The sequence below is a fragment of the Pseudophryne corroboree genome, chromosome 7, assembly GCF_028390025.1.
Source record: "Pseudophryne corroboree isolate aPseCor3 chromosome 7, aPseCor3.hap2, whole genome shotgun sequence".
NCBI lineage: Eukaryota > Metazoa > Chordata > Amphibia > Anura > Myobatrachidae > Pseudophryne > Pseudophryne corroboree.
In genome coordinates, this window is record NC_086450.1 from 54077819 (window position 1) to 54366176 (window position 288358).

Genomic DNA, 288358 nt, shown 5'->3' on the forward strand with positions numbered 1-288358 from the left:
GATGCCAGCCGGCAGATCTCCCTCTGTGCATCTCTCATGTATAAGACTGAGTCTTTTATATGCTCTATGGTTAGCAATATAGTGTCCTTGTCTAGGGTGTCAATATTTTCTGACAAGAAATCTGACCAAGCAGCAGCAGCACTGCACATCCACGCTGAAGCAATAGCTGGTCTCAGTATAACACCAGTGTGTGTATATATAGACTTTAGGATAGCCTCCTGCTTTCTATCAGCAGGTTCCTTAAGGGCGGCCGTATCCGGAGACGGTAGTGCCACCTTTTTAGACAAACGTGTGAGCGCTTTATCCACCCTAGGGGGAGTTTCCCAACGTGACCTATCCTCTGGCGAGAAAGGTGTCAAAGTCAGAAAAATATCACTATGCACACTACCATATTTGCACCTCATACATGTCCGCTCTGCGCATGCGTACGCTCTCCCGTGCGTGCGCATACCCGCTGTTACGTGCACCCGCAGGCGCACGGGATGTGCATTTACGGTAGAGTTTATGTGTGCGTAGCGTGCGACTCAATCGTTACATATTTTAACCATATAATGTATTTTGTAGATCATGGTCCCTTTGATAGATTCTGAAAGTTTAGTTAATATAGCATGTTCATGGACAAAGAGATCCCTCTTTGTTTGATACGAAGGGTCAGACAAGGATTATACAGTGGTGTTTAGTATCCATCGGAAGAGTATTTAATTAGCAATATTCCGGTGTTGGTTTGAAGCGGATTAATCGCTCGTGCGAATAGTTATGGACATAAGAAGTTTATGTACTTTTACTATTATTTGCACTTACTTATCCATGCGGCGGGAAACCTAGTTTCCCACCCACCTGAGCAGTTGGAAGTAGACACAGCCCACCTGTATGAATCAACCTATGACCTTTTGTTATAATGCGAAGACGAATTCCTGTGTCCAATGAACAATGAGATTGTAGGGACCATTGAATTGTATTGTGTGTGGGGCATAAATAGACAAGCCGATCATATCCAGTTCTCACTCTTCAACGGTTCTCATTGCTGATAATCGGGAGCTGGATATCCAGAGGCGCATGCGATCGTTCCCCTTGTGCGTAAGTTTTCTCCGCAATCATATTGTCTTTCTTGTTATTCTGAGCCATATCTCTCTCTTCTCTTTCTCTCTCGTTTCTCTTATATAGTTATTGTACTGATATTGTATTTCCTGTGTAATTATCTGGTTAGGTAGTCTATGTTATATTGGTAGTGTATGACTTGTATTGTATTATTCTTTTTGAACGTTCATTCATTTCCTTAAAAGGCGTTAGACCCTTAGACCGGTATTGTGTGTTTATTGCAGTGGGTAATAGGAGCGTCTCTATCGCTCAAACAGCTTTAGTGTAAACCAGCTTACACTGTGTTGCATTTTCACCTTATCACTACAAAAGGGTTTACAGTATAAGAATATCATTTCTAAGTGTTACATTCAAGGCCTACTGATTGTTATCTTGTGAGCGTCTGCGCCGCTCGTGATCTCCTCGTGGTCTCGAGCGTCCGCTACGCTGATAGCGTAGCATTACGGTAGTCGCTCACCTATAGTGTGCCCGATACCAACAGCGTATTCTCGCGAGCGTTTGTGTCGCTCGAGCGGCTCGCTCCCGATACAGCGTCCGCTACGCTAAGAGCGTACCCTTACGGTACCTCGTGCGCCGGTTACGTACAGTGTTTCTTAACCTCTGTATAGTGTGTTATATAGGATAAATATTTGGCTTTATCTAGTCGGCAGCCTATAGCGTGCCTGCATGTGATCCCTTGGCCGTAAGCGAACGTGACGCTCGAGCGTCTCGACTACGGCTAAGCGATTGTTACGCAACGTGCGTACCCTTACGGTATACCATACGTAAATAGCGTACTGTGTTCTTAGACCTCTTAAAGGGTTTTAAGTAAGATAAATATTCAGCATTGTCAAAGGGAACGCCATTAGTAATTTTTTTGAAATCACCAATTTTTTATCGGGGAAAGCCCACGCTTCTTCACACACTTCATTTAATTCTTCAGATGGGGGAAAAACTATAGGTAGTTTTTTCTCCCCAAACATAATACCCTTTTTTGCGGTACCTGGGTTTATATCAGAAAGGTGTAATACCTCTTTCATTGCCTCAATCATGCAACGAACGGCCCTCGTGGACATTAAATTTGACTCATCGTCGTCGACACTGGTATCAGTATCCGTGTCGACATCTGTGTCTGCCATCTGAGGTAGTGGGCGTTTCAGAGCCCCTGATGGCCTTTGAATTGTCTGGGCAGGCACAAGCTGAGAAGCCGGCTGTCCCGCATTTGGCATGTCGTCAAATTTTTTATGTAAGGAGTCGACACTTGCACGTAATTCCTTCCATAAGTCCATCCACTCAGGTGTCTGCCCCGCAGGGGGTGACATCACATTTATAGGCATTTGCTCCGCCTCCACATAAGCCTCCTCATCAAACATGTCGACACAGCCGTACCGACACACCGCACACACACAGGGAATGCTCTTAAGGGAGACAGGACCCCACAAAAGCCCTTTGGGGAGACAGAGAAAGAGTATGCCAGCACACACCAGAGCGCTATAATAATGCAGGGACTAACTGAATTATGACCCTTTATAGCTGCTTATAGTATTAAACTGCGCCTAAATTTTGTGCCCCCCTCTCTTTTTTACCCTTTCTGTAGTGTAGACTGCAGGGGAGAGTCAGGGAGCTTCCTTCCAGCGGAAGTGTGAGGGAAAAATGGCGCCAGTGTGCTGAGGGAGATGGCTCCGCCCCTTTTTCGGCGGACTTTTCTCCCGCATTTTTCTGCATTCTGGCAGGGGTAATTATCACATATATAGCCTCTCGGGCTATATATTGTGGTTATTTTGCCAGCCAAGGTGTTTTTATTGCTGCTCAGGGCGCGCCCCCCCAGCGCCCTGCACCCTCCGTGACCGGAGTGTGAAGTGTGTATGAGGAGCAATGGCGCACAGCTGCAGTGCTGTGCGCTACCTTGGTGAAGACTGAAGTCTTCTGCCGCCGATTTTCCGGACCATCTTCATGCTTCTGGCCCTGTAAGGGGGACGGCGGCGCGGCTCCGGGAACGAACACCAAGGAAGGGTCCTGCGGTCGATCCCTCTGGAGCTAATGGTGTCCAGTAGCCTAAGAAGCCCAAGCTAGCTGCAAGCAGGTAGGTTCGCTTCTTCTCCCCTTAGTCCCTCGTTGCAGTGAGCCTGTTGCCAGCAGGTCTCACTGTAAAATAAAAAACCTAATTTAAACTTTCTTTCTAGAAGCTCAGGAGAGCCCCTAGTGTGCATCCAGCTCGGCCGGGCACAGAGATCTAACTGAGGTCTGGAGGAGGGGCATAGAGGGAGGAGCCAGTGCACACCAGATAGTACCAAATCTTTCTTATAGAGTGCCCAGTCTCCTGCGGAGCCCGTCTATTCCCTGACAATGCTAAATTCCTTTGTCGTATAAATAACCCTTATGAAGCTAAGAACACTGTACGCTGCTTACTTAAGAAATACCGTAATGATACGCTATTTGCGTAACGATCGCTCAGCCGTAGGCGAGACGCTCAAGCGTCACGTTCGCTCACGGCCCAGTGATCACAGGACACGTTATTGGTTATGTCTAGGGGAAAGATTCGCTGTAACGTAGCATACGCTAGAGACCACGAGGAGGTCACTAGCGGTGCAGACGCTCACAACACTATACCTTGATATTAAACCTTATACCGATGAAACACACAGAATACCTTAATGTGAGTACAGGGTGTAAATGCAACCTTGTGTAACCTGACTATCTACAAAGCTGTTTGAGCGTCACCGACGCTCAAGTGAACACTTAACACTATAGTAAATACACTGATACTGGTTTAGGGTTCCAAAGCCTATAATCTGTATTATATCTAGTATACTTGTAAAAGAGTAACACAGTACAAATGATACACTACAATATAACAAAGACTTCCTAACCAAACACCTAACTAAGGGATAAACTACAATGCTATCCTGGTCTAACACAATACAATACAATAATACTACGAAGTATTTAAGAGAAAAAGAGGAGAGGAGAGATAGAGAGAGAAAGAAAGATATTGGCTCACAGAAAGACAATGATTACGGAGAGAACTTACGCACAAAGGGTATGATCGCCTGCGCCTCGATATCCAGCTCCCGATTATCAGCAGATAACCGTTGATGAGAGAGTGAGCTGGATGTGGTCGGTCTGCCTATTTATGCCCCACACACAATGCAATCTCCTAGTCCCTACAATCCTACAGTTTATTGGACACAGGAATTCGGCCCTGTACTGTAACCAAAGGTCATAGGTTGATTCATACAGGTGGGCTGTGCTGATTTCCAACAGCTCAGGTGGGTGGGGAACTGGGTTTCCCGCCGCATACCTGAGTATGTGCAAATCATAGAAATGGACATAAACTTCTTATGTCCATAACTATTCGCACGAGCGATTAATACGCTCCAAACCAACACCGGAATATTGCTAATTAAATACTCTTCCGATGGGTATCAAACACTGCTGTATGACTCCTGTTAGACCCTTCGTGCAATACAAAGAGGGATTCCTCCGCTCAGGGACATTCTATCTAAACCAAACTTACAGAAACTATTGAGGGGAACATGATCTATAAACTACATTAATTGTGAACTTTTGTAACGAATGAGTCGCACGCTACGATCACATAAACTCTACCGTAAATGCGCATACTGCGCGTGCGAGTGCACGCTATTGCGGGTATGCGCTTCCACGGGAGAGCGTACGCATGCGCAGCACGGACCAGTGTGCGGTGCAAATATGGCAGTGTGCACTAAGACATTTTTCTGACTTTGACAGTCCACCCTTTGGCAGTCAATAATAACTGCCACAAAATATTTAAGGAGAAAAATGTAAGTCAGGGGTTAATTGATTTCTATGGTGGGGAAAGGAAGAAGAAAGGAGTAGGTGTGAAAAGGGTATGACCTAGTGAGAAAGTAGAAGCATGTGTGTATGAGTCCATGTTTGGAGGGTCATGTATCATCGTGCCGTACGTGTGGTAAATCAAGCTTCGAGGTATTGCGAAGTATACATTTGAATTCCTTCTTATCCTGTGGTACAGGTCTGTGGATGGGCTGTCAAACTCTACCGAGCTCATTTCGGCTGTGGTTGTAACACAATGGGGATGCACATTTTAGTTGATGATACATGAATTGGGGGGGTATGTGGTTGCTGCTATCTGTGCCTGTATTCCCTATCGACTATGTGTGTTATTACCTGAGGGTTGCAGAGATGAAGATAAAGAACACTTACGAAAAATGCAATGATATTCTATGTCAGGTTAATGTACGTTCGTCGATTGAGGTCTTGATTGGTGTCGGTTGATTGGAGTCTTCTTCTTTGTGCTTTTGCTCATAAATCGTGAGTAAAGCATACAACGTCCATGGATTTACAAAAAATGTTGGGCTAGCGTGGTTTTAAAGTTCCTAGGGAAACTGGGGTACCCATGGCATTGTCCATCAAAATCTTGTTTATCAGGTCGTCTGCTCTTCTTCTTTCCATCTTTCCGTTGTCGGCCCCTTGGCTCATCAAATCCTTCGTCTACGTGGGTCTTTGTACCTCGGAGGAAAACATAGAAATGGGTGAAAGACGGACCGTATACTCATTACATCATTACGTCATGGTTTCTAGCATTGGGTCATAAATCAAATCCAGGTTAATTACAGTTTCCTCACTCCTTAAGCTCATCACTTTCGTACTTTGCTTGCACCTCATCAAAGCCTGCCCGCATCTAAATATCAATCCAATAGATATAACAACACCTAAGATACACAGGAGAAACTTTCCAACATCCATTATGACTCCTTGAGCCCAGTCTCCTAAACCGGAGAACCAATTTCGCGGGTTCAACCATGACACCCAACCAGTCAGCTCATTACCTACAGCAGCAAGGGTGAGATTGTGTTTTCGACGAAATTCCCACTTCAATTGGAGAATATCGTCCATCTTTTGGTCTATGACCTCTACCGGATCCTCGGTGCTATTTGTGATATACGTGCAACACTTTATGCCGTACTGTGTTGCCAATGTAACACAATATCCGCCTGTTACTGCTGTAAGATAATTAAGAACCATCCTATGCTGAACTAGTTCTGTTTTGTAAGCTTGAAGTTCTCTTCCAGTGTATCTAAACGTGTCATCATACATTTCAGTGATATTATCTAACAAATTGGCGAGTGCGGAAATGTATTTATAATTCATCACTCCTCGAGCGGTGCGAGTGAAATCTAACGCTACCAGAACCTGAATCCCGGTGGATTCATGGATAAGATCAGAGGCCGGATGCTCTAACCTTTCTGACAGTTGTCTTTTAACAAGGTGCTCGTAGTGAGTGTGAGTATAAGGAGTTTGGGCACCACGGTGTATGTCCTTCATTTTGTCATGTGTAACAGTCATTACTTCAGGCAATACTTTTCCAATATAACACAATCCTTCAGAGTTTGGGGCAAGCCACTTGTACGCCTTTCTCCCGCATATGAAATATGCATCATCGGGGAGAACATAAGGGACGGAGAAGGACATGACCATGTTACAAACCTTCCAGGTGAAATCTCCTGACCCTAATTCTTCCATCTGTCTAATGCACGTATCAGTTTGTACGATATGTGCACAGTATCCTGGTGATACCTCTCCAACTCTAGTAATCCTATTCCCTAAGGTATATCGATACCGGAAAGATTTTCCTCTACTGGCTATGTGGCGTACGAGCTCTGTATCTGTAGGCATTCTATCTGCTCTGTGTGAAAAGGTCATGGTAAGGTTGCTCCATGGCACTTCCCAATTTCCCGGTTTTCTGGGATTGGAGATGTTAAAACATATGAGGGACCTATCCACATGGTATTGGTGGAGCTTCAAACTAGGAGGGCTGGAGATGTTAAACCTCCGGTCCACCGGTCTCCCACCACTTAGCTCAAGTACCTCCCCTAACGTTAAAGGAAATGGTACTAGCCCTGATTTGCTGTGACCCTGAGGTACTTGAGAGCATACCCAACAATCTGTTTGGTTCAACACGTTACCCACTAGAGAGTGATAGTCACTCAATGGATGCCGGTCCATATGGATATTAAAACTGGATTGGCATTACTTTGTTACAGAGCCTACAGATACAACTTTCTTTTTTGAACTAACATTCCTTCACAGTTGTTTACAAATAACATGGTTGTTAGATCGTGCCCGGTACTCGCCTTTGCTTGGTGATTGGGTTGCTATTGGAAATTTACACCTCCGTCTCAGTCATCAGGACCTTTCTGGATCCTTTCTCGACCTCACTGGTACTCTCACCGAAACAGACTGCTCTGGTCAACATCATGGTCAACAGGAAAATCCATATCACAGTCTCTTGGGGCAAGTCCATCTTACAGGAGGAGAAAAGAAGAAATTTGTAAAGGGGGTATAAGAAAATCAGTTTGAGGGGGAGAGAACTCGTTACGATAATAAGTTCTCTCGTTTTGTTGTTCTTCTTGTTCTGCTGTCCTCTCAAAAGGTGCTGTCTCTCAGTCTTCCAAACGAACATTCTGGTGATGCAATATTCCTTCCTAACCGGCGATCTTTCTGTAAGGAGAAAAAAAAAATCTGGCATTACCATTGGTCCAACTGAGGGGTGACATACCATCTTTAAACCATGGAAACATGAGTGAGAAGAGAGAGAAAATAAAAAAAAACAAAAGAGATAGAGAACAATTCATGTGCATATATACATTACATAACTCGACAATAACCATCAATAAGAAAAGAGAAACAAAGCATTTTTAAACATTGTAAGAAAACATTGTTAGCATTAGAAAAACATTGTCAGACTTATTAGGCTGTCATATCTATGTATCTACTGGTCTCCTTGAGCAGTCCCTCCCCACCAGCACTTGCATTACTCCACTGTCTGTATCTGGCCAGAATACATAGTGGCGGATAGGTCATGCTGGGGTTTGGTAGACTTCTGCAAGGACCAAGTGGGTATGCAATGTGTGAATTCTTACCAATACTCGTCAGAGATGGGGATAGAGAGTGAGAAAAGAGAAAAAGATTTTCACGAATACATTTACAACTTTTCACCCGGTCATTCCTGTGTCTTCAGGGAATGACCTCCCACTTCATTAACCGTTACCTCAGGCTTGCCTCCATTCCTAACAATCACCTTTCCTGCCTATGTGATTCTTGATTATAATTTGGTGTGTCATATTCATGCTCATTTTCATGTCTAGGGGGTCTAACTTTATGTGGGTTATTACAGTTACTGGCATAATGCCCTTCTCTTCTACAATGATAACAAACCCTGGGCTTCCTCCAAGTGTCAGTGAAATGGGGTCTTGGCTGATTTGATGCCTCCTCAAACGCTCGGATGCTCATCATCATCAATCGTTTCCCCTGTGCTTCCCTGGTTCCTTGGTTTTTATGATTATGGTGTTGTCTTTCTCGTGATCTACAATCTCTTGCAATGTGTCCCTTTCTATGACAATGGTAACAGACTACCATATCTGGATTTCTCGCAGGGGTGTGGGGCTTTTGTTGGGGTGGTCTTGTGGTTTGGGCCTGTATTTTTGCTGCCATTAACTTATCTCTTTGTGACCCTCTGTATCTGGTGATATTCTGATCCTGATTGATGACGGCCTCTCTTAGTGCAGTCACCGAGATATCTCTCCAGTTTGGGTTGGTGGTCTGTACCCTTGTTTTTAATTCATCTTTTAAACCATTCATTAATACCTTAACCGCTATTCTTCTATGTTGTGCATTTGTCTTGATGTCCGTGATCCCAGTGTTTCCAGCCATTATTTGCAGTGCTCGATTGAAATAATTAGAAACATTTTCCCTTTCGTTTTGTCTTATGGAGAAAATTTCATTCCACTTGACAGCAGCTGGGAAATATATTCCTAACTGTCGGTTAATCTGCCTAATACATTCCTGATTGTGTTCCTCCGTACTAGGTACCTCTGTGTTTAATTTACAATCAGCAATGAACTTTTCAGGGTCAACCCTGGAGGGCAAACATGCCCTCAGCACTGTCCGCCACTCTTTGTTGGTGGGTTCTGTGGCGTTTCCTAGTTCTTTTATAAACCTTTGACATTTGGCTAGATTTTTCCTAGGATCAGGAAATTCAGACACAATTGATCTCAATTCGGTCCGGGACAAGAGACAGCGCATTGCACTGTCCTTGACGGGAATGATTCCCTGATCGTCAGTCTTCCCATTGGGGACTGAGATCACCCTGGCCAGATTGAGCTCAGTTCCATCATCTTGTGTTGGCCTTACAATATGGGGTACATCTGTTTGTGCGTGATATGAAACATTGTACGTACCTGTGGACACGACCTCACCTGACCCTCCGTTAGGGGGTTCGATTATTGCCTTTACCCATTTGGTCGTGTCCACCTGGATGGCTTCTGTGATGGTTGTTGGAAGAGGTGCTGACATCGTTCTGGGCTCACTGTCTTGTTTGTATTCCTGAGGGAGGTTTGACATGGGGTGCAACTGGCACAGGTTAATAGTTGTACATTCAACAGTATTACAATAATCATTGTTACATTTATTACACTTATTCTTATAATCTATATTACAGTTGCTAAGAGCGTTTTTATTGTTCCACCCTTGTGCTTTTCTCTCCGCAATCAACTCCTCTCCCGATGCCATGTCTCTCCTCTCAAGATAAGAGTCAGAAAAGTCAATAGACTCTCTTTGTAATTCACTTTCCTGTTGCCATAACTGTAAATATTCATAATGTTTATTTTGTCTCTTCGTTAGTTCAACGAGACTTATCCTCCTCCTTAAATTTTGTAACACCTCTGGACTGAAGCTACCTATTCTTGGGAACTTGTCCCTGTCTTGTACAGTCATTCTTTGCCATTCATCACATAAAACCTCTGTGTGACTACCGTATTTTTCACACATAATGTATCTTGCCGACCCAACTGGTCGGTCCTCCGAATCAACCTGAACCTGGGTTGATCGCCCCCTACCGGAACAAATGGCCCCCATAATCTGTAGGCGTTGCTTATTCCTCCTTGGATCTTTTATCTCAAGGTTTTCAGCGAACCCTTACAAACAAACCAAGATGTCCTTGGGCAGGCCGGCGGTGGTGGTTTATCAAGTACCCCACTTACTTCTCGCCCACGTTGGCCTGTGCCGCAATCACTGTAACCAGAGCTGTGGTACCCAACCCAGGGCCCCTGTAAACCTTTACTTACTGGGGCGTGCTGGACCTACCAGTCCCCAGCAAGTATCGGTTGTTGGATAGTTCCTGAGTGACCAGCGAACTTCCCTTCCAAAAATAAAAAATTACACAAATCACGTCAGAATGTACAAATAGCGTTTGTGACCAGTTTACTCTAATGGTATTAGGTCAGGTTACTAACTACTGCACACAATTACGTGCGGTCCAATCGTTCAGTATACGAGCACTACTTGTCATGTACTGAAAGATCAATGGAATCGATGTTTCCGGCTGCGATTCCTTCAACCAGAGCTTGTATGGCCTATATGGGTTCTGCACCAACACCCCAGGCGTTGTGCCACTGGACTTTTATAGCGGACCTTTTTGTCTATTTACCTGTTACCTTACGACCTCCTGGTCTGTTTACCTTATGACCTCCTGGTCTGTTTACCTTATGACCTCCTGGTCTTGATACCTTATGGTCCGCTATACTCTAATGCTCAAATATTATTTTAACCAGGGATGCCTCCCTGGCCACCGTATATGTCACTTACACGTATGTTCCTTAACGAGTACCCGACTTTCCTTTTGGTTCCACCTTTAAAATTGTATAAACTTTTGTATACAAAACACACTCACTCAACACATGTACACTTTTGTTTCTATATCTATTTCTGCGCAGAAATTGTCTTCAGGCCAAGAGTGTTACCAATTAGGAGCAGGATCTGTTAAACTAAATTTCAGATTTTCCAAAAATAGATTTGCGTTATTTACCGCGTCGCGTTATCTACCGCTGTGCGTTACTTATCGCTTTGCGCTAATTATCGCTTTGCGCTAATTCAACTTTTCGTGACTTGGGCTACGTGGGCGTAACCAGACGCTACGTTGCGTAATGTACGCTGCGTGCGTCTACCTTTTGGATTGCGTACGCTAGTCTTTGTTAGCGACACGTGTACGCAATGCAAAGGATCCACCGTAACACAATATATATACTTTTATCAATGTAAATGATCCCTGATCATCTACCGCAATCCACACTGACTGCCTTGTATCTCAGACAAACCGTGTGTTTGTTCTATACTTTAACTATTACCTCTACTATTAAATAACAGCAAATCTCCTTTTAGCCCTTTCTATCAACTATAAAATTTGGCAAACAGGAATAGTGATATACGAAAAAATGAAATAGAAATGCAGATATATGCGTGCGTACGCAAGACAAAAGAAAAATAAACAGTTTTAAAAGACACAAGCGTTTTGTTCTTACTTCCGGTTACCGGATTCCTTCAGCACTCTTTACCCAAGCGAAGCAGACGCTTATCCCGTCAGCACTGTGAGACAACCTCCCACCCTTTGCTGGAGGGATAATGTCTGCTGATCTACCTAGTGCAGATATGAGAAGTATAGGACGAGCCCGCAATTGACAATGCTAAATTCCTTTGTCGTATAAATAACCCTTATGAAGCTAAGAACACTGTACGCTGCTTACTTAAGAAATACCGTAATGATACGCTATTTGCGTAACGATCGCTCAGCCGTAGGCGAGACGCTCAAGCGTCACGTTCGCTCACGGCCCAGTGATCACAGGACACGTTATTGGTTATGTCTAGGGGAAAGATTCGCTGTAACGTAGCATACGCTAGAGACCACGAGGAGGTCACTAGCGGTGCAGACGCTCACAACACTATACCTTGATATTAAACCTTATACCGATGAAACACACAGAATACCTTAATGTGAGTACAGGGTGTAAATGCAACCTTGTGTAACCTGACTATCTACAAAGCTGTTTGAGCGTCACCGACGCTCAAGTGAACACTTAACACTATAGTAAATACACTGATACTGGTTTAGGGTTCCAAAGCCTATAATCTGTATTATATCTAGTATACTTGTAAAAGAGTAACACAGTACAAATGATACACTACAATATAACAAAGACTTCCTAACCAAACACCTAACTAAGGGATAAACTACAATGCTATCCTGGTCTAACACAATACAATACAATAATACTACGAAGTATTTAAGAGAAAAAGAGGAGAGGAGAGATAGAGAGAGAAAGAAAGATATTGGCTCACAGAAAGACAATGATTACGGAGAGAACTTACGCACAAAGGGTATGATCGCCTGCGCCTCGATATCCAGCTCCCGATTATCAGCAGATAACCGTTGATGAGAGAGTGAGCTGGATGTGGTCGGTCTGCCTATTTATGCCCCACACACAATGCAATCTCCTAGTCCCTACAATCCTACAGTTTATTGGACACAGGAATTCGGCCCTGTACTGTAACCAAAGGTCATAGGTTGATTCATACAGGTGGGCTGTGCTGATTTCCAACAGCTCAGGTGGGTGGGGAACTGGGTTTCCCGCCGCATACCTGAGTATGTGCAAATCATAGAAATGGACATAAACTTCTTATGTCCATAACTATTCGCACGAGCGATTAATACGCTCCAAACCAACACCGGAATATTGCTAATTAAATACTCTTCCGATGGGTATCAAACACTGCTGTATGACTCCTGTTAGACCCTTCGTGCAATACAAAGAGGGATTCCTCCGCTCAGGGACATTCTATCTAAACCAAACTTACAGAAACTATTGAGGGGAACATGATCTATAAACTACATTAATTGTGAACTTTTGTAACGAATGAGTCGCACGCTACGATCACATAAACTCTACCGTAAATGCGCATACTGCGCGTGCGAGTGCACGCTATTGCGGGTATGCGCTTCCACGGGAGAGCGTACGCATGCGCAGCACGGACCAGTGTGCGGTGCAAATATGGCAGTGTGCACTAAGACATTTTTCTGACTTTGACATCCCTATGGTCCTTACGAAGTCCCCAGCATCCACTAGGACGTCAGAGAAATTATTATTCCAAATGGCATACCTCACTTACAATGTAAATGTGAGGGAAAATCATATAAAGGTTTCATGTGTAAAGAACTCTTGTCTTCTTAAGATGGTATATAATGGGGGTCATTCCGAGTTGATCATAGAGCACAGCTACGATCATTCACACTGACATGCGGGGGTCCTCCCTGCATGTCAGTGCTGCCCCCCCCCCCCCCTCCCGCAGAAGTGCAAAGGCATCGCACAGCGGCGATGCCTTTGCACTTCAAGAGTAGCTCCCGACCAGTGCAGCTTTAGAGTGCTGGCCGGGAGCTACTCGTGACATCACGCAGCTGCTGTGGACTGCCCCCCAATGGTCCAGCCACACCTGCATTGGTCAGACCGTGCCCCCTAAATGGCGGCTTTACACCACCGTCCAGCCCCCTCCCGCCCAGCGACCGCCTCTGCCTCAGGGGCGATCGCTAGGCAATGATGGCTGCCATACGCCGGCGCACTGTGATGCCTGCGCATGTGTAGTTCCGACCCGATTGCTGCGCTGCGAGAAACTGCAGCAAGTGATCGGGTCGGAATGACCCCCATTAGGGAATAGAAGTTGTTGTTCAGTGGATATTGTGATAACACACCTAACTTACAAGCAAAGTGGTATACACCTCAAAGCAAAGTGGTTACACCTCAGGGTATCTTTGAATCTTATACAAATGTACCCGTACCATACACTAACGATTAGAAAGACGCGGATCCTCATGTAAAGGTTTATTTTGTGTCCATACGTTCCACAAAGAACAGTGTGCATAACATAGAAAAGTATTTATTGCACATAAAAATACATAATAAAATAATTAAAATCAAAACCATGATCAGTATTACAATATCCGGATATGTGACTCCCTTGAATTAACAAAATGGATTTTTTTTTTAAACATTTTGTTCATTCAAGGGAGTCACATATCCAGATTTTTTTTACTCCCGTAGGTTCTTGTCCCTACACCGTCTGCCAGTGGGCACCTCCGCCTGTGTAATACTGATCATGGTTTACATTTTTTATTGTTTTAGTATGTACTATACTCTAGTTGTGCCGTGCCCCCTGTAGAGTAGTGCCCCTAGTTGTGCCGCTTAAAAAATAAAAATAAAATAATACTCACCATCCCCGCTCCTGCTTCCTGACCGCTGCTGCCCTCCGTCTCCGCCCACCGGCGCCACTCCTCGGATCGATGCGAGAGACGTCATGACATCTCTTCCATAGCACCGCATAGACACTAGAGGTCAATTATGACCTCTAGTGTCTATGTGCCGCTCCAACAATGCAGTGCGGTGCGCAATAACTTCATAGTGCATCGCATCTACCGAGCATCGGGGGCACCAATAGCGGATCTTGCCACGGCAGCGGCGCCCTCTGGATGGTGGTGGCGCCGAGCAAAAATCCTACATGCCCATAGCTAGATCCGCTACTGACTAGTGGTGACTTCTGTCTTATATGACTGTACATATAGGGGCCCATTTAGTAACATTGGCCCTCATTCCGAGTTGTTCGCTCGGTATTTTTCATCGCATCGCAGTGAAAATCCGCTTAGTACGCATGCGCAATGTTCGCACTGCGACTGCGCCAAGTAACTTTACTATGAAGAAAGTATTTTTACTCACGGCTTTTTCTTCGCTCCGGCGAACGTAATGTCATTGACAGGAAATGGGTGTTACTGGGCGGAAACACGGCGTTTCAGGGGCGTGTGGCTGAAAACGCTACCGTTTCCGGAAAAAACGCAGGAGTGGCCGGAGAAACGGTGGGAGTGCCTGGGCGAACGCTGGGTGTGTTTGTGACGTCAACCAGGAACGACAAGCACTGAAATGATCGCACAGGCAGAGTAAGTCTGGAGCTACTCTGAAACTGCTAAGTAGTTAGTAATCGCAATATTGCGAATACATCGGTCGCAATTTTAAGAAGCTAAGATTCACTCCCAGTAGGCGGCGGCTTAGCGTGTGTAACTCTGCTAAATTCGCCTTGCGACCGATCAACTCGGAATGAGGGCCATTATTTTTACTAAAATAATGTGAAAAGGGGTGTTTTCACACCGTTTTCACATTATTTTAGTATCACTGAAATGTATTAAAGGGCATTTGGAGCAGCTTTCATGAAAAATTGCTCAAACCCTTTAATTGTAATTTCTCTTACGTCCTAGAGGATGCTGGGGACTCCGTAAGGACCATGGGGTATAGACGGGCTCCGCAGGAGACATGGGCACTCTAAGACTTTAGATGGGTGTGACCTGGCTCCTCTCTCTATGCCCCTCCTTCAGACCTCAGTTAGATCCTGTGCCCAGAGGAGACTGGATGCACTGCAAGGGAGCTCTACTGAGTTTCTCTGAAAATACTTTTGTTATGTTTTTTATTTTCAGGAAGCACTGCTGGCAACAGGCTCCCTGCATCGTGGGACTGAGGGGAGAGACGCAGACCTACTTAAATGATAGGCTCTGCTTCTTAGGCTACTGGACACCATTAGCTCCAGAGGGTCGGAACACAGGTGTCGTCCTCGCTGTTCGTCCCGGAGTGCGCCGTCGTCCCCCTCACAGAGCCGGAAGATAGAAGCCGGGTGCGTATAAGAAGAAAGAAGACTTCACAGGCGGCAGAAGACTTCAGATCTTCAGTAAGCTACCGCGCAGCGGTCACGCTGCGTGCCATTGCTCCCACACACACAAGGCACAGCACGGGTGCAGGGCGCAGGGGGCGGGGCGCCCTGGGCAGCAATAATTACCTCAAATAACACTGGCACAGGTATCAGATACTGCGGAGGCAGTATATTCTAAAACCCCCACCAGTATAAAAAAATTGAGCGGGACGAAGCCCGCCATCAAGCTGCAGAGAAGCTGCTCCCGGACTCTCCCCTGCTGAACCAAGTAACAGAGGGCAAAAAAGAGGGGGGACGACGACATTGATTTGGCACAAAAAAGTGTATGTGTGTGTGTGTGTGTGTGTATATATATATATATATATATATATATATATATAAAGAGCGCTGCATAGACTGGGACTTTGTTTCCAGTGCCAGTGGTGCTGGGTGTGTGCTGGCATACTCTCTCTCTGACGCTCCAAAGTGCCTTATTGGGGGGCTGTCCCCATATACGTATATCCCAGTGTGTGTGGGGGTGTCAGTACGTGTGTGTCGGCATGTCTGAAGCGGAAGCCTCGTCTAGGGAGGAGGCAGAGCAGATGATTGTGGTGTCTCCGTCTGCACCGCCGACTCCTGATCGGTTGGATATGTGGAATGTTTTAAATGCAAATGTGACTTTATTACATAAAAGATTGGACAAAGCAGAGTCCAGGGAAAAAGCAGGGAGTCAATCCATGGCTTTGACTGTGTCACAAGGCCCTTCGGGGTCTCATAAACGTCCCCTTTCCCAGATAGCAGACACTGACACGGATTCCGACTCCAGTGTTGACTATGATGATACAAGGTTACACCCAAGGGTGGCCAAGAGTATTCATTATATGATTATTGCAATAAAAGATGTTTTGCATATCACAGAGGACCCCTCTGTCCCTGACACGAGGGTCTGCATGTTTAAGGAAAATAAATCTGAGGTAACGCTTCCCCCATCTCATGAGCTGAACGCTTTATTTGGAAAAGGCTTGGGAAACTCCAGACAAGAGACTGCAGGTTCCCAAGAGAATTATTATGGCGTATCCTTTCCCCTCAAAGGACAGGTTACGGTGGGAATCCTCGCCCACGGTGGACAAGCCTTGACGCGCTTGTCCAAAAAGGTGGCACTACCGTCCCCGGACACGGCAGCCCTCAAGGATCCTGCTGATCGCAGACAGGAAACTACCTTAAAATCAATTTATACACATACGGGTGCACTGCTCAGACCGGCAGTAGCGTCGGCATGGGTGGGTAGCGCGATTGCAGCGTGGGCAGATAACTTGTCATCTGACATTGACACCCTAGATAAAGATAGTATTTTGTTGATCTTAGGTCACATTAAGGACGCAGCATTGTATATGAGAGAGGCTGCGAGAGGTATTGGGCTGTTGGGTTCAAGAACCAATGCCATGGCAGTTTCGGCTAGAAGGTCCCTGTGGACGTGCCAATGGACAGGTGATGCCGATTCAAAGAGACATATGGAGACTTTACCTTACAAGAATGAGGTTTTATCTGGGGAGGGACTTGCGGACCTGGTTTCCCCAGCTACCGCGGGTAAGTCTTCTTTTTCGCCTTACGTTCCCCCTCAGCAAAAGAAAACACATCAATATCAGATGCAGTCCTTTCGGAGGGAAAAGAACACCTGCTACGGCTAGTTCCCAGGAACAAAAGTCCTCCCCGGCCTCTACAAAATCCACCGCATGACGCTGGGGGTCCGCTGAGGGAGTCTGCACCGGTGGGGGCACGTCTTCGACTCTTCAGCCAGGTCTTGGTTCAGTCGGATTTGGATCCTTGGGCGGTCGACATTGTATCCCAAGGCTACAAACTAGGGGGGTAATTCCAAGTTGATCGCAGCAGAACATTTTTTAGCAGTTGGGCAAAACCATGTGCAGTGCAGGGGAGGCAGATATAACATGTGCAGAGAGAGTTAGATTTTGGTGTGGTGTGTTCAATCTGCAATCTAAATTGCAGTGTAAAAATAAAGCAGCCAGTATTTACCCTGCACAAAAACAAAATAACCCACCCAAATCTAACTCTCTCTGCAAATGTTATATCTGCCTCCCCTGCAGTGCACATGGCTTTACCCAACTGCTAAAAAAATGTCCTGCTGCGATCAACTTGGAATTACCCCCTAGATTTAGAAGAAGTGCCTCCTGGCCGATTTTTCAAATCGGCTTTGCCAGCTTCTCCCCCAGAGAGGGAAATAGTTTCAGCTGCCATACAAAAGCTGTGTCAACAGCAAGTGATTATTAAGGTTCCCCTAATACAACAGGGGAAGGGATATTATTTAACCCTATTTGTGGTCCCGAAGCCAGATGGCTCGGTCAGACCCATTCTAAATCTAAAAACCCTGAATCTGTATTTGAAAAGGTTCAAATTCAAGATGGAATCTCTCCGGGCGGTGATCTCCAGCCTGGAAGGGGGGGATTTTATGGTGTCGCTGGACATAAAGGATGCATACCTTCATGTCCCCATTTATCCCCCTCATCAGGCATACCTGAGGTTTGCTGTACAGGATTGTCTTTACCAGTTTCAGACGTTACCGTTTGGGCTTTCCACGGGCCCGAGGATTTTCACCAATGTAATGGCGGAAATTATGGTGCTCCTGCGCAGTCAAGGAGTTACAATTATCCCATACTTGGACGATCTCCTGATAAAAGCGAGATCGAGAGATCAGTTACTGAAAAGCATGTTGCTCTCCCTGAGAGTGCTACAGCAACACGGCTGGATTCTGAATCTACCAAAGTCACAGCTGATTCCGACGACTCGACTGTCATATTTGGGCATGGTTCTGGACACTGAAAAGAAGAGGGTTTTTCTCCCAACGGAAAAAGCCCAGGAACTCCAGAACATGGTCAGGGGAAAGAAATTGACGGCCTATGAGGCCATCCCGTTTGGCAGGTTCCATGTGAGGATGTTTCAGTGGGACCTTCTGGACAAGTGGTCAGGGTCCCATCTACAAATACATCAGAAAATAAGCCTGTCCCCCAGGGCCAGGGTGTCTCTCCTGTGGTGGCTTCAGAGTGCTCACCTTCTAGAGGGTCGCAGGTTTGGCATTCAAGACTGGGTTCTAGTGACCACGAACGCGAGCCTCCGAGGATGGGGAGCAGTCACACAAGGAAGAAATTTTCAGGGAAAATGGTCAAGCAAGGAGACTTGTCTACACATCAACGTGCTGGAATTAAGGGCCATATACAACGGCCTACAACAAGCGGAGATTCTTCTTTGCAACCTACCTGTTCTGATTCAGTCAGACAACGTCACGGCTATGGCGCATGTAAACTGCCAAGGCGGGACATGGAGCAGAGCGGCAATGGCAGAAGCCACCAGGATTCTTCGCTGGGCGGAAAATCACGTTAGCGCTCTGTCAGCAGTCTTCATTCCGGGAGTGGACAACTGGGAAGCAGACTTCCTCAGCAGACACGATCTCCATCCAGGAGAGTGGGGACTTCATCAAGAAGTTTTTGCAGAGATAACAAGTCGGTGGGGACTTCCTCAAATAGACATGATGGCGTCACGCCTCAACAAAAAGCTTCGGACGTATTGTTCCAGATCGAGGGACCCTCAGGCAGTGGCGGTGGACGCCCATGTGACACCGTGGGTGTTTCAGTAGGTCTATGTGTTCCCTCCACTTCCACTCATCTCAAAAATATTGAGAATCATAAGACGAACAAGAGTGCAGACAATACTCATTGTTCCAGATTGGCCTTGGAGAGCCTGGTATTCAGATCTTCAGGAAATGCTCACAGAAGATCCGTGGCTTCTTCCTCCCAGGGAGGACCTGTTGCAACAGGGGCCCTGTGTGTTCCAAGACTTACCGCAGTTACGTTTGATGGCATGGCGGTTGAACACCAAATCCTAGCTAGGAAAGGTATTCCGGGGGAAGTCATCCCTACTCTAATCAAAGCTAGGAAGGAGGTGACGGCGAAGCATTATCACCGTATCTGGAGGAAATATGTATCTTGGTGTGAAGCCAAGAATGCTCCTACGGAACATTTTCACCTGGGCCGTTTTCTCCATTTTCTGCAGACAGGAGTGGATATGGGCCTAAAGTTAGGCTCAAATTGAAGTGCAGATTTTGGCCTTGTCAATATTCTTTCAGAAGGAATTGGCTTCTCTCCCAGAAGTCCAGACTTTTGTGAAGGGAGTGCTGCACATCCAACCTCCTTTTGTGCCCCCAGTGGCACCGTGGGACCTTAACATGGTGTTACAGTTCCTTAAATCACACTGGATTGAACCTCTTCAAATGGATGAATTAAAGTTTCTCACTTGAAAAGTGGTCATGTTGTTGGCCTTGGCATCTGCGAGGCGGGTATCCGAATTGGCGGCTTTGTCTCACAAGAGCCCCTATCTGATTTTCCATGTGGATCGGGCAGAGTTGAGAACTTGTCCTCAATTTCTACCTAAGGTGGTTTCGTTGTTTCATATGAACCAACATATTGTGGTGCCGTTGGCTACGGGGGACTTGGAGGATTCCAAGTCCCTTGATGTGGTCAGGGCCTTAAAAATGTATGTAGCCAGGACGGCTCGGGTTAGGAAAATAGAGGCACTGTTTGACCTGTATGCAGCCAACAAGGTTGGCGCTCCTGCTTCTAAGTAGATTATTGCTCGCTGGATCTGTAACACGATTCAGCAGGCTCATTCTATGGCTGGATTGCCGTTACCTAATTCGGTAAAGGCCCATTCCACTAAGAAGGTGGGCTCTTCTTTGGCGGCTGCACGAGGCGTCTCGGCATTACAGCTTTGCCGAGCAGCTACTTTGTCGGGTACAAACACTTTTGCAAAGTTTTACAAGTTTGATACCCAGGCTAATGAGGACCTCATGTTTGCTCAATCGGCGCTGCAGAGTCATCCGCACTCTCCCACCCGGTCTGGAGCTTTGGTATAATCCCCATGGTCCTTACAGAGTCCCCAGCATCCTCTAGGACGTAAGAGAAAATAAGATTTTAAACCTACCGGTAAATCTTTTTCTCCTAGTCCGTAGAGGATGCTGGGCGCCCGTCCCTATGCGGACTATTTCTGCAAGGCTTGTATGTAGTTGTTGCTTACATAAGGGTTATGTTACAGTTGAGATCAGTCTCTGGCTGATGCTGTTTGTTTCATACTAGTAACTGGTTTCGTATATTCCATGTTGTACGGTGTGGATGGTGTGGGCTGGTATGTATCTCGCCCTTTGATTAACAAAAATCGTTTTCTCGTACTGTCCGTCTCCTCTGGGCACTGTTCTATAACTGAGGCCTGGAGGAGGGGCATAGAGGGAGGAGCCAGTTCACACCCATATAAAGTCTTAGAGTGCCCATGTCTCCTGCGGAGCCCGTCTAAACCCCATGGTCCTTACGGAGTCCCCAGCATCCTCTATGGTCTAGGAGAAAAAGATTTACCGGTAGGTTTAAAATCTTATTTTTTTTATAGTAACCCAGATCGTATTATTATACTTAGAATGGGAGATGCGATCTGGGCTAAATTTACTAAAAAAAAAATTTTTTTTAAAATACCGCAGTGAGCCCTGTGATAATCTAGGCAATCTAGCTGTGATCTAGCCAGCTCAGGCTGAGATCACAAGGCAGCACTGCGATGTGCACCTTTTTGCCCAGCTTTCTCTGCCCCTGCGTGGGGACCCGGTTCCAGTGATCAGCTCTGTGTGTCCGATGGACACACAAGCTTATCACAGTGTAAAAAAATAAAATCATACTTACCAGTCCAGGAGCTGGTGTCCACTGCTTCGGTGAGCTCTGCCGGGCGCCGGGTCCCCCGTATGCTGCGCTGTGACCCCGGATACAGTATAGTGACGCTGTTAGGCGCGGCGGTGCGCACGCTCGCTGACAGAGCAGCGGTCACGGGCGCCGCACCTCTCTTCTCGTTTCCTCTGCACGGCGCCTAGCAACGCCGGGACGCCAGGCGCCTGCAAGCCGCCGGCTCCCTGACAACACTAGGACGCCGTACGTGCAGGGCCGCCGGGTCCTTAGCAACGGGGACTCCACAGGCGGACCGCGTTCCCCGTAGCACTAATCAGTATTCATCTGTTTTCCCCTGCTCGTGCAGCAAAGCAGCTGCACGGCATATGTTCATTAGCCTCTGTGTTCCTATTGGAGGGTTCCCTGTTATATGCCTCCTCAGTGCCTCACACTAACGCCGGGGTCTTGGACTGAGGGTCGACAGCACAAAGGTCAACACACTTTAGGTCGCCGCCAATTGGTCGACACACCTTAGGTCGACATGGACAAAAGGTCGACATATACAAAAGGTCGACAGGAACAAGGTCGACATGAGTTTTTTATGTTTTTTTGTGTCGTTTTCTTTGTAGAGTGACCGGGAACCCCAATTAGTGCACCGCGTCCCCTCGCATGGCTCGCTTCGCTCGCCATGCTTCGGGCATGGTGCCTTCGCTTCGCTACCGCTTCGCTCGGCACACTTTACCGTTCCAATCGTAGTCCACGTGGATTGTTAAGTATGAAAGGTTCAAAAAAAGAAAAAAATCATGAAAAACTCATGTCGACCTTTTTCCATGTTGACCTTGTTCCTGTCGACCTTTTGTCCATGTCAACCTAAGGTGTGTCGACCAATTGGCGTCGACCTAAAGTGTGTCGACCTTTGTGCTGTCGACCTGGAGTCCGGATACCCTAACGCCGGTGATAGCTTCCTGCATGCTGCTGATGTTTGGTGAACGTCTGTTCTTGTTCTGTTGTATCCGGTCCGTCCTGCTCCCTGAGTTCCTGTATCTTGGAGTTTGTTAGCAGTCCCGGGAATCCTTCTGGTCCTCATTTACCTGTGGCAGTCGGTTGGGGTTTTCACCCGGTTTCGTGAGTGGTGACCTTGCCGCGAGTTGCGGCCTAGGCCGCTTTAGTATTGGGTTTTTTTGTACTGGAGCATTTGCGGAGGTTTCCGCTTCCATTGTGCTCCCCGGAACTCGGCGGTGCCGTGTAGGGGAGTGGACAAGTGGTATCTTTGGTTGTCCTTTTCCTTGGCGGCAAGCCGCGCATACCTTTTGTTTTAGGTTAGCCAGTAGCCCCTGGCTTTGTTGTTTCAGTTAGAGGGCCCCTTGTTATTACCCTCTCAGTTCACTCTTTGTCTCTCCTTAAGACCTGAGGGGGCATCGGAGTTGGGCAGACTTAATCCGCCCTTCAAACGCGGCTGCCATGGGCCCAAGACACCATAGTCTCGCAAGAGTGAATTGACAGCACGGGTAAAACAACGGAGGTAGGGTGCCAGGGGCTATTCCCATTCCATTTTCCTTTTCCCAGCATTACGTCCTGCTGCTCTGGACTTCTGTATAAGACCTCTCAAGTCCTGAGCATCCGGGTCGTAACAGACGCTGCAAATCGGCAGCGTACTTTACAGTACCGGGGGTCACAGCGTTGAAGAAGGACCCGGCAGCGTTCACCGCAGCAGAGGACACTGGCTCCTGGACTAGTATAAAATCCTGGGGGGGGGGGGGGGGCTCTTTTGCATTCAGGGGGAGTCGCGACAAGGGGAATCCCGTTACGAAATATACCCCGATGATGCTACGGAGAGGCATCGCAGGGACAGAGCTTGACCGCAAGCTCTGTCCCTGTATGCGATAATTGATACATCTATGCGATGTACTCAATTATCGCAGTGCGAGTTGGGTCGAGTTTACCACCTGTAATCCACATCATCGGATGCGGATGGTGATAAATAGATCTCATAGTCTTAGAAATTACACCAAATGCCCTCACTCTTTACAGAGGAAATAGATTTTGCAGTACAATTTAGTCAAATAATAGACTCTAGTCATAGCCAGATTAAGGGGGGGATGCAGGGCATACAGTTCCCCGGGCCCCCCTTTGTCAAGCAGCAACAGAACAGAAGCAACAGAACCAGCAGACAGAATGCAGTGCAGGCAGAGACACAGGATTATCATGTTTTATGAGCTACCAAAAGAGCTTTCTGACCAGAGGAGAGATAGGAGGATGGAGAGAGCTCTAAGTGACACAGAGATACCAGCTTCTCCTCCTCCCGCCTGGGTGTCTGAGTCCTGTGTGAACTGTTATGCAATTAAACCATTTGGGTCAAGAGACACACACACACACACACACACACACACACACACACACACACACTCCTCCTGAGTCCTGTCCCAGTGTGTAAGTAGTACAGAGGCTGCTGCTATTCTTGCATGTGACAAGATAAATTATTTTATTTGTCTTTGTATTTAAAGGTTAAGTTGTCTTTGTTCCACTACAAGAAATGTTTATAAAATAGTTGTCTTTCAATTAGGTGGAGCTATAAACAGTACCCAGGCATTATTAAACTATTAGTAAAAACTAAAATACACCATTGGTTTAACTTTCATATACACAATCTGTACCTCCTACCATAACCCATTCCAGGAGGGACAACATGCTCTCTACCTGGACTTCCTTCTTAATTTATGATTGCAATCACCTGTGATGAAACACCTTTCTTATCAATTAAATAGTTCAACACAGGTGATGGCAATCATATATTAAGAGGGAAGTCCAGGTAGAGAGCATTGTGTCCCTCCTGGAATAGGACATGTTGGGAGGTATGCACAATTTAATATACATTCCCCACCTTCCATCAGGGCCCTCCTGTCTTAAGTGCCCCGGGCACCCCCAAGGCTTAATCCGGCCCTGACCTGGCCCATCTAGGAGTGGCACTGCAGTTGCACACAAGATGTCACTATTCAAAAATAGGCCCCAAACAGCACATGATGCAAAGAAGAAAAAGAGGTGCAATTAGGTAGCTGGATGGCCAAGCTAAGCGACACAAGTGTGCAGCACAAACACCTGGCCCATCTAGGAGTGGCACTGCAGTTACACACAGGATTGCATATTTAAAAAATAGGCCCCAAACAGCGCATGATGCAAAGAAGAAAAAGAGGTGCAATGATGTAACTCTTGGTTACATATAAGACTAGTATATTATTCACTATTAAACTATTAGTGTAATGTGCCTCTACCCAAGCTTAACTGGATGTTTTAATTTTGTATGTACTTACAATGCTGGCTTGGGACAGCAGACAATTCTTAGTCGACTCCCTGTACTAAATAAACTATTAATACTCAACACTACTTTATTGTGTGTCATTAAATGAGATAATATTTAATTGAATAAAGTAATATAAAGTTATACAGATAGTAATAGAACATGAGATACAATTAATGTGTCACACTTTCCCTTCTAATCCTTCCCTAAGGCCTATACAGTTTATCTGCATGTAATACAAAAATTACCTTTAACTTTACTACCTGAGTTCACCTTTGACAGAAAAAATGTAATCCAAGGTGAACGCCCGGGTTATTAAATCAAATATCATGCATGACATATCCTCTCATATGCTTATGTTAATTGAGCTTATGGCTCAATAACAATTACAAATATGCCTATGCACATTAATCTATGAATTAACTTTATGTATAACCTAGCTGTTTTCTTATCACTTAACACACTTTCCCGTAGAAGTTCATGTAGGTGCTGAATGTGCTCAGTTAATGTCCACTTCTAATGTTCATCTACACTCAGCTTGTAGTATATCCGAAAATGGATCCTTATGTCCCGTACACCTGCTTAAAATCTATGCAATGACTTGTGCTGCTTGTAGTCTGGGAGATTTCCACAAGATAAAATATCATACTCTGCCAGGCAACATGTGTTTCAATATTGTGTATCTTCCTAATCTTGCTATTTTGACTAAGCTGTCTGGCAGGGTTCCCAGAGTGAAAAGCTAACTTTGTTTAGCAAATACTGAAACTGTCTCAATAAATGTTATAAATGGTCTTGTTTTACTTATCTGGCAGCACTTATAATGGTTTTCTTATCTGTTCCATACAGTACAATGCCCCGAGGTATGTAAGTCTTGTACATAGATGACAATTAAGCTTGCCTTTGTTATAGATGTTAGTCTCTAATGTAAAAGCTCTTGGCAGCTATTAAGCTGCAGACAATTCTGTGTCCTTTATGAGCCCAGCTGCCTATAAATAGGCAAGTGTCTATAGCCGTGAGTGTAAGTTTCTGTTCTCACCCACTCCTGACTGATCATGCCGATGCTCAGTCCCTCACTGGATCTCTCGGCTCGCTGCTCTAGGTGAAGCTGTCTCTGAGCTCTCCCTCAATTCTCGTCTCTAGGGCTGGACACTTCAGTCACTTCTGTCCCTCAGCTCTGCTACGCTTCACCTCTCAATAAGGCTCACCTCTCAATAAGTCTTCACCTCTCAATAGGGCCTCACTTGGCATTAACATCTAAGTTAGCCTCAGGTCTCCTGTTTAATGTTTACAGCAGGCAGCTATAGGAGACAGAGATACCCTTGATGTGCCCAGCCTATGCATAGAAAGCAGCCTCATCATCATCACCGCTACCCACTCAATGTTTATAGCAGTTGTGAGTGGCAGAAGAATCGGCATCAGATAGCATTCCAACATAGAGGTGTGCATACAAAGCAGGGGTCTCAGCCCCCTCCTGCTCGCTCAATGTTACAGCAGTGTGAGTGGCAGGGGTATAGACATCAACTGCACTACCCATCTATGCAGCCCTGCTTAGGCTTCTGCTCTGCGCCGGCACAGTCCTGAAGCTCATCCTCCGCCCAATGTTACAGCTAGACGGTGGCGGGGATGGCAACCAGGAACTGTACACTCTCCGACGCATCTGCAGGCTGCCGATCAGCGCTGAGGAGCCCACTTTTAAGTCACTACTGAGGCTCGCGCTGACCGGCATACCCCTATTGGTGGCCTCTCGTCCCCGGCACCAATCAGCTCGTCTCTCCATCTCCAGCAGCTCGTGGTCAGTACAGCGGGCGCGTGGAATACTGCCTCCCGCCCAGCAGACTGTTACCATCGCAGCACGTGGAAGCAGATAGGTGGCTCGAGGACTGTTCTTGCCACCCTTGCAGGCTATCTCCACTGGGCTTGAAGCTGCACGCGGGGACTTCAGACAGACTCCAGCTGTAAGTCTGTCACGTCAGCTGATCACTTGTCTAGTGCTCTAAACCTATCTGCTGGCTACTACCTACATTGGACATGCCTCATTTTATACAACAACATAATTTAAGTTCAACTATACATTTAAATTAAATTAACGTCAGAAGAGCATTTTACTATTTTACCTCATGTACTATGTATTAATTTCAGTACAGGTTGAGTATCCCATATCCAAATATCCGAAATACGGAATATTCTGAAATACGGACTTTTTTGAGTGAGAGTGAGATAGTGAAACCTTTGTTTTTTGATGGCTCAATGTACACAAACTTTGTTTAATACACACAGTTATTAAAAATATTGTATTAAATGACCTTCAGACTGTGTATATAAGGTGTATATGAAACATAAATGAATTGTGTGAATGTAGACACACTTTGTTTAATGCACAAAGTTATAAAAAAATATTAGCTAAAATGACCTTCAGGCTGTGTGTATAAGGTGTATATGTAACATAAATGCATTCTGTGCTTAGATTTAGGTCCCATCACCATGATATCTCATTATGGTATGCAATTATTCCAAAATACGGAAAAATCCGATATCCAAAATACCTCTGGTCCCAAGCATTTTGGATAAGGGATACTCAACCTGTATATGAAATTTCCACAATAAATTATTATTATTAAATGAATCACCATACATTTATATATATTTATTTATCCACTATTTAAATATCTGTTTATTTATTTATTTATTTATTACATTGCTACATTCTCCCTCTGGTGATCTCTATATTAGAAGGGATCTCTTCAACTAAGATCACCATCAATATTTATTAATTTGAGTAATATTTCAATGCCATGTATCCTTATAAGTCTCAGTGGCCCACCCCAACTGGTCATATGTTAGGATTTGAGGTGGATGCCGTACCCTTTTTGAACGCTCCCTTGTTCTCCCTTCTTGTATTACATCAATATCACTGTGCTGTGACTGTGATTCAGATTCACAATCTAAAAATATATCTCCTTCTTCCCCCTCCTCCACATTGTCTTAGTGTGAGGTATCCCTAACACAAGGTTCTGAGTCATTGTCCGGTCTAGCCCTGTCAACCTCATTCTCATGTACAGGTTCAGGTTGTGGCTCAACATTTGACATTCTGATAACCTCATTAGAAGTAGTGTCAACATCTTTATAATAACAACCATAACCCGCATATTCTTCCTCTACCTCACTTTCTGTTTCATGTTTTGATGTTTCTCTACTCTCTTCTCTACTTTCCTTTGGACAACACTGTCCTCTCTACATCCGTCTAAGCGTACCTCTCTTCCTATAGGTTTCAGATGTTGTCTGTGATATGTAAGAATTATATCCCCTCCTGACTCAACAAACTTTTCAACTACTATGAAAGGATCTTCTTTCCATCTATTGGAAATTTTAAATTTTCTACTAACTCCGAGCTATCTCAACAATACCCTGTCTCCAGGAGCTAATGCCACATCTCTTATGTTCCTATCATAACGGGTTTTCTTTTTCTTTTCCAGTTTATTAGCAATTTGTGTTGCTAATTCATATGCTTGATCTAGCTCTTTACGCAGCTTCTCTACATCCTTAGTGTGAGAGATGGGTGATCTCTTAGTGGGAGTTAGCCCTAGACTGACATCTATGGGGAGTTTTTCTTTTTTTCCAAACATTAAATAGTAAGGTGAATGACCTGTTGTCTCATTTCTGGTACAATTGTATGCATGGACTCTTCCAATGCCACTTATCAAGAGGGTTCAATGTTCCCAACATGTTAAGTAAAGTTCTATTGAATCTTTCTGGCTGTGGATTTCCTTGTGGGTGATATGGGGTGGTTCGAGACTTTACAACCCCACAACAGTTACACAGTTCTTCAATTTACTCTCATACTCCCTTCCCTGATCTGTTGGGTAATCCACAGTGGATGAAAAATTTCTCCCACAAAGTATTTGCCACTGTTATTGCTTTCTGATTAAGTGTTACATATGCTTGCACGTAGCGAGTGAAATAGTCTATTACGACTAATATATGACATTTCTTTTCTGGTTCTACCTCTAAAGTCAAATAGTCCATACAGACTAAGTCCATAGGCCCATTACTACGGACAGTAACTAATGGTGCCCCTTTTGTTGGAAGAGTTTTCCGTGCAATACAATTTCCACATGTTTTGCAATAGTTTTCAACATCCCTTTCTACTCCAGGCAAATAAAACCTGTCTGTTACCAATCCTGCGGTTTTTTTCACTCCCTAAATGACCATGTTTGTCATGTAAGGCTTGCAGCACCATTTCTCTGAATTCCTTAGTTAGTACTAGTTGGTATCCTTCTCGCTCTCTGAACTTCTGCTTTTGCCTATAGAGCAACCCATCTTTCATAATCAATTTTTGTTGTCAATATAGCAGATAAAACAAAAAAAAAACATGGGGCCTTAATTGAACAGAAGAAATTGCTGCTTTCCCAGTGGTAATTGGTTTATAAACCCCTCATATTCAGCAAAACAAAGAAAAACAATAGGAACGCGCTAATTTAATCTGTAGTAGATTTTATTAAATTGTTATTTCTTAAAACAGAAGTTAATACCGGACAGTATCAATAAAATTCACTCACATTTAGTAAAACAGATATATATTACACACACCTATAGAGACAATGGCGGTCATTCCGAGTTGTTCGCTCGATAATTTTCTTCGCATCGCAGCGATTTTCCGCTAATTGCACATGCACAATGTTCGCACTGCACCAAGTAAATTTGCTAAGAAGTTTGGAATTTTACTCACGACATTGCAAGGTTTTTTCTTCGTTCTGGTGATCGTAATGTGATTGAAAGGAAGTGGGTGTTTCTGGGCGGAAACTGGCCGTTTTATGGGAGTGTGTGAAAAAACGCTACAGTTTCTGGGAAAAACGCGGGAGTGGCTGGAGAAACGGAGGAGTGTCTGGGCGAATGCTGGGTGTGTTTGTGATGTCAAACCAGGAACGACAAGCACTGAACTGATCGCACTGGAAGAGTAAGTCTCGAGCTACTCAGAAACTGCACAGAGAAATCTTTTCGCAATATTGCAAATCTTTCGTTCGCAATTTTGATAAGCTAAGATTCACTCCCAGTAGGCAGCGGCTTAGCGTGTGCAATGCTGCTAAAAGCAGCTTGCGAGCGAACAACTCGGAATGAGGGCCAATGACCTAAAAAACTGTAATATAACTGCAAACCAAGTCTCTGTATAATGTCCTTAAGTGATACTTTGTATTATGGCAACACACTTGCTATTCAGTCCACATATCCAATGTAGCAAATAAAGCATACACATGAAAGCTCCTTTCTTTATAATTGGTAGTAGCCTGTTACCTTGATAATGCAATTAGTAGATTTTTGTTAGCTTGGCTGCCAAGTTAGTTTGATAATAAGCAATCATGCATGGCCATGCAAAAATAATGTCTAACTTTGTCCGGAGCTATTATCAGCAGGTAATATATCACAGCATGTTTGTAGCTCAGTCAGCAAACCTATTACACCACAACTGGATGATTACCCTCCCGGCTGCAGCTCTCTTATTCAGCCTTATCTGGAGTCCGTAGATCACCTCAATGCCAACGATGTTCCTCCCGGCTGCTAGTTCACCATCAGCCCTATAAGGAGTATAAGGTCACTTTTCCTTCTCTATACAGAGGTAGAGGGGCGCTCAGTATATGGCAGCTGCCGGGATGCCGATCCGATGCTGTGTATACCTTAATTCCGATTACCATAGGAAAAGATGGCACTCCACAGACTTCTCTTTGAAGATGATTTTTATTACCACCATCAGGGGTGTCTCTAGAGAGGAGGGGACCCGTGTGCGGACTCCGTAGCCGTCGCACCAATGCTAGCGCTCTGAGCACTGTAGACTCTGCCAGAGTCTAAAGCGCATGCGCAGGACTCTGAAAAATGGCCGCTGCACCATTTTTTCGGAGTCCTGCGCATGCACTGTAGACTCTGGCACTGTGCCAGAGTCTCTAGTCGTCAGTGCGCTAGCAGCGGCGCGACGGCTACGGTAGAGGAGGGGGCCCACACATGGTCAGCGATGGACTCCGGAAAGGTAAGTATAGGAGAAATGGGTGCAGTGTGTGCGGTGTGGGCCCCCCTGGAAACACACACTGCACCCAGTATAGAAACACCAATGACCACTGTATATATGTATATATATATATATATATATATATATATATATATATATATATATATATAAAGAACCAGCACATCCAAATTCTTAAATGCAAAAAAAGAAAAGAACACTTTATAGTATTTTCAGCAGCAAATAGACATGAAGTGCAAGTGCGATGACCAGTCAAAAGATGCAAGAAATAGTACTCTTCGTAGCTTCACTGGCAGAATACATCTACATCATAGCCAGCCCTGGTCAACCATAAGCTCCGGTCAACAGCTGTTTCGGTGCACGTGGTGCACCTTCCTCATGGACACAAACAAACATACACGGAGACACCATTATACCTGCATACTTACCGGGGCCGGGACCTATGTCATGTAACCATGGGAACCCGGCACAGCCGGATGTTCGTAAGCGGAACTGCCGTTAAGTTGCAAAGGAGATGAAACGTCTCCATAGTAACGCATCTGGTTGCCACAGGAACAGGCATACAGCCTCTAACACACTAAGATCGCGTGATGAGACTGCACAATCCTGGTCCCCGGGTTTCCATGGTTACGTGACATAGGTCCCAGCCCCGCACTTCCTGACATGCCAGCGGAGACAGAAGATGGCCAGCGCATGCTGTACAACACAAGTGGTGGGGATATAAGGTGAGGTGAGTACCTGTTTGTATTTTCATATATCCTGATGAAAATTCTCATGAATTGAATTGAAATGTTGATATTGATCCGCAGTCTAGTTGTGTTTCTTTCATCCTGCCGTGAGTGCCGCTCCTCAATGTTCCATATTGCTAGCGCTTCTTGTGAGGGCACCGGGCACAGCTATTTTTAGTTTCATGGGGGTGCCAAATACCTTTTCTATTGTATCTGGGAACAATTCCTTTTGCAGGGATCGAACCTTATTAAGGCACCACTACATTACAACATTTGGATTTGTTTATGGACCTATATTCAGGAATCATTGTGCTTTATCATGGGCCATTGTTTTTAACACTGTTTGTTTCTATTGCATTGAGAGTCTTTATTACAAGACAGTGATGTTTGAACTATTTGTCCCTCATTATCACATTATGGTGGAATCAAATGTACAAGATACTGAACAATTGAATCCATTGCTAATTCCCTTCCAGGAATATTTCAGCTACTCTGAAACTGATGCTGAGGTAATTTTACATAAAGATAAACTATTTGAACAAGTAGTAGCCTCATCTCCAGATTGCATTTATAAAGATCTTTTACGGTTGAAGAAAAAAGAGGTAGACTATAATGTACATGCCATCTCTTTAAGTGATTATTTTCGCTCTAAAAAGAGCCCACGCAGTTTCAGGGTTCGTAACTGCCCTACCATTGGCAGATTCGACCCTGCATTCTGCCGCAAATTGGTCTCCATCTTGAACAAATGTTCATCTGACCTGATGCTTCTAGTGCAGTACAAATTGTCAGTTCCGCACTAGCAATACACTATAAAGCCACACATATATAAATAAATCAATATGTAACCAATATGAATAATGCTAATATCTAAACCTTTAGACAGCACTTTATTATTGGTGGTGCTCCCAAAAGACTTTTGTAGATTAACTACAAGTATATTGGGAAAGAAAAGAGAAAAGAATTCCTTTTTGGGAGCACTCTTAATTACAAAATAATTGCTAACTATAAATCAAAACAATGTATATAATGAGTTATGTAATGATGGATCATCTAAAACAGAGGTTCTCAAACTCGGTCCTCGGGGGCCCACACAGTGCATGTTTTGCAGGTCTCCTCACAGAATCACAAGTGAAATAATTAGCTCCACCTGTGGACCTCTTAAAATGTGTCAGTGAGTAATTAATACACCTGTGCACCTGCTGGGTTACCTGCAAAACATGCACTGTGTGTGCCCCCAAGGACCGAGTTTGAGAACCTCTGATCTAAAACGTAACATTTATTCTGTTCCTTTAAAATATCGACCTATGCGGTAAAAAAAACTTTAAAATCTCTATCTTATTGACTGATTTGAATTCAAAAGAAGAGATAGGAAAAAGGTGAAATATAGATTAAGATTGTGAGTGAGCAACATTTGTTGCTCCACCAGTGTTTTAGGTGAAAATATAGATGATCATTTTGGTGATATCCACAGTACTCAGTATTCCTAAGTGGTCTCCCATCAGAGTACTGACCAGGCCTATCCTATCAGCTTCCGAGATTGAAGATCGGGCTAATTTCAGGATAGTCTAACCTTGGACAATAAAGATGATATATGAAGGAAGAGAAAACCCACTTCTGCTGTCTGTACTCTGGAGGTCATTCCGAGTTGTTCGCTCGCAAGGCGATTTTAGCAGATTTGCTCATGCTAAGCCGCCGCCTACTGGGAGTGAATCTTAGCTTCTTAAAATTGCGAACGATGTATTCGCAATATTGCGATTACAAACTTCTTAGCAGTTTCAGAGTAGCTTCAGACTTACTCTGCCAGTGCGATCAGTTCAGTGCTTGTCATTCCTGGTTTGACGTCACAAACACACCCAGCGTTCGCCCAGACACTCCTCCGTTTCTCCAGCCACTCCCGCGTTTTTTCCGGAAACGGTAGCGTTTTTTCCCACACGCCCATAAAACGGCCTGTTTCCGCCCAGAAACACCCATTTCCTGTCAATCACACTACGATCGCCTGAGCGATGAAAAAGCTGTGAGTAAAAATACTATCTTCATAGCAAATTTACTTGGCGCAGTCGCAGTGCGGGCATTGTGCATGCGCACTAAGCGGTAAATCGCTGCGATGCGAAGAAATTTACAGAGCGAACGACTCGGAATGAGGGCCTCTGCCTGCTACGTATCAATGGGTGAATGAGCCCCAGGCTTTTCCAGATGAGCGAGTGTTGGAAAAAAGAACCATAACCAATAAAATGGTGGAATAAGGTTCACTGTATATTGAGATAGTATTCCACTTTCAGTATGGGAAGAAAGAAAGAGGACACTTCTGCTTTCTGTTGTGACAGCAAATTGTACGCTGAAAAGGGCGAGGCTCTTACCAGCACTGCTGTCAGCCAGATGAGAGAGTAATAGAAAGTTATAAAGTGACACACACTGGTTAAAGATACCTTTTGAGATAATTAATGCTTAATTAATGCTTAATTGCTTAATTAATCATCAAAGGTTGATATTTTACAGGAACAGAATAAATGTTACATTTTAGATGATCCATCTTTACATAACTTATTATATACATTGTTTTGATTTATAGTTAGCAATTATTTTGTAATTAAGAGTGCTCCCAAAAGGAATTATTTTGTCTTTTCTTTCCCAATATACCTGAGGCTTCTAGTAACTGAATATTCTAATAGAGAGGTTGTGTCCCACAAACAGAAAATTACAGCTTTGGAGATCACCCATCTTCCCATTCTTACTGCTGATGGTGTCAGTGACTGGATTGCAAAATTGAATAATCAGCTCACCAACTATAAACGAGACTTGATCAAATTTAAAAGAGAAAAAATTGTGAAAGCAGAAAAAGATTATGAAAACCATCAGGTTTACAAATGTCTATCTGGCGGCACTACAGAAGAGCATAAACGTCCATTCTTTTGGAGGTGTAGGTACCCTAAAACGGATTTTGACATGGCTACATCAGCTGATAGTAGCTCTGCTAGTGATCGGGAAGCATCTAATAGATGCCATAATGCACCATCCATCCCTTTAGGGATGGTAACTCGTACCAAAGGTACCCCAAAAGAGGATTCACCAGGAGAGGGGGCCAGTACAATCGTGACCGCTCGTGGAAAAAAGCAGCCCGCAAAAACAAGAAGAGTTAATCTGTAACCTCTCCAGTCATGACCTTTCTGTTAGTGAAATGAGTGTCCTTTCAAAGGAACTTTCTTTTGTCCCCACTAATTCTTTTGATACTTTAAGGAGGCAGGTCGAAAAAAGCCAACTGCATCGGAAACTAAAACTCAAAGAATTTTTCAACAACAGGGACCAGCATGATCCCTACAGATAGACCTGAGAAACTCAAACAATTTAAGAAGCCATGATCATTTGAGCCTCTATCAAATAATTCCAGCATTAAGACATTTATCCGTATTCTTGATCATGAAGTCACTGATGTAGCTGATACTGCTTGCCCTAATAGCAATAAACTAACTAGATCAGAGACGCACTCAAATCACTATCCAATAATGAATGTCTCATAATCCGTCCTGCTGATAAAGTAGGAGCAATAGTGCTGCAAGACCTCCAGGATTGCCAACTGGAAATCACAAAACAACTTGATGAACCAGGTATTTATAATAAATTGAGGGGTAACCACAGCAACACTGTTTACTAAAGAACTTAAAGAGGTATTGATTCATGTAAGAGATGCTGCTTTTATTACAGAAGAGATTTTTAACATTCCTGAGTTCCCAGTGGCACCTATATTATATACACTGCCAAATAGCCATAAGGTCATTAATCCACCACCCAGCCACCCCATTATTGCAGCGAGGGGTTCCTTGTTTCAGCCAACAGCGGTACTACTTGACTCCATCTTACAGCCCCTTATACAAGAGCAACCATATTTTTTGATGGACACTACAATGCTCTTGAATAAGCTCAAAAATCTGGTCCAGATTCCATCTAACTTGTGGCTGGTTACCATGGATGTATCCAATCTCTATACGATCATTCCTCATCAGGAGGGGCTTCCCGCTGTTTGGAGATTTTTGGATCATCATAGCTCCCTCACAGTGGCTCATATTGAAATCCTGCTATCTCTATTGGAACTCACGCTCACCCACAATTTTTTCTTGCATGATGGTAAATTTTTCCTTCAGAACAAGGGTTGTGCGATGGGTTCCGTGGTCGCACCTACATTTGCGAATATTTACATGTTCAATGTAACATAGTAACATAGTATCTAAGGTTGAAAAAAGACAATTGTCCATCGGGGTCAACCTATTTGTGGTCTCCTATGCACGATTATTTTGTATAAAATTTTGACTGAAGTTGCTGACTGCCGATCCGATTAACCCCTCTTTTTATAATAACCATAGTGCGTGACTATGCCCCGTAACCCTGGATATGTGGGACAAGACTTATTTTTAAATGATCCAGCCATTGCCATCAATGTGTTCTTTTACACAAGATATATTAATGATTTAGTTATGTTATGGAATGGCCCTCAAGATTTACTCATCGACTTACTAGAAAAACACAACTCTTCATTGAGTCCTGTTAAACTGTCATACAAATTCTATCAAAGAACCATTGACTTCCTGGATGTTAAGATTACCGTTGCCATTTCAGCAATTACCACCATGGTATTCACCAAGAGTACGGATCGTAACACCTTTCTTCATTGGAGAAGTTGTCATCCTAAAAGCCTTAAATATGGGTTACCATATTCCCAGATGATAAGGATTATGAGAACTAATAGAGACCCTATTACATTTACAGCTTCCCTTCAGATTGATGAATTTATCACTAAATTCCTTTGTCGAGGGTATAACTTGAAAAATCTTTTGACTTCCAGGGACAAAGTGTTTTCTATGGATAGAACCATTCTGCTAAACAAAAAGGTGCATCATTATTCCAGATCAAGAATACCTTGGGTGAATCAGTTTAATACACTTTCCGATCATATTAACAGCATTTCTAAAAAGAACTGGAATATAGTACAATCCGATCCTGATTTGCCTTTGAAAGATGTAGATATTATGCTATGTTACAAGTGGGCTCGCAATTTTCGAGACATATTAGTTAAAACTGATATCTCCAACAGAGGAAATATTCCTACCGCTAGTAGTTTCTTGTCATATAAGAAACCTGGATGCTTTAAGTGTTCTTGCACCACCTGTCAATTTTTGATCGCTAGAGATTCCTTCTTCCATCCAAGGCTTGGGACCAGGTTTTCAATTAAGCATCATCTGACCTGTGAATCTACTTACATAGTCTACCAGATAATCTGCCCCTGTGGTCTATCATACTGTATGTGGGAAAAATGAACAGAACATTTAAAGAACGTATGACTGCCTACCGCTCAGCCATAAGATCAGCTCTTGCTAATGGAAGTGGTGAGCAACCATTAGCCCGCCACTTCCTAGAAGCTAGACACAATCTAGCAAGTATAAAATATCGCATGATAAACCATATTGCCCCTTCATTATGTGGCGGGGATTGCTGAGCTGCACAATTAAGATGTGAAGCAAGGTGGATTCAACGTCTGGATACAGTAAGCCCCACGGGCCTAAATGATATGATGCCGCTATCTTGCTCTGTCTAAACTCTGCCTCTGTTTTCTTCTTTCTTTTCTTAATTTTTTTTCTTTAATATACTACAGTTATCAGTCTGCTTTAGCGATTAGTGGACTTGTTCTAATGTTCTGTGGACTTTATGCTTCATTGTTCTCATATGTATTACCTAGTTTTTTATCGCTTCACTGTCTCTCCATATTTCTCTGTCTCTTAGCGTCTGTGTTGTTGTACACACTGGGTTCCTATGGTGATGGTTTGTTTTGACGTGTATCGCGTCTCCTGCGCGATGACTTCATTAGCGCTGGCCACGGCCGGGAGGCAGAAGATGGCCAGTGCACGCTGTATGGCGCAAGTGGTAGGGGATATAAGGTGAGTGTACCTGTTTGTATTTTCATGCATCCTGATGAAAAATTCTCATGAATTAAAACGTCAATATTGATCCACTGTCTAGTTGTGTTTCTTTCATCCTGCTGTGAGTGCCGCACCTCACTCTGTTCTATATATATATATTTATTAGAGATGTGCACCGGACATTTTTCGGGTTTTGTGTTTTGGTTTTGGATTCGGTTCCGCGGCCGTGTTTTGGATTCGGACGCGTTTTGGCCAAACCTCCCTGAAATTTTTTTGTCGGATTCGGGTGTGTTTTGGATTCGGGTGTTTTTTTTTTCAAAAACCTCTCAAAAACAGCTTAAATCATAGAATTTGGGGGTCATTTTGATCCTATAGTATTATTAACCTCAATAACCACAATTTCCACTCATTTCCAGTCTATTCTGAACACCTCACAATACTATTTTTAGTCCTAAAATTTGCACCGAGGTCGCTGGATGACTAAGCAAAGAGACCCAAGAGGGCGGCACAAACACCTGGCCCATCTAGGAGTGGCACTGCAGTGTCAGACAGGATGGCACTTAAAAAAATTGGCCCCAAACAGCACATCATGCAAAGAAAAGAGAAAAAGAGGTGCACTGTGGTCACTGGACGGCTAAGCTAAGCGACACAAACACCTCAATATCACAGGAATTATTTGTTCTAATCAATGGTATTATTGGTCCTAATCACTGGAAGAAAATGACAAAATCACTGGAATTATTCGTTCTAATCAATGGTATTATTGGTCCAAATCACTGGAAGAAAATGACAAAATCACTGGAATTATTCGTTCTAATCAATGGTATTATTGGTCCAAATCACTGGAAGAAAATGACAAAATCACTGGAATTATTCGTTCTAATCAATGGTATTATTGGAATTGAGAAACCGGTGTTTGAGAACGTTTGTTCTCTTTCCCTTACAAAGGAACAAACCACTTTCCAAGAAGACTGACATTTTGGGGATTATGGAGACATAATGTTTTTGAATATAAATCCTAAAGCAGGTGGTGTATTAGAGCAAAAGAGTGCAAGAGACCAGCCATGCAGTTTCTGAAATATTATGACAAAATGTTACTGTATTTCATAAGCACTCATTCCTAACTCTGCTATGTACTGTTTGGTGTACTGTATCTGGCTTCCATGAGGTAGTTGTCCATTATTTCAGCTTCCATTGACCTTTTTCAAAGCGGTAGAAGTTATCGATTCTTTTTTTTTATTTTTATTTTCCCCTATTTTTAATTTTCTCCTGCATAGCTCAGTAAAATGTTGCAATGTTAAGTATTGACTTGTGCCTTCTGGGGGTCCACTTCTTCACCAAACCCAGCCAAATCTCATCCTGATTCCTAACCCTCTGTTCCACGTTCTCTATGTACCCCATCTGTGTCACCCATGTCTGTCTACCCCTCCCCTTTAGATTGTAAACTCTCACGAGCAGGGCACCCTTCCCTCATGTGCTTATATACTGTTGGTCATCAAAATGCTGCACTGTAATACTATATATACTGCTCACAAAAATGCCACACAGATATGGAATGGATACTTGCAGTGACACAGAGCTGCAAGATACAGAAATGGCCTACTGTACAACTATATACTGTTAGTCACCAAAATGCTGCACTGTAATACTATATATACTGTTCACAAAAATTCAGCACAGATATGGAATGGATACTTGCAGTGACACAGAGCTGCAAGATACAGCAATGGCCTACTGTACAACTATATACTGTTAGTCACCAAAATGCTGCACTGTAATACTATATATACTGCTCACAAAAATGTTGCACAGATATGGAATGGATACTTGCAGTGACACAGAGCTGCAAGATACAGCAATGACCTACTGTACTGTACTACTATAATTATTATATACTGGAGGTCCCCAGTCCCCACACTGCAGCACACTGATCAGATATTTGCAGCACACGGAGCACAGATATGGAGCGTTTTCAGGCAGAAAACGTAGATATTTTCAGCACACTGAGCACAGATTATTTGCAGCACACTGAGCACAGATATTTGCAGTACACTGAGCACAGATTACGGAGCTTTTCAGGGAGAGAACGCTGCCATGTCCTCTCAGTTTAATCTCCAATGCACGAATGAAAATGACGGCGATGCGCGGCTCCTTATATGGAATACGAATCTCGCGAGAATCCGACAGCGGGATGATGACGTTCGGGCGCGTTCTGGTTAACCGAGCAAGGCGGGAAGATCCGAGGCTGCTTCGGACCCGTGTAAAATAGGTGAAGTTCAGGGGGGTTCGGATCCCGAGGAAACGAACCCGCTCATCTCTAATATATATATATATATATATATATATATACACGGGCTGATCCGGCACTCAGTATCAATGAGGTCTCATAAAGTTTCTTGCTCTGGTGCCCTCCCTGGGTCTGTGACCCTGTAATAGCTTGCAAATGAACGGGCGGCATGCTCCAAGCTTTTTCAAATTTCCATAGCGTCCTTTATGGAATAAAGGACGCTATGGAAATTTGAAAAAGCCTGGAGAGTGCCGCCCGTTCATTTGCAAGCTATATATATATAAATATATATATATATATATATATATATATATATATATATATATAATGCAACAGTCCCCGGCACTCAAAGCAACAAACAGCAACAGCCACGGTGCCCTCCTCAACAGGTATTAATGTAGATGGCAGTAGAGGCGGCACTCTCTGGACTTGTAACCACAAACAGACACTGTACCACCACGTACAGTACGTGGTGGTACAGTGTCTGTTTGTGGTTACAAGACCAGAGAGTGCCGCCTCTACTGCCATCTACATATATATATATATATATATATATATTCATTTATTTATTGTTGTACAAAATACAGATGAGTCAAAACAAACACTGGGCCAAAAGAGCGAAGGACACGGAAGTATATACATTGTGATAGATGCATAATCATTAATACATATAAGTAACAAAGTTATAACACCAAGTATTTAATGCTTAAACAAGATACAATGTCAAGATATACAGGGACCATTACAGTATGCTGATGATTAAGATGTTAGCACTATGGGGGAGTCATCTGCACAACATACCATGTTGTGGCATAAAATCTATTTCTAATATGTCACTGGTGTGGTTCTGAAACAAAAACCATATAGCTTTCCCAAGACTAAAAAATTACACATGCAGATTCTCATTTAATAGTTGGGGGTGACTTCAACATTTTAGCTTCCTCAACCATGGATAGACAATCTTCTTCACATACTCTCTTCCATTCATATCCTATATAAACCCCTTTTATATCACAACAATTGCGTTTAGCGAATACATGGAGGGTGCTACATCCCATTGAAAAACAATATACTTATCTTTCTGCTTATTTACAGGTATCCGATTCAATTCTCCCTAGTGTGAGCAATGCCCATATTAAATCTATTACTTTATCAGATCATGCACTTACAGTATATGGGTCACATTACCCCTCAAATTTTCACAAAGTTCCTATAAAATGTGTCTCTTTCCAACAAATTTATCTGATTCTCGTCAATTTCATAATATGTTGGTGTCCACTTGAGATGACTTTGTGTTCACCAACCAGGAGCATATTACTGATCCACTGCTTTTTTGGCAAACCTCCAAATCTGTTCTCTGGGGTGAAATGTTCTCCTTTGTGAAACAGCATAACAAAAGACTTTCAGAGTTGTACAAGCCATCTTCAGAGGCCCTTACAGTAGTATACCAGGCATATAAATCCTCCCCTTCCTCCCCTCACCTTAAATCAGTTTATCTCCAACGTAAAGCTCAATTTGATGCTTTTACCCAAACTGCCGAAAACATACAGCATGTAGTAACTATAGATTTTACAAGTTAGGTAATAAGTCTGGAAAATTACTTTCCACTCTTCTCCATAGTGAGAGAAGTTCTACAATTGTTACAGCTCTCAAAACATCAGCTGGAACAAGGGTTACCATCAGGAAAGAGGTATTGGAGGTATTCAACCTTTTCTATGAAACATTGTATTGCCAGGATTCATTGAACACTGAGAATAAATCAACATTTTTAAAGCATATTACACTTCCCCAAATATCAACAGACCAGACAGAGGCACTCATTGCACCCATTATCTGCACTGAACTTCCTATCTTTTCCCCTCAGCCTCTCCACCTCTCTACAGAACTTTAAACGGGCTCTTAAGACCCACTTCTTTACCAAACCCAGCCAAATCTCATCCTAACCCTCTGTCCCACGCTCAGTCTACCCCATCTGTGTCACCCCTGGCTGTCTGCCCCTACCCTTTAGAATGTAAGCTCTCATGAGTAGGGCCCTCTTCCCTAATGTGCTTATCCTTTTCTTACTGTAATAATCCTCAACTGCCCAAATCCTGCAGTTTTTGGCCACCTTGATACTTATCTCAGTATTGTCTACTGATGTAGTTATGTTTAGTTACCCTGTACTTGTCCTATATTGTCTTCAACTGTAAGTCACTGTTTTTCTGTTTTGATTATGTGCATATGTACTCTGTAATTGGGCGCTGCAGAACCATTGTGGCAACATATAAATAAAGGATAATAATAATAATAATAATAATAATAATAATAATAAAGTCATTAAGGGGGGAATTCAATTACCCATGTTTAAATACCATGAGTGAAATAGGGAGGTAGCCTTGGGCTTTAATGCTTATTTCTATTCAATTGCACCTAATTTTTTTACTTGAGCACCTTGTGTAACATTAGTTAACTTGTGCATTAACATGGGTTCATGGATTCATGTGTTAACAGGGTTGCGGCACCTGTTAACACGCTAATTATAGGGGATTTTTTTTCACCTCTGTTCAGATGCAGAAAAAAAATCCCTGATAAGTGCTGCCAGTGTGGGGCTAATTGAATAGCCCCGGGGAATCAATTGATATGCAGTAAATTACCACGGCTAACTGAATTCCCTCCTAAGTCTCTCTCAATGGGTAAGGCTTTGGGGCACGCATCGTTAGCCTGTAAAATATGGTAGTATTTACAGCTAAGTGTTACGAAGAGGCTGGTGATCTTGGTAGGAGTTCCGTCACTTTGATGTTCTTTGGGCCAACTGTGTGGTGACACTGGTGATCTTCGCTTAGTGTTTTGTCACTTGATGGTCTTCAGGCAATGACCCCTGTATACCCAAGGTTGAGACTCATAAAACAGCGCACAGCATATCTTCTTGCCTATAGGAGGCGCCTTTATGCGTCTACCGGTACTGGGATGCCCACCAAGACTTATGCCACTGGCGGTAGTATGAGCTCAACCCCAAAGTGACCTGAATCAGAGCCGGCTGGAACAGGTACCCTAAGATGACTAAGTGGGAGAATGGAACTAATAGGGAGAAGGGAAGGCAAACTATGGCTAGATAACTGAGACTGACATACAGTGGACAGTTGGGACCGACAGGTCTAGGGGAGATAAAACTAAAGAAGGTTAACACAAATAATATCCCTAACTGGCAATAACCTCAGGACTGGGAAGAATAAGATAATGGCGGATAACTAATGCCTAACTAAATTCGTAAACAAGGCTGGAAATATTGGGATGGAGAATGGAGCAGACTCTGACCAAAGGTGCTGAATGAACTGAAATGGAAACTTGGAACACTGTGATGAGGGCTTCCACAGCAACCTGGATCTATGACCAGCACAGAGAAATGAGCAGAGTGGGAAAATAAAGGGCTCCCCTACCAATCACAGCCCCAGCACAGACCAGCCCCCTCCTAATGAACAACTAGGTGCAGCTGACCCGCTGCACATCCACAGCCCTCCTGCTGCCAGCGTCCCTGGTTGCTAGGGAGCTGGCGGGCAAGGAGAGCGGAAGTTCGGGCAGTGTCTGGTCGCCTAGCAACCAGATGCCGGAGCCGCGCGCTGTGCTCTGTAACACTAAGGGTCTGAATCATATTTGTAAGGTATTGCACAGCTGCATAAAAGAGGCTGTGCAATATTGACAAATTAAAATGCAAAGGCAGCAGGAAGTGTCTGTTGAAGATAGACACCTTCTGCATGCATTTGCGAGGATCCAAGAGTTGCGTCTGGACACGCAGACTCATATCACCATCTCAACCATCTCGACCATCAGTTTACTTAGGTTGGCCATCGGATCCAGACACCCAGGTTCAGGAAGTATGCCTCTGATGACGCAGACCCTGGATATGTCATGCCCTCAAAATGGAGTGACTTGACCCCATTTTGAAGAATGGTGCTGGGAGCCTCCCACACTCCCCATACTATCGTGTTTGTATTTAAACCATCAGGTTGATGTACAAATATGAATCAGGCCCTAAGATTGAAGAACCTCTAACTTCTCCTTCAGTCAACTCCATTTGACTCACTCCTGCTGTTTTAAACTTATTGCCACCCAGAACTTTCAGACTCCTACAGACAGGGCCGGTGCAAGGATTCTCAGCATCCTAGGCAAAACTTCAGCCTACTGCCCCCAACTACCACCAATACCCACTACCTAGCCTTTGAAATGGAGTGTGAATTACAGCTTCCACAGCCACTACTTGCATTAGTACAACAAGGATGAACCTTTCAGAAAACATTCTTAATTTTGGGCTCCCCCGAAGATCCTGACGCCATAGAGCTGCCAAATGGTAAAGCTGACTTTGCCTACAGACCCATCTCACTACTTAATGTATATTATAAATTACTCACAAATATTTTAACAGAATGTTTGATGTATATTCGCGTTGGGATTGTTTTGTATATTCGCGTTGGGATTGTTTTGCCGGCGGTAGGGATCCCGGAGGTGAGCATACCGACCCCGGTGTTCTGGCTGCTAGAATACTGGGGGGGGGGTCTGATGCACAGAATCCCTTGCATGCTCGCTGCACTTGCCACACAGCGGGCTTGGTGGATCGCTGCACAAGCCACAGGTTCTATCCCAACTCTATGGGTGTCATGGACACCCACAAGTGGGAAAAGACCCTGTGTGTCGGCATGCCAATCGTCAGCATTTTCAGCGTTCGCAATCCAGGTGACAGCATCCTGACCACCGGTCAAGTGACCGCATCCCGTATATCCTACCTGATGTTGTTGAGACATCAAACCAGATTTATCTGGCAATACGATTCAGTTGCTAATTTTAAGATCTTACGTATTCATCAATCTGTGACTTCCTCTGGCATGTCTGATCTCATCATGACTTTATCCCAAGACTCTGAAAAAGTATTTGATCTCGTAACATGGAACCATTTATTTGAGTAATTGTAGAGGTTTGGTTTGCCGGAGGAATTTCTTCATATTCTACACGCCCTTTACACAGGAGCTCAAATAGTCAGTGGAAGCCATATGCAGCGACTGACATATTTATAATATCTAGGGGCCCTGGAGCCTTTAGCCATTGCTTTACATAGAGACTATATATTTACTGGCATAACTGTAGGCTCATTTGAGAGCAAATTAGCACTCTTTGCGGATGACATGATGCTGAATGTCTCTAAAACTGAAATATCGCTTCCTTCTATTGTTGATTTAATTGCTCTACAATATTTGGTTCCTTTGCAGGATATAGGGTTATCTTTGATAAGTCTGAAGTGATATCTCTGTCTGACCATAACACTCTTCACAATAACCCTCTTATATCTCTGCTTTTTAAAATATCTCCTTAATCTCTTAAATTCCTTGGTATTAATATTCCCTCTGTTCTTAAAAACCTTATAATTTACATTTTCTTCCTATTTTAAAAATAAAATAAAAAAAAATTGGCAAATTTTTAGATATCTGGACACATTTACCCTAATCTCTATTGGGATGGGTAGTCTTTAGAGATGAGCGGGTTCGGTTCCTCGGAATCCGAACCCGCCCGAACTTCATGTTTTTTTTCACGGGTCCGAGCGACTCGGATCTTCCCGCCTTGCTCGGTTAACCCGAGCGCGCCCGAACGTCATCATGACGCTGTCGGATTCTCGCGAGGCTCGGATTCTATCGCGAGACTCGGATTCTATATAAGGAGCCGCGCGTCGCCGCCATTTTCACTCGTGCATTGAGATTGATAGGGAGAGGACGTGTCTGGCGTCCTCTCCATTAGAATAGAGATAGATTAGATAGAGAGAGAGAGATTGTGCAGAGTCGCAGACAGAGTTAGTTTACCACAGTCAGTGACCAGTGCAGTTGCTAGTTAACTTTTATTTAATATAATATATCCGTTCACTTCTCTCTGCTATATCCGTTCTCTGCCTGAAAAAAAAAACGATACACAGCACAGTCAGTCACACAGTGTGACTCAGTCTGTGTGCACTCAGCTCAGCCCAGTGTGCTGCACAGTCATCAATGTATAAATTAAAAGCTTATAATTAATTGTGGGGGAGACTGGGGAGCACTGCAGGTTGTTAGCAGGAGCCAGGAGTACAATTATATTAATTAACAGTGCACACTTTTGCTGCAGGAGTGGTGACCAGTGCCTGACCACCAGTATAGTATTGTTGTATACTACTAATATCTCTTTAAATATCAACCAGTCTATATTAGCAGCAGACACAGTACAGTGCGGTAGTTCACGGCTGTGGCTACCTCTGTGTCGGCACACGGCAGGCAGTCCGTCCGACCAGAATTGTATTATTTATTATTATATACCTACCACCTAACCGTGGTTTTTTTTTCATTCTTTATACCGTCATAGTGTCATCCTAATTGTTACGAGTATACTACTATCTCTTTATCAACCAGTGTACAGTGCGGTAGTTCACGGCTGTGGCTACCTCTGTGTCGGCACACGGCAGGCAGTCCGTCCGACCAGAATTGTATTATTTATTATTATATACCTACCACCTAACCGTAGTTTTTTTTTCATTCTTTATACCGTCATAGTGTCATCCTAATTGTTACGAGTATACTACTATCTCTTTATCAACCAGTGTACAGTGCGGTAGTTCACGGCTGTGGCTACCTCTGTGTCGGCACACGGCAGGCAGTCCGTCCGACCAGAATTGTATTATTTATTATTATATACCTACCACCTAACCGTGGTTTTTTTTTTCATTCTTTATACCGTCATAGTGTCATCCTAATTGTTACGAGTATACTACTATCTCTTTATCAACCAGTGTACAGTGCGGTAGTTCACGGCTGTGGCTACCTCTGTGTCGGCACACGGCAGGCAGTCCGTCCGACCAGAATTGTATTATTTATTATTATATACCTACCACCTAACCGTGGTTTTTTTTTTCATTCTTTATACCGTCATAGTGTCATCCTAATTGTTACGAGTATACTACTATCTCTTTATCAACCAGTGTACAGTGCGGTAGTTCACGGCTGTGGCTACCTCTGTGTCGGCACACGGCAGGCAGTCCGTCCGACCAGAATTGTATTATTTATTATTATATACCTACCACCTAACCGTGGTTTTTTTTTCATTCTTTATACCGTCATAGTGTCATCCTAATTGTTACGAGTATACTACTATCTCTTTATCAACCAGTGTACAGTGCGGTAGTTCACGGCTGTGGCTACCTCTGTGTCGGCACACGGCAGGCAGTCCGTCCGACCAGAATTGTATTATTTATTATTATATACCTACCACCTAACCGTGGTTTTTTTTTCATTCTTTATACCGTCATAGTGTCATCCTAATTGTTACGAGTATACTACTATCTCTTTATCAACCAGTGTACAGTGCGGTAGTTCACGGCTGTGGCTACCTCTGTGTCGGCACACGGCAGGCAGTCCGTCCGACCAGAATTGTATTATTTATTATTATATACCTACCACCTAACCGTGGTTTTTTTTTTCATTCTTTATACCGTCATAGTGTCATCCTAATTGTTACGAGTATACTACTATCTCTTTATCAACCAGTGTACAGTGCGGTAGTTCACGGCTGTGGCTACCTCTGTGTCGGCACACGGCAGGCAGTCCGTCCGACCAGAATTGTATTATTTATTATTATATACCTACCACCTAACCGTGGTTTTTTTTTCATTCTTTATACCGTCATAGTGTCATCCTAATTGTTACGAGTATACTACTATCTCTTTATCAACCAGTGTACAGTGCGGTAGTTCATGGCTGTGGCTACCTCTGTGTCGGCAGTCGGCAGGCAGTCCGTCCATCCATAATTGTATTATTATTATAATATATACCACCTAACCGTGGTTTTTTTATACCACCTAACCGTGGCAGTCCGTCCATAATTGTATACTAGTATCCAATCCATCCATCTCCATTGTTTACCTGAGGTGCCTTTTAGTTCTGCCTATAAAATATGGAGAACAAAAAAGTTGAGGTTCCAAAATTAGGGAAAGATCAAGATCCACTTCCACCTCGTGCTGAAGCTGCTGCCACTAGTCATGGCCGAGACGATGAAATGCCAGCAACGTCGTCTGCCAAGGCCGATGCCCAATGTCATAGTACAGAGCATGTCAAATCCAAAACACCAAATATCAGAAAAAAAAGGACTCCAAAACCTAAAATAAAATTGTCGGAGGAGAAGCGTAAACTTGCCAATATGCCATTTACCACACGGAGTGGCAAGGAACGGCTGAGGCCCTGGCCTATGTTCATGGCTAGTGGTTCAGCTTCACATGAGGATGGAAGCACTCAGCCTCTCGCTAGAAAACTGAAAAGACTCAAGCTGGCAAAAGCACCGCAAAGAACTGTGCGTTCTTTGAAATCCCAAATCCACAAGGAGAGTCCAATTGTGTCGTTTGCGATGCCTGACCTTCCCAACACTGGACGTGAAGAGCATGCGCCTTCCACTATTTGCATGCCCCCTGCAAGTGCTGGAAGGAGCACCCGCAGTCCAGTTCCTGATAGTCAGATTGAAGATGTCAGTGTTGAAGTACACCAGGATGAGGAGGATATGGGTGTTGCTGGCGCTGGGGAGGAAATTGACCAGGAGGATTCTGATGGTGAGGTGGTTTGTTTAAGTCAGGCACCCGGGGAGACACCTGTTGTCCGTGGGAGGAATATGGCCGTTGACATGCCAGGTGAAAATACCAAAAAAATCAGCTCTTCGGTGTGGAGGTATTTCACCACAAATGCGGACAACAGGTGTCAAGCCGTGTGTTCCCTTTGTCAAGCTGTAATAAGTAGGGGTAAGGACGTTAACCACCTCGGAACATCCTCCCTTATACGTCACCTGCAGCGCATTCATAATAAGTCAGTGACAAGTTCAAAAACTTTGGGTGACAGCGGAAGCAGTCCACTGACCAGTAAATCCCTTCCTCTTGTAACCAAGCTCACGCAAACCACCCCACCAACTCCCTCAGTGTCAATTTCCTCCTTCCCCAGGAATGCCAATAGTCCTGCAGGCCATGTCACTGGCAAGTCTGACGAGTCCTCTCCTGCCTGGGATTCCTCCGATGCATCCTTGCGTGTAACGCCTACTGCTGCTGGCGCTGCTGTTGTTGCCGCTGGGAGTCGATGGTCATCCCAGAGGGGAAGTCGTAAGCCCACTTGTACTACTTCCAGTAAGCAATTGACTGTTCAACAGTCCTTTGCGAGGAAGATGAAATATCACAGCAGTCATCCTACTGCAAAGCGGATAACTGAGGCCTTGGCATCCTGGGTGGTGAGAAACGTGGTTCCGGTATCCATCATTACTGCAGAGCCAACTAGAGACTTGTTGGAGGTACTGTGTCCCCGGTACCAAATACCATCTAGGTTCCATTTCTCTAGGCAGGCGATACCGAAAATGTACACAGACCTCAGAAAAAGAGTCACCAGTGTCCTAAAAAATGCAGCTGTACCCAATGTCCACTTAACCACGGACATGTGGACAAGTGGAGCAGGGCAGGGTCAGGACTATATGACTGTGACAGCCCACTGGGTAGATGTATGGACTCCCGCCGCAAGAACAGCAGCGGCGGCACCAGTAGCAGCATCTCGCAAACGCCAACTCTTTCCTAGGCAGGCTACGCTTTGTATCACCGCTTTCCAGAATACGCACACAGCTGAAAACCTCTTACGGCAACTGAGGAAGATCATCGCGGAATGGCTTACCCCAATTGGACTCTCCTGTGGATTTGTGGCATCGGACAACGCCAGCAATATTGTGTGTGCATTAAATCTGGGCCAATTCCAGCACGTCCCATGTTTTGCACATACCTTGAATTTGGTGGTGCAGAATTTTTTAAAAAACGACAGGGCCGTGCAAGAGATGCTGTCGGTGGCCAGAAGAATTGCGGGACACTTTCGGCGTACAGGCACCACGTACAGAAAACTGGAGCACCACCAAAAACTACTGAACCTGCCCTGCCATCATCTGAAGCAAGAAGTGGTAACGAGGTGGAATTCAACCCTCTATATGCTTCAGAGGTTGGAGGAGCAGCAAAAGGCCATTCAAGCCTATACAATTGAGCACGATATAGTAGGTGGAATGCACCTGTCTCAAGTGCAGTGGAGAATGATTTCAACGTTGTGCAAGGTTCTGATGCCCTTTGAACTTGCCACACGTGAAGTCAGTTCAGACACTGCCAGCCTGAGTCAGGTCATTCCCCTCATCAGGCTTTTGCAGAAGAAGCTGGAGGCATTGAAGGAGGAGCTAACACGGAGCGATTCCGCTAGGCATGTGGGACTTGTGGATGCAGCCCTTAATTCGCTTAACAAGGATTCACGGGTGGTCAATCTGTTGAAATCAGAGCACTACATTTTGGCCACCGTGCTCGATCCTAGATTTAAAGCCTACCTTGGATCTCTCTTTCCGGCAGACACAGGTCTGCTGGGGTTGAAAGACCTGCTGGTGACAAAATTGTCAAGTCAAGCGGAACGCGACCTGTCAACATCTCCTCCTTCACATTCTCCCGCAACTGGGGGTGCGAGGAAAAGGCTCAGAATTCCGAGCCCACCCGCTGGCGGTGATGCAGGGCAGTCTGGAGCGACTGCTGATGCTGACATCTGGTCCGGACTGAAGGACCTGACAACGATTACGGACATGTCGTCTACTGTCACTGCATATGATTCTCTCAACATTGATAGAATGGTGGAGGATTATATGAGTGACCGCATCCAAGTAGGCACGTCACACAGTCCGTACTTATACTGGCAGGAAAAAGAGGCAATTTGGAGGCCCTTGCACAAACTGGCTTTATTCTACCTAAGTTGCCCTCCCACAAGTGTGTACTCCGAAAGAGTGTTTAGTGCCGCCGCTCACCTTGTCAGCAATCGGCGTACGAGGTTACATCCAGAAAATGTGGAGAAGATGATGTTCATTAAAATGAATTATAATCAATTCCTCCGCGGAGACATTGACCAGCAGCAATTGCCTCCACAAAGTACACAGGGAGCTGAGATGGTGGATTCCAGTGGGGACGAATTGATAATCTGTGAGGAGGGGGATGTACACGGTGATATATCGGAGGGTGAAGATGAGGTGGACATCTTGCCTCTGTAGAGCCAGTTTGTGCAAGGAGAGATTAATTGCTTCTTTTTTGGGGGGGGTCCAAACCAACCCGTCATATCAGTCACAGTCGTGTGGCAGACCCTGTCACTGAAATGATGGGTTGGTTAAAGTGTGCATGTCCTGTTTTGTTTATACAACATAAGGGTGGGTGGGAGGGCCCAAGGATAATTCCATCTTGCACCTCTTTTTTCTTTTCTTTTTCTTTGCATCATGTGCTGATTGGGGTGGGTTTTTTGGAAGGGACACCCTGCGTGACACTGCAGTGCCACTCCTAGATGGGCCCGGTGTTTGTGTCGGCCACTAGGGTCGCTAATCTTACTCACACAGCTACCTCATTGCGCCTCTTTTTTTCTTTGCGTCATGTGCTGTTTGGGGAGGGTTTTTTGGAAGGGACATCCTGCGTGACACTGCAGTGCCACTCCTAGATGTGCCCGGTGTTTGTGTCGGCCACTAGGGTCGCTAATCTTACTCACACAGTCAGCTACCTCATTGCGCCTCTTTTTTTCTTTGCGTCATGTGCTGTTTGGGGAGGGTTTTTTGGAAGGGCCATCCTGCGTGACACTGCAGTGCCACTCCTAGATGGGCCCGGTGTTTGTGTCGGCCACTAGGGTCGCTAATCTTACTCACACAGCTACCTCATTGCGCCTCTTTTTTTCTTTGCGTCATGTGCTGTTTGGGGAGGGTTTTTTGGAAGGGACATCCTGCGTGACACTGCAGTGCCACTCCTAGATGGGCCCGGTGTTTGTGTCGGCCACTAGGGTCGCTTATCTTACTCACACAGCGACCTCGGTGCAAATTTTAGGACTAAAAATAATATTGTGAGGTGTGAGGTATTCAGAATAGACTGAAAATGAGTGTAAATTATGGTTTTTGAGGTTAATAATACTTTGGGATCAAAATGACCCCCAAATTCTATGATTTAAGCTGTTTTTTAGTGTTTTTTGAAAAAAACACCCGAATCCAAAACACACCCGAATCCGACAAAAAAAATTCGGTGAGGTTTTGCCAAAACGCGTTCGAACCCAAAACACGGCCGCGGAACCGAACCCAAAACCAAAACACAAAACCCGAAAAATTTCAGGCGCTCATCTCTAGTAGTCTTACTGAAAAATGTGACTTTTCCTAAAATCTCTTATACTGTATAGATGCAGCCAAGCTAATCGCACCTGCGACTATTCATGTGCGATCCATAGTTTTTGTATTGTGCGATTGCGGGTGTGACTATTTACACCCAGGTGCACTGTGTCATTGCCGCGATGCTTGTATACTTATCACAGCAACCATGAGGGGGTTACATCTGTAACATTCAGATGTTACCCATCACTCTTTCTAAGAAAGACCATAAGGCTTATGACAAACTACTGTATACAGTAGTATACAGTAGTTTATGGCAGGGGAAAAACCAAGGATCGCTTTTTCCAAGTTACATTTACCCCGGTCACAGGGTGGTCTTGGCTCCCTCAGAACATCAAGTTTTGGCTAAAGTAGAATAGAAGCATACAGTATACACCAACCACCTACTCGAATGGACCTTTTTCTCTCCTTATTCACCAGCAGCCTTACTACTGTACAGTCAGAATGGCGACGCCGGAATACCGACACCTGTTAGAATGCTGATGCCGACACCCCGACAGCCAGGATCCCGAACATAAGTATCCCGGGGAGGTTAGGGTTAGGCTGCAGGGGGAGGGTTGGGCTGCGGGAGGGAGGGTTAGGTTTAGGGTGTGGGAAGGGAGGGTTAGGACCAATATGGCAGATAACAATTATACAGTTATATCAATATAAAATCAGGCGCTCTGTGTACAAAACAGTTCAATGTTAATCTTATCGGTCTCGTTTAGGAATTAGCAGCTCCCATATGAGTATTCTGTGGTACTCGTAATCAAACTAGGAAATAAGATATAAAGTATCACGAGGGAGCGCTTAAGTAAAGAGTATATATTTGTCTCAATTTATTGTATCACATCAATTTAAAAATGGATAAAATGCATAAAATATAAAAACAATGTATAACACTGCTGATATCAGAACACACTGCATCACGTAATAGCCAACAAGTATACCCTCATATAGTCCACAGAAAGGATATAGTTCAAGTGGTAATCCACTGTAGTGCTCACAGCACAAGTTCATATGTCTCAAAAGTTCCAAGGAGAACTAAAATGAAAATACTTTTGTGAATGCTGTTTAGCTCAGCTGCGACCGCAGACCATGCACTATGCTACCACCTCCCCAACCGCCTGATGGTTTTTAGCTCACCACTGGTTCCATACGGTCTCAGCAAGACCGGCAGTCAGCATGCGGGGTCCGTGATTAGATGTGGGAGCGGCGGAGTCAAGATAGTCAAAATCCTATGAAAAGTTAGTGCATATCTCAAGGTGTTAGGCAGCTTGTGATACAGATTCGATCCTGATGCGCACTCCCGTGGGGTCGGTATCGTAAGGCTAGATAGACTGTGCTGGAAAGTCAATCTTGACTATCTAGTGTACTATCTAGTAGAGATGTGCACCGGAAATTTTTCGGGTTTTGTGTTTTGGTTTTGGGTTCGGTTCCGTGGCCGTGTTTTGGGTTCGAACGCGTTTTGGCAAAACCTCACCGAATTTTTTTTGTCGGATTCGGGTGTGTTTTGGATTCGGGTGCTTTTTTTCAAAAAACCCTAAAAAACAGCTTAAATCATAGAATTTGGGGGTCATTTTGATCCCAAAGTATTATTAGCCTCAATAACCATAATTTCCACTCATTTTCAGTCTATTCTGAACACCTCACACCTCACAATATTATTTTTAGTCCTAAAATTTGCACCGAGGTCGCTGGATGACTAAGCTCAGCGACCCAAGTGGCCGACACAAACACCTGGCCCATCTAGGAGTGGCACTGCAGTGTCACGCAGGATGGCCCTTCCAAAAAACACTCCCCAAACAGCACATGACGCAAAGAAAAATGAAAGAAAAAAGAGGTGCAAGATGGAATTGTCCTTGGGCCCTCCCACCCACCCTTATGTTGTATAAACAGGACATGCACACTTTAACCAACCCATCATTTCAGTGACAGGGTCTGCCACACGACTGTGACTGAAATGACTGGTTGGTTTGGACCCCCACCAAAAAAGAAGCAATTAATCTCTCCTTGCACAAACTGGCTCTACAGAGGCAAGATGTCCACCTCATCATCATCCTCTGATTCATCACCGTGTACATCCCCCTCCTCACAGATTATCAATTCGTCCCCACTGGAATCCACCATCACAGCTCCCTGTGTACTATGTGGAGGCAATTGCTGCTGGTGAATGTCTCCATGGAGGAATTGATTATCATTCATTTTAATGAACATCATCTTCTCCACATTTTCTGGAAGTAACCTCGTACGCCGATTGCTGACAAGGTGAGCGGCGGCACTAAACACTCTTTCGGAGTACACACTTGTGGGAGGGCAACTTAGGTAGAATAAAGCCAGTTTGTGCAAGGGCCTCCAAATTGCCTCTTTTTCCTGCCAGTATACGTACGGACTGTCTGACGTGCCTACTTGGATGCGGTCACTCATATAATCCTCCACCATTCTTTCAATGGAGAGAGAATCATATGCAGTGCCAGTAGACGACATGTCCGTAATCGTTGGCAGGTCCTTCAGTCCGGACCAGATGTCAGCATCAGCAGTCGCTCCAGACTGCCCTGCATCACTGCCAGCGGGTGGGCTCGGAATTCTGAGCCTTTTCCTCGCACCCCCAGTTGCGGGAGAATGTGAAGGAGGAGATGTTGACAGGTCGCGTTCCGCTTGACTTGACAATTTTCTCACCAGCAGTTCTTTGAACCCCTGCAGACTTGTGTCTGTCGGAAAGAGAGATCCAAGGTAGGTTTTAAATCTAGGATCGAGCACGGTGGCCAAAATGTAGTGCTCTGATTTCAACAGATTGACCACCCGTGAATCCTTGTTAAGCGAATTAAGGGCTCCATCCACAAGTCCCACATGCCTAGCGGAATCGCTCAGTGTTAGCTCCTCCTTCAATGTCTCCAGCTTCTTCTGCAAAAGCCTGATGAGGGGAATGACCTGACTCAGGCTGGCAGTGTCTGAACTGACTTCACGTGTGGCAAGTTCAAAAGGTTGCAGAACCTTGCACAACGTTGAAATCATTCTCCACTGTGCTTGAGGCAGGTGCATTCCACCTCCTATATCGTGGTCAGTTGTATAGGCTTGAATGGCCTTTTGCTGCTCCTCCAACCTCTGAAGCATATAGAGGGTTGAATTCCACCTCGTTACCACTTCTTGCTTCAGATGATGGCAGGGCAGGTTCAGGCGTTTTTGGTGTTTCTCCAGTCTTCTGTACGTGGTGCCTGTACGCCGAAAGTGTCCCGCAATTCTTCTGGCCACCGACAGCATCTCTTGCACGCCCCTGTCGTTTTTTAAATAATTCTGCACCACCAAATTCAAGGTATGTGCAAAACATGGGACGTGCTGGAATTTGCCCAGATTTAATGCACACACAATATTGCTGGCGTTGTCCGATGCCACAAATCCACAGGAGAGTCCAATTGGGGTAAGCCATTCTGCGATCATCTTCCTCAGTTGCCGTAAGAGGTTTTCAGCTGTGTGCGTGTTTTGGAAAGCAGTGATACAAAGCGTAGCCTGCCTAGGAAAGAGTTGGCGTTTGCGAGATGCTGCTACTGGTGCCGCCGCTGCTGTTCTTGCGGCGGGAGTCAATACATCTACCCAGTGGGCTGTCACAGTCATATAGTCCTGAGTCTGCCCTGCTCCACTTGTCCACATGTCCGTGGTTAAGTGGACATTTGGTACAACTGCATTTTTTAGGACACTGGTGAGTCTTTTTCTGAGGTCTGTGTACATTTTCGGTATCGCCTGCCTAGAGAAATGGAACCTAGATGGTATTTGGTACCGGGGACACAGTACCTCAAACAAGTCTATAGTTGGCTCTGCAGTAATGATGGATACCGGAACCACGTTTCTCACCGCCCAGGATGCCAAGGCCTCAGTTATCCGCTTTGCAGCAGGATGACTGCTGTGATATTTCATCTTCCTCGCAAAGGACTGTTGGACAGTCAATTGCTTGGTGGAAGTAGTAAAAGTCGTCTTACGACTTCCCCTCTGGGATGACCATCGACTCCCAGCAGCAACAACAGCAGCGCCAGCAGCAGTAGGCGTTACACGCAAGGATGCATCGGAGGAATCCCAGGCAGGAGAGGACTCGTCAGAATTGCCAGTGACATGGCCTGCAGGACTATTGGCATTCCTGGAGAAGGAGGAAATTGACACTGAGGGAGTTGGTGGGGTGTTTTGCGTGAGCTTGGTTACAAGAGGAAGGGATTTACTGGTCAGTGGACTGCTTCCGCTGTCGCCAAAAGTTTTTGAACTTGTCACTGACTTATGATGAATGCGCTGCAGGTGACGTATAAGGGAGTATGTTCCGAGGTGGTTAACGTCCTTACCCCTACTTATTACAGCTTGACAAAGGCAACACACGGCTTGACACCTGTTGTCCGCATTTCTGTTGAAATACTTCCACACCGAAGAGCTGATTTTTTTGGTATTTTGACCAGGCATGTCAATGGCCATATTCCTCCCACGGACAACAGGTGTCTCCCCGGGTGCCTGACTTAAACAAACCACCTCACCATCAGAATCCTCCTTGTCAATTTCCTCCCCTGCGCCAGCAACACCCATATCCTCCTCATCCTGGTGTACTTCAACACTGACATCTTCAATCTGACTATCAGGAACTGGACTGCGGGTGCTCCTTCCAGCACTTGCAGGGGGCGTGCAAATGGTGGAAGGCGCATGCTCTTCACGTCCAGTGTTGGGAAGGTCAGGCATCGCAACCGACACAATTGGACTCTCCTTGTGGATTTGTGATTTCGAAGAACGCACAGTTCTTTGCTGTGCTTTTGCCAGCTTAAGTCTTTTCATTTTTCTAGCGAGAGGCTGAGTGCTTCAATCCTCATGTGAAGCTGAACCACTAGCCATGAACATAGGCCAGGGCCTCAGCCGTTCCTTGCCACTCCGTGTGGTAAATGGCATATTGGCAAGTTTACGCTTCTCCTCCAACGATTTTATTTTAGATTTTTGAGTCCTTTTTTTACTGATATTTTGTGTTTTTTATTTTACATGCTCTGTACTATGACATTGGGCATCGGCCTTGGCAGACGACGTTGATGGAATTTCATCGTCTCGGCCATGACTAGTGGCAGCAGCTTCAGCACGAGGTGGAAGTGGATCTTGATCTTTCCCTATTTTTGGAACCTCAACATTTTTGTTCTCCATATTTTAATAGGCACAACTAAAAGGCACCTCAGGTAAACAATGGAGATGGATGGATACTAGTATACTTATGGATGACGAGTGACTGACGACACAGAGGTAGCTACAGCCGTGGACTACCGTACTGCGTCTGCTAGTATAGAGATGATAATGATATAAAAATATATATATATATATCACTACTGCAGGTATATATAATATAATGACGGACCTGCTGGAGACTGTCAGCAGACTCCTAAACTACTAGTATGAAGAAGATAGAAAAATAAACCCCACCACAGGTAGGTATACAATTATGGACGAGCACTGACGACACAGAGGTAGCTACAGCCGTGGACTACCGTACTGCGTCTGCTATTATAGAGATGATAATGATATAAAAATATATATATATATATCACTACTGCAGGTATATATAATATAATGACGGACCTGCTGGACACTGTCAGCAGACTCCTAAACTACTAGTATGAAGAAGATAGAAAAATAAACCCCACCACAGGTAGGTATACAATTATGGACGAGCACTGACGACACAGAGGTAGCTACAGCCGTGGACTACCGTACTGCGTCTGCTAGTATAGAGATGATAATGATATAAAAATATATATATATATCACTACTGCAGGTATATATAATATAATGACGGACCTGCTGGACACTGTCAGCAGACTCCTAAACTACTAGTATGAAGAAGATAGAAAAAAAAACCCCACCACAGGTAGGTATACAATTATGGACGAGCACTGACGACACAGAGGTAGCTACAGCCGTGGACTACCGTACTGCGTCTGCTATTATAGAGATGATAATGATATAAAAATATATATATATATCACTACTGCAGGTATATATAATATAATGACGGACCTGCTGGACACTGTCAGCAGACTCCTAAACTACTAGTATGAAGAAGATAGAAAAATAAACCCCACCACAGGTAGGTATACAATTATGGACGAGCACTGACGACACAGAGGTAGCTACAGCCGTGGACTACCGTACTGCGTCTGCTAGTATAGAGATGATAATGATATAAAAATATATATATATATCACTACTGCAGGTATATATAATATAATGACGGACCTGCTGGACACTGTCAGCAGACTCCTAAACAACTAGTATGAAGAAGATAGAAAAAAAAACCCCACCACAGGTAGGTATACAATTATGGACGAGCACTGACGACACAGAGGAAGCTACAGCCGTGGACTACCGTACTGCGTCTGCTAGTATAGAGATGATAATGATATAAAAAATATATATATATCACTACTGCAGGTATATATAATATAATGACGGACCTGCTGGACACTGTCAGCAGACTCCTAAACTACTAGTATGAAGAAGATAGAAAAATAAACCCCACCACAGGTAGGTATACAATTATAGACGAGCACTGACGACACAAAGGTAGCTACAGCCGTGGACTACCGTACTGCGTCTGCTAGTATAGAGATGATGATAATGATATAAAAAATATATATATATCACTACTGCAGGTATATATAATATAATGACGGACCTGCTGGAGACTGTCAGCAGACTCCTAAACTACTAGTATGAAAATGATAGAAAAATAAACCCCACCACAGGTAGGTATACAATTATGGACGAGCACTGACGACACAGAGGTAGCTACAGCCGTGGACTACCGTACTGCGTCTGCTAGTATAGAGATGATAATGATATAAAAAATATATATATATCACTACTGCAGGTATATATAATATAATGACGGACCTGCTGGACACTGTCAGCAGACTCCTAAACTACTAGTATGAAGAAGATAGAAAAATAAACCCCACCACAGGTAGGTATACAATTATGGACGAGCACTGACGACACAGAGGTAGCTACAGCCGTGGACTACCGTACTGCGTCAGCTAGTATAGAGATGATAATGATATAAAAAATATATATATATCACTACTGCAGGTATATATAATATAATGACGGACCTGCTGGACACTGTCAGCAGACTCCTAAACTACTAGTATGAAGAAGATAGAAAAAAAAAAACCACCACAGGTAGGTATACAATTATGGACGAGCACTGACGACACAGAGGTAGCTACAGCCGTGGACTACCGTACTGCGTCTGCTAGTATAGAGATGATAATGATATAAAAAATATATATATATCACTACTGCAGGTATATATAATATAATGACGGACCTGCTGGACACTGTCAGCAGACTCCTAAACTACTAGTATGAAGAAGATAGAAAAATAAACCCCACCACAGGTAGGTATACAATTATGGACGAGCACTGACGACACAGAGGTAGCCACAGCCGTGGACTACCGTACTGCGTCTGCTAGTATAGAGATGATAATGATATAAAAAATATATATATATCACTACTGCAGGTATATATAATATAATGACGGACCTGCTGGACACTGTCAGCAGACTCCTAAACTACTAGTATGAAGAAGATAGAAAAAAAACCACCACAGGTAGGTATACAATTATGGACGAGCACTGACGACACAGAGGTAGCTACAGCCGTGGACTACCGTACTGCGTCTGCTAGTATAGAGATGATAATGATATAAAAAATATATATATATCACTACTGCAGGTATATATAATATAATGACGGACCTGCTGGACACTGTCAGCAGACTCCTAAACTACTAGTATGAAGAAGATAGAAAAATAAACCCCACCACAGGTAGGTATACAATTATGGACGAGCACTGACGACACAGAGGTAGCCACAGCCGTGGACTACCGTACTGCGTCTGCTAATATAGAGATGATAAAGATGATAGAGATGAACAAAAAAAATATAACACTACTGCAGGTAAATATTTATATAATATAATGAATGACGGACCTGCTGGACACTGTCAGCAGAATGCGTTTATAGAATTAAAAAAAAACACCACAGGAGTGTTTAACTTTTTCAGGCAGACAATATACTGGTGGTCACTGGTCAGTCACACTGGCAGCAAAAGTGTGCACTGTACTCCTGCAATAACTGCACCCCAGTCTCCCCCACAATTCAGCTGTGTGAGCAGTGAGCACTCAGCACAGTCAGATATACATAGATGATATTATCATGCAGCACACTGAGGACAGATATGGTATGTGACTGTGTATCGTTTTTTTTCAGGCAGAGAATGGATTATATTAAATAATAAATAAAACTGGTGGTGGTCACTAGTAACTATCAGCAAAACTCTGCACTCTGAGTACTCCTAATGCTCCCCAAAATTACTAAGTTAGTAGTAAATCAACTCAAGTGTCTCTATCTATTCTAACGGAGAGGACGCCAGCCACGTCCTCTCCCTATCAATCTCAATGCACGTGTGAAAATGGCGGCGACGCGCGGCTCCTTATATAGAATCCGAGTCTCGCGATAGAATACGAGCCTCGCGAGAATCCGACAGCGGGATGATGACGTTCGGGCGCGCTCGGGTTAACCGAGCAAGGCGGGAAGATCCGAGTCTGCCTCGGACCCGTGTAAAAAGGCTGAAGTTCGGGGGGGTTCGGATTCCGAGGAACCGAACCCGCTCATCTCTACTATCTAGTACAAAGTACAGTCAAAACTGGAACTTAGTCAAAATCGTACATCGACAAAATGTCAAGCAAAGATAGTTACAATCTGTACTATCTGGGCTCTGGGGGAGTTTAAAGGTGTCTACACTCGGTGAGATATTTTCTTTCGATTGTTGACTATATAGTCAAAATCGCAAGAAATGTTAGTGCAGATCGCAAGGTGAAAGTCACCTTGCAAACCCGATTCGATCCCGATGCGCGGTCCCGCCAGGTCGGCATCGCAAGAAAAGATAGACTGTGCAAGCAAGTCAATCCTTGCTAGATCGGTGTACTATCTAGTTCATCTCACATGTCAATTACATCTCACATAAGCCAAAATCTCACATAAGCCAAATTCGTAAGCACACATAGTCCATATCTCAAGAGAAGTTAGTCAAAATCTGTGGTGCTGGGCTCCGGGGAGTTCAAGGGAAATAGCATAGTCAAAATCGGCCATAGCAATGATCTCACCGTGTGTACACACCTTTAGGTAAATAGCATAGTCAAAATCGGATACAGCAAGGATCTCACCGTGTGTACACACCTTTAAACTATTCATAATCTGCTCTATATTAAATAATTTTATTGTTGCATGTCTATAGAACAATATACAGGTGAGTAACACAAACACAGTAGTGAAGGCCACTGTAGTATATACAATTATAACACCAAGGGCGGGATGTACTAATTAGAGATGAGCGGGTTCGGTTCTCAGAGAACCAAACCCTACCGGACTTTGCCTTCCGAGTTTGGTTCCGAGCCAGGCTCGGGTTTTCCCGCCTGACTCAGAAACTCAAACACGGCAAAACGTCATCAACCCGCTGTGGGATTCTCGTGGGATTTGGATTCCATATAAGGAGTTGCGCGTCGCGGCCATTTGCACTCCAGTCTCGGAGAGTGTATTGAGAGGACATGTCCTCAGTATTCAGTGTCTGTGTGGGGGCGGGAAAGTGGGGTGGCGAGTCTTGTGCTGTGTTGTGCTGCTCAGTCCAGTCCAGTGTAGTCAGTGTGATGTGCTGCATCAGTCCAGCCAGTCACAGTGTTGTTGTCCTCTGCTGCCATATATCCAGTGTAGCTGTATAAAGGGTGCTGTGTTGTGATGTCCAGTCCAGTGTAGTCAGTGTATTGTGCTGCATCAGTCCAGCCAGTCACAGAGTTGGTGTCCTCTGTTGCCATATATCCAGTGTAGCTGTATAAAGTGGTGTTGTGTTGTGCTGCATCAGACCAGTGGTAGTGTCCTGTCCATCAGTCATTCCAGTGACGATATACGCTGCTGCTATATGTCCACTGCTACAGTATTATAATAATAACAACAACAACCACAAATCCCTTACAGTGTTGTTGTGTTGTGCTGCATCAGACCAGTGGTAGTGTCCTGTCCATCAGTCATTCCAGTGACGATATACGCTGCTGCTATATGTCCACTGCTACAGTATTATAATAATAACAACAACAACCACAAATCCCTTACAGTGTTGTTGTGTTGTGCTGCATTAGACCAGTGGTAGTGTCCTGTCCATCAGTCATTCCAGTGATGATATGCACTGCTGCTATATGTCCACTGCTGCCATATAATAATAATAATAATAATAACAACAACAACCACAAGTCCCTTACAGTATTGTTGTGTTGTGCTGCATCAGACCAGTGGTAGTGTCCTGTCCATCAGTCATTCCAGTGACGATATACGCTGCTGCTATATGTCCACTGCTACTGTATAATAATATAACAACAACCACAAGTTCCTTACAGTGTTGTTGTGTTGTACTGCATCAGACCAGTGGTAGTGTCCTGTCCATCAGTCATTACAGTCATTCCTGTGCCGTGCCGCATATAGGTGGTCATTCCGAGTTGTTCACTCGCTAGCAGTTTTTAGCAGCCGTGCAAACTCTAAGCCGCCGCCCACTGGGAGTGTATTTTTGCTTAGCAGAAGTGCGAACTAAAGGATCACAGAGCAGCTACAAAATAATTTTCTGCAGTTTCAGAGTAGCTTCAGACCTACTCAGCGCTTGCGATGACTTTAGACTATTCAGTTCCTGTTTTGACGTCACGAACACGCCCTGCGTTGGCCCAGCCATGCCTGCATTTTTCCTGGCACGCCTGCATTTGTTCGAACACTCCCTAAAAACGGTCAGTTGACACCCAGAAACGCCTTCTTCCTGTCAATCACTCTGCGGCCAGCAGTGCGACTGAAATGCTTCACTAGACCTTGTGTGAAACTACATCGTTCGTTGTAATAGTATGACGCGTGTGTGCATTGCGCCGCATACACATGCGCAGAAGTGCCGTTTTTTTTGCCTGATCGCAGCGCAGCGACCGAAAACAGCTAGCGATCAACTTGGAATGACCCCCATTGTCTTATATAACTCCCAACAAATAATGTAGAACAAAAGTTTTGAGGATAAATTAGGGAAAGATCAAGAAGAACCACTTCCTCCTAGTGCTGAAGCTGCTGCCACTAGCCATGACATAGACAATGAAATGCCATCAACGTCGTCTGTCAAGGCCGATGTCCAATGTGATAGTAGAGGGCATGTAAAATCCAAAAAGCCAAAGTTCAGTAAAAAGAACCAAAAGAAGAAATTTAAATTGTCTGAGGAGAAACGTAAACTTGCCAATATGCCATTTACGACACGGAGTGGCAAGGAATGGCTGAGGCCCTGGCCTATGTTCATGGCTAGTGGTTCAGCTTCACATGATGATGGAAGCCCTCATTCTCCCACTAGAAAAATTAAAAGAGTTAAGCTGGAAAGAGCACAGAAAAGAACTGTGCGTTCTGAGATGGTATCACAAATCCCCAAGGAGAGTCCAAGTGTGTCGGCGGTTGCGATGCCTGACCTTCCCAACACTGGATGGGAAGAGGTGGCTCCTTTCACCATTTGCATGCCCCTTGCAAGTGGTGGAAGGAGCACCCACAGTCCAGTTCCTGATATTCAAATTGAAGATGTCACTGTTGAAGTACAGCAGGATGAGGATATGGGTGTTGATGGCACTGAGGAGGAAGTTGACGATGAGGATTCTGATGGTGATGTGGTTTGTTTAAGTCAGGCACTGGGGGAGACACCTGTTGTCCATGGGATGAAGAAGCCCATTGTGATGCCTGGGCAAACTACCAAAAAAGCCACCTCTTTGGTGTGGAATTATTTCTCAACAAATCCGGACAACAGGTGTCAAGCCATCTGTTGCCTCTGTCAATCTGTAATAAGTAGGGGTAAGGATGTTAACCACCTAGGAACATTCTCCCTTATACGTCACCTGCTGTGCATTCATCATGTCAGTGTCAAGTTGTGAAACTTTGGGTAAGAGCATAAGCAGTCCACTGACACCTAAATCCCTTCTTCCTCTTGTACCCAAGCTCCAGCAAGCCACACCACCGACTCCCTCAATGTCAACTTCCTCCTCAGTCAGGAACGTCCGTAGTTCTGCAGACCATGTCACTGTCAAGACTGAGGAGTCCTCTCCTAACCGGGATTCCTCCGGAAGATCCATGAGTGGTATGCCTGCTGCTGTGCTGCCGCTGCAGTTGTTGCTGCTAGGAGTCTATCGTCATCCCAGAGGGAAAGTCGGAAGACCACTTGTACTACTTCCAGTAAGCAATTGACTGTCCAACAGTCCTTTGTGAGGAAGATGAAATATGACAGCAGTCATCCTTTTGCAAAGCGGATAACTGAGGTCTTGACAGCTATGTTGGTGTTAGACGTGCATCCGGTATCCGACATTAGTTCAGTGGGACTTAGAGAATTGTTTGAGGTACTGTGTCCCCGAAATCAAATCCCATCTAGGTTCCACTTCTCTATGCAGTCGGTACAGAGAATGTACACAGACGTCAAAAAAAGAGTCACCAGTGTCCTACAAAATTAAGTTGTATCCAGTGTCCACTTAACCACGGACATGTGGACAAGTGGAACAGGGCAGACTAAGAACTATATGACTGTAACAGCCCACTGGGTAGATGTATGACCTCCCACAGCAACAACAGCAGTGGCACCAGTAGCAGCATCTCGCAAACTCCAACTCGTTCCTAGGCAGGCTACGCTATGTATCACCGCTTTCCGTAAGAGGTACACAGCTGACAACCTCTTACAGAAACTGAGGAACATCATCGCAGAATGGGTTACCCCAATTGGACTCTCCTGGAGATTTGTGATATCGGAAAATAATAATTCCAAATCTAACACCCAAATCTAACTCTCTCTGCACATGTTATATCTGCCCCCCCATACAGTGCACATGGTTTTGCCCAACTGCTAATAAAGTTGCTGCTGCGATCAACTCAGAATTAGGCCCAATGCCACCAATATTGTGTGTGCATTACATCTGGGCAAATTCCAGGATGTCCCATGTTTTGCACATACAATTAATTTGGTGGTGCAGAATGTTTTGAAAAATGACAGGGGTGTGCAGGAGATGCTGTCGGTGGCCCGAAAAATTGCGGGCTACTTTCGGCATTCTGCCACTGCATGCCGAAGACTGGAGCGCCAGCAAACACTCCTGAACCTGCCCTGCCATCAACTGAAGTGGTAACGAGGTGGAATTAAACATTCTATATGCTTCAGAGGATGGAGGAGCAGCAAAAGGCCATTTAAGCCTATACATCCACCTACGATATAGGGAAAGGAGGGGTAATGCACCTGACCCAAGCGCAGTGGAGAATGATTTCCATCTTGTGCAAGGTTCTCCAACCCTTCGAACTTGCCACACGTGAAGTCAGTTCAGACACTGCCAGCTTGAGTCAGGTCATTCCCCTCATCAGGCTTTTGCAGAAGCAGCTGAAGAAATTGAAGGAGGAGCTAAGACGGAGCGATTCTGCAAAGTATGTGGGACTTGTGGATGGAGCATTCATTCGCTTTGCCAGGATTCAAGGGTGGTCAATTTGTTGAAATCAGAGCACTACATTTTGGCCACCGTGCTCGATCCTAGGTTTAAAGCATATGTTGTATCTCTCTTTCCAGCAGACACAAGTGTGCAGTGGTGCTAAGACCTGCTGGTTAGTAAATTGTCAACTAAAGCGGAACGTCAACAGCTCATCCCTTCATTTCTCCCGCCACTGGGCCTGCAAGGAAAAGGATAAGATTTCCTAGCCCACCCACTGGCGGTGATGCAGGGCAGTCTGAGGCGAGTGCTGACATCTGATTATATGAGTGACAGCATCCAAGTAGGCATGTCAGACAGTCCGTACGTATACTGGCAGGAAAAAGAGGCAATTTGGATGCCCTTTCACAAACTGGCTTTATTTTACCTAAGGTGTGTACTCCAAAAGAGTGTTTAGTGTAGCCGGTAACCTTGTCAGCGATCGGTGTAGGAGGTTACTTCCACTAAATGTGGAGAAGATGATGTTCATCAAAATTAATTATAAATTCCTCCAGGAAGACCTTTACCAGCAATTGCCTCCAGAAAGTATACCTGTGATGGTGGATTCCAGTGGGGACGAATTAAAACTCTGTGAGGAGGATGTACATAGTGAAAGGGGTGAGGAATTGGAGGATAATGATGAGGTCGACATCTTGCCTCTGTAGAGCCAGTTTGTGCAAAGACAGATTGATTGCATCTTTTTTGGTGGGGGCCCAAACAAACCAGTCATTTCAGCCACAGTCGTGTGGCAGACCCTGTCGCTGAAATGATGGGTTTGTTAAACTGTGCATGTCCTGTTTATACAACATAAGGGTGGGTGGAAGGGCCCAAGGACAATTCCATCTTGCACTTCTTTTTCTTCTTTGCATCAGGTCCGACTCAAAACCGAATCCGCTCATCACTATGTGACAGTTTCAGTACTAGTTTTTTTAAGTGCCATCCTGTGTGACACTGCAGTGCCACTCCTAGTTGGGCCAGGTGTTTGTGCCACACACTTGTGTCGCTTAGCTTAGTCATCCAGCTACCTCATTGCGCCACTTTTTCTTCTTTGCATCATGTGCTGTTTGGGGCCTATTTTTTTTAAATCTGCCATCTTGTCTGACACTGCAGTGCCACTCCTAGATGGACCAGGTGTTTGTGCCGCCCACTTGTGTCGCTTAGCTTAGTCATACAGCCACCTCTGTGCAACCTTTTGGCCTAAAAACAATATTGTGAGGTGTTTAGAATAGACTGGAAATGAGTGGAAATGAATGTTATTGAAGTTAATAATACCATAGGATCAAAATTACCCCCAAATTCTGTGATTTTAGCTGTTTTTATGTTTTATTCAAAAATCATCCAGATCCAAAACCAAAACCAAAATCAAAACACGAAAGGGTGGTTTTGGCAAAATCTAGCCAAAACCAAAACACGAAAGTGAAATTAGAACCAAAACCAAAACACAAAACACGAAAAGTGCCAGCCGCACATCTCTAGGATTTACCACATTTCCCATATGTACTACTGAGACCCGGACGCCAGGTTTCCGATGTGGAGGGTAATGCCAGCTAAAGTTGCCGTTACCCTATAGAAGCCTATCGGCTTTTTCTCCACTGGTGCTGTCAGAGGGATCAGATCGGATCACTTCCAGCAGCGGCCATCTATGCATGTGCAGATGGACTTCTGGGTCATAAGCCTGGAAGACCAGGGACCGTCAGCCATCGTAAAGTGCAGCTTCTATTAGTTGAGCTGCCCTTTCTGATGCTAATTGCATTTGTTATTACATATGTGATTAGTATCAGTGCAGTAAGTGATGGGGTGTCCTGCAAGAGAATGGTACAATCTTACCCCAAGTATTTAATGCTTAAGCAAGACACTTAATGCTTAAGTAAGGCGCAACAGGATCAAGTTCTACAGGGATCCATGTCGATGATTAAGAAGTCAGTACTTGGGGGGGGGGGGGGGGGTCATCTGCACATATACCTCTCGTACCATGATGTGGCATGAAAGCAATTTCTAACATGTCGCTGGAGTAGTTCTGAAAGGATAACGATATACCTGTAGCTTTCCCATGTCTCAAAAAAATAATAATTGTGCAGCTTTCCTTCTGAAGGGAAGCCTCCACTCTTTGTCCAGAAAAAGTGTCATGGGCAATGGTGTTGACTGAATCCACATCTGAAGAATGGCCTTCCTGGCTGCTGCAGAAGTAATTTACGACCTCCCAAAAAGCCCTAGCAACTTGTGGTAAATAGCCATATATAACCTATTACTCAGTCAAAGGAAAACAGTTGACCACAATTTTTAGCCAGTAGCTATACAATCCCATAAGCAGTAAAACAAAGCTGCCCTAAAAGAACCACCTTTTAGACAACTGCAGGAAGGGTAAAGTCCCATTTCAAAACATCTAAAAGGAGAAATAATAAAAATAATTTAAAAACAACTGTATCAGTATTACATAACATACAGTATGTACAGTACAACTTAGTGATGAGCGGGTTCGGTTCCTCGGAATCCGAACCCCCCCGAACTTCACCCATTTTACACGGTTCCGAGGCAGACTCGGATCCTCCCGCCTTGCTCGGTTAACGTGAGCGCGCCCAAACGTCATCATCCCGCTGTCGGATTCTCGCGAGATTCGTATTCTATATAAGGAGCCTCGCATCGCCGCCATTTTCACTCGTGCATTGGAGATGATAGGGAGAGGACGTGCAGCGTTCTCAGTTTCTGTGTTCAGTGTGCTGCAAATATCTGTGCTCAGTGTGCTGCAAATATCTGTGCTCAGTGGCTTGCAAATATCTGTGCTCAGTGTGCTGAAAATATCTACGTTCTCTGCCTGAAAAATGCTCCATATCTGTGCTGCATTGTAGTATATAGTAGGAGGACAGTGCAGAATTTTGCTGACCAGTGACCATCAGTATTATATAGCAGTACGGTACAGTAGTCCACTACTCTACCTACCTCTGTGTCGTCAAGTATACTATCCATCCATACCTGTGGTGCATTTTAGTTGTGCGCAGTATATATAGTAGGACAGTGCAGAATTTTGCTGACCACCAGTATATAATATATAGTAGTACGGTACAGTAGTCCACTGCTCTACCGACCTCTGTGTCGTCAAGTATACTATCCATCCATACCTGTGGTGCATTTTAGTTGTGCGCAGTATATATAGTAGGAGGACAGTGCAGAATTTTGCTGACCACCAGTATATAATATATAGCAGTACGGTACAGTAGTCCACTGCTCTACCGACCTCTGTGTCGTCAAGTATACTATCCATCCATACCTGTGGTGCATTTTAGTTGTGCGCAGTATATATAGTAGGAGGACAGTGCAGAATTTTGCTGACCACCAGTATATAATATATAGCAGTACGGTACAGTAGGCCACTGCTCTACCTACCTCTGTGTCATCAAGTATACTATCCATCCATACCTGTGGTGCATTTTAGTTGTGCGCAGTATATATAGTAGGAGGACAGTGCAGAATTTTGCTGACCACCAGTATATAATATATAGCAGTACGGTACAGTAGTCCACTGCTCTACCTACCTCTGTGTCGTCAAGTATACTATCCATCCATACCTGTGGTGCATTTTAGTTGTGCGCAGTATATATAGTAGGACAGTGCAGAATTTTGCTGACCACCAGTATATAATATATAGCAGTACGGTACAGTAGTCCACTGCTCTACCAACCTCTGTGTCATCAAGTATACTATCCATCCATACCTGTGGTGCATTTTAGTTGTGCGCAGTATATATAGTAGGACAGTGCAGAATTTTGCTGACCACCAGTATATAATATATAGCAGTACTGTACAGTAGGCCACTGCTCTACCTACCTCTGTGTCGTCAAGTATACTATCCATCCATACCTGTGGTGCATTTTAGTTGTGCGCAGTATATATAGTAGGACAGTGCAGAATTTTGCTGACCACGAGTATATAATATATAGCAGTACGGTACAGTAGGCCACTGCTCTACCTACCTCTATGTCATCAAGTATACTATCCATCCATACCTGTGGTGCATTTTAGTTGTGCGCAGTATATATAGTAGGAGGACAGTGCAGAATTTTACTGACCACCAGTATATAATATATAGCAGTACGGTACAGTAGGCCACTGCTCTACCTACCTCTGTGTCGTAAAGTATACTATTCATCCATACCTGTGGGGCATTTTAGTTGTGCGCAGTATTTATAGTAGGAGGACAGTGCAGAATTTTGCTGACCACCAGTATATAATATAAAGCAGTACGGTACAGTAGGCCACTGCTCTACCTACCTCTGTGTCATCAAGTATACTATCCATCCATACCTGTGGTGCATTTTAGTTGTGCGCAGTATATATAGTAGGAGGACAGTGCAGAATTATGCTGACCACCAATATATAATATATAGCAGTACTGTACAGTAGGCCACTGCTCTACCTACCTCTGTGTCATCAAGTATACTATCCATCCATACCTGTGGTGCATTTTAGTTGTGCACAGTATATATAGTAGGAGGACAGTGCAGAATCTTGCTGACCACCAGTATATAATATATAGCAGTACGGTACAGTAGGCCACTGCTCTACCTACCTCTATTTCATCAAGTATACTATCCATACATACCTGTGGTGCATTTTAGTTGTGCGCAGTATGTATAGTAGGAGGACAGTGCAGAATTTTGCTGACCACCAGTATATAATATATAGCAGTATGGTACAGTAGTCCACTGCTCTACCTACCTCTGTGTTGTCAAGTATACTATCCATCCATACCTGTGCTGCATTTTAGTTGTGCGCAGTATATATATAGTAGGAGGCAGTGCAGAATTTTGCTGACCACCAGTTTATATATATATATAGCAGTATGGTACAGTAGGCCATTGCTATTGATATATATTACTGGCATATAATTCCACACATTAAAAAATGGAGAACAAAAATGTGGAGGGTAAAATAGGGAAAGATCAAGATCCACTTCCACCTCGTGCTGAAGTTGCTGCCACTAATCATGGCCGAGACGATGAAATGCCATCAACGTCGTCTACCAAGGCCGATGCCCAATGTCATAGTAGAGCGCATGTAATATTCAAAAAACAAAAGTTCAGTAAAATGACCCAAAAATAAAAATTAAAAGCGTCTGATGAGAAGCGTAATCTTGCCAATATGCCATTTACGACACGGAGTGGCAAGGAACGGCTGAGGCCCTGTTTTATGTTCATGGGTAGTGGTTCAGATTCACATGAGGATGGAAGCACTCATCCTCTCGCTAGAAAAATGAAAAGACTTAAGCTGGCAAAAGCACAGCAAAGTACTGTGCGTTCTTCTAAATCACAAATCCCCAAGGAGAGTCCAATTGTGTCGGTTGCGATGCCTGACCTTCCCAACACTGGGCGGGAAGAGGTGGCACCTTCCACCATTTGCACGCCCCCTGCAAGTGCTGGAGGGAGCACCCGCAGTCCAGTTCCTGACAGTCAAATTGAAGATGTCACTGTTGAAGTACACCAGGATGAGGATATGGGTGTTGCTGGCGCTGAGGAGGAAATTGACAAGGAGGATTCTGATGGTGAGGTGGTTTATTTAAGTCAGGCACCCGGGGAGACACCTGTTGTCCGTGGGACGAATATGGCCATCGACATGCCTGGTCAAAATACAAAAAAAAAAATCACCTCTTCGGTATGGAATTATTTTAACAGAAATGCGGACAACAGGTGTCAAGCTGTGTGTCGCCTTTGTCAAGCTGTGATAAGTAGGGGTAAGGACGTTAACCACCTAGGAACATCCTACCTTATACGTAACCTGGAGCGCATTCATCAGAAGTCATTGACAAGTTCAAAAACTTTGGGTGACAGCGGAAGCAGTCCACTGACAACTAAATCCCTTCCTCTTGTAACCAAGCTCCTGCAAACCACACCACCAGCAGTGTCAATTTCCTCCTTAGACAGGAAAGCCAATAGTCCTGCAGGCCATGTCACTGGCAAGTCTGACGAGTCCTCTCCTGCCTGGGATTCCTCCGATGCATCTTGAGTGTAACGCCTACTGCTGCTGGCGCTGCTGTTGTTGCTGCTGGGAGTCGATCGTCGCCCCAGAGGGGAAGTCGGAAGACCACTTGTACTACTTCCAGTAAGCAATTGACTGTCCAACAGTCTTTTGCGAGGAAGATAAAATATCACAGCAGTCATCCTGCTGCAAAGCAGATAACTCAGGCCTTGGCAGCTGTGGTGGTGTTAAACGTGTGTACGGTATCCACCGATAATTCACAGGGAATTAGAGAATTTATTGATTTAGTGTGTCCCCGGTACCAAATACCATCTAGGTTCCACTTCTCTAGGCAGGCGATACCGAGAATGTACACAGACCTCAGAAAAAGAGTCACCAGTGTCCTAAAAAATGCAGTTGTACCCAATGTCCACTTAACCATGGACATGTGGACAAGTGGAGCAGGGCAGACTCAGGACTATATGACTGTGACAGCCCACTGGGTAGATGTATTGCCTCCCGCAGCAAGAACAGCAGCGGCGGCACCAGTAGCAGCATCTTGCAAACGCCAACTCGTTCCTAGGCAGGCTACGCTTTGTATCACCGCTTTCCATAAGAGACACACAGCTGACAACCTCTTACGGAAACTGAGGAACAGCATTGCAGAATGGCTTACCCCAATTGGACTCTCCTGGGGATTTGTGACATAGGACAACGCCACCAATATTGTGCGTGCATTACATGTGGGAAAATTCCAGCACGTCCCATGTTTTGCACATACAGAATTTGGTGGTGCACAATTATTAAAAAAATGACAGGGGCATGCAAGAGATGCTGTCGGTGGCCCGAAGAATTGCGGGCCCCTTTCAGCATTCAGCCACCGCGTGCCGAAGACTGGAGCACCAGCAAACACTCCTGAACCTGCCCCGCCATCATCTGAAGCAAGAGGTAGTAACGAGGTGGAATTCAACCCTCTATATGCTTCAGAGGATGGAGGAGCAGCAAAAGGCCATTCAAGCCTATACAGCTACCTACGATATAGGCAAAGGAGGGGGAATGCACCTGACTCAAGTGTAGTGGAGAATGATTTCAACATTGTGCAAGGTTCTGCAACCCTTTGAACTTGCCACACGTGAAGTCAGTTCAGGCACTGCCAGCCTGAGTCAGGTCATTCCCCTCATCAGGCTTTTGCAGAAGAAGCTGGAGAGATTGAAGGAGGAGCTAAAACAGAGCGATTCCGCTAGGCATGTGGGACTTGTGGATGGAGCCCTTAATTCGCTTAACCAGGATTCACGGGTGGTCAATCTGTTGAAATCAGAGCACTACATTTTGGCCACCGTGCTCGATCCTAGATTTAAAACCTACGCTGTATCTCTCTTTCCTGCAGACACAAGTCTGCAGAGGTTTAAAGACCTGCTGGTGAGAAAATTGTCAAGTCAAGTGGAACGTGACCCGTCAACAGCTCCTCCTTCACATTCTCCCGCAACTGGGGTTGCGAGGAAAAGGCTAAGAATTCCGAGCCCAACCGCTGGCGTTGATACAGGGCAGTCTGGAGCGAGTGCTGACATCTGGTCCGGACTGAAGGACCTGCCAACGATTACTGACATGTCGTCTACTGTCACTGCATATGATTCTGTCACCATTGAAAGAATGGTGGAGGATTATATGAGTGACCGCATCCAAGTAGGCACGTCAGACAGTCCGTTCGTATACTGGCAGGATTAAGAGGCAATTTGGAGGCCCTTGCACAAACTGGCTTTATTTTACCTAAGTTGACCCCCCTCCAGTGTGTACTCCAAAAGAGTGTTTAGTGCAGCCGCTCACCAGCAATCGGCGTACGAGGTTACTTCCAGGAAATGTGGAGAAGATGATGTTCATCAAAATGAATTATAATCAATTCCTCCGTGGAGACATTCACCAGCAATTGCCTCCAGAAATTACATAGGGACCTGATATGGTGGATTCCAGTGGGGATGAATTAATAATCTGTGAGGAGGGGGATGTACACAGTGAAAGGGGTGAGGAATCGGACGATGAGGAGGAGGTGGACATCTTGCCTCTGTAGAGCCAGTTTGTGCAAAGACAGATTGATTGCTTATTTTTTGGTGGGGGCCCAAACCAACCAGTCATTTCAGTCACAGTCGTGTGGCAGACCCTGTCGCTGAAATGATGGGTTTGTTAAAGTGTGCATGTCCTGTTTATACAACATAAGGGTGGGTGGGAGGGCCCAAGGACAATTCCATCTTGCACCTCTTTTTTCTTTCATTTATCTTTGCATCATGTGCTGTTTGGGGACTATTTTTTGAAGTGCCATCCTGTCTGACACTGCAGTGCCACTCCTAGATGGGCCAGTTGTTTGTGTCGGCCACTTGGGTCGCTTAGCTAAGCCATCCAGCGACCTTGGTGCACCTCTTTTTTTCTTTGCATCATGTGCTGTTTGGGGACTATTGTTTGAAGTGCCATCCTGTCTGACACTGCAGTGCCACTCCTAGATGGGCCAGGTGTTTGTGTCGGCCACTTGTATCGCTTAGCTTAGCCATCTAGCGACCTTGGTGCACCTCTTTTTTTCTTTGCATCATGTGCTGTTTGGGGACTATTTTTTGAAGTGCCATCCTGTCTGACACTGCAGTGCCACTCCTAGATGGGCCAGGTGTTTGTATCAGCCACTTGGGTCGCTTAGCTTAGCCATCCAGCGACCTTGGTGCACCTCTTTTTTTCTTTGCATAATGTGCTGTTTGGGGACTATTTTTTTAAATCTGCCATCCTGTCTGACACTGCAGTGCCACTCCTAGATGGGCCAGGTGTTTGTGTCGGCCACTTGGGTCGCTTAGCTTAGTCATCCAGCGACCTCGGTGCAAATTTCAGGACTAAAAATAATATTGTGAGGTGTGAGTTGTTCAGAATAGACTGGAAATGAGTGGAAATTATGGTTATTGAGGTTATTAATACTATGGGATCAAAATGACCCCCAAATTCTATGATTTAAGCTATTTTTGAGGGTTTTTTGTAAAAAAACACCCGAATCCAAAACACACCCGAATCCGACAAAAAAATTTCAGGGAGGTTTTGCCAAAACGCGTCCGAATCCAAAACACGGCCGCGGAACCGAAGCCAGAACCAAAACACAAAACCCGGAAAATTTCCGGTGCACATCACTAGTACAACTATATACGACATGTAATATCATAAGGGTGTGGGGTAGGATGTTTCATTCTTTCGTCTTGCCCACAGAGAATATGATGTGGGTAGTACTCTGGCTGTCAGCTGAAGGTCATGTGGGGTCATCATATTTTGACAAAATACGTAATCTTTCAGGGGAGAAAAAAGGAGCATAGAGACACAGGGGATCGGTATGATTTACCGATGGCCGGCATGCCAGCCATCATTATACCAATGCCGGCATCCTGGCCACCAGGATGCCGACAGCGGGACGAGTGCTAGTAAGCCCCTTGCCCCTCATCACGCTGCACTCGGTGGACACCCATAGAGGGAGACAAGCCCGTGGCATTCCATTTCCGGTATTGTACCGCTGTGCGGGATCCCGGCGTCGGCATTGTGATCGCTGATATCCTGTGCGGCGGTATGTTAACAGCATATTGCAACACAGATAGCATCATTTTGTTTCACTTTATTAAAAGCGTTGCTATAGTCAGCGTGGCTCGGCCCAGGTAATGGGGGGCATGTCCTAATGGAAGGGGGCGCGACAATGCCTCCTTCCCAAAAAAAAATATTAAAACTAATATTTATTGTGCCATGAAGTAGTGCAGAGCGCTCTATGGGAAGGCGCCATTGCGCACCCCAGCAAGGAGCAGATCAGAGGGGGGCGCAATCAGTGCGATTGCTACCCCCACCTCACAGAGGAGCCTCCTCCTTGCAAGCCTCCTTGCAGTCATTGCAGCCCAGGGTGGGAGCTGACAGGTAAGGGGGGGGTCGTTTGAGTGGGTGAGTGGCAGACCCAGGCCCCTCCAGGCCCCTCCATCCATCCTGGATTATCATTCATAGAAAAAAACAAACAGAGTAATATAAAAAAATAAACATATATTTTTTTTGCCTTGGAGGTCATCCAGTTTTATAAAACACTTATTATACTACTCTGGGGAAATGGTAAGTATAGTATTAAGCTCAACATAACTACAGTATGACATAGTTGCCTACCCTCCTGTATCTTTCAGCCATAAATCTCCTGCTGCCCTGCTTTGTAGTCCAAATCTCCCGGATTCTTCAGATTCTGCCTGGGGTGACACTAAGAGTTTCTTTGCAAGTGATTTGCTGCAGCTTCTCAGGAGTCACTGCTGACGACTCTCATTATCTCCCTTGTGGGTACCCCTCACAGAAAAGAGACAGCAGCACATGATCACACACAGGTTCCTCTTATCTATTCTAGAGTGCACTCATCCATAGCATACCACTGCTGCTAGTGAGCTGTTAGGGTAAGAATTGTTGTAAGTAATCTTTCTTTAGATAAACACATTTGTTTTATTAGAGTATCTGGTGTCTGTAATGATTTGGTTAATGCTGTAATGGTATGGAAAACAGCACATCCAATATAGGTAGTGCCTACAAGATACAGGGTATAATTCAGAGTTGATTGCAGCAGCAAATTTTTTAGCAGTTAGGCAAAACCATGTGCACTGCAGGAGGCGGCAGATATAACATGTGCAGAGAGAGTTAGATTTGTGTGGGGTGTGTTAAAACTGAAATCTAAATTGCAGTGTAAAAATAAAGCAGCCAGTATTTACCCTGCACAGAAACAAAATATCCCACCCAAATCAAACTCTCTCTGCAAATGTTATATCTGCCCTTCTGCAGTGCACATGGGGGGTCATTCCGAGTTGATCGCTCGCTACCATTTTTCGCAGCACAGCAATCAGGTCACTACTGCGCATGCGTAAGCATGGCAATGCGCAGGTGCATCGTACGGGTACAAAGCGGATCGTTGCTAGGCGATGGATTTAACGAAGAATCCATTTGCACAGCCAATCGTAAGGAGTTTGACAGGAAGAAGACGTTTGTGGGTGTCAAATTATCATTTTCTGGGAGTGGTAGGGAAAACGCAGGCGTGTCGAGGCGTTTGCAGTGATCGCAAGGGCTGAGTAAGTCCAGAGCTACTCAGAAACTGCAAAAAACATTTTCGTCCCGCTCGGCTGCACAAGCGTTCGCACATTTGCAAAGCGAAAATACACTCCCCTATAGGCGGTGACTACCTGATCGCTGCGCTGCAAAAAATATAGCTAGTGAGCGATCAACTCGGAATGAGGGCCATGGTTTTGCCCAACTGCTAACAAATTTTCTGCTGCGATCAATTCTGAATTACCCCCACAGTCCAGTGTCCACAATAAAATAACATCTAATACACCAATATTATAATTTACTTCTATGTTTAGGGATGAATTTTCACAAGGTCAAATTGCATTTTGAATTTATCACATAGGCCTCACATTTATCGTGTATATTGTGCTTAGTGAGAAGAAGAAAAATATCACAGCAAATATATAGTTGTAAACAAGAAACCCTGTATTGCAGACAGCAATGGTGGAATCAATACTTCCCAAAATATATTGTAACTAATGTTATAGAGAAATATCTTGCAACAACAAGCATGTAAGCATAGACACGCTCATTTGTGGAACTAAGCATGCCCTTTGGGCAGAGTATGACACGCCCCTCGGCACGGCACATCATACTGTAATCTCTCATATTCTAGTTTTCAAAAGTAGGCAACTTAGGCAAGTATGCAGTATGAGGACGAGTCATATGAGGAGAAACGGGAACAAAATGTAGTTACTGTATTTGTCTTACCTAATGTGATTCTCAGAAATGCTCATAAGCAATTGTGGGTTTCTACCATCACTTCAAGGGATTCAGCTGGTTCAGTAAGACCTGAAGCATGGGAGGTAGCACTATGTAAATATGTATATATATATATATATATATATATATATCAGTTAAGTTACAGAGGCTTATATTCTTTATTGTGGTGTCTTGGCTGCCTACATTATTACAAGTGACGGTAAGACATAATAAGACTCGTATACTTTGCTAGAAGAATAAGCTGCTACTATACCTGCACTCAGTTCATGCTAATATCCCTAGGTATTTTAGCTGTGAATGAATCGTGTAACATGCTTTTGCAATTTTTCATTATATTATTATTGCTTATGTCTGCATAGAGTAATTTTCAGGGGACAAAGAAGAGCTCACAAATTACCAGTCATTACACTAGGAGGTTGGTGATTCAGGTCATGACTTCTTGGGCTAGCTGTATGTGGTAGAGCAGGGGTGGGCAATTATTTTAGCTGGGGGGGGGGGGGCACTTAACACTTTCAAATGAATATTTGAGGGTCACACACAAAATATCTTTTATATACTAGAGATAAGCGGGTCCAATTTTCTGAGCACTTGACTCACCTGAAATTCATGATCCAAGCCAGGATCTGAGTCCGGCTTGGGTTTTCCCACCTGATACAGATCCCAAAATGAAGCAAAACATCATCATGCCGCTGTCTGTTTGTCTCAGGTTTTGGGTTCTATAAAGGTCTGTGGTGATCGCACTATATTTACTCAGACTGTGGAGCTTGTATTGAATGGGTGTGTCCATGCGGTGTCCATCCAGGGGTGCTGTGTTGTCAAGGGGTGCTACTGGTACTCTCTCTATCAATAAAGGGGTACTGTGTCCTCCAGGAGTACTCTCTCCATCCATAAAGGGGTGCTGTGTCCTCCAGGAGTACCCTCTCCGCCCCATAACGGGGTGCTGTGTCCCCCAGGGGTACTATTTCCATCTATAAAGTGGTGCTGTGTACTCCAGGGGTGCTCTGTCAATCTAGGGGTGCTCTGCCCCAGTTTAAACATACTAAAAGCTAAATATCTAGTTAAAAAATATATATTCTTTTTTTTGGGTGATATACCCCAGTGTACTATACTATTATTTTTCTGTGACACTGCCGGTCAGACCGCAGTGTATAATCATACATGTATTGCGACACTGTAGGTGGTCCGTGTTTTGTTGTACATAAAAGGTTGCTGTGTCCTTTAGGGGTGCTCTATCAATCTAGGGGTGCTCTGCCCAGTTTAAACCAAATAAAAGCTAAGTATCTAGTTTGAAATAAAAATATATAATTTTTGGGGGGTAATATACCCATGTATACTATACTATTATTTTTCTGTGACACTGCCGGTCAGACCGCAGTATATAATCATACATATTGCGACACTGTAGGTGGTCTGTGCTTTGTTATACATAAAGGGGTGCTGTGTCCTCCAGGCATGCTGTGTCAATCTAGGGGTGCTCTGTCCCAGTTTAAACAAAATAAGAGCTAAATATAAAGTTTCAAAATATATATTATTTGTACTATACTATTATTTTTCTGTGACACTGCCAGTCAGACTGCAGTGTATAATCATACACATATTGTGTAACACTGTAGGTGAAAGTGAACTGCAGTGTCATATATATTCTGACTCATACATGTATTGTGTGACACTGTAGGTGAAAGTAAACCACAGCGTTATATTATTATTTCTGACTCATACATATATTGTGCGACTCTGTAGGTGAAAGTAAACCGCAGTGTTATATTATTATTTTTGACTCATATACATATTGTGTGACACTGTAGGTGAAAGTAAACCACAGTATTGTACTATTATTTCTGACTCATACAAGTATTTCAATTGCAATTGTATAGCTGATTAAGGGAAGCACCCCTGCCTCCGCAGCCTGGCTGCAAAGGTATTTGGGTCACCGCCATTTTCCGCATTGCAGTGGCTGCGTGTGTTGTCACCGCCCCCATTTTTTCCATAATTTCCCTGCAATGCCATGTCGCCGCCCCCGCAATGTTGCCTCATCACCCTTGACCACCCCACAAACACCCCAGGAACACCTCTGCCTCTCAGTCAGGCAGAGGCGTTTGCATCAATGTAATGCGATCGCATTGTCTTGGCCACGCATATGCAGAACTGGGCCTGCGTGTGCGCCCTGGTCCCCTGGATGGAAGAATGCAGTCACATCGCTTCAGGGATGCAACCTGAATAAGGATCTCAGTATCCTCTAGCAAAGTTACAAATTGTCTGTGATTTAATCCTCTTGCGTGAATGTAGTTAACCACTTTTATAACAGTACCCACGATGTTGCGTAATTTTAAAACCCTTTTACAAAGGACTCCTTGATGTATACTGCAATGTAGAAAGGCAATTTTGTGTTCTGGAATCTTTTCTCTGTCTTGGTCTTGAATTCTTTTTAGCAATTTAAAATTTTTTCCTGTTAGATCTGGACTATCATCATTTGTCGGGATCCGGACTGAAAGTCGACAGTAACTAGGTCGACAATGTCTAGGTTGACCACTATTGGTCGACAGTGACTAGGTCGACAGGGTGTCTAGGTCGACAGGGTCTTTAGGTCGACATGTTCTAGGTCTACAGGTCAAAAGGTCGACATGAGTTTTTCACAATTTTTTGCTTTTTTTGAACCTTTTCATACTTAACGATCCACGTGGACTACGATTGGAACGGTAATCTGTGCCGAGCGAAGTGATAGCGGAGCGAAGGCACCATGCGAGGGGACGCGGTGCACTAATTGGGGTTCCCGGTCACTCTACGAACAAAACGACACCAAAATAACATTAAAAACTCATGTCGACCTTTTGACCTGTCGACCTAGAACATGTCGACCTAAAGACCCTGTCGACCTAGACACCCTGTCGACCTAGTTACTGTCGACCAATAGTGGTCGACCTAGACATTGTCGACCTAGTTACTGTCGACTTTCAATACCACACCCTCATTTGTCACACCAGCCAATTTTTCCCACTCCACGCTAAATTTGGACCCACACTCATTTACAGCCCCCAATAAATCCTTTCCAGGTGTTGTATCTTTCATGGCCTTCATTGATGCCAATTCTTCTGTAATTTCAAAATTTTCATTGATACCTCGAACGAATATCAATATCTGGGCTTTGTCTTTGACATCACAACTTTCATCCAGTGCTAAAGGAAAAAATGACAAATTGATGACTTAATTTTTTAATTGCAGTTCCATATTGTCGGATATGTCCTCAGTGCACCTCACAGCAGTTTTCCTTGACAAGTTAATGTTTGCAAACTGTTTTTTTCTTGTCTGTGCACAATATTGCATCAGAGTCAACCATAATTCTCCTTCAGCGAACAGTTTACAGTTTTTGCTGCTTTTGTGTGTTATTAACCACTCAACTGATGATTTTATTCCCCAAAAAATGCTCAGAAATTGTCTGTTTTTTTGTATGAGTGGATTAGGTGAAGAACATGAATTTAACCCTATCCAAAATGATTTTAGTTAAAAAAAAAAAAAGATTTTTTTAAAAACTATTTCCCCCCCAAACATCAGCACATTGATCGGGAACATCGTGACCATCGGAACATCTGTAATGTCGCGACCATCGCGACTTTAGTTTTTAGAGCACGGACAGCTGCCAGGTACACAGAAGGGTCTTGGGGGCGATGATTTACACTTCCGGTCCCTCTGACAGCAGCAGCGGAGGGAAGTTTCCCTTCCCTGCCACTGCTAACACTCTCTATCTGACTGGTCGCATCCTGTGCGACCAGGTCAGATAAAGGAGTTGCAGGCAAAGTCGCATCTGATGCGACCATGCCTGGCAAGTGGTTAAATAGCTCAACCTTGTAATTCCATCCTGTGCAGATGATAATTTTGTGAAAACATTTTGCTCTTTTTGCTTTCGAGCAACCATCTCATTGGTTTTCTCTGATTTTCCTTCAGCAGATTCATTTTTATCCTTCAAAGCATGTTTTTTCCTCAAAATTTCTAGTCAAATTATATTCTTTGAATACTGCTAAAGATTCATTACAAATTAAGCACACAGCTTTTCACTCACAAGGTAAACGTTTCTTTTCTCTGCGGAACTCATTTCTCAGTCTGCTGACTTTTTAAATTACCATCAAGGTTAGTGCAAAAAATATATACAAGACTGACACACTCCCCCCTCATCCCCAGATGCCCACAGAATTGCCCTCACCCCCACATGACATAGTTACTGAGGGGGACATATACTAAGCAGTGATAAAAGTGGTGAAGTGAGCTAGTGGAGAAGTTGCTCAAGGCAGCCAATCAGCATTGATGTAACATTTCTGATTTGCATACTTTAAAAGTACAGTATACAGAGCAGCTGATTGGTTGCCATGGGCAACTTCTCCACTGGCTCCCTTCTCCACTTTTATCACTGCTTAGTACTGTACATGTCCCCCATAGTTACATAGTTACATAGTGAGGTTGAAAAGAGGCAAAATGCCCATCGGGTTCAACCTGTATTCTGTGTTAAGATGTTCATATTATAATGCACCTGCTGGAGTAATGGTTTAGTACCAATTGACAGCTATGAATCTTACCACCCCTATATAATTTAATGTCAATATGTTAAATGCTATAGCCCTGGATACATTTTCCAGTTAGAAATTTGTCCAATCCATTTTTAAATGCATTTACAGTTTCTGCCATTATTACTTTCTCCGGCAGGGAGTTCCAAATCTTAATTGCCCTTACCGTGAAGAACCCTTTCCTACGATGTGTACAGAATTTTCTCTCCTCTAGCATCATTGAGTGCCCACGCGTATTAAACAGAGTTCTTTTAATAAACAAATCCGCTGCTAGCTCCTTGTAATGACCCTTTACATATTTGAAGATATTAATGATGTCCCCTCTTAGTCGCCTCTATTCTTGTGTATATTTAACATAGTAAGCTTTACCTTGTATTCCAGTGTTTCTAACCCTTTAATCAATTTAGTAGCTCTTCTTTGAACTCTTTCTAGTTCCCCGAAATCTTTTTTAGAAAATGGTGCCCAGAACTGAACACAATATTCCAGATGCATACATCCCCTATAAAAACAGAATTATGTATATTACATATTATTATACACAAGTTATTTCAGGTGGTCGTTAGCAATGATAAAAATAAAAGCATAGACTACTCAATAATCGATTAAAAAAAATCCTAAATGTGTAAAATTTTTTACAAATCTATAAAACCAATAAAAACAAAAACAAAAACAAGCTTGATGTGTGCAGCATAGCCCCATCTGTATGATGTTTGAATGATCTCCCACGTTTGTATGGCTTTCCTCCCACACCACAAAAATATACTGGTACTGCAGCTGCTACAGAATCTCCTATATAATAGCCCAGATCTGTCACTCTGTGACTGTGTGGCTAACGCTGGGTATGGCTAGGAGCTCTCATTGGGTTAGCAGTAGGTCTATCACACCCAGTCCACAGCTGATTGGGTGAGAAACACCCTCCCACACAGGTTACATCCAATGGGAGGCTCTGCCCTTTGGCTGCTGCGTGTTCCCAAAGCAGGATTAACAATGGGGCTGATGGAGCTGCAGCGGGTGGGGGAGGGGCAGGTGTGGTGGTGTTGCGGGTGGGGGAGGGGGTCCGGCGCCACTGCGGGTGGTGGAAGGGGTGTGGGGAGGCGCCGCGGATGGGGCACGGAGGTACTGCGATATGGGGGAGGTGCGGGTAATGCTTCTCCTGCTTCTCCTCCTGGAAGCAGCTAAGCTGCTGTCCTCCCTTTGGCAGTGGCTCTCCCAGAGACTCGCACAGCAGCCAAGCAGCCATTCACTATTGTAAGCGCCGGTGTCCCAACGCGCCGTATTACAGGGAAGAAGATGCACTCAATAAACTACAGCTCCCAGCAGCCCTTAGCGCCAGAATGCTTGAGCGCTAAGGGCTGCTGGGAGCTGTAGTTTATTTAGAGTGCATCTTCTTCCCTGTAATGCGGTGCGTTGGGACATCGGCGCTAACAATAGTGACTGGCTGGCAGAACTGACTGACTGGCTGAATCAATGTAAAAGGTGAGAGTGCTGTGCAGTGTCAATGACACTGCACACCCACTGCACTGCACATCACTGTCACCTTTTACATTGATTCAGTTTCCAGACATTACCCTCCATGATATCACCCACTCTATCCGTTATATTAGCCATCTTGGGGCTTCCAAGCCAGGAGCCCAAGTGCTGTGTTGCGGAGTCAGGGCCTCCGGGGCAGAGGCGTCACTAGGGTTGGTGTCACCCGGTGTGGTAACTCATGGTGTCACCCCCCCCATGGACCTTCTCCCATATCACACCACACGCAATCCTTAGAAATGTTTTTGTACTAGTTTTACTTGTAAGTCATAATTCCTGTATATCACTGAATGCGATGGCAATAGTAGTGACATAGGACCCTATTTAGGTTGGTTTGCATATTCTGCTTAAAAGCAGAATCTGCAATCGTTTCTGTAGCATGCTGGGGTCCGTCCAGGATGCTAATTGGCATCCAGCGATGCGATTTCAATTATTTTGCGATCACATCGCTGAAGCAGATACGAAGGATGACCCCCTGCAGACGTAGCTAGGCTGCGTATGCAGGCAATGCACCGCCATTTTTCGGGTTGCAGTGGGTGCGTGTGATGTCACATAGCCGCCCCAAAAAAGCTCTGATCCCCTTTCCCAACCACACCCTGCTACGCCGGCCCCCAATGAAAGTGCAGTCCCTCAGGGATGCGACCGCACTTTGATTGCATGCTCACTGTCAGCGTGGCGCATTTTAGCAATTTTATTGCTAAAATTAAATGCAACCAGAATAATGTCCATAATTGAGTATGAGCCGAAATTCACATTATACAACACAGAATGAGCCGAAATTCACATCATAGAACACAGATTGATCCGAAATTCACATAATAGCACACTGAATGAGCCGAAATTCACATTATAGCACACTGAATGATCCGAAATTCATATTGTAGCACACTGAATGAGCCGAAATTCACATCATAGAACACAGAATGATCCAAAATTCACATTATAGCACACTGAATGATCCGAAATTCACATTGTAGCACTCTGAATGAGCCGAAATTCACATTGTAACACACTGAATGATCCGAAATTCATATTGTAGCACACTGAATGAGCCGAAATTCACATCATAGAACACAGAATGATCCAAAATTCACATTATAGCACACTGAATGATCCGAAATTCACATTGTAGCACTCTGAATGAGCCGAAATTCACATTGTAACACACTGAATGATCCGAAATTCACATTATAGCACACTGAATGAGCCGAAACTCACATTATAGCACACTGAATGAGCCGAAACTCACATTGTTGCACACTGAATGAGCCGAAACTCACATTGTAGCACACTGAATGAGCCGAAATTCACATTGTAGCACACTGAATGAGCCGAAATTCACATTATAGCACACTGAATGAGCCGACATTCACATTGTAGCACACTGAATGAGCCGAAACTCACATTGTAGCACACTGAATGAGCTGACATTCACATTGTAACACACTGAATGATCCGAAATTCACATTGTAGCACTCTGAATGAGCCGAAATTCACATTGTAACACACTGAATGATCCGAAATTCACATTGTAGCACACTGAATGAGCCGAAACTAACATTGTAGCACACTGACTGAGCCAAAATTCACATTAAAGCACACAGTATTATCCAAAATTCAGGGACAGGGAGAGTGACAGCAGGGACAGTGACAGAGGGACAGTGACAGAGGGACAGTGACAGCAGGGACAGTGACAGAGGTGCAGTGACAGAGGGACAGTGACAGCGGTGACAGCAGTGACAGAGGTATAGTGACAGCAGGGACAGTGACAGAGGTATACTGACAGCAGGGACAGTGACAGAGGTGCAGTGACAGAGGGACAGTGACAGCGGTGACAGCAGGGACAGTGACAGAGGTATAGTGACAGCAGGGACAGTGACAGAGGGACAGTGACAGCGGTGACAGCAGTGACAGAGGTATAGTGACAGCAGGGACAGTGACAGAGGTATACTGACAGCAGGGACAGTGACAGAGGTGCAGTGACAGAGGGACAGTGACAGCGGTGACAGCAGGGACAGTGACAGAGGTATAGTGACAGCAGGGACCGTGACAGCAGGGACAGTGACAGAGGTATAGTGACAGCAGGGCCAGTGACAGAGGTATAGTGACAGCAGGGACCGTGACAGCAGGGACAGTGACAGAGGTATAGTGACAGCAGGGACAGTGACAGAGGTATAGTGACAGCAGGGACAGTGAGAGGTATAGTGACAGCAGGGACAGTGACAGAGGTATACTGACAGCAGGGACAGTGACAGAGGTGAAGTGACAGAGGGACAGTGACAGCAGGGACAGTGACAGAGGTATAGTGACAGCAGGGACCGTGACAGCAGGGACAGTGAGAGGTATAGTGACAGCAGGGACAGTGACAGCAGGGACAGTGACTGAAGTATAGTGACAGAGGTACAGTGACAGCAGGGAAAGTGAGTGACAGCAGTGACAGGGACATAGGGAAGCAGGGTAAGTACCTGAGCAGCGGAGGGGGGTGTAGTAGGCGGCCCTAGGCAGCGGAGGAAGTGGGCTGCGGTGTGCAGAACGTGGCCGGCGGCAGTGAGGAGAATGGCAAGCTGCAAGCGGTGCCGGCGCGCAAGATGACGTCATGAGGAGTGACGTACAGCGACCGGCATCCTGGCTGAGGAGACTGTCAGGAACCGCCAGTACGGACCCGGCGGCGGTATTCAGGCAGCGATTTGAGTCAGCAGGGGGATGCGATCATAACAAGAGGACGCCGCGGCACAGTTATGATCGTGCAACCCCCCCCCCCCCTCCCCCTCCGAGCAGGTGCATGTGCGCCGCGGCTGGGTCCGTGCTTTCTGACACATTGTCAGTGTAATGGTAGGAATGCGACAGGTGTGAGGCTCTTGTTTGCTGTCACCCCACTGAAGGGTGACACCCGGGTGCGGGCCGCACCCCCCGCACCCGCCTCATGACGCCACTGCTCCGGGGATCTGGGCGTGACTGTGGCCTGGAGGGACTTCTGTGACATCACGCACAGAGGAGGCTCCGGGGCTCAGAGAGTATGTGGCGCAGGGAGGGCTATGAAAGCCTTCCGCTGCAGCGCTTTCATACACATCTATGCCAGTGGCTGCAGCAGCTTTTGTTCTACCTGCACCACGGCTAGGGAGTGTCGATTGTGGATGCTGGAGTGGGCAGGCGGACTGGCAGCAGGACATAGGACGCGGCAGTAAAATTATTTTTTTCCCTATCTACAGCGCAGAGACGTGCTGCAGATGCAGTGGCATACCCTCCAACTGTACCTTTTTGGCAGGTACAGTAACTTTTTTTTATGGTCTGTACCGATTTTGGCTCTCCAAACTTCCATTGAAAGTTTTGGAAAAGGCCTTTTCGAATTTGTCGCTATTTTTATGTGTAAATTGTTGGAGGGTATGTTGCTGTAGATGCAGTGGGCCTATTTTGGGGTGTTGACCTGGAGCTGCAGCTCAATCAGCCCCATTGTTAATCCTGTTCTGGAAACACACAACAGCCAAAGGGCAGAGCCTCCCATTGGCTGTAACCTGTGTAGGAGGGTGTTTCTCACCCAATCAGCTGTGTGGACTGGGTGTGATAGACCTACTGCTAACCCAATGAGAGTTCCTAGCCACGCCCAGCATTATCCACACAGTCACAAAGTGACAGATCTGGGCTATTATATAGGAGATGTGATTTGGAATGGCCTTTACAGGGTCTGTGTACGGTGAGCCAGCCTTCATGGAGCCTGAGTCTGGTTAGATTCTAAATCAAGTATTACTTTGGTTAATGATGGAGGAAGACTATATCGTCCCAAATCCCATGAAATTAAAGTGAAAACATATAAAAGAAAAACACTGGTCTAAGATAGCCGAGTGTGAAACATATGAAAGAAAAAGGTGGTTGATGGATTTGTTCATAGCCTACAGCAAAAAGGAAGCTTAATTTAATTTAAGGTTTTAATTCCAACAAAGGAAAAAGATTCTTATCTAAACCGTGATCTTATCACAGTCTATATTTTATACAGGGTGATTCAAAAGTCGCAATACACCCTTTTGTTTCAGTAAGGGATGTGTTAGGTGGACTATCTTTTAGGGTATGTTCCGAACATGGACGCCATCTTCAAATTGGCCATCTTGAATCTAAGTCAATTTTTTTAAATGTAAAGGGGTCGTGTAACGTCAATAAACATTACAATTTGCTGAAAAGTTTATTGCTGCAAACAGATTTGAAATAGCAGTTATGGTTCAAAAGTTACAACACTTTTTTGTTGTAGGTAATTGAAGATGGCTTTGACAAAAGAGGAGAGAATTGAGGTCATTTTAATGTCTGGATAATGAAGTTTTCGTGTCATAGCTTCAGATTTTAACATCCAGCACCCAGAAAGACCTCCAATTTCACATAACACTGTCAGGTGCCTAATTTCCAAATTCCGAGAAACTGGGACTGTGGCTGATAAGTCACGTAGTGGTCGTCTGAAAAGTGATACTAACGAGACAACCTCAAAAATGGTTTTGGCATTTTTCGTGAAGAGCCCACAATGCAGCACATGACGTTTGACATCAAAATGACCTCAATTCTCTCCTCTTTTGTCAAAGCCATCTTCAGTTACCTTCAACAAAAAAAGTGTTGTAACTTTTGAACCATAACTGCTATTTCAAATCTGTTTGCAGCAATAAACTTTTCAGCAAATTCTGATGTTGTTTGATAAGTTACTCGATCCCTTTCCATTTGAAAAAAACTGACTTATTCAAGATGGCCGATTTCAAGATGGCCACCATGTTCGGTACATACCCTAAAAGATAGCCAACCTCACCAATACCTTACTGGAGTATTCAGTTTTCCCATTTCCTGTACAGTTTTTGAAACAAAAGGGTGATCATGCGACTTTTGAATCACCCTGTATTAAACATGTAATAGAAGATGTACAGAGTTGTAGTATGAGTGCAGGATAAGGATGTGTCACCTCACATTTTTGAAGACAATCAAGGTTGTTTCAAAAGTATTGTACATTATAGATGCACTGTTTAAATAACTATTTAAAAATGACTCCCTGCTGATATTTCTTACTGTAAATTCCATTTATTCTAGCTAAGACTGTTGAATTTAATATCACTTTATTTTATAGATGTCCATATTATTTACAGATGGGCATAGTATTCATTTTGTAAAACAATATATAGGATATTACATTGAAATTTAATTTTTTTCCATTCATTGAACAGATTGTCACCATCTTCCCCAGCCAACAACATCAGACATGGCAGTTCACTTATTCACAAAGAAGGAATTCTCATCAGTTTATCAGAAGTACATGATCCCAGTCTCCAATAATATCATTGATATAATTTTATCTTACATGAAAGATAAAGTAAGTATAGACTGCTAATGTACATTGGGGGCCATTCCGACCCGTTCGCACGCTGCTAGTTGTTGCAGCGTGCAAATGGGTCGGGTCTGCGCCTGCGTGGCGGCCGCAATGCACACGTGCGTCATTGCCCAGCGACGGCCATCGCTGGGCAACGACCAGAAGACCGAAGAAAGACAGAAGAATGTGATCGCTGGCGTGATCGCAAGAAGATTGACAGCAGGAAGGCGTTCCGGGGCGGCAACTCACCGTTTCCTGGGAGTGGTGAGTGCAACGCAGGCGTATCCAGGCGTTTGGAGGGTGGATGTCTGACGTCAATTCCGGGACCTACATTGCTGGATCGATCGCACAGGGCAAGTAACAGTTACCCTGGTCTACTTCTGCACAAAACTTTTTTTGTTTGCAGCCTTGCTATGCAAAAAAGCCCTCCCCCATAGGCGGCGTCTAGTTGATTGCACGGGCAGCAAAAAGTTGCTACATGCGATCAACTCGGAATGACCCCCATTATTTGGATGCATTCCTCGCTGTGTGCATGAACACTTCTATAATATATGATACATGATTCATTTTATTATTAGTTTGTGTGGGAAAAAATATTTTACTATCACTGAAATTAGCTGTATAATAGATTAGTACAATTCCATCTATATAATATATGCAGACGGAAGATCCGGCACTCTGCTGTGAGGAATAACTCCTTGATGCTTGCTCAGGTGCCCTCCTAATGGTAATGCTCGCCCCAAATACAGCAATGGGGAGAACGTAGCACTCAGAGGCTGTTATAATGTGTAAAAAACAGTGCTTTACTGTCTACGTTTCGGTGTCTACTACCCCATCTTCAGGACGCACATAACCACACAGTGGGGTCATTCTGACCTGATCATTCACTGCAGTTTATCGCAGCGCAGCGTTCAGGTCAGAACAGCTGTCGTTACCTAGCGATCGCCTCTGCCTGATTGACAGGCAGAGGCGGTTGCTGGGTGGGAGGGGGTGGCACGGCGGCGTTTGGACGTTGTTTTGTGGGAGTGGTCCGGACCACGTGGGGGGGGGGGGTCCGCCGTGGCTGCGTGACGTCACACGCAGCCTCTACGACCCAGGGCAGCAACAAGTAACTCCCGCTGTGCGATGCTTTTGTACTTGTGCGGGGGGGGGGGGCTGACATGTGGGGCGGACTGCTGGGCATCCCCTGCCGTATAAGTCCAGTGACCCTGCCGTATAATTACAGTGATCCTGCCATTTAAATCCACTGAACCTGCCGTATAAGTCCAGTGGTCCTGCTGTATAATTACAGTGATACTGGCGTATAAGTCCAGTCCAGTGATACTGCCGTATATGTCCAGCGGTACTGACGTATAATTCCAATGATCCTGCCGTATAATTTCAGTGATCCTGCCATATAAGTCCAGTGATCCTGCCGTATAATTACAGTGGTACTGGCGTATAAGTCCAGTCCAGTGATACTGCCATATATGTCCAGCGGTACTGGCGTATATGTCCAGTGATACTGCCGTATATGTCCAGCGGTACTGCCGTATATGTCCAGTGATCCTGCCGTATAAGTCCAGTGGTCCTGCCGTATAATTACAGTGGTACTGGCGTATAATTCCAGTGATCCTGCCGTATAATTCCAGTGATCCTGCTGTATAATTACTAGAGATGAGCGCCGGAAATTTTTCGGGTTTTGTGTTTTGGTTTTGGGTTCGGTTCCGCGGCCGTGTTTTGGGTTCGACCGCGTTTTGGCAAAACCTCACCGAATTTTTTTGTCGGATTCGGGTGTGTTTTGGATTCGGGTGTTTTTTTCAAAAAACCCTAAAAAACAGCTTAAATCATAGAATTTGGGGGTCATTTTGATCCCAAAGTATTATTAACCTCAAAAACCATAATTTCCACTCATTTTCAGTCTATTCTGAATACCTCACACCTCACAATATTATTTTTAGTCCTAAAATTTGCACCGAGGTCGCTGTGTGAGTAAGATAAGCGACCCTAGTGGCCGACACAAACACCGGGCCCATCTAGGAGTGGCACTGCAGTGTCACGCAGGATGTCCCTTCCAAAAAACCCTCCCCAAACAGCACATGACGCAAAGAAAAAAAGAGGCGCAATGAGGTAGCTGTGTGAGTAAGATAAGCGACCCTAGTGGCCGACACAAACACCGGGCCCATCTAGGAGTGGCACTGCAGTGTCACGCAGGATGTCCCTTCCAAAAAACCCTCCCCAAACAGCACATGACGCAAAGAAAAAAAGAGGCGCAATGAGGTAGCTGACTGTGTGAGTAAGATAAGCGACCCTAGTGGCCGACACAAACACCTGGCCCATCTAGGAGTGGCACTGCAGTGTCACGCAGGATGGCCCTTCCAAAAAACCCTCCCCAAACAGCACATGACGCAAAGAAAAAAAGAGGCGCAATGAGGTAGCTGACTGTGTGAGTAAGATAAGCGACCCTAGTGGCCGACACAAACACCGGGCCCATCTAGGAGTGGCACTGCAGTGTCACGCAGGATGGCCCTTCCAAAAAACCCTCCCCAAACAGCACATGACGCAAAGAAAAAAAGAGGCGCAATGAGGTAGCTGACTGTGTGAGTAAGATAAGCGACCCTAGTGGCCGACACAAACACCGGGCCCATCTAGGAGTGGCACTGCAGTGTCACGCAGGATGGCCCTTCCAAAAAACCCTCCCCAAACAGCACATGACGCAAAGAAAAATAAAAGAAAAAAGAGGTGCAAGATGGAATTGTCCTTGGGCCCTCCCACCCACCCTTATGTTGTATAAACAGGACATGCACACTTTAACCAACCCATCATTTCAGTGACAGGGTCTGCCACACGACTGTGACTGATATGACGGGTTGGTTTGGACCCCCCCCAAAAAAGAAGCAATTAATCTCTCCTTGCACAAACTGGCTCTACAGAGGCAAGATGTCCACCTCATCATCATCCTCCGATATATCACCGTGTACATCCCCCTCCTCACAGATTATCAATTCGTCCCCACTGGAATCCACCATCTCAGCTCCCTGTGTACTTTGTGGAGGCAATTGCTGCTGGTCAATGTCTCCGCGGAGGAATTGATTATAATTCATTTTAATGAACATCATCTTCTCCACATTTTCTGGATGTAACCTCGTACGCCGATTGCTGACAAGGTGAGCGGCGGCACTAAACACTCTTTCGGAGTACACACTTGTGGGAGGGCAACTTAGGTAGAATAAAGCCAGTTTGTGCAAGGGCCTCCAAATTGCCTCTTTTTCCTGCCAGTATAAGTACGGACTGTGTGACGTGCCTACTTGGATGCGGTCACTCATATAATCCTCCACCATTCTTTCAATGTTGAGAGAATCATATGCAGTGACAGTAGACGACATGTCCGTAATCGTTGTCAGGTCCTTCAGTCCGGACCAGATGTCAGCATCAGCAGTCGCTCCAGACTGCCCTGCATCACCGCCAGCGGGTGGGCTCGGAATTCTGAGCCTTTTCCTCGCACCCCCAGTTGTGGGAGAATGTGAAGGAGGAGATGTTGACAGGTCGCGTTCCGCTTGACTTGAAAATTTTGTCACCAGCAGGTCTTTGCACCCCAGCAGACTTGTGTCTGCCGGAAAGAGAGATCCAAGGTAGGTTTTAAATCTAGGATCGAGCACGGTGGCCAAAATGTAGTGCTCTGATTTCAACAGATTGACCACCCGTGAATCCTTGTTAAGCGAATTAAGGGCTGCATCCACAAGTCCCACATGCCTAGCGGAATCGCTCCCTTTTAGCTCCTTCTTCAATGCCTCCAGCTTCTTCTGCAAAAGCCTGATGAGGGGAATGACCTGACTCAGGCTGGCAGTGTCTGAACTGACTTCACGTGTGGCAAGTTCAAAGGGCATCAGAACCTTGCACAACGTTGAAATCATTCTCCACTGCACTTGAGACAGGTGCATTCCACCTCCTATATCGTGCTCAATTGTATAGGCTTGAATGGCCTTTTGCTGCTCCTCCAACCTCTGAAGCATATAGAGGGTTGAATTCCACCTCGTTACCACTTCTTGCTTCAGATGATGGCTGTCACGATCCGGGTATCTGGACGCCATTTCTTACCCATCAGATGCCTCCTAAGGCTGGCTCAGCGCTCCAGGACCGGATCCCATCTGTTATCCTAATGTTCACATCCCTGCATCCTCTCCTGTCTCTCTGAGACGCTGTCACAGTAACGCCTTATTACATCTGGCATGGCGTCAGCCGCGGCCTCCGCTGTGTCCGCGTGGTTGGATGTGCACTTGTCAGCCTGGCGTCTCCTGTCTCCAGTGGCCGGCGCCGCCATTACTGTTTTCATTACCACATGGATTACAAACCAAACTTCCCTCCAAGTGTCTGCATGGGCGCAGCCATCTTGGATTCTGTCAGCTGATCATTTCCTCCAATCTGTTGTCAGTATTGTTAATCTGCATAATTGCCTAGCCAATCCCTTCCTTGCTGCAGGTATAAATACACTGTGCCTGAGCATGGAAGGCGTCAGTGCTTTGGTTGTCAAACCTAGTTCCTGTTTGTCTCTCTCCTGTGATTGTCTTCCAGGTTCCAGCTCCTGTCTCAAGACTTCCACCATAGAGACCCGCACCAGCATTCCACCTGCGGTGTAGCCTGACTCTCCAATCCATTGTGGATTCATCTGTTTCCAGCTACAACATTACCTGCTTCCAGCTCAGCTTCCAGCAGAGTACAGCTTCCCTTAAAGGGCCGGTGTCCTTTCTACACTTTACCACTCTCCACCGGTATTATTATTTCTCCGCTCTCAAGTTCTACATTTCAGTTCATATTTCATCGCTCCCAAGTTCATTTATTATTTAACTGGTTCCAGCCAGTATCCACTCCGTGCTAACAACAGTCTGGTTCCAGCCAGTATCCACAGCAGCTGTTTTACCTTCAGCAACCCAGCTTTTCCTGGAACACCAGCTGGCACAATCCTGGGTTATCTCCATTGCTACAGTCGGGCCTGGTAAGGACTTTCCATCTAGAAGATCATAAGAACTATCTCACACTACCAGTGCCCTGTGGCTCCTGCCATCCTGTAGTACCCAGGAACTGTATTTATTATTTGCTGACTTTTACGTTTTCTTTTACTGCTGCTGTGTTGCGGAGTTGTCATAATAAACATCATTGACTTTTATCTAAGTTGTCGTGGTCACGCCTTCGGGCAGTTATTATTCATGTTACTTACATGTCCATGGGTCTGATACAACCTCCCAGGTTCCGGTACATCTCAGCCCCTACAACTGAGGCTGCCTCCCGTCAGCTCAGGCCCTCAGTTGTGACAGTAAGCACTGACCTAATGAATCCAGCCGGAGACCAGGATCAAGCGGCCAGGCCGATGCAAGAACTGGCAGCCCGACTAGAACATCAGGAGGCTGCACAGGGCCACATCATCCGCTGTCTCCAGGATCTCTCTACTCGGCTGGATGGGATTCAGACAACTCTCCGTGGATCAGGCGCATCTGGTGCGTCAACCACAGTGACTCCAGCTATAACCCCACCCACCTTACCCATTTCTGCTCCACGTCTTCATCTTCCAACGCCAGCAAAATTTGATGGATCTCCAAGATTCTGCAGGGGATTTCTCAACCAGTGTGAGATTCAGTTTGAGCTACAACCTGGCAATTTTCCCAGTGACCGTACAAAAATTGCCTACATCATCTCTCTTCTCAGTGGCTCCGCCCTTGACTGGGCATCACCGTTATGGGAGAGGTCCGACACCCTGCTATCTTCTTACACTGCATTCGTGTCAACATTCAGGCGCATCTTCGACGAGCCAGGCCGGGTAACCTCAGCTTCATCCGAGATTCTCCGTTTACGCCAGGGGTCACGTACTGTAGGACAATATCTGATACAGTTCCAGATCCTGGCATCCGAACTGGCATGGAACGACGAGGCCCTGTATGCTGCATTCTGGCATGGCTTATCTGAGCTTATTAAAGATGAGTTAGCTACCAGAGACTTACCTTCTAAGTTAGATGAGCTAATCTCACTCTGCACGAAAGTTGATTTACGTTTCAGAGAGAGAGCAACTGAGCGTGGAAGATCATCTGCTCCAAAATCTTCTGCTCCTCCTCCTCGTCAACTGTCACCATCTAAAGATGAGCCCATGCAAATTGGCCGTTCCCGTTTAACTCCTGCTGAGCGCCGAAGACGTCTCTCTGAGTCTCTTTGTCTTTACTGTGCAGCTCCGTCTCACACCATCAATGCCTGTCCCGAACGTCCGGGAAAACTCCAAACCCTAGCTCGCCAAGGAGAGGGCCGGCTAGGAGTAATGATCTCCTCTCCATCTCCTCATGATTGTAATCTCCCAGTCTCGCTTCAAGTTGCTCAACGTTATCGGAACGTCATTGCTCTCCTTGATTCCGGAGCAGCTGGGAACTTTATTACTGAAGCCTATGTTAAACGGTGGTCCCTACCCACCGAGAGACTTCCTTCCTCCTTTTCCTTAACTGCCGTGGATGGCAGTAAAATTTTTGATACTGTTATTGCTCTAAGGACTCTACCAGTTCGTCTGAGAGTGGGAGTTCTTCATTCCGAACTTATTTCACTTTTAGTGATTCCAAGAGCCACACATCCTGTGGTCCTGGGCCTTCCATGGCTCCGTCTTCACAATCCTACAATTGATTGGACGACTACGCAAATCCTGGCATGGGGTTCCTCCTGTGCAGAGACATGTTTGTTTAAAGTATTGCCTGTCTGTTCTTCCTCCCCCAGGTCGTCTGATGTTCCACCTCCTCCATATCAAGATTTCACGGATGTGTTCAGTAAAGCTTCTGCTGATATCCTTCCTCCTCATAGAGAATGGGACTGCCCGATTGATCTCGTTCCAGGGAAGGTTCCACCTCGAGGCCGAACTTATCCGTTGTCTCTGCCTGAGACGCATTCTATGGAGGAATACATTAAAGAGAACCTAGCAAAGGGGTTCATTCGACCTTCTTCTTCCCCAGCCGGCGCAGGCTTCTTTTTTGTAAAAAAGAAAGATGGTGGTCTGCGGCCGTGCATCGACTACAGAGGTTTGAACGACATTACCATCAAGAACCGTTATCCTTTACCCCTGATTACTGAGCTCTTTGACAGAGTTAGCGGAGCTACCATCTTTACAAAGCTGGACTTGCGAGGTGCATACAATCTCATCCGGATCCGTGAGGGTGACGAGTGGAAGACCGCCTTTAACACCCGTGACGGACATTATGAGTACCTCGTCATGCCCTTCGGATTGAGCAATGCTCCAGCTGTCTTCCAGCATTTTGTCAATGAGATTTTCAGAGACATTCTATACCGTCATGTCGTGGTCTATCTAGACGATATCCTCATTTTTGCCAACGATTTAGAGGAACATCGTTTTTGGGTTAAAGAGGTTCTGTCCCGTCTCCGTGTCAATCATCTCTATTGCAAATTAGAAAAATGCGTCTTTGAAGTCAAGTCCATTCCGTTTCTAGGGTACATTGTGTCCGGTTCCGGACTAGAGATGGATCCTGAGAAACTACAAGCAATTCAGAATTGGCCGGTACCCTTAACCCTCAAAGGGGTCCAGAGGTTCTTAGGGTTCGCCAATTATTACCGAAAGTTTATACGAGACTTTTCCACCATTGTGGCGCCTATTACTGCTTTCACCAAGAAGGGTGCTAACCCGTCCAAGTGGTCTGAAGAAGCCATGCAAGCTTTTCATCTTTTAAAACAGAGGTTCATCTCTGCGCCTGTCCTGAAACAGCCTGACATCGACTCTCCTTTCATCCTAGAGGTGGATGCCTCCTCCGTTGGAGTAGGAGCGGTGTTATCTCAGAGGGCTAAAGATGGCCATTTACATCCTTGCAGTTTCTTCTCCCGGAAGTTCTCCCCAGCTGAGCGCAACTATGCCATTGGCGACCGGGAGTTGCTAGCCATCAAGCTCGCTCTAGAAGAGTGGAGGTATCTGTTGGAGGGAGCTTCTCATTTAATCACCATACTTACAGACCACAAGAACCTTTTATATCTGAAGGGCGCACAATGTCTCAACCCTCGTCAGGCCAGATGGGCACTTTTCTTTTCCAGGTTCGACTTTAAACTCCAGTTCTGTCCGGGCTCTCAGAATCGCAAGGCCGATGCCCTTTCCCGCTCATGGGAGCAAGAAAATGAGTCAGAGTCTTCAGACAAGCATCCTATTATAAATCCGTTGGCATTCTCCTCGGTAGGGATGGACTCTACGCCCCCATCAGGGAAAAGTTTTGTGAAGCCGATGCTAAGGAAGAAGCTCATGCATTGGGCCCATGCTTCCCGTTTTGCCGGACATACAGGTATCCAAAAAACCCTGGAGTTTATCTCTAGGTCCTATTGGTGGCCAACTCTGAAAAAGGACGTCTTGGAGTTTATTGCATCTTGCCCAAAGTGTGCCCAACATAAAGTATCCCGCCAGTCGCCTGCGGGGCAACTGGTTCCACTATCCGTTCCCCGTCGACCATGGACCCACTTGTCGATGGATTTCATTACAGACTTACCCATGTGCAACAAGTTCAATACCATCTGGGTGGTAGTTGACCGGTTCACCAAGATGGCACACTTCATTCCTCTCACCGGTCTTCCGTCAGCTTCCAAGTTGGCTCAAGTATTCATACAAGAGATCTTCCGACTCCACGGTCTTCCTGAAGAAATTATCTCAGATCGAGGAGTTCAATTCACAGCCAAATTCTGGCGAAGTTTATGTCAAGTCCTCCAAGTCAAGCTAAAGTTTTCCACGGCTTACCATCCTCAGACCAATGGTCAAACCGAGAGGGTGAATCAGGACTTGGAGGCCTTCCTCCGCATCTATGTGTCCTCCTCTCAAGATGACTGGGTTCAATTACTTCCCTGGGCCGAGTTCTGTCATAACAACCAGTATCATTCTTCATCTGCTTCAACACCATTCTTCACTAACTTTGGATTCCACCCTAAAGTTCCTGAGTTCCAACCGCTTCCAGCAACTTCTGTTCCCGCAGTGGATATCACCTTGCATCAGTTTGCCAATATCTGGAAGAGCGTACGATCAGCTCTGCTCAAGGCATCGTTCAGGTACAAGAAGTTTGCGGATAAGAAGCGTCGAGCAGTTCCTGCTCTCAAGGTGGGTGATCGGGTATGGTTATCCACGAAGAATTTGAGGTTAAGAGTTCCCAGTATGAAGTTTGCACCTCGCTATATCGGTCCTTTCAAGATTGAACAAGTCATCAATCCTGTTGCTTACAGACTCCAGTTGCCTCCCTTCTTAAAAATACCCAGGACATTCCATGTTTCCCTGTTGAAACCGCTGATCTTGAATCGGTTTCATTCCTCACTTCCTCCAACTCCGAAAGTCCAAACTCAACGAGGCGTTGAGTATGAAGTGGCCAAGATCCTGGACTCACGTCACCGTTACGGTCAACTACAATATCTTATTGACTGGAAGGGTTATGGTCCTGAGGAACGTTCATGGACCAATGCTTCTGATGTCCATGCTCCTGCCTTGGTCCGGAGATTCCATTCCAAGTTTCCTCAAAAGCCAAAGAAGTGTCCTGGGGCCACTCCTAAAGGGGGGGGTGCTGTCACGATCCGGGTATCTGGACGCCATTTCTTACCCATCAGATGCCTCCTAAGGCTGGCTCAGCGCTCCAGGACCGGATCCCATCTGTTATCCTAATGTTCACATCCCTGCATCCTCTCCTGTCTCTCTGAGACGCTGTCACAGTAACGCCTTATTACATCTGGCATGGCGTCTCCCGCGGCCTCCGCCGCCGTCCCTGAGCTTCTGCATGCAGAGTGTCAGAGTGGCGATTACGTCAGCCGCGGCCTCCGCTGTGTCCGCGTGGTTGGATGTGCACTTGTCAGCCTGGCGTCTCCTGTCTCCAGTGGCCGGCGCCGCCATTACTGTTTTCATTACCACATGGATTACAAACCAAACTTCCCTCCAAGTGTCTGCATGGGCGCAGCCATCTTGGATTCTGTCAGCTGATCATTTCCTCCAATCTGTTGTCAGTATTGTTAATCTGCATAATTGCCTAGCCAATCCCTTCCTTGCTGCAGGTATAAATACACTGTGCCTGAGCAAGGAAGGCGTCAGTGCTTTGGTTGTCAAACCTAGTTCCTGTTTGTCTCTCTCCTGTGATTGTCTTCCAGGTTCCAGCTCCTGTCTCAAGACTTCCACCATAGAGACCCGCACCAGCATTCCACCTGCGGTGTAGCCTGACTCTCCAATCCATTGTGGATTCATCTGTTTCCAGCTACAACATTACCTGCTTCCAGCTCAGCTTCCAGCAGAGTACAGCTTCCCTTAAAGGGCCGGTGTCCTTTCTACACTTTACCACTCTCCACCGGTATTATTATTTCTCCGCTCTCAAGTTCTACATTTCAGTTCATATTTCATCGCTCCCAAGTTCATTTATTATTTAACTGGTTCCAGCCAGTATCCACTCCGTGCTAACAACAGTCTGGTTCCAGCCAGTATCCACAGCAGCTGTTTTACCTTCAGCAACCCAGCTTTTCCTGGAACACCAGCTGGCACAATCCTGGGTTATCTCCATTGCTACAGTCGGGCCTGGTAAGGACTTTCCATCTAGAAGATCATAAGAACTATCTCACACTACCAGTGCCCTGTGGCTCCTGCCATCCTGTAGTACCCAGGAACTGTATTTATTATTTGCTGACTTTTACGTTTTCTTTTACTGCTGCTGTGTTGCGGAGTTGTCATAATAAACATCATTGACTTTTATCTAAGTTGTCGTGGTCACGCCTTCGGGCAGTTATTATTCATGTTACTTACATGTCCAGGGGTCTGATACAACCTCCCAGGTTCCGGTACATCTCAGCCCCTACAACTGAGGCTGCCTCCCGTCAGCTCAGGCCCTCAGTTGTGACAATGGCAGGGCAGGTTCAGTAGTTTTTGGTGGTGCTCCAGTCTTCTGTACGTGGTGCCTGTACGCCGAAAGTGTCCCGCAATTCTTCTGGCCACCGACAGCATCTCTTGCACGCCCCTGTCGTTTTTTTAAAAATTCTGCACCACCAAATTCAAGGTATGTGCAAAACATGGGACGTGCTGGAATTTGCCCATATTTAATGCACACACAATATTGCTGGCGTTGTCCGATGCCACAAATCCACAGGAGAGTCCAATTGGGGTAAGCCATTCTGCGATGATCTTCCTCAGTTGCCGTAAGAGGTTTTTAGCTGTGTGCGTATTCTGGAAACCGGTGATACAAAGCGTAGCCTGCCTAGGAAAGAGTTGGCGTTTGCGAGATGCTGCTACTGGTGCCGCCGCTGCTGTTCTTGCGGCGGGAGTCCATACATCTACCCAGTGGGCTGTCACAGTCATATAGTCCTGACCCTGCCCTGCTCCACTTGTCCACATGTCCGTGGTTAAGTGGACATTGGGTACAGCTGCATTTTTTAGGACACTGGTGACTCTTTTTCTGAGGTCTGTGTACATTTTTGGTATCGCCTGCCTAGAGAAATGGAACCTAGATGGTATTTGGTACCGGGGACACAGTACCTCCAACAAGTCTCTAGTTGGCTCTGCAGTAATGATGGATACCGGAACCACGTTTCTCACCACCCAGGATGCCAAGGCCTCAGTTATCCGCTTTGCAGCAGGATGACTGCTGTGATATTTCATCTTCCTCGCAAAGGACTGTTGGACAGTCAATTGCTTGGTGGAAGTAGTAAAAGTGGGCTTACGAGTACGACTTCACCTCTGGGATGACCATCGACTCCCAGCAGCAACAACAGCAGCGCCAGCAGGAGTAGGCGTTACACGCAAGGATGCATCGGAGGAATCCCAGGCAGGAGAGGACTCGTCAGAATTGCCAGTGACATGGCCTGCAGGACTATTGGCATTCCTGGGGAAGGAGGAAATTGACACTGAGGGAGTTGGTGGGGTGGTTTGCGTGAGCTTGGTTACAAGAGGAAGGGATTTACTGGTCAGTGGACTGCTTCCGCTGTCGCCCAAAGTTTTTGAACTTGTCACTGACTTATTATGAATGCGCTGCAGGTGACGTATAAGGGAGGATGTTCCGAGGTGGTTAACGTCCTTACCCCTACTTATTACAGCTTGACAAAGGGAACACACGGCTTGACAAATGTTGTCCGCATTTCTGGTGAAATACTTCCACACCGAAGAGCTGATTTTTTGGGTATTTTCACCAGGCATGTCAACGGCCATATTCCTCCCATGGACAACAGGTGTCTCCCCGGGTGCCTGACTTAAACAAACCACCTCACCATCAGAATCCTCCTGGTCAATTTCCTCCCCAGCGCCAGCAACACCCATATCCTCCTCATCCTGGTGTACTTCAACACTGACATCTTCAATCTGACTATCAGGAACTGGACTGCGGGTGCTCCTTCCAGCACTTGCAGGGGGCGTGCAAATGGTGGAAGGCGCATGCTCTTCACGTCCAGTGTTGGGAAGGTCAGGCATCGCAACCGACACAATTGGACTCTCCTTGTGGATTTGGGATTTCGAAGAACGCACAGTTCTTTGCGGTGCTTTTGCCAGCTTGAGTCTTTTCAGTTTTCTAGCGAGAGGCTGAATGCTTCCATCCTCATGTGAAGCTGAACCACTAGCCATGAACATAGGCCAGGGCCTCAGCCGTTCCTTGCCACTCCGTGTGGTAAATGGCATATTGGCAAGTTTACGCTTCTCCTCCGACAATTTTATTTTAGGTTTTGGAGTCCTTTTTTTACTGATATTTGGTGTTTTGGATTTGACATGCTCTGTACTATGACATTGGGCATCGGCCTTGGCAGACGACGTTGCTGGCATTTCATCGTCTCGGCCATGACTAGTGGCAGCAGCTTCAGCACGAGGTGGAAGTGGATCTTGATCTTTCCCTAATTTTGGAACCTCAACATTTTTGTTCTCCATATTTTATTAGGCACAACTAAAAGGCACCTCAGGTAAACAATGGAGATGGATGGATACTAGTATACAATTATGGATGGACTGCCGAGTGCCGACACAGAGGTAGCTACAGCCGTGGACTATTGTACTGTACTGTGTCTGCTGCTAATATAGACTGGATGATAATGAGATGTAGTATGTATGTATAAAGAAGAAAGAAAAAAAAACCACGGGTAGGTGGTATACAATTATGGACGGACTGCCGAGTGCCGACACAGAGGTAGCTACAGCCGTGGACTACCGTACTGTACTGTGTCTGCTGCTAATATAGACTGGATGATAATGAGATGTAGTATGTATAAAGAAGAAAGAAAAAAAAACCACGGGTAGGTGGTATACAATTATGGATGGACTGCCGAGTGCCGACACAGAGGTAGCTACAGCCGTGGACTACCGTACTGTGTCTGCTGCTAATATAGACTGGATGATAATGAGATGTAGTATGTATAAAGAAGAAAGAAAAAAAAAACCACGGGTAGGTGGTATACAACTATGGACGGACTGCCGAGTGCCGACACAGAGGTAGCTACAGCCGTGGACTACCGTACTGTGTCTGCTGCTAATATAGACTGGATGATAATGAGATGTAGTATGTATAAAGAAGAAAGAAAAAAAAACCACGGGTAGGTGGTATACAATTATGGTTGGACTGCCGAGTGCCGACACAGAGGTAGCTACAGCCGTGGACTACCGTACTGTGTCTGCTGCTAATATAGACTGGATGATAATGAGATGTAGTATGTATAAAGAAGAAAGAAAAAAAAACCACGGGTAGGTGGTATACAATTATGGACGGACTGCCGAGTGCCGACACAGAGGTAGCTACAGCCGTGGACTACCGTACTGTACTGTGTCTGCTGCTAATATAGACTGGATGATAATGAGATGTAGTATGTATAAAGAAGAAAGAAAAAAAAACCACGGGTAGGTGGTATACAATTATGGATGGACTGCCGAGTGCCGACACAGAGGTAGCTACAGCCGTGGACTACCGTACTGTACTGTGTCTGCTGCTAATATAGACTGGATGATAATGAGATGTAGTATGTATAAAGAAGAAAGAAAAAAAAACCACGGGTAGGTGGTATACAATTATGGATGGACTGCCGAGTGCCGACACAGAGGTAGCTACAGCCGTGGACTACCGTACTGTGTCTGCTGCTAATATAGACTGGTTGATAATGAGATGTAGTATGTATAAAGAAGAAAAAAAAAAACACGGGTAGGTGGTATACAATTATGGACGGACTGCCGAGTGCCGACACAGAGGTAGCTACAGCCGTGGACTACCGTACTGTACTGTGTCTGCTGCTAATATAGACTGGATGATAATGAGATGTAGTATGTATAAAGAAGAAAGAAAAAAAAACCACGGGTAGGTGGTATACAATTATGGATGGACTGCCGAGTGCCGACACAGAGGTAGCTACAGCCGTGAACTACCGTACTGTGTCTGCTGCGACTGGATGATAAATAATGATATAAAAAATATATATATATCACTACTGCAGCCGGACAGGTATATATTATATAATGACGGACCTGCTGGACACTGTCTGTCAGCAGAATGAGTTTTTTATTTTATAGAATAAAAAAACACCACACAAGTCACACGACGTGTGTTTAACTTTTACAGGCAGACATTCACAATACAATATAGTATACTATATACTGGTGGTCAGGTCACTGGTCAGTCACACTGGCAGTGGCACTCCTGCAGAAAAAAAGTGTGCACTGTTTAATTTTAATATGTACTCCTGGCTCCTGCTATAACCTAACTGCTCCCCAGTCTCCCCCACAATTAAGCTGTGTGAGCACAGTCAGATATTATACATAGATGATGCAGCAGCACACTGGGCTGAGCACAGATATGGTATGTGACTGAGTCACTGTGTATCGTTTTTTCAGGCAGAGAACGGATTATATTAAATAATATAAAACTGCACTGGTGGTCACTGGTCAGTCACTAGTATAACTAACTAATACTATCAGCAAAATTCTGCACTCTCTGTCTGAGTACTCCTCCTAAGCTCCAGTAAATGAAGTGTCACTGTCTCACTCTGTCACTAGTATAACTAACTAATACTATCAGCAAAATTCTGCACTCTCTGTCTGAGTACTCCTCCTAAGCTCCAGTAAATGAAGTGTCACTGTCTCACTCTCACTCTCCTATCTATTTCTTCTCTAAAAACGGAGAGGACGCCAGCCACGTCCTCTCCCTATGAATCTCAATGCACGTGTAAAATGGCGGCGACGCGCGGCTCCTTATATAGAATCCGAGTCTCGCGATAGAATCCGAGCCTCGCGAGAATCCGACAGCGTCATGATGACGTTCGGGCGCGCTCGGGTTAACCGAGCAAGGCGGGAAGATCCGAGTCGCTCGGATCCGTGTAAAAAAAGCTGAAGTTCGGGCGGGTTCGGATTCCGAGGAACCGAACCCGCTCATCTCTAATAATTACGGTGATCCTGCCATATAATTACAGTGATCCTGCCATATAATTACAGTGATCCTGCTGTATAAGTCCATTGATCCTGCTGTATAACTACAGTGGTACTGGCGTATAAGTACAGTCTAGTGATACTGACGTATATGTCCAATGATACTGCCGTATATATGTCCGTTGATACGACATATATGTCCAGCAGTACTGCCGTTTATGTCCAGTGGTACTGCCATATATGTCCAATGGTACTGCCGTATATGTCCAGCGGTACTGCCGTATAAATCCAGTGATTCTGCCGTATAATTACATTGATCCTGCCGTATAATTACAGTGGTACTGGCGTGTAAGTCCAGTGATCCTGCCGTATAATTACAGTGGAACTGGCGTATAAGTCCAGTCCAGTGATACTGCTATATATGTCCAGCGGTACTGCCGTATATATCCAGTGATACTGCCGTATATATATATATATATATATATATACCCTGTTGCAAAGCGGATTACTGAGGCCATAACAACTATGCTGGTGTTAGACGTGGGTCCGGTATCCGCCATTAGTGCAGTGGGACTGCAGTGCCAACTCTAGATGGGCCAGGTGTTTGTGCCGCACACTTGTGTCGCTTAGCTTAGTCATACAGCCACCTCATTGCCCTCTTTTACTTTTTACTTCTCCGCATGATGTGCTGTTTGGGTACTATTTTCTTTTAAGTGCCATTCTGTCTGACACTGCAGTGCCACTCCTAGATGGGCCAATTGTTTGTGTCGCTTAGCTTAGTCATATAGCTACCTCATTGCACCTCTTTTTCATCTTTACATGATGTGCTGTTTGGGGCCTATTTTTTTAATCTGCCCTCCTGTCTGACACTGCAGTGCCACTCCTAGATGGGCCAGGTGCTTGTGCCGCACACTTGAGTCGCTTAGCTTAGTCATACAGCCACCTCGGTACAACCTTTTGGCCTAAAAACAATATTGTGAGGTGTGAGGTGTTCAGAATAGACTGGAAATTAGTAGGGATGTGCACTTGAAATTTTTCGGGTTTTGTGTTTTGGTTTTGGGTTCGGTTCCGCGGCCGTGTTTTGGGTTCGACCGCGTTTTGGCAAAACCTCACCGAATTTTTTTTGTCGGATTCGGGTGTGTTTTGGATTCGGGTGTTTTTTTCAAAAAACCCTAAAAAACAGCTTAAATCATAGAATTTGGGGGTCATTTTGATCCCAAAGTATTATTAACCTCAAAAACCATAATTTCCGCTCATTTTCAGTCTATTCTGAATACCTCACACCTCACAATATTATTTTTAGTCCTAAAATTTGCACCGAGGTCGCTGAATGACTAAGCTAAGCGACCCTAGTGGCCGACACAAACACCTGGCCCATCTAGGAGTGGCACTGCAGTGTCACGCAGGATGGCCCTTCCAAAAAACACTCCCCAAACAGCACATGACGCAAAGAAAAAAAGAGGCGCAATGAGGTAGCTGTGTGAGTAAGCTAAGCGACCCTAGTGGCCGACACAAACACCTGGCCCATCTAGGAGTGGCACTGCAGTGTCACGCAGGATGGCCCTTCCAAAAAACACTCCCCAAACAGCACATGACGCAAAGAAGAAAAAAAGAGGCGCAATGAGGTAGCTGTGTGAGTAAGATAAGCGACCCTAGTGGCCGACACAAACACCTGGCCCATCTAGGAGTGGCACTGCAGTGTCACGCAGGATGGCCCTTCCAAAAAACACTCCCCAAACAGCACATGACGCAAAGAAGAAAAAAAGAGGCGCAATGAGGTAGCTGTGTGAGTAAGATAAGCGACCCTAGTGGCCGACACAAACACCTGGCCCATCTAGGAGTGGCACTGCTGTGTCACGCAGGATGGCCCTTCCAAAAAACACTCCCCAAACAGCACATGACGCAAAGAAGAAAAAAAGAGGCGCAATGAGGTAGCTGTGTGAGTAAGCTAAGCGACCCTAGTGGCCGACACAAACACCTGGCCCATCTAGGAGTGGCACTGCAGTGTCACGCAGGATGGCCCTTCCAAAAAACACTCCCCAAACAGCACATGACGCAAAGAAGAAAAAAAGAGGCGCAATGAGGTAGCTGTGTGAGTAAGCTAAGCGACCCTAGTGGCCGACACAAACACCTGGCCCATCTAGGAGTGGTACTGCAGTGTCACGCAGGATGGCCCTTCCAAAAAACACTCCCCAAACAGCACATGACGCAAAGAAGAAAAAAAGAGGCGCAATGAGGTAGCTGTGTGAGTAAGATAAGCGACCCTAGTGGCCGACACAAACACCTGGCCCATCTAGGAGTGGCACTGCAGTGTCACGCAGGATGGCCCTTCCAAAAAACACTCCCCAAACAGCACATGACGCAAAGAAGAAAAAAAGAGGCGCAATGAGGTAGCTGTGTGAGTAAGATAAGCGACCCTAGTGGCCGACACAAACACCTGGCCCATCTAGGAGTGGCACTGCAGTGTCACGCAGGATGGCCCTTCCAAAAAACACTCCCCAAACAGCACATGACGCAAAGAAAAATGAAAGAAAAAAGAGGTGCAAGATGGAATTGTCCTTGGGCCCTCCCACCCACCCTTATGTTGTATAAACAGGACATGCACACTTTAACCAACCCATCATTTCAGTGACAGGGTCTGCCACACGACTGTGACTGAAATGACGGGTTGGTTTGGACCCCCACCGAAAAAGAAGCAATTAATCTCTCCTTGCACAAACTGGCTCTACAGAGGCAAGATGTCCACCTCATCATCATCCTCCGATATATCACCGTGTACATCCCGCTCCTCACAGATTATCAATTCGTCCCCACTGGAATCCACCATCTCAGCTCCCTGTGTACTTTGTGGAGGCAATTGCTGCTGGTCAATGTCTCCACGGAGGAATTGATTATAATTCATTTTAATGAACATCATCTTCTCCACATTTTCTGGAAGTAACCTCGTACGCAGATTGCTGACAAGGTGAGCGGCGGCACTAAACACTCTTTCGGAGTACACACTTGTGGGAGGGCAACTTAGGTAGAATAAAGCCAGTTTGTGCAAGGGCCTCCAAATTGCCTCTTTTTCCTGCCAGTATAAGTACGGACTGTCTGACGTGCCTACTTGGATGCGGTCACTCATATAATCCTCCACCATTCTTTCAATGGTGAGAGAATCATATGCAGTGACAGTAGACAACATGTCCGTAATCGTTGGCAGGTCCTTCAGTCCGGACCAGATGTCAGCATCAGCAGTCGCTCCAGACTGCCCTGCATCACCGCCAGCGGGTGGGCTCGGAATTCTGAGCCTTTTCCTCGCACCCCCAGTTGCGGGAGAATGTGAAGGAGGAGATGTTGACACGTCGCGTTCCGCTTGACTTGACAATTTTGTCACCAGCAGGTCTTTGAACCCCAGCAGACTTGTGTCTGCCGGAAAGAGAGATCCAAGGTAGGTTTTAAATCTAGGATCGAGCACGGTGGCCAAAATGTAGTGCTCTGATTTCAACAGATTGACCACCCGTGAATCCTTGTTAAGCGAATTAAGGGCTCCATCCACAAGTCCCACATGCCTAGCGGAATCGCTCCCTTTTAGCTCCTCCTTCAATGCCTCCAGCTTCTTCTGCAAAAGCCTGATGAGGGGAATGACCTGACTCAGGCTGGCAGTGTCTGAACTGACTTCACGTGTGGCAAGTTCAAAAGGTTGCAGAACCTTGCACAACGTTGAAATCATTCTCCACTGCGCTTGAGACAGGTACATTCCCCCTCCTATATCGTGCTCAATTGTATAGGCTTGAATGGCCTTTTGCTGCTCCTCCAACCTCTGAAGCATATAGAGGGTTGAATTCCACCTCGTTACCACTTCTTGCTTCAGATGATGGCAGGGCAGGTTCAGGCGTTTTTGGTGGTGCTCCAGTCTTCTGTACGTGGTGCCTGTATGCCGAAAGTGTCCCGCAATTCTTCTGGCCACCGACAGCATCTCTTGCACGCCCCTGTCGTTTTTTAAAAAATTCTGCACCACCAAATTCAAGGTATGTGCAAAACATGGGACGTGCTGGAATTTGCCCATATTTAATGCACACACAATATTGCTGGTGTTGTCCGATGCCACAAATCCACAGGAGAGTCCAATTGGGGTAAGCCATTCCGCGATGATCTTCCTCAGTTGCCGTAAGAGGTTTTCAGCTGTGTGCGTATTCTGGAAACCGGTGATACAAAGCGTAGCCTGCCTAGGAAAGAGTTGGCGTTTGCGAGATGCTGCTACTGGTGCCGCCGCTGCTGTTCTTGCTGCGGGAGTATATACATCTACCCAGTGGGCTGTCACAGTCATATAGTCCTGACCCTGCCCTGCTCCACTTGTCCACATGTCCGTGGTTAAGTGGACATTGGGTACAACTGCATTTTTTAGGACACTGGTGAGTCTTTTTCTGACGTCCGTGTACATTCTCGGTATCGCCTGCCTAGAGAAGTGGAACCTAGATGGTATTTGGTAACGGGGGCACACTACCTCAGGAAATTGTCTAGTTCCCTGTGAACTAACGGCGGATACCGGACGCACGTCTAACACCAACATAGTTGTCAAGGCCTCAGTTATCCGCTTTGCAACAGGATGACTGCTGTGATATTTCATCTTCCTCGCAAAGGACTGTTGGACAGTCAATTGCTTGGTGGAAGTAGTAAAAGTGGGCTTACGACTTCCCCTCTGGAATGACCATCGACTCCCAGCAGCAACAACAGCAGCGCCAGCAGCAGTAGGCGTTACACGCAAGGATGCATCAGAGGAATCCCAGGCAGGAGAGGACTCGTCAGAATTGCCAGTGACATGGCCTGCAGGACTATTGGCATTCCTGGGGAAGGAGGAAATTGACACTGAGTGAGTTGGTGGGGTGGTTTGCGTGAGCTTGGTTACAAGAGGAAGGGATTTACTGGTCAGTGGACTGCTTCCGCTGTCGCCCAAAGTTTTTGAACTTGTCACTGACTTATTATGAATGCGCTGCAGGTGACGTATAAGGGAGGATGTTCCGAGGTGGTTAACGTCCTTACCCCTACTTATTACAGCTTGACAAAGGCAACACACGACTTGACAAATGTTGTCCGCATTTCTGGTGAAATACTTCCACACCGAAGAGCTGATTTTTTTTGTATTTTCACCAGGCATGTCAACGGCCCTATTCCTCCCACGGACAACAGGTGTCTCCCCGGGTGCCTGACTTAAACAAACCACCTCACCATCAGAATCCTCCTTGTCAATTTCCTCCCCAGCGCCAGCAACACCCATATCCTCCTCATCCTGGTGTACTTCAACACTGACATCTTCAATCTGACTATCAGGAACTGGACTGCGGGTGCTCCTTCCAGCACTTGCAGGGGGCGTGCAAATGGTGGAAGGCGCATGCTCTTCACGTCCAGTGTTGGGAAGGTCAGGCATCGCAACCGACACAATTGGACTCTCCTTGTGGATTTGGGATTTCGAAGAACGCACAGTTCTTTGCGGTGCTTTTGCCAGCTTGAGTCTTTTCAGTTTTCAAGCGAGAGGCTGAGTGCTTCCATCCTCATGTGAAGCTGAACCACTAGCCATGAACATAGGCCAGGGCCTCAGCCGTTCCTTGCCACTCCGTGTGGTAAATGGCATATTGGCAAGTTTACGCTTCTCCTCCGACAATTTTATTTTAGATTTTGGAGTCCTTTTTTTACTGATATTTGGTGTTTTGGATTTTACATGCTCTGTACTATGACATTGGGCATTGGCCTTGGCAGACGACGTTGCTGGCATTTCATCGTCTCGGCCATGACTAGTGGCAGCAGCTTCAGCACGAGGTGGAAGTGGATCTTGATCTTTCCCTAATTTTGGAACCTCAACATTTTTGTTCTCCATATTTTAATAGGCACAACTAAAAGACACAGAGGTAGCTACAGCCGTGGACTACCGTACTGTGTCTGCTGCTAATATAGACTGGATGATAATGAGATGAAATCAATATATATTATATCACACTAGTACTGCAGCCGGACAGGTAGATATATTTATTATGTAATGACTGATGACGGACCTGCTGGACACTGTCAGCTCAGCAGCACCGCAGACTGCTACAGTAAGCTACTATAGTAGTATGTATAAAGAAGAAAGAAAAAAAAACCACGGGTAGGTGGTATACAATTATGGATGGACGAGCGACTGCCGACACAGAGGTAGCTACAGCCGTGGACTACCGTACTGTGTCTGCTGCTAATATAGACTGGATGATAATGAGATGAAATCAATATATATTATATCACACTAGTACTGCAGCCGGACAGGTAGATATATTTATTATGTAATGACTGATGACGGACCTGCTGGACACTGTCAGCTCAGCAGCACCGCAGACTGCTACAGTAAGCTACTATAGTAGTATGTATAAAGAAGAAAGAAAAAAAAAAAACCACGGGTAGGTGGTATACAATTATGGATGGACGAGCGACTGCCGACACAGAGGTAGCTACAGCCGTGGACTACCGTACTGTGTCTGCTGCTAATATAGACTGGATGATAATGAGATGAAATCAATATATATTATATCACACTAGTACTGCAGCCGGACAGGTAGATATATTTATTATGTAATGACTGATGACGGACCTGCTGGACACTGTCAGCTCAGCAGCACCGCAGACTGCTACAGTAAGCTACTATAGTAGTATGTATAAAGAAGAAAGAAAAAAAAAAACCACGGGTAGGTGGTATACAATTATGGATGGACGAGCGACTGCCGACACAGAGGTAGCTACAGCCGTGGACTACCGTACTGTGTCTGCTGCTAATATAGACTGGATGATAATGAGATGAAATCAATATATATATATATAATATCACTAGTACTGCAGCCAGACAGGTAGATATATTTATTATGTAATGACTGATGACGGACCTGCTGGACACTGTCAGCTCAGCAGCACCGCAGACTGCTACAGTAAGCTACTATAGTAGTATGTATAAAGAAGAAAGAAAGAAAAAAACCACGGGTAGGTGGTATACAATTATGGATGGACGAGCGACTGCCTACACAGAGGTAGCTACAGCCGTGGACTACCGTACTGTGTCTGCTGCTAATATAGACTGGATGATAATGAGATGAAATCAATATATATATATATATAATATCACTAGTACTGCAGCCGGACAGGTAGATATATTTATTATGTAATGACTGATGACGGACCTGCTGGACACTGTCAGCTCAGCAGCACCGCAGACTGCTACAGTAAGCTACTATAGTTGTATGTATAAAGAAGAAAGAAAAAAAAAAACCACGGGTAGGTGGTATACAATTATGGATGGACGAGCGACTGCCGACACAGAGGTAGCTACAGCCGTGGACTACCGTACTGTGTCTGCTGCTAATATAGACTGGATGATAATGAGATGAAATCAATATATATTATATCACACTAGTACTGCAGCCGGACAGGTAGATATATTTATTATGTAATGACTGATGACGGACCTGCTGGACACTGTCAGCTCAGCAGCACCGCAGACTGCTACAGTAAGCTACTATAGTAGTATGTATAAAGAAGAAAGAAAAAAAAAAACCACGGGTAGGTGGTATACAATTATGGATGGACGAGCGACTGCCGACACAGAGGTAGCTACAGCCATGGACTACCGTACTGTGTCTGCTGCTAATATAGACTGGATGATAATGAGATGAAATCAATATATATTATATCACACTAGTACTGCAGCCGGACAGGTAGATATATTTATTATGTAATGACTGATGACGGACCTGCTGGACACTGTCAGCTCAGCAGCACCGCAGACTGCTACAGTAAGCTACTATAGTAGTATGTATAAAGAAGAAAGGAAAAAAAAAACACGGGTAGGTGGTATACAATTATGGATGGACGAGCGACTGCCGACACAGAGGTAGCTACAGCCGTGGACTACCGTACTGTGTCTGCTGCTAATATAGACTGGATGATAATGAGATGAAATCAATATATATTATATCACACTAGTACTGCAGCCGGACAGGTAGATATATTTATTATGTAATGACTGATGACGGACCTGCTGGACACTGTCAGCTCAGCAGCACCGCAGACTGCTACAGTAAGCTACTATAGTAGTATGTATAAAGAAGAAAGAAAAAAAAAACCACGGGTAGGTGGTATACAATTATGGATGGACGAGCGACTGCCGACACAGAGGTAGCTACAGCCGTGGACTACCGTACTGTGTCTGCTGCTAATATAGACTGGATGATAATGAGATGAAATCAATATATATATATATATAATATCACTAGTACTGCAGCCGGACAGGTAGATATATTTATTATGTAATGACTGATGACGGACCTGCTGGACACTGTCAGCTCAGCAGCACCGCAGACTGCTACAGTAAGCTACTATAGTAGTATGTATAAAGAAGAAAGAAAAAAAAAACCACGGGTAGGTGGTATACAATTATGGATGGACGAGCGACTGCCGACACAGAGGTAGCTACAGCCGTGGACTACCGTACTGTGTCTGCTGCTAATATAGACTGGATGATAATGAGATGAAATCAATATATATATATATAATATCACTAGTACTGCAGCCGGACAGGTAGATATATTTATTATGTAATGACTGATGACGGACCTGCTGGACACTGTCAGCTCAGCAGCACCGCAGACTGCTACAGTAAGCTACTATAGTAGTATGTATAAAGAAGAAAGAAAGAAAAAAGCCACGGGTAGGTGGTATACAATTATGGATGGACGAGCGACTGCCGACACAGAGGTAGCTACAGCCGTGGACTACCGTACTGTGTCTGCTGCTAATATAGACTGGATGATAATGAGATGAAATCAATATATATATATATAATATCACTAGTACTGCAGCCGGACAGGTAGATATATTTATTATGTAATGACTGATGACGGACCTGCTGGACACTGTCAGCTCAGCAGCACCGCAGACTGCTACAGTAAGCTACTATAGTAGTATGTATAAAGAAGAAAGAAAAAAAAAAACCACGGGTAGGTGGTATACAATTATGGATGGACGAGCGACTGCCGACACAGAGGTAGCTACAGCCATGGACTACCGTACTGTGTCTGCTGCTAATATAGACTGGATGATAATGAGATGAAATCAATATATATTATATCACACTAGTACTGCAGCCGGACAGGTAGATATATTTATTATGTAATGACTGATGACGGACCTGCTGGACACTGTCAGCTCAGCAGCACCGCAGACTGCTACAGTAAGCTACTATAGTAGTATGTATAAAGAAGAAAGAAAAAAAAAACCACGGGTAGGTGGTATACAATTATGGATGGACGAGCGACTGCCGACACAGAGGTAGCTACAGCCGTGGACTACCGTACTGTGTCTGCTGCTAATATAGACTGGATGATAATGAGATGAAATCAATATAAATTATATCACACTAGTACTGCAGCCGGACAGGTAGATATATTTATTATGTAATGACTGATGACGGACCTGCTGGACACTGTCAGCTCAGCAGCACCGCAGACTGCTACAGTAAGCTACTATAGTAGTATGTATAAAGAAGAAAGAAAAAAAAAAAAACCACGGGTAGATGGTATACAATTATGGATGGACGAGCGACTGCCGACACAGAGGTAGCTACAGCCGTGGACTACCGTACTGTGTCTGCTGCTAATATAGACTGGATGATAATGAGATGAAATCAATATATATTATATCACACTAGTACTGCAGCCGGACAGGTAGATATATTTATTATGTAATGACTGATGACGGACCTGCTGGACACTGTCAGCTCAGCAGCACCGCAGACTGCTACAGTAAGCTACTATAGTAGTATGTATAAAGAAGAAAGAAAAAAAAAAACCACGGGTAGGTGGTATACAATTATGGATGGACGAGCGACTGCCGACACAGAGGTAGCTACAGCCGTGGACTACCGTACTGTGTCTGCTGCTAATATAGACTGGATGATAATGAGATGAAATCAATATATATTATATCACACTAGTACTGCAGCCGGACAGGTAGATATATTTATTATGTAATGACTGATGACGGACCTGCTGGACACTGTCAGCTCAGCAGCACCGCAGACTGCTACAGTAAGCTACTATAGTAGTATGTATAAAGAAGAAAGAAAAAAAAAACCACGGGTAGGTGGTATACAATTATGGATGGACGAGCGACTGCCGACACAGAGGTAGCTACAGCCGTGGACTACCGTACTGTGTCTGCTGCTAATATAGACTGGATGATAATGAGATGAAATCAATATAAATTATATCACACTAGTACTGCAGCCGGACAGGTAGATATATTTATTATGTAATGACTGATGACGGACCTGCTGGACACTGTCAGCTCAGCAGCACCGCAGACTGCTACAGTAAGCTACTATAGTAGTATGTATAAAGAAGAAAGAAAAAAAAAAAAGCCACGGGTAGATGGTATACAATTATGGATGGACGAGCGACTGCCGACACAGAGGTAGCTACAGCCGTGGACTACCGTACTGTGTCTGCTGCTAATATAGACTGGATGATAATGAGATGAAATCAATATATATTATATCACACTAGTACTGCAGCCGGACAGGTAGATATATTTATTATGTAATGACTGATGACGGACCTGCTGGACACTGTCAGCTCAGCAGCACCGCAGACTGCTACAGTAAGCTACTATAGTAGTATGTATAAAGAAGAAAGGAAAAAAAAAAACCACGGGTAGGTGGTATACAATTATGGATGGACGAGCGACTGCCGACACAGAGGTAGCTACAGCCGTGGACTACCGTACTGTGTCTGCTGCTAATATAGACTGGATGATAATGAGATGAAATCAATATATATTATATCACACTAGTACTGCAGCCGGACAGGTAGATATATTTATTATGTAATGACTGATGACGGACCTGCTGGACACTGTCAGCTCAGCAGCACCGCAGACTGCTACAGTAAGCTACTATAGTAGTATGTATAAAGAAGAAAGAAAAAAAAAAACACGGGTAGGTGGTATACAATTATGGATGGACGAGCGACTGCCGACACAGAGGTAGCTACAGCCGTGGACTACCGTACTGTGTCTGCTGCTAATATAGACTGGATGATAATGAGATGAAATCAATATATATATATATAATATCACTAGTACTGCAGCCGGACAGGTAGATATATTTATTATGTAATGACTGATGACGGACCTGCTGGACACTGTCAGCTCAGCAGCACCGCAGACTGCTACAGTAAGCTACTATAGTAGTATGTATAAAGAAGAAAGAAAGAAAAAAACCACGGGTAGGTGGTATACAATTATGGATGGACGAGCGACTGCCGACACAGAGGTAGCTACAGCCGTGGACTACCGTACTGTGTCTGCTGCTAATATAGACTGGATGATAATGAGATGAAATCAATATATATATATATATAATATCACTAGTACTGCAGCCGGACAGGTAGATATATTTATTATGTAATGACTGATGACGGACCTGCTGGACACTGTCAGCTCAGCAGCACCGCAGACTGCTACAGTAAGCTACTATAGTAGTATGTATAAAGAAGAGAGGAAAAAAAAACCACGGGTAGGTGGTATACAATTATGGATGGACGAGCGACTGCCGACACAGAGGTAGCTACAGACGTGGACTACCGTACTGTGTCTGCTGCTAATATAGACTGGATGATAATGAGATGAAATCAATATATATTATATCACACTAGTACTGCAGCCGGACAGGTAGATATATTTATTATGAAATGACTGATGACGGACCTGCTGGACACTGTCAGCTCAGCAGCACCGCAGACTGCTACAGTAAGCTACTATAGTAGTATGTATAAAGAAGAAAGAAAAAAAAAAACCACGGGTAGGTGGTATACAATTATGGATGGACGAGCGACTGCCGACACAGAGGTAGCTACAGCCGTGGACTACCGTACTGTGTCTGCTGCTAATATAGACTGGATGATAATGAGATGAAATCAATATATATTATATCACACTAGTACTGCAGCCGGACAGGTAGATATATTTATTATGTAATGACTGATGACGGACCTGCTGGACACTGTCAGCTCAGCAGCACCGCAGACTGCTACAGTAAGCTACTATAGTAGTATGTATAAAGAAGAAAGAAAAAAAAAAACCACGGGTAGGTGGTATACAATTATGGATGGACGAGCGACTGCCGACACAGAGGTAGCTACAGCCGTGGACTACCGTACTGTGTCTGCTGCTAATATAGACTGGATGATAATGAGATGAAATCAATATATATTATATCACACTAGTACTGCAGCCGGACAGGTAGATATATTTATTATGTAATGACTGATGACGGACCTGCTGGACACTGTCAGCTCAGCAGCACCGCAGACTGCTACAGTAAGCTACTATAGTAGTATGTATAAAGAAGAAAGAAAAAAAAACCACGGGTAGGTGGTATACAATTATGGATGGACGAGCGACTGCCGACACAGAGGTAGCTACAGCCGTGGACTACCGTACTGTGTCTGCTGCTAATATAGACTGGATGATAATGAGATGAAATCAATATATATATATATATATATAATATCACTAGTACTGCAGCCGGACAGGTAGATATATTTATTATGTAATGACTGATGACGGACCTGCTGGACACTGTCAGCTCAGCAGCACCGCAGACTGCTACAGTAAGCTACTATAGTAGTATGTATAAAGAAGAAAAAAAAAAAAAAACACGGGTAGGTGGTATACAATTATGGATGGACGAGCGACTGCCGACACAGAGGTAGCTACAGCCGTGGACTACCGTACTGTGTCTGCTGCTAATATAGACTGGATGATAATGAGATGAAATCAATATATATATATATAATATCACTAGTACTGCAGCCGGACAGGTAGATATATTTATTATGTAATGACTGATGACGGACCTGCTGGACACTGTCAGCTCAGCAGCACCGCAGACTGCTACAGTAAGCTACTATAGTAGTATGTATAAAGAAGAAAGAAAGAAAAAAGCCACGGGTAGGTGGTATACAATTATGGATGGACGAGCGACTGCCGACACAGAGGTAGCTACAGCCGTGGACTACCGTACTGTGTCTGCTGCTAATATAGACTGGATGATAATGAGATGAAATCAATATATATATATATATATCACTAGTACTGCAGCCGGACAGGTAGATATATTTATTATGTAATGACTGATGACGGACCTGCTGGACACTGTCAGCTCAGCAGCACCGCAGACTGCTACAGTAAGCTACTATAGTAGTATGTATAAAGAAGAAAGAAAAAAAAACCACGGGTAGGTGGTATACAATTATGGATGGACGAGCTACTGCCGACACAGAGGTAGCTACAGCCGTGGACTACCGTACTGTGTCTGCTGCTAATATAGACTGGATGATAATGAGATGAAATCAATATATATTATATCACACTAGTACTGCAGCCGGACAGGTAGATATATTTATTATGTAATGACTGATGACGGACCTGCTGGACACTGTCAGCTCAGCAGCACCGCAGACTGCTACAGTAAGCTACTATAGTAGTATGTATAAAGAAGAAAGAAAAAAAAAAAACACGGGTAGGTGGTATACAATTATGGATGGACGAGCGACTGCCGACACAGAGGTAGCTACAGCCGTGGACTACCGTACTGTGTCTGCTGCTAATATAGACTGGATGATAATGAGATGAAATCAATATATATTATATCACACTAGTACTGCAGCCGGACAGGTAGATATATTTATTATGTAATGACTGATGACGGACCTGCTGGACACTGTCAGCTCAGCAGCACCGCAGACTGCTACAGTAAGCTACTATAGTAGTATGTATAAAGAAGAAAGAAAGAAAAAACCACGGGTAGGTGGTATACAATTATGGATGGACGAGCGACTGCCGACACAGAGGTAGCTACAGCCGTGGACTACCGTACTGTGTCTGCTGCTAATATAGACTGGATGATAATGAGATGAAATCAATATATATTATATCACACTAGTACTGCAGCCGGACAGGTAGATATATTTATTATGTAATGACTGATGACGGACCTGCTGGACACTGTCAGCTCAGCAGCACCGCAGACTGCTACAGTAAGCTACTATAGTAGTATGTATAAAGAAGAAAGAAAAAAAAACCACGGGTAGGTGGTATACAATTATGGATGGACGAGCGACTGCCGACACAGAGGTAGCTACAGCCGTGGACTACCGTACTGTGTCTGCTGCTAATATAGACTGGATGATAATGAGATGAAATCAATATATATATATATAATATCACTAGTACTGCAGCCGGACAGGTAGATATATTTATTATGTAATGACTGATGACGGACCTGCTGGACACTGTCAGCTCAGCAGCACCGCAGACTGCTACAGTAAGCTACTATAGTAGTATGTATAAAGAAGAAAGAAAAACCACGGGTAGGTGGTATACAATTATGGATGGACGAGCGACTGCCGACACAGAGGTAGCTACAGCCGTGGACTACCGTACTGTGTCTGCTGCTAATATAGACTGGATGATAATGAGATGAAATCAATATATATATATATAATATCACTAGTACTGCAGCCGGACAGGTAGATATATTTATTATGTAATGACTGATGACGGACCTGCTGGACACTGTCAGCTCAGCAGCACCGCAGACTGCTACAGTAAGCTACTATAGTAGTATGTATAAAGAAGAAAGAAAAAAAAAAAACACGGGTAGGTGGTATACAATTATGGATGGACGAGCGACTGCCGACACAGAGGTAGCTACAGCCGTGGACTACCGTACTGTGTCTGCTGCTAATATAGACTGGATGATAATGAGATGAAATCAATATATATATATATAATATCACTAGTACTGCAGCCGGACAGGTAGATATATTTATTATGTAATGACTGATGACGGACCTGCTGGACACTGTCAGCTCAGCAGCACCGCAGACTGCTACAGTAAGCTACTATAGTAGTATGTATAAAGAAGAAAGAAAAAAAAAACCACGGGTAGGTGGTATACAATTATGGATGGACGAGCGACTGCCGACACAGAGGTAGCTACAGCCGTGGACTACCGTACTGTGTCTGCTGCTAATATAGACTGGATGATAATGAGATGAAATCAATATATATATATATAATATCACTAGTACTGCAGCCGGACAGGTATATATATTTATTATGTAATGACTGATGACGGACCTGCTGGACACTGTCAGCTCAGCAGCACCGCAGACTGCTACAGTAAGCTACTATAGTAGTATGTATAAAGAAGAAAGAAAAAAAAAACCACGGGTAGGTGGTATACAATATTATATATATATTATATACAATTATATATATATATATATATATATATATATATTAAACTCACTGGTGGTGATTATTAAACTGGTGGTCAGGTCACTGGTCACACTATCAGCAACTTGCAAGTAGAGATGAGCGGGTTCGGTTTCTCTGAATCCGAACCCGCCCGAACTTCATGTTTTTTTACACGGGTCCGAGCGACTCGGATCTTCCCGCCTTGCTCGGTTAACCCGAGCGTGCCCGAACGTCATCATCACGCTGTCGGATTCTCGCGAGGCTCGGATTCTATCGCGAGACTCGGATTCTATATAAGGAGCCGCGCGTCGCGGCCATTTTCACACGTGCATTGAGATTGATAGGGAGAGGACGTGGCTGGCGTCCTCTCCGTTTAGAAATTAAAATAGATAGGAGAGTGAGAGTGAGACACTTCATTTACTTACTGGAGCTTAGGAGGAGTTATACTAGTGACTGATGACCAGTGACCTGACCACCAGTGCAGTTTTATAATTTATTATTATTTAATAATCCGTTCTGTTCTTGTTCTCTGCCTGAAAAAAACGATACACAGTGACTCAGTCACACTCACATACCATATCTGTGCTCAGCCCAGTGTGCTGCATCATCTATGTATAATATCTGACTGTGCTCACACAGCTTAATTGTGGGGGAGACTGGGGAGCAGTTATAGGTTATAGCAGGAGCCAGGAGTACATATTAAACAGTGCACACTTTTGCTGCCAGAGTGCCACTGCCAGTGTGACTGACCACTGACCACTGTGACCAGTGACCTGACCACACTGACCACTAGTATAGTATATATATATTGTGATTGAATGTCTGCCTGAAAAAGTACACTCGTCGTGTGACTTGTGTGGTGTTTTTTTATTCTATAAAAATTAAAAAACTCATTCTGCTGACAGACAGTGTCCAGCAGGTCCGTCATTATATAATATATACCTGTCCGGCTGCAGTAGTGATATATATATATTTTTTATATCATTATTTATCATCCAGTCTATACTAGCAGCAGACACAGTACGGTAGTTCACGGCTGTAGCTACCTCTGTGTCGGCACTCGGCAGTCCATCCATAATTGTCTACCACCTACCCGTGGTTTTTTTTTTCTTTCTTCTTTATACATACTACATCTCATTATCATCCAGTCTATATTAGCAGCAGACACAGTACAGTACGGTAGTCCACGGCTGTAGCTATCTCTGTGTCGGCACTCGGCAGTCCATCCATAATTGTATACCACCTACCCGTGGTTTTTTTTTTCTTTCTTCTTTATACATACTACATCTCATTATCAACCAGTCTATATTAGCAGAAGACACAGTACAGTACGGTAGTCCACGGCTGTAGCTACCTCTGTGTCGGCACTCGGCAGTCCATCCATAATTGTAAACCACCTACCCGTGTTTTTTTTTTTCTTTCTTCTTTATACATACATACTACATCTCATTAACATCCAGTCTATATTAGCAGCAGACACAGTACAGTACGGTAGTCCACGGCTGTAGCTACCTCTGTGTCGGCACTCGGCAGTCCATCCATAATTGTATACCACCTACCCGTGTTTTTTTTTTCTTTCTTCTTTATACATACTACATCTCATTATCAACCAGTCTATATTAGCAGCAGACACAGTACGGTAGTTCACGGCTGTAGCTACCTCTGTGTCGGCACTCGGCAGTCCATCCATAATTGTATACCACCTACCCGTGGTTTTTTTTTCTTTCTTCTTTATACATACTACATCTCATTATCATCCAGTCTATATTAGCAGCAGACACAGTACAGTACGGTAGTCCACGGCTGTAGCTACCTCTGTGTCGGCACTCGGCAGTCCATCCATAATTGTATACTAGTATCCATCCATCTCCATTGTTTACCTGAGGTGCCTTTTAGTTGTGCCTATTAAAATATGGAGAACAAAAATGTTGAGGTTCCAAAATTAGGGAAAGATCAAGATCCACTTCCACCTCGTGCTGAAGCTGCTGCCACTAGTCATGGCCGAGACGATGAAATGCCAGCAACGTCGTCTGCCAAGGCCGATGCCCAATGTCATAGTACAGAGCATGTCAAATCCAAAACACCAAATATCAGTAAAAAAAGGACTCCAAAACCTAAAATAAAATTGTCGGAGGAGAAGCGTAAACTTGCCAATATGCCATTTACCACACGGAGTGGCAAGGAACGGCTGAGGCCCTGGCCTATGTTCATGGCTAGTGGTTCAGCTTCACATGAGGATGGAAGCACTCAGCCTCTCGCTAGAAAACTGAAAAGACTCAAGCTGGCAAAAGCACCGCAAAGAACTGTGCGTTCTTCGAAATCCCAAATCCACAAGGAGAGTCCAATTGTGTCGGTTGCGATGCCTGACCTTCCCAACACTGGACGTGAAGAGCATGCGCCTTCCACCATTTGCACGCCCCCTGCAAGTGCTGGAAGGAGCACCCGCAGTCCAGTTCCTGATAGTCAGATTGAAGATGTCAGTGTTGAAGTACACCAGGATGAGGAGGATATGGGTGTTGCTGGCGCTGGGGAGGAAATTGACCAGGAGGATTCTGATGGTGAGGTGGTTTGTTTAAGTCAGGCACCCGGGGAGACACCTGTTGTCCGTGGGAGGAATATGGCCGTTGACATGCCTGGTGAAAATACCAAAAAAATCAGCTCTTCAGTGTGGAGGTATTTCAACAGAAAAGCGGACAACAGGTGTCAAGCCGTGTGTTGCCTTTGTCAAGCTGTAATAAGTAGGGGTAAGGACGTTAACCACCTCGGAACATCCTCCCTTATACGTCACCTGCAGCGCATTCATAATAAGTCAGTGACAAGTTCAAAAACTTTGGGGCGACAGCGGAAGCAGTCCACTGACCAGTAAATCCCTTCCTCTTGTAACCAAGCTCACGCAAACCACCCCACCAACTCCCTCAGTGTCAATTTCCTCCCTCCCCAGGAATGCCAATAGTCCTGCAGGCCATGTCACTGGCAATTCTGACGAGTCCTCTCCTGCCTGGGATTCCTCCGATGCATCCTTGCGTGTAACGCCTACTGCTGCTGGCGCTGCTGTTGTTGCTGCTGGGAGTCGATGGTCATCCCAGAGGGGAAGTCGTAAGCCCACTTTTACTACTTTCAGTAAGCAATTGACTGTCCAACAGTCCTTTGCGAGGAAGATGAAATATCACAGCAGTCATCCTGCTGCAAAACGGATAACTGAGGCCTTGACAACTATGTTGGTGTTAGACGTGCGTCCGGTATCCGCCGTTAGTTCACAGGGAACTAGACAATTTATTGAGGCAGTGTGCCCCCGTTACCAAATACCATCTAGGTTCCACTTCTCTAGGCAGGCGATACCGAGAATGTACACGGACGTCAGAAAAAGACTTACCAGTGTCCTAAAAAATGCAGTTGTACCCAATGTCCACTTAACCACGGACATGTGGACAAGTGGAGCAGGGCAGGGTCAGGACTATATGACTGTGACAGCCCACTGGGTAGATGTATGGACTCCCGCCGCAAGAACAGCAGCGGCGGCACCAGTAGCAGCATCTCGCAAACGCCAACTCTTTCCTAGGCAGGCTACGCTTTGTATCACCGCTTTCCAGAATACGCACACAGCTGAAAACCTCTTACGGCAACTGAGGAAGATCATCGCGGAATGGCTTACCCCAATTGGACTCTCCTGTGGATTTGTGGCATCGGACAACGCCAGCAATATTGTGTGTGCATTAAATATGGGCAAATTCCAGCACGTCCCATGTTTTGCACATACCTTGAATTTGGTGGTGCAGAATTTTTTAAAAAACGACAGGGGCGTGCAAGAGATGCTGTCGGTGGCCAGAAGAATTGCGGGACACTTTCGGCGTACAGGCACCACGTACAGAAGACTGGAGAACCACCAAAAACTACTGAACCTGCCCTGCCATCATCTGAAGCAAGAAGTGGTAACGAGGTGGAATTCAACCCTCTATATGCTTCAGAGGTTGGAGGAGCAGCAAAAGGCCATTCAAGCCTATACAATTGAGCACGATATAGGAGGTGGAATGCACCTGTCTCAAGTGCAGTGGAGAATGATTTCAACGTTGTGCAAGGTTCTGATGCCCTTTGAACTTGCTACACGTGAAGTCAGTTCAGACACTGCCAGCCTGAGTCAGGTCATTCCCCTCATCAGGCTTTTGCAGAAGAAGCTGGAGACATTGAAGGAGGAGCTAACACGGAGCGATTCCGCTAGGCATGTGGGACTTGTGGATGGAGCCCTTAATTCGCTTAACAAGGATTCACGGGTGGTCAATCTGTTGAAATCAGAGCACTACATTTTGGCCACCGTGCTCGATCCTAGATTTAAAGCCTACCTTGGTTCTCTCTTTCCGGCAGACACAAGTCTGCTGGGGTTGAAAGACCTGCTGGTGACAAAATTGTCAAGTCAAGCGGAACGCGACCTGTCAACATCTCCTCCTTCACATTCTCCCGCAACTGGGGGTGCGAGGAAAAGGCTCAGAATTCCAAGCCCACCCGCTGGCGGTGATGCAGGGCAGTCTGGAGCGACTGCTGATGCTGACATCTGGTCCGGACTGAAGGACCTGACAACGATTACGGACATGTCGTCTACTGTCACTGCATATGATTCTCTCAACATTGAAAGAATGGTGGAGGATTATATGAGTGACCGCATCCAAGTAGGCACGTCACACAGTCCGTACTTATACTGGCAGGAAAAAGAGGCAATTTGGAGGCCCTTGCACAAACTGGCTTTATTCTACCTAAGTTGCCCTCCCACAAGTGTGTACTCCGAAAGAGTGTTTAGTGCCGCCGCTCACCTTGTCAGCAATCGGCGTACGAGGTTACATCCAGAAAATGTGGAGAAGATGATGTTCATTAAAATGAATTATAATCAATTCCTCCGCGGAGACATTGACCAGCAGCAATTGCCTCCACAAAGTACACAGGGAGCTGAGATGGTGGATTCCAGTGGGGACGAATTGATAATCTGTGAGGAGGGGGATGTACACGGTGATATATCGGAGGATGATGATGAGGTGGACATCTTGCCTCTGTAGAGCCAGTTTGTGCAAGGAGAGATTAATTGCTTCTTTTTTGGTGGGGGTCCAAACCAACCCGTCATATCAGTCACAGTCGTGTGGCAGACCCTGTCACTGAAATGATGGGTTGGTTAAAGTGTGCATGTCCTGTTTATACAACATAAGGGTGGGTGGGAGGGCCCAAGGACAATTCCATCTTGCACCTCTTTTTTCTTTAATTTTTCTTTGCGTCATGTGCTGTTTGGGGAGGGTTTTTTGGAAGGGACATCCTGCGTGACACTGCAGTGACACTCCTAGATGGGCCCGGTGTTTGTGTCGGCCACTAGGGTCGCTTATCTTACTCACACAGCTACCTCATTGCGCCTCTTTTTTTCTTTGCGTCATGTGCTGTTTGGGGAGGGTTTTTTGGAAGGGACATCCTGCGTGACACTACAGTGACACTCCTAGATGGGCCCGGTGTTTGTGTCGGCCACTAGGGTCGCTTAGCTTAGTCATCCAGCGACCTCGGTGCAAATTTTAGGACTAAAAATAATATTGTGAGGTATGAGGTATTCAGAATAGACTGAAAATGAGTGGAAATGATGGTTTTTGAGGTTAATAATACTTTGGGATCAAAATGACCCCCAAATTCTATGATTTAAGCTGTTTTTTAGGTTTTTTGGAAAAAAACACCCGAATCCAAAACACACCCGAATCCGACAAAAAAAATTCGGTTAAGTTTTGCCAAAACACGGTCGAACCCAAAACACGGCCGCGGAACCGAACCCAAAACCAAAACACAAAACCCGAAAAATTTCCGGCGCTCATCTCTACTTGCAAGTAGTACTCCTAAGCAGACAATCACAATATATATTATACTGGTGGTCAGTGTGGTCACAATGGCAGTGTGGCACTCTGGCAGCAAAAGTGTGCACTGTACGTTATATGTACTCCTGAGTCCTGCTCTCAGACTCTAACTGCTCCCCACTGTCAGTGTCTCCCCCACAAGTCAGATAATACAGTCACACTATCTATCACTTCAGCAAGTAACTACTAGTACTCCTCCTAATGCTCCCCAAAATTACTACTGTGTCTCTCTCTACTGTCTCACTCTCTTCTCTATAAACGGAGAGGACGCCAGCCACGTCCTCTCCCTATGAATCTCAATGCACGTGTGAAAATGGCGGCGACGCGCGGCTCCTTATATAGAATCCGAGTCTCGCGATAGAATCCGAGCCTCGCGAGAATCCGACAGCGGGATGATGACGTTCGGGGCGCGCTCGGGTTAACCGAGCAAGGCGGGAAGATCCGAGTCGCTCGGCCCCGTGTAAAAAAAACTGAAGTTCGGGCGGGTTCGGATTCTGAGGAACCGAACCCGCTCATCCCTAGAAATTAGTGGAAATTATTGTTATTGAGGTGAATAATACCGTAGGATCAAAAATACCCCAAAATTCTGTGATTTTAGCTGTTTTTATATTTTTTCAAAAATCATCCAGATCCAAAACCAAAACCAAAACACGAAAGGGTGGTTTTGGCAAAACCAATCCAAAACCTAAACACGAGCGGGGGATTAGAACCAAAATCAAAACATAAAACACGAAAAGTGCTCGCTGCACATCTCTAATTTAAATACAGTGTAGAAAAAAAAAACTAGGCTGAAGAGTCATTAATAAGTGGCCTAAGGTGTATAAGAATTAGAGATGAGCGGGTTCGGTTCCTCGAGATCCGAACCCCCCCCGAACTTCACCCATTTAACAAGGTTCCGAGGCATCCTCGGATCTTCCCGCCTTGCTCGGTTAACCCGAACGAGGCCGAGCGTCATCATCCTGCTGTCGGATTCTCGCAAGATTCGTATTCTATATAAAGAGCCGCGCATCGCCGCCATTTTCACTCGTGCATTGGAGATTGAACAGAGAGGACGTGGCTGCATTCTCTCTCCCTGAAAAGCTCCGTAATCTGTGCTCAGTGTGCTGCAAATATCTGTGCTCAGGGTGCTGCAAATATCTGTGCTCAATGTGCTTAAAATATATACGTTCTCTGCCTGAAAACGCTCCATATCTGTGCTCAGTGTGCTGCAAATATCTGTGCTCAGTGTGCTTTATTGTGGGGACTGGGGACCACCAGTATATAATTAATTATACTTATAGTACTACAGTACAGTAGGCCATTGCTGTATCTTGCAGCTCTGTGTCACTGCAAGTATCCATTCCATATCTGTGCAACATTTTTGTGAGCAGTATATATAGTATTACAATGCAGCATTTTGGTGACTAACAGTATATAGTTGTACAGTAGGCCATTGCTGTATCTTGCAGCTCTGTGTCACTGCAAGTATCCATTCCATATCTGTGCAGCTTTTTTGTGAGCAGTATATATAGTATTACAGTGCAGCATTTTGGTGACCCAACAGTATATAGATGTGTACAGTAGGCCATTGCTGTATCTTGCAGCTCTGTGTCACTGCAAGTATCCATCCATTCCATTTTCTTCCAGTGATTTGGACCAATAATACCATTGATTAGAACGAATAATTCCAGTGATTTTGTCATTTTCTTCCAGTGATTTGGACCAATAATACCATTGATTAGAACGAATAATTCCAGTGATTTTGTCATTTTCTTCCAGTGATTTGGACCAATAATACCATTGATTAGAACGAATAATTCCTGTGATATTGAGGTGTTTGTGTCACTTAGCTTAGCCGTCCAGCGACCACAGTGCACCTCTTTTTCTCTTTTCTTTGCATCATGTGCTGTTTGGGGCCAATTTTTTTAAGTGCCATCCTGTCTGACACTGCAGTGCCACTCCTAGATGGGCCAGGTGTTTGTGCCACCCTCTTGGGTCGCTTTGCTTAGTCATCCAGCGACCTCGGTGCAAATTTTAGGACTAAAAATAATATTGTGAGGTGTGAGGTGTTCAGAATAGACTAGAAATGAGTGGAAATTGTGGTTATTGAGGTTAATAATACTATAGGATCAAAAGTACCCCCAAATTCTATGATTTAAGCTGTTTTTGAGGGGTTTTTGAAAAAAAACACTTGAATCCAAAACACACCCGAATCCGACAAAAAATTTTCAGGGAGGTTTTGCCAAAATGCGTCCGAATCCAAAACACGGCCGCGGAACCGAATCCAAAACCAAAACACAAAACACAAAAAATTTCTGGTGCACATCTCTAATAAGAATTAAAGGATAGGTGCAACAATAAAATGGCTATGCAAAAGCTGTAAACGGTGGAGACAATGCCCTCTCCCCAGGGGCGTAATAAAGTCCGCGCCCCTCCTCTGTAGCCAGTGCCATCAGTGCAACAGAGTGTGAACACTAGAGAAGCATAGACTCTATTGTGCATGTGCCAATCTCTAGTGAAATGGCAGGGCAGGAATTTTCACAGTGAACTCCTTACTGCATGTGCGCAAATATCTGGAAAATGGGTGCTGCATCATTTTGTAGAGAGATACTGTCATCTGTGGTATGAAAGGTAGGGGTGTGGTATGGAAGGTAGATAGTAACTAGGTCGACAGTGTCTAGGTCGACCACTCTTGGTCGACAGTAACTAGGTCGACAGGTTTTCTAGGTCAACAGGGTCTCTAGGTCGACAGGTTCTAGGTCGACAGGTTCAAATGTCGACGTGAGGTTTTTTTTTTGTGTGTAGTTTCCTTTGTAGAGTGACCGGGAACCCCAATTAGTGCACTGTGTCCCCTTGCATGGCTCGCTTCACTCCCCATGCTTCGGGCAAGGTACCTCGCTCTGCTACCGCTGTGCTCAGCACAGGTTATTATTCCCAATCATAATCCGCGTTGATCGTTAAGTATGAAAAAGTTCACAAAAAGAAAAAAACATTGAAGAACTCATGTCGGCCTTTTGACCAGTTGACCTAGAACCTGTCGACCTAGAGAATCTGTCGACCTAGAAACCCTGCCGGCCTAGTTACTGTCAACTAATAGTGGTCGACGTAGATAGTTCTACCTACTTACTGTCGACCTAGAGACCGGATCTCACTGTCACCGGCGGGGTACTCTTAAGAGGTGATTATTTAAAAAATGGCAGCAGGATGTGCTGTGTGGGCCCTCCTAGACCCCGGGGGCCCACGTGCCCCACACACACTGCATCCATTATAGATAGGCCACTGCCTCTCCCTGACAAGAGCCAGTTATACACTACAATAAACCATGCTCTGCATTATCATAAATTACCTACTGTAGGAGGAAAAAAACATCTCATGTTAAAACTTAAAAGTAGCAATCTGTGCATAAACAATACATAAACAGTATAATGAGAAAGTCGGCAATCTAGCAAGTGCTGATGCATGGAGAAACCTATGTACTGTACTGCCGCATTAACAGTACAAGAAACAACTAAGACCCAGAGATCTGCCATTCTATGCTTGCTCTTCCAGAAATGTCTGGCTACTTGATGTTCACTAATGGCAGCTCTGATGGCAATTCTGATGGCAGAGCGATGTTGTGTCATGCGTTCTTTAAACCAGCTTTCCCCACATAGTTCCCCCGCACTGGTGTTTTAATATAACATTGCAGTGACATTGGGATTCTCCGATCCACGTGTTTTTCGCTCCTGCCGAGAACTTCGACTTGTCGAAAAAAATGTCCCTGCAATTGAATAGGGAGAATCATTTGCCCTAATAACTGCGGAAAATGAAGTTTTTTTGACTAGTACTAATTGAATACCACCCTAAATGTGTCAGTAAGGTGTATATATTATGAAATGCATAATTTGTGAGAACTGGGCAATGCCTTTCAATTACTTTAAATGGTACCACTAGACATCAGTGTCTCCGGTTTACACAGACACCATAATAAATTATTATTTCTCGTCCACAATTTATGAGGACACATGTCATCCACACATGATTGACACAATACTGTGATATATTCAATGGTTGACTGATATTAAGAGTAAAAATATTCACAAGCTTTAACTTGCAGTAAGGTAAATCACCCTTACCGATTACTATTTTTGTTTTGAAAGAGGAGGTTTATTACATACCCCTCAGCTGCGCTCACCACAGGTTCTATTCCCACTCTATGGGGGACATTTACTAAGCAGTGATAAGAGTGGAGAAGTGAGTTGATGGGGCAACTTCTCCACTTGCTCACTTCTCCGCTCTTATCACTGTTTAGTAAATGTCCCGCTATGGGTGTCATGCGATCAGGTCGGAATAACCCCCTAGGACCTTACAGTCCATGTTCTACAATGTTTTGCCTCTTTTTTCTGTTTTTGTTTATTCTGTTTATGATTATGCACTGTGTAAGTCACTGCGGACCCCTTGTGGTACCATATAAGTAAAGGATAACAATAACATATTGAAAGCAACACATATGCACTAAGGGGGTCATTCCGAGTTGATCACTAGCTGCCGTTGTTCGCTGCGTAGCGATCAGTGTAAAAATCGGCTAATCTGCGCATGCGTATGCACCGCAATGCACACGCGCGACGTACGGGTACAAAGAGAATTGTAGTTTTGACAGGAAGGGGGCGTTTCTGGGTGTCAACTGACCGTTTTCTGGGAGTGTTTGTAAAAACACAGACGTGCCAGGGAAAACGCAGGCGTGGCTGGGCGGGTGTGTGACATCAAAAGCCATCCCTTCAACGTTAGAATCAACGCACACGAAGAGTAAGTCCAGGGCTGGTCTTGTTTTGCACAAAATGTTTTTGCAAGCGTTCTGCTGCACAGGCGTTCGCACTTCTGCAAAGCGAAAATACACTCCCCGGTGGGCGGCGACAATGCGTTTGCATGGCTGCTAAAAACTTCTAGTGAGCGAACAACTCGGAATGACCCCCTAAGTGTATTCATTCACTCTCCTTAGCAGAAAGGAAAGTCTCCTGAAATGGCGCTGGATGTTGGCTGTGGGACAGGCCGGTACACTTTGCCTCTAGCTCCTCACTTCAAGAAGGTTCTGGGAATAGACACCAGTGAATCTCAAATAAATTTGGCCAGACAATACACTTTAGCAAAGAATGTGTCCTACGTGTGAGTATCATACAAACATTCAACCATCCAGATATCACAAACTATAACAAATCTAGACTGCATCGATGACATCACAAGTCCTTTCTAGGGTAGGACAAGCTGAGAACTTACCACTGAAAGATGCCTCTGTGGACCTGGTGAATGCTGGTCTCGCTGCTCATTGGTTCGAGGTTGACAAATTTGTTCATGAAGCAACTAGAGTGATCAAATACAACGGCTGCCTTGCTATTCATGCTTACTATCCATCCACTGAAATTGAGTATGGTGATCTGTCAGGAGAACTTACAGCACTAATGGCAGAGGTAAGGCAGTACCTCAAAAATAAACTGATTGAAAATTAGACATAAGTTAAGTAAAATGCATTGTCCATTAATCCTCATTTATGAATACTCTTACAGGTGGTCTATTCAGAGCTACTGTCCATTATTCATGTATGTTTTACTGATGTTGGTTTCTATTTATTTATAGTTTTTTATCCACTCTAAAGGTGCCTACACACGGTGCAATGTATTCTTACGATTTTGACTATATAGTCAAAATCGCAAAAAAAGTAAGCACCATGGGGGTCATTCAGATCTGATCGTAGATGTGCTAAATTTAGCACATCTATGATCATTTACTCTGACATGCGGGGGACGCCCAGCACTAGGCTAGTCCGCCCCGCATGTCAGGCCCTACCCGCCGCACAGGTGCAAAAGCATTGCACAGCGGCGATGCTTTTGCACATGGTGAGTAGCTCCCTCCAGCGCAGCTCCTGTGTGCTGGCAGGCCGCTACCCACCATATCCCAGGTCGCAGCAGCTGCGTGTGACGTCACGCAGCCACCGCGGCCCACCCTCCCAACTGTCCGGACACGCCTCCATTGGCAGCCCCCCTCCCGCCCCTGGATCGCCTCTGCTTGTCAATCAGATGATGCAATACCGATGCGCACTCCGGCGGGATCGTATCGCAAAAAAACAAATAGACTGTGCAGACAAGCCATTCTTAACTATCTAGTACAAAGTGTCCCATAGCCAAAATCGCACATAGCCAAAATCTCGCCGTGTGTATAGACAATATCGGTGCTTCTGGGCTCTGGGGGAGTTCAAGGGAAATCGCATAGTCAAATTTGGGCATAGACAATATCTCACCGTCAGGGCCGGATCTAGACCTTGTGGCGCCCAGGATGAAAAAATAGAGGCGTGGCTTCATGGAGAAGGTGCATGGTCAGTTATGCCCCCTGTAGCTGTGCCCTCAGTAGTTGTGCCCCCAGTACTGTACCCCCTGTAGCTGTGCTTACAGTAGTATTGCCCCAGTACTGTGCCCCCTGTAGAGTTGTGCCCCCAGTACTGTGCCCCCTGTAGAGTTGTGCCCCCTAGTTGCGCCGCTAGCAAAAAAAACTAAAAAACTAAATAAAAATAAATGAATACTTACAATCCCCGCTCCTGCTTCCTGACCGCTGCTGCCCTCCGTTTCCGGCTGCCGGGGCCGCTCCTCGGATCTATGGGAGAGACGTCATGACATCTCTCCCATAGCACCGCATAGACACTAGAGGTCAATTATGACCTCTAGCATCTAAGTGCCGCTCCCACTATGCAGTGCGGGTGCCCCCTATAGAGAGTGAAAACCCGCCCTGTGCAAGTCTGCAAATGCGTGCATACGCCGCACGAAAACTGCGCCAGACAGTGGACATCTGCAAATCACTATCAAATGATTTTTCTAGTCTGTGCAGTCTGTGCGTAGCCCAAGACTTATTCCTACAGTGCAATAGAAACAGTCTGACCGGGGCCTGACACGCCCAGAAAATGTCCAGTTACCACCCCCAAACAATTGCTTCCTGTCAATCAACTTGCGTACGCCTAGCGTTCTCTGCCAGCTGATAGAAAGCTGTTCAGGCACATTGCCAGTGTGATCAGCTATGTGTGTTCAATGGACGCACTGGCTGATCTATGTAAAGAAAAAAAAAATCATACTTCCCAGACCCAGGGACCAGTGATAGGTGCTCCGATGAGGGCTGCCGGTCATTGGATCCTCGTGCTGCCGCTGTGACCCTGATGCAGTGAAGTAATGTTGCAAAGCGGCAGCTCACTTTGGAGCACTGGGGGACACAGCAGGAAGAGAATCCGAAGGATGGCAGACCTCCAATCACTGGTCCCTGTGTCTGGTGAGTATAAGTAGAGGTGAGGATGTTGCGAGGCGGTAGTTATTCGCAATGGGGGTGTGCCCAGAGTCGGCATCATAAGGGGCAATGTCACAAAAAATACCCCAAAAAGGCTGCAGAGTGCCATCACAGGGACAGAGCTTTCTCGCAAGCTCTGTCCCTGCATTCGATAATTGAAACATCCATGTGATATATAATCAATCATTGCATTGCGGATTGGGTCGATTTTATCACATCACATCTGCATCCTCAGATATGAATTGTGATAAATTGGCCTCTTAGAGAGTTATAAACTAACAACCAATCTGCTTCTGACTGTCACTTTTCAAAAACAGCCTGTAACAGGGCAGTTAGGAACTGATTGGCTGTTACTTTATCACTTTCCACTTTATTACTCTACAAGGAATAATACATCTCCCCTTAAGAACTAAAATTCCAGAAACTGTCACTAACACTGACATGAAGGCTGAATTGTAGTCCTCAAATGTAGAAGGTGTGATGGACAGTCACTGGCTATCTTTGCCTGTTTTTGATGGATTATAGCTTGTATGATAATGTGTAGGTCCCTTTTACATTTCTCTCTTTTGGTAAATTATTGATATTATTTATTCTTGTGTTTGTTCGCAACTGTAAAGCGCTACAGAATAGCCTGCCACTATATAACTTATCATTAATAAATATACCAGTGGCTTACATTGGTACACGGAACAGACACTTGGGTGTAGATTTACTAAAGCTTCTAAACATGAAAAGTTGCCCATGACAACCAATTAGAATCTAATTATTATTTCTCTATTGCATCCGAGAAAATGAAAGACAGAATCTAGCGGTTTGTTAAGGCCAACAACACCACTTAATTTGAATCTTCATACCTAGACATTTTTTTTTACTTATTTCTTTTTAACACATTTTTGCAGGTATGGAATATTTTATTCAAGCATTCTTCCAAGTATACACAGCACATGCTATGTCAATACCAAAAAATATATGAAGCTGTGCCACTAAAAGACAAGGCATGGTGAGTAATTAAAATTTTTTTTTTTTATGTGTAAGCAGGGGCAGATTGGCCCACCGGAATGCTGGCTCTCCTTATTAGCCTTGCCATACCACATGGCGACTAGCAGCAGTAACCCAGCAGCAGCCAGGGCAGTGAGAAGCTGGGTATTACACATATCCGGGCTAACCTCTCTGACATTGCTATACAGTGGTTGGTCCCTCCCCAGGGACCAGCCAACCTACCACAGAGCTCAAAGTGAAAACTGAACCGCAATAGCTCCCTGCACAATGAGCTCTGCTTTGGTTCTCTCTGTGTGCGCATCCTTGTGGGAGGGGAAAGTGAAAGTGAAATGGCAGGGAGAAGGTACAGCTTCTAACCTGCTGCTGCTGCTGGGCATACTGGCTGCTAGTGCTTATGGTAATATTGTGTTTCACATTGCTGTTATATGGAGAGGCTAACGCTCAGGGCTGTCCCCAACACCCCTGTGTGGTGGGTGCCGGGCTGATAGCCATTGTGTAAAAATCTGAATAAATAAAGGTCCCTGCAAGCCTCCCACATATGCTGGTACTTAGAGAACCACAAGTACCAGCTTGAGGAGCATTAAAGGGCCCGCTGTTACCTGTAGTTCTACTGTAAATTAAATGTTACAATAACCACAGCACACACGGTGATAGTATAACTTTAATAAAGCATACTAATACATACACATACACTATCACTTGCATAGACTTACCTACCATCCCTCATAGCGATTCAGTCCCCTTGTCCAAGCAGAAATCCATAGGGTACCTGTAAAACTAAAAATCCATTCTCACCTAATCCAGTGTAGATTGGTCCTCCTCATTCCATGTAGGCATCCCAGGGATTAAAAAACAAAACAAAAACAACATGAATTCGATCCAAAACGGACATGTATAAGTGTTTGTGTGATCATAAACATTTTTACTGCGTGACTGCCGGCCGCCACGTGACTAATATTACTAAAGGGACCTGGCAGCCAATCAGGAGCCACTGCCATAGCAACAGCTTCCTTATTGGCTTTGGTCTTCCCAGGCTCTGTCTATCACAGTTTGACCATACATTCACTTCTATGGTGGGAACCGCTAAATTGGAAAAACCACAAGGGTCATCCACAATGTCAATGTCAACCGCCGAAAGATTCAAAACAGCACTAGGTTCATATCGGATCTCCTTGGGGGATCTGGTTAAGTTTCTGGTTTGGTTCGGATACACAAAATTCCATTTGGATCCACAAAGTGATTCAGAACTGGGAACTTGGATGCCCATCAACTCGGAACCCCTAAGTTTAGGGGTGTTCATATTTCAGGAAAACAGAACCGTACAGCTCTACTTTTAACTAACTATATATAGACGCCAGCTCATAGTGCTGAGCATTGTGGCTAAAAAGTCCAATTTTGGTTCTCATCAGACCCCAGAATCCTCCTCTCCATGTTCATATTTCCCGCAAGTCATTGGGAAAACTGTAGCTGGGCTTTGATACTGCATGTGTTTGAGTAATCGTGGGCTCCCTTCATGCCACCCTCCCATACATCCAGGTATATGAAGCTTATGTGCTATTGTTGTCCCATGCACAGTTTCACCCAATCATGTAAGATGGTAACTCATTTAGCATTGCCATTGGGCTCTTGTTTTCCTTCCTTACTACAACTTGACACTCAGGATTGGAGGACACCCTGTTCTAGGCAGGTTCACAATTTTATACATTTTTTTTGTTGTTGCCATGGACATAAATGTGCTTTGTAGTATATTCAATGCCTTGAAAATATTCTTGTACATTTTTCCTGATTGGAACTTCTCAATGACCTTGACCTGGATCTTGAATATTTCTTTGTCTTCACTATTGGGGCTTTATGTAAAATTATTTATTTATTAACAGTTTCTTATATAGCGCAGCATATTCTGTTGCGCTTTACAATTAGAACAACAGTAATAGAACAAAACTGGGTAAAAACAGACAGACATAGAGGTAGGAAGGCCCTGCTCGCAAGCTTACAATCTATAGGGAAATAGGCATTGATACACAGGGATAGATGCTACCTATTGCATAATGGTCCACCAGATCGCTAGGTTCTTAATGGGTTGTATGATATGATCACCCAACAATGTTGGCCAAGTGTCAGGAGGGTGTGAGAGTAAAGAAAGATAAGAAATGTGATGTTATGTATACTGTACAGAGAGGATGTAATTAGATAGGGAAGCACTGAAGGTTATGTGGATGGGTTTGGAATTTGATAGGCTTGTCTGAAGAGGTGAGTTTTCAGGTAGTGTTTAAAGGTTTGGAGACTAGAGGCGAGTCTTATTGTGCATGGGAGCCGGCTAGAAGCAGGAAGTACTATTTTGTGCGAGTTGGGCCGGAGAGAGAGGTGGTTTTATACTGCAGTCATGTGACACACCTTACTGCAGGTGGAACCCTAGTTATGTGACGTGTGAAAAAAGTTGGTTACTTTAGTGGAAATCTAGTATGAATATAGCAAGAGGGTGAAAATCTAATGCAATCACTTATTTTCCTTTTTTGCTGTATTTTTTTGTCGTTGCATTTCTTGCCACATTATTACATACCTTGTTTGGGTAAGTGGGAATACATTTCAGTTAAATCCGTCCCGGTTCCATGTTGTAAGAAAGCAAAATGTGAAAACGCTCAAGGTGAGTGACAAGTTGCTTAACGGCTAACATGGGCATCACGTCTAAGTGTTGGACAGATCCCGGGGCTGTAGTTATGCCACTGCATATGAAATTGGATATTCATTAGAAATCTTGCTCACTCTTACAATCAGTTTATTATTCAAAAACTGTATATGTTCCGCCTTCTCATCAGTAACCCATTGCATACCTTCCCTTCTTATATTACAGGATCACTGACATACCATTCACGGTTCAGATGCCCATGTCAGACATTATGGGCTATATACAGGCGATTTACATGTACCAGGTATTTGCGGAAATAGATCCAGCTGGAGCAACAGAATTCTTGGTAACAACTGAGCAGAAGTAAGTGGTGGTACCTCGGTGGTAATGCAGCTTAATATCACACTGCTTTGGCTGTTTATTATTGTTGGTGCTAAGAAATAAAAAGCTGTGGGTGGTACTGTACAAGGTATGGCGTGTGAGGACAATGTACAGCCGGGTGTGGATCATTGGGTCGACAGTAACTAGGTCGACAGTCATTAGGTCGTCCACTATTGGTCGACCGTGACTAGGTCGACACTGTAAATAGGTCAACATAGTCATTATGTCGACATGGTCATTAGGTCGACATGGAAAAAGGTTGACTTAAGTTTTTACATTTTTTAGGTGTCGTTTTCTTCATAAAGTGACCGGGAACCCCAATTAGTGCACCGTGTCCCCTCGCATGGCTCGCTTTGCTCACCATGATTTGGGCAAGTGCCTCACTCCGCTACCGCGGCACTCGGCACAGGTTACTATTCCCAATCGTAGTCCATGTGGATCGTAAAGTATGAAAAAGTTCAAAAAATAAAAAAAGTGAAAAACTCATGTCGCCCTATTCACGTGTCGATCTTTGCCATGTCGACCTAGCGACCATGTCGACATAAAGACCTTGCCCCTAAAGCTTGTTGACCAATAGTGGTCGACCTAATGACTGTCGACCTAGGTGAGGTCTACCTAAAGACCGGATACCGTACAGCTTGGGTACTTCTATATCTATATAGTGAATGGCGCTAATGGCAATACTATCCAGAACTAGTGTTTTTATACCATATACTGTATGTATCAAACTTTCTAAAGAGGGCAATAGAAGAAGTTGTCCACATCAACCAATCAGCCTCTGGCTATCATTTATCTAGTACATTCTATAACATAATAGCTAGACGTTGATTAGTTGTCATGTGCAACTTCTCTGCCTTTCCTATTTCCAAGCTTTGATACACCTTTCCTCAGTGTGCAACCTGCGAACTGCTGTATAGTGGTACTGAAATAATTCTCCAGCGCAGTCATACGTTCAGGGCCGGATTAAGGCTGGTGGGGGCCCCGGGCAACGAACATGTGGGGACCACCACCACTAAAAATTGCGGCCAAAGAACCCCCCCCCCCGTGCGCGGACAGGTCAGCGGGCACTCGCACACTCACACTCACATACATACACACACACACTCACTGACGCACACAATGACACACACACATACTCACCCACATACGGAGCAGCAGCTTTACAGCAGCGCGCGCCGGTGGCTCAGTCAGTGTCTCGCAGGGTAGTGAAGTGAAATCCCGCGAGACACTGACTGAGCCACCAGCGTGCGTTACTGAGTCACACGTTAGGGGCCCCCGCAGACAGTGTTTTAAATCGGAGCAGTCTCTGTCAGCAGCCACTGAGGAGGCTACTGAGGGAGACTGCTCCGATTTATAAAGCAGTTTGTGGGGGCCCCTAATGGGTGGGGGCCCCGGGATGGCCGCCCTTGTCGCCCCAAGGATAATTCGGCTCTGTATATGTTATTACTGTAGATCACCAGCAATCTCCAGTAAGGGAGCCTGCTCATTCATTGATAGATACTGAATGCAAACAATTTGGGTGATGGATTTGGGTCAGAAGACTACTTGGGTCAACACGCCGTCAGCATGTGGAGTATTGTTAGGAGCGAGTGTACGCAGATAGTGAGCTCACATGTACTGTACTTGGTGTATGTACCGGGGTATAGACGAATGCTGAAAGTGTTAATGCTGAAAGTACCTGCAGTACCTGCAATCTGCACCATTGTGGCTTCCAGTCATCTTGCACCTTTCTCTAGCTGGGAAATGTCATTGAGTTGTTAATTATGCTAGAGGACCAGTAGAACCAGTAGAGGTAATTGCCACGTCAGAAGAGTCATTTTCAACAATATTCCATGTGGACGGCCCGACCGCATTGGACACTGACACGCAGTCTGGAGACAATGACTGCGTGCACCCTATGTGATTGCACGGCTCACCTGGCCCTAGAAATGACCCTGCCTTTAAATATGAAATATCAACAATACCAAAGATAGTAATAAATGGAAGAAGGTCCCATAGCCTCTATACCAGGGCTGGCCAAACCAGTCCTCGAGATCTACCAACAGTACACATTTTCCAGAACACCTAGCTGGTGCACAGGTGTAGTCATTACTAATTAAGATGTGCTGCATTCATTCCTAACTGACAATTCTACAGGTCTCCAGGAGGCCTGGAAAACATGATCTGTTGGTAGATCTCGAGGACCGGTTTGGCCAGCCCTGATCTAAACAAAATAGATGGTTGTTACCAACTCCCAATGTCAGATGGGACTGGGTGCCTGGCAAAGTCTAGTCTCCGAATGGTTATACTTGATGCCTAAAGTTGTAGTCTAGTCTAGTGGAAACTTAATCTAGAAACCATATCCTTACAAAGCAAAACAAAGGGCCTGGTTCCTGTTCGTAAGTAGAGCAAATTATCCAGCAACTGGGCAAAGCCATGTTGCACTGCAGATTGGGCAGATGTAACATGTGCAGAGAGATTTAAATTTGGGCGGGGTGTGTTCAAACACTTTAAACATAAAGCAGCTAGTATTTATCATGCACAGAATAAACATATCTCACCACAATCTATATCTCTCTGCATGTTACATCTGCCCCAACTGCAGTGCAACATGTTATTGCCCAGTTGCTTAATAATTTGCTTTACTTACTGTACAAACATGAATCAGGCCCAAAGTATACAGGAATTTCCAAGAACAGAATTGATAACTGTGAAGGGTCCAACCAATTCAGTGAATAAGCTACAGAGGTGCGCAGTGTTGTGTTTTGGTTTTTGTGCTAATGTCATCCTCGTGATTTGGTTTTAGTTTTCAAAATCATCACCCTCAAGTGCTTTGGTTAGGAATTCGTATTTAAAATTTTATTAATTTTTTTTATTTCTTGAAAATGAATAAAACAACTAAAATCATGTTATTTTTGCAATCCAAAACCCAAAATTAAAATTTAAAATCCGAATTCCAAACCGCGGAAGATCGGTACCGGGGTCTCGGTTTGGATTGGTTCTCCTCAGGAGATCACACCTGGGACTTGGGTCAGATCTGCAAACTTCGGGTTGATTCGGATTTCTGAAGAAACGACAGTACATCTCTAGAATATAAACTGAGCTTCATTGTCAAACGACAACCTCTCTACTGAGAGACATCTCCATAGTCTAGACATCAACCTACTGTACAGTAAGTGTGCAAAGTAGCTTGAATAGTTTGGGTACCTTGAAAATCGACTGCAGCACAGAACATTATTTCCCTAACATTAATGGTAAGCATGTGATGCACTAAATAACTTTCTAAATAAGCTTCTGTTTTTTAAAATGTTTGTGCAGCCATTCATCTTAAAGTATAATGCAAATGCTACAAGTTTGAATTGTATAAATTTTAATTTACTTAATAAATGTGTTAGTTTGTATTGCAGTACTTTGCTGAATACACTCTATTCTTGTAGGTTCCGAGACATACTGGGGAAAAAGGCTGATTCTGCTGTGATGAACGCCCAAATTAAACACTATTGCATCCTGGCTTGTAAGCATTAACACAGTGGCCACATAAGACACATTAATGACCATCAATTCTTTTCTACCCCAGTGGACTAATAAAGTGATACATCTTTATTCATTATCACCATAGTCTGGTCACATGACACTTTAAATGGGTTGGGTTATAAATGCCCCTCTCCCCGCAGCCTAACCCTAACCCTCCCCCTGCAGCCTAATGCTAAGTTAATCAATCTAAGTACGTAGCACTTTAATTGTCAACGCTAGTGGTGACATTTGTCTTATATAAATATGCATTTAGTCTTATAAATTAGCCAAATGTTACTGTAACATTCTCAGGGGGAATTCAATTATCCACCATCCGTTTTTGTGGTAAAATTCACTGTAAATTCCCTTCTTTGTGCAATTTTCTTTCAGTGTAATTGAATTACCCTTCTTCACGAGAAATCACACAGGATAAGTTCCCGAATCCATGTGTTTTAGCGATAGTAGCAGTCAGTGTAGGACTGCGGCATGAAGGGCCCACCGGGGGAATGCTGTGATAGGGGCCCATACTTAAGGGTGTGACCAGCCTACAAAGGGGGTGTGGCCAGCCTCCACAGAGGCTTGAAATACACAATAGTCTAGTGCAGTGTAATGCAACATATCTACCATGTATAATACAAGTGCACAGTCTGGAGCCTGATCCCGTAGAGGAAGGAGTGGGCACTCAGGCAGTGGGGCCTACCGGTGGTTTCCCTGGTACCCCTGTGGGCCAGTTCGACCCTGGTGGCAGTGAAACCAGGTACGTTAGCACAGATTTGTTTTCCTCCTGTTTCCAGGCAGGTGAGACAAAATCTGTGATACTTCCACATATATCTGCTTATTGAATAGGCCCCCTTGGATCAATTAGCTGCGGTAAATTACAGCGGCTAATTGAATTCCGCTCAATTAGCTCCTGAGGGGGACAGATATAACATGTGCAGAGAGAGTTAGATTTGGGTGGATTATTTTGTTTCTGTGCAGGGTAAATACTGGCTGCTTTATTTTTACACTACAATTTAGATTTCAGTTTGAACACACCCCACCCAACTCTAACTCTCTCTGCACATGTTACATCTGCCCCACCTGCAGTGCACATGGTTTTGCCCAACTGCTAACAAATTTGCTGCTGCGATCAACTCTGAATTAGGCTCATTGTTACACACTGGTTCTCATTTAGCAGAGCTTTAGTGGAGAAGGGTGACATAGCGCTCACCAGCCGGTGAGTGTATATAGGTATTGGGTAGTGGTGCAGGATCACTGGAATCATTGTGTATTGCAGGCAATCACTGGTCTCTCTGGAGCTACATAAGCGAGAGGCATTTGCTCTAACACACATGCTCAGTAGTGATCTCAGTGCCCATCTTGGGATAGGTCATGACTCCACCCTGAAATACAGGAAGACTGGAGTCTGCACACTAGCTCAAGAGATACTAGGTTTTATCTGCCATGTCTGAGTAATGCTAATTAAATTGAATGACTAATTTGTTCTTTCTATGCGATGCAATGTTTTCAAAAGAAATATGCACGGTTTTAGTTCTACAACCATCTTTGTGTGTTGATATTGACTTTGTTTTTGCCCAAAATTGTATTTTATTAATAATGATTAAAAACTGTTAAAATATTAAATTTTTCAGCTGTTTTTGTCCCTGTTTTGGAGTTCATAACATAAACAATCATTTGTAGCTGAAGAAGTCATGTTTTTCTAGTCAAATGCTAAACAGGGATACAGTAGGTTTTACCAGCAGACGGGATGCCGGCTGCTAGTATACCAACAGTGGCATTCCATCTGCCAGGATACCAGCAGCGAGGCAGTAAGTCCCCTTGCGGGCTCGCTGCGGTCGCCACACTTTGGGCCCGGTGGCTCACATTGTTTGTCACAGGTTCTATTCCCACTTGGTTGGTGGCATGGACCCACCAACCGTTGGGAATACCAGGGATTCCGTCATTGGTAAAAAATTGGCTGTTGGATGATATGGGTTAACAATCCCCCCCATACACTGTCACATCAGAGGAGACAGCTGGGGAGCAGTGGAACTCAGGAGATGTGAGCCACAGTGGTGATGGAGCAGGCATAGTGAGCCCCGTGACTGGAGGAGCTGGATGATCTGAGGGGCAGCGCAAAGAGAGCGGGAACTAGAGAGGCAGGGTTCACGTCACTTGTTCCCTGAGGAGAGAATAGGGATGGCCATCGGTGAGTTATCTATTGATAGTCACCATTGATGGTACCATCAATTGATAACCTCGATGCTGTAAAACCATCTGTAAGCGAAACATCAATGGATTTACCCATCGATGGTCACCCCTACACTACTGTGTAATGAAGAGCGGACCAATCAGAGTCCGGGCCGTGGCTTCATGGGAGTCGGGGAGCAGGGCTAGGCTCCGTGTTCTGACCCTTTGAGGGAAGAAAAAAAAATATTCGGTAGCACTGAACCATTGATGGAGGGAAACCATCTACTTCTCCCTCATCAATGGTAAAAGGAGATTTATGGTAAGAATTACCATTGTTAAATCTCTTTCTACGAGGTACACTGGATTACACAGGGAATAATATCAGGGCGTAGAGTTAAATCTTGATCCGATGCACCAACAGGCTAAAGCTTTGACTATTCCCAGGATGCACTGCACCTTCTCCTCTATAGCCCCGCCTCCAGGCACTGGAGCTCAGTTAACCAGTCCAATGCAGTAGCAGGTAAGAGAGACAGTAGATGTTAGTCACATAGACCCACATTCTCACGACAGGAAAAGGGACTAGCGGCTAATGCCATACAAACTCAAAGAAGCTAAGTGCGTCAGGGTGGGTGCCCTGTGGAATCCAGTGAACCTCGCAGAAAGAGATTTAACAATGGTAAGTCTTACCATAAATCTCCTTTTATGCAGCAGGGTACACTGGTATTCCACAGGGAATAACATCGGGGATGTCCTAAAGCAGTTCCTAATGGGAGGGGATGCACTGTAGTGGGCACAAGAACCCGGCATCCAAAGGAAGCAGCCTGGGAGGCGGAAGTATCAAAGGCATAGAATCTGATTAATGTGTTCACTGAGGGCCACGTAGCCACCTTGCACAATTGTTCTGAGGACGCGCAATGGCGGGCTGCCCAAGAAGGTCCAACAGACCAAGTAGAATGGGCTTTTATAGCAGCAGGAGCTGGGAGTCCAGCCTGCGCATAAGCTCGTGCAATCACCATTCTGTTATCTTCTCTGTACTTGGAACCCAAGAGATAGGGTGGCAGCAGAAGAGTTCCAAGTACAGATGCGTGAAGCTGCGACAGAACTGGGGTACGCAGCAATACCTAACGGAAAACCCTGACTCCATTGTCCTTCCCTTGTGGTCGGTTAACACCTGCGAGACTATGGTTTCTTGGGCCCATGGCAGCTGTGTTTGAATGGGTGGATTAGGTCTGCCTGAACTCTGATGCCCCCTGTCTTAGTTGAAGACAAGGCTTTAACCGAGACAGAGATAGAACAAGGGGAAAACTAACTAAGACAGACACAAAAGCAAAAGGGGAAACCACAGAAAATAATAAAGTAATTTATGTGCGGCACAGCCGCCAAAAAAAATGTAACCAAAGTAACGCTGCCCAAATGCCAAATACGAATCCGTCGTAGTTCAGCAAGGACAACAGTGGTGGAACCTCCACATAAAACACAACGGCAAGATGATAAGAATAATATGGCTTTAGCCACTACTCACGACACCACGGAAGGTGCGTGCAGGGAATGACCAGAACCCCGAGGCTTCGGACACCAGACCACTCCATTGGAAGACAAACTCGGAGTACAGCAGGAAACGATCCCTCATACTGTACTCTGGAAACTGTTCACAGAACACTGGAGTACACAAGCTGGATGCAGGAACACACCAGAGTCAGGAAGACAGGCTCCACTGGAAGCTGCTGACAGGGACCAGGAACAAGCTTGCAGGAAGCTAACCAAGAACTGGAACATACAGGTATAACAAAATTCTATCACCGGCCCTGGACTGCAGGGCTAGCTGGGTAATAAGGAAAGCACGACCCAATCAGGATGGCTGGAAGCCAGGCGCAAGGTAATGGCCAAAATACTGGCAGGTGAGGCTACACAGACAAGAGCCAGACTGCATTACACAGACTCACCACATAATGACCAAATATCTGACAGGTGAGGCTTACCACATAGAAAACAGGCTGCAGTTACACAGACTCACCACCAGCGGCCAACAAGAGTCTTCTAAACAAGTGCAAGAGAAATCCTGGCATGCAAACAGAAATATAACATAAAATTTATGAACAGAAAGCAAAACAGGAATGAACCACTTCTTGTGGTTCATAACAGTACCCCCTCCTTAAGGGTGGACTCCGGACACCCCATAAAAGCCAAGGGGAACAGAAACAGAAGTATAACATAAAATACATAACCAAAATGCGCTGCAGTGCTTCACTGTGACAAAGTCACTAAAGACCTTACTCGAGGCTGTGACTTTCCGAACCCCACCAGGGGCAATGGCCTTCGGGAACCCCTCTGGGGCGGTGGCTTTCAGAACCCCCTCTGGGGTGGTGGCCTTCGGAACCCCCTCTGGGGGGTGGCCTTCGGAACCCCCTCTGGAGCGCTGGGGCGGTGGCCTTCAGAACCCCCTCTGGGGCAGTGGCCTTTGGAACCCCCTCTGGGGCAGTGGCCTTCGACTCTCTCGCTGGGACCGGATTGTCAGACTCTCTCACTGGGACCAGATCGTCGGACTCTCTCGCTGTGACTAGTTCGTCGGACTCTCTCGCTGGGACCGGTTCATCGGACTCTCTCGCTGGGACCGGTTCATCAGACTCTCTCGCTGGGACCGGTTCGTCGGACTCTCTCGCTGGGACCGGATCGTCGGACTCTCTCGCTAGGACCGGATCGTCGGACTCTCTCGCTGGGACCGGATATGGATCGTCGGACTCTCTCGCTGGGACTGGATCATCGGACTTTCTCACAGAGACCGGTACATCGGACTTTCTCACAGAGACCGGACCATCTGACTCCCTCTCTGGGACTGGACCATCGGACTCCCTCTCTGGGTCAATAACTATCAAGACTTCTCCCGGGGTTATGGCCCCCAGGACTTTTGCTGAAGCTATGACCTTCAGAACCTCCATTAAAGCTATGCCTCTTGAGTCCTTTTCTGGGGAAGCAACCTCTAGTACCCCTCCTGGGGCTGTGCCTCTCGAGATCCCACCTGGGGATATTGCTTCAAAGATCCCTTCTGGGGTTGTGCTTCTCGAGTTCCCTTCTGGAGCTATGGCTTTAGATACCCTTTCTGGGGTTGCACCTTTCAAGTCCCTACCTGGGGTAACAGCTTCTGAGACCCCTTTTGGGATTGACACCTGAACCATTATATCCGATGTCCCTCTTGGACCCTGAGCATTGGGCACTGCTCCAGGACCCTGAGCATCGGTCACCATTCCAGGACCCTGAGAATCAGGCACCGCTCCAGGACCCTGAGAATCGGTCACCACTCCTAGACCCTGAGAATCGGGCACCGCTCCTAGACCCTGAGCATCGGGCACCGCTCCTAGACCCTGAGCATCGGGCACCGCTCCTAGACCCTGAGCATCGGGCACCACTCCTAGACCCTGAGCATCGGGCACTGCTCCTATACCCTGGGCATCGGGCACCACTCCTAGACCCTGGGCATCGGGCACCGCTCCTAGACCCTGGGCATCGGGCACCGCTTCAGGACCCTGAGATTCCACTACTGGGGTTTGCTATTCTGATTCAACATGAAAGTCAAAAGATGAGAGAAACATTCTCATTTGATTCCTGAATCTATAATGGGGCTCCCTAGCCCAAGGATCCCAAGTATAGGACAGAGTGCTTTTTAGTGTGGGTTTCATGACAAGTACCTCTGCCACAGTAGAGACAGGAGTAGGTCTCGAACCCTGACACAACTTGGCCAGAGGGCAGGACTTGTCACCACATTTTGGCCTGCACAAATCACAGGTCTGCAGAAAATGGCCTGAACCCCCACAATATAGGCATAAATTTAAGTTTCTGCAACGCTAATGCTCCTCTTCTGATAGATGAACTCTCAACAAATTCGGGCAGGATAAGCAAAATTTTGGTCAGAAGGTTTTGCAGTTGCTCTAAGGATAGCTGCAAAACTTCCAGCCGCTTAGGTTTCAAGGCACTGAAAGCAGAGTTCAGGGCTGAGAGCGATGCCTGCAGGGCTTGCATAGTTGGCACAGGAGGATTTCAGGCTAGAAAGACAAGACTGGACTAGACAAGGCTGGACTCTGAACTAGACAAGACAAGGCTGGACTGGATTCTGAACTAGACAAGACAAGGCTCGACTGAATTCTGAACTAGATAAGACAAGGCTGGACTGAATTCTAATCCGTCTGGCCAAGGTTTGCTCATTCACAGGCCAGCCATGTTGGTGAACACCAAAAAGTACAAAAAGGGAATCTGACCTCCTGATAGAGGCAGTCCTTTCCACATAAATATGGAGAGCCCGTACCACATCCAAATATCGCTGTTTGGATAACAAACCAGAAGAGATGAAGGCCGGAACCACAATCTCCTGGTTAAGGTGAAAAGATGATACCACCTTAGGCAAATAACCTGGGCAAGTTCTAAGAACTGCCCGGTCACGGTGTAAAATCAGAAAGGGTGGACGACAGGACAAAGCGCCTAAGTCCGACACCCTCCTAGCAGAGACAGTAGCCAGCAGAAAAATGACCTTAAGCGTAAGGCATTTAAGGTCCACAGACTCAAGAGGTTCAAACGGAGACTCTTGAAGGGCATTCAGAACAACAGACAGATCCCATGGAGCCACAGGAGGGACGTAGGGAGGCTTAATCCGTAAAACACCCTGAGTGAAAGTATGAACGTCAGGAAGAGACACAAGTTTTCTCTGAAACCATACTGACAAGGCAGAACTATGAACCTTGAGCTAAACGAAGGCCCAAGTCCAGGCCTTGTTGTAGAAAAGCCAAAAGTTTGGAAGTCCTGAAAGTATATGCATCATAATTCTTACTGGCACACCAGGTGAAGTAAGAATTCCAGACCCTGTAATAAATCCAAGCCAAAGCTGGTTTACGGGCTTTCAACATAGTTTGAATGACCGCCTCAGAAAACCTTTGGCTCTCAGGAGTGATGCTTCATGAGCCACGCCGTCAAAGCCAGTCTGGAAAGGTCTGGGTAGACACAAGGGCCCTGAACGAGGATGTCTGGGCATTGAGGAAGAAGAAGAGGACACTCTATCAAGAGACCCTGCAGGTCTGAGAACCAATGCCATCTGGGCCACTCTGGAGCGATTAGAAGTAGTATTCCTCCTTCTTGCTTGCAATTCCGTATTACCCTGGGCAGGAATGACACTGGAGGGAACACATATGGCAGCCGAGAGTTCCATGGAATTGCCAGTAATCCACGAACGCTGCTAGAGGATCCCTTGTACTTGATCCGAAGACCGGAACTTTGTGATTGTGTCGAGACGCCATCAGGTCTACGTCTGGTAGGCCCCACTTGTCCACTAGGAGTTTAAAGACTTCTGGATGAAGACCCTACTCTCCGACGTGCACATCCTGATGACTGAGAAAGTCCGCTTCCCAGTTGAGGACCCCCGGAATGAACACTGCCGATATTGCTGGCAAATGGCGTTCCGCCCATTGAAGGATTTTTGACATTTCCATCATTGCCATGTGGCTTCGAGTACTGCCTTGATGATTTATGTATGCCACCATGGTGGCATTGTCTGATTGTACTTGAACAGTCCTGTTCTATACTAGAGGAAGGGCCAATGTCAATGCATTGTACACTGCCCGCAATTCCAGAATGTTGATTCGGAGGAGAGATTCCTCCCTGGTCCACCGACCCTGGAGAGAGTGTTGCTCTAACACCATGCCCCAACCTCGCAGGCTGGCGTACATTGTCAGAAGGACCCAGTTGGAGATCCAGAAGGGACGGCCCCTGCTCAACTGTCGGTCCTGTAGTCACCAGCTCAGTGACAGACGAACCTCTGGAGTCAAGTAGATAATTTGAGACCTGATCCGATGAGACAGGCCGTTCCACTTAGAAAGGATTAACCGCTGTAGAGGGAGGGAATGAAATTGAGCGTACTCTACCATGTTGAACGGCGACACCATGAGGCCTACTACTTGCATCGCCAAGTGTATTGACACTCTCTGGCGAGAGAGGAAGTATCTGATCCTGTCCTGAAGTTTCAGGACCTTCTTTGGAGACAAGAACAATCTCTGGTTGTGTGTGTCCAACAATGCCCCCAGGTGCACCATGCTCTGAGACGGGACCAGTGAGGACTTCTTCCAGTTGATAAGCCACCTGTGGGCTTGTAGCAATTGGACCGTCAGTTCCAGATGACTGAGGAGAACCTCTGGGGAGTTCGCCAGGATCAGCAAGTCGTCCAGATATGGCATGATCCTGACACCCTGATGGCGGAGAAGAGCCATCATGACTGCCATGACCTTGGTGAAGATCCGAGGAGCCGTGGTCAGTCTGAAAGGCAAAGACTGGAATTGATAATGTAGGTTGCCAATAGCAAACCGCAGATATTGCTGATGCAACATGGCAATAGGTATGTGTAGGTAAGAATCCTGTATGTCCAGGGATACCATATGGTCCTTGGGCTCCATAGCCAGTACAATAGAGCGCAGAGTTTCCATATGGAATTTGGACACCCTCGCAAATTTGTTCAAAGATTTGAGGTTGAGTATAGGCCGGGAGGACCCATTTGGTTTCGGGACTAGAAACAGGGTCGAATAGTAGCCCCTGCCTCTTTGAGACAGGGGTACCGGCACAATCACTCCAGTATCCAGGAGAGATTGTGCAACCAAGTGTAAAGTCTGTGCTTTCAGCGGATCTGAAGGGATAACCGTTGAGCAGAACTGGTGAGGGGGGCGTCTCTTGAAAGAGATTGCGTACCCATGAGAGCCGACTTTCCGCACCCAGGCGTCTGAAGTGGTCTTTAACCAAGCCTGAGCGAACTGTAGAAGTCGGCCTCCCACCCTGGGGTCCCCCAGGGGGAAGCCCGCCCCGCCATGCAGCAGGCCTGTCCTGTTTGGAAGAAGGCTGACTGGTGGCCCAAGATTGCTTAGACTTAGGCTTGGTAGTTTTGGAAGTATGAGCTTGTCTCGGATACGCCTGACCCTTTGCTTTACCTGGAGGTCGAAAGCAACAAAAAGTGGTACTCTTAGCCTTCGGAGCAGAAGAATTAGTACTTGGGAGAAATACAGTCTTATCTGTTGCCAAGTCAGTCCGATCTTGTTCAGATCCTCCCCAAACAGTGTGTCCTCCTTAAAAGGGAGCACCTCCAAGGTCTTTTTGGGGTCCAGGTCCACTTTCCAGGACCGTAACCACAAAATCTGGCGAGACAGTATAGACGTAGTAGATGCCTTGGCCGCCATTACACCTGCAAAAGAGGCCACCTCCTGAATATAGTGAGAGGTTGTGGTAATATACGACAGATATTGTCTGGCAGTGTCAGGAAAATTCAGGGGTAGCTCATCCTCGACTGCCTGAATCCATGTTTCAAAAGCTTTTGCAGCCCAAGAGGCTGCTATAGTGGGTCTATGTACAGCACCAGTAAGTATGTAGATAGACTTCAGGCATCCCTCCAAAAGCTTATCCATCAGTTCCGTCAGTGAAGTGACAGTGGTGACAGAGTAGAAGACACCAATAGGCGTGCGACATTAGAGCCCACCGGCGGTGGAGTTATCCACTTGTTACTCAGCTCCGCAGGAATAGGATAGCGAGCCAACATTCTTTTAGACAGGGAAAATTTCTTTTCTGGAGACAACCAGGACTCCTGACGTACAGTATGTCAATTAAGAGGTCAGAATGAGGTTAAACTTTTTTAGCAACCTTCTGACATTTAAACTTATCAGGTTTCTTAGACGTTACAGTAGGTTCAATATCATCGTCAATCTGGAGAATCAGTTTGATCAGGAACATCAACTTGAGTTGTAGATTCCTCATCAGAAAAAACTGTATCAGTACCTGACGGATCAGTATAATCCCCATCTTTATCGGAAGAATCATCCGAAATATTAGTGGATTGTGAGGAAGAAATGGCCCGCTTAGATGACCCTTTGGTCCCAGCAGGGTGAGAGACAGGTTTTTGTTTCACTAAGGACTGATTTAATTGCTGTAACTGGGTTGACAGAGTATCCGCCCATGGCGGATTAACTACAGGGACAATTTGTGTCTGCAATGGCACAGGAGGTCCCACAGGGGGCGTAAGTCAGCATATTTGAAAATGTGGTGAATCCTGATTTGCCACAGGTGCTGCAGGCTGACTAGAAGGTGCAGAGCACTCAGTACCTGATCCCTCAGCTGAAATCTTTTACTTTGGTAAATCCGTGGCGCTAGCACTGCATGATACAGGAGCGTCTGTGGAGTTCCCGGCTTGTGTAGCAGACATTATTGGGAATGTAGCCTAAGGGCGTAACAGTACAATATAGCCAGACAAACACAATACCTGACCAAAGCCCCCTGTGTTATGTGACCGCAAATGCAGAGCACAAACAGAGGATTTAAGTGGTATGAGGTGACTGAAACACACACAGTGAAAAATACTAAAAGTATATCCTGTGGAATACTATATGTTATATGAGACCCTGATGCACTTAGCAGAGAAGTGAGCCAGTGGAGAAGTTGCTCATGGTAACCAATCAGCCTTAAAGTAACATTTATAATTTGCACACCTTTCAATTATACAGAGCAGCTAATTGATTGCCATGGTCAAATTCTTCACTGGCTCACTTCACTCTTTTCACTGCTTAGTAAATCTCCTCCTTAGGGGTCTATTTACTAAGTCTTGGATGGAGATAAAGTGGACGGAGATAAACAGCCAGCCAACCAGCTACTAACTGTCATGTCACAGGCTGGGTTTGAAAAATGACAGTTAGGAGCTGGTTGGCTGGTATTTATATCCGTCCGCTCTATCTCCATCCAAGGCTTAGTAAATAGAACCCCCAAGTTACAATACTCAAGGGAAGCTGAATTCTGCCCCTGGTATAGCTCAGTCACCACAGAAGACAGTCTAGCTTAACACGTGGGCAATCATCAGGGAAAGGTTTATTGCATGTAAGAGAGGCCAACTCGTTCAGACATTTATTGACCCCCCCTAGCCCAACAGGAACTTTATTAATTAGTTCAGACCAGAGAGGAGTGACCTGTATCCAGTAACCAGGAATATATCAGTCAGCATAAGGCAAAGAGTTTTACCAAGTGAGTCAGTCAGGGTGACCTTTTATGTCTGCTAATGGATAACTGCTTTGTGTGCTTTTGTCTGCCTTCATCTCTCCCTGCTCTCAGAACTGTGCTTGACTTGCTTTAACTGTTAAACAACGTTGCTGCCTGGCTTCCAGTAACTAGCCTTCTCGTTCGGCTTTAACTACTGCTGTCCTCCGATGCAAGGGGCTTTGCTCCGTGACTCTGCTACTTACACCTCACTGTTACCCATTGCATGCTTGTTGCTTGCCAAGAAACTGAACTGTTTCATGCTGTGTCGTTTACTGCTAATAGTCTACCCCAGTGGTTCCCAAACTTTTTGGAATCACGGCGCCCTAGAGTATGAGAATTGTTTTCACGGCAGCCCTAGGTCAAAAGTTTCTTCTGAGGAAGAACCCAGAGGTTCGAAATGCATTAAGCAGCTGTGGCTATTTCTGGACTTACTGGATTTGGAGACCTCCCTGGGAACCTCTTTGAGTATCCGGAACTCTGTGGGACCTATGAGAGACTTATCACCTGCTGAGTATATGTGACTCCATCTACCAGCGTTTTACTATAAGCTTTTATTTTCATATGTTTGTGAGTGCATTTTGTGCTGATTAAATTGCCATTTTGTCTATCAGTTTTTGCACTATTGCATCATTATTATTTTTCAGTTTTTTCAACTTTGTTCTAAGAAAGAAGCATGGGATCCATTATTTGTTCCTAACCGTGGACCAGCTTTACTGTGATATGCTCTCAAAAAAACCTACGTTTGTGAGTTTAATATACAGATTATTAAAGGACATTGCACACTATTTTGGTTTTTCTGCACTATTGCATTTCTTCTTTTTTAGTAACATCATTCAAGGGATTTAATTCCCTCATGGTCTACTGTTTTTTCTACCTGATTGTATGAAAGCTCCTCACCCACAACTCTTATTTACAGTGGAAGCGCAATTATACATTTTATTTATGGGATATTGAGAAATTTAGAAAGAAATCTTAAATGAAGTAAATTGTGTTTTATGTCATCTTTAGGTTCAGCTGTGTGGTGAGGGACAGGATTCACTTCTGTCTGCCCACATATTTTATGACTGACAGGCACCAGCACTAGTTTTGCCTATTACATTGACAATAAACAATTTGAATTGGCCCTGGACCACCAATCCATGGCACCCCTGCAAGTGCCCTGAGGCACCCAGCAGTGGCGTATCTATTAGTGATGTGCACCGGAAATTTTTCGGGTTTGTGTTTTGGTTTTGGGTTCGGTTCCGCGGCCGTGTTTTGGGTTCGACCGCGTTTTGGCAAAACCTCACCAAATTTTTTTTGTCGGATTCGGGTGTGTTTTGGATTCGGGTGTTTTTTTCAAAAAACCCTAAAAAACAGCTTAAATCATAGAATTTGGGGGTCATTTTGATCCCAAAGTATTATTAACCTCAAAAACCATAATTTACACTCATTTTCAGTCTATTCTGAATACCTCACACCTCACAATATTATTTTTAGTCCTAAAATTTGCACCTAGGTCGCTGGATGACTAAGCTAAGCGACCCTAGTGGCCGACACAAACACCGGGCCCATCTAGGAGTGGCACTGCAGTGTCACGCAGGATGTCCCTTCCAAAAAACCCTCCCCAAACAGCACATGACGCAAAGAAAAAAAGAGGCGCAATGAGGTAGCTGTGTGAGTAAGATAAGCGACCCTAGTGGCCGACACAAACACCGGGCCCATCTAGGAGTGGCACTGCAGTGTCACGCAGGATGTCCCTTCCAAAAAACCCTCCCCAAACAGCACATGACGCAAAGAAAAAAAGAGGCGCAATGAGGTAGCTGTGTGAGTAAGATAAGCGACCCTAGTGGCCGACACAAACACCGGGCCCATCTAGGAGTGGCACTGCAGTGTCACGCAGGATGTCCCTTCCAAAAAACCCTCCCCAAACAGCACATGACGCAAAGAAAAAAAGAGGCGCAATGAGGTAGCTGTGTGAGTAAGATAAGCGACCCTAGTGGCCGACACAAACACCGGGCCCATCTAGGAGTGGCACTGCAGTGTCACGCAGGATGTCCCTTCCAAAAAACCCTCCCCAAACAGCACATGACGCAAAGAAAAAAAGAGGCGCAATGAGGTAGCTGTGTGAGTAAGATAAGCGACCCTAGTGGCCGACACAAACACCGGGCCCATCTAGGAGTGGCACTGCAGTGTCACGCAGGATGTCCCTTCCAAAAAACCCTCCCCAAACAGCACATGACGCAAAGAAAAAAAGAGGCGCAATGAGGTAGCTGTGTGAGTAAGATAAGCGACGCTAGTGGCCGACACAAACACCGGGCCCATCTAGGAGTGGCACTGCAGTGTCACGCAGGATGTCCCTTCCAAAAAACCCTCCCCAAACAGCACATGACGCAAAGAAAAAAAGAGGCGCAATGAGGTAGCTGTGTGAGTAAGATAAGCGACCCTAGTGGCCGACACAAACACCGGGCCCATCTAGGAGTGGCACTGCAGTGTCACGCAGGATGTCCCTTCCAAAAAACCCTCCCCAAACAGCACATGACGCAAAGAAAAAAAGAGGCGCAATGAGGTAGCTGTGTGAGTAAGATAAGCGACCCTAGTGGCCGACACAAACACCGGGCCCATCTAGGAGTGGCACTGCAGTGTCACGCAGGATGTCCCTTCCAAAAAACCCTCCCCAAACAGCACATGACGCAAAGAAAAAAAGAGGCGCAATGAGGTAGCTGTGTGAGTAAGATAAGCGACCCTAGTGGCCGACACAAACACCGGGCCCATCTAGGAGTGGCACTGCAGTGTCACGCAGGATGTCCCTTCCAAAAAACCCTCCCCAAACAGCACATGACGCAAAGAAAAAAAGAGGCGCAATGAGGTAGCTGTGTGAGTAAGATAAGCGACCCTAGTGGCCGACACAAACACCGGGCCCATCTAGGAGTGGCACTGCAGTGTCACGCAGGATGTCCCTTCCAAAAAACCCTCCCCAAACAGCACATGACGCAAAGAAAAAAAGAGGCGCAATGAGGTAGCTGTGTGAGTAAGATAAGCGACCCTAGTGGCCGACACAAACACCGGGCCCATCTAGGAGTGGCACTGCAGTGTCACGCAGGATGTCCCTTCCAAAAAACCCTCCCCAAACAGCACATGACGCAAAGAAAAAAAAAGGCGCAATGAGGTAGCTGTGTGAGTAAGATAAGCGACCCTAGTGGCCGACACAAACACCGGGCCCATCTAGGAGTGGCACTGCAGTGTCACGCAGGATGGCCCTTCCAAAAAACATTCCACAAACAGCACATGACGCAAAGAAAAATTAAAGAAAAAAGAGGTGCAAGATGGAATTGTCCTTGGGCCCTCCCACCCACCCTTATGTTGTATAAACAGGACATGCACACTTTAACCAACCCATCATTTCAGTGACAGGGTCTGCCACACGACTGTGACTGAAATGACGGGTTGGTTTGGACCCCCACCAAAAAAGAAGCAATTAATCTCTCCTTGCACAAACTGGCTCTACAGAGGCAAGATGTCCACCTCATCATCATCCTCCGATATATCACCGTGTACATCCCCCTCCTCACAGATTATCAATTCGTCCCCACTGGAATCCACCATCTCAGCTCCCTGTGTACTTTGTGGAGGCAATTGCTGCTGGTCAATGTCTCCACGGAGGAATTGATTATAATTCATTTTAATGAACATCATCTTCTCCACATTTTCTGGATGTAACCTCGTACGCCGATTGCTGACAAGGTGAGCGGCGGCACTAAACACTCTTTCGGAGTACACACTTGTGGGAGGGCAACTTAGGTAGAATAAAGCCAGTTTGTGCAAGGGCCTCCAAATTGCCTCTTTTTCCTGCCAGTATAAGTACGGACTGTGTGACGTGCCTACTTGGATGCGGTCACTCATATAATCCTCCACCATTCTTTCAATGGTGAGAGAATCATATGCAGTGACAGTAGACGACATGTCCGTAATAGTTGTCAGGTCCTTCAGTCCGGACCAGATGTCAGCATCAGCAGTCGCTCCAGACTGCCCTGCATCACCGCCAGCGGGTGGGCTCGGAATTCTGAGCCTTTTCCTCGCACCCCCAGTTGCGGGAGAATGTGAAGGAGGAGATGTTGACAGGTCGCGTTCCGCTTGACTTGACAATTTTCCCCCCAGCAGGTCTTTCAACCCCAGCAGACTTGTGTCTGCCGGAAAGAGAGATCCAAGGTAGGCTTTAAATCTAGGATCGAGCACGGTGGCCAAAATGTAGTGCTCTGATTTCAACAGATTGACCACCCGTGAATCCTTGTTAAGCGAATTAAGGGCTCCATCCACAAGTCCCACATGCCTAGCGGAATCGCTCCGTGTTAGCTCCTCCTTCAATGTCTCCAGCTTCTTCTGCAAAAGCCTGATGAGGGGAATGACCTGACTCAGGCTGGCAGTGTCTGAACTGACTTCACGTGTGGCAAGTTCAAAGGGCATCAGAACCTTGCACAACGTTGAAATCATTCTCCACTGCACTTGAGACAGGTGCATTCCACCTCCTATATCGTGCTCAATTGTATAGGCTTGAATGGCCTTTTGCTGCTCCTCCAACCTCTGAAGCATATAGAGGGTTGAATTCCACCTCGTTACCACTTCTTGCTTCAGATGATGGCAGGGCAGGTTCAGTAGTTTTTGGTGGTGCTCCAGTCTTCTGTACGTGGTGCCTGCACGCCGAAAGTGTCCCGCAATTCTTCTGGCCACCGACAGCATCTCTTGCACGCCCCTGTCGTTTTTTAAAAAATTCTGCACCACCAAGTTCAAGGTATGTGCAAAACATGGGACGTGCTGGAATTTGCCCATATTTAATGCACACACAATATTGCTGGCGTTGTCCGATGCCACAAATCCACAGGAGAGTCCAATTGGGGTAAGCCATTCCGCGATGATCTTCCTCAGTTGCCGTAAGAGGTTTTCAGCTGTGTGCGTATTCTGGAAAGCGGTGATACAAAGCGTAGCCTGCCTAGGAAAGAGTTGGCGTTTGCGAGATGCTGCTACTGGTGCCGCCGCTGCTGTTCTTGCGGCGGGAGTCCATACATCTACTCAGTGGGCTGTCACAGTCATATAGTCCTGACCCTGCCCTGCTCCACTTGTCCACATGTCCGTGGTTAAGTGGACATTGGGTACAGCTGCATTTTTTAGGACACTGGTGAGTCTTTTTCTGAGGTCTGTGTACATTTTCGGTATCGCCTGCCTAGAGAAGTGGAACCTAGATGGTATTTGGTAACGGGGGCACACTACCTCAAGAAATTGTCTAGTTCCCTGTGAACTAACGGCGGATACCAGACGCACGTCTAACACCTACATAGTTGTCAAGGCCTCAGTTATCCGCTTTGCAGCAGGATGACTGCTGTGATATTTCATCTTCCTCGCAAAGGACTGTTGGACAGTCAATTGCTTACTGGAAGTAGTACAAGTGGTCTTCCGACTTCCCCTCTGGGATGACCATCGACTCCCAGCAGCAACAACAGCAGCGCCAGCAGCAGTAGGCGTTACACGCAAGGATGCATCGGAGGAATCCCAGGCAGGAGAGGACTCGTCAGAATTGCCAGTGACATGGCCTGCAGGACTATTGGCATTCCTGGGGAAGGAGGAAATTGACACTGAGGGAGTTGGTGGGGTGGTTTGCGTGAGCTTGGTTACAAGAGGAAGGGATTTACTGGTCAGTGGACTGCTTCCGCTGTCACCCAAAGTTTTTGAACTTGTCACTGACTTATTATGAATGCGCTGCAGGTGACGTATAAGGGAGGATGTTCCGAGGTGGTTAACGTCCTTACCCCTACTTATTACAGCTTGACAAAGGCAACACACGGCTTGACACCTGTTGTCCGCATTTCTGTTGAAATACCTCCACACTGAAGAGCTGATTTTTTTGGTATTTTCACCAGGCATGTCAACGGCCATATTCCTCCCACGGACAACAGGTGTCTCCCCGGGTGCCTGACTTAAACAAACCACCTCACCATCAGAATCCTCCTGGTCAATTTCCTCCCCAGCGCCAGCAACACCCATATCCTCCTCATCCTGGTGTACTTCAACACTGACATCTTCAATCTGACTATCAGGAACTGGACTGCGGGTGCTCCTTCCAGCACTTGCAGGGGGCGTGCAAATGGTGGAAGGCGCATGCTCTTCACGTCCAGTGTTGGGAAGGTCAGGCATCGCAACCGACACAATTGGACTCTCCTTGTGGATTTGGGATTTCGAAGAACGCACAGTTCTTTGCGGTGCTTTTGCCAGCTTGAGTCTTTTCAGTTTTCTAGCGAGAGGCTGAGTGCTTCCATCCTCATGTGAAGCTGAACCACTAGCCATGAACATAGGCCAGGGCCTCAGCCGTTCCTTGCCACTCCGTGTGGTAAATGGCATATTGGCAAGTTTACGCTTCTCCTCCGACAATTTTATTTTAGGTTTTGGAGTCCTTTTTTTACTGATATTTGGTGTTTTGGATTTGACATGCTCTGTACTATGCCATTGGGCATCGGCCTTGGCAAACGACGTTGCTGGCATTTCATCGTCTCGGCCATGACTAGTGGCAGCAGCTTCAGCACGAGGTGGAAGTGGATCTTGATCTTTCCCTAATTTTGGAACCTCAACATTTTTGTTCTCCATATTTTAATAGGCACAACTAAAAGGCACCTCAGGTAAACAATGGAGATGGATGGATACTAGTATACTTATGGATGGACTGCCGAGTGCCGACACAGAGGTAGCTACAGCCGTGGACTACCGTACTGTGTCTGCTGCTAATATAGACTGGATGATAATGAGATGAAATCAATATATATATGTATGTATATATAATATCACTAGTACTGCAGCCGGACAGATAGATAATATATTTATTAGGTAATGATGACTGATGACGGACCTGCTGGACACTGTCAGCTCAGCAGCACCGCAGACTGCTACAGTAAGCTACTATACTATAGTAGTATGTAGAAAGAAGAAAGAAAAAAAAAACACCACAGTTAGGTGGTATACAATTATGGATGGACTGCCGAGTGCCGACACAGAGGTAGCTACAGCCGTGGACTAACGTACTGTGTCTGCTGCTAATATAGACTGGATGATTGATAATGAGATTAAATCAATATATATATGTATGTATATATAATATCACTAGTACTGCAGCCGGACAGGTAGATAATATATTTATTAGGTAATGATGACTGATGACGGACCTGCTGGACACTGTCAGCTCAGCAGCACCGCAGACTGCTACAGTAAGCTACTATACTATAGTAGTATGTACAAAGAAGAAAGAAAAAAAAAAACCACGGGTAGGTGGTATACAATTATGGATGGACTGCCGAGTGCCGACACAGAGGTAGCTACAGCCGTGGACTAACGTACTGTGTCTGCTGCTAATATAGACTGGATGATTGATAATGAGATGAAATCAATATATATATGTATGTATATATAATATCACTAGTACTGCAGCCGGACAGGTAGATAATATATTTATTAGGTAATGATGACTGATGACGGACCTGCTGGACACTGTCAGCTCAGCAGCACCGCAGACTGCTACAGTAAGCTACTATACTATAGTAGTATGTACAAAGAAGAAAGAAAGAAAAAAAACCACGGGTAGGTGGTATACAATTATGGATGGACTGCCGAGTGCCGACACAGAGGTAGCTACAGCAGTGGACTAACGTACTGTGTCTGTTGCTAATATAGAGTCTAGACTGGATGATAAATTATTGATAATGAGATGAAATCAATATAATATCACTAGTACTGCAGCCGGACAGGTACTATATATATTTATTATGTAATGACTGATGACGGACCTGCTGGACACTGTCAGGTCAGCAGCACCGCAGACTGCTACAGTAAGCTACTATAGTAGTATGTATAAAGAAGAATGAAAAAAAAAAAAACCACGGGTAGGTGGTATACAATATTATATATATATATATATTATATACAATTATATATATATATATATATATATATATTAAACTGGTGGTGATTGATTATTAAACTGGTGGTCAGGTCACGTTGCAACTTGCAACTAGTACTCCGAGTCCTAAGCAGACAATCACAAAATATATTATTATACTGGTGGTCAGTGTGGTCACAACAATGGCAGTGTGGCACTGACTCTGGCAGCAAAAGTGTGCACTGTACGTTATATGTACTCCTGAGTCCTGCTCTCAGACTCTAACTGCTCCCCACTGTCAGTGTCTCCCCCACAAGTCAGATAATTAATACAATACACAGTCACACTATCTAATCTATATCACTTCAGCAAGTAGTATAGTAGTATAGTAGTACTCCTCCTAATAGTAATAATGCTCCCCAAAATACTGTGTCTCTCTCGTCTCTACTGTGTCTCTCTCTTCTCTAAACGGAGAGGACGCCAGCCACGTCCTCTCCCTATGACTCTCAATGCACGTGTGAAAATGGCGGCGACGCGCGGCTCCTTATATAGAATCCGAGTCTCGCGAGAATCCGACAGCGGGATGATGACGTTCGGGCGCGCTCGGGTTAACCGAGCAAGGCGGGAAGATCCGAGTCGCTCGGACCCGTGAAGAAAAAACTGAAGTTCGGGCGGGTTCGGATTCAGAGGAACCGAACCCGCTCATCACTAGTATCTATAATGGGTGCAGTGTGTGCGGTGCACACGGCCCCTGTGTCCAGAGGGGGCCCACACTACACACATTGCACCCATTTCTTCTATATACTTACCTTTCTGGTGTCCAGGTGTGGGTCCCCTCCTCTCCCGAGTCCCGTAGCCGGCAGCCGCAGTAGCACTTTTAGTGCTCTGTCTGAGCACTGGAGACTCTGGCCGCCGCGCCATTTTGTCGGAGACTTGCGCATGCACTGTAGACTCTGGCACTGTACCAGAGTCTCTAGCGCTCAGACAGAGCGCTAACAGCGCTGCTGCTGGTTATGGGATGGGAGAGGAGGGGGCCCACACCCGGAGACTGCACACGGGTCCCCTCCTCTCTAGATACGCCCCTGCACCCCAGGGTGCCTTGGCACACCGTGTGAGAACCACTGGTCTTCTCTCATATGCTTGCATAAGGAAGGAACCAAACTAGGAACTTTATACTGTTCACTGCTTAAGCCACTGCTCTGTATGTTTATGACTATTTCATACCCACTGTCTGCCTTTCATCTGACTTGCTGGTTAACCGGCCACAAGTATTGAGACTGAGTTATAGTGAGGGTCAGACTGCCATTGGGCAGACATTTCAGGTTGCTGCTAAAGACCAATGCTACCCCATTTCACATTGAATTGAATATTGATGCACTGTGATATACTGTTTGAGCTGCATTCTTCATGCCTAATTGGTAATTATATTGCTATGTGCGGCGTGCGCTATCTAAAAGTGTATGTTTCTGTTTGGGAATCTTAAATCTCATTACCCAGAGTTTAATTTCCAGCAGGGACCAGCCTTTTCCTGTTAAATAAATTTAAAGTCTGCGTCCTCACGTATGGTGACTTTTTAGGGGTTTTAGGGTTCTCTCCGTCCTTCTGCCTAGAGTTCCAGCGGTGAGATCCGGGCGCGGCAGGCGATTCTGGCTTGAGGAGACAGGTACGACCACCGACACCTATTATTACATTGGGATTCCAGCATCGGTCTCCTGAACGCAGGGATCACGACAGCCGCCATTTTAACTGCATCCCCGAAAAAGAACAGTAAAACTATTCATAACATGTTCTAAAATTTATACATAATAATATATACACGGTTGAGTCATATTATTCAGACTACCTCCTACATTTGACATTGGCAGTGTGTAGCCCATGAAGTACGTCTCGTGTCGTGCCCAGGCTTGGTGGGTATATATATATATATATAAGGTGTGCAAAAGGCCGTCTGTACACATATCACTTGTTGCTGCCATGGGTAAAAGGGGCGATTTATCAGAGTTGCAAAAAGGGATGGGTGGAAAATAGAAGCGCTCAACACTTACTGACACTGCGATCCAGGGTTAATTCACAACCAAAGGGTCCAAGGGAATTTTTGATATATTATAAAAAATATTTATTAAGATACAATAAAAATTGCACAATACACCAGATATATATCTAACATAAAAACCCTTATCCTCACTGAATTTCTGTATCAAGAATTTTCTACACTCACATCAGTTGCAAGTGTGTGTCAACAAAAAATGTCAACTAGATGACTAGCAGCAAATAAATTGTGACAATTGTTGCAGTAAAGTTACCAAGGCTGTTTGTTAGACACTATTGAATGTTCAGTCAAACACAATTACTAGATGTGAAGATTAAATATGAATATTGAATACAATCATAGGCTCTATATTCAAGAGCTGTATTCTGAAACGTCTCAAAGTTCCAGGAGCCGATATAGGTGATATGAATGGTTAGATTACCTCTCCGATAGAGCTGAGTGGTCCCGAGCATCCTCGGGTGAGCCCAGAAAGCCCAGATTGAATTGCAGAGTTGAAAGTGTTAGCCGTACTGGCCGGGGTCCCGCTATTTAGCCTGTTATCCCTGGGCGTGCACCGCCCGTTGCAGTCTGTAGGGAGAAACAGGTGTGCGGCTGCTATAATGGAAAGCCCGCTGCAGGAATCAAATACTTAGTGGGACGCCTCGATCTCCCTGGACTGGCACCGTCCGTTGGAAATGTAGGGGAGAGAGGCTGCTGGTTATCCACTGACGCTGTACGGAGCTGGGAGTACGGCTGTGTCCTATCCTGGAGCCCGCACTGTTTGCTCCCGTAGATGGTATACCGGAGCCGTGCGGAGAGTCCCAGAAGATGCAATCAGTCAGTGAGGAATAAGGGGGAGGAGTCCTGACGCGTTTCGTCACGTGACCCGTGACTTTTTCAAAGATGACTCCCATAGCATTTGAAAAAGTCACGGGTCACGTGACGAAACGCGTCAGGACTCCTCCCCCTTATTCCTCACTGACTGATTGCATCTTCTGGGACTCTCCGCACGGCTCCGGTATACCATCTATGGGAGCAAACAGTGCGGGCTCCAGGATAGGACGCAGCCGTACTCCCAGCTCCGTACAGCGTCAGTGGATAACCAGCAGCCTCTCTCCCCTACATTTCCAACGGACGGTGCCAGTCCAGGGAGATCGAGGCGTCCCACTAAGTATTTGATTCCTGCAGCGGGCTTTCCATTATAGCAGCCGCACACCTGTTTCTCCCTACAGACTGCAACGGGCGGTGCACGCCCAGGGATAACAGGCTAAATAGCGGGACCCCGGCCAGTACGGCTAACACTTTCAACTCTGCAATTCAATCTGGGCTTTCTGGGCTCACCCGAGGACGCTCGGGACCACTCAGCTCTATCGGAGAGGTAATCTAACCATTCATATCACCTATATCGGCTCCTGGAACTTTGAGACGTTTCAGAATACAGCTCTTGAATATAGAGCCTATGATTGTATTCAATATTCATATTTAATCTTCACATCTAGTAATTGTGTTTGACTGAACATTCAATAGTGTCTAACAAACAGCCTTGGTAACTTTACTGCAACAATTGTCACAATTTATTTGCTGCTAGTCATCTAGTTGACATTTTTTGTTGACACACACTTGCAACTGATGTGAGTGTAGAAAATTCTTGATACAGAAATTCAGTGAGGATAAGGGTTTTTATGTTAGATATATATCTGGTGTATTGTGCAATTTTTATTGTATCTTAATAAATATTTTTTATAATATATCAAAAATTCCCTTGGACCCTTTGGTTGTGAATTAACCCTGGATCGCAGTGTCAGTAAGTGTTGAGCGCTTCTATTTTCCACCCATTTTTTCTCCAGTTCATCAATATAGGAGTAACACACTACTCCTTATAGAGGCGCGCACACTTCTGACACTTGTGATCTTATCTCTAAGACATTAGCTTTGTTTAAATTTATTTAAGATAATTGAGACACATTGGCGCAGCAAAAAAATCTCCCTTCCTTGTTCTTGCAAAAAGGGATGGTTATTGGCTTTAGGGCCAAGGATGGCAGTATTTCTGAAACAGCACCGCTTGTGACCTGTTCGCGTGCTGCTGGGGTGAAGGCGTATCGTGACTGAACAAATGGCACCAATGCGAATAACTGAGGTACGTGAGGGCCGACTGACACTCTACAGTGGAGCAGCTCACCATCAAAAAGGGCTTGGGCTATCAGACATGTAACTAAAACGACAGTTCAGCAAACCCTATTGGGCTCCGAGTGGTTACTCTGGCTATTAGCTGGTGGTCATAATAATGTTGCTCCACCACGTATATATTTTTCCATATTATTATTGTTGCATTGTCATAAAACAAAATACAATTGAGTAGTACAAACACAGTGCAAAAATAGCAGAGACACGGTAGTATATACATTGTGATAAATACAAAATCATTAAGTAACAAAGTTATAACACCAAGGGCAAATTTACTAAGAATCATTATGGACAGTGGCGGTGATTCAGAGTTGATCGCAGCAGCAAATTTGTTAGCAGTTGGGCAAAACCATGGGCCTAATTCAGACCTGATTGGTGCTGTGCGATTTCATACAGCAGCCGTTCAGGTCTGAACTGCGTATGTGCCTGGCTGCCGTAGCCCAGCGATGGCTTCTGCCTGATTGACAGGCAGAGGTGGTCGCTGGGTGGGAGGGGGTGGGACGGTGGCGTTAAGCCGCCGTTTAGGGGGCACAGTCCGGTGAATGCTGTCATGGCCGGACCATGCAGGGGACGGGCCTCGGCAGCTGCGTGAAGTCACACGCAGCCACTGCAACCCGAACAGCGATGAGTAGCTCCCGGCCAGCGCGCAGGAGCTGTGCTGACCGGGAGCAACTCCTGAAGTGCAAAGGGGGTCATTCCGTGTTGATCGCTAGCCGCCGTTGTTCGCAGCGCAGCGATCAGGCTAAAAAATGGCATTTCTGCGCATGCGTATGCACCACAATGCACACGCGTGACGTACGGGTACAAAAGCATTTGTGGTTTTGCACAGGTTCTAGCGATGGTTTCATTCTCACTGGCGGCCGCAAGAAGATTGACAGGAAAGGGGCGTTTCTGGGTGTCAACTGACCGTTTTCAGGGAGTGCTTAGAAAAACGCAGGCGTGCCGGGGAAAACGCAGGTGTGGCTGGGCGTTCGCTGGGCAGGTGTGTGACGTCAAATGCCAACCCTCCAACGTTAGAATCAACGCACACAAAGAGAAAATTTAGGGCTGGTCTTGTTTTGCACAAAATGTTTTTGCAGGCGCTCTGCTGCACAGGTGTTCGCACTTCTGCAAAGCAAAAACACACTCCCCGGTGGGTGGCGACAATGCGTTTGCACGGCTGCTAAAAACTGCTAGCGAGCGAACAACTCGGAATGACCACCAAAAGCATCACCGCTGTGCGATGCTTTTGTACTTCTGTGAAGGGGCGGGGAATGACATGCGGGGCGGATTAGCCCTGTGCTGGGCGTCCCCCCGCATGTCAGTGTTCATGATCGTAGCTGTGCTAAATGTAACTAGAGATGAGCCGGTTCGATTCTCAAATAACCAAACCCTACCGTGCTTTGCCTTCCGAGCCCGGATCCGAGTCCGGCTCTGGTTTTCCCGCCTGACTCGGAAACCCGAACACGGCAAAACGTCATCATCCCGCTGTTGGATTCTCGCGGGATTTGGATTCCATATAAGGAGCCAAGCATCGCGGTCATTTTCACTCCAGTCTCAGAGAGTGTATAGAGAGGACGTGTCCTCAGTGTTTAGTGTCTGTGTGTTGGGGCGGGAAAGTGGGGTGGCAAGTGTTGTGCTGCCCAGTCCAATCCAGTGTAGTCACTCAGTGTATTGTGCTGCATCAGTCCAGGCAGTCACAGTTAGTGATGTGCACCGGAAATTTTTCGGGTTTTGTGTTTTGGTTTTGGGTTCGGTTCCGCGGCTGTGTTTTGGATTCGGACGCGTTTTGGCAAAACCTCACCGAAAATTTTTTGACGGATTCGGGTGCGTTTTGGATTCGGGTGTTTTTTTCCAAAAAACCCTCAAAAACAGCTTAAATCATAGAATTTGGGGGTCATTTTGATCCCATAGTATTATTAACCTCAATAACCATAATTTCCACTCATTTTCAGTCTATTCTGAACACCTCACACCTCACAATATTATTTTTAGTCCTAAAATTTGCACCGAGGTCGCTGGATGGCTAAGCTAAGCGACACAAGTGGCCGACACAAACACCTGGCCCATCTAGGAGTGGCACTGCAGTGTCAGGCAGGATGGCCCTTCAAAAAAATTGTCCCCAAACAGCACATGATGCAAAGAAAAAAAGAGGCGCACCAAGGTCGCTGTGTGACTAAGCTAAGCGACACAAGTGGCCGACACAAACACCTGGCCCATCTAGGAGTGGCACTGCAGTGTCAATCAAGACAGGATGGCACTTCCAAAAAATTGTCCCCAAACAGCACATGACTAGTGGCAGCAGCTTCAGCACGAGGTGGAAGTGGATCTTGATCTTTCCCTATTTTAACCTCCACATTTTTGTTCTCCATTTTTTAATGTGTGGAATTATATGCCAGTATCAATAGCAATGGCCTACTACTATATTTACTGCGCAAAACTAAAATGCACCACAGGAATAGAATGTAGATGGATAGTATACTTAATGGATGACGAGTGACGACACAGAGGTAGGTACAGCAGTGGCCTACCGTACTGCTATATATAGTATACTGGTGGACACTGTCAGCAAACTGCTAAACTAGTCTAAAATGCACCACAGGTATACAATGTAGATGGATAGTATACTTAATGGATGACGAGTGACGACACAGAGGTAGGTACAGCAGTGGCCTAACGTACTGCTATATATAGTATACTGGTGGACACTGTCAGCAAACTGCTAAACTAGTCTAAAATGCACCACAGGTATACAATGTAGATGGATAGTATACTTAATGGATGACGAGTGACGACACAGAGGTAGGTACAGCAGTGGCCTACCGTACTGCTATATATAGTATACTGGTGGACACTGTCAGAAAACTGCTAAACTAGTCTAAAATGCACCACAGGTATACAATGTAGATGGATAGTATACTTAATGGATGACGAGTGACGACACAGAGGTAGGTACAGCAGTGGCCTACCGTACTGCTATATATAGTATACTGGTGGACACTGTCAGCAAACTGCTAAACTAGTCTAAAATGCACCACAGGTATACAATGTAGATGGATAGTATACTTAATGGATGACGAGTGACGACACAGAGGTAGGTACAGCAGTGGCCTACCGTACTGCTATATATAGTATACTGGTGGACACTGTCAGCAAACTGCTAAACTAGTCTAAAATGCACCACAGGTATACAATGTAGATGGATAGTATACTTAATGGATGATAAGTGATGACACAGAGGTAGGTACAGCAGTGGCCTACCGTACTGCTATATATAGTATACTGGTGGACACTGTCAGCAAACTGCTAAACTAGTCTAAAATGCACCACAGGTATACAATGTAGATGGATAGTATACTTAATGGATGACGAGTGACGACACAGAGGTAGGTACAGCAGTGCACTCTGCACTGTACTCCTCCTATATAATATTAATTATACTGGTGGTCCCCAGTCCCCACAATAAAGCAGCACACTGTGAGCACAGATATGGAGTGTTTTTCAGGCAGACAACGTATACTGGTGGTCAGGGGCGGATTGGGAACAAAAAGCAGCCCTGGAAAAATTTGTACTAGTGGCCCCACATGGGTAGCACCAGAGGTGTAAGGTCTAGACATGGGCCATGGCAGCAGCACCCTCCCCCCCAAGACTTTCCAGGTAGTGGGCATGTCCAGCATCGAGGGGGAAGTTAAAAAGAAAATTAAATTTTATGAGCACATTATATGATACACCTTCAGAATTTAGGAAACTATATAATTCTTTAGAAAGATATATTTTCTTGCTTATTACACCAACCGTATCCCAATCACTATTCACTCAATCTTATATGATAGCCAAGCATGCAGACAGAGCATACACTAGATCATCTGCAATCACAGGCTAAGTGGCAAAGTCATTTTCAGATATGCAAATTATTTTGCATCGTATTCATTATGTCTATAAAAAGGACCACATGTCCTTAAACAAAACAGGCCGCACGGGTGCGCCGGTCCACCGGGAATCTTCCCTGTAAGCCCTATGCCCAATCCGCTTCTGCTGGTGGTCACTGTCAGCAAAACTCTGCACTGTACTCCTGCTATAGCTGCTCCCCAGTCCCCACAATTAAGCAGTGTGAGCACTCAGCACAGATATATCATGCAGCACACTGAGCACAGATATGGTATGGAGTGTTTTTTTCAGGCAGTGAACGGATAAAAAAAAACTGGTGGTCACTTATCAGCAAAACTCTGCACTGTACTCCTAACAGCTGCTCCCCAATCCTCCCCACAATTAAGCAATACAAAACAAACAAGAAGAATCAACTGTCTTCTACAATAAACGGAGAGGACGCCAGCCACGTCCTCCCCCTATCATCTCCAATGCACGAGTGAAAATGGCGGCGACGCGCGGCTGCTTATATAGAATCCGAATCTCGCGAGAATCCGACAGCGGGATGATGACGTTCGGGCGCGCTCGGGTTAACCGAGCCATACGGGAGAATCCGAGTATGGCTCGGACCCGTGTAAAAAGGGTAAAGTTCGGGGGGGTTCGGTTTCTCGGAAACCGAACCCGCTCATCACTAGTCACAGTGTTGGTGTTTCCTCTGCTTTCATATATCCAGTGTAGCTGTATAAGTGGTGCTGTGTTGTGCAGACCAGTCCAGTGTAGTCAGTGTATTATGCTGCATCAGTCCAGCCATTCACAGTGTTGGTGTTCTCTGGTGCCATATATCCAGCGTAGCTGTATAAGTGGTGCTGTGTTGTGCAGACCAGTCCAGTGTAGTCAGGGTATTGTGCTGCATCAGTCCAGCCATTCACAGAGTTGGTGTTCTCTGCTGCCATATATCCAGTGTAGCTGTCTAAAGTGGTGCTGTGTTGTGCAGACCAGTAGTAGTGTACTGTGTCATCATTAATTCCAGTGACTATATACGCTGCTGCTATATGTCCACTGCTGCAGTATAATAATTATAAAAACAAGAACCTGTTGTGCTGCATCAGACCAGTGGTAGTGTCCTGTGTCATCAGTAATTCCAGTGATAATATACGTTGCTGCTATATGTCCACTGCTGAAGTATAATAATTATAACAACAACCTGTTATGCTGCATCAGACCAGTGGTAGTGTCCTGTCTCATCAGTCATTCCAGTCATTCCTGTGCCGCATATTGTATCATATAACTCCCAAAGAATAATGGAGAACAAAAATTTTGAGGAGAAAATAGGGAAAGATTAAGAAGAACCACTTCCCCTACTGCTGAAGCTGCTGCCATTAACCCTGACATAGACAATGAAATGCCATCAACGTCGTCTGCCAAGGCCGATGCCCAATGTGATAGTAGAGGGTGTGTAAAATCCAAAAAGCCAAAGTTCAGTAAAAAGAACCAAAAAAAGACATTTAAATCGTCTGAGGAGAAACGTAAACTTGCTAATATGCCATTTACGACACGGAGTGGCAAGGAAAGTTGTTCATGACTAGTGGTTCAGCTTCACATGACGATGGAAGCCCCCATCCTCCCGCTAGAAAAATTAAAAGATTTAAGCTGGAAAGAGCACAGAAAAGAGCTGTGCGCTCAGAGATGGTATCACAAATCCCCAAGGAGAGTCCAAGTGTGTTGGCGGTTGCGATACCTGACCTTCCCAACACTGGACGGGAAGAGGTGGCAACTTCCACCATTTGCACGCTTCCTGCAAGTGCTGGAAGGAGCACCCACAGTCCATTTCCTGATATTCAAATTGAAGATGTCACTGTTGAAGTACACCAGGATGAGGATATGGGTGTTGCTGGTGCTGAGGAGGAAGTTGATGATGAGGATTCTGATGGTGATGTGGTTTGTTTAAGTCAGGCACCGGGGAAGACACTTGTTGACCTTGGGATGAAGAAGCCCATTGTCATGCCTGGGCAAACTACCAAAAATGCCACCTCTTCGGTGTGGAATTATTTCTCCACAAATTCGGACAACAGTTGTTAAGCCATCTGTTGCCTCTGTCAATCCGTAATAAGTAAGGGTAAGGATGTTAACCACCTAGGAAAATTCTCCCTTATACGTCACCTGCTGCGCATTCATCAGAAGTCAGTGTCAAGTTGTGAAACTTTGGGTAAGAGCGTAAGCAGTCCACTGACACCTAAATCCCTTCTTCCTCCTATACCCAAGTTCATGCAAGCCACACCACCAACTCCCTCAACGTCAACTTCCTCCTCAATCAGGAACGTCCGTAGTCCTGCAGGCCATGTCACTGTCAAGACTGAGGAGTCCTCTCCTTACCGGGATTCCTCCGTAGGATCCTTGAGTGTTATGCCAGCTGTTGCTGCTGCTGCTGCTGGGATTCGATTGTCATCCCAGAGGGGAAGTTGGAAGACCACTTGTACTACTTCCAGTAAGCAATTGACTGTCCAACAGTCCTTTGTGAGGAAGATGAAATATGAGAGCAGTCATCCTTTTGCAAAGCGGATAACTGAGGCCTTGACAGCTATGTTGGTGTTAGAGGTGTGTCCGGTATTCACCATTAGTTCAGTGGCACTTAGAGATTTGATGGAGATACTGTGTCCCTGGTATCAAATCCCATCTTGGTTCCACTTCTCTAGGCAGGCGATACCGAGAATGTACACAGACGTCAGAAAAAGAGTCTCCAGTGTCCTACAAAATGCAGTTTTATCCAGTGTCCACTTAACCGTGGACATGTGGACAAGTGGAACGGGGCAGACTAAGGACTATATGACTGTAACAGCCCACTGGGTAGATGTATGGCCTCCCGCAGCAACAACAGCAGACCACCAGTTGCAGCATCTTGCAAACGCCAACTCGTTCCTAGGCAGGCTACGCTATGTATCACCGCTTTCCATAAGAGGCACACAGCTGACAACCTCTTACGGAAACTGAGGAACATCATCACAGAATGGCTTACCCCAATTGGACTCTCCTGGGGATTTGTGATATCGGACAATGGAGGTCATTCCGAGTTGTTCGCTCGCAAGCGGATTTTAGCAGATTTGCTCATGCTAAGCCGCCGCCTACTAGGAGTGAATCTTAGCATCTTAAAATTGCGAACGATGTATTCGCAATATTGCGATTACACACCTCGTAGCAGTTTCTGAGTAGCTTCAGACTTACTCGGCATCTGCGATCAGTTCAGTGCTTGTCGTTCCTGGTTTGACGTCACAAACACACCCAGCGTTCGCCCAGACACTCCTCCGTTCCTCCGGCCACTCCTGCGTTTTTTCCGGAAACGGTAGCGTTTTTCCCCACACGCCCATAAAACGGCCTGTTTCCGCCCAGAAACACCCATTTCCTGTCAATCACATTACGATCGCCAGAACGATGAAAAAGCCGTGAGTAAAATTCCTAACTACATAGCAAATTTACTTGGCGCAGTCGCAGTGCGGACATTGCGCATGCGCATTAAGCGGAAAATCGCTGCGATGCGAAGATTTTTACCGAGCGAACAACTCGGAATGAGGGCCAATGCCACCAATATTGTGCGTGCATTACATCTGGGCAAATTCCAGCATGTCCCATGTTTTGCACATACAATTAATTTGGTGGTGCAGAATTTTTTGAAAAATGACAGGGGTGTGCACGAGATGCTGTCGGTGGCCCGAAAAATTGCGGCCCACTTTCAGCATTCTGCCACTGCATGCCGAAGACTGGAGCGCCAGCAAACACTCCTGAACCTGTGCCGCCATCAACTGAAGCAAGAGGTGGTAACGAGGTGGAATTCAACACTCTATATTCTTCAGAGGATGGAGGAGCAGCAAAAGGCCATTCAAGCCTATACATCCACCTACGATATAGGCAAAGGAGGGGGAATGCACCTGACTCAAGTGCAGTGTAGAATGACTTCCGTCTTGTGCAAGTTTCTCCAACCCTTCGAACTTGCCACATGTGAAGTCAGTTCAGACACTGCCAGCTTGAGTCAGGTCATTCCCCTCATCAGGCTTTTGCAGAAGCATCTGGATAAAATGAAGGAGGAGCTAAGGCGGAGCGATTCCACAAAGTATGTGGGACTTGTGTATGGAGCCCTTCATTCACTTAGCCAGGATTCAAGGGTGGTCAATTTGTTGAAATCAGAGCACTACATTTTGGCCACCATGCTCGATCCTAGGTTTAAAGCCTATGTTGTATCTCTCTTTCCAGCAGACATAAGAGTGCAGAGGTACAAAAACCTGCTGGTTAGTAAATTGTCAACTTAAGCGGAACGTGACCTGTCAACAGCTCCTCCTTCAATTTCTCCCGCCACTAGGGCTGCAAGAAAAGGATAACATTTCCTAGCCCACCTGCTGGCGGTGATGCAGGGAAGACAGGAGCGAAAGCTGATATCTGGTCCGGACTGAAGGACCTGCCAACGATTACTGACATATCGTCTCCTGTCACTGCATATGATTCTATCGCCATTGAAAGAATGGTGGAGGATTATATGAGTGACAGCATACAGGTAGGCATGTCAGACTGTCCGTACGTATACTGGCAGGAAAAAGAGGCAATTTGGAGGCCCTTGCACAAACTGGCTTTATTTTACCTAAGTTTCCCCCCCTCTAGTGTGTACTCCGAAAGAGTGTTTAGTGCATCCGGTAACCTTGTCAGCGATCGGCGTAGGAGGTTACTTCCACTAAATGTGGAGAAGATGATGTTCATCAAAATGAATTATAAATTCCTCCGGGAAGACCTTTACCAGTAATTGCCTCCAGAAAGTACACAGGGACCTGTGATGGTGGATTCCAGTGGGGAAGAATTAATACTCAATGTGGCGGATGTACATGGTGAAATGGGTGAGGAATCGGAGGATGATGTTGAGGTCAACATCTTTCCTTTGTAGAGCCAGTTTGTGCAAGGAAAGATAGAGTGCTTCTTTTTTGGTGGGGGTCCAAACAAACCAGTAATTTCAGCCACAGTCATGTGACAGACCCTGTCGCTGAAATGATTAGTTTGTTAAAGTGTGCATGTCCCGTTTATACAACATAAGGGTAGGTGGGAGGGCCCAAGGACAATTCCATCTTGCACCTCTTTTTCTTCATTGCATCATGTGCTGTTTGGGGACTAGTTTTTTTAAGTGATATCCTGTCTGTAACTGCAGTGCCACTCCTAGATGGGCCAGGTGTTTGTGCCGCACACTTGTGTCGCTTAGCTTGGCCATATAGCTATCTCATTGCACCTCTTTTTCTTCTTTGCATCATGTGCTGTTTTGGATTTATTTTTTAAATCTGCCATCCTGTCTGTCACTTCAGTGCCACTCCTAGATGGGCCAGGTGTTTGTGCCGCACACTTGTGTCGCTTAGCTTGGCCATCCAGTTACCTCATTGCACCTCTTTTTCTTCTTTGCATCATGTGCTGTTTGGGGACTAGTTTTTGAATTGTGCCATCTTGTCTGCAACCACAGTGCCACTCCTAGATGGGCCAGGTGTTTGTACCGCACACTTGTGTCGCTTAGCTTAGTCATACAGCCACCTCGGTGCAACTTTTAGGCCTAAAAACAATATTGTGAGGTGTGAGGTGTTCAGAATAGACTGGACATGAGTGGAAATGAATGTTATTGAGGTTAATAATACGTAGGATCAAAATTACCCACAAATTCAGTGATTTTAGCTGTTTTTATTTTTTTTTTCAAATATCATCCAGATCCAAAACCAAAACCAAAACACAAAAGGGTGGTTTTGGCAAAACCAAGCCAAAACCAAAACACGAAATAAATTGGAATTAGAACCAAAACCAAACAACAAAACACGAAAAGTGCCCACCGCACATCTCTAAATTTAACACAGCTACGATCAACTCTGAATTACCACCCATGTGCACTGCAGGTGGGGCAGATATAACATGTGCAGAGAGAGTTAGTTTTGGGTGGGTTATTTTGTTTCTATGCAGGGTAAATATACTGGCTGCTTTATTTTTACACTGCAATTTAGATTTCAGTTTGAACACACCCCACACAAATCTAACTCTCTCTGCACATGTTATATCTGCCCCCCTGCAGTGTACATGGTTTTGCCCAACTGCTAACAAATTTGCTGCTGCTTTCAACTCTGAATTATCCCCTATGTGTACACAGCTTGCAATACCGATGATCGGTATCGCAAAAAAATAAAAAAAAAATAGGCTGTGCAGACAAACCTTGACAAAATCTTGACTAACTAGTAGTGATGAGCGGGTTCGGTTTCTCGGAAACTTCACCCTTTTTACACGGGTCTGAGGCAGGTTCGAACCTTCCCGCCTTGCTCGGCTAACCCGAGCGTGCCCGAACGTCATCATCCCGCTGTCGGATTCTCGCGAGATTCGGATTCTAGATAAGCAGCCGCGCGTCGCCGCCATTTTCACTCGTGCATTGCAAATGTTAGGGAGAGGACGTGGCTGGCGTCCACTCCGTTATTGTTGAATTTGATTGTGCATTATTGCTTAATTCATTGTGGGGAGGACTGGGGAGCAGCTGTATAATATAGGAGGAGTACAGTGCAGAGTTTTGCTGATCAGTGACCACCAGTTATCCGTTCTCTGCCTGAAAAAAACGCTCCATATCTGTGCTCAGTGTGCTGCATATACAGATATGTCCTGATATATTGTTGCTGCGTACCGCATAGTGGGCGCCATGCAACTCGCGCCAGCTCCTTGCGCTATAACTCCCGTTATAAGTTGCATTGTAAATGTGACGTCACGTTATAATTGTAACATGCATTCTACTTTCTGTCCACCAGATGTCGTTTTTCCTAAACTCTATGGCGAATGCCTCAAATAGCCAACGGACCCTTCGTAGCGCTACCTGCTGATTGGCTGACGGGTTCGAATCCTAGCGGGACCAGAATTATTTTTTGTGTGGATTCTTTCTGTTTATTCTTTCCTGCTGAGCTCGTTGTAACAAAGCACTAACCCGTTCACTATCAATATTGTCGTTACATTGGGGAAAATATCTGTTATTGTGAAGCCTAAACATTTCGGACATCATTTCCGGTTCATTTGCTTCAAATAGCCCTAAATATGTAATGCACAATGCCACTGGATCTCTATGTCATTAATGTGACATCTTGGTGACCATCCATTATGGTTTGTACACAGACACAGGACAAAATCCGTTAATAGTACAACACATCACAACACATCATATATTTACCTGGAGTGCTGAGTCATATTGTGGTCAGCAGTAGTATAATGGTTACAGTGTCTGCTTGCAATGCATGCGTCCTGTGTTTGAATCCTGTTGACATCAGAGGTTTTTTTTTTTTTTTTGGTGAATTTATTTTTATATTTTTTTTTTAAAGAAATACACTTGTTTGGTCTGTTTATTATTTCCAGCTGGGCTCCATTATGTTTTGTACACAGACACCGGATAAAATCCGTTATAGGTACAACACATTGCAGGCGGTGGGGAAGCAAATTCAGTTTGCACGCATTGTGGGCTACAGATTCAATCCTTGGTTTGTGGACTGCATCCGGCGTCTTACTGTACATCAGGGAAAAATGGCAGAGAGACGCTACTTCAGAGAGGAGCTTCTGATCCTGCTTAGGTGGCGGAACCGGCCATTTGCTACGAACTCGGAGAAGCGGCGGGCTTACAATAAAGCCCGTCGTGAGATCCGAGCAAAATATGGCCAGTCCCGCAGCCTCAGGTCACTCCAGAGGAAGTGGAGTGATCTGGTCACCAGGGAGCCCAGGAAACTGGAATTACTGCGGCTGTCCCTGAGGAGTAAGTACAGTCCAGTACTGCACATTATTACTCATGTATTTAAGTAATGTACATTTCTCTAATGTCCTAGAGGATGCTGGGGTCCATTTAGTACCATGGGGTATAGACAGTTCTGTAGGAGCAATCGGCACTAAATGACTTTAAACGTGTGGGCTGGCCCCTCCCTCTATGCCCCTCCTCCAGACGTCAGTTTAGAAATTGTGCCCGAAGGAATCTGTTTGTATGGGCGACCATGTTAAGGTCGACAGTCATTAGGTCATTAGGTCGACCACTATTGGTCGACAGTGACATGGTCGACATGGACTCATGATTGACACATGAAAATGGTCGACATGACAGGTCAGCATATGAAAAGGTAGACATGGCTTTTTTTTTTTAAATAGACTTTTAACTTTTTCATGCTTTACCGTACACGAGGACTACGATTTGGAATAGTAACCTGTGCCGAGCACAGCGGTAGCGGAGCGAGGCACCTTGCCCGCAGCAAGGAGACGCGGTACACTAATTTGGGTTCCCTGTCACTTTACGAAGAAAACGACACCAAAAACAGTCCAAACATTCATGTTGACCTTTTCATGTGTCGACCATTGCCATGTGTCGACCATGAGTGCATGTTGACCATGTCACTGTCGACTAATAGTGGTCGACCTAATGATTGTCAACCTTAACATGGTCGACCATTCATAACGGAACCATGCCCGGACGCCACACACCATACCGCAATGCTCGTTATACCATATGCCACACACCGCAATGCCCCTTATACATTATGCCACACACTGCAATCCCCTGAAACATTATACCACATACTACAATGCCCATGATATAGGTGTGGATCATAGAATCGACAGTAACTAGGTCAACAATGTTTAGGTCGACCACTATTGGTCGACAGTACCTAGGTCGACAGGGTTGGAAGGTCGACATGAGTTTTGTTTTTTGTTTTTAGTGTTGTTTTGTTCGGAAAGTGACGGGGAACCCCAATTAGTGCACCGTGTCCCCTCGCAGTAGAGGGCTCAGACTCTACTGCGCATGCACAGATCTCTGGGAAAATGGCGCGGCGGCCATTTTCACAGAGATTTCTCTACTACGCATGTGCAGAACTCTGTGAAAATGAGTTTTAACAGCACCTGTGACGTCGGCGGGGGACTCCGGAGAGGTGAGTATTACCCAAATGGGTGCACTGTGTGTGGTGGGGGCCCCCTCTGCACACATTGCACCCATTATAGAAACACCAGTGCCTGTGACACATTATGAAACACCGCAATGTTCGTGATACATTATGCCACACACCACAATACCCATTAAACATTAAGTCCTACAGTAAGGCTTCTAATTAGTGGTCGACATAATGGCTGTCAACCTTAGTGTGGTGCACCCAATGACCGTTACCCCGTGTACCTAAGCACCTCCTCAGCCATTATTTACTGTTACAGCATTCAGTATGTGCAGTAATGTACTGTACAGTATCTAAGGGCACTGTAGGTTCCTTTTTGTACCCATGACGTCAGCTGCGGATAAGATGGCGAAGGGCCCAGCAGCAGAGAAGGTGGCGAAGGGCCCGGCGCCACTCGTTCACTGCCATAGCGGGGACCAGCGCCACAAGCAGTAAGTCTTGTACTCTCTTTATTGGGTACTCTTTATACCAGTGGTTCCCAAACGTTTTTGAGTCACGGCACCCCTATCTGACAGCGATATAACTGTTTTGCGTCACCTTGAAAAACTGGGCTGCCGTCTAGTGAATTGCCCACAAGCCATTTTAAACTGCATTAATAAGTTTTGGACATTTCAGGAATTAGCTGGATATGGAATTGCTTTACCTGATACTTTTTCATATGGTGGGCATGATGAGTTTTCAAAAATGATAAATGCAGCAGAACCTCTGGGATATCCTGTTGTGGTGAAAAACACTCAAAGGGCATCAAGGCCCGAAACGCGTTGGAGAGAGACGGAGGCAGGAGTAGAGGAAGCGGGATCTGACGTCATCACCAAGCGCCGATCTCAAAACGAACGGATACCGCAACTCATTGCAGGAGGGAACCAGAGCCGGGACGCCACTAGTGAGCCGCGATTGGCGGCTCACAAAAGGTAGGGAGAGCCAGGGTCAGTCAATTACTGGACAGTAAAACCTGGATCACTAATACGGAACCCCCAGAAATTAAAAAACCTATAAAATACCTCCACATATTACCCAAAGGAGCTGTATTCATTATAACTAACTAACAGTTTTCTTTTTTTAGGTATGAGCATTTTTTAAACAAATTACAAGCGCTTCTATTTTTTAGAGTCAGTATTGTTTATCTTTACAGAAGCTGCTAAAAATCACACAAGCGCAGTGAAAAATATATTTTAACGGCACCCCTAGGCCAAAAGTTTCTTATTGAGAAATTTAGAAACAAATAAATAAACAAAAGTAAAATGTGCTTGTACAGTACTGTATGTCATCCTTAGGTTCAATTACTGTATGTGGTGAGGGACAGGATTCACTTCTGAATGCCCAAATACTGTACTGTACTGTAATTTATGATTGGAAGAACCCAGCACTGATTTTGCCTATTACAGTGACAATAAATATTTGAATTGGTTCTTGATCACCCCTGCAAGCGTCTATTTTTATTTTTGAAATTTACCAGTGTCTGTGAAACTGATCATAGATGTGCTAAATTTAGCACATCTACAATCTGATCTGAATTAGGCCCCAGGTGCGATTTGCACCTTGTGAAATGTACAGTAAACCATGAGGGTATGAATGCTTTTGTTTGATTACTGCTGGGGACAATGGTAATGCTGTGGCCAATGTGTTTAATACAGGCACCCCGGGACCAATTCCGCCGCCGCCGGCATTTGCGTACTCGCATCGTCCTGGTTAGTGATGAGCGGGTTCGGTTTCCGAGAAACCGAACCCCCCCGAACTTCACCCTTTTTACACGGGTCCGAGGCAGGTTCGAACTTTCCCGCCTTGCTCGGCTAACCCGAGCGCGCCCGAACGTCATCATCCCGCTGTCGGATTCTCGCGAGATTCGGATTCTATATAAGCAGCCGCGCGTCGCCGCCATTTTCACTCGTGCATTCGTGATAGGGAGAGGACGTGGCTGGCGTCCTCTCCGTTTATATAGTAGAAGACAGTTTCATTTGATTGGTTGTTTATTGCTAATTGTGGGGAGGATTGGGGAGCAGCTGTTAGGAGTACAGTGCAGAGTTTTGCAGATAATAAGTGACCACCAGTTTATCCGTTCTCTGCCTGAAAAAAACGCTCCATACCATATCTGTGCTCAATGTGCTGCATGATATATCTGTGCTGAGTGCTCACACTGCTTAATTGTGGGGACTGGGGAGCAGCTATAGCAGGAGTACAGTGCAGAGTTTTGCTGACAGTGACCACCAGCACCAGTATACGTTGTCTGCCTGAAAAACACTCCATATCTGTGCTCACAGTGTGCTGCTTTATTGTGGGGACTGGGGACCACCAGTATAATTAATATTGTATAGGAGGAGTATAGTGCAAAGTGCACTGCAGTACCTACCTCTGTGTCGTCACTCGCCATCCATTAAGTATACTATCCATATACATTGTATACCTGTGGTGCCTTTTAGACTAGTTTAGCAGTTTGCTGACAGTGTCCACCAGTATACTATATATAGCAGTACGGTAGGCCACTGCTGTACCTACCTCTGTGTCGTCACTCGTCATCCATTAAGTATACTATCCATCTACATTGTATACCTGTGGTGCATTTTAGACTAGTTTAGCAGTTTGCTGACAGTGTCCACCAGTATACTATATATAGCAGTACGGTAGGCCACTGCTGTACCTACCTCTGTGTCGTCACTCGTCATCCATTAAGTATACTATCCATCTACATTGTATACCTGTGGTGCATTTTAGACTAGTTTAGCAGTTTGCTGACAGTGTCCACCGGTATACTATATATAGCAGTACGGTAGGCCACTGCTGTACCTACCTCTGTGTCGTCACTCGTCATCCATTAAGTATACTATCCATCTACATTGTATACCTGTGGTACATTTTAGACTAGTTTAGCAGTTTGCTGACAGTGTCCACCAGTATACTATATATAGCAGTACGGTAGGCCACTGCTGTACCTACCTCTGTGTCGTCACTCGTCATCCATTAAGTATACTATCCATCTACATTGTGTACATGTGGTTCATTTTAGACTAGTTTAGCAGTTTGCTGACAGTGTCCACCAGTATACTATATATAGCAGTACGGTAGGCCACTGCTGTACCTACCTCTGTGTCGTCACTCGTCATCCATTAAGTATACTATCCATCTACATTGTATACCTGTGGTGCATTTTAGACTAGTTTAGCAGTTTGCTGACAGTGTCCACCAGTATACTATATATAGCAGTACGGTAGGCCACTGCTGTACCTACCTCTGTGTCGTCACTCGTCATCCATTAAGTATACTATCCATCTACATTGTATACCTGTGGTGCATTTTAGACTAGTTTAGCAGTTTGCTGACAGTGTCCACCAGTATACTATATATAGCAGTACGGTAGGCCACTGCTGTACCTACCTCTGTGTCGTCACTCGTCATCCATTAAGTATACTATCCATCTACATTGTATACCTGTGGTGCATTTTAGACTAGTTTAGCAGTTTGCTGACAGTGTCCACCGGTATACTATATATAGCAGTACGGTAGGCCATTGCTGTACCTACCTCTGTGTCGTCACTCGTCATCCATTAAGTATACTATCCATCTACATTGTATACCTGTGGTACATTTTAGACTAGTTTAGCAGTTTGCTGACAGTGTCCACCAGTATACTATATATAGCAGTATGGTAGGCCACTGCTGTACCTACCTCTGTGTCGTCACTCGTCATCCATTAAGTATACTATCCATCTACATTGTGTACATGTGGTTCATTTTAGACTAGTTTAGCAGTTTGCTGACAGTGTCCACCAGTATACTATATATAGCAGTACGGTAGGCCACTGCTGTACCTACCTCTGTGTCGTCACTCGTCATCCATTAAGTATACTATCCATCTACATTGTATACCTGTGGTGCATTTTAGACTAGTTTAGCAGTTTGCTGACAGTGTCCACCGGTATACTATATATAGCAGTACAGTAGGCCACTGCTGTACCTACCTCTGTGTCGTCACTCGTCATCCATTAAGTATACTATCCATCTACATTGTATACCTGTGGTGCATTTTAGACTAGTTTAGCAGTTTGCTGACAGTGTCCACCGGTATACTATATATAGCAGTACGGTAGGCCACTGCTGTACCTACCTCTGTGTCGTCACTCGTCATCCATTAAGTATACTATCCATCTACATTGTATACCTGTGGTGCATTTTAGACTAGTTTAGCAGTTTGCTGACAGTGTCCACCAGTATACTATATATAGCAGTACGGTAGGCCACTGCTGTACCTACCTCTGTATTGTCACTCGTCATCCATTCAGTATACTATCCATCTACATTGTATACCTGTGGTGCATTTTAGACTAGTTTAGCAGTTTGCTGACAGTGTCCACCGGTATACTATATATAGCAGTACGGTAGGCCACTGCTGTACCTACCTCTGTGTCGTCACTCGTCATCCATTAAGTATACTATCCATCTACATTGTATACCTGTGGTGAATTTTAGACTAGTTTAGCAGTTTGCTGACAGTGTCCACCGGTATACTCTATATAGCAGTACGGTAGGCCACTGCTGTACCTACCTCTGTGTCGTCACTCGTCATCCATTAAGTATACTATCCATCTACATTGTATACCTGTGGTGCATTTTAGACTAGTTTAGCAGTTTGCTGACAGTGTCCACCGGTATACTATATATAGCAGTACGGTAGGCCACTGCTGTACCTACCTCTGTGTCGTCACTCGTCATCCATTAAGTATACTATCCATCTACATTGTATACCTGTGGTGCATTTTAGACTAGTTTAGCAGTTTGCTGACAGTGTCCACCAGTATACTATATATAGCAATACGGTAGGCCACTGCTGTACCTACCTCTGTGTCGTCACTCGTCATCCATTAAGTATACTATCCATCTACATTGTATACCTGTGGTGCATTTTAGACTAGTTTAGCAGTTTGCTGACAGTGTCCACCGGTATACTATATAAAGCAGTATGGTAGGCCACTGCTGTACCTACCTCTGTGTCGTCACTCGTCATCCATTAAGTATACTATCCATCTACATTGTATACCTGTGGTGCATTTTAGACTATTTTAGCAGTTTGCTGACAGTGTCCACCGGTATACTATATATAGCAGTACGGTAGGCCACTGCTGTACCTACCTCTGTGTCGTCACTCGTCATCCATTAAGTATACTATCCATCTACATTGTATACCTGTGGTGCATTTTAGACTAGTTTAGACGTTTGCTGACAGTGTCCACCGGTATACTATATATAGCAGTACGGTAGGCCACTGCTGTACCTACCTCTGTGTCGTCACTCATCATCCATTAAGTATACTATCCATTTACATTGTATACCTGTGGTGCATTTTAGACTAGTTTAGCAGTTTGCTGACAGTGTCCACCGGTATACTATATATAGCAGTATGGTAGGCCACTGCTGTACCTACCTCTGTGTCGTCACTCGTCATCCATCAAGTATACTATCCATCTACATTGTATACCTGTGGTGCATTTTAGACTAGTTTAGACGTTTGCTGACAGTGTCCACCGGTATACTATATATAGCAGTACGGTAGGCCACTGCTGTACCTACCTCTGTGTCGTCACTCGTCATCCATTAAGTATACTATCCATCTACATTGTATACCTGTGGTGCATTTTAGACTAGTTTAGCAGTTTGCTGACAGTGTCCACCGGTATACTATATATAGCAGTACGGTAGGCCACTGCTGTACCTACCTCTGTGTCGTCACTCGTCATCCATTAAGTATACTATCCATCTACATTGTATACCTGTGGTGCATTTTAGACTAGTTTAGCAGTTTGCTGACAGTGTCCACCGGTATACTATATATAGCAGTACGGTAGGCCACTGCTGTACCTACCTCTGTGTCGTCACTCGTCATCCATTAAGTATACTATCCATCTACATTGTATACCTGTGGTGAATTTTAGACTAGTTTAGCAGTTTGCTGACAGTGTCCACCGGTATACTATATATAGCAGTACGGTAGGCCACTGCTGTACCTACCTCTGTGTCGTCACTCGTCATCCATTAGGTATACTATCCATCTACATTGTATACCTGTGGTGCATTTTAGACTAGTTTAGCAGTTTGCTGACAGTGTCCACCGGTATACTATATATAGCAGTACGGTAGGCCACTGCTGTACCTACCTCTGTGTCGTCACTCGTCATCCATTAAGTATACTATCCATCTACATTGTATACCTGTGGTGCATTTTAGACTAGTTTAGCAGTTTGCTGACAGTGTCCACCAGTATACTATATATAGCAATACGGTAGGCCACTGCTGTACCTACCTCTGTGTCGTCACTCGTCATACATTAAGTATACTATCCATCTACATTGTATACCTGTGGTGCATTTTAGACTAGTTTAGACGTTTGCTGACAGTGTCCACCGGTAAACTATATATAGCAGTACGGTAGGCCACTGCTGTACCTACCTCTGTGTCGTCACTCGTCATCCATTAAGTATACTATCCATCTACATTGTATACCTGTGGTGCATTTTAGACTATTTTAGCAGTTTGCTGACAGTGTCCACCGGTATACTATATATAGCAGTACGGTAGGCCACTGCTGTACCTACCTCTGTGTCGTCACTCGTCATCCATTAAGTATACTATCCATCTACATTGTATACCTGTGGTGCATTTTAGACTAGTTTAGACGTTTGCTGACAGTGTCCACCGGTATACTATATATAGCAGTACGGTAGGCCACTGCTGTACCTACCTCTGTGTCGTCACTCATCATCCATTAAGTATACTATCCATCTACATTGTATACCTGTGGTGCATTTTAGACTAGTTTAGCAGTTTGCTGACAGTGTCCACCGGTATACTATATATAGCAGTATGGTAGGCCACTGCTGTACCTACCTCTGTGTCGTCACTCGTCATCCATTAAGTATACTATCCATCTACATTGTATACCTGTGGTGCATTTTAGACTAGTTTAGACGTTTGCTGACAGTGTCCACCGGTAAACTATATATAGCAGTACGGTAGGCCACTGCTGTACCTACCTCTGTGTCGTCACTCGTCATCCATTAAGTATACTATCCATCTACATTGTATACCTGTGGTGCATTTTAGACTAGTTTAGCAGTTTGCTGACAGTGTCCACCGGTATACTATATATAGCAGTACGGTAGGCCACTGCTGTACCTACCTCTGTGTCGTCACTCGTCATCCATTAAGTATACTATCCATCTACATTGTATACCTGTGGTGCATTTTAGTTGTGCGCAGTATATATAGTAGTAGGCCATTGCTATTGATACTGGCATATAATTCCACACATTAAAATATGGAGAACAAAAATGTGGAGGTTAAAAAAATAGGGAAAGATCAAGATCCACTCCCACCTCGTGCTGAAGCTGCTTCCACTAGTCATGGCCGAGACGATGAAATGCCATCAACGTCGTCTGCCAAGGCCGATGCCCAATGTCATAGTAGAGAGCATGTAAAATCCAAAACACAAAAGTTCAGTAAAATGACCCAAAAATCAAAATTAAAAGCGTCTGAGGAGAAGCGTAAACTTGCCAATATGCCATTTACGACACGGAGTGGCAAGGAGCGGCTGAGGCCCTGGCCTATGTTCATGGCTAGTGGTTCAGCTTCAAATGAGGATGGAAGCACTCATCCTCAGTAGTATAGTGAACCACCTTTCATCAAACTTTTGACAGGTACCACGCCCCCTTTAAAGCCCCGCCCCCTTTTAATTGTGTTTAATATAAAACTGATATCAAATGATATAAAACTGATATCAAATGATTATTGATTGGCTATTAAGAACAGAATCCGACCCTTAGACAAGCCGCATTTATATGAAATGGCTAACCAAAAAAGCTTATGAAAAAGGCGTATTATACGGTATTAAAGCCGGGCAGTTATTGCGGTGTCGATAAATATTATAAGGCGAATAAAGGCAAGTTCAAAAGAGCGGAAATTAAAAAATGGTTTCAAGTACAAGACGCTTACACATTACATAAGCAGGCACGAAAAACCTATAAAAGGAACATGATTTGCGTATCGGATATAAATCAACAATGGCAATGTGATCTGGTCTCGCTCATAGACATTGCAAAGTACAATGATGGTTTTAAATATATATTAACCATCATCGATATATTCAGTAAGAAAGCATGGGCGGCTGGTCTAGCATCCAAGAATGCGACAACCGTCGCTAATGCTTTTGAAAAAATATTCCAACAGGGTTGCGTGCCAAAGAAGTTGCAAACCGATAATGGTAAAAAGTTTGTAAACAAAATCTTTAAAAAAGTGTTAGAAAAATACGGCATACATCATTTCACAACCAATAATGAAGTGAAAGCGGCCATTATAGAACGCTTCAATAGGACTTTAAAAACAAGGATGTGGCGTTATTTCACAGCGCAGAACACGTACAGATATATAGATGTCTTACAAGATTTCATAAACAGCTATAATAACACATATCATAGAATGATTAAGTGTACACCGTGTGCTGTGGGGCCCTCTAACGCTTTGAGAATTTTCAAGACGACGTACGGCGATTACTTTAGAACTAAGAAAATTACACCACGTTTTTACATCGGTGAACATGTACGCATATCCAAATATAAGGATATATTTCAGAAAGGGTATGAACAGAATTTTTCTGAGGAAATATTTGTCATACAGAATGTGAACACTAAAGGTGTTAAGCCGCTTTATAAGTTGACGGATCTCTACGGCGAAGAAATTACCGGCAGTTTTTACCACGATGAGTTACAAAGCGTGCCAAAAAACTATAATAGAATATACAAAGTGGAAAAGATTTTAAAACATAAGACGGTCACCGGTCGAAAATACGCGTTAGTCAAGTGGCGCGGGTACCCCGCAAAATTTAACAGTTGGGTTGGCGCATCAGAGATAAAAGATATATAAAACGTGCAGCACGCTAAACAAGACGAGCGATGGATGACAAATCGTTTTACATAACATTACCCAGCAATGCCTCAGCGGATACTTTTCCGCAAAATAAGATTTCAAACTATACAACAAAGCTTGCAAAGTCGATACACTTAAGCGGTGAGTGGGAAGTCGCTCTTACAGAAATACAATATCCACACACGTGGAATACCTTGGATATACAAGATTGTAAGTTAAAAAATAACACAGGATGTTATGTTTCCAATCCAGTTGTGGAATTTGCAGCCGTGTGCGTTAAACCCAGATTTTATAAAACAATCGACTCGCTACTGGACGTAATCAACGCGGAAATAGGGCGACATAAACTGGATGGGGGATTAAGACTAGTGTACGATCCGCTTGAACGCGTAGTAACATGCAATAGTAAGCGGCTGTATCATCTTACAGCCGGTGATAAACTGACGATGATCCTTGGATTACAACCTAAAACTAAGATTTCTAAACCATGCGCCGACATCAAAGGCGGCCAGTAAACGCTGTATGTGTATACTGACATTATCGAGCACCAGCGGGTCGGTGATAGCTACGTACCGCTACTACGCACAGTTGAAATTAAGGGATATAACAATGAGGTGGTCACAATACGATATGAGAAACCCTATTACGTTCCATTGTGCAAAGCGTATTTTGACACTGTAGCCATAGAGATAAAGAACGACCAGAACAAGAACATCTCATTTAAGTTTGGTAAAGTGATCGTGAAACTACACTTTAGACGTCGCAAACACGAAATTTATTAACTAAACAGGACGGTCGCTGTTAAAAATTATGGCAATCCGGATCTCTACGCGCAATATTATAAAACGCAGGCCGGTAATGGATTACCAGGTTTTTACGGCAGCGCGTACATGTACGGATGCGGTTTAGGCGGTATTTTTCAAAGTCTTTTCAGAAAAGCTGTTCCTCTTTTCCGGAGAGGTTTAGAGTTAGCTAAACCGCATATGAAGACCGCGGCACGTAATATAGCGAAAGACGTTATCGGACAAGCCACAACGGCCGTGATGAATAAGATACACGATGCGAACCAAGCAAAACAAGACGGTTCAGGACTAATATATACAAGAAAAGGCGTGTCTAAAAGAAAACGGAAGCGTATGATAGCACTTCCGCCTTGGGACATACCCTTTTTAAATAAAAACCAGAGACGACGCAACTCAAAGAAGAAGAGAAAGCCGAAGCGCTCCGTTGGTGATATTTTTTAAACATGTCTTTCATACACGAGTCCGTTGAATGTGCAAAAACAGAGCTGAATCTTTTTGACGTGCCCCCGACACAAACTAGCATAGAGAAAAGTCTATACGTCGAAGTTCAACCTTTAGCGGCATTATCCGACACAGCGCCGCTTGAATTTTATATAGCGGCCAGCGGCGAACACTACTACGATCTGAACAACACGCTGCTGTACGTAACGTGCAAGATCGTACGAACCGATAACACACCGATACTGCAAGGTGCACGGGTCGCACTTATTAATTACCCCATAGCGACTTTATTCAACCAAGTGGATGTAACTTTGGGTGACAGGCTCATATAACAATCCAACAATCTTTACGCATACCGCGCGTACATTGAGACTATATTGAATTACAGCTCAGACGCTTTGTCAACAAAGCACACAACAGGATTATTTTACAAAGATTCGGCTGGAGAATTTAACAACACGGTGCTGGACGGACCGAATACGGGGTTCAAAAAACGAGCAGGTGCGACAGAGCAGAGTCGCACGGTTGAATTGCTAGGACCGCTTCACTGCGACCTTTTTCATCAACATAAACTAATTTTAAATGCCGTTGACCTGAAGATTAAACTAACCAGAAACAAAGACGCATTCTGCTTAATGTCAGCTGACGCGGATGCCTTTAAAATACAGATCACAGCGGCGTCCCTGTTCGTGAAAAAAGTGCAAGTCTCACCGGCCATGCGGATTGGGCACGCGCAAGCCCTGCTAAACGGCAACGCGAAATACGCGATTGACCGCGTTGGGATGAAAATCTACAGCGTACCAGCAGGCAGTAGAGTATTTAATCTAGAAAACCTATTTTTAGGTCAAGTGCCGAAAACAGTCATAGTCGGCTTTGTGGATAACGAAGCATTTTCAGGAATCCATAACCGGAATCCCCTTTGCTTTGAACGGGATCAGTACTAAATGCCGCCGGTCGGAATCCCGGCGGTCGAAATACCGACGCCGGAATCCCGACCACACAATCCCGACAGGGGTGGTGAGCGGAACGCAGCCCCTTGCGGGCTCGCTTCGCTCGCCACGCTGCGGGCACGGTGCCTCGCTACGCTCGTCACACTATTATATTCTCCCTCTATGGGTGTCATGGACACCCACGGAGGGAGAATATGTCGGGATTGTGGCGGTCGGGATTCCGGCGTCGGTATTTCGACCGCCGGGATTCCGGCCGGCGGCATCTTGACCGCATCCCCTTTGAACATAAAAATGTAAGTTTTGCATCCCTTTATCTGGATGGAACACCGCACCCTGAAAAACCATTTCAACCAGACTTTGAACACGGTAATGCTGTAAGAGAGTATATGTCACTCATACAGATCACAAATAAGCAGAAATCTGACAATGGTATACTGATTGACCGCGAAGAGTACCTCAGAGGTTACACACTATTTGCTTTTGACCTATCGCCGGAGCAGGAATGTGGAGAACACCTCTCCCTGATAAGAACGGGCAATCTACGTGCTGAATATCGCTTTGCAGAAGCGTTGGACAGGACAGTCAATGTGATAATATATGCGCTATTTGATAACATCATCGAGATTAATCAAAGGCGCGATGTGCTGTACGATTATCTATAAATGAAATAAACTAACACTACGCTGCTGAAAAATGAACACATTACAGATAAACTGTATTCTGTATGCTGCGCAAAGCACAAGGCATATTTTTAAAGGACACGCATAGCAGTGGTCAGCCTGGCGAACACTGGTTGGCTGTTTATTTTAATGAAGATGGCATTTGTTATTTCTTTGATTCCTACGGTCTCTCGCCGGACAGTGACATTTTCCCAAAGAATATCATAAAGTTTTTACATTATAATTCAAAAAGTATTTGTCACCAAAACCGTCGGTTACAAGATTTTTCAAGCGATGTATGCGGTCAATACTGTATTTACTTTATATTTTTATGTGTAAAAACTACAAATATGATGATTTCTTGACACAGTTTAGTAATGATACAAAACGTAATGACCGTTTAGTTTCAAACTTTGTAAGGCGTATGCCAAGAAGCCATTGTTTGAGTCATTATACAGATAAATATATTCAGAATTGTGTAACTTTTGTAATAACCAGTGTGTTTGATGCATTCTATGTACAATGCGTCATAACTATGATTATTTGAAAATAAACATCAATGTTTTTAATCTTTATGCTGTTGTATGTTTGTAAGTTTTCTTTCAAAGACAACTGATTAGAATAAAGAAAAAACGGGGTCTTTCTAAATCATGAATATATTTTAATAGATCATAAAGTTTATTTACAGATCTATTGCCGATGCATTATTATAATATGTCATTTATTACAGTTCTACGCGTAAAAACTACAAATATGGTGATTTCTTGACATCATTTAGTAAAAATACAAAACATACATTGTAGTACAAAATAAGCACACAAATTTACATAAATAAATAAATAAATAAACAAACAAACATTAGTTATACATTAGAATGTCAACCACGGTGATTCCTGAAACAGATCTACGGCTCTTTTCTTAGGTTGTAAGTAGCCGTGCGGCGTTGTTAGGCCGGGTGAACTTAAAACATTTATACGTCTTTTCTTAAGGTTTTGCGGTGGCGCGGGCGATGATACAGCAACATCAGAGTCATCGTTCGCCTCTGCTTTTAAACAGTCTAGGTACACTCTAGTTGACACATTACTAACAAATGTGGATGGCACATTTAATTCAGACAAAGCACGCATAAATTCAGGCCAGCCAGTCGACATCTTACGACTCGTCACGCTATGGTTTTGTGTGATGCTTCTTATTAAATCCAGCATGTTGGAACCCTGTACAGCTGTGCCTTTATACAGAAACTCGCCTTTAGCATCCCAGTTTGTGATGTGCTTAGAGCGTGACATTTTATTCAATAGTATTTCACAGTTTTTTTTATACCTCGCATTAACACCACTCAGTATTTCATGATAAACATCATCGGCAGCATCCGGCTGTGCTGGATTAATTGTTTCATCAAAGACATTTGTACCAGGTGATAAAAGAGTTAAAGTTGACATTTCACCATCAGTCTGTTTACTCAGGACCAGATACCTCTGCAAAGCGGCTGTGTAACGTTTTGCCTTTTCATATTCTGATAAATTGTTATTCTGTAGTATGTTTACGATCTCTACATCTAGACCTTGTGTGGCTGTTTTACGTATGTCATCGGAATTGGGTTTGTTTTATAAACGCTCTATCTGTCGCTGGGGCACCAAATACATTTTCTCAGCGTATTCCATCAGCGGTTAGTCAGAAGTCCTGTTATTAATGGAATAGCAAAACCAAGCAACGACCCAATAAATCCCCCAGATTGTTTCACCAAACGTTTCTTTTTACCAATGGTGCATTTCTTATTACAAAGAGATTTTATAAGATCCCGCTTCTTTTTAAGGTACTTCAACTGTCTTTGTGACAATGGTATTTTACCTTTAAGTATGTTGAGGGCTATCTCACAAATGGCAGTCACCAAATCGTTTGAAGCGCTGGATAAAATAGCACTTCTTTGGGTCGGTGTCGCCTTTATTAGCGTCTTTAAAAGCGACCAATTACGGCTTATCCTGGCTGACATGTTCACGGCTGATAGGAATATGACAAATGACTAAAAGTTGTGCTTTTATAGCTTTTTAGAGCTTCTCTTTTTAATGACATAAGCCACCGGTTCAGCCGGTGGAAATAAACCGCTTCGTAAACGGTATTCGTCAAGCGTATTGGTTCATAAATCAACCAGTAAATAGCCATACGGTGTGGATGTCGCATTTTGGAATGCATCCAGAAAGAAACGACTATTAGTGGGGTACATTTGTCTAGCCAGCGTCGTCACCTGCAATTTATCCCGTGGGTTTTTGAAAAGGACCATATATTTTGTGTTTAGATGTATCGTCCTGCTCTTTTTACCTTGGCAAAAGACATTTTGCACTAGGTACATGATACTGAGGTTTCTGTGGTGTACATACTTTGTGAATGCTTTCTAAATCTCAGAATTATTACTAGCCGACTCCATCAGATCATCAACAACCGCTAAATTAATCCTACCAAGGGGAAAAAGTTGGTCATCGTTAAAAGTCTCAGGTAGACCCTCTATAAAACGCATGCTTGGGTAATCATGCAGAAGCTGATCGTACATAGGTTGGCAACAGCCATAAAACCAAACAATATTATCAGGCACATGTGATATGTGCGTAGGTGCATTTTCCAGCAACATTTTCACAAAATAACTTTTACCCGAATTGGAGGGGCCTGCTAAAATACATGAGAAGGGGTGTTGTAACCGGACATCCATCCTAATACCCAAACGGGACTGTTGTGAAGTTATCTGTAAGTCTCCATTTAGTGTAAACACACTTTTGCGTTTTCTGCAGCGTGCGCGTTTCAATCTGCCAGTACTTTTTAAATCGGACTATACCGGGTTGACGGAGCACAATTTTTTTTTGATCATCGCCTTCGGGGTTTAACGGATAATCTAAGACCAGGTCTTTCAGACTTTCAAAGTTAATGTGTTGCGCATTATCAACATTGAGCGTTATACCTTTAACTTTTAAACTAGTCTTTCCATTGTTTAGACGATATCCATATGATTTGGGGCCTGATGAGACAAACTCTGTTATATGGGCACCCGCTGGCAGCTCGCTAGTCAGCTCACCTAGATAATCACCCAATGGTGGATTCCAATCACCGGGCCGGCTGACAAAAATCACAGAATCTGTATCGTGGTAAAGACAACGTTCTTGTAATCTATCCAATAGTTTGTACAATTCAATCCTAGCACGCGCGGTTGTAATCGCAGCTATAAATATATTTGTATTGGAAGCTTTGGAGTAATGATCTTTTGCATATATCCAATTAAGCATCGCGGTACTATCATCTATAAAGTCTAAAGCAGACACCTCATAGTGCGGTAAAAACGCGTATTCAAAAAGCTTGTCGGGGTCAGACACTAGACAAGTGTTGGGCATGTTATTACGTTGACTAAACTTTCCCCATAAGGAGTTTAAAAACTATTTTGAAATTTGTCTTTTTGCGGGGTTGATTTCTATGTGATCGGGTCGTAAAGACACACCTTCATTTTTTTGATAGGCATCTATATACGCCTGGCGTTTTTCAGAGTCTGTACACCAATCGGGATAACCAGAAGCCTCTTGTTTATCCCTAAGATGCATTTTAATGTAACCTGAAAACAAATCGTCAGATCGTTCATCAATTTGCCACACCTCATAGATTTTACACACTTTGTAACCCTTGTCTACAGCCAGTTTTAACTCGGGAGTACACCACGTACCCGTGATTGCCCTGCATTCATCGCTATGGACACAAGGCTCTGTCTGTCCAGACTCAGCACATGTGCGACATAAAGGAAACATCAGTTTTACACGCATTTTAACAGGTAGAACAGGAAAGAAAAGACCCCGTGGTGGATACACTTTTACTTTGGCAATACCAAAATACTTTGTAACATCCCCAAAATTTCGATAGATTATACGTGGGTGTTTTATTGGGTACATTTTGGTTTTGTTGACAAAAGGGTACAGACTGGTAAAATCGTAGTAGTGAATCTGTTCATCCGGCTGTGCTTTGTGATACAGCTTTATGGCGTTTGTACGACCACCGTAAAGCGCTGCTCGGGGGTCCAATGGTTCGGGTGATTCTTTACCCTTCAGAAAAGATTGTAGACTCGCATCAGACTCTACCATTTTTTTCCATTCGCATTCCCAAATGACACGTACGTGAAAACCGCATAGTTTAAGAAAGTTCATTCTCACTAGCGTCTTGTGTCGCAGTTGACCATAGGTCGTTTTAGTCAGTTTGTTTTTATCATCGCCGTTGTAACATGCGCCACAGCCATGGTAAAAACAACCTTGGAATTCAAACGCCGTTGCTACGCCGTTAATCACGGCGTAACCATCAAGGTGATAGTTACCAACTTTCTTTTCACCCCCTTGTAAAGCGTGTCTTATTTCTATTCCTTCTTGGTGTTCTATGTACATCAACCATAGTATGGCAGGTGTTGAATATCGCTTCTGAGTTTTGTGATAGTTATCCCCCGGTACAAGCGCCAAGGTATTTTCTGGTAAAAACCTGCTCCGGTACATCGCCATGCAGACAGCCGCCAAGGTCGTCAGTTGAAAGGGGTCAATGTGCCTCTTAACAACGACATCACCATTCTTCTTCGTTATTACATATTCTTGTTCCGTCATAGATATAACAGCGTCTCTGAAAGAGCTACATGCTCTTTGTAAAATTTTGACATCCTCCTTACAGTAGCGTGCGAGATCATCCTGAAAGTTGAATGGGGCTTGTTTGGCACTTTTATACCATTCTGTAAACTCTGCTTGATCTTCAGCTAACATGTATTGTACACCAAAATACTCTATTGAGGGCATAGAACCTATGTAATTTTGGTTAGAGGCAGTGTTAAAATAATGTGGAAAATGACCTTTGGAACCCTCAAAACCCATCGCTTTTGGTAATCGACTGAGTCGCATGGGCAAAAAATTTAAAGAGTCGATAAATCTTATCTTTAAATCTGTTACTGTTACACACAACAGTTTACCACCCTGAGCCAGCACATTGATCTTAAATTTCTCCTTAATCAGCTGTCGCATAACAAAGTACGCATCATAACGACCGCCAATTATGGGCTATGAAAGTGTACCCCTCAAATTTTGCTCTCATGAATGTTTTTACAAAATCCTCAATACAAACAACACCCTTAAACTCCCAGGATTCATCATCCACTAGTGTTAGAGCGTAACAGTAATTTGGCTCGTGAATATTGTTTTCTTGGCTGCACTCAAAATCATAAAAAATGTAATTCTTAGTGGGTTTCGCGGGTTTTATGTTTTGTATGTAACACAAATGACCCGCAAAACCTGCAACCACCGTCTTGCAAATGGGGCAAATCATTCCGTCACATTTGTGTTTGGGGGTCGTAAACTTGCCACATTTATCACAATAGATTTTGTTTAGACACTGTATCTTGTGAGACAATGCTAGAGACTTGTGCGCCTCTAAACATACAGTTGACCTACAAAACACTCTACATATGGAGCACCTTAGAGCAGCATCTCCTGTATCAACACATTCCTGCCTGAGGCATGCTTTACAAAAGAAAAGGCAAGTGTGATTATTTCTGTGGTGATACGCTGTGTGGCAATATGTACAGAAAAAACGGGCTCCTACAAATGCCTTAATATCTAATATACCGTAGAAATGGTCATTATGCCATAATATGAAAAGAATTTAATTGTACTGGCTGTCTGTGCAAAAATAATGCCAAGAATTATTGTTGTGATTAAGTATTTTAATTGTCGCGCTTAAGTGTTTTTCTAAAAAAGCAATGTCGCTAAAGCCGAGCGCTTTATCAAGAGGTAGCTTCAAAGCTTTATGAAGCTCTAGAGCCCTCTCATGGATCATGTGGTCCGTTGCATTATCTTTGTCCAGGAGTTTGCAGAGACTAGCAGCCAGACACAGATTGTTACCGGTGTTATTAAAATCAAATAACAGGCGCCAACGCTTCTCAATTATTAGGCTATGAGGAATCTGCCGTAGGCTCCGCCCCGTCAGGGCGCCACCTGCATGATTCTTGAAAACAGAGATCACAAATTTCAACTCTGTATTAAATAAAACCTCAGCATTACTTTGCAACATGTTTGTTATCTGATTCAAAAAACCGATGGCGTCTAATGATCCATGCGGTTTACGGTGTGAATAGATGGCGTTATGTAGTCCACCACCCTCCAACCTTAGCTGTATGCGGTCGTTAGGATCAAATTCATGCATATAATCATCGAGCATTGCCTGTATAGCCTCATGTATTGATTGCACAGCATCTACAAATGACGTTACCCTGTCCAAATTGACAAACCTGAAATGATGATGGTATTCAGATGCCCTGAAATTGGGGTAATGTCTTTCAAATCTATCAATAGATTCTAAAAAAACAGGGTGTGTTGCATTGTTATTAACAGGTGTTGGTGGCCTGGGTACTGTTGGTGATCCCGGTTGTTCAACAACTGCTGATGGTGCATGATTGGGTTCTATCACCGGCGCTGATGAATGTGCTATGCTGTCAACATGGTCACTAACAGGTGTACCCAACACCCGACCAGTAACCCTATGTTTACGCAATTTTAATAACTGCTTTATCACACGTTTCACTTTTAATTTCCTTCAGCGTGACAAAATGCCCATTACAACAGAACTTCTCATTACATGAGCTTTTATTTTCTGCCTGCATAACTTAATTTCATCACATTTCAATCCACGTCCAATCATATCTAGTCATTTTTTTTTTTGCAAATACATTTTCCCTTATGAATGCCCATGTTCCATCTGACTGATCGCTGTATTTCATCGATGCCACAGCGTATTCTTTAATAAATCTTTTAAGCATACGCAGATCTCTATCGCCGCTGCGCATTAACTTCTTCAATCGCGTTGACATATCATTTGCAACCTGTTCCATGCAGCTGATATCCTCCCAAAGCTTACCTATCAACGCATAATGTTGTATTTCTATCGCTTTGTGATTATGTTCTGTCATTGTGGTTTTGTCAACTGTGTTTTTTTGACCCCCTGCTATGTCTAATGATGTTGTTGCAACACCATCCGGCATAACAAGGCCTGATGCTTCTGCATCGACCACTTCAGTTGTTACAGAATCATGAACCACTGTCTGCACATTGACCGTGTTGTTCTGAGCTGCTGAATCGCCTTGGTTGTCGTGTGTGGCTTGTATCTCTATACACTCTGTATAAAATTCTTGTGCATTTATGCCTTGATCACCCCTGGTTACAGGATCATCACTATGCATAAATTGTTGTGTATCAGTAATAATTATCGGGCTAGCCTGTGTGTCCGGTATTATAATTATGTCTGGTTGCACCAACTGTGCACACTCTTTGTTAACACGCCTTCTTGATAGGTGCCACGATTTCTTAGCTCTTGCCGGCTCTGTAATTTTAACACTAGAATCGACTGTATGTTCATGAACCTGTGTATCTGGGATCGTGATAATCTCTCTGTCTTCATTACCGCTTGCACAGTTGTTTGTGATTATATCGCCTACAGCACTTTTTGAGAGTCTGGACCCCCTCTTAGTTTCTGCACGTTGTGTACCAGGCATTTCACCATTATTGATGCCATTACATTTGTTAGAATCATTTTGTAACCTACGTTTTTTAGGTTCTACACATGCTGTATAGGATCGCTTTCTTTTTAGACATTCTGCAGACCCACGGTTGTTGGCGTCATTGCATAGGTTTGAAATATCCTGCAACGGCGTCAACTTGTGTCGTTTTGGCTCAGTAAAGTCTGAATAGCATAGTTTTCTTTTTAAACATTCTGCAGCCTGGTTAGATGCTAGACCAGTGTCCCATTGTGTTGTGCGTGACATACCTCTCATACGTTTGTTTGGTTTGATTTTACAATACAGCTGATTCATAAACATTGGGTTAGAAAAATCTAGATGATAGTTCAAGGGCTTTGTGACTTGTTGATTTTCATCATTGTTGACAGGTTGTTGTACTGCTGTTCTGACAGTGTTTGCCTCCTCAGCAGACACATCGGCCACTGTTATAGACGGCTCGTAACAAGTCGCTACATTAGAAGGCCTAAATGCTGTAATAAAAAAATAAACAAAAATAAAAAGTTAGATATATAGTTATGTTTACGTTGACGGTATGTAAAAAACATTGTTTGAGACTATTACATCTATAGCTTTGTTTGGTAAACATACATTGTATAAAATGTGTTTGTTCCATTTCAGGATCATGCGTTTGCGGTGGTGAAGTTGGTACATCATTTACGAGGCACTGGTTGTCTGATTGGTCCGCCGGTATAGTCAGGTTATCTACAATAGAGTATGAGTATAAGTACCTTTTAAAAAGATAAAATATTTTTTTTTCATCTGCATTTTTTCATCAGCAATAATTACGCACAGCTGTTCTCTGATCCTGTATCCCCACTGTATGTTGGCACCCGGCTGTTCTCTGATTCTGGCTCTACACGGTCTGTTGGATAATGATTCCGGAATGTATCAATGTCACACCCAAAAACATATTCTGAACCAGTCGGGTCGGATGTACCCATATAGCCGTTGTCCTCATTATTTACAGAACCTGCATATATATATAATTACAGGAAAAATTACATTTTATAATAAATTTAAATTTAAATTTTATAATAAATGTATTTATTTTTTATTTATTAACACATTCTTATATAGCGTAGCAAATACTGTTGCGCTTTTAGAATTGGAAATAACAATGATGTAACAAAACTGTTTAATTACAAACAGTCATAGAGGTAGGCCGGCACTGCTCGCAAGCTTACAATAAATTAAAATCTAGTGAGTAATGTACAAACATTTTAAACTTTAAAAATAAATAACAAATTTGTCGCTGTCAAACTTACGGTTTAGAGGTTGGTAGCTAGGTACAGAATCAGAAATATCAACATTGCTATTGTCATCGTAGACATCCAGGTTTGTAGGTCTCTAAAAAAGGTATAATGCGATCGGATTAATGATCGTATACTTTTTCAAACTTTCAACGGTTAACGTATTATACATTGAAATACCTTTAAATAATATATATAATTTACTGATATTAAACAATTAAAATACAAAAATATGGTATATTTGTTTGAAATATTAATATACTATGTGTTTGTTTTTTGCTTTATGAGAACGTGTGTAGCATCACTTTACAGCGAGTTGCGACATTATATAAAAGTTGCATAAAATACATTTATAGTAGGGTTTCATACAATGCTTAATAACCAATTATTTAATCATTAAATTAACTGAATTAACTGTACAGTACTTAACTATACACCTGCATTATGTTTGACAGTTGATGGCTTGGTATAAATTTTATTAGTAATTTCTGAAAAATATAAAACAGTGTATTTTTTATTATGATAAATTACAATGATCATGCAAAATAAGAGTTTATAAACAACGCTGTACTATTAGTAACATTCAATAGCGCCCTATAACATACACAAATAGATGCCTATAACATTCAAACAGAAGCAGCTTCTAAATATATATATATATATATATATAATTTTAAATCCTATAGGCCTACACAGTATTACAACATAATATCGGTCAACCCCAAAATATTACAGAAACACACTGCTGTGTATTTTAAGACTTGCTAAATTAACAACTAGACACTCAATCAGTATAAAAATACAAAACATGTTCTCTCACATTTTAACTTGTTTGCAATAATATAAAGAGCGTGCTAACTGACGACTATTAGTAACATTCAAATAGCGCCCTATAACATTCACAAATAGGTGCCTATAACATTCAAACTTGCTAACTGACGACTATTAGTAACATTCAAATAGCGCCCTATAACATTCACAAATAGGTGCCTATAACATTCAAACTTGCTAACTGACGACTATTAGTAACATTCAAATAGCGCCCTATAACATTCACAAATAGGTGCCTATAACATTCAAACTTGCTAACTGACGACTATTAGTAACATTCAAATAGCGCCCTATAACATTCACAAATAGGTGCCTATAACATTCAAACTTGCTAACTGACGACTATTAGTAACATTCAAATAGCGCCCTATAACAGTCACAAATAGGTGCCTATAACATTCAAACAGAAGCAGCTTCTAAAAATATATATATATATAATTTTAAATCCTATAGGCCTACACAGTATTACAACCTAATATCGGTCAACCCCAAAATATTACAGAAACAAAATGCTATGTAGTTTAAGACATGCTAAATTAACACATTGACACTCAATCAGTATAAAAACACAAAACATGTTCTCTCTCATAAGCAATAATTCACATCAGCATGTGTTAGGGACATAAACACAATTCACACAATAATATAGCGGTCCAACAGAAACAATGGCATAATAAAAATACAGGATGCAGAAACACACACATTCAAACAGATACAATAACAGCAACATATTAATAATTACCACCGCTGTGCTATAAATTATCACAGCATATTTTAAAACATAAATGACCACAATACCAACCATATGGTCATGCATAAAACAAAATCACAAAGTATGAACGTGCATAAAAAACATTTATATAGTAAAAGTCATAATTACTGTTTTCGCAGCGAGCAGTTCAGTAACCGAAAGTCAGATTTCCAAGTAGCCTTTAGAGCAGTTGTCCATAGCTTTCTGACCTGTTCTTATATAGCCATTTTAGTGATGACACAACGTACCGCCCAGAAATTACATCTGATGGTGGGCGTTTCCATTTTTTACTCTTAAAATAAAGTTAATTTCTTCACATAAACATATTTTTTGCCTTGTGTGTACTATAAAGTTTTATTTGATAAAATCAAAATCGTTGAATTTTTTCCTATCATTTAACTTCAAACATGATATGTGACTACAATTGATAACAAAATATAGTTCAATAAATGTAAATTTCACATACACTATATAGAATTTAAATGTTGATCTGAAAAAATATTTGTAACTATACAATGCACATTGAGGCCGTTAACTGCTCAAACCGTAGCTTATATTAGATAACACCACAATGCTGTATAATACAAATATACAGTTTTCTAATGTGTAAATCATACAACTACATGCCCAGACATGATTATAAAATATAAAAAATGCCCTATCCCTTTAAATTTAAATCAGAAGATAATATACAAATATCTATAAACTATACCTGTTGTTTCACACATTGACCGCTAGATGTCACTATTACAACACAAACCGCAATGCTTGCATAAGGGCTAATTGTCTGTCCATCTGTTTGACCACATAAGTGGTATACACTACGTTTAACAAAGATATCAAATAGCCGGCCATTTGTCCAGCTACTTCAGCCCTCATAATTGGTGGTATGCATTACAGCCCCCAAATATTGGTTACATAGCAAATAGTTGTCCATATGTCCAGTGATTCTACAGCCTTCATAATGAGTGGCAGATGTATTACGTAGCCAGACGCTGCCCATTTGTGCAGATAGATCATCCCCCATCCTCTGAGCTGCCTTCTAAAACATTCGCATCTGGCTATGTTAGTTTCCTAATGCACTGCCAATCAATAATATTTAATACATAAAAATCCTTCATTTGGTTCACATAATTGTATACATGTCATTTAACAAAGATGTATAGATTACATCGCTATTAGCTGGCCATTTAATATAAATGCGGCTTGTCTAAGGGTCGGATTCTGTTCTTAATAGCCAATCAATAATCATTTGATATCAGTTTTATATCATTTGATATCAGTTTTATATTAAACACAATTAAAAGGGAAATCGTTGAATTTTTTCCTATCAATTAACTTCAAACATGATATGTGACTACAATTGATAACAAAATATAGTTCAATAAATGTAAATTTCACATACACTATATAGAATTTAAATATTGATCTGAAAAAATATTTGTAACTATACAATGCACATTGAGGCCGTTAACTGCTCAAACCGTAGCTTATATTAGATAACACCACATTGCTGTATAATACAAATATATAGTTTTCTAATGTGTAAATCATACAACTACATGCCCAGACATGATCATAAAATATAAAAGATGCCCTATCCCTTTAAATTTAAATCAGAAGATAATATACAAATATCTATAAACTATACCTGTTGTTTCACACACTGACTGCTAGATGTCACTATTACAACACAAACCGCAATGCTTGCATAAGGGCTAATTGTCTGTCCATCTGTTTGACCACATAAGTGGTATACACTACGTTTAACAAAGATATCAAATAGCCGGCCATTTGTCCAGCTACTTCAGCCCTCATAATTGGTTGTATGCAATACAGTCCCCAAATATTGGTTACATAGCAAATAGTTGTCCATATGTCCAGTGATTCTACAGCCTTCATAATGAGTGGTAGATGTATTACGTAGCCAGACGCCGACCATTTGTGCAGATAGATCATCCCCCATCCTCTGAGCTGCCTTCTAAAACATTCGCATCTGGCTATGTTAGTTTCCTAATGCACTGCCAATCAATAATATTTAATACATAAAAATCCTTCATTTGGTTCACATAATTGTATACATGTCATTTAACAAAGATGTATAGATTACATCGCTATTAGCTGGCCATTTAATATAAATGCGGCTTGTCTAAGGGTCGGATTCTGTTCTTAATAGCCAATCAATAATCATTTGATATCAGTTTTATATCATTTGATATCAGTTTTATATTAAACACAATTAAAAGGGGGCGGGGCTTTAAAGGGGGCGTGGTACATGTCAAAAGTTTGATGAAAGGTGGTTCACTATACTACTATCCTCTCGCTAGAAAAAAGAAAAGACTTAAGCTGGCAAAAGCACAGCAAAGAACTGTGCGTTCTTCGAAATCACAAATCCCCAAGGAGAGTCCAATTGTGTCGGTTGCGATGCCTGACCTTCCCAACACTGGACGGGAAGAGCTTGCGCCTTCCACCATTTGCACGCCCCCTGCTAGTGCTGGAAGGAGCACCCGCAGTCCAGTTCCTGATAGTCAAATTGAAGATGTCAGTGTTGAAGTACACCAGGATGAGGATATGGGTGTTGCTGGCGCTGGGGAGGAAATTGACAAGGAGGATTCTGATGGTGAGGTGGTTTGTTTAAGTCAGGCACCCGGGGAGACACCTGTTGTCCATGGGACGAATATGGCCATTGACATGCCTGGTCAAAATACAAAAAAAATCAGCTCTTCGGTGTGGAATAATTTCAACACAAATGCGGACAACAGGTGTCAAGCCGTGTGTTGCCTTTGTCAAGCTTTAATAAGTAGGGGTAAGGACGTTAACCACCTCGGAACATCCTCTCTTATACGTCACCTGCAGCGCATTCATCATAAGTCAGTGACAAGTTCAAAAACTTTGGGTGACAGCGGAAGCAGTTCACTGACCACTAAATCCCTTCCTCTTGTAACCAAGCTCCTGCAAACCACACCACCAACTCCCTTAGTGTCAATTTCCTCCTTACCCAGGAAAGCCAATAATCCTGCAAGCCATGTCACTGGCAAGTCTGACGAGTCCTCTCCTGCCTGGGATTCCTCCGATGCATCCTTGAGTGTAACGCCTACTGCTGCTGGCGCTGCAGTTGTTGCTGCTGGGAGTCGATCGGCATCCCAGAGGGGAAGTCGGAAGACCACTTGTACTACTTCCAGTAAGCAATTGACTGTACAACAGTCGTTTGCGAGGAAGATGAAATATCACAGCAGTCATCCTGCTGCAAAGCGGATAACTGAGGCCTTGGCAGCCTGGGCGGTGAGAAACGTGGTTCCGGTAATCATCGTTAATTCAGAGCCAACTATAGACTTGATTGAGGTACTGTGTCCCCGGTACCAAATACCATCTAGGTTCCATTTCTCTAGGCAGGCGATACCGAAAATATACACAGACCTCAGAAAAAGACTCACCAGTGTCCTAAAAAATGCAGTTGTACCCAATGTCCACTTAACCACGGACATGTGGACAAGTGGAGAAGGGCAGACTCAGGACTATATGACTGTGACAGCCCACTGGGTAGATGTATTGCCTCCCGCTGCAAGAACAGCAGCGGCGGCACCAGTAGCAGCATCTCGCAAACGCCAACTCATTCCTAGGCAGGCTACGCTTTGTATCACCGCTTTCCAGAATAGGCACACAGCTGAAAACCTCTTACGGCAACTGAGGAAGATCATCGCAGAATGGCTTACCCCAATTGGACTCTTCTGGGGATTTGTGACATCGGACAACGCCAGCAATATTGTGCGTGCATTACATCTGGGCAAATTCCAGCACGTCCCATGTTTTGCACATACCTTGAATTTGGTGGTGCAGAATTATTTAAAAAACGACAGGGGCGTGCAAGAGATGCTGTCGGTGGCCCGAAGAATTGCGGGCCACTTTCGGCGTTCAGGCACCGCGTACAGAAGACTGGAGCACCACCAAAAAAACCTGAACTTGCCCTGCCATCATCTGAAGCAAGAGGTGGTAACGAGGTGGAATTCAACCCTCTATATGCTTCAGAGGATGGAGGAGCAGCAAAGGGCCATTCAAGCCTATACATCTGGCCACGATATAGGCAAAGGAGGTGGAATGCACCTGACTCAAGCGCAGTGGAGAATGATTTCAATGTTGTGCAAGGTTCTGCAACCCTTTGAACTTGCCACACGTGAAGTCAGTTCAGACACTGCCAGCCTGAGTCAGGTCATTCCCCTCATCAGGCTTTTGCAGAAGAAGCTGGAGACATTGAAGGAGGAGCTAAAACAGAGCGATTCCGCTAGGCATGTGGGACTTGTGGACAGTGGCGGATCTAGACTTAACTTTTAGGGGGGGCGGTTTAAGAAGTATGACTCCTCCCCCTAACCATAGCCCCTCCCACTTAGTAATGCCCTTCCCGTTCACTTCTAAAATTTCCTATTGTTGCCATTACTAATAAAATTTTGCCAGTTAGTGGAGAGAACCCTGCGCACTGGTGATACAGACTGGCGAATCGCCATTCCTTCCATCAGAGGTGGTAGAGGCTAAGACAGTAGGGCAATTTAAACATGCATGGGATAGACATAAGGATATTCTTACAAAGAAATAAGGATCAGATAAGGTTAAAGATAAAAATAATGTAAAAAAAAAAAAAGGGGGCAGACTAGATGGGCCAAGTGGTTCTTATCTGCCGACAAATTCTGTTTCTACAGCACACAGAATGAGCCGAAATTCACATTATAGCACACTGTATGAGCTGAAACTCACAATGTAACACACAGTATGATCCGAAATTCACATTACAGCACAGTGAATGAGCCGAAATTCACATTGTAGCACACTGAATGAGCTGAAATTCACATTATAGCACACCGTATGAGCTGAAATTCACATTATAGCACACTGTATGAGCTGAAATTCACATTATAGCACACAGAATGAGCCAAAATTCACATCATAGCACGCAGAATGAGCCAAAATTCACATCATAGCATGCAGAATGAGCCGAAATTCACATCATAGCACACTGAATGATCCGAAATTCACATCATAGCATGCAGAATGAGCCAAAATTCACATCATAGCACGCAGAATGATCCTAAATGCACATCATAGCACGCAGAATGATCCTAAATGCACATCATAGCACGCAGAATGATCCGATATGCACATCATAGCACGCAGAATGATCCGACATGCACATCATAGCACGCAGAATGAGCCAAAATTCACATTATAGCACGCAGAATGATCCGAAATTCACATCATAGCACGCAGAATGAGCCGAAATTCACATTATAGCACGCAGAATGAGCCAAAATTCACATTATAGCACAGTGAATGAGGTGACATTCACATTACAGCACGCAAAATAAGCCGAAATTCACATCATAGCACAGTGAATGAGGTGAAATGCACATTATAGCACAGTGAATGAGGTGAAATTCACATTATAGCACAGTGAATGAGGTGAAATTCACATTATAGCACAGTGAATGAGCAGAAATGCACATTATAGCACAGTGAATGAGGTGAAATGCACATTATAGCACAATGTATGAGGCGAAATTCACACACATACACACCTGACAGACACACACCCACACACACACACACACACACACACACCTGACAGACACACACTCAAACACACCTGACAGTGAATGGAGGCCGGGTCCCGCCGCGTTATTGGGAACGGGGTGGAGAGCGGTGCAGCACGGCGGGGGACGAGGAGAGAGCGTCCTGACGCGTGTACAGGGAGGAGGGGGCGTGGTAAAAACAGAGGCCGCTGTACGCGTGTCAGGACGCTCTCTCTCTCCCCCCTTCCTCCGCCGCGCTGCACCGCTCTCCACCCCTTTCCCACCACCGCAGCGGGACCCGGCCTCCATCCCGGTGCCGGTACATGTAGGGGGGGCGTTCGCCCTAATCGCCCTCCGCTAAATCTGCCACTGCTTGTGGATGGAGCCCTTAATTCGCTTAACCAGGATTCACGGGTGGTCAATCTTTTGAAATCAGAGCACTACATTTTGGCCACCGTGCTCGATCCTAGATTTAAAACCTACGTTGTATCTCTCTTTCCGGCAGACACAAGTCTGCAGAGGTTCAAAGACCTGCTGGTGAGAAAATTGTCAAGTCAAGCGGAACGTGACCCGTCAACAGCTCCTCCTTCACATTCTCCCGCAAATGGGGGTGCGAGGAAAAGGCTAAGAATTCCGAGCCCACCCGCTGGCGGTGATGCAGGGCAGTCTGGAGTGAGCGCTGACATCTGGTCTGGACTGAAGGACCTGCCAACGATTACTGACATGTCGTCTACTGTCACTGCATATGATTCTGTCACCATTGAAAGAATGGTGGAGGATTATATGAGTGACCACATCCAAGTAGGCACGTCAGACAGTCCGTACGTATACTGGCAGGAAAAAGAGGCAATTTGGAGGCCCTTGCAGAAACTGGCTTTATTCTACCTAAGTTGCCTTCCCTCCAGTGTGAACTCCGAAAGAGTGTTTAGTGCCGCCGCTCACCTTGTCAGCAATCGGCGTACGAGGTTACTTCCAGAAAATGTGGAGAAGATGATGTTCATTAAAATTAATTATAATCAATTCCTCTGTGGAGACATTCACCAGCAGCAATTGCCTCCAGAAAGTACACGGGGACCTGAGATGGTGGATTCCAGTGGGGACGAATTAATAATCTGTGAGGAGGGGGATGTACACAGTGAAAGGGGTGAGGAATCGGACGATGAGGAGGAGGTGGACATCTTGCCTCTGTAGAGCCAGTTTGTGCAAGGAGAAATTGATTGCTTCTTTTTTGGTGGGGGCCCAAACCAACCAGTCATTTCAGTCACAGTCGTGTGGCAGACCCTGTCACTGAAATGATGGGTTCGTTAAAGTGTGCATGTCCTGTTTATACAACATAAGGGTGGGTGGGAGGGCCCAAGGACAATTCCATCTTGCACCTCTTTTTTCTTTCATTTTTCTTTGCATCATGTGCTGTTTGGGGAGTATTTTTTTGAAGGGGCATCCTGCCTGACACTGCAGTGCCACTCCTTGATGGGCCAGGTGTTTGTGTCGGCCACTTGTGTCGCTTAGCTTAGTCACACAGCGACCTTGGTGCGCCTCTTTTTTTCTTTGCATCATGTGCTGTTTGGGGAGTATTTTTTTGAAGGGCCATCCTGCCTGACACTGCAGTGCCACTCCTAGATGGGCCAGGTGTTTGTGTCGGCCACTTGGGTCGCTTAGCTTAGTCACACAGCTACCTCATTGCGCCTCTTTTTTTCTTTGCATCATGTGCTGTTTGGGGACAATTTTTTTGAAGTGCCATCCTGCCTGACACTGCAGTGCCACTCCTAGATGGGCCAGGTGTTTGTGTCGGCCACTTGGGTTGCTTAGCTTAGCCATCCAGCGACCTCGGTGCAAATTTTAGGACTAAAAATAATATTGTGAGGTGTGAGGTGTTCAGAATAGACTGAAAATGAGTGGAAATCATGGTTATTGAGGTTAATAATAGTTTGGGATCAAAATGACCCCCAAATTCTATGATTTAAGCTGTTTTTTAGGGTTTTTTGAAAAAAACACCCGAATCCAAAACACACCCGAATCCGACAAAAAATTTTCGGTGAGGTTTTGCCAAAACGCGTCCGAATCCAAAACACGGCCGCGGAACCGAACCCAAAACCAAAACACAAAACCCGAAAAATTTCCGGTGCACATCACTAGTCCTGGTAAGACATTTTTGTTAAGTTAAGGCTCATTTCACCACTGTTTCTAAACCTTATTCCCCACCCTGTGCCTCTTATCCTACACCTCCCACTGTGCCTCAGCTTCCCCTTGTCTTTTAGCCTATCCCTGCTCCTGTGGCTGAGCCTCCCCATGTCTCTGCTGTGGAACATCATGATGTCATGTAAACTGTGCTTTATAGAGTTCCTTGGGGGCCTGGTACAGTACAGTATTTACAGTCATTTATCTTTTTCCCCTTAAAACAGGTACCGGCCAAGTTCCAGGACCAGGGCGCTATGGCCCGGACAACCTGACTAGGGGTACAGTCATAATAATGTTATTTTACATGCATACTGTTCATAAACTTTGATAAAGTGCTGTACAGTATACTGTACAGTACTCAACCTGTCTTACTGTTCTAATACTGTACATTGTTTTTTATTTTCACAGACCCACTCCGGCGATTGGTCCTCATTCTGAGGGCGGTGGTCCAACAAATGTTTGTTTATATTTTGCGTTGTTTATAAAAAAAATATTTTGTGTTTTTTTCCTTCGAGTTTTTTTATTAAAGTTTTTATATAATTTACAGTTATTTTGTGTTATTATAATTTGTGTTAGTTTCCACCTTAGTACACTAAGGGGGGTATTCAATGCCGGACAAGGGGGCCAGAAGATTCTGAAAATGGGACTTTTCACACGTTTTATAGGAGAAGTTGCTTTCTCGTATTCAACGGGGTCCCGCGTTGCTTGCCCCCCACCCTCCCGGCGAGGCAAAAACGGCATGTCATTTATTCATTAGGCTCACTCAGATACTGTATGTTTCGGAACGCCTGTATTTCTCTAACATCCTAGAGGATGCTGCTGGCAAGTCTCCCTGCTTTGTGGGACTTAAGGGGGGTACTCACGGAGCGATCACTTAGATTTGACTAGATTGCTTAGATTTTAAGCATGATCGCTCCATGTGTACCTCCCACTGCGATAGCGATGCACAGCTCTGCGCATCGCTATCGCTGGTGCTAGATTGGCCTGCATGCAGGCCAATCTAGCAGGTCGCTTGGTGAAATGAGCGGCACCCCCGTCTCCCCCGCATGCACATCGCGCTGGGCTTGCCCCCTCAGTGACGAAACCTTTCGGACGAACAAGATTTTGGTACCTACCGGTAAATCATTTTCTCGTAGTCAGTAGAGGATGCTGGGCGCCTGCCCATCACTTCGTTTTCCTGCTGTTAATTGGTTCAGTACCACTTTGTTTAGTTGAGCACTGCATTGTTACTCGGTAAGTAATGTTTCAGCCATTGCCAATCAGCTCCTAACTGTCATGGTACAGACTGTTTTTGAAAATGAACAGTTATGAGCTGATTTGCTGGTGCAAATTTTCACTCACAGAGAAATGTATCACAAGGAGGGCTTTCTGTTTGCTAAGAAATGTCATTTACAGTATAACATACACAATATTGTATGGCTGTCCCTCCCCCCAGTCAAACACCATTTCTGCAGACACTAGATTTCTAAACAATAGCGAAGAGTTAATCCACTTTACTCTGAATACACATTCAACTGCTGCTAATTGAACAGTAGTGTCTGCAGAAACAGGTTTTGACTGGGGGGCAGGGATAGCCATATTGTAAATGACATTTCTTAAAGCAACCAAAAAGGTTACTGCATATGGAGTTTGGCCTGCATGCTAGATCTCGCTGCCCTGATTAGCCCTGCTTCATGTAAGAGAGAGAGAGGAATAAATTTGCAATGCACACCGCCAAATACAAATTATTATTATATTAAACAAAAACAAAACAAAATAAATAAATTTTACAAATTATCAACAATTCTATAAAATAATGTATTTGCTATTGACAGCAACTGGCGGATTCTCCGGAGTAGCACTGTAAAAATTTTTTAAAAAATGGACAGTATTAGAGCATTAATACAGGTTGAGTTTTTGAATAGTATGCATGTAAAATGACATTAGGCACAGGGTGGGGGAATAAGGTTTAGAAACAGTGGTGAAATGAGCCTTAACTTAACAAAAAGTGTCTTACCGGGACGAGCCGGGTCCGCCGGTCCCGGTGAATGGGTCAGCGAACTGGTTGGGGTGGATGAGCCCGATGTCACCACGGAAAATGATGGAGCAGGCGTTGCTGTGAAAAAAAGTCAGTTTAATAATGTACACTGCACATGTGGTGTTTTATTTAAATCACAGTAAAGAAGGTACAGTACAGTTTAGAACTCAGAGGTCTAGGTTTAGTATTCTACCGTAGATCTCATGGGGCCCTAAACAAAATGAGACCTACAGGGCCCTAAGCAGATTCTTTGGTTAACTTGTTATACTGTAAATCCCCCACTGTGTACTGTAGTGTAGAGACAGTATTCTTAAAAGGTGAATACAGTACAGTCAGTAATGTATAGTACAGTAGTTCTTACATGGTAGTGCAGGAGTGTCGGGCCACTCCTCAGATTCCTCCTCTGGTAGTATGGGGGAATGTACTGTGGATACAGAAATGTTCGTTCACTTTCCGAAATGATAGTAATACAGTACAGCATACAGAAATACTAGAAAATATCATACGGCAGCACATGTGAACACCAATAAAGTACAGTAAGAAGATTATTGATGCTCGAGACCAAAATTATGTTTACTGTCATGTAATCAGTGGCGTAACTGCTGACCCCGCAGCCCCTATGGTGGCTTGGAGGTGCAGGGCTGCAGGCGGCGCTGCCACTGATTTAGCACAGATTGACATTCGGACGAGCTGCTGTTGCTGCTTCTTGAGGGGAGGAGAGCGTGCAGTTTGCGCCTCTCCTGCCCCTCTGTGTCTACTTTCAATTCGGCGCCAGCCCGTGAGCCAATCAGAGCTCGCGGTCCGGCAGCCAAGGCTCCTGAATCTGTGTTCTCCTACAGTACGGTAATGTAGCTATCCTACTCTACTTTGGACACCATGCGTAGAAAGGTGCAGTACTCTACAGTATCCATACAGAAAGACAGGGGAAGACCAGCAGCGAGATTGCTTGACAACTACAGTATTACTGTATGTTGTACAGTATGTACAGTACTACGTATACTATCACACTATCAACACTGAGCCACTTGAGGGAAGATAAAAATTCACAGGGTCATCATACTGTAAATCATCATTAACAACAGAACATGTACATTACAGTGCAGTACTTACAGCCTGGGGGAGGCCTGGTGTATGCAGGAGGTAGTGCTGCTGCCACCTCCTCATCCGAGGAGCAGGAGGCACAGTACAGGGTTTGTTCTGGGCTGGTCCACCCACCACTGTCCGTACTAGGGCCTGAGGGGCTGGCTGGCCTGGCTTCCTCCTGCTGGACTGTTGAAAAAAATGGCAGCACAATTTTCAATAGGATAGATGAGGCAGGGTGGGACGAGATGAGGAGATGGAGACAGAGAGACAGAATACTGTACTGTATGCCTACAGTTGGCCCTTAACAAAAACAAGTACTGTACTTACTTTGGGGAGGGCTGCGCCTTCCTCTCCAGTGTCCTCCTGCTGTGCTGGTACCTGGAAGGCTGCCCTCGTCCTCCAACTGTGAGCGTTGCTGGACTGTTGAAAAAAAAATGGCAGCACAATTTTCAGTAAACAATATGGCTGGGAAGCAAGGTGGTCCTAGCAAGGAGGAGGAACTTCCCCCACCCCCGGCCTCCCGACACCTATGCAATAACGGGATTACGTGCACCCAATAAAGGGCCGTTGTCTCAAAAATCAAGGTGCATGGCCCAATATATATAGTAGACCCAATTAAAATTATGATGCACAGTAGCACAATCTTATTCACATTCCACCACATACTGTACTGTAGGGGTGTCCCTTATTCATGTTATGACACTCATTAGTGCCCCTCATACACAAAGCCCACAGCAGTAGCACCCCTAATACACATAATGCCCACAGCAGTACCGCCCCTTATACAATGCCCACAGTATTATTGCAATGCCCGTAAATCTCAAAAATAAAAATAGACGCTTGCAGGGGTGATCAAATATTTATTGTCACTGTAATAGGCACTGGAACTTGGCCGGTACCTGTTTTATGGGAAAAAAGATAAATGACTGTAAATACTGTACTGTACCAGGCCCCCAAGGAACCCTATAAAGCACAGTTTACGTGACATCATGATATTCCACAGCAGAGACATGGGGAGGCTCAGCCACAGGAGCAGGGAAAGGCTAAAGGGGAAGCTGAGGCACAGTGGGAGGTGTAGGATAAGAGGCACAGGGTGGGGAATAAGGTTTAGAAACAGTGGTGAAATGAGCCTTAACTTAACAAAAATGTCTTACCAGGACGAGGCAGGTCCGCAAATGCCGGCGGCGGAGGAATTGGTCCAGGGGTGCCTGTATTAAACACATTGGCCACAGCATTACCATTGTCCCCAGCAGTAATCAAACAAAAGCATTCATACCCTCATGGTTTACTGTACATTTCACAAGGTGCAAATCGCACCTGGGGCCTAATTCAGATCAGATCGTAGATGTGCTAAATTTAGCACATCTATGATCAGTTTCACAGACACTGGTAAATTTCTAAAATAAAAATAGACGCTTGCAGGGGTGCCGTGACTCAAAAACGTTTGGGAACCACTGGTATAAAGAGTACCCAATAAAGAGAGTACAAGACTTACTGCTTGTGGCGCTGGTCCCCGCTATGGCAGTGAACGAGTGGTGCCTGGCCCTTCGCCACCTTCTCTGCTGCTGGGCCCTTCGCCATCTTATCTGCTACTGACGCCCTGGATACAAAAAGGAACGTACAGTGCCCTTAGATACTGTACAGTACATTACTGCACATACTGAATGCTGTAACAGTAAATAATGGCTGAGGAGGTGCTTAGGTACACGGGGTAACGGTCATTGGGTGCACCACACTAAGGTTGACAGTCATTATGTCGACCACTATTGGTCGACAGTGTTTATAGGTGGACATGGTCTATAAGTGGACATGTGCTAGGTCGTCATGAAAATAGGTCGACATGGTACTATTGACATTTTTGGGTATCGTTTTTTTCACACAGTGACCGGGAACCCCAATTAGTGGTCAACCTAATGAATGTTGACCTAATGATGGTTGACCATATAATCGGATACCGGTCACTATTCCCATTCGTACCCCATGTGGATCGTAAAATATGAAAAAGTTCAAAAAATGAAAACATTTTAGAAAAATGCATGTCAACCTTTTGTCATGTCGATATAGTACATGTCTACCAAGAGGCCCTGATGACCTAGACACCCTGTTGACCTACTTACTATCAACCAATTGTGGTCAACCTAGACACTGTCGACCTAAGTATTGTCGACCCCAAAGTGACGGGGTCGGGGGTCGTAAAGTGACGGGGAACCCGAATTAGTGTACCGCGTCTCCTTGCATGGCTCGCTTCGCTCGTAATGCGGCGGGCAAGGTGCCTCGCTCCGCTACCGCTGTGCTCGGCACAGGTTACTATTTCAAATCGTAGTCCACGTGTATAGTAAAGCATGAAAAAGTTAAAAATCTATTAAAAAAAAAAAAACATGTCTACCTTTTTATATGCTGACCTGTCATGTCGACCATTTTCATGTGTCAACCATGAGTCCATGTCAACCATGTCACTGTCGACCAATAGTGGTCAACCTAATGACTGTCGACCTTAACATGGTCGCCCATCCAAACAGATTCCTTCAGGCACAATTTCTAAACTGACGTCTGGAGGAGGGGCATAGAGGGAGGGGCCAGCCCACACGTTTAAAGTCATTTAGTGCCGATTGCTCCTACAGACCTGTCTATACCCCATGGTACTAAATGGACCCCAGCATCCTCTAGGACATTAGAGAAATGTACATTACTTAAATACATGAGTAATAATGTGCAGTACTGGACTGTACTTACTCCTCAGGGACAGCCGCAGTAATTCCAGTTTCCTGGGCTCCCTGGTGACCAGATCACTCCACTTCCTCTGGAGTGACCTGAGGCTGCCGGACTGGCCATATTTTGCTCGGATCTCACGACGGGCTTTATTGTAAGCCCGCCGCTTCTCCGAGTTCGTAGCAAATAGCCGGTCCTGCCACCTAAGCAGGATCAGAAGCTCCCCTCTGAAGTAGCGTCTCTCTGCCATTTTTGCCTGATGTACAGTAAGACGCCGGATGCAGTCCACAAACCAAGGATTGAATCTGTAGCCCACAATGCGTGCAAACTGAAATTGCTTCCCCACCACCTGCAATGTGTTGTACCCATAACGGATTTTATCCGGTGTCTGTGTACAAAACATAATGGAGCCCAGCTGGAAATAATAAACAGACCAAACAAGTGTATTTCTTTTAAAAAAAATCTAAAAATAAATACACCAAAAAAATAATAATCTCTGGTGTCAACAGGATTTGAACACAGGATGCATGCATTGCAAGCAGACACTGTAACCATTATACTACTGCTGACCACAATATGACTATGCACTCCAGGTAAATATATGATGTGTTGTGATGTGTTGTACTATTAACGGATTTTGTCCGGTGTCTGTGTACAAACCATAATGGATGGTCACCAAGATGTCACATTAATGACATAGAGATCCAGTGGCATTGTGCATTACATATTTAGGGCTATTTGAAGCAAATGAACCGGAAATGATGTCCGAAATGTTTAGGCTTCACAATAACAGATATTTTCCCCAATGTAACGACAATATTGATAGTGAACGGGTTAGTGCTTTGTTAGAACGAGCTCAGCTGGAAATAATAAACAGACCAAACAAGTGTAAAAATAAATTCACCAAAAAAAAAAAAATCTCTGGTGTTAACAGGATTTGAACAGAGGACGCATGCATTGCAAGCAGACACTGTAACCATTATATTACTGCTGACCACAATATGACTAGGCACTCCAGGTAAATATATGATGTGTTATGATGTGTTCTACTCTTAGTGAACTCGCGGCACCGTGCTTAACATGGAGCATTCGCCACCTAGTGGTGAAAATGTGTATTACATGGCGTGGGACACAACGCACGCCATAACGTTATTACAACTCGCGATTCAGGACCCTAAATAGCGCGCTATGAGCAACGGTGTATGAGGATACATCTGTATGTATATATGTATGTATATATATTGTAGCACTGTAGGGGTGCAAGGCGCCTTTTCCTGGGGAATATGGCCGCACGCAGCAGCTGAGGAACAACACAAGTCCAGTTTCTGGTACAACTGACCCCGGCCAGTTTTATTGAAACAGAAAATAAAACAAACCCCAAAATAAAAATACCTTGCCTGTCCGGCACTAACTAAACATAAGATGTTCCTAACTGTCACTAAACAAAACACAGAGTTCTTCAGTACATACTGTATAGCTTACTTGCATCAGAAAGCGTGTCTCTCACACACAGATCCTGCAGCCTTCCCAGGCAGTCTGCCCATACTAATCAGGTTAGAAGCACTATATCACTCTTACACAGCTGAAACCCTGATTAGCCCTCTGTGAGGCCAAAGACCCGAACTGGGCCCAATGTCTAGAACTCGCCTTATCTCTCTCTCAGAGCCTTTACCCAGCTTTTACAGCAAACTGAAAAGGTTCAGACAAAACAAAAAGCATTTTTCCTAGAAGTTAACATTTTCTAAAACATGTAAGACAAGAACCTGGGACAAATATACCTGCCCTCAAACACTATCCCAGTGTTCTTGTCACATATCCCCCTCCCCTGTTTCGACCTAGGGGCCGGAACACTTGTAGCCCCCAAACAGAAGATGCGAGACAATGCATCTGCGTTGGCCAATTGTGTTCCCGGTCTATGTTCGACAGTAAACTTAAAGTCCTGCAATGCTAGAAACCATCTAGTTACACGAGCATTCTTGCCTCTATTTACATACATCCATTTTAAAGGGGCATGGTCTGTCACTAGTCTGAATTGTCTACCCAAGAGGTAATATCTCAAGGTATCTAGTGCCCACTTAATGGCCAAAGCCTCCTTTTCCACAATGGCATACCTTTTTTCATGCTCATTGAGTTTCCTACTCAAATAAATGATAGGGTGTTCGTCCCCATCTCTGGTTTGGGACAGCACAGCATCTATCCCTACCTCTGAGGCATCTGTCTGTACCACAAATTCTTTTGAAAAATCTGGTGTTATCAACACCGGTTGTGAACACAAAGCCACTTTTAACGCTTGGAACGCCTTTTCTGCATCAGGGTTCCATTTCACCACATTTGACTGCTTCCCTTTGGTAAGGTCTGACAACGGCACCGCTGTGGTCGCAAAATTAGGAATAAACCGTCTATAGTACCCAGTAATTCCCAAAAAAGCCCTTACCTGTTTTTTATTCACTGGACGAGGCCAGTTTTGAATAGCATCAACTTTATTCAATTGGGGCCTAATCAGACCTCTGCCTATGGTGAAGCCCAAGTATTTGACCTCCTCCATTGCGAGGCAGCACTTCTTTGGGTTAGCAGTTAACCCTGCCTCTCTGATTGAGTCCAGTACTGCTTGTACTTTAACCAAATGTGACCCCCAGTCTGTACTGTGAATTACCACATCATCCAAATAGGCAGCTGCATATTTTCTATGGGGCCTCAAAATTTTATCCATCGCCCGTTGAAAGGTTGCTGGAGCCCCATGCAACCCAAAGGGTAACATCTTATACTGGTACAGCCCCTCCGGAACCGAAAAGGCTGTTTTTTCTTTGGCGCTATCAGATAAAGGTATTTGCCAGTAACCTTTGGTCAGGTCCAATGTGGTGAGAAACCTGGCTGTTCCCAGCCTTTCTACAAGCTCATCCACACGGGGCATGGGGTATGCGTCAAACTTGGACACCTCATTTAACTTACGAAAGTCATTACAGAAGCGTATGCTACCGTCGGGCTTCGGGATGAGCACTATGGGACTGGACCACTCACTGTTAGACTCCTCTATGACTCCAAGTTCTAACATGGTTTTAACTTCCTTAGAAATAGCTTCTCGCTGAGCTTCAGGAATCCTATATGGCTTTAAATGAACCCTGACCCCTGGTTCTGTGACAATGTCATGTTTTATTATGGTCGTTCGGCCAGGCAGCTCTGAAAATACCTCCCTATTTTGGATGAGAAATTCTTTAACCTGATTGTTCTGATCAGCTGATAATGTCTCTGACACCTTCACTGCGGGAAGCAACCGGGGTGAAGACACCGAAGGGCAAGGCTCCGCTGACAGAGACAACCTATCTTTCCAGGGTTTGATTAAGTTAACATGGTAGATCTGTTCGGGTTTTCTCTTTCCCGGCTGGTATACTTTGTAATTAACCTCATTCACTTTTTCCCTAATCTCAAATGGACCCTGCCATTTAGCTAGGAATTTGCTTTCCACAGTGGGTACCAAAACAAGAACTCTATCTCCAGGAGCAAATTCCCGTATCTTGGCACTCCGGTTATAGACCCTCTGTTGAGCACTTTGGGCCTGTTCCATGTGCTCTCTGACAACAGGTACCACGGCTGCAATCCTATCCTGCATTTGTGTTACATGCTCAATAACGCTTCTATAAGGAGTGGGCTGTCCTTCCCACGTCTCTTTGGCAACATCCAACAGCCCTCTGGGGTGTCTACCATACAACAAATCAAATGGAGAAAACCCCGTAGAGGACTGAGGAACTTCTCTGATGGCCATTAACAAGTAGGGCAACAAACAATCCCAGTTTTTCCCATCTCTCTCAACAACCTTTTTTAACATACTTTTTAATGTTTTATTAAACCTTTCCACCAACCCGTCAGTTTGGGGATGGTAGATGGACGTCCTGAGGTGAGTGACCTTAAATAACTTGCACAATTCTTTCATGATCCTTGACATAAATGGAGTACCTTGGTCAGTCAAAATTTCTTTTGGTATTCCCACTCTACTAAATACCTGCACCAGCTCCCTAGCTATCGCCTTGGTTGTGATAGTGCGTAAAGGGACAGCCTCAGGATATCGAGTGGCATAGTCCATAATTACCAGGATATACTGATGGCCCCGAGCAGACTTTAACAAGGGCCCCACGAGATCCATGGCTATTCTGTCAAACGGGACCTCTATAATAGGCATGGGAACTAGTGGGCTCCTGAAATGGGGTCTAGGGGCATGATACTGGCATTCAGGACAGGAAGAACAATATTCAGACACTTCTTTATAAACCCCTGGCCAAAAGAACCTTTGTAAAACTCTTTCAGTGGTTTTTTCTGCCCCTAAATGTCCTGCGGTAACGTGACTATGAGCTAAATCTAGTACCGTTCTCCGATAAGGCTGGGGAACTACCAGCTGTTCCACCACATCCTCACCCCTTTTGACAATGTGGTACAAGAGCTCATTACAGATGGCCATGTGGGGATACGTAACCCTGTCACCTGGTACCACAGGTTCCCCATTAACAATCTTAACATTCTCTCTAGCCTTTATTAAGGTAGGATCCTTTAACTGTTCAGACGCAAACAGATCCTTCTTTACCTCCAGGTCAGGCACGCTTTCAGTTCTAACTACTATGTCTCTGTTCCCGGCAAGAGGGTCCTCACTGGACTCCCCACCTGTCACTTCCCCAGCCAAACTAGCAAAAGGCAAAGGGCCAGAAAGTTCCGAAGACCCACGTACATCCAAAAAATCACCGGTATTATCAACTGGCTTTTTACTTCTCACATCTGTTGATAACCGTGATTCCCACAGTTTCCAAAAATGAGGAAAATCCCTCCCTATTATGGCCTCATGCACCAAGGTAGGGACCAGTCCCACTTTAACCATTGCTGACCCACAACAAGTTTCTATATTCACCTCAGCAGTGGCATAATATTGGGTATCCCCATGTATGCAAGTTACCCCAATAGGTATTTGCTGGACCTTTAAGGGGTTCACTAACCCAGCTTTCACGAGGGTAACTAAACTTCCTGAATCTAGCAAGGCCTCTACCCGGTTACCTTCTAAGAACACATCACACATTTGTTTTTCCAGCTCAGGTGAAGGTACCACAGTACAGGCTAACCTAGCAAAGAAAGACATTCTGCGACATTCAAAGGCAGCATCACATTGCATGGGTTCTTGCGTGACTGGGCAATTGGCAATAACATGACCTGGCATACCACACCTAAAACATTTAACCACACGATTACCAACCCATTTGGGCAGCATAGACCGTTCTAGCCCCATTGTCCTGTTTCCAGGGCCAGTGTTTACAGTCTCTCCAGCCTTGCGTTCTCTTAACCGCCCAGCAACGTTTTCCCACGGAACAGTCTTACCAGTCTTTACTGAAGGGCGCTGTCGAGGATCTATGGGTTGCTGGGTGGTCATCAGTAGTTCCTCTGCTGCCAAATACCTCTCTACCATGTCCACTAATTGGTCAGCAGTACCCGGGTTTCCATGGCTCACCCACTTGCGCAGGACCATGGGCAAAGATCTCAAGTAGCGGTCCATGACGACTCTTTCCACCATCTGGGGACCAGTTAATGTCTCTGGCTGCAGCCATTTTTTTGTTAGCTGAATAAGGTCGTGCATCTGGGAGCGTGGAGGCTTCTCCATGGCGTACAGCCAACGGTGCACCCGTTGCGCTCGTACTGACAGCGTGACTCCCAGGCGGGTCAGGATCTCAGTCTTTAGTTTATCATAGTCCCGAGCCTCAGCAGGGCTTAAATCAAAGTAAGCTTTTTGGGGCTCACCTGACAGGAAAGGTGCCAGCAGACTGGCCCACTGTGCTTTCGGCCAGTTCTCACGCTCGGCAGTCCTTTCAAACGTGGTCAGATAGGCCTCCACATCATCAGCCTCTGTCATTTTCTGCAGGAAGTGACTGGCCCGTATAGAACTAGAGCTGGTTGGAGCACTGACGGCCACATCTCCAACCCGAGCTGCAAGTCTCTGCACCACTTCTGCTAAGGCCTCTCTATCCTGACGCTGTAGTCTCCAATTTTCCTCCATTGCCACCTGCTGCTGTCGGTTGGCCTCCTGCTGAGCCGCTGTAGCTTGCAGCAAGGCTTTAAGCAGATCCTCCATGTCAACAGATTTTTCAGGCGGCTTTGCAGCTGCTTTCACCCAGGACATATATCAAACCCTCAGGGGTGAGTCTCAGTAACTTCACACTGGGCTGTATCTGCATAAACCACCGTTTTCTGCAGGCCTCACAAAGCTGCTGCTTTCACTTATGCGCAGAACGGCCTGCTCGCATTCTCCACCAAGTTGTAGCACTGTAGGGGTGCAAGGCGCCTTTTCCTGGGGAATATGGCCGCACGCAGCAGCTGAGGAACAACACAAGTCCAGTTTACAACTGACCCCGGCCAGTTTTATTGAAACAGAAAATAAAACAAACCCCAAAATAAAAATACCTTGCCTGTCCGGCACTAACTAAACATAAGATGTTCCTAACTGTCACTAAACAAAACACAGAGTTCTTCAGTACATACTGTATAGCTTACTTGCATCAGAAAGCGTGTCTCTCACACACAGATCCTGCAGCCTTCCCAGGCAGTCTGCCCATACTAATCAGGTTAGAAGCACTATATCACTCTTACACAGCTGAAACCCTGATTAGCCCTCTGTGAGGCCAAAGACCCGAACTGGGCCCAATGTCTAGAACTCGCCTTATCTCTCTCTCAGAGCCTTTACCCAGCTTTTACAGCAAACTGAAAAGGTTCAGACAAAACAAAAAGCATTTTTCCTAGAAGTTAACATTTTCTAAAACATGTAAGACAAGAACCTGGGACAAATATACCTGCCCTCAAACACTATCCCAGTGTTCTTGTCACAATATATATATATATATATATATAGAAGCCGTTGCCGGCAGCACTCCCACAACTTGAATAAACGTCCGGTGCCCTCCTAGACCCATACAGCGACGGGACAAACATGCAATGTGATAGGCAGCACTCCGGTAAACAAACAAGTCAAACGCAATTAATGAATTCTTTATTAAGTTGGCGGCACAGTGGAAATATATTGGTGGGGCAGTGGGAGAAATTATGACGGAGACGCTGAGCGGCGTGCGGCTTCCGTCAGCGGCTCAACTAGAATGGAGTCGCTGCCGGGGAGGAGGAGCAACGTCACATCGTGAACATCGCTCATCACGGCTCTGTACACAAGTGTCATTGCTCACATTGAGCTGCTGCGCAGCCAAACGCCGACCTCCAATCAACGAGTGCGGGTGCGTGCAGCGTTGATTGGTAGGGCCATACACACTAGACAATGTATCGCTCACAATCGTTGTAATCGTCCATATAGGCCAGAATAGTCGTCTAGTGTGTATGGCCCTTTAGGTTTAGAGGGTAGGGTAAGTATACTTACCGAACCCCTGTCAGGATACTCACCATTGGGATGACGCTGTCAGTCGTTTGACCGCCTGTGTCCCAAACGCAGGTCAGGTGTATGTATTCCATCAGCACCTAGAACTCTGCCCCCCTGATGCTGATGTCAGTGTCGTGTGCTGATGCAGCGATGTTTATATGTCATGTACTTGCCCGGCATTGTCTTGTACCTAAGTCGCAGGTTTTCTGTTTTGCTCATTTGTGTATGTACTTTGTTAGGTGCTGTGGAACCTTTGTGGCTAGGATCGGAGTGCAGGACAATCCCACCGGATGTGCAGCAGAGAGCCGACATCTCCAGCAAATATCGGAGACACCGATGTGCATTGTGCTTAGGACATCCGATACCATCGTGTGAATTGTCCATGCCTTTGTAATGGAGGTAACTGATAATCTAGCATAGGGGTCCATGTATCAAGGATCGCATATTCAGCACCATCTGGCCGGACTCTTACTGGCCAGGATGCATTGCAATATGCCATCCTATCCAGTGACAAACGCAGGATTTGGGTGGAGCCAAGCACGGGGGTGGAGACTGAGGTGACCCAGTAAATGTTGGGTCCGTAAAACTAGTGTGCGTGTGTGTGTATGCAATATATCATATATATATATATATATATATATATATATAAAATGTATGTATGTATATATATATATATATATATATATATATATACTGGTAAACATACATATACACACAAGTATAACACACAAAAGCACATTAATAAGATTCATCTCTGGAGTCTTGGATAGTGGAGAGACGGAGCTGGAGGTCAGGGGGGGCCACAGCTTAAAGACAAATAGCAGCGAGGAAGAATCTGCTGCCCAACCCGCGATTCGCGGGTCATTAAAGGGGCAGAGCCTAATGCCGGCAGGGGCTTAAATTGCGGTCCGCGAAAAGCAGCTAAAATTTTTTTTTTATTTGTTGGGGAGGGAGGGGTTGGGGTCTGGGTGCTCAGAACCCCCCCAGCGTGCACCACTGCTATCCCCTGAATGTATCTTGCAGCAATGGCAGGGACAGGGGATCCAGGAGGAGCCGGTCCTTGCTATGTGCTGTGCCGGCTGCCGGGGCTTCTGTGCATGTGCGGTCAGCGCAACTGCACATACACAGCGGCAACTCCTGGGGAGGGTTCTGGAGGAATCGCCATCTTCAGATAGCGGTAGCTGCGGGGGCCAATATTGGTAACGCGTCACATTCCAGACATTGGTAAATCGGGCAGCATTGCATCCTCCATTGAAACCTATAGGGGATGCGGCTGCAGGCGGCAGTGGAGGGATGGCAGCAGGCATTGGAGAGACTGCGCCATCCCTCCTTCTTACATTCCGGAGATACTTCATATTTGCTGCTAACCACCCAGACAAGGTGTTTTCTGAGATATAGCCGCAAATATACTGAGATAATTGTCCCTACAAGTGTATCCCCCCATTACCACTGATACGTCATAATAACAGGCTGCCAGCCCCCAGGACTATGGGCCTAATTCTGCATGGATCACAGAACCAACATCTTTCTCTAATGGACAGAACCATGGCCCTCATTCCGAGTTGTTCGCTCGCTAGCTGCTTTTAGCAGTATTGCACACGCTAAGCCGCCGCCCTCTGGGAGTGTATCTTAGCATAGCAGAATTGCACACGCTAGGCCGCCGCCCTCTGGGAGTGTATCTTAGCATAGCAGAATTGCACACGCTAGGCCGCCGCCCTCTGGGAGTGTATCTTAGCATAGCAGAATTGCACACGCTAGGCCGCCGCCCTCTGGGAGTGTATCTTAGCATAGCAAAATTGCACACGCTAGGCCGCCGCCCTCTGGGAGTGTATCTTAGCATAGCAGAATTGCGAATAGAAAATTCTTAGTAGTTTTTGAGTAGCTCGAGACTTACTCTTACACTGCGATCAGTTCAGTCAGTTTCGTTCCTGGTTTGACGTCACAAACACACCCAGCGTTCGCCCAGACACTCCCCCGTTTCTTCAGACACTCCCGCGTTTTTCCCAGAAACGCCAGCGTTTTTTTGCACACTCCCAGAAAACGGCCAGTTTCCGCCCAAAAACACCCACTTCCTGTCAATCACACTACGATCACCAGAACGATGAAAAATCCTCGTTAGGCCGTGAGTAAAATAACAAACTTTTGTGCTAATTTACTTGGCGCAGGCACACTGCGAACATTGCGCATGCGCAGTTTGCGACTAATCGCTCCGTAGCTAAAAAAAATAACGAGCGAACAACTCGGAATGAGGGCCCATGTGCACTCTCCCCTTCCCGGATAACTCACCTCTTCAGGCAGCGTATCACATTCCAGAGCCGCTCACTCCACCTTCATAAGCTTCCTATCCAGTTATATCCCCACTGTACAGTCCGCACATATACTCCACATATTCTCTCTTTCTCCTCTCTCCCTTTCTTATGACCCTGGTTCATCATTGCTGTGATGTGATATCATGCAGCCCACCTAGAACCTTTACACTCTGGTGGACAGCTATGCAGTAGATAGCACCTATCCTTGTGTATCAATGCCTATATACCTATAGATTGTAAGCTTTACCTCTAGGACTGATTGTTAAATAATAAATGTGCACTGCAGGAGGGGCAGATGTAAGATGTGCAGAGAGAGTTAGATTTGGGTGAGTTTTATTGTTTCTGTGCAGGGTAAATACTGGCTGCTTTCTTTTTACCCTGCAATTTAGTGAAACCCCTCCTAGATTAGTTGCTGGTATGCTGGGGTTACTAGGTTACTCCTTAAGGCGTGCCTCCACCCAAGCACTAATTATAAACGGGGCTTGCTTGGGAAAGCCGGTAAAATATAATAGTTATACTTTAATAGTAGAATAGTACAATTACCAATTGTAATACCTTTCTCTCTTCTTTTTTTCTTTCTGTGCTCCACTTGAAGACTTCCTCTGGATCACCTTCTCCAATCCGGGTAAGTATGAATACACAAAAAACACTACTTCCACATTACCGTAAAATGTAATAATTGTTTTATAATTCAAAATTTGGTAACTTAAAGTAACAATATATCTTTTGTCCTATACACAGTCCTTCACAACGGACAGCGGGCCGTGGCAGCGGGGGGCACCACAGCAGCAGCGGATCTTGCCATGGTGCGGCGCCCTCCGGAAGGCGGCGCCCCGGGCAAAAGTCCTGCTTGCCCGTGGCAAGATCCGCTACTGGGTGCAACTGAGCTGAATGTCTACCTTAGGAGGTAGAAATGGTCATGTGGCTGTATCCGTATAAGACCTCCATTATTCTCTTGTTTGTATGATGTCTCTGACTGGGAATATTTTAGAATAACAAGTCTTTAAAATAGATGTCGCTAGGATTTGTTGCTGCTTAAGACTTATAATCTTCCTTCTAGCTGGTTATTATGATCTGTGCTTGGCTGCTCCTGTCCTCCAGGACGACCTCTCATCAGCCTAGTATGTCCGTTAGGACCTCCTCTCCACTATCAAACTGGCAGCACCGCTCCCCCTACTCTCTACCACTGGCACCTGTTACCGTCCGTTTACTGCTGGCTTTACTCAGCGGTGATCCTACTTAGCTAACGATGACAGAGGGATATTCCTCCCACCTCTCCTCCTCTAGCCTCATCCCCGCTATCGCTACGTGATACTCCTCCCTAGTCACCTCCTTGCTTCGGAGGGGGAGGGAAGGGACCGCCTCAGGGGGATGACGCTGCGTGAGTGTAGTTTCTCTTACCCGGAGCCCGTTACTGGAAGTCCCGGAGCGATGTGTCGGTGTTCATATCTCCCCGGGTGATGTCACCGCCTGTCTCTTGTCCACAATTCTCCTCACTTGGGGACATTATAGTAGGTCGCCATGGTGCCGAGCCGCTCCGTCATAGACCCGCCGCTGCTGCCTCGTTCACTGGGGGAGGAGGGCGTCTGATCCTGGGTAAGACTTGGGATGATACTTCAAAGGACTTACGATGCCTTTATTGATCTCACCGGGTCTTACGGCGTTGTTTTCCCGGCTGATCCCGTTCGAGCTGGTGGCTCCGTCCTCTCTCTCTCGTTATCTGCGTCAGCCTCTCCACCCGCCGGTTTAACCGTCCTCTTTATTATTGCCTCGAGGCTTACTCTTCCTTTGTCCCCGCGGACAGGGCACTAGGTTTACTAGAAACTTCTATTTGTATACACCGTTGTTCAAAGTCCCCTATGTTATGGCCGGTATTTGTTTTATTCCATGGGTTACATTAGATTTCAGTTTGAACACACCCCACCCAAATCTACCTCTCTCTGCACATGTTACATCTGCCCCACCTGCACTGCACATGGTTTTGGCCATTAGAGAAAGATTTTGCGATCCATGCTGAATTAGGCCCTATGCACATTATTATATGTACCACCCTGCTAGTGCAGCACTGATGCCCCAGTACATAGTATTGGATTGTGGGAGGAAACTGGAGTCCCCAGAGGAAACCCACGCGAGCACGGGGAGAATATACAAACACAGCTGAGCTGGGTAACACTGGAGCGGTTTCAGGCTGATTTGCTCTCTCGTAATGACAAATGGCCTACATTGCTCAGTGTGTACGGGTTATTGTGCGTTCTCTCGGTCGCTAGCAACGGTCGCCAGGTGTGATGTGCTGTACATCATACCTAGCGCTATCACTAGTGATTTGGTGCCTATCGTGCAGTGTGTGCGGCAAACCAGACAACAAACGATATGACGGACTGATCTGACATCACCTTCTCGCCACTTCATAGAACAGAGTGGCATGAAGGTTGTTTTAGTGTGTACAGGAGCAATGATAAATAGCATGCAGTCAAACGATGCACTATGGGGGTCATTCCGAGTTGATTGCTCGCTGACATTTTTCGCAGCGCAGCGATCAGTTAAAAAAAAGTGGCAAATCTGCGCATGCGTATGCACCGCAATGCGCACGCGCGACATACGGGTACATCGAGCATCGTGGTTTTGCACAGGTTCTAGCGACACTTTCAGTCACACTGGCGGTCGCAAGAAGATTGACAGAAAGTGGGAGTTTCTGGGTGTCAACTGACCGTTTTCTGGGAGTGTTTGGAAAAACGCAGGCGTGGCCGGGGTCATTACCGTGTCACTCGTAGCAGCAATTATCGCACAGGATAAGTAACTACAGGGCTGGTCTTGTGTTGCACAAAATATGTTTGCAGGCGCACGGCTGCACAGGCGTTCGCACTCCTGCAAACTGAAAATACACTCCCCGATGGGCGGCGACTATGCGTTTGCACAGCTGCTAGAAACTGCTAGCGAGCGATCAACTCGGAATGGCCCCCTATATTGTTTGGTCCTTAGCAAGATTGCAGTGTGTGCGCTCAATCTCGCTTGTTCTGGGCTCAAGGGAAATCATCAGTAAAGTGGGAACGATTCCCTGTAGTTCCAGTGTGTACCTTAGCCTCAGTGCCTTGGTGGAAATGGAAGCCATGACCTCTGTGATGTGAGGCAGTAATGTAACCATGACAGCATGGGGCCGATTTATACCTGATCACTGCTGTGCATTCTCTCACAGGCTGCGATCAGGTCTGAACTGCGCATGCATATGCACCGCAATGCACAGGTGCGACGGACCGCAGCAAGAGGGATCGCCGGTCAGCAACAAGAAAATTATGAACGCACCGGCGATCTCAAGGAGATTAATCAGGAAGAGGGAGTTTTGACAACTGACCGTTTCTAGGGAGTGTCCGGAAAAACGCAGGAGGGGCCAGGCGTTTGGAGGGAGGTGTTCTGACGTCAGCTCTGGTCCCGATCATCGCAGCGGCTGAGTGAGTCCTGGGCTGAGCAGAAACTACACAAAGTGCTGTTTGTGGTGTTCTGCTACTGTATGCGATCGCATACCTGCACACACACAATACCATCCCCCTGTATGCGGCGACTACCTGATCGCACACCTGCACACACACAATACCCTCCCCCTGTATGCGGCGACTACCTGATCGCACACCTGCACACACACAATACCCTCCCCCTGTATGCGGCGACTACCTGATCGCACACCTGCACACACACAATGCCCTCCCCCTGTATGCGGCAACTACCTGATCGCACACCTGCACACACACAATACCCTCCCCCTGTATGCGGCAACTACCTGATCGCACACCTGCACACACACAATACCCTCCCCCTGTATGCGGCAACTACCTGATCGCAGGGATGCAAAAAACACACCCTAGCGATCAGGTCTGAATTACCCCCCATGTGTGTCATTTCTGTAATGTTAAAGCATTCAGTATAAGAAGCAAAAATGACAACTGAAGGGACATGAATCAGGAATGAAAATATAGTGCTATGGATTGGTTGAGGGGAGGGGGGGGCAAACCGGTATCTTGCCTAGGGCCCCACTAGGTCTAAATCCGGCTCTGCCACTTGGAATCCAGTCCATACTACTCAGCCTCACATATAAAGCCCTAATCCCCTCCTTTCCCCTACACCTCCAACCTCATCTCTCCATGCTCCCTCCTGTCCTTTCCTCTCCTTCCACAGCCACCACCTCACCTCCACCCTGGTCACTTCCTCACGCTGACACTCACTCCCTCACCTGGTCTGACGTTCTACCGATCCTCCAGCTATAGCTGCTTCTTACAGACACAATGCTGGTATTATGGGCACTTACCCGTCCTCCTCATAACACCCCCTCATCTCCTCCACCCCTCCCCCACGTATCCTTACCAGGTCACCATCCCTCTGTTCACCTCTTCCCCATAGTACCTAAGCTCTCACGTGCAGGGCCTTCGTCTTCTCCCCCAGCACTAACATTGTCAGCAGTGCTCTGCTCCTTTGCCTGTTTCTCTTTCAGCACCTCTGACCCTATTTGCTCACCCGTACGTTGGGTGCTGGGTTCCATTGTATGATCCGCCAAGCAGCAGCCCTTGTTACTTGTCTTACCCAGTCTGCTTTGTTATAGTAATGCTGTGTGCTTATGCCAGGGTTGTTGTTGTGTGTTGTACTTATGCTCCATTATGCTTTTATTTTGCAATGTGTTTATGTGGGGTGTGGTATAGCACATAGACAGGTAAAAAATAGACAGTCATTAGGTAGACACCATATGGTCAACATTCAAAAGTCAGACAGGGTCATAAGTCAGACACCAAAAAAAAATGTTTTAAACATTTTAAACCCAAATTTGGTACATTTTGTCCCCTCGTGGGCTCAGTGTCTCGCACCGTTTCGCTTGCCACAACTTTACTAGGTAATAAGGTAATTGTAATAGTTTGTGACATGGATAGTAAATGAGGCAAAAGTTGTAAAATCAATCAAATCCTCATTCTTTCACCGGAGGGACATAGCCAGAATCAAGCACTTAATTCCCTCAGATGATCTGCCAAAAGTCATCCACTACTGTAATGCCCTCTACCTTGGTCTCCCAGCAAAAGAATTGCACCGCTTACAGTTGGTGCAAAACACAGCTGCCAGGCTATTAACCAACCAGCCCCATTCTAGCCACATAACACCCATCGTCTACTCCCTTCACTGGCTGCCTGTAACATGGCGAATCATCTTCAAGATTGGCTTACTGAGCTTCAAAGCATTACATGACCAGGGCCCAAGGTACCTGAAGCAGCTACTGACCCCATACTGCCCCACTCGATTACCGCAATCTGTAGATGAAGGACTTTTAGCAGTACCTAGAATCTACCGTAATTCATCTGGGGGTCGAGCTTTTAGTCATGCGGCTCCGACTCTATGGAACTCACTTCCCCGCACAGTGCGAGAGGCCCCAACTATAGAATCCTTCAAAAGTAGACTCAAGACTTTCCTGTTTACTCAAGAATTAGCATAATGTCCCTTTTAGTATCTTCATGCTTCTGTATTTTATGAAAATGTACTTCATTATTTTCTGTACTATATTATGCTATGTATCTGTTAAGCGCCTTGAGTCCTATTGGAGAAAGAGCGCTATATAAATAAAATTATTATTATTATTATTATTATTATTAAAAAAACAGAAAAACAAAACATTTTTTTGGGTGTCTAACGTTTGACCCTGTCTGACTTTTGTCTGTCGACCATATGGTGTCTACCTAATGACTGTCTATCTATAGACTGGAACCGGTTTATGTGTACCCCCTTGTACAACCAGGGCCGGTGCAAGGTTTCTTGGCACCCTAGGCAAAATTTCTGCCTACACCCCCCCCCCCCCCCCCCCGTCCTCCCGACCCTCCCCTTCCCCTGTTGCTCGGACAGTGGAGTGATCACGTTATCTAGAGGCTGTGTTAACGGTATGTTGATCCTCCTGAAGCAGCCAAATAACAGCAAAAGAAAACCTGACAAATATTATATTAAATGCACACAAGTTAAAAAGCATCCAGCCCCACATCCATATATAGTATAATACCACAGTCTGTAGTTTTATACAGTATTATAGATAGGCATCAGGGTTGTAACTAGAACTTTGTGGCAGTGACGTGCGGTGAGGTCATTGGCTATATATATATATATATATATATATATATATAGTGTTCATTCTAGCACCCTGCACCTTTCAAATACTGTGCAGTTCCTCTTTCCTGCCCGGGGTGTCGCTCTCTGCTGTGGTGCTTCTCCGCACACTCTGATCTGTTACTCAGTGCTGTGATACAGACCTGTGTGTGCTGAGAAACACCAGAGCAGAGAGTGACACCCCAGGCAGGAAAGGGGAACAGCATGGATTTTGAAAGGTGCAGGGTGCTAGAATGAATACTATATATATATATATATATACACACACACACACACACATACATATACAGTGGTCGAAGTAGACATTTTGAAGTGGGGGTATGGAAAAGTGAAGGTTGCAATTATGCGCGCGCCTCCGGGAGAGGGGGTGTGGCCACTCAAATGGGGACGTGTCCTTCAGTGTATTAGGACCCCTTATACCAGGGGTCTTCAACCCGTGGCCCGCGGGCCACAGGTGGCCCGCTGCTATGGTTTCCATGGCCCGCCGACGCGCCCGCCCGCAGCGCACATATGAACACAAAAAAAAAAAAAAAATTTTTTTCCCTTTCCCGGAGTCATGTGACTCCCCCGCACTGTCACTGGTTGCCTGTGAAGAAGGGGAGTAGCTCCTCTTAGGCTGGTCAGTGGTCTGGTCACCCTTACTGTGTCTCCCTCCCTGTGTCTCCCTCCGCCTGCAGTGTTGAATAGGTGGGTGAGAGCGGCGGGGACCCGGCTGGGGGGGGTGCGGCAAGTTACCATTGAGAGCAGGGGGCAGTGCGGGAACCCGGCGGGCGGGAGCGGAGGGGGTGCGGCAGCATGTATGCAGCCTGAGCATGGCTGTGTGCGGCGGGGACCCGGCGCGGGGGGGGGGGGGGGGGCTGCGGCAGGAGAATAAAAGTGTATAAGTGTTGAGGGCAGGGGGCAGTGCAGGAACCCGGCGTGCGGGAGCGGCGGGGACGGGGGTGCGGCAGCCTGAGCATGGCAGTGAATAAATTAGTATTGAGGGCAGGGGGCGTGGCGGGGGACCCAGCAGGGGGTGTATTAAGTATTAAGAGCAGAGATGGCAGGGAGCATGCTTTGACAATGCTGCTGTCTGTCTGTGATGGGGAGGAGGGAGGGTATGATAGCACTTATGTCTTGACATAGGCGCTATCATACCCTCCCTCCCCCCATCACAGACAGACAGCAGCAATATTGTGAAAGCATGCCCACATTATACCCACCAGTCCAGTGATACTGCCGTATGAGTCCAGTTCAGTGCTTACAGACCAACATCTTGAGAATACTCTGCGCATAGCGACTTCTAACATTGATGCCAACATCGACAAGCTGGCCAAGCAAAAACAATGCCAAGTTTCCCACTGATATGAACTTATTATAATAACAAAGGTAAAGTAGACCATGTTTCATTCATTAAATTACAATAATTATCTTTTGAAGTCTTTTTTATGGTCTTATGAGTCTAGAAAAGGTCTCATTACAATCATAAATTAAAATTTAGATTCTAAATACCGCAGTATAGCTTAGTGGCCCTCGGCTTCGTTTCATTTTTTTATGTGGCCCACACTGTCTTAAAGGTTGAAGACCCCTGCCTTATACTATCTAGAAATTCTTATACTATCTAGAAATTCACATTACAGCACACGGAATGAGCCGAAATTCACACTACAGCACATGGTATGAGCCAAAATTCACACTACAGCACATGGTATGAGCCAAAATTCATATTTTACCACACAGTATGAGCCAAAATTCACATTACAGCACACCGTATGAGCCGAAATTCATATTACAGCACACCGTATGAGCCGAAATTCACATTACAGCACACCGTATGATCCGAAATTCATATTTTACCACACAGTATGAGCCGAAATTCACATTACAGCACACGGTATGAGCCGAAATTCACATTACAGCGCACGGTATGAGCCGAAATTCACATTATAGCACACGGTATGAGCCGAAATTCACATTACAGCACACGGTATGAGCCGAAATTCACATTACAGCACACAGTATGAGCCAAAATTCATATTTTACTACACAGTATGAGCCGAAATTCACATTACAGCACACGGTATGAGCCGAAATTCACGTTACAGAACACGCTATGACCCAAAATTTCAGATTTTACCACACTGTATGAGCCGAAATTCACATTATAGCACACGGTATGACCCGAAATTCACATTACAGCATACTGTATGAGCCAAAATTCTGATTTTACCATATGGTATGAGACGAAATTCACATTATAGCAAACGGTATGACCCACAATTCAGGGACAGGAGAGAGAGTGACAGCAAGGACTGAGAGAGTGACAGCAGGGACTGAGAGCGTGACAGCAGGGACATAGGGTAACATTACCTGATATGTGCAGCGGAGGTGCGGAAGGGACTGTGGTTGTTGGTGGCGTATGAGCCCATGGTCTGCGGGGGATGCGGCGGTACTAAGCTGTCCTTCTTCGCTGCGGCGTTGATGTCCCTCTGACCTCCGCCAGTTGTGGTCTGCGGTGGTCAGCTTTCAATGGCGGTGCAGCGTGCAGAAGTGAGCGCTGGTCAGCGGTGGGAGGCGGGCAGCTGTGATATAAATATATAATTTATTTACATTTATTTTATTTATTTTTCCCTGTCCCTGCGTCCAAGTGATCTGGGGGTGTGCTGCAGTCCAAGTGATCTTGCCCAGATCACTTGGCCTGCAGCTCACCCCCAGATCACTTGGACTGCAGCTCACCCCCAGATCACAAGGCGGGGAGCTGCAGTCCAAGTGATCTGGGGGTGAGCTGCCCAGACACTTGCCACCAAACACAACTCCCCCACCCCTCGCCTTAGTGGTCCTGGTTCCTCAGTCCCGGAGAAAGCAGATGCTGCCGGAGATGCTGAGGGCACGGAAATAGAGGTAACAGCGCTGCCTGTTGTCTCCGGAGCTGCCGCTGCTGTAGGCAACTCCAACATCAGGAGGTGCGGGGCGGCAGGGAGGGAGGGGATAGGGAGACGTGGAGTGGGAGGGAGGGGATAGGGAGACGCAGGGCGGCAGGGAGGGAGGGGATAGGGAGACGTGGGGTGGGAGGGAGGGGATAGGGAGACGCGGGGTGGAAGGGAGGGGATAGGTAGATGCGGGGTGGGAGGGAGGAGATAGAGAGGCGCGGGGCGGCAGGGAGGGAGGGAGGGGATAGCGAGACGTGGGGCGGCAGGGAGGGGATAGCGAGACGCGGGGTGCGAGGGAGGGGATAGGGAGACGTGGGGCGGCAGGGAGTGAGGGGATAGGGAGGTGCGGGGCAGCAGGGAGGGAGGCGCGGGGAGGGAGGGGATAGCGAGACGCGGGGCGGCAGTGAGGGGACAGTGAGACGCGGGTGGGAGGGAGAGGATAGGGAGACGCGGGGCGGCAGGGAGGGAGGGGATAGGGAGACGTGGGGTGGGAGGGAGGGGATAGGGAGACGTGGGGTGGAAGGGAGGGGATAGGGAGATGCGGGGTGGGAGGGAGGAGATAGGGAGGCGCGGGGCGGCAGGGAGGGAAAGGATAGCGAGACGTGGGGCGGCAGGGAGGGGATAGTGAGACGCGGGGTGCGAGGGAAAGGATAGGGAGACGCGGGGCGGCAGGGAGTGAGGGGATAGGGAGGCGCGGGGCAGCAGGGAGGGAGGCGCGGGGAGGGAGGGGATAGCGAGACGCGGGGCGGCAGTGAGGGGACAGTGAGACGCGGGTGGGAGGGAGAGGATAGGGAGACGCGGGGCGGCAGGGAGGGAGGGGATAGGGAGACGTGGGGTGGGAGGGAGGGGATAGGGAGACGTGGGGTGGGAGGGAGGGGATAGGGAGACGTGGGGTGGGAGGGAGGGGATAGCGAGACGCGGGGCGGCAGTGAGGGGATAGTGAGACGCAGGTGGGAGGGAGAGGATAGGGAGACGCGGGGCGGCAGGGAGGGAGGGGATAGGGAGACGTGGGGTGGGAGGGAGGGGATAGGGAGACGCGGGGTGGAAGGGAGGGGATAGGGAGATGCGGGGTGGGAGGGAGGAGATAGGGAGGCGCGGGGCGGCAGGGAGGGAGGGGATAGCGAGACGCGGGGTGGCAGTGAGGGGATAGTGAGACGCGGGGTGGGAGGGAGGGGATAGGGAGACGTGGGGTGGGAGGGAGGGGATAGCGAGACGCGGGGCGGCAGTGAGGGGATAGTGAGACGCGGGGTGGGAGGGAGGGGATAGGGAGACGTGGGGTGGGAGGGAGGGGATAGCGAGACGCGGGGCGGCAGTGAGGGGATAGTGAGACGCAGGTGGGAGGGAGAGGATAGGGAGACGCGGGGCGGCAGGGAGGGAGGGGATAGGGAGACGTGGGGTGGGAGGGAGGGGATAGGGAGACGCGGGGTGGAAGGGAGGGGATAGGGAGATGCGGGGTGGGAGGGAGGAGATAGGGAGGCGCGGGGCAGCAGGGAGGGAGGGGATAGCGAGACGCGGGGCGGCAGTTAGGGGATAGTGAGACGCTGGGTGGGAGAGAGAGGATAGGGAGACGCGGGGCGGCAGGGAGGGGATAGGGAGGCGCGGGGCGGCGGGGAGGGAGGGGATAGAGAGACTTCTCTTGTCTTTCAGATGTTCCAATTAAATATATTTTACACAAAAAAATATATATTTTGATAAGTAAGCCCAGACCAGGGGCGGCCGCGGCGAGGGTCTAGCCTGCCACAGCCGTCAGTCACCTCACCTACGCCAGTGTGATTTCCCTGCGGCTGCTCCATGTCTCTAACAGAAATAGACGGAGCCGCGCGTATGAGAGAGCAGGTCAGGAGACGGGCGCCACACAAGCGCTGACGTTCGTGCTGACGGCGCCTAGCAGAATGCGTGTTAGGCTGTCAGTGTGGGCGGCGCCCGTCTCCTGACCTGCTCTCTCATACGCGCGGCTCCGTCTATTTCTGTTTAGACATGGAGCAGCCGCAGGCCCGCAGGGAAAGCAATACACTGGGCTGGTGAGGTGACTGACGGCTGTGGCAGGCTAGACCCTCGCAGCGGCCGCCCCTGGTCTGGGCTTACTTATCAAAATATATATTTTTTTTGGTAAAATATATTTAATTGGAGCCTGCCGCCCTCCAGTGGCCAGCGCCCATAGGCAGCTGCCTAAAGCTGCCTAATGGTAGCGCCGGCCCTGTGTACAACGCTATGAAACCTCTGTGGTGCCATGTACATAGGATGATGATAATTATTCTCATACCCGGCTCTCCGTCAGAGAGGCGCCTGGGCATGGGCTATAAATGCCCTGCACCTCCCTCACCAGTATTGCACTATGCTTGTACAAGTGCAGCTGCCACACAACACTAGTAATCCTGCATTCCTTGTATTATTGCAGTGGAGAAGAAGCAGACATGTTCCTTGTGGATGGCTCCCTGACATGCTCTTTCACAAGTAGCCAAGTATGGTGTATATGCTGCAGTAGATGTTCTTTTATCCTGTTATATACATATCATTGTTTAATAAATGAGGTGAGAGGAATGAAATTGTTCCCGTATTAGAGAAAATAATCTGACAATGTCATGGACTGTTGTTTCAGCAGTGTCCACTAGGTGGTGGTGAAGGAGCATGACTTGTGTTTTCTGGTCTTTTGTAGCTCCTCAATAAACATCATCTGGGATCTCCATTGTTACTGTCTTCATCTGGAAGATGATCTTCAATGTTTGTAATCTCAGTCAGAGCTATTATCATGTAAATCACTATCTTGTTTTTTCAGTTCCTTGGACTGCAGTACCAGTGAGCAGCTGCAGCAGCGCCTGGATCAACACCGCAATCAGCAGGAGGCTTTGAAGATGGTGGTAGGCCGGAGACCACAACAGAGGATCAGCGCCATAGGAGCATTCAGCAGCAAGGCAGCTGTGAGTAATCCAGAGCCAGGAATAGAAGCTCCACCAGACAGCGGGGCCACAGACAGGAGAGCAGAGTAATGGCGGCTTAGCATCTGGAAGCGTGGCAGGCCCCAGTGCAGAGCGGAGGATCAGGGAAGCACACAGAGGCCAGAGCACAGCAGAAGGACATCAGGTACAGGTAAGCAGGAGTCTCAGGGTAACCACAGAATTAAGACTCAGGATGATTCAAGATTCAAAGGTTTTATTGTCATATTGTCCTGTACATCAGCAGACAACACTGAAATAAGTATCAGGGTGGCAGAATATCATGGGATTTGGTTCCATCGGAGATGGTTTATGTAGGAGAAGGATAAGCACATGAGGGAAGAGGGCCCTGCTCGTGAGATACATGTAATTATTGCTGTCTCCAGCAGGTGGAATAATGGCGTAGTTTCTCTGGTGATGGTAACCTGTAATTAGTGGTAATAAAGGCCTGTTACTGTGTTATACATAGCATATGTGGAAGCAGAATCATTAACAGCGGGGGGGAATTTAGGGTCAGGAAGCCCCTGTGCACAGCAGTATTAGTAGGAGGAGGCACTGGGTAGGGGTAGTAGTACGGACACCTTAGCACAGGACACACACAATGACAGATCCTCCATCCCTCATCCCCACTGCCCATTACACCTATAATACCACACTGGCTACTCTATCTGAGAGGTCACAGACTCGCTCATGCTGAGAGAGCAAGGGACAGTCTGCAAACTACTTGCCATTATACAAGTGTACCAATAGTGTTTGAATACACGTGTACAGTGGTAAGTAGTTTGCAGACTGTCCCTTGCTGTCAGCGGGCGTGATATCTTACAGACAGGGAGATCATCTGTGCTGTCATCCGCAACCCGGAAGATGTGACTCCTGATAAGTATTACAGTACTGCCGGCCAGAGGTGACGCATCGAATCATGGTGGCCGGGGCACACACATGCCACAGGGCACCCCTCCCCCAATTATACATAGGTGTATGTATGAATTTATGTCTCTAACCCCAGAATTGGGGATCATCAGGCTGATTGCACCATAACCCCAGCTGCAACCTAACTCTAACTGCAGTCTAACCCTATATTCATGCGTCGACATTCTGTTGGTCGACACGTTGAATATCAAAATTATGAACACGTTGACATCATGGATGTCAACATTATGGTGTCGGCATTGTAAATGTCACCCCGGTGACTGCGTAACCTCCAGTGCTCGTCATTTCTAATATATATTGTCACACATTATTAATAAATCATAAGTGTAATGTACAGTAAGTGACTTACCTTCATGGTGGAGGTACAGGGCCACTGGTACTGCAGCTCCCACTGTCTGTGCATGGAAGTGCAGGATGATGCCGGGATCTTCCCTCAGTGTTCTTCTGCTGGAGTTGAATTGGAGTAGGGGAGGCAGGGGGTCCGCCAGATGGCGGGGGAGGGGGTCCGCCAGATGGCGGGGGGAGGGAGGGGGTCCACCAGATGGCGGGGGAGGGGGGTCCGCCAGATGGCGGTGGGAGGGAGGGGGTGAGCCTGATGGCTAGGGAGGGAGGAACTGCGCCAGATGGCAGAGTGAGGAAGGGGGTGTGCCAGATGGCGGGGGGAGGTCCGGAAGTGCACCAGATGGCGGGGGGAGGGAGGAAGTGCACCAGATGGTGGAGGGAGGGAGAAAGTGCACCAGATGGCAGGGGAGGGGGGTGCGCCAGATGGCGGGGGGAGGGAGGAAGTGCACCAGATGGCGGGGGGAGGGAGGAAGTGCACCAGATGGTGGAGGGAGGGAGAAAGTGCACCAGATGGCGGGGGAGGGGGGTGCGCCAGATGGCGGGGGGAGGGAGGAAGTGCACCAGATGGTGGGGGGAAGGAGGAAGTGCACCAGATGGCGGGGGGAAGGAGGAAGTGCACCAGATGGCGGGGGGAGGGAGGGGGTGCACCAGATGGCAGGGGGAGGGAGGGGGTGCGCCAGATGGCGGGGGGGGGGTTGGAGCTGTGAGGGAAGAGAGAGTGGGTGAGGAAAGAGGAGGAGGGACAGGAAACAGGCGGCCTGAGGAAACAAGAAAATGACTGTCAGGGGATAGCTTGTAATAGAATAGGTCCAGACTCAGTCAGCCCCTGTCCCCAGACTGCCTCTGCCATTGAGTAAATTACATGTGGAGGGGGTAGCGGCCTGTTGTGCCGTTCCCAGCAGGGGGCGCCCTCCAGGCCTCAGGTCCCTATTGGGAAATCCGGCAGTGCTTATTACTGAATACATTCTTATCTCCAGTAACATGGGGAACGGGGGAGGGGAAATATTATGTTGTAGATAGACGACGTGTAAGTACTGTTCATGAATATAGTTTTGCTGTATGTGTAACATTGGAATGAACTGGTGCAGTTATCATTCTTATTATTAAGGGGACTGGGAAGAAAAGTGACGCTGCAGACCGCAGCCCCCATTATTCTGGCTCTCACTGTGTAATGGCTTCATGCCATGAATGTAAAGTCCCTAACTTGCCGGAACACCATAAATATCCCTAAAGACAATCTGAGGAGATGCCACCAACTCTACAACGTCCCTGACACTACTGTGGTGCTGTGGTAACGAGCGCCAGTACCCCACTGGCCTGTAATGTGACCTACCCCTGTGATCCTCCTGTGTACTTACCTTACTCGCCATACACGCCGCGCGCTGTGAAACAGGCTGGTAAATATCTACAATGGGAAAGAATGAGCATTTAGACACCATCACATGCCAAGAAACAGTCACTTTGAAGCATTGTCAGAGATCCCTGATCCCTCATTCACGTCTCCTTTTCTAGGTTATATTACTCAGGGTGAAATCTCTGGTAATGCTCCAGTCACCACCACTTCAATGTAAATTAACCCTTAAAATAGAATAATGCGGAAATGAGAAGGGATTAGCATCCGGGTTACTACTTACTTCACGCACTTGGCGCGCCACCACTGGCGGGAGAATCGCCTAGGCTTTCTGAAAAACAAAAACAAAGAAACAGTCATTAAGTTTGGGTGCGTGGGCCTGCGCAGTGGGACTAAATTTTTGTTTCAAATGAAATAAAGATTAAAAATGTTAATGTTAAAATGTTTTAAATAATATTCAGAACAACAACAACAGGTATTATCAGTAGTGAGAGCAATGTTACCATTAACCCTTTATTTTAATGGTTCTCAAACTCGGTCCTCAGGACCCCACGCAGGTCACATTTTCCGGGTCACCTATCAGGAGCACAGGTGTACTCATTACTGACCTATTTTATAAGACCCACAGGTGAAGCTAATTATTTCACTTGTGGTTCTGTGAAGAAGAGACCTGGAAAACATGCACTGGTTGGGGTCTTGAGGACTGAGATTGAGAACCTAAGCTATATTGGATAGGGTAAAATAAAGCTCTATCATGGAAGAAAACACCTATTTCCCCCGGCAATAGGGCTCTTCATGCTGCATTACTGACAGTCACCAATGGCAACTGTTGTATTTATGTGACCTTTGCTCCTTATCTTATACTAGACAGTCACAGAGCATTTATGATATCACTTTGCTGCTACGCACATTATATTCTGCTAGTAAATGTACTGGTATAATAATGGTGTAGCAATAACTACATGCAGCTAAAATGTGCTATTTACAGCGGAGGGCTTTTTTGTATTCTGGAAATAAAATGCCCAATTACCAGTGAGACACTAAATTATCAGTAATTGGTCTTTTAATCGCTGATAAATCTGTCCCCTAATCTCTACCAATACATGTAGTAATGCTGCTAAGCAGAGCAAGATGTGAGGCTGCTGGATTATCTGCTAGCGGTGACATGTGCTGAGGTCTGCGGTATGTGGGGGCATCTTCATTCTAGTACCCTGCACATAATCACTGAGCGGGGCAGATTTAAATTTTTAAGGGTAACATGTTAAACTTGACGTATTGTTACACTAGCTGTAGCTGTTTCTCTATTCCATAATATGACCTGGTATAATGATATACATACCGCTCCTTTATGGAGGACGCAGATGGTAAACTACACAGAGGAAAAGAAGAATAATATGAATAAGTGACAACTATATCTGATGCTCTGTGACAACATATGCACATAGATATGCTTTCCCCTATGGCTTCTGCAGTCCACTCTGGACACTTCCCAGCTTGACCTCTGTAACCTGGCTGTATGTATCTGTCCATATACCCTTACCCTTATACCCTAACCCTTAATCCTAACCCCTAACATGAATACCCTCAACCTAAATCGTAACACATACTCTAAAATGAATATCCTGACACAAATACCCTTACCCGTAATCCTAACTCCTAACACTAATACCTTCATCCTTAATCCTAATAACGCTAATACCCCTACCTTAATCCTAACCAAACCCCTCACTCTACTCTAATCCCTGACCCTAATAACCGAACCTTAAAAGGGCAAACTAGATGGGTCAAGTTCTGTGTCTCTATGGTGGTCGTTCCGAGTTGTTCGCTCGCTGCCGTTTTTTGCAGAATTGTGATCAGGCTAAAAACCGGCAGTCCTGCGCATGCCTATGGGCCGCAGAGCACACGCGCTAAGTACTTTCACACAAAACTATGCAATTTTACACAGGTCTGAGCGACGCTTTTTAGTCACTCTGCTGATCGGTGAGTGATTGACAGGAAGTGGATGTTTCTCGGCGGAAACTGAGCGTTTTCCGGGAGTGTGCTAACAAACACAGGCATGTCAGGCTAAAACGCAGGAGTGGCTGGGGAAACGGGGGAGTGGCTGGCCGAATGCAGGGCGTGTTTGTGACGTCAAACCAGGAACTAAACGGACTGAGGTGATCGCAATCTAGAAGTAGGTCTGGAGCTACCCAGAAACTGCAGGCAAATATTTAATAGCAGAACTGCTAATCTTTCGTTCGCAATTCTGCTAAGCTAAGATACACTCCCAGAGGGTGGCGGCCTAGTGTGTGCAATGCTGCTCAAAGCAGCTAGCGAGCGATCAACTCGGAATGAGGGCCTATGTTTCTAACTAGGAATTGATTAAATGATTAAAATATATGATCATAAGTGACTTATCTGTTAGAAAAACAAAGACTAGGTACTTACTCAGAGGGCAGATCACAGCTGTTAGAGGGAGAATAATAAAAAGTTTAATTTGATACTCAATCACACTTGCACATAGATACATTACTTATATATTCCGTAATACCACATGTAATGATATACATACCTCTCCTCTGGGGGATCTTTTTCAGATGGTGAACTACACATAGAAGAAAATAAAATGTGTGAGACTCTAATTCATCCTATGTAGCTGTATAGCAGTATTCAGCATTTTTTTAATTTATTTTTTTAATAAGGAACTTATAAAATTATTAAAATATACGATCATAAATGGCATCTGTTAGAATATTAAAATAGAGAATGTAGGTACTTACTTAGGGACCATCGGAATCGTACAAACAGCGCTATTAGAAAAGAATAATAATGAAAAAAGATTTAAACATTTGCACATAAATGCGGTATTTCTATATTCCATAACACAACATGTTATAAAGATATACATACATGTCCTTTGAGGACTGTTCCTCAGATGGTGAACTACGCAGAGAAAAAAATAATAATAAAAAGATAAAACTATATCTGATGCTCAATTAAAACATTTGCATGGAATATATACTATATGCCGGCGGTCACATGACCGCCATGGCATCCTGACATTAAAGATCCCGACATCGGAGGGCATGAGTATTTTTACTGCCAGCTCCTGCCCCAACTCTCAGGTGGTGGCGGCTATGGCTAACCCTCCCAGTTCCTATCCTAACCCCTACTCCCCAGGCCCTAACCCGTACCCCAATTCTCACCTTCGGAATGATGGCTGTCGGTGATCTGACGCCAGTCTCCTCAGTAGTGTAAGGATTCCGGCGTCGATCACATGACTGCCGGCATTCCTGACATCCTGCATGCTAAACACATCCCTATTTGCACATAGATAAGCTTTTTCTATATTCCGTAATGTATGTTAGAATGATATACATACCTCTCCTCTGAGGGATCTATCTCAGATGATGTACTACACATAGAGGAAAAGAAAATATGTGAGACTCTAATTCATGCTATGTAGCTGTATAGCAGTATTCAGCATTATTTTGTCACTTAATAGATTTTTTTTTTTAACAAAGAACTAATACAATTATTAAAATATACGATCATAAATGACATCTGTTAGAATATTAAAAGAGAGAATGTAGGTACTTACTTAGGGACCACCGGATCCCTCCACACAGTGCTGTAAGAAAGAGAATAATCATAATAAATAAAGTTTAAAACATTTGCCCATATAGACGTTATTTCTGTATTCCATAACACATGTTATAAAGATATACATACATCTCCTTTGAGGACACTTCCTCAGATGGTGAACTACACAGAGAAAAAAATAATAAAAAGTTAAAACTATATTTGGTGCTCAACCGCAACATTTGCACGGAATACATACTATATGCTGGCGGTCACATGACCGACTATGGCATCCAGACATTAAAGATCCCAACATCAGAAGGTGTGAGTATTTTTACCCCATCCCCTACCCCAACTTTCGGGGGGGGGGAAAGATGGCTAGGGCTATCCCTCTTGGGGTGCTGGCTATAGCTAACCCTCCAGTGCCTAACCCTAACCCCCCACTCCCTGGGCCCTAACCTGTACCCCAATTCTCACTTTCGGAATGTTGGCTGTTGGTGATCCGATGCCAGTCTCCTCAGTGGTGTCAGGATTCCGGTGTCGATCACATGACCGCCGGCATTCCTGATATCCAGCATACTATACTCATCCCCATTTGCACATTAGATACACTTTCTGTATATTCCATAATAAATGTTAGAATGCTATACATACCTCTCCTTAAAGGAGGAATTAGATGTTGTACTACACATAGAGAAAAAAAAATAAGTTTAAACTATATCTGATGCTGAATCAAAACATTAGCACATTGATCATTTATTTCTAAATTCTATAATACATGTTACAATGATATACCTACCTCTCCCATGCCCTCCTAGGTGTCCTATTACAGAGGAAAAGAAAATGTGTGAGACTCTAAATAATGCTTTAGCTGCTATATGGATGTATAACCGTATACAGCATTACTTTCTAGTACTTTCTGACATAGATTTTTTTTTAACAAGGAAATGATTAAAATATACAATAATAAGGGACGTATCTGTTAGAAATATAAAAAAGAATGTAGGTACTTACTCAGGGGGCAGATCAGAGCTGCTAGAAAAAAAAAGAATAAAAAAGAAAAGTTTAAACCATATCTGACGCTCAATCATAATATTAGCACATAGATATTTCTATCCTATATAATAGCCCAGATCTGTGACTCTGTGCCTGTGTGTATAACACTGGGCGTAGCTAGGAGCTCTCATTGGGTTAGCAGCATGTCTATCACACCCAGTCCACATCTGATTGGGCGAGAAACACCCTCCCACACAGGTTACATCCAATGGTAGGCTCTGCCCTTTGGCTGCTGTGTGTTCCCAGAGCAGGATTAACAATGGAGCTGCTGCTCCAGGTCCACACCCCAAAATAGGCCCACTGCATCTGCAGCAACATACCCACCAGCAACTTACACATAAAAATCGCTACAAATTTGAAGGGCGTGGCACTGACACTGCACAGCACTCTCACCTTTTACATTGATTAAGCGAGTCAGTCAGTTCTGCCAGCTATTCATTATTGTTAGCGCCGGTGTCCCAGGGAAGTGCACACACTAAATAAACTACAGCTCCCAGCAGCCTTTAGCACCAAAGCATTCCGGCCCTTAGGGCTGCTGGGAGCTGTAGTTTATTGAGTGCATCTTCTTCCCTGTAATGCGGCGCGTTGGGACACTGGCGCTAACATTAGTGACTGGCTGCTTGCCCGGTGTGCGAGTCTCCAGGGGAGCCACTGCCAAAGGGAGGACAGCAGCTTAGCTGCTTCCAGGAGGGGAAGCATTACCTGCCCTTCCCCCACTCGCAGTACCTCCGGGCCACATCCGCGGCATCCCCACACACCCCCTCCAACACCCGCAGTGGCTCTGGACCCCCTCCCCCACCCTCAGCACTCCAGCAACCACTCCCCCCCATCTGCTGAGGCTCCAGACCCCCACCCGCGGCACACATGCACCTTCCCACACCCTCAGCACCACCACACCAGACCCTCCCTCACTCACGGTACCCCCGCACCTGACCCTCCCCATGCGTGGGACCCAATCCACGTCTCCCCCACACCCACCACTCCCCCAACCACAGCACCTACTAGGTGATTCCCCTGCGTGCACTGTTCACGCCATTGCAAGGGGCTTTCACCCCTTAAACATCGCACGCCCTTTGGGCATGCAAAATGTAACCACTCACAATTTTGATGTAGGTAATACTCCGTATAACAAAAAATATTGCACACCATAAGGGCGTGCAAGGGTTAAGGGGTGTAGCCCCTTACGACAGTGTGAAGAGCGCCCGTAGGGCGCAATGAATCACCTAGGATCCCATAATTCATGTTACAATGATATACCTACCTCTCCCATGCCCTCCTAGGTGTCCTATTACAGAGGAAAAGAAAATGTGTGAGACTCTAAATACTGCTCTAGCTGCTATATAGATGTATAACCGTATACAGCATTACTTTCTAGTACTTTCTGATATAGATTTTTTTTTAACAAGGAAATGATTAAATTATTAAAATACACAATGATAAGGGACGTATCTGTTTGAAATATAAAAAAGAATGTAGGTACTTACTGAGGGGGCAGATCAGAGCTGCTAGAAAAAGAAGAATAAAAAAGAAAAGTTTAAACCATATCTGACACTCAATCACAACATTAGCACATATATATTTCTATATCCCATAATACATGTTACAATGATATACCTACCTCTCCCATGCCCTCCTAGGTGTCCTATTACAGAGGAAAAGAAAATGTGTGAGACTCTAAATAATGCTCTAGCTGCTATATAGATGTATAACCGTATACAGCATTACTTTCTAGTACTTGAAATGATTAACGTATTAAAATATACAATAATAAGGGACGTATCTGTTAGAAATATAAAAAAAGAATTTAGGTACTTACTGAGGGGGCAGATCAGAGCTGCTAGAAGAAGAATAAAAATGAAAAGTTTAAACCATGTCTGACACTCAATCACAACATTAGCACATACATATATATTTCTATATCCCATAATACATGTTACAATGAAATACATACCTCTCCCATGCCCACTTAGGTGTCCTATTACAGAGGAAAAGAAAATGTGTGAGACTCTAAATACTGCTCTAGCTGCTTTATAGATGTATAACCGTATACAGCATTACTTTCTAGTACTTTCTGATATAGGTTTTTTTTTTACAAGGAAATTAATAAATTATTAAAATATACAATAATAAGGGACGTATCTGTTAGAAATCTAAAAAAATAATGTAGTTACTTACTGAGGGGGCAGATCAGAGCTGCTAGAAAAAGAAGAATAAAAATGAAAAGTTTAAACCATATCTGACACTCAATCACAACATTGGCACATATATATTTCTATATCCAATAATACATGTTACAATGATATACATACCTCTCCCATGCCCACTTAGGTGTCCTATTACAGAGGAAAAGAAAATGTGTGATTTTGTGTTTGAGAGGGGGCAGTGATTTTGTGTTTGAGAGGGGGCAGTGATTTTGTGTTTGAGAGGGGGCAGTGTTTTTGTGTGTGTGAGAGGGGGCAGTGTTTTTGTGTGTGTGAGAGGGGGCAGTGTTTTTGTGTGTGTGAGAGGGGCAGTGTTTTTGTGTGTGTGATAAGGGGCGTTTTTTTTGTGTGTGTGTGAGAGGGGGCTGTGATTGGGTGTGTGAGGGGTATAGAGATTTTGTGTATGTGTAAGGGACTGAGATTTCATGTGTGCGTGTTTGTGAGGGGCTGAGATTTTGATTGTGTGTGAGGGGCTAAGATTTTGTGTGTGTGAGAGGGGGCAGTGTTTTTATGTGTGTGTGAGAGGGGGCAGTGTTTTTGTGTGTGTGTGAGAGGGGGCAGTGTTTTTATGTGTGTGTGAGAGGGGGCAGTGTTTTTGTGTGTGAGAGAGGGGGCAGTGTTTTTGTGTGTGAGATGAGGCAGTGTTTTTGTGTGTGTGAGAAGGGGCAGTGTTTTTGTGTATGTGAGAAGGGGCAGTGTTTTTGTGTGTGTGAGAGAAGGCTGTGATTGGGTGTGTGTGTGTGAGGGGCATAGAGATTTTGTGTATGTGTAAGGGACTGAGATTTCATGTGTGCGTGTATGTGAGGGGCAGAGATTTTGAGTGTGTAGGGCTGCCTGTTTTTTTTTTTAGGGCTGCCCGGTGACGCTGCTGTAGACAAGCTGCAAATTGCTGCCGCCATAGCCTGCCAGTGGGGTCAGGGCCTACTGCTGCTGCTGCCACTGGAGGAGCCGGGCTACTGCTGTATATAAGAGAAGGGTCAGGAGATGCATAAGAATAGATAAGTATAAGCCCAGCTTCATTATTGTATAAGTGAGTGGTTTTTGTGTTTAGCTCCTGTTCTCTCTGTCCTTCTTTTCTCCCCTTGTCCCTGTTTATTTTGTGTTATCAATTACTATCCTATTGTTGTGTATTGTTTCTCGTCACAGCTAGGCTATAGTACTGTATTGCATTACATAGATTGTTTTTCTTTTTTTCTTCTTCTGAAGGTTACAGGGAGTTAGACCTAACAAACAAGATGGCTGGTGCTGTGATTAGGGATCTCTCTCAGTGCATGTCGTGCGAGATGTACGCGCACCTGGAGCAACCGTCCCAGTGTGATTACATCTGCACGAGGTGTGTGCGAACGGTTGCCCCGGAAGCCCAGGTAACTGATCTAGAGCAAACCGTTACGCGGCTGATGGAGAGTCACAATCTCGAGCAAGGCTTAAATAGAACGGTGGAGGAGTTGCGGGAGGGGTCACCGGTAGATGAGGATGACCAGGCAGCTAGTTGGGTCAAAGTTAGAAGGAAGAAAAAGAGGGGGAGCTATCAAGCCCCAACCAATTTGCCCGATTCGGACAAGGATTCTGTGGATGATAGTGAGGAAATGACGGTGCCAGAGGAGACTGTTCCCTCTAGCAACCAGAGGAGCGGTCCCTCTGGCACAGTTGGGATGAAAGATAGTGAGGTACCTACTCAGGAAGACAGATAGGGCAATCTGCTACCGGGGCCGTGATCGCCGTACAGTCTTGTCTCCCGGGTGCGGCACATCGTGGACTGGGTAGATAGATTGTTGGGAGGGGCTGGGAAGGACCCGGCGGGCTTGGTGCATGTTGGCACCAACAACAAAGTTAGTGGAAGGTGGGATGTCCTTAAGAAACACTATAGGGACTTAGGCGAGAAACTTAAGGCAAGGACATCTAAAGTAATATTCTTTGAAATATTACCTGAGCCACGCACCAGTGCAGGGAGGCAGAGGGAGATTATGAAGGTAAATGTGTGGCTTAGGGATTGGTGCAGGAAACAGTGGTTTGTGTTCCTGCAACACTTGGCGGACTTCTCAGTCAGGCGCCATCTTTTTTGTCATGATGGATTGCACCTGAATGAGGAGGGGGCAGCGTGCTGGGGGGAAGGATGGTTAGAAGGTTGGAGGAGATTTTAAACTAGGAGCCTGGGGGAGGGTTTAGCTAGAAACTACGGGTCATGCAGTGAGAATAGTGGGGATGGCGGTAGTAAATGAAATGGGGGAGGAGTATGGGGGAGGTGAAAGAGCAGCCGGTAAGGGTATTAACATGGGTACTAAAAGAGGTTTTATCAAAACACTAACTAATAACGATTACGGATCATCGTTGCTGCATAAAGTGAATGATGTCCCTAACACAAGGGAAAATATGTATCTTATATTGTATGTATGTAAACGCTAGAAGTCTTCCAGATAAAGAGGGCGAACTAGAAATACTTGCAGCAAGCAAACAGTATGATATTATAGGCATTACTGAAACTTGGTGGGACGAATCTCATGATTGGACAGTCACTCTAGAGGGTTATACGCTGTTCAGGATAGACAGATTAAATAAACGGGGTGTAGGGGTATGTCTTTATGTAAAGCCATTTTTAAAACCTGATATACGGGAAAAGATATTCAGGAGGGGACTGTAGACACAGTTGAGACGTTATGGGTAGAAATTGCATGCGGGGAAAAAGGAATAAAAAAGTTAGTATTGGGTGTATGCTACAGGCCGCCTGGTATCAACGCATCTGATGAGGAATTGTTACTAAAGCAAATTGAAAGAGCAGCAGGAGTAGGAGACATAGTAGTGATGGGAGATTTTAACTATCCAGAGATAAACTGGAAAAACGATTCATGTGATACTGCTAGGGGCAATATGTTTTTAAACACACTTAATGATAACTACTTAGTTCAACTAATTGAGGAACCTACTAGGTACAATGCAATCTTAGACCTGGTATTAACAAACAATGGGGATTTGGTATCAGGTATTATAGTAGGAGAGCCCATAGGAAACAGCAACCACAATATGGTCACATTCAATATCAGTTTTCATAAGCAGTCCTATACTGGCTCAACTAGGACTCTAAACTTTAGCAAAGCCAACTTTGACATGATGAGGGAAGCTTTAAGGGATATTGAATGGGAAATTTTGTTTCAAGGAAAATATACTACGGAAAAATGGGATGTATTAAAATCACTGCTAGTTAAAAATACTCCCAAATTTATTCCCACAAGCAGCAAAAAAAGGAATAAAAATCCCAAACCAATGTGGCTTAACAAAAAGATAAAGGAACTTATGGGCAAGAAAAGGTGAGCATTCTAAAAATACAAATCTGACGGGAATGCAGAGTCATTTCAGCACTATAAGGACTGTAACAAAATATGCAAAAAATAAATAAGTGCGGCTAAAGTAGAAACTGAAAAACTAGTAGCAAAGGAAAGCAAAGCAAATCCCAAAACATTCTTTAAATACATCAACAGCAAGAGATTAAAGAAAGAGAGTATAGGCCCTTTAAAAGACAAGTTGGGAGTCTTAGTCAAAAATGATAATGACATAGCGGACACACTAAATGAGTTTTTTTCAACGGCATTTACAAGAGAGGACCAAATTCAGGGACTAACACACAATCTCCATAATGAAAATGTCCCACTGATAAGTGCTTATTTAAGTGAGGAGGTAGTCTATGACCGATTAAAAAATTTAAAGATTAATAAGTCACTGGGTTCCAATGGAATTAATCCAAGGGTTCTAATGAAGCTTTACTCTGAACTTGCAAGACCGCTATTTTTGATCTTTAAAGATTCAGTTATATCAGGTATGGTTCCAAAAGACTGGCATATAGCGGAAGTAGTGCCAATATTCAAAAAGGTAAGTAAAGCTGAGCCTGGTACTTATAGACCAATTAGTCTTGCATCTCTAGTGGGAAAAGTATTGGAAGGTATTCTAAGGGATAGCATTCAGAAGTTCCTTGAAGTCAATAAGGTCATAAAAAGGAATCAAAATGGATTTGTGAAGGGCAGATCATGTCAAACCAACTTGGCTTTTATGAAACAGTAAGTGCGAACCTTGATCAGGGTAAGTAGGTGGATGTAATCTTTTTAGACTTTGCCAGAGCTTTCGACACAGTACCACACATGCAACTTATCTATAAGCTACAAGAAATAGGGCTAAGGAGCACAATATGCACTTGGGTCAGAAATTGGTTAGATAATAGGGAGCAGCGCATTGTGGTTGATGGATCATTTTCAAATTGGACTGAAGTGCTAAGTGGTGTGCCACAAGGGTCTGTACTAGGACCACTATTGTTCAACATTTTCATCAATGACCTAACAGTAGGTCTAGAGAGCATGGTGTCAATTGCAGACGATACCAAATTATGTAAGGTTATAAATATGGAGGGGGATGCTGAGTCTCTTCAGAATGACTTAGTTAAACTAGAAGCATGGGCAGCCAAATGGAGAATGCGCTTCAATACAGACAAGTGTAAGGTAATGCACTGTGGTAGCAAGAACAAAAATTACACCTACATACTAAATGGGGTAATATTAGGGGATTCTGTACTCGAAAAGGACTTAGGTGTTCACATAGATAGCAAACTAAGCTGCAGTACCCAAAGTAGGAGTGCAGCAAAGAAGGCTAATAAGATATTAGCATGCATAAAATGGGGAATTGATGCAAGGGACGAGAGTGTTATACTCCCATTATATAAATCACTAGTGAGGCCACATCTTGAATACTGTATGCAATTTTGGGCACCATACTACAAAAAGGATATCCTGGAGCTAGAAAAGATTCAGAGGCAGGTGACCAAACTAATTAAGGGCATGGAGACGCTGAAATAAGAGGAAAGGCTTGCAAGGCTAGGCATGTTTACACTGGAAAAGAGGAGACTAAGAGGGAACATGATCAACATCTACAAATATAGGGGACAATACACAGAGGTTGCGTGGGACCTGTTTTTGCTAAGATTAGCACAGAGGACACACTTGCTTAGGTTAGAGGAGAGGAGATTCTGCACAATACGGTGTAAAGGTTTTTTCACAGTAAGGACAATACGTGTTTGGAATTCTCTGCCTGAGGGAGTTGTAATGGCGGACTCAGCCAACACCTTTAAGAATGGGTTAGATAAATTCCTAATGGATAAGGATATCCAGGGTTATGGTGCGTAGTCACACACTATAGTTACTTTGAAAAGAGGAATAAAACTCAACGGCTGACATCAGCATCAGACAAAATTTAGAGCAAAATAATTCTGCATAGAAGATAACAAATAGGTTGAACTTGATGGACAAACTGTCTTTTTTCAACCTTAGATACTATGTTACTATGACTTATCTGTTAGAAATATAAAAAAAGAATGTAGGTACTTACTCAGGGGGCAGATCAGGGCTGCTCGTATGTGTCCTATTACTGAGGAAAAGAAAATGTGTATGTAAATATATAGCTGTTTAACAGTATTTAGCATTACTTTGTGATGTACATTTTTTTAAACAAGGAACTAATTAAATTATTACAATATACGATTATAAGGGACTTATCTGTCAGAAAAAGAAAGAATGTAGGTACTTACTAAAAAATGAGGACGGGGTCCTCCCACACCGGGCTGTTAGAAAAATAATAATAAAAAGTTGAAATTGTATCTGATGCACAATCCCATTTGCTAATAGATACGTAAATATGCTTTTTTATATTCCATAATATGACATGTTATAATGATATACATACCTCTCCGCCCTGTAGGAGCTAGATGGTGTACTACACATAAAGGAAAAGAACATGTTTGAGAATCTAAATCACCTAAAGGAACTGATTAAATTATAAAAAATATAAGTGACTTATATGTTAGAAAAAGTTAGACTGTAGGTACTTACTTGGTGGGGACCACTGGAAGCCTCCAGTCAGGGCTGTTAGAAACAGAATAATAATAATAATAAAAAAAAGTTCCAACTATATCTGATGCTCAAGTGCAGCATTTGAACAACGACACGTTATTTCTATATTCTGTAATACATGTTACTGTGATATACTTACGTCTCCTTTGAGGATTCATCCTCAGATGGTGTACTACACAGAGGAAAAGAAAATGTGAGAATGTAAATCACACTATACCTATTATATAGCTGTATTACAATATTCAGTATTATTTTGTTACTTCATAAAGTAGTTTTTTTTTAACAAGGAACTGATTAAAATATATGATCATAAGTGGTTTATATGTTAGAACATATATATATATATATATATATATATATATATATAAATAATGTAGGTACTTACTCATAGGGCAGATCAGGGCTGTTAGAAAAAGAATAATAATAAAGTTTAAGATATATCTGATGCTCAAGCAGATCATTTACACACAGATAAGTTATTTCTAGATTTCATAATAAGACATATTACAGTGATATACGTACATGCCATATGAGGTGTCATCAGAAGCCAGGCTACACAGAGGGAAAGAAAATGTGTGAGAATCTATATCTTACTATAGCTGCTATAAAAGGTTTAAACTCTATCGGATGCACAAAGCACAAAAGAGCAGTATTATAATCTAATGCAAAAAAGTGAAACTCTGTCTGACTATACAGAATAAATATATGGGTGCTTTTGCAAACCACTTATTCGCAACAGGTTTGACCCGAAATTCAAAACGGCATCAGTATTACATTTACACCCACTTGTATTTGTGTTCACTTTCAGAGCCAAATCTGCAGAGAATCGGTAGCTGGCAAAAGCCGCTGCGTAGTACAGATGTGCCCACATGCACCTTTCCCCATGTAAGCTGTATGGCCAAATTAGCCGTGTAGTGGAAGCTGTGATGTAGCCACGCCTTGTGATTTGTTTTCAGATATGCTACTTTCATCTTTTACTTTATACAAGTTCTTTGCAGCAAAGAAAATTGGGACTGCATCTAATTGCTACTCATGGTGGAGCGTCTTAGCCATGCTTAGCTTTTCATGCCAAGTGAAGCAAAAAGGGAAAGGTGTATGAAGACACATGTATATCTAGACCATGGTCTGACCTCAGCCTGTGGGAATAAACTTGCTTTATAATTATGTCATTTTTTTATTTTATTTTTTAACATGGAATGACTACATGAACTGAAGTGGATCCCCCTGGACCACAGGACTTCAGAGATAAATATACTGGTAAATAAAGGTTTATGTGAGGAAGTGTTTGTTTTGTCTGTATTTGCTGATCACTGTATGTCTCTGTATCATTACAGTCACTGCATTGCTCTCTGTATTATATGGCAGTCACTGCATTGCTCTCTGTATTATAAGGGCGGGCATTGTGATACTCTGTCACACCCCTTCAATCAACTGGTCACACCTCCCTTCAGTGGACCCTTACACTTGCATTCTCCGTGAGGGCCCTTCATGCCCCAGGACAACCCTGCAAGAATGTAGATAAGGTGTTACAGAGCCTGCAAATTTGATTCACATAACCTCATCAGCCTATGGTCCTCATTCCGAGTTGTTCGCTCGCAAGCTGCTTTTAGCAGATTTGCTCACGCTAAGTCGCCGCCTACTGGGAGTGAATCTTAGCTTCTTAAAATTGCGAACGACGTATTCGCAATATTGCGAATAGACCTCTCTTAGCAGTTTCTGAGTAGCTCCTGACTTACTCGGCATCTGCGATCAGTTCAGTGCTTGTCGTTCCTGGTTTGACGTCACAAACACACCCAGCGTTCGCCCAGACACTCCTCCGTTTCTCCAGCCACTCCCGCATTTTTCCCAGAAACGGTAGCGTTTTTTCACACACACCCATAAAACGGCCAGTTTCCGCCCAGAAACACCCACTTCCTGTCAATCACACTCCGATCGCCTGAACGAAGAAAAAGCCGTGAGTAAAAAACCTAACTGTATAGCAAATTTACTTGGCGCAGTCGCAGTGCGAACATTGCGCATGCGCACTAAGCGGAAAATCGCTGCGATGCAAAGAAATTTACAGAGCGAACAACTCGGAATGACCCCCAATGAGAGGTCATCTAACAATATCTTATTATAAAAATCATGCTTAGATTTGTGCTCATGTTAATGTGGTTCTACCAGGCCTAAATTTTTGAAGTGTTAAAATAATATAATTACCTTTCCTCCTCCGAGGACGACATCTCTGAAAAACAAAATTTGTATTTTTAGAAAAATTTTTTGTAAATTACTCTTGGCTGGCGTAACAAAGTGTAATAGGTGCATACCATCTCGGGACTTACCTGATCTTCCAAAGGCTTGCTGTAGAAGGAGAAAAAAAGCATAAATAGACAATATAAACCTTTAAATATGTATGATACATTTCACCATTGCTGTGTTTATGTATGTATGTATATATATATATATATATATATATATAATATTTTATTAAATAACTTACATGGCGAATCGCCTGCACAAGACATAACAGTCTATTCAATTCCCTACAAGCAGAAAATACAGAATATTATGTAACACGGAAAGTCACAACACATATTACATATCACATATACAGTATGTGTGCCCTGAGGGGTGTGTTATAGGTAATTGGGAGTTACAATTGCAGCACAGCAGTGCCCGGCTAAGGATGGGCTGATACTGCTATGCCATCTGACATTACACAGTTATACAAATGAGAAGAAAACATCACTTACGCATTCTTTGCTTCCAAAAAAGCGCTCAGGTCAGTGAACTCAGAGTCCTACAGATGGGAAGAGAAAAAGTTATCATGTTTTATCTAAACCTCTCCCTCTGGAAGAGCTGGATCAGTGCAGTTATTGAGGGAAAAAGAACACTCCCGTGTGTGACACAGTTGATGTCTATGTCCCTGTGCATGAACACCTGAGCACAAGCAGGACAGTAACTAGGGGTTGTAAGCAGTGGCACTGCCCAGGGTACAAGACAAGAGAACGTGGGACCATCGCTGTACCTACATTTGGCACCCTGCAGCCTGGAGAGCCACCTGATGAGTCCTTAGGATGCTCAACCCTCTGGTCCAGACCCCTCTTAGTGACCTCATGATATCTCATATATGTGGGGGTGGAGGGTACATTAGTACCCGGCTACAGCATTGTGTACAAGACCCACCTTGATACAATGTAAGAGGAAACTAATGATACATACAGTATATATATTTCTTTAGGCCTGATTTTTGTGATAATGTAACCCTGGGATATGGTCTGTAATGGATCAGCCAATTGATTAATACATTTCTATTATTGTTATTGAAGATTGATAGGAGGGAAAGGTCCTCAGGGAGAGAAGACACGGTATAGACATAAATGAGAATGACGTTTGGTGAGAACAGAAAATATTTATGGCAGGATAATAGCCTGAAAATAACAGAAATGAGGGAGCTGAAATAAAACCTACCTCCATCCTGCAACTCGTATTGAGAAGTGAGCCAACCGCTCGGAATCCTGTATTTGTGACATCATCACCGTCATGGTCAGCTGGTGTAGCAGCTCCTGAAACATGACTACAGTGTGATCGTTATAGTCAGTTGGAGGGGGATAAATGGGGGTCTGCACATGAAGGGGTTTTATCAGTTGGTAGAAAAAGTGATAAAATAGTTCTCAGTGTTTTGTAGGTTCTTTGTCATATCTTTGCATCTGTTTGGAGACAGGCCTATAAATCACCGTCTCCCATACATTGCTATGTGGTTTCCACAGACTGTACTGTTATCCCTGGTAATGTGCGCACTGTACAGAGCCCGATTAGGAGTAATCCGTCCTGGAGGTCTTAGTGAATAGATTTCATAGGCCAGTGTTTTATAGTTGGTCTGGCAGAGTTTGGACCTAAATATGCTGTGTATTTAATAGTGACCCTGGTATACATATTGGCCCTCATTCCGAGTTGTTCGCTCGCTAGCTACTTTTAGCAGAAATGCAAACGCAAAGCCGCCGCCCTCTGGGAGTGTATCTTAGCATAGCAGAATTGCTAACGAAAGATTAGCAATTCTGCTATAAGTATTTTCTTGCAGTTTCTGAGTAGCTCCAGACCTACTCCTAGATTGCGATCACCTCAGTCTGTTTAGTTCCTGCTTTGATGTTACAAACACGCCCAGCATCCGACCAGCCACTCCTCCGTTTCTCCAGTCACTCCTGCGTTTTTACCTGACACGCCTGGATTTTTTAGCACACTCCCTGAAAACGGCCAGTTCCCGCCCAGAAACACCCACTTCCTGTCAATCACACTACGATCAGCAGAGCGATTGAAAAGCTTTGTTCACCCGTGAGTAAAATAGCATAGTTTTGTGTAAAATTGCTTAGCGCGTGTGCCCTGCTGTGCATACGCATGCGCAGAACTGCCGGATTTTAGCCTATTAGCAATTCTGCTAAAATAAACAACGAGCGAACAACTCGGAATGACCACCATTGTCCTTTCTTCTCTATATGGTAATTGTATTACATTTATTCATATTAGAGCGGTTTATTTATACTGCTCACTGTGCGACTAATTAGATCTAATAGTAGCAATGCCCTAAGATTAGTTATTATGCAGTGTGTTATTATGCAGTTTATGGCTTATTTATTGTAATTTTAGGTCTTCCAGCAATCTAATAGTATGTTTCTGCAGAGCGATATGTCCGCTAAGATGTTTTGCATTGTATTCCAGTTGCTGTGAGTAACTATGGTGACGGGATACACAGTTTGGATGTGTCGGAGTCACGCAGTTAGCGCAATGACGTTATCTAATGTCGCCGGCTGGTGGGTGAGTGGTCCTAGTTCCGGAGCACAGCGCTCATGTGGTGGCTCATCTTATAAAGGTACAGTATGTATTATTGGAATTTCTTAATTAACCGGACGACAGTAAAGATGTTGATACTTTGCTAAAGGAGAATCAGCAGTAATGCGGTTTGTGTAAGCTGAGAGCGGCTCCCCATTGTATGTATGTATATAAATATATATGTCCCAGATAGCAGGCACCCCGAATCTCCTTAGAAGTAATAACAGCTGCGGTGCACGACTCACAAACATAGATAATGGCAACAAATAGTGGCACTCCCAGCGGACTTATGAAAAACAACACGACACTCAGGTCATAGCAGCAATGTTTCAGAATTGACTCCGTCTTCAGGCTACATGTGAAAGCAAACAAGTGTATATATGAACAAAACACATAACTTTATACCAGTGAATGAAACGACCCATCAGCGCCTCCCCGGAGTCAGCGCCGGGCCCGCCCGCACTTCCGGGGTCTCTTCCTGGGTGACGTCATCACGCCTCTCACGACTCCCGGCGGCGGTTGCATGACAACCCGATTCCTAAACAACAGGGGGCGTAGAGGGTCAAAAAAGAGAACAACAGGACACCATCAGAGAGATACACATGTTCCAGCAATGAAATATAGCTGTATCTACCACAGTACAATATAAACCAATACAAAAAATTAATTATGCAGTATGCTGAAAGTAATAAAATAAACATCACGAACTGTTGTACTCAGTACTAGAGAGATCACTAATATAAGTGACTAAGTAAATAGAATAGCTTAATCTAAAATTAACCTAATTAAATAAACATATTGAATGAAAATTAGTCATTAAGGCCTCTGGGTTTGATGGTGTCCATCTTATGGATCCAAATCGCCTCTGAAGTGCGGGCGGGCCCGGCGCTGACTGCGGGGAGACGCTGATGGGTCGTTTCTTTCACTGGTATAAAGGTATGTGTTTTGTCCATATGTACACTTGTTTGCTTTCACATGTAGCCTGAAGACGAAGTAAATTCTGAAACGTTGCTGCTATGACCTGAGTGTCGTGTTGTTTTTCATAAGACCACTGGGAGTGCCAGTATTTGTTGCCATTATATATATATATATATATATATATAAATCTATCTATATCTATCTATCTATCTATCTATCTATCTATCTATCTATCTATCTATCTATATAGCTATATATCTATATATATCTCTCTCTATATCTCTCTCTCTCTCTCTATATATATATATATATATGTATATACAGCAAACTATATGCACTCCCCATTCAGAAATTGAAAAAATCTGAAAGTTTTTATTTAGTCAGTACTAAAAAAGACACAGCCAAAGTGCATAGGTGCAAAGTCGACATTTCGACATCCTACCAACAGCAGTATACTTTCGTTAAGTCGACACAGCTTAGGTCAAGAGTCATTAGGTCGACCACTGAAGGTGTCAAAGTCGAAAAATATCATGATGCATATCCTTTTGTACTAACCCCTCATGCACATGCACGCTGCTCGTGCACCTGGTCCCCCGTGCGTACACATACCCACAAGTTGCGTAGGAGACGCCCCAGCGTCTCATGTGCATAAGATGTGTATTTACGGTGGAGTTTGTGAGCATGTAGCGTGCGACTCGATCATAGCATATTTAACCCAAATAGGGCATTTTGTAGTTAATATTCCCCTAGACCAGGTATGTCAAACTCGTGGCCCTCCAGCTGTTGTGAAACTACAAGTCCCAGCATGCTTTGACGGCATACCTTCCCTTGATCAGCTGGTAAAGCATGCTGGGACTTGTAGTTTCACAACAGCTGGAGAGCCACGAGTTTGACATGCCTGCCCTAGACTATGTCAGCAAGTATGATTAGTTTAAACTGTTCCTGGACAGAGGGATTCCTCTTTGCATGATAGGAAGGGTCAGATAAAGGTTGAAAGGTGGTGTCTAGTATCCAGCTGTAGGGTATTTTCTCTGACGTCCTAGTGGATGCTGGGAACTCCGTAAGGACCATGGGGAATAGCGGCTCCGCAGGAGACTGGGCACAAAAGTAAAGCTTTAGGACTACCTGGTGTGCACTGGCTCCTCCCCCTATGACCCTCCTCCAAGCCTCAGTTAGATTTTTGTGCCCGAACGAGAAGGGTGCACACTAGGGGCTCTCCTGAGCTGCTTAGTGAAAAGTTTAGTTTTAGGTTTTTTATTTTCAGTGAGACCTGCTGGCAACAGGCTCACTGCATCGAGGGACTAAGGGGAGAAGAAGCGAACTCACCTGCGTGCAGAGTGGATTGGGCTTCTTAGGCTACTGGACACCATTAGCTCCAGAGGGATCGAACACAGGCCCAGCCATGGAGTCCGGTCCCAGAGCCGCGCCGCCGCCCCCCTTACAGAGCCAGAAGCAAGAAGAGGTCCGGAAAATCGGCGGCAGAAGACATCCTGTCTTCACCAAGGTAGCGCACAGCACTGCAGCTGTGCGCCATTGCTCCTCAGCACACTTCACACTTCGGTCACTGAGGGTGCAGGGCGCTAGGGGGGGGGGGCGCCCTGAGCAGCAATAAAAACACCTTGGCTGGCGAAAATACATCACATATAGCCCCCAGGGCTATATGGATGAATTTTAACCCCTGCCAGATTACACTGAAAAACGGGAGAAAAGGCCGCCGAGAAAGGGGCGGAGCCTATCTCCTCAGCACACTGGCGCCATTTTCCCTCACAGCTCCGTTGGAGGGAAGCTCCCTGGCTCTCCCCTGCAGTCACTACACTACAGAAAGGGTTAAAAAAGAGAGGGGGGCACTAATTAGGCGCAGTATAAACAATACAGCAGCTATAAGGGGAAAAACACTTATATAAGGTTATCCCTGTATATATATAGCGCTCTGGTGTGTGCTGGCAAACTCTCCCTCTGTCTCCCCAAAGGGCTAGTGGGGTCCTGTCCTCTATCAGAGCATTCCCTGTGTGTGTGCTGTGTGTCGGTACGTTTGTGTCGACATGTATGAGGAGGAAAATGATGTGGAGGCGGAGCAAATTGCCTGTAATAGGGATGTCACCCCCTAGGGGGTCGACACCTGAGTGGATGAACTGCTGGAAGGAATTACATGACAGTGTCAGCTCTTTACAAAAGACAGTGATTGACATGAGACAGCCGGCTACTCAGCTTGTGCCTGTCCAGACGTCTCATAGGCCGTCAGGGGCTCTAAAGCGCCCGTTACCTCAGATGGCAAATACAGACGCCGACACGGATACTGACTCCAGTGTCGACGGTGAAGAGACAAATATGACTTCCAGTAGGGCCACACGTTACATGATTGAGGCAATGAAAAATGTTTTCCACATTTCTGATAATACGAGTACCACCAATAGGGGTATTATGTTCAGTGAGGAAAAACTACCTGTAGTTTTCCTGAATCTGAGAAATTAAATGAGGTGTGTGATGAAGCGTGGGTTTCCCCCGATAAAAAAACTGATAATTTCTAAAAAGTTATTGGCATATATCCTTTCCCGCCAGAGGTTAGGGTGCGTTGGGAAACACCCCCTAGGGGGGATAAAGCGCTCACACGCTTGTCAAAACAAGGGCTCTACCCTCTCCTGAGATGGCCGCCCTTAAGGATCCTGCTGATAGAAAGCAGGAGGGTATCCTAAAATGTATTTACACACATACTGGTGTTATACTGCGACCAGCAATCGCCTCAGCCTGGATGTGCAGTGCTGGGTTGGCGTGGTCGGATTCCCTGACTGAAAATATTGATACCCTAGATAGGGACAGTATATTATTGCCTGTAGAGCATTTAAAAGATGCATTTCTATATATGGGTGATGCACAGCGGGATATTTGCCGACTGGCATCAAGAGTAAGTGCGCTGTCCATTTCTGCCAGAAGAGGGTTATGGACACGACAGTGGTCAGGTGATGTGGATTCCAAATGGCATATGGAAGTATTGCCTTATAAAGGGGAGGAGTTATTTGGGGTCGGTCTTTCAGACCTGGTGGCCACGGCAACAGCTGGGAAATCCACGTTTTTACCCCAGGTCGCCTCTCAACATAAGAAGACGCCGTATTATCAGGCGCAGTCCTTTAGTTCCCATAAGGGCACGTGGGCAAAAGGTTCCTCATTTCTGCCCCGTGACAGAGGGAGAGGGAAACGGCTGCAGAAATCAGCCAGTTCCCAGGAACAGAAGCCCTCTCCCGCCTCTGCCAAGCCCTCAGCATGACGCTGGGGCTTTACAAGCAGACAGGGAGGCAGTGTTGGAAGCCATTCACAAGCTGTATTCCCAGCAGGTGATAATTAAGGTACCCCTCCTGCAACAGGGAAAGAGGTATTACTCCACACTGTTGTGGTACCGAAGCCGGACGGCTCGGTGAGACCGATTTTAAATCTAAAATCTTTGAACACTTACATACAGAGGTTCAAATTCAAGAGAAGGGGACTACATGGTGTCTCTGGACATCAAGGATGCTTACCTTCATGTCCAAATTTACCCTTCTCACCAAGGGTACCTCAGGTTTGTGGTACAGAACTGTCACTATCAGTTTCAGACGCTGCCGTTTGGATGGTCCACGGCACCCCGGGTCTTTACCAAGGTAATGGCCGAAATGATGATACTCCTTCGAAGGAAGGGAGTTTTAGTTATCCCTTACTTGGACGATCTCCTGATAAGGGTAAGATCCTGGGAACAGTTGGAGGTCGGTGTAGCACTATCTCAGGTAGTGTTGCGACAGCACGATTGGATTCTCAATATTCCAAAATCGCAGCTGGTTCCGACGACTCGTCTTCTGTTCCTAGGGATGATTCTGGACACAGTTCAGAAAAAGGTGTTTCTCCCGGAGGAGAGAGCCAGGGAGTTATCCGAGCTAGTCAGGAACCTCCTAAAACCGAGCCAAGTCTCAGTGCATCAATGCACAAGGGTTCTGGGAAAAATGGTAGCTTCCTACGAAGAAAAGCCATTCGGCAGATTCCACGCAAGAACTTTCCAGTGGGACCTGCTGGACAAATGGTCCGGGTCGCATCTTAAGATGCATCAGCGGATAACCCGGTCACCAAGGACAAGGGTGTCCCTCCTGTGGTGGTTGCAGAGTGCTCATCTTCTAGAGGGCCGCAGAGTCGGCATTCAGGACTGGGTCCTGGTGACCACGGATGCCAGCCTGCGAGGCTGGGGAGCAGTCACACAGGGAAAAAATTTCCAGGGCTTATGGTCAAGCCTGGAGACATCATTTCACATAAATATCCTGGAGCTAAGGGCCATTTACAATGCTCTCAGCTTAGCAAGACCTCTGCTTCAAGGTCAGCCGGTGTTGATCCAGTCGGACAACATCACGGCAGTCACCCATGTAAACAGACAGGGTGGCACAAGAAGCAGTCAATGGCAGAAGCTGCAAGGATTCTTCGCTGGGCGGAAAATCATGGGATTGCACTGTCAGCAGTATTCATTCCGGGAGTGGACAACTGGGAAGCAGACTTCCTCAGCAGGCACGGCCTCCACCCGGGAGAGTGGGGACTTCACCCAGAAGTCTTCCACATGATTGTAAACCATTGGGAAAAACCAAAGGTGGACATGATGGCGTCCCGCCTAAACAAAAAATTGGACAGGTATTGCGCCAGGTCAAGGGACCCTCAGGCAATAGCTGTGGACGCTCTGGTAACACCGTGGGTGTACCAGTCAGTGTATGTGTTCCCTCCTCTTCCTCTCATACCAAAAGTACTGAGAATTATAAGACGGAGGGGAGTAAGAACTATACCCGTGGCTCCGGATTGGCCAAGAAGGACTTGGTACCCGGAACTTCAAGAGATGCTCACGGAGGACCCGTGGCCTCTACCTCTAAGAAGGGACCTGCTCCAGCAAGGACCCTGTCTCTTCCGAGACTTACCGTGGCTGCGTTTAATGGCAGGGCAGTTGAACGCCGGATCCTGAAGGAAAAAGGCATTCCGGATGAAGTCATCCCTACCCTGATCAAGCCAGGAAGGATGTAACCACAAAGCATTATCACCGCATTTGGCGAAAATATGTTGCGGGGTGCGAGGCCAGTAAGGCCCCGATGGAGGAATTTTCAACTAGGTCGATTCCTGCATTTCCTGTAAACAGGAGTGTCTATGTGCCTAAAATTGGGGTCCATTAAGGTTCAAATTTCGGCCCTGTCAATTTTCTTCCAGAAAGAACTAACTTCAGTTCCTGAAGTTCAGACGTTTTGTAAAAGGGGTACTGCATATACAGCCTCCTTTTGTGCCTCCAGTGGCACCTTGGGATCTCAATGTAGTTTTGGGGTTCCTAAAGTCACATTGGTTTGAACCACTTGAGTCTGTGGAGTTAAAATATCTCACATGGAAAGTGGTCATGTTGTTGGCCCTGGCCTCGGCCTGGCGCGTGTCAGAATTGGGGGCTTTATCCTGTAAAGGCCCTTATCTGATCTTCCAGACAGGGCGGAATTGAGGACTCATCCTCAATTTCTCCCTAAGGTGTTTTCAGCGTTTCACGTGAACCAGCCTATTGTGGTACCTGCGGCTACTAGGGACTTGGAGGACTCCAAGTTGCTGGACGTAGTCAGGGCCCTGAAAATATATGTTTCCAGGACGACTGGAGTCAGAAAATCTGACTCGCTGTTTATCCTGTATGCACCCAACAAGCTGGGTGCTCCTGCTTCTAAGCAGACTATTGCTCGTTGGATTTGTAGCACAATTCAGCTTGCACATTCTGTGGCAGGCCTGCCACAGCCAAAATCTGTAAAAGCCCATTCCACACGGAAAGGGGCTCATCTTGGGCGGCTGCCCAAGGGGTCTCGGCTTTACAACTTTGCCGAGCAGTTACTTGGTCAGGGGCAAACACGTTTGCTAAATTCTACAAATTTGATACCCTGGCTGAGGAGGACCTGGAGTTCTCTCATTCGGTGCTGCAGAGTCATCCGCACTCTCCCGCCCGTTTGGGAGCTTTGGTATAATCCCCATGGTCCTTACGGAGTTCCCAGCATCCACTAGGACGTCAGAGAAAATAAGAATTTACTTACCGATAATTCTATTTCTCATAGTCCGTAGTGGATGCTGGGCGCCCATCCCAAGTGCGGATTGTCTGCAATACTTGTACATAGTTATTGTTACAAAAATCTGGTTATTGTGGTTGTGAGCCATCTTTCCAGAGGCTCCTCTGTTATCATGCTGTTAACTGGATTCAGATCACAGGTTGTACGGTGTGATCGGTGTGGCTGGTATGAGTCTTACCCGGGATTCATAAATCCTTCCTTATTGTGTACGCTCGTCCGGGCACAGTATCCTAACTGAGGCTTGGAGGAGGGTCATAGGGGGAGGAGCCAGTGCACACCAGGTAGTCCTAAAGCTTTACTTTTGTGCCCAGTCTCCTGCGGAGCCGCTATTCCCCATGGTCCTTACGGAGTTCCCAGCATCCACTACGGACTATGAGAAATAGAATTATCGGTAAGTAAATTCTTATTTTAAGGGTAACATTCCGGTGTTAGTTAGGAGAAGATTGCATGTTCCTGCGTATAGTTATGTGCAAAAGTAGAATATGAACATGGACTGTGTTTACTGTGTATTGTGTATGCGGGGGGGAATCCAGAGGATACCACCCACTAGAGCAGTTGGGGAAAGACACAGCCCACCTTTTCAAATCCACCTATGACCTCTCCTGTAATGTGTCAGGTTCAGTTTGGTTTGTGTCCCCGGAGAAGGCGCTAGTGGGTCAGTGGAGGTAGGATGGAAGAAGTGAGGAGGCTGGATTGGATTCCTGCGCATGTGCGCGATGTTGTTTATTAAGCAAAAAGGTTAAACAATATGGCAGCAGGAATACTTGCAATAACAAACAATAAATGCAATGGATATGGTGCAGCGTGGAAGCTGAGAGTCTATGGCAATAACAGTAGCTGTATAAACGTTTAGTGGATCGTTATGCTGGTATGGGAACCAGAGATAGTTGACCGTGGAGCCAGCAGAGATGGTAGCAATGGTAGTAAGCCTGGTAGCAAATGCAGGAGACAGGTGTAAAGTTCACAGTGCTGTTGGAAATTACACTGGCAGCTTGCAGGCTGATGCACAGGTGAGATGATTAGATGCACCTGGAGAGAGAGTCTCTACTGCAGAGGGCTGGAGCACACTGTAGCTGTGAAAGGTGTGGAGCCTGATAACAGATGCAGGAATGCTGGTGCTTGTGGTTCCACGGTGGTATCGGAACAGGCTGGAAGGCAAACAGGAACACAGGGGAACTGGAGAGCGGATCCAGACACACGAGTAGCAGGAGCGACACGAAGTCCAGGACAAGGACTGACTCACCCTGCTGCTCCTGATATACCCCTCGGTCTGCAGGCATTGGCTGGAGTGGAAATGAGGAGGTGCGGCCAAGCTCCGGATTGGCTGTCACACTAGTCTGAGGAGAACTGTCATGGCGGCGCCCAAGCCGCGGCCCGGCGGGAACGCGGCGTGCATGCACTCTTGCTGACAACAGGAGCGTCCCTAGGCCAAGGATGGCATCCAACGACAGGGAGACTAGCGACAGCAAGACATAGGGACCCCGGACGGAGGCCGCACCGACGGACAGATGCAGCTGTGGTAAGTCGATTCCTGACAGTACCCCCTCCTTTATGGGTGGGCACCGAACACCCACGTGGCTTGGAAGGATGAGTTCTGTGGAAGACACGGACCAACCTTGGAGCATGGACATCTGTAGCATTTACCCAACTCCTCTCCTCAGGACCATAACCGGACCAGTCGATGAGATATTGAAGATGACCATACCGGCAACGAGAATCCAGAATCTTCTCTATTTCGAACTCGATGCCCCGCTGGGTTCGTATTCTGGGACCAACTGGAAGAGCTCTTTGAAAACGATTCAGGACTAAAGGTCTGAGGAGAGAGACATGAAAGGCGTTAGGTATTCGTAAAGAGGGAGGTAATTTCAGTTTGTAGGCCACAGGACTGATAACTTTTTCAATGGAGAAAGGACCAATGAAGCGTGGTGCAAACTTCATCGACGGCACTCTAAGACGAAGGTTCCGAGTGGAAAGCCAAACCTTGTCATTGGGTTTTAGGCTAGGAACTGCACGGCTTTTGCGGTCGGCAAAGAACTTATATCGACTGGAAGCCTTTTTGAGAGAAGCATGAATCTTCCTCCAGATTGATGAGAACTGACTTAAAACAGAGTTGGCTGCAGGAACATCGATGTTAGGAAGGTCTTGGAAATCTGGAACACGAGGATGTTGTCCATATACAGCAAAAAATGGAGTGGTTTCCGTGGAAGTATGGTAGCGGAAGTTGTGAGTGAATTCAGCCCACGGAAGCAGGTCTACCCAGTCATCTTGGGAAAATGAAACATAGAGTCTTAAGAAGGTCTCCAACTCCTGATTTACCCTCTCCGTTTGCCCATTTGTCTGAGGGTGGTAGGCTGACGAAAACTTGAGGTTGACTTGCATGGCAGAACAGAGAGCTCTCCAAAACCTTGCCACGAACTGAACTCCACAGTCAGATATAATTTCAGTGGGTAGTCCATGTAAACGGAAAATCTCCCGTAGGAAGATTTGAGCAAGTTTCGGAGCAGAAGGAAGACCCTGGAGTGGAACAAAATGGGCCATTTTTGTAAACCTGTCAACCACTACCCAGATGGTATTAAATCCTTGAGAAGAGGGAAGGTCAGAGATGAAATCCATGGACAAGTGTGACCAGGGACGGCTGGGAACTGATAACGGCTGTAACTGACCTGCCGGAGACTGACGAGGAGTCTTGTGCTGAGCACATTTGGGGCACGACGCCACAAAGTCCTTGATGTCGACCTTCATTTTCGGCCACCAGTAAGTTTCGGAGAGGAACTGGAAAGTCTTTAGGACACCAGGATGCCCAGTGAATTTGGAGTGATGAGCCCAAGACAGCAACTTGGGACGAAGCTCAGGAGAAACAAAAATCTTGCCAGGAGGCGGAACAGGAGTAACTTGAGACGAGGCAAATACAACTGGATTTAGAAAGGAATGCGGAACTGGATCGGACGTCTCTTCTTCGGATTTCATAGACCGGGACAGAGCATCTGCTTTGGCATTCTGGAAACCTGGACGGAAATGAAGCTTGAAGTTAAAACGGGAGAAGAACATAGCCCACCGGGACTGGCGAGGATTAAGACACTGGGCTGCCTTTAAATAGAGCAAGTTCTTGTGATCCGTGTAGATGTTGAATGGAAACTTTGCCCCTTCCAGGAGATACCTCCACTCCTCGAGAGCCAGCTTGATCGCTAGTAATTCTTGATCACCGACGGAATAATTAGCTTCCGCAGGAAGGAATTTGCGAGAGAAGAACCCACAGGGATGAATCTTTCCATCAGCTCCAATTTGGGAGAGAACAGCACCAACTCCCACTGTAGAAGCATCTACCTCCAACTCGAATGGCTTGTTAACATCTGGTTGCAACAAAACTGGAGCGGACATGAAAGCCTGCTTGTTTTTTTGAAACGCAGCTAAGGCATCTTCTGACCAGTTGGAATGATCCGCCCCCTTTCGAGTTAAGCTGGTAATAGGAGCAATGAGAGTTGAGAATCCTCTGATGAATTTCCTATAATAATTAGCGAATCCCAGAAATCGCTGAATGGACTTGTGTTAGGGTCTCCTGCCCTGTGCTGCCACGTCGTCATGGCAACCGGGGGACAAGTGCTAGTGGAGTAACCTGAGCGCAGCTGATACTCCGGTTCGGGTTTTTTGCTGTGCAGTGGTTATAGGCTCTGTGCACGGCAGGGGATCCGGTGCTGGTTTTTGTGCTCACAGTCTGTGAGGTCTGAGTGGGGCGTGGACAGCACCTGCTTTATAAGGCCTCTTTTCAGGGTAAGCAGATGCTGCGGAATCTTTGTTGGTTAGTCAGTTCATGAAAGTTAGCCAGTACTGTGTAGCTTTGTATTTGTTTGTTGCTTACTGCAAATAGGCCTGGGGATTTGGTATTACACTCTGCCAATCCAGACCTAGCAGTAAGACTGGAGTCAGTCGTTTAGCTTGCTGGGGTTCTGTACTACTCTGTGAACTTAGCAAGTTTGCGGCTGTATTCTAAGACTTGCCTGTCTAATCCTGTCTCACTGTGCTAGGTGTCAGGGGTCAGTTTAGTGGCAGTAAGCTAAAACCTGTGCACTGCAAGTGAGAATCAGGATTGTGGAGAGTCTCCTTGTGTCTATCATTCCATCTCTGACCAAGGAGTTTACTGCCACACCCGTTGGTAACCCTTTAGGGTTTTGCAGTTGCCCTTAGCAACAGCATTTCGGGTTCTCTACGTATTAAAACACAACATCTTGCTTTTTCCATCTGTGCAGTTCTAATACAAGGGAGATACCCAGTTCCTTAGCCTCTGGGCTTCTCTGTTCACTTTCTGTGTATTTTGTTACCCTATCACCTTCTGTGTACGTTATGTCATATTCCCCAGTTTGTCTGTGAGTCCATTTGTTTTGCATAACAGTTCAAACACCAGTACATTCCTGCAGACACTGGAGTGCATAACAGTTCTGACACCAGTACTTTCCTGCAGGCACTGGTGTGCATAACAACTTGAGAGTGCTTGGAATAGACCAATTAGCAATAGCCTCTAACTTTGTCGGGTCCATCTGGAGATCCGATCCAGAAATTATATACCCCAGGAAGGGTATGGAAGGAACTTCGAAGGTACATTTAGACAACTTGCCGTAGAGACGGTTCTCACGAAGACGTCGGAGGACCTCACGAACTTGTAGGCGATGTGAAGAGAGATCTTGGGAGAAGATGAGGATATCATCCAGGTAAACTACGAGATATTTATACAGAACATCACGGAAGATTTCGTTAACAAAGTGCTGGAACACTGCTGGGGCATTGCTCAACCCGAATGGCATTACTAGGTACTCGTAATGACCATCCCGGGTATTAAAGGCTGTCTTCCATTCATCACCACTTCGGATTCTGATGAGATTGTAGGCACCGCGGAGATCTAACTTGGTGAAAATGCGGGCTCCCTTGACTCTATCAAATAATTCAGTGATGAGAGGTAATGGATAGCTGTTTTTGATGGTAATATCGTTGAGACCCCGGTAATCGATGCATGGACGTAATCCTCCATCTTTCTTTTTAACAAAGAAAAAGCCCGCATCAGCGGGTGAAGACGAAGGGCGGATGAACCCTTTTTGTAAATTCTCTCTGATGTATTAACTCATTGCCTCGGTTTCAGGTATGGATAATGGATAAGTACGCCCTCTAGGTGGCTTCTTGCCGGGAATAAGGTAAATGGGGCAATCCCACTCTCTATGGGGCGGCAGAACATCAGCGGCCTTTTCACTGAAGACATCAGAGAAATCTTGGTAGGCCACAGGAAGACTTGACTGGGTTTTAACTTCAGAAGACCTTACAGGAAGAACTTGGGCTAGACAGGACTGGCGGCAATGGGAACCCCAGGAAGTCAGTTGTAACGTGGACCAGTCAATCTGCGGATTATGTAGCTGGAGCCAGGGCATACCCAACACGATCTCCTGGTTGCCTGAGGGATGACTTGGAACTTAATTAACTCTGAATGCAAGAACCCGACTCCCAGCACCACTGGCCTGGTTTGATGAGAGATGTAACCCTTGGAAATTCGGCTACCATCCACTGCAGTGATATAGACTGGATAGGTGAGTTCACAGACAGGTAGACGGAACTTATCAACTGCAGCTTGAGTAATGAAGTTTCCAGCAGCTCCACAGTCCACTAACGCGGTTACAGACTGGAGTCCAGCCGTAGTCTCTAAGGTCACAGGAAGAATAAGGTCTTTGCTTGAATGAGCTTGTCTAGAAGATCCCAACTTGACTCCTCCTTTACAAGTCAGGATCTGGCGTTTCCCGAACACGCTGTACAAGAATTAATTTGGTGACCTGTAGCCGCACAATAAAGACACAGTCTCTCTCGAAGTCTTCTTGACTGCTCCTCAGGGGTTAAGCGGGACCTATTAATTTGCATAGGCTCATCAGAAGGTGGAGGCTGAAATTGTGCTGAAGGTACCATTCTTGGCTTACGAAGCTCACCACAAGCACGCTCACTATTGCGTTCGCGAATGCGAGAGTCCAACTTGATGCACAAGGAAATTAACTCTGGTAATTGCTCAGGAATGTCACGGGTAGCCAGTTCATCTTTGATCCGATCCGAGAGTCCATGCCAGAAGGCTGCTACCAGGGCTTGGTTATTCCACTGAATCTCTGCGGATAATGTCTGGAACTGGATGACGTATTGACCCATACTACGGGTACCTTGACGAAGTTGGATAAGATCTGCAGAGGCTGATGTTGCACGACCCGGTTCATCAAAGATGCGTCTGAAGGTTGACACAAATTCGGTGTAGTTATTCATCAGGGGGTCAGCACGTTCCCACAGAGGGGACACCCAACTCAAGGCTGATCCAGAGTGCAAAGAAATGATGTAGGCAACCTTGGATCTTGGCGTGGGAAAATTGTGTGGTAACAACTCAAACTGGATTTCACACTGATTCAGAAACCCGCGACATAGCTTCGGACTGCCATCATATTTGCTGGGCTCGGTCAGGTGCAAGCGTGACACTGGAGTCGATGCAGCCGGTGAGGAAGCACCCACAGCACTTGCAGGTGCAGGGGTAACTGGAACTGAAGAAGCAAGTACACTAGGCAGAGATTGTTGTAGTGTATCCAGACGGGATGACATTCCTTGCAGGAACTGGAACATCTGCTGCTGCGCAGCCTCTTGACCATCCAAACAGGAGACCAGATTTTGTAAGGCCCCTGACCCCACATTCTGACCACCATCCGAGTCCATCGGTTCTTGACTTACTGTCAGGTTCAGTTTGGTTTGTGTCCCCGGAGGGGGCGCTAGTGGGTAAGTGGAGGTAGGATGGAAGAAGTGAGGAGGCTGGATTGGATTCCTGCGCATGTGCACGATGTTGTTTATTAAGCAAAAAGATTAAACAATATGGCAGCAGGAATACTTGCAATAACAAACAATAAATGCAATGGATATGGTGCAGCGTGGAAGCTGAGAGTCTATGGCAATAACAGTAGCTGTATAAACGTTTAGGGGATCGTTATGCTGGTATGGGAACCAGAGATAGTTGACCGTGGAGCCAGCAGAGATGGTAGCAATGGTAGTAAGCCTGGTAGCAAATGCAGGAGACAGGTGTAAAGTTCACAGTGCTGTTGGAAATTACACTGGCAGCTTGCAGGCTGATGCACAGGTGAGCTGATGAGATGCACCTGGAGAGAGAGTCTCTACTGCAGAGGGCTGGAGCACACTGTAGCTGTGAAAGGTGTGGAGCCTGATAACAGATGCAGGAATGCTGGTGCTTGTGGTTCCACGGTGGTATCGGAACAGGCTGGAAGGCAAACAGGAACACAGGGGAACTGGAGAGCGGATCCAGACACACGAGTAGCAGGAGCGACACGAAGTCCAGGACAAGGACTGACTCACCCTGCTGCTCCTGATATACGCCTTGGTCTGCAGGCATTGGCTGGAGTGGAAACGAGGAGGTGCGGCCAAGCTCCGGATTGGCTGTCACACTAGTCTGAGGAGAACTGTCATGGCGGCGCCCAAGCTGCGGCCCGACGGGAACGCGGCGTGCATGCACGCTTGCTGACAACAGGATCGTTCCTAGGCCCAGGATGGCATCCAACGACAGGGAGACTAGCGACAGCAAGACGTAGGGACCCAGGACGGAGGCCGCACCGACGGACAGATGCAGCTGTGGTAAGTCGATTCCTGACATAATGTAAATGAACATCTCTGTGTCCAATAGACAAAGGGATTACAGTGACCATTGTATTGTTTTGGATGAAGTGAATAAATAGAGATTGCAGCAGGCTTGGTCACACAAGACTCTGAAGGCTTTCTCCCTGATAGCTGAGGACTGAATTCAGGTTGTGCCTGCGAAACATTCTCACGTATGTATATTCTCTGTAGCCATTGTTCCTCTTATTCTCTGTTATTATGTTAGATTTCTGTGTTAGCTTGTAGTCTATACCTTGTACTGTTTTCCCTTTTTTCTCTGAATAATCCACGGCGGTGTTAGAGCTGCTGTGGTTTTAACCAAACCCGGTGTTGTGTTTTCACTTTCCTGCAAAGGGCTCTCTTAGCGTCTCAATCGCTCAAACAGCATACACATTGTTAAGGTTTTTAAGCGTTACGTCATTACAGTATTTGACTACTAAGGTTTAGAGTATAAGTATATTCTTACTGTGTTTTATTAACAAGGTTTAAAGGTTATCAACTGTGTGTGCGCCCGCTGTGTGTATTCCGTACACTCAGCGCAGCGTGTGTACGCCAAGTGCGTACCACGTGCGGGACTCTGTACGCAAATAGCGTACAAAGTGCGTAGCACGTGCACGTGTCTAGCGGCCATAGCGGCTCCACGGTAATAGTGTATAGCTTTATGTTTAAAGGTAATAATTGACATTATCAATTGGGGGCAATCGTTTCTCCTCATATCCGCAGCCTAGCAGGGCAAGGCAGACTTTTACCTATCAGCAAAGGGCGGGAAGGTAGTATCCCCTGTTAGTCATTTTGTGGTCGGGGATACATTAGTGCTGATTAGATAAGCGTCTGCTCCGCAAGGTTTGTTGGGATGCTGGTGGGATCCGGAAGATAAGAACGCAAAGCTATTTTAAATCTGTAAATTTCTGTTTTGCGCCAAATGCGCACACAATACAAGCATACACCTGTACTCTGCATATCTGATCATATTGTTGCAAAACAAGGTAAAATAACTTCAGGGACTCGCATGATGTGTGATTTCTTAGTGAAAAAGGAAGCCGCATGGTTTGTCCTCCATTTTGGACTAACCACATGGCCTGTCCACCATTTTGTGTAACCCTTATGGATGTGGAAGGGGGAGAAGCAGCAGCCATTTTGGGAAGGTCATTTTTTTTCTAAATGGCTGATTTTCACTGTCCGAATAATCAGCCGTCCTTGGTCAAAAAGAAATCACCATTTATGAGTTACCAATGCATTTATTTAACCCATACCATAGTCAATTACAAATAGATTCAGATGGGGCTTAATAAAAGTTAATAGTAAGATGAATACGTGATGTAAGAACCACATACAGATAAACAAAGTTTTTTTCTTTACCTCTAGGATTCAGTTAAACTCTGCTTGTTGTAAGATAGCCATTGAAATGCAAATTAACCTGTGTGGCTGCTTTTTCCTGGCAGTGAAAAACCACCTTCACAGACAGTCAAAAGCACATTCATATGCAAATTAGAAGCACTTAATGAGTAAATGAGTCTCAGGAGACCAGTGAATGGTACATATATATAATATTATAATTATGTGTGTGTGTTTATATCAATGTATGTTCTGCAAGATAGCTATCCAATATGAATCATACTATTGGAAGCATTGATTACTAGATTCATTTAGACCTGTATTTTGTGTATTTTGCATATCTACCCGCTTGTTTGCCATTAGCATTGATTACGTGCTGAGAAATTTGTTGCTATTTAGTTAAAAGTAAAAAGTAATATTTAAGGGAGTAAGTGTAAAACACACACGTAGCCTGGCCCAGTAATAAAGGTTTATACAGGAGATACTGTGTGGTGTTTGGTAAGCGATTATAGTTGAATATCGTTTACATTTATAGAAGCGTGTTATTTGTATGACGGCGGGCGTATCCGGCCTTTGTACACGTGTCTCGGACAGCGTGCGGGACTGCGTACACAACGCAAAGGCCTACACACGTGGCGTGTTTACGCAACGTGAGTACAGATACGCCCACTAAATACAAATTACACGATAGCATTGTTTTAATTTAGGCGATACGGTAGCCACGCGATAATAGCACAAATTTGTTCAGTTTCCAAAATTTTAGTTTAAAAGAACCTTCTCTTATTGTGACACCTCTGGGATTAGCCTGTTTCACCTGAATGAAAGTAATTTTCTGTACAGAAAAATCGAAGTGTATATGAGTGAGCAAGAGTGAGTGTGCAAACAATAAAGGTTTTGGACCCAAGGGAATTCAGGATCCCGTAGGAGAGTACACCAGTGGAGTGGACACTTGGTGGCGTGAGATTGGCTTGCTCACGTTAACATTGTATAAGAGTACAAAGGAGCAAGGTAGCAAGTTTACCACAGACCAGCAGGTCAGTGAAGCTCTAAATACTGCGGCCTGAGAGGTCAGCAGAGAGATATCGCAGCCCCGGGGGTTGGCGAGATACCCATATAGGCCCATTTTGAGAATACGCTCCGGCTGAGGTTTCGCAGCCTAAACAACCGATTCCGTTGGTCGTTCGGCGGATAAGTAAGTTACTTATACGCAGTGCGACTGTACCGCATGTTACTGTGTGCATTAGTTAGTTCACCTTGATACCCACTCAATTTGCGGGATCATAGACGCTAATTGTACACGTAACGTGATTTGTGTAACAGTTTTTTTATTTTAAGGGAGTTTCGCTGGTCACTCAGGAAATCTCCAACAACTGATATTTACTGGGAGGGGTAGCATACTCCCACACGCTCTCAGTAAATAACGGTTACACAGGAGCCCGAGGTTGGGTACGACCGGCACTGGGCACAGTGTTCGGTGTATTGGCCAGCAGGGGCGTGGGTGGGTGAGTGCACTCGGAGAACTTTCACCGTTGCCTTATATTGAGTAATTTGGTTTTTGTAGGAATTCGCTGAGAAGGCAATACCTGCAAAGAATGGGGGCCAGTTGCTCATATAAGGGACAATCAACCAGGGTTCAGGTTGATATTCCACGGCCCAAAGGGTCGGCGAGGTACATAATGTGTGAGAAATACGGATCACACGCAGAGGTCTTATGCAATGAGTGGGAACGTATGACTGTGGACGATATGGAACCGTTCCCTAGGGTAGGCAGTTTTAATCCTGAGGTGTTGCAAAATTTAAGGAGAAGGATATGTCTGATAAAATCCAAGAAACAAAGGATTAGACATTATGATTATTTACAGTTATGGCAACAGGAGGGTGAGATACAACAGGGATTAGCTCAAGCAGCTGGTTCTAACCCTAGCAGGAAACTGATAGCAACTGCACAACCACCGTACATTACAGGAGAGAAAATGGCTACAGAGAATGACATACTGATATATGATAAGAGTGCACTTAATAAATGTATTAATGACAATAAGAGTAAACGTAATAAATGTATTAATGACGATAAGAGTAAAACTGATAAATGTATAAATTCTAACCCGTGCAAGTTGCACCCAATTTTAAACTTCCCTCAGGATTACAAGCGAGAAAGTGAGCCCGCACGATGTCGGCACTTTCTCTAGCAGCCACCATACAGGACACCCAGGTGGGCACGGCCCAATCGGTAAGGGCAGTAGTAAAGCCCCCTAACGGAGGGTCAGGTGAGGTCGTGTCCACAGGTAAGTACGGTATTGTACATTATGCACAGACAATTGCACCTCACATTGTAGAGTAAGGATAATGTGCATCATAGAGAGGTAGCGGTGTCCGTATTAATGGACGGTTTAAAGGAAGTGTTGAGAACAAGGGTACAGACCACTCAACCTAGCTGGAGAGGTATCTCGGTGGCTGCATTAAGAGAGTCCGCTGTTAAGCACGATCGGAACATCAGTAAACACAGGAAGTCACAGGGGGGTAAGCTGATGACAATAAGTATAAAAGTCCTGACAACGAAGCCACATCAGCCTAAACCCCAGACCCCTGTTGGTAAGTCGTATGTGGTAAAATGTTATAACTGCCAGAGGGAAGGACATTATGCACGGAGTTGCAGATTTAGAGACCCACATAAGGTATATCGACCCCCTAGACCTGAACATGACACACTGTATGACGCACGTAATTGTAATCAGGGATCATATAGGAAAAATTTTGGGCCGCACCTGTAATTTGCAGCCAGTGAAGTTGATTATTAGCCTAGGTAGTAAACCTGAGGTCACAGTTGATGTAATTGGTAGGTCATTCCTTGTAGACACAGGGGCGGCCAGGTAAACTCTGTGGTTTATCTTTAAATGTTTCCTCTTCATCTCTGACGTTCACCAGCAGAACCACAGCTCAAACGTCACGTCTTCTTGGTCTTTTCAGAGGTCTACCCAACCCCAGTATATCTTACCAGCATCATTGTGCCTGGCCATGCACAGAGGGTGGAGAGTGGAAATACTGGTGGGGGAGACTGTGCAGAGATACCGATAGACATGTTGGTGTGACAGCCTGATGGTGAACGGAAATCTGACAATTTTTCTCTTTTTCTATTATTCTCTCTATTTTTGTTTTTTCATGTTCTACAGATGGTATGTCACACAACAGTTAAACAAATGGTAATGCAAGATTTATGCTCCTTACAGAAAGGTCGCTGATTCGGAAAGAATATCGTATCACTGGAGTGTCCGTTTTGGGAAGACTGAGAGGCAGCACTGTTGAGACGGCATCTGAGCAAGGAGAACAACAAGACTAGAGGACAATTATTGTACCAATTTTCTTTCCCTTCTAATTATTTTCTTTACCTCCCATTACCACTCTTTCTTTCTGCTCCTGCAAGATGGACTTACCCCAAGAGACTGCGTTCCGGGTTTTCCTGTTGACCCTGTTGTTGACCAGAACAGTCTATTTCGGTGAGAGTACCAGAGAGGTCGAAAAAGGATCTGGAATGGGTTCTGATGACAAGGATGGATTAGTAGAATTCCAAGAGCAACACAATCACCGAGCAAAGGCGAGTATCAGAAAACGATCTGGTAGTCATGACACTAGGAGACATTGTGAAGGATTGTTAGCTGAAGAGAATTGTATCTGTAGGAATTGTGAAAACATAGTTGAGGACAGGTGCATCCAGAGATGTCAGTCCAGCCGTAATATCAACATGGACCATCATCCATTGAGTGACTATGACTCATTAGTGGGTAAGGTTTTAAACCAAACGGAATGCTGGGTGTGCTCACAAGTACCTCAAGGTCAGAGCAAGTCAGGATTAGTACCGTACCCTTTAACGCTAGATGAGGTACTTCAATTAAGGGGTGGGAGACCGGTGGACAAGAAATTTTATATTTCTAGGCCTCCTAGTTTGAAGCTCCACCAATATCATGTGGATAGGTCCTTAATATGTTTCAACATTTCCAATCCCGAAAGCCGGGAAATTGGGAAGTGACATGGAACAACCAAACCATGGCATTTTCACACAGAGCAGATAGAATGCCCGTAGACTCAGAACTTATACGCCAAATAGCCGACGGTGGGAGATATTTTCAGTATAGGTATACTCTAGGAAGTAGGACCATGCGGGTTGGAGAAGTATCACCAGGATACTGTGCGCATATCATACAGCCTGATACGTGTACTGAACAAATGAGAAAGTTAGGGATAGGATTTTTCACCTGGAAGGTTTGCAATATGGTGATGTCATATTCTGTCCCATATGTCTCAATTACATCACGGCAGTGAGAGGCGGGTATTGTGTCACCCTAGCAACTCAGTATGGTGTGAAGTGCTGTACGTATATCAAAAACAGCACTGATGACCCAACCGAGGTCATAGATCAAAAGATGGACGATATCTTGCAATTGAAGTGGGAGTTCAGAAGGAGACACAACCTTACCCTTACTGCTGTGAGTAATGAACTGACCGGCTGGGTTTCATGGTTGAACCCACGCAATTGGTTCTCAGGTTTAGGAGAATGGGCTCAAAATGTTATCGTGAATGTAGGGAAATTTCTCCTTTGTATCCTGGGAGTTGTCATAATGATTCGTTTGATATTTAGATGTTTTCGGATTTTGCAAGCGCAGTACCAAATTGATGAGTTTGAGGAGCGAGGGCATTGTTACAACAACTGGTTTAATTTATGACCCATCAATTGAGACAATGTTGTGATAAGACGTGATTCCACGGTCCGTTTCTTTCACCCGTTTCTCCTTTGTTTTTCTCCAAGGTAAAAAGACATCCACTCGGAAGAAGATTTTGATGAACATTTCTACAGACATTTGATGAACTTTTTCACAGACTTTGCGAGACACTTTAGAGACTTTAACTTTTTATGGACACTTGAAAAACTTTGCTTATCACCCACAGCAAAGATACACCTATCCAGACAAGACTTCAACAGACATCCAAGGACAATTACACACATTATCATATGAATGTATTTGTAACACATGTTTCTTATCTTCATCTCTACGATCTTCAGGTAGTGACACACATAGTCGACAGGTGATATAGGTACATATATTAGCACTCACATATGTCTCCCCCTCCATGTATCATCAACTAATGTGCACCCAATTTGTTGGAACAAAAAAAGCCAAAAAGAGCTCGGTAGTGTTTGTTAGCCCACTTACAGACCCTTAATATGGGATAAGAAGGATTTAATGTATACTTCGCAATACCTCGAAGCTTATCTAGAACATGTACGGCACGATGATACATGACCCCTCAGACATGAATTTCATACATACATGCTTTTACTATCCCACTAGGTCATACATTTCCCACCTTCTCCTCTCCTCCCTCCACCCAATCATCTATAAGTATTTCATTGTATTATATATTTTTCTGCTTAATTGTTTAGATAGTGGCAGTTATTGTTGACTGCCAAAGGGTGGACTGTCAAAGTCAAAAAATATCATGATGCATATCCTTTTGTACTAACCCCTCATGCACATGCACGCTGCTCGTGCACCTGGTCCCCCGTGCGTACACATACCCACAAGTTGCGTAGGAGACGCTCCAGCATCTCGTGCGCATAAGATGTGTATTTACGGCGGAGTTTGTGAGCGTGTAGCGTGCGACTCGATCGTAGCATATTTAACCCAAATAGGGCATTTTGTAGTTAATATTCCCCTAGACCATGTCAGCAAGTATGATTAGTTTAAACTGTTCCTGGACAGAGGGATTCCTCTTTGCATGATAGGAAGGGTCAGATAAAGGTTGAAAGGTGGTGTCTAGTATCCAGCTGTAGGGTATTTTAAGGGTAACATTCCGGTGTTAGTTAGGAGAAGATTGCATGGTCCTGCGTATAGTTATGTGCAAAAGTAGAATATGAACATTGACTGTGTTTACTGTGTATTGTGTATGCGGGGGGAGGGGGGGGATCCAGAGGATACCACCCACTAGAGCAGTTGGGGAAAGACACATCCCACCTTTTCAAATCCACCTATGACCTCTCCTGTAATGTAAATGAACATCTCTGTGTCCAATAGATAAAGGGATTACAGTGACCATTGTATTGTTTTGGATGAAGTGAATAAATAGAGATTGCAGCAGACTTGGTCACACAAGACTCTAAAGGTTTTCGCCCTGATAGCTGAGGGCTGAATTCAGGTTGCGCCTGCGAAACATTCTCACATATGTATATTCTCTGTAGCCATTGTTCATCTTATTCTCTGTTATTATGTTAGATTTCTGTGTTAGCTTGTAGTGTATAACTTGTACTGTTTTCCCTTTTTTCTCTGAATAATCCACGGCGGTGTTAGAGCTGCTGTGGTTTTAACCAAACCCGGTGTTGTGTTTTCACTTTCCTGCAAAGGGCTCTCTTAGCGTCTCAATCGCTCAAACAGCATACACATTGTTAAGGTTTTTCAGCGTTACATCATTACAGTATTTGACTACTAAGATTTAGAGTATAAGTATATTCTTACTGTGTTTTATTAACAAGGTTTAAAGGTTATCAACTGTGTGTGCGCCCGCTGTGTGTATTCCGTACACTCAGCGCAGTGTGTGTACGCCAAGTGCGTACCACTTGCGGGACTCTGTACGCAAATAGCGTACAAAGTGCGTAGCACGTGCACGTGGCCTAGCGGCCATAGCAGCTCCACGGTAATAGTGTATAGCTTTATGTTTAAAGGTAATAATTGACATTATCAAAGGTCAACATGCATTAGGTCGACATGGTCAATAGGTCAACATGGACATTAGGTCGACATGTACTAGGTCGGCAGGTCAATAGGTCGACATAAGTTTTTCAAAAAATATTTTTCTTTCTTTGGACTTTTTCATACTTGAAGATCCACGTGGACTACAATTGGGAACGGTAACCTGTGCCGAGCGCAGCGGCAGCGGAGCGAGGCACCTTTCCCGAAGCATGGCGAGCGCAGCGAGGGGACATGGTGCACTAATTGGGGTTCCCCGTCACTTTACAAAGAAAACAACACCAAAAAAGGTCCAAAACCACATGTCGACCTTTTGACCTGTCTACTTAATGACCATGTCGACCTAATGACCCTGTTGACCTAATGCATGTCGACCGTCCATGGTCAACGTAATGACTGTCGACGTAAGTTGAGTCGACCCAACGACCCATACCTACCAACAGCACAGCCAGAGGTTTTTCTGTGAGTAGTGACTAAATAGAAACTTTTTCAGCTTTTCGGTTTTTGAATGGAGATTGCACATATATTGCTTTGTGTATTTTGGATCATTCATTTGATGTTTATTGGAGCACCCCGCTGCTGAACTTGGAAGTTGTTGAAGACTGCAGACTCACGACAGAATATATATATATATTTAACTAAAGCTTCAACTGTGTGGAGTTTGTATGTTCTCCCCATACTTGCGTGGGTTTCCTCCTGGTGCTCCGGTTTCCTCCCACAATCCAAAAATATACTGGTAGGTTAATTGGCTTCCAAGTAATAAGTAATATAAAAAAATGAACCCTAGTGTGTAAGTATATGCGTGTAGACTAAGCTCCATGGGGCAGGGATTGCTGGTATGTAAATGTCGCCAGCTAGTGGCGCAACCTGAAAATGGCAGTCTAAGTTGAAAATTGAATGTCTTATGGGAAAACTAAACAGGGGACTCTATTATTATTATTACTATAAAAAGCCTGTTAGCCTAAGGTCTCGTTCAGTCCATTAGGTGATAAAGAATCCAGTTGCAAAATCCTCCTTGCCTCTCTGTAATAATAATGTTTCCCGGTCTCCTCTTGTCATAGGGATATATGAGACACAATTTTGTGCTTCATGGGCGTCAGTGAATGGCCCATAGTGGCGTTCAGTTAAAAATCGTCTGTAGTTACTTATCAATAAATTATTAATACAGTAATAGCTGTTAATGTCTTTTATATTTAAATAAATACTTGCTATACAATATGTATTGTTATTAGACACAGCGCAGGAGTTTTATGAGAGCGCTTGTTTCAATAAACTCTATTGTACTATTGTCTAATACAGTCTGTGACCATGGTGACGGGTGCACTTTTGGTGACGTCATCGGGAGCACGCCCACATGCGGGACCTGCGGAGGGCAGCGTGCCAGATTGGTGAGGAGGAGCACATAAATGGTGAGTTGTTAATGTATTCTTTATCCTGATGAAAATGTACTTACACTGACCCAACGGAGACAGTCTGCAGTGTGTTCATTTGTGTCCCTGAGTGCCGCATACAGCACATTACTGCTAGTGTACTTGTTACAACCGGCTGTACAGTATTATTGTGGCTTTATGTGAGTGCCGGATCTTCTCTTTCTCTCTCTCTCTCTCTCTCTGGGGGGTATATGCAATTAGCGGCGAATCGCGGCAATTTTTCGTCCGTTTTTTAATTCGACACAATTCGACCGTCGAATTCCGGCAAGTGGGTGCCGAAATTCACCATATTCAATGAAAAACGGATTCGACAGTCCCGCTGTCGAAAAACGGCCAATTTGACGGATTTTAGAAAGATAGAAACATAGAATTTGTCGGCAGATAAGAACCACTTGGCCCATCTAGTCTGCCCCCTTTTTTTTTTTTTTTTAATATTATTTTTATCTCTAACCTTATTTGATCCTTATTTCTTTGTAAGGATATCCTTATGTCTATCCCATGCATGTTTAAATTGCTCTACTGTCTTAGCCTCTACCACCTCTGATGGGAGGCTATTCCACTTGTCCACTACCCTTTCTGTGAAATAATTTTTCTGCAAATTTCCCCTGAACCTCCCCCCCTCCAGTCTCAGTGCATGTCCTCGTGTCCTATTGCTTCTCTTCATTTGGAGAATGTTTCCCTCCTGGACTTTGTTAAAACCCTTGATATATTTGAAAGTTTCTATCATGTCCCCCCTTTCCCTTCTCTGCTCCAAACTATACATATTGAGATTTCTTAGTCTTTCTGGGTATGTTTTGTGATGTAGGCCATGCACCATTTTAGTTGCCCTCCTTTGTACAGTTTCTAATGTATTAATATCCTTTTGAAGATATGGCCTCCAGAACTGAATACAGTATTCTAGATGAGGCCGTACCAATGACCTATACAGTGGCATTATTACTTCTTTCTTTCTGCTGCTGATTCCTCTCCCAATGCAGCCAAGCATCTGACTAGCCTTCCTCATTGCCTTGTTACATTGCTTACCTGCCTTTAAGTCATCTGAAATAGTGACTCCTAGATCCCTTTCCTCCTCAGTAGTTTCCAGTATAGTGCCATTAATACTGTATTTAGCTTTAGGATTTTTGAGACCCTAGTGCATGATTTTGCATTTTTTGGCATTAAACTGTAATTGCCAGACTCTTGACCATTCCTCTAGTCTACCTAGATCCTCAATCATTTGTTTTACCCCACCAGGTGTGTCTACCCTGTTGCATACCTTTGTGTCATCTGCAAAAAGGCATACTTTCCCTTTAATGCCATTTGCAATGTCACCAATAAAGATATTAAAAATCACTGGTCCAAGTACAGATCCCTGGGGTACTCCACTGGTAACATTTCCCTCCTGTGAGTGCACTCCATTTACCACAACTCTCTGTTTTCTATCCTTCAACCAAGATCTTATCCATTCAATAATCCTAATATCCAATCCCAAACTTTCAAGTTTATTTAGCAGTCTGCGATGTGGAACTGTGTCAAAAGCCTTACTAAAGTCTAGATAAGCTATATCCATGGCTCCACCTTTTTCCATCACTTTAGTCACACAATCAAAAAAGTCAATAAGATTTGTTTGACATGATCTCCCCCCAGTGAATCCATGCTGTTTGGGATCCAGTAAATTGCCGGATTTTAGATAATCTACAACTCTTTCTTTTAAGAGTGTTTCCATCAATTTCCCTATTACTGATATAAGACTCACTGGTCTGTAGTTGTTTGCCTCTTCCTTGCTTCCACTTTTGTGCAGTGGGACTACGTTTGCTCTTTTCCAGTCCCCTGGAATTACTCCTGTAGCTAATGGCTGGTTGAATAATTCTGTCAATGGTGCTACCAGCACCTCTTTAAGTTCTTTTAGTATCCTTGGATGTATCCCATCTGGCCCCATAGATTTGTCCACTTTCAGCTTTGAGAGTTCTGTTAGGACCTTCTCCTCTGTAAATGTACTTGTTTCATTTTCCTGAATATCCCTGCAACTTAACTGTGGCCCCTTCCCCTCTCTTTCAGTAGTAAATACTGAGCAAAAATAATCATTAAGATGATCTGCTATTAAATTGTCTCCTTCAACAAGACTCCCAGTGTCCGTCTTTAGTTTTATAATTCCGCCTTTTGTTTTTCTCCTTTCGCTTATATACCTAAAAAAAAGTTTTGCCTCCTTTACCCACTAACTGGGCCATTTTCTCCTCAGCTTGTGCCTTTGCACATCTGATTACCTTCTTTGTCTCCTTCTGTCTAACAAGATATATCTTTTTGTCTTCATTATTTTGTGTCTGCTTATATTTCCTAAAAGCCATCTTTTTTGCTCTCACAATATTTGCTACTTCTTTTGCAAACCACATTGGCTTTCTTTTCCTTGTTTTTCCTAACAGTTTTGATACAAAGGTCTGTTGCCTTCAATATTGCACATTTTAATGTTTCCCACCTCTCCTGCACTGTTTCCAAGTTCCTCCACTCTGCCAAAGAATCGCTTACACATTTTCCCATCCCTACAAAATCAGCCTTCCTAAAATCCAACACCTTTGTTTTTGTATGGGACGAGTCAGTCTATGTCTTAATGCTGAACCATACTGCTTGATGATCACTGGATCCCAGGTTTTCACCCACTTTTACGTCCGATAATCTGTCTCCATTTGTAAGTATTAAGTCTAATATTTCGTCTTTCCGAGTGGGCTCCCTCACCAATTGGTGGAGGGATGCTCCCTGAAGGGAATTTAAAATGTTCCTACTTCTAGTGGAACTAGCAACAGACACCTCCCAGTTTACATCAGGAAGATTAAAGTCTCCCATGATTATTACCTCTCCTTTTAATGCCATTTTAGTTATGTCCTGCAATAAGTTCTTGTCAAGTTCCTCTTCCTGACCTGGTGGCCTGTATATCACGCCAATACGAATAATCAACTTTTCCCCTGTTTCTATGGTCACCCAAAGGGCCTCAGTTTTTTCTTCAATACTTTATATTAATGTAGTATTTATGGCATTTTTTACATACATTGCTACCCCTCCTCCGATTTTTCCAATTCTGTCCTTCCTAAATAAAGTATATCCCGGTATAGCTATGTCCCAGTCATGATTTTCATTGTACCAGGACTCTGTAATTGCCACAATGTCTAGATCATCCCTTGTCATTATTGCAGTTAGTTCTGGGATTTTATTTCCTAAGCTCTTAGCATTTGCACACATAGCTTTTAGAGTTTTGTTTGCGCTTTTTCTGTTCCTAGCTATGTTCTTCTCTCTGCCTATTTTTATTTGGTTATTATTTATATTTATTTTGACCCGATTTTAAAAAAACGGGTAAAAACCCGAAAATAAATTGCGTGGGGTCCCCCCTCCAAAGCATAACCAGCCTCGGGCTCTTCGAGCCGGTCCTGGTTCTAAAAATCCAGGGGAAAAACGGACAGGGGATCACCCGTATTTTTAAAACCAGCACCGGGCTCTGCACCTGGTGCTGGTGCAAAAAATACGGGGGACAAAAAGAGTAGGAGTCCCCCGTATTTTTTACACCAGCATCGGCCTCCACTAGCTGGACAGATAATGCCACAGTCGGGGGTCACTTTTATACAGCGCCCTGCGGCCATGGCATTAAATACCCAACTAGTCACCCCTGGCCGGGGTACCCTGGGGGAGTGGGGACCCCTTCAATCAAGGGGTCCCCCCCCAGCCACCCAAGGGCCAGGGGTGAAGCCCGAGGCTGTCCCCCCATCCAAGGGCTGCGGATGGGGGGCTGATAGCCTTGAGAAAAAATTTGAATATTGTTTTTTTCCAGTAGTACTACAAGTCCCAGCAAGCCTCCCCCGCAAGCTGGTACTTGGAGAACCACAAAAACGGGCCCGCTGGTACTTGTAGTTCTACTGGAAAAAAAATACCCAAATAAAAACAGGAGACACACACCGTGACAGTAAAACTTTATTTCACACCTGCCGACACACACATACTTACCTATGTTAACCTGCCGACTACCACGCCCCCCTCGTCACTGAAGAATCCTGGGTACCTGTGAATAAAATTAAACTCACCTGATCCAGTGTCCAGATTATAATCCTCGTACTTGGCACACAAAAAAACCGAACACCCGGACCAAACGGACTGAAAGGGGTCCCATGTTTACACATGGGACCCCTTTCCTCGAATGCCGGGACCCCACGTGACTGCTGTCACAGAAGGTTCCTTCTGCCAATCAGGAAGCGCTACTTCGTGGCACTCACCTGATTGGCTGTATGCGCGTCTGCTGTCAGACAGCGCATCGCACAGCTCCCTCCATTAGTTTCAATAGTGGGAACTTTGCCGTCAGCGGTGAGGTTACCCGCGGTCAGCCACTGACCACGGGTGACCTCACCGCTGACCACAAAGTTCCCACCATTGAATATAATGGAGAGGCTTTGCGATGCGCTGTCTGACAGCTCAGACGTGCATAGCCAATCAGCAGAGTGCCAGGACGTTGCGCTCGCTGATTGGCTGAAGAGACCTTTCTGTGACAGCAGTCACGGGGGGTCTCTGCATTCGGGGAAAGGGGTCCCATGTGTAAACATGGGACCCCTTTCAGTCCGCCTGGTTCGGGTGTTAGTTTTTTTTTTTTTGCCAAGTACGAGGATTATAATCTGGACACTGGATCAGGTGAGTATAATTTTATTCACAGGTACACGTGGATTCTACTTGGACAAGTGGACCGAACGTCGTGTCAACATAGGCAGTGCTTAAAGTGGTCCTAGAGAGGTGGTGGAAATCACCCCCCTCCCCAAGAAGAAAAAGAAGTAAAGCTATTGCGCGGCACCGTAGGCGCGCGCCGCCAGAAAAGGGGACGTGGCCTCAAAAAGGGGTGGGGGTCACACAATAGTAACAATGCCCACAGTAGTAGCACCCCGTAATACACATAATGCCCACAGCAGTAGCGCCCCTTATACAATGCCCACAGTTGTAGTGCTCCTTATGCAATGTCCACTTTACTGGTAGTGCCCCTTATATAGAACCCATAGTAGTGGTGCCCCTTATGCAATGCCCGCAATAGTAGTGCCCCTTATGTCCCCAGGAGTGATGCCCCTTATGAAGTGCCCCCTTTACAAAGGCCCTCATTAGTAGTGCCCCCAGTAGTAATGCACTTAATGGTAATGCCCCCAGTAGTAATGTTGCCTGTAGTAATGCCCCCAGTCATTTAGCCCCAGTAGTTATGCCCCCTGTGGTAATGCCCCTGCAGTTATGACCCCAGTAGTTTAGCCCCCAGTTGTTTAGCCCCCATGTAGTTTGCCCGTTAGTAATGCCCCCAGTAGTTTGCCCACTTGTAGTTCAGCCCCTGTAGTTATGCCCCCTTTTAGTTTAGCCCCCAGTAGTTTAACCCTTGTAGTTATGCCCCCCTGTAGTTTGCCCCAAGAAGTAATACACCTGTAGTTATACCCCCAGTAGTAATGCCCTCCTGTAGTTTGCCCCCAAGTAGTAATGTCCCCAGTAGTTTAACCCCTGTAGTTATGGCCCCAGTGGTTTAGCCACCCTGTAGTAATGCCCCCAAGTAGGAGGGCTGCCCCCAAGTAGGAATGCTCTCTTGTAGTTTGCCCCAGTAGTAATGCACCCAGTAGTAAGCCCCCGTTAGTAATGCTTTCAGTAGTTAGCCCCCATGTAGTTTAGCCCCCAGTAGTAATGCCCCACTGTAGTTTGCCCCCAGTAGTAATGCCCTCTTGTAGTTTGCCCCCAGTAGTAATGCCCTCCTGTAGTTTGCCCCCAGTAGTAATGTCCTCGTTTGTAATGCCCCCAGTAGTAAGCACCTGTTAGTAATGCCCCCGTTTGTAATTCCCCCAGTAGTATTGCCCCTGTATGTAATGCCCCCAGTAGTAATGCCCCCGTTTGTAATGCCCCCAGTAGTAATGCCTCCGTTTGTAATGCCCCCAAGAGTAATGCCCCCGTTACTAATGCCTTCAGTAGTTAGCCCCCATGTAGTTTAGCCCCCAGTAGTAATGCCCCACTGTAGTTTGCCCCCAAGTAGTAATGCCCTGTAGTTATACCCCCAGTAGTAATGCCCTCCTGTAGTTTTCCCCCAGCAGTTAGCCCCCATTAGTAATGCCCCCAGTAGTATGCCCACAATAGTAATGCCCTCCCAGTAGTAATACCCCCAGTAATTTGCCCACAGTAGTAATGTCCCCCCAGGAGTAATGCCCTCAGTAGTTTGCCCACAATAGTAATGCCCCCGCCAGTAGTAATGCCCCCAGTAGTTTTCCCACGGTAGTAATGCCCCCCCCCCGTAGTAATGCCCCCCACCAGTAGTTTGCCCCCAGCAGTTAGCCCCCATTAGTAATGCCCCCAGTAGCTTGCCCACAGTAGTAAAGCCCCCAGTAGTAATGCCCCCCCAAAGGAAGCGCCGCTACACATAGGGAAAAAAATAAAATAAAAATCACCATACTCACCGATCCCCGCTCCCAGACCGCTGCAGTCCTTCCTTCCGGCACCCGCTCCTCAGCACTATGAGAGAGACGTCATGACGTCTCTCCCATAGCGCACAGTGACAGAGCCGGAAGCCGGAGCTCAGTACTGAGCTCCTGCTTCCGGCTACCGCCGGGCGCCCGCTGGTAACACAATCCCAGCGGGCGCCCGGCATCTTCCAGCAGCGGCGGCACACAGCGGGTTAGGTGAGCCGGAGGAGGCGGAACTGCGTTCCGTCTCCAAGTGGAACTGACGGAACGCAGTTCCGCCCCGTTCCGGCTCTCTTTAACCCCTGAACATAGGTAAGTATGTGTGTGTGTCGACATGTATGTAATAAAGTTTTACTTTCAAGGTGTGCGTGTCCTGTTTTTATTTGGGTATTTTTTTTCCAGTAGAACTACAGGTACCAGCGGGCCCGTTTTTCTCCCGCATGCTGGTAACAGCTTGCGGGGAGGCTTGCTGGGACTTGTAGTACTACTGGAAAAAACAATATTCTTTACATTTTCTCAAGGCTATCAGCCCCCCATCCGCAGCCCATGGATGGGGGGGGGGGACAGCCTCGGGCTTCACCCTTGGCCCTTGGGTGGCTGGGGGGACACCCCTTGATTGAAGGGATCCCCACTCCCCCAGGGTACCCCGTCCAGGGGTGACTAGTTGGATATTTAATGCCACGGCCGCAGGGCGCTGTATAAAAGTGACCCCCAGCTGTGGCATTATCTGTCCAGCTAGTGGAGCCCGACGCTGGTGTAAAAAATACGGGGGACCCCTACTTTTTTTGTCCCCCGTATTTTTTGCACCAGTTTTAAAAATACGGGGGATCACCTGTCCGTTTCCCCCCCGGATTTTTAGAACCAGGACCGTCTCGAAGAGCCCAAGGAGGAGGGGGGACCCCACGCAATTTTTTTTCGGGTTTTTACCATTCCATTTAAAAAATAAAAAATAAAAAATATTTTTAAAAATATATAAATAATACTTGTGCCTCCAAAAAAGACAAACCAAGTACCTAATCCCTTCTAATATAAATAGATATGCTATTACCAATAAAAAAAAACACCCACTGTTGTCGAATTTCCAAACTTCAATTGAATATACTTTTGGCGAATTGCCGCATTTGTACCATTGCAGAAATGTCGAATTTCACAAAAGTCGAATTTGGAAAGTCCGTTTTTTTGACGAAAAGTACTGAATTGCATTGTCAAATTATTTTTTGGCGAAAAAGTCCCGCTTTTCGACAATTTCGGGAATTCGACCGCAATTGCATATACCCCTATATATATATATATATATATATATATATATTATATATATATATATATATATATGATTCTGGATGGAACGGCACTCAGAGTCTTTTTTATGCAACAAGCGTGTATTACAAATTCAATAATACATCAGTTCAGTATATCAACGTTTCGGTGCCGACACGCACCGTCGTCAGGATATGATGCATAGTACACACATAAAAAGACAAACACATACAACCTGTACAGCTTAACTCACCCTCCTAAATACCTGTGTAATCCCATTCACCAACTACAGGGAGCACTCAACACCGTAAGGGGTGCTACAAGTGTATCCATTGCACTACATGCAGTCATATGGATACTGGAAAGGCGTTCCGACACCCACACAGCGGGAAGTACATCCCCATTAAGCATGCGGTAACTTGCACTAATATATAGAGCATACATAACGCCCACTGGGTGTTCCAGTTTCTCTTTTTAACGTTTTATTTTATAGAGCTGTGAAGGAGCGGCATTCGGCAAATACAGCCAGCGGGACAGTAAGGGCCAGGAGACGTGAGGGCGTCCATGGTTACCAAACACGACTGCAGGCTGTTGCCCTGATGACGGGCGGACGCAGCGTACAGACGCCCCGCTGATTACAGCATGGCCTGGACAACGGGATGACGTCATCGCCGAGCGCCCCCGCACGCCAGGACGCCGGACACCCGCCCGGAGCTCAGGTGAATGGGATTACACAGGTATTTAGGAGGGTGAGTTAAGCTGTACAGGTTGTATGTGTTTGTCTTTTTATGTTTGTACTATGCATCATATCCTGACGACGGTGCGTGTCGGCACCGAAACGTTGATATACTGAACTGATGTATTATTGAATTTTTAATACACGCTTGTTGCATAAAAAAGCCTCTGAGTGCCGTTCCATCCAGAATCGTATACCAGCGGTGCACACCGTTTTTGGATCAGGACACCGGGGTAATTGGATCATTTATTGAGTGCCGGACCCAATCGACCTATATATATATATATATATATATATATATATATACCACTTCACAAATCACGGCACTGGAGACAAATTTAAAATGCAATAAAAAGCTTGTAATGTAGGTAAGCTTTTTATTGCATTTGAAATTTGTCTCCAGTGCCGTGATTTGTGAAGTGGTGTATGTTGGATTACACTGGCACGGGGACCCATTGCTAATTGAATACAAGAGTGCCGGCTGCTATGGACAATATATATATATATATATATCACTATTATACTGTGCACATAAATAAACAGAAATTCCTGTATGTGAATATACAATAAAGCAATCTAATGTAGATTTCCTAGTAATGCACGCCAGACTGGGAGGCAGCTCCTCAGACACCCCCGGGGGGGAGGCAGCTCCTCAGACACCCCTGGGGGAGGGGGGGCAGCTCCTCAGACACCCCTGAGAGGGTCAGCTCCACAAACAGCCCTGGGGGATATGGGACAGCACCTCAGACATACTCCACTTTCAAAAAATAGAAATAACCCAGAAGTGTATGAAAGTCTATAATGAATGTACTATTTGGCAGCTTAGGGCAGAGCTACAGGCTCTGTACATGTTGGTGACCAGTGCGGCCATTAGTGATGAGCGGGTTCGGTTTCTCGGAATCCGAACCCCCGCGAACTTCAGCCTTTTTACACGGATCCGAGGCAGACTCGGATCTTCCCGCCTTGCTCGGCTAACCCGAGCGCGCCCGAACGTCATCATCCCGCTGTCGGATTCTCGCGAGGCTCGGATTCTATCGCGAGACTCGGATTCTATATAAGGAGCCGCGCATCGCCGCCATTTTCACACGTGCATTGAGATTGATAGGGAGAGGACGTGGCTGGCGTCCTCTCCGTTTATAGAGAAGAGAGTAGAGAGTTAGAGACACTATTTACTAATTTTGGGGAGCATATTAGGACTGGAGTACTACTACTTGCTGATAGTGTGACCAGTGACCATTGACCACCAGTTTAATTAATCCGTTCTCTGCCTGAAAAAAAACGATACACAGTGTGACACAGTCACATACCATATCTGTGCTCAGCCTCAGTGTGCTGCATCATCATATGTAATACTGTATATCTGACTGTGCTGAGTGCTCACTGCTCACACAGCTTAATTGTGGGGGAAACTGGGGAGCAGTTAGAGCAGGAGTACATAAATAATATATTTTAAGTACAGTGCACACTTTTGCTGCCAGAGTGCCACACTGCCAGTGTGACTGACCAGTGACCACACTGACCACCAGTATATTGTGATTGTCTGCTTAGGACGGAGTACTACTTGCTGATAGTGTGACCAGTGACCAGTGACCACCACCAGTTTAATTAATCCGTTCTCTGCCTGAAAAAAAACGATACACAGTGTGACACAGTCACATACCATATCTGTGCTCAGCCCAGTGTGCTGCATCATATGTAATACTGTATATCATTATCTGACTGTGCTGAGTGCTCACTGCTCACACAGCTTAATTGTGGGGGAGACTGGGGAGCAGTTATAGCAGGAGTACATATTTTAAGTACAGTGCACACTTTTGCTGCCAGAGTGCCACTGCCAGTGTGACTGACCAGTGACCACTGACCACCAGTATATTGTGATTGTCTGCTGACCACCAGTATATTGTGATTGTCTGCCTGAAAAAGTTAAACACTCGTCGTGTGGTGTTTTTATAAACGCATTCTGCAGACAGTGTCCAGCAGGTCCGTCATTACATAATATATACCTGTCCGGCTGCAGTACTAGTGTGATATATATATATTTTAATTTTATCTCATTATCATCCAGTCTATATTAGCAGCAGACACATTACGGTAGTCCACGGCTGTAGCTACCTCTGTGTCGGCAGTCGCTCGTCCATCCATAATTGTATACCACCTACCCGTGGTTTTTTTTTTTTTTTTCTATCTTCTTGATACTAGTAGCTTACTTTAGGAGTCTGCAGTGCTGACAGACAGTGTCCAGCAGGTCCGTCATTACATAATATATACCTGTCCGGCTGCAGTACTAGTGTGATATATATATATTTTAATTTTATCTCATTATCATCCAGTCTATATTAGCAGCAGACACAGTACGGTAGTCCACGGCTGTAGCTACCTCTGTGTCGGCAGTCGCT

The 288358-nt window shown here is 45.1% G+C and overlaps 1 protein-coding gene across 4 annotated transcripts; it reads left to right on the forward strand.

The window, feature by feature from the left end:
* The first annotated feature begins 31200 nt into the window (after window positions 1–31200).
* Window positions 31201–141346, forward strand: LOC134943360 (uncharacterized). 4 transcript variants are annotated; one of them, XM_063932248.1, is made up of 8 exons: window positions 31201–31376; window positions 37144–37298; window positions 88342–88487; window positions 129958–130121; window positions 130210–130423; window positions 133178–133278; window positions 136129–136266; window positions 139701–141346. In XM_063932248.1, the coding sequence occupies exons 3-8, from the start codon at window positions 88377–88379 to the stop codon at window positions 139786–139788; spliced, it is 816 nt and encodes a 271-aa protein (XP_063788318.1). In that variant the 5' UTR covers window positions 31201–31376; window positions 37144–37298; window positions 88342–88376; the 3' UTR covers window positions 139789–141346. The 4 variants fall into 4 exon arrangements, with proteins under 4 accessions (XP_063788318.1, XP_063788319.1, XP_063788320.1 ...); XM_063932249.1 differs by having other exon boundaries at window positions 31201–31371; XM_063932250.1 differs by lacking the exon at window positions 37144–37298.
* The last annotated feature ends 147012 nt before the right edge of the window (window positions 141347–288358 follow it).

Coding starts and splice junctions, on each gene's coding strand:
- LOC134943360 (XM_063932248.1), top strand. CDS start 88,377: ATGGCAGTTCACTTATTCACAAAGAAGGAATTCTCATCAGTTTATCAG. Junction 130,424..133,177: donor TTACAGCACTAATGGCAGAG/GTAAGGCAGTAC, acceptor ACATTTTTGCAG/GTATGGAATATTTTATTCAA. Junction 136,267..139,700: donor TTGGTAACAACTGAGCAGAA/GTAAGTGGTGGT, acceptor CTATTCTTGTAG/GTTCCGAGACATACTGGGGA.